The sequence below is a fragment of the Cetorhinus maximus genome, chromosome 28 (assembly GCF_964194155.1).
Source record: "Cetorhinus maximus chromosome 28, sCetMax3.hap1.1, whole genome shotgun sequence".
NCBI classification, from domain to species: domain Eukaryota; kingdom Metazoa; phylum Chordata; class Chondrichthyes; order Lamniformes; family Cetorhinidae; genus Cetorhinus; species Cetorhinus maximus.
In genome coordinates this window covers 9,645,968-9,934,325 of record NC_135906.1, presented here as the reverse complement: position 1 = coordinate 9,934,325, position 288,358 = coordinate 9,645,968, and the positions used below count along the sequence as shown (strand labels likewise).

Genomic DNA, 288,358 nt, shown 5'->3' with positions numbered 1-288,358 from the left:
CTTACAATCTGTTTTTTATATTCCTCGTTACTTTACTTTCATATCCTATTTTTTCCCTTTTTATCAACTTTTCGGTCACCCTTTGCTGGTTTCTGAAACTCTCCCAATCCTCAGGGTTACTACTATTCTTTGTAACATTATAAGCCTCTTCTTTTAATCTAAAACCATCCTTAACTTCCCAGGTAAGCCACAGATGGATCTTTCTGACTGTAATTTTGTTTTTTAACGGAATGTATCTTTGTTGAACATTTTGAATCTTTACATCTTTCCTACTGTTTATTTACTACCAAACCTTTCAGTTTATTTACCCAATCAACCTTAGCCAGCTCTCCCCTCATTCTGGCGTAGTTGGCTTTCTTTAAGTTTAAGCTTCTTGTTTGTGACTGGAGTATGTCCCCCTCTCAAACTTAATATGGAATTCCATTGTATTATGATCACTTTTTCACAGATAATCATCTACTATGAGATTGTGAATTAAACCTTCTTCATTGCACGACACTAGGGCCAGGGCTTTGCCCTCGTCGGGCAGGCTCGACGGAGCTGGGCGGGAGCGATCGGAAAGCCGATCGCCACCCGCAATCGGGGCCGGACCGCAATTTCATGCTGGCCAGCCAATTAAGGCCCTCCCAGCGTGAAACACGTGCTCTGCGCTGCCTGTGTTGGGGTGTGGAAGGGGGCCGAGCGCGAACTTTGTGCGTGCGCACGGGTGCGCGCTGGAGCTGAAGGCATAAAAGATAGGAGTAAAGAATTTTAAAATGTTAAAACCATGTCCCCTCATGTGACCCTGGGCTGCATCTTCCGGTCGGCGAGCGGGGGTGTGTAAAAATGGCGTCCCGATGTTACCCCACGTCATTTAGACTTTAAGTTCAGCTGCGCGCCTGCCGAACTGTCAACGGCCACTTAAGGCCTTTAAAAAAGTAATTAAACCAATTAATGGACCTGCCCGTCCAACCTTAAGGTTGGCGGGCAGGCCGGGAGCCCAGGCAGCCTTCAGAAAAAACATGAAACCTCATCCACGGGCGGGATGAGGTTTCATGGGGGATTTAAAATGCGCATGAAATGTTTTAAATAAAAGAATTAGACCTGTCCCAGCTCATATGACAGTGTCACATGAGGGGGACATGTCAGGAATATTTTTTCTACCCTTCCAAAAGTTTTTGCAACTTCCACCGATCTACCGGAGGCGGCACTTTGCCTCGGGGAGATCTGAGCCCGCTTCCGCGCACATGCGTGAAAGAGCCGCTCCCGGCTCAGGGAATTCCCCCACCCCCACCCAGGCCGCACAGGAAGCGCACAGCACAGCCTTAATTGGCCCACCCACGTAAAATGGCGGCGCGCCCCCGATCTGGGGCACCGACCGGGAACCCTCCTGCCCGCGCCCGCACCCGTACATCCCCCCCACCCCGACAGGGGGGAAAATGCTGCCCTCTGTCACGTGAGCAGGGACATGTTATTAATGAAGTGTTAAAATTTTAATTTAATTTTTTATTGCTGTTGGAAACCCCATCCCGCCCATGGATGAGGTTTCCTAAAAAATACAGCCGTAAGGTTGGACGGGCAGCGAAAAGTTTAATTCAGTTATAACTTTAATGGCCTTAATAGGCCTGTTAATTGTCGTTGGGCGCGCTGATGACTTCCGTGTGCGCCCGCCGACCGAGATATCGCGCAAGTGCGCGATGACGTCGGGACGCTCGCCTGATGACATCGTGCGTCATTTTACGCTCGTTCGGGTCGGGCACGCACCCGCTCGATGAGTGAAAAATTCTGGCCTGGGCCTACTTTATCTCTAGTTGGTTCCACAACATAATGTTCCAAGTTAACGTCTTGCCTGAAAGAAAGAATCTCTGACTGTGCAGCACTCCCTCGCTACCGCACTGGAATGTCAAGCTGGATTGCTTTAGCGTCTCCGAAACCACAACCTTCTGACTGACTAGTGAGATTGCTAACATTGGACCATGACTGACAACGTGGCTAATTGTATGTCTATTTAGTAAATTAAAAATGAGCCATAGCCTCTGCTATTGGTCATATGATCTCAATGCCCATGTGACCGTTAACCTTTTTGTGCTTTAATTGGTAAAATATAAAGAGAAAAACAAGGGTACTTGTGAGTTGACCTTTTACTTTTTGGCTTTAATGAAGATTGGTGCAGTCAGAATGGACATAAACTGACTGAAATATGAGGACATTTTGTTTGCAATCTAAAACTACATGGATAAGAAGAAACTCTGAAATATGAATGAGGGATTGTGAATGTTCTGAAGTTGAGGATTTTACACACAATATGGAGCATGGAAACAGGTGGCTCAGCCCAATTGTTGTGTGCTGGTGTTTATACTCGGCACGAGTCACCCATTCGAAGAAAAAAATTCTCTTCCCCAGAAGTAGTGGAGGCTGGGTCATTGAATTTATTCAAGACAGAGTTAGACAAATTTTTGATTGACAAGGGAGTGAAGGGTTATGGGGGTGGCAGACAGGAACTTGGAGTTGAGACCACAACTGGATCAGCCATGATCTCATTCACTGAATGGGGTAGCAGGCACAAAAGGCCAAATGGCCTATTCCTGCTTCTAAGCCCTATGTTCCTATTCCACCTACCTCATTCCAACCTTTCAGCATATCTTTCTATTCCCCTTTACTCCCCCATACTAATCTAGCTTCCTGTTGAATGCATCTGAGCTATTTGTCTCAATCACATCCTGTGGTATTGAGTTCAACATTCTAACCACATTCTGAGGAAAGAAATTTCTCCTTATTGGATTTATTAATAACTATCCTGCATTTATGGCCCCTAGTTTTGGATTCTCCCACAAGTGGAAACATTATCTCCACTTCTACCCTGTCCAACCCATTTGTAATTATAAAGATCTCTTTCAAAGGAAAAATGCCCCAACCCAATAGCTGTAATCTCATTGTTCTCGCACAATTATTGAAAATCTTTTTTTTTACTTTCTCCAGTGTTTCTATGTCCTTTTTTATAGTACAGGGACCAGAACTGTATGGCCTGACTTATACAAGTTTAACATAACTCCACTACATTTGAATTCTATACCTCTAGAAATAAATTCCAATCCTTGGTTATCATTTTTAATTGCTTTACTGTCCTGCGATGCTGTCTTTAATGATTTGTTTCCTAAATCCATATCACACTCTTAACGCCACCTTCTTCCCCTCTGAATGTTCACTGTGTTCAATTCAAGACTCAGCACATGACCTCCTCTGTTAACTCATTCTTTCCCTGGGCCTCAAATCAATAAGACAAACTTTCTCTCTCAGCCTTACCTGCCTCCTACCTAAATGGAAAAGAAAATTTGCATTTATATAGCGCCTTCAAGTCCTCAGGGCAGTTCAAAGCCTTTTGCGGCCAATTTAACTATTTTTGTAGTGTAGTGGCGGATTTCCCAAACTGTGGGTCGTGACCCCACGAGCGATTGGAGTGACGAGCGCGGCCCTCTTCCGAGGCACCAATGGCGACTGCGGAGGGGAGACTCCGGTGGGACAGACCTAAGGTCTACGTGGAGGCCACGTGATAGCGCGAGCGCAATTTTTTTTGCTGAGAAGAGAGACATGCTGATGAGTGCAAGATGAAAAGCTTTGATAGCATGTCTCTTTTTCCAGCAATACTCAAGCTCTATACTACCAAACGACGATTTTGTTTTGTCGCCATGGCTCCCTAGGCGTGTCTTTAGGGGATGAGCTCCGAGGCCCTATCTCTTCCTCAAACAGAACCTGCAAAATAGTAGGAAAAAAGACCATTGCCCACCTCCCCCTCCAGCCCCTGCCGACAGCTCTCCCCTCTCCCTCTCTCTGATAGCTCTCCACCACCCCCAACCCTGACAGCTCTCCCCCCAAACCCCGACCCAACCTTGCTCTCACCCTGGGGTCATGACAATTTTCAAGCGTCAAAATGGGGTCACTGTGAGGAAAGTTATGGGAAGCACGGGTGTAGTCACTTTTGTTTCAGCAGAAACGATTGCTAATTTGTGCACAGCAGAGTCGCACAATCAATAATGCAAAGAATTGTCAGTTTATATGTTTTAATGGAAGCTCTGGGTGTCCCAGATGACATGATTGAAAAAATCAAAGACCTCAAGAGAGTTACTAAAATTGTTCAAAATGGAGAAGATGCTATCCAAACTGGTGATCAAGTGCTTGTCAATAACTTTACCCTTGGACAAAAGACACATGTGTAAACTCCTGCAGGAGAGAAGGTCAATCTATGTTTCTATTTGCAAGAAGGAGTTAGATATATCTCTTGGGGTGAAAGGGGTCAAAGGATACGGGGAGAAAGCGGGAGCAGGCTATTGAGTTGGATGATCAGCCATGATCATAATGAATGGCGGAGCAGGCTCGAAGGGCTGAATGGGCAACTCCTGCTCCTAGTTTCTATGTTTCTAATGATGATGGTTGAGGGATAAATGTTGGCAAGGACTGCAGGGAGAACTTCCAGCTCTTCTTTGAGTAGTACTGTGGATCATTTACATCATCTGATAGTGCAAAAAAAAGACGGCAGCCCTGACACTGCAGCACTCCCTCAACACTGCACCGAAATAATATCCTGACTTATGTGCTTAAGTCCCCAAGCTTGCTGTTACCTGATCACTGCATGTGCTCACTGCCTGTTCACTTACCTTGTACTCTACTATTCTTAATCTTACTGGTGAATTTAGGTTGTGGGAATTGGCCCTTTCACAATAATAAAACAATCCATCAGAGAATGCACATTCAATGTAGAGTTTTGACCACAATATTTCTTGGGAGGCTGGGGAGCAAGAGGTAAACTCAGGAAAGGTGGAGGCTTTGTTTGAATTTAACAGCAGGACCCCAACATAATTTTTTTTCTTCCTTTCCTGGCCTGGCTGATAGCCAGACTAAGAGGCTGACTAGTTGATGGGTAGGAAAGCAATCAGCAGAATGCTAGTGTTGGCGATTCTCAGGGATGATCCCTGAATATCAGGGCGTGGGGGGGGGAGCAAATCAGCAATCAGGTGGGGGAGGGGGTGGATGGTGAGAGAGAAGCTTTGACTTTCAGAAGGCAGGCCCAATCCTTCCTTGAGGAATTGGAAGGGGTGCCAGATTGTTGTAAAAATGCAGCTGGTTCACTAATGTCCTTCAGGAGAGGAAATCTGCCATCCTTGGACAATATCCAGGCTTGGGCTGACAAGTGGCAAGTAACATTCACACCACACAAGTGCCAGGTGATGACCATCTCCAGCAAGAGAGAATCTAGCCATTGCCCCTTGACGTTCAATGGCATTACCATCACTAAATCCCTCACTATCAACATCCTGGGGGTCACCATTGCCAGAACAGAACTGGACTAGTCATATAAATACGGTGGCTACAAGAGTAGGTCAGAGACTAGGAATCCTGCAGCGCGTAACTCACCTCCTGACTCCCTTAAGCTTGTCCACCATCTACAATCAGGAGTGTGATGGAATACTCCCCACTTGCCTGGATGAGTGCAGCTCCAACAACACTCAAAAAACTTGACACAATCCAGGACAAAGCAGCCCTTTTGATTGGCACCCCACAACCACAAACATTCACTCCCTCCATCACCGACGCACAGTGGCAGAAGTGTGTACCATCTACAAGACGCGCTGCAACAACTCACCAAGGCTCCTTAGGCAGGACCTTCCAAACCCATGACCACTAGCACCTAGAAGGACAAGGGCAGCAGATACATGGGGACACAACCACCTGGAAGTTCCCCTCCAAGCCACTCACCATCCTGACTTGGAAATATATCACCGTTCCTTCGCTGTCACAGGGTCGAAATCCCGGGACACCCTCCCGAACAGCACTGTGGGTGTACCTACACCACCTGGATGCCATCATTTCCCACGATGGGGGAACGGCATTCAGTGGAGAAAGGGAACTTTTTGTCCTGATGTTTCCAGCCAAAACAAGAGTTATGGCCAGATATCACTCGCAGTCGGTCCCTGAGTGGTACAGCAGTTTGTATAAAATGCACATGTCACCAAGTCTTATGATTTCATTTTGGAGAATCCAACCATTGCCCCTTGACGCTCAATGGCGTTACTATCACTGGATCCCCCACTATCAACATCCTGGGGATTACCATTGACCAGAACTAAACTGGACTAGCCATATAAATACTGTGGCTACAAGAGCAGGTCAGAGGCTTGGAAGTCTGCGGAGAGTAACTCACCTCCCGACTCCCCAAAGCCTGTCCACCATCTGAAAGGCACAAGCCAGGAGCATGATGGAATACTCTCCACTTGCCAGGATAATTGCAGCTCCAACATTCAGAAGCTTGACAGCATCCAGGACAAAACAGCCCACTTGATTGATGCTCCATTCACCACTTTCAGCATGCATTCCCTCCACCACCATCTCACAGTAACAGCAGTGTGTAACATCTACAAGATGCACTGTAGCAACTCACCAAAGCCCCTTAAGCAGCACCTTCCAAACCCACGACCGCCACCACCTAGAAGGACAAGGGCAGTAGACACATGGGAACACCACCACCTACAAGTTCCTTCCAAGCCATACACCATCCTGACTTGGAAATATATCGCCGTTCCTTCACTGTCGGCTGGGTCAAAATCCTGAAACTCCCTCCCTAACAGCACTGTGGGTCTACCTACACCAGATGGAATGCAGCCATTCAAGGAGGCAGCTCACCACCACCATCTCAAGGGCAATTAGTGATGGGCAATAAAAATGCTGGCCTAGCCGGCGAAGCCCACACCCTGTGAAAGGATTTTTGATAATTTTCCTTGCGAGCACTTCCCTTTAGCAGGAACACTTTCTAAAGTGCCGTTCACAATCTTGGGATGTCTCAGAAGCTATTCGCAGCCAATTAAATATCACAGAATTGTTACAGTGTAGAAGGAGGCCACTTGGCCCATCGTGTCTGCACCAGCTCTCTGAGCATTTTAAATTAGTGCCAATCTCCTGCATTTTCCCTGTAACCCTGCACGTTGTTCCTATTTAAATAATCGTCCAATGCCTCGATTGAATCTGCCTCCACCACACCTCCAGACCATCGAAGTTAAACTGACTGGCCTGTAATTGCAGCACAGATATTTACAACCTTTTTTGAACAAGGATGTAATGTTTGCAATTCTCATGTCCTCTGGCACCTCCCCTGAATCCAGAGAACATTGAAAGATTATTGCCACCACTCTCACTTCCTTCAATAATCTTGGATGCTTGAATATGCTTGAAGAGTAGTCGCTGCTGGAATGTAGGAAGTGTGACAGCCAATTTGTGCACAGTAAGCTCCCGCAAATGAAATAAATGACTAGGCCATCTGTTTCAGGTGTTGCTTGAGGGATACATATTGGCCCTGATACTGGGGGGCATTCCCCTCGTCTTCTTTGAAATGGTGTCATGGGATTTTTCATGTTGCATGCTCCACAACCTTTCACCGGCTATCAGGTGGAAAGCTGAGCAGCAGGTCAAAGAGGAGGAAGAGGAAGGGAGGCTGCCACCTAGACAGCTGCTTTTTTTGCCATGGCTGTATGTGATGGACTAATTCAAGTGAGATACCAGTAACCTCAACCTCAATTTCTCTTTCACCAATAGTCTCACACTCCTTAACCTTCTCTCTGACACTAAGCATCACATTTTGATGACAATGCTCAATAAACATGCCAAACCAAATTTATGAAGTAATAAATCAGGCTAAATTGCACACAAACCTAAACTAACTATCCCTCTGAATCTCCTGAGTGCCTGCCTTCCATGTGTCTTTGTCTGTTCCAGTCGTCTATGATGTGCTGCTGTTCCAGTGGATGTGGATGGGCCAGTGGAAGGCTGCTGACTTTCTTCGGAGGAGACTGCAGCCGGCCTTGGAGGACGACCTCGAGCAGCTCCAGTCCAAGAAGACCCAGCTTCGGATTGCCATTTTGGCACAGGCGACTGTAGTCTGAGCTGGCTGACTGACAGGCAACAACAAGGGCACGAAATGTTAACTCTGTCTATCTCTCCACAGATGCTGTCAGACCAGCTGAGTTTTTCCAGTATTTTTTGTTTTTGTTTCAGGTTTCCAGCATCCGCAGTATTTTGTCTTTATTCTGAATCAGAGGTTGGGCGCTACTCCAGCCACAGCTGTCGGCAACAACAACAGATCCACCTCGAGCTGACAGTTTCTTCCCTTGTCTCCTTTCATTAAATCTGAAAAATCAAAGATTTCTGTTGCCTCATCATGAGGGAGCAGAGGAGATGAAGGTGTAGTGATTCGCTTACTGCTCTGCTAGGAGACTGGACGTTCTGTACCTGAAAGAGGTAGAACCTGAAGGGAAACAATGAGCGCGGATTGAAATAACCTGAGAAAAAGGGTGGATGGAGCTGAATAACTGAGATTTCCTCAGAGCGTGTCCCCTCTTTCACGCTTTTTTTTTTGAACATTCTCCCCTCACCCAATGCTCATTGTCCAGTTTGATATCGAGTGTTCCACTTTACGCTTTGTTATTTGCTCTTCGAATCCAAATTTCTTTTTATTTATTCATTGATGGGATGTGGGCGTCGCTGGCTGGGCCAGTATTTATTGCCCATCCCTAAGTGCCCTTGAGAAAGTGGTGGTGAGCCACCATCTTGAACCGCTGCAGTCCATGTCATACAGGTACAACAATCCAGCTATTTCATAGTCACCATTAACGACTGTAGCCTTTTAATTCCACATTTATTTAATGAATTGAACTTAAACTCCTCAAATACCAGGAATGGATTTGAACCTAGAATATTATTCCAAGCCTCTGGGATTGCTAGTTCAGTAACAAAGCTACTGTGTCCAAGTTGACCTAAATATTTGGGTAAATATTCATTTGGTTAATTTTGGATAATTAAGGAAATGTTAGCAGCGTGAAGAAAGTCAAGTGATACGGGGATAGTGTGAGAAAGTTGAGACGGGACAGGAGGTCAGCCGTGATCCTGTTAAACAGTGGAACAGGCCGAAGGGGCCATATGCCCTGATCCTACTACTATCTCTTATGTTCTGATTGCGTTTCATGATTCAGACAAAGAAAATCATAACGCATTGTACAGAACACAACAGTCATAAACCCTAAATGCCACTGTATATCAAGAAACTGTCGGCTGCACTTAAGTGATCTTCCAGCTCTACTTTCAGCATTATTCGTCTTGTGGATAATTCTGATTAAATATTTCTCCCTAGCCCTCAGCTGTCCCAATTTCAGTGTTAACTCAAGGGAACCCAACCCTGAATTCTGGAATTTCAAATTCTACGTGCCTCCCTAATTTAATGTCAATCCCTCTTATGGTTTTCAAGTGTGTTTAACTCTATCCTCGTTGTGCCATTAGCAACTCGAGCCTCACACCAGGACGTGGGCAGCACTGCCTGCGACTGTCAAAGCCACCATGGCTCTCAACCGCAATGCCGTAGCAGAGTCAAGGATCTTCAATTCTCCCTCGCCTGGGAGAATAGAAGCAAAGGGGTTAATTACCGCTGAACAAAGCTCGTAAAAGACTTGGCCAGGATTTTGTGGCCCTGCAGTGCTGTGTCTCCCCTCCTCCACCCCCCCCCACCCCCCAAAAACTCCCCGGCGGGGGAGAGTGAATCTCCATTCAGTTCGGTAGGACAGTAATATCCCGCCAGGTGGGAGGGGGGCCGTAAAATCCTGGTCTTGGTGAAGTAAGCCACCATAACACCACCTCAGGCTTACTCTATGCAGTTACGTTTAAAAAGACAATCATTTAAAAAGACGGAATTGATTTAAATCTCAGACATCATCTACATAACACAAGGCACCATAACTACAATTTTATAATGCTCCAAATTCCTCTCTACTCTGGATTCTGCTTTAATTGTGGCATAGCGCATCCTTTGGATCCATAAACCTGCCACAATCGATTTAATGTAAAGATTAAGATGCAATTAAAATCATAGACATGGACATTACCCACGAGTGTTCTTGACTTTCCGCCTAGCAAATGATTAAGGCTGAACCAGACTATTCACAACCTTTTTGACCCCAAGATGAGATTCCCATCACTTTTCTGCCCCATCATTCAGACTGTTTATTTCCACCTCCATAACATGACCTGACTTCTGCCCTGCCCTGCCTCAGCTCATCTGCTGCTGAAACCCACATTCATGCCTTTGTTACTCTAGACTTGTCTATTCCAAAACACTCCCTGCTGGCTTCCCAATTTTTAATACATTGATTGGCCCGAAACACAGGTCAGTTAGTACTGTGTCAATTATTCTAATTCCATTCAGACATCAAAACAAAAGTCAATGGGGATTACTTTGTCCAAAGGGTGGAAACAGAGCCGAATGGGTGCAGTACTAATAAAACTAGCCTGTTTGAAATTATTTCAATCAATGCTTGGCAGTTAACTGTCAGTTGCCATAAATTGGTGGATTCTCCATGGCAACGCCTCTACCAATCAGAGTCCACTTGCCAACCAATCAGCACTCTTTTCTCATACTGTTTAAATTGTTGTTTTCCCCTTATATGGGTATTCTTGTGCAGTGTCCTGATGAGTGCAAAGTGAAAAACTTCGACATGTCTCTTTTTTCAGCAATACTCAAGTTCTGTACTACTGACCGACTATTTGTTGGTGAAGTCTTGACAAAGTGTCCCAGAAAGTGTCCCCATGTTTTTCAGAGGTCTCCTTCACAACTTCAGGGGCAGTGACCATGAAATGGTGAGTATCCCTTCAAGTCTCTACTTGTCCCATCCCCCCCCTTAAACCAGCTTATATTTCACCTCTCTTCTATTTTCACTTAGTTCTGTTGAAGAGTCATACGGACTCGAAACGTTAACTGTGTTCCTCTCGCCGATGCTGCCAGACCTGCTGAGCTTTTCCAGGTATTTTTATTTTTGTTTTGGATTTCCAGCATCCGCAGTTTTTTGCTTTTATCCCTTTAAGTAGTGCTTGAGATTGACATCATCAGCATGTTTACTCTCAAACAACTGATTGCAGTGAGAAGGTAGCATTAATTCAAGTGCTAACAGCCAAAATGCCATGCAGCCTCGTTAACGAGCTCTAACAGGCATTTCAAGTGGTAATCGGCCGCTCCTAGTTCTGGCATCAATCTCTTTACCAGGATGACATCTGGTGCTAAATCCAGGTCAACCAGCATTTCAGCTTAAAACGCAATCTTGGCAAACTTTTTCTCCTTAGCGCCTAATGCATCCAGTGAAAACGGCTCCGAAAATCTAAAAATTACGCAAAAACTGAATATATGTAGGACAGCATGTTTCGATATTCATTTCCAGCATTAGTATTACACAGGCTGTATCATAACTTCTTTAAAAATTCATTCACAGGATGTGGGCATCACTAGCTGGGCCAGTATTTATTGCCCATCCCTAGTTGTCCTTGAGAAGGTGGTGGTGAGCTGCTTCTTGAATCGCTGCAGTCCATGTGGTGTAGGTACACCCACAGTGCTGTTAGGGAGGGAGTTCCAGGATTTTGACCCAACGACAGTGAAGGAATGGCAATATATTTCCAAGTCAGTTTGGTGAGTGACTTGGAGGGGAACTTGCAGGTGGTGATGTTCCCATCTATCTGCTCCCTTTGTCCTTCTAGATGGTGGTGGTCGTGGGTTTGGAAGGTGCTGTCTAAGAAGTCTTGGTGAGTTCCTGCAGTGCATCTTGTAGATGGTACACACTGCTGCCTCTGTGCGTCGGTGATGGAGGGAGTGAATGTTTGTGGATGTGGTGCCAATCAAGCAGGTTGCTTTGTCCTGGATGGTGTCCAGCTTCTTCAGTGTTGTGGGAGCTGCACTCATCCAGGCGAGTGGAAACTATTCCATCAGACTCCTGACATGTGCCTTGTAGATGGTGGAGAGGCTTTGGGGAGTCAGGCTTTTGTAGCCACAGTATTTATATGGCTAGACCAGTTCAGTTTCTGGTCAATGGTAACCCCCAGGATGTTGATAGTGGGGGGATTCAGTGGTGGTAATGCCATTGAACATCAAGGAAAGAATTGCTGCACCTTATACAGTCCATTCTGTCGATGGAACTGAATACAAAAAGGACAAAAGGAATAGGAGCAGGAGTAGGCCATTTAGCCCCTCGAGCCTGCTCCACCATTCAGTAAATCATGGCTGATCTGATTGTGGTCTCAACTTCACTTTCCTGCCAGCCCCCCATATACCTTGACTCCTGTGTAGATCAAAAATTTGTCCAACTCAGTCTTGAATATGTTCAATGACCCAGCCTCCACTGCTCTCAGGGGTAGAGAATTCCAAAAACTAACGACCCTCTGAAAGAAGAAATTCCTCCTCATCTCCATCTCAAATGGGAGACCCCTTGTTTTGAAACTGTGGTGCCTAGTTCTATATTCCCCCATGAGGGGAAACATACTCTCAGTGTCTACTCTGTCAAGCCTCCTCAGAATCTTATATGTTTCAATTAGATCACCCCTTATTCTCCTAAATGCCAATGATTATAGGCCCAAGTTTCTCAACCTTTCCTCATAAGACAACCCCTTCATCCCAGGAATCACCCTGGTGAACATTCGCAGAAATGTCATCAATGCAAGTATAACCCTTGTTAACTAAGGAGGCCAAAACTGTACACAGTACTCTAGGTGTGGTCTCACCAATGCCCTCTACAGTTGTAATAAGGCTTCTGCACTTTTATACTCCACTCCCCTTACAATAAAGGCAACATTCCATTTGCCTTCCTAATTACTTGCTCTATCTGCATGCTGACATTTTCTGATTCATGTACAAGGACGCCCAAGGTCCCTCTATACCACAGCAGTTTTCAATCTCTTTCCATTTAAATAATATTCTTTTTTATTCGCCCCACCAAAGTGGCCAACCTCACACTTTCCCACATTACGCTCTTCTGTCTGCCAAATTTCTGCCCACTCACTTAATCTACCTATATCTCTTTGCAGACTCTTTGTGTCCTCCTCACAACTTGCTCAGCAAGTTTGGCTACAATACACTTAGCCCCTTCATGGGGTGAAATGGTACAACAATCGTCAGATATGATACAGCCTATCTAGTTCTAATGCCCGAGATGAATTCTCATTGTATTTAGAAATGCTAAATTAGTTTACAAGTCACCACCTTCTTGTTGGAATGTGTTTTAGTGACATTACAGAGGCTGCAGTCCTTGCCTATATACCAGAAATAAGAGTGCTGCACCCACTTGAGGTTTTATTAATGGTTAAAAGGGTCTAGATGAACATACATTGCAGCCAGCTGAGCTCAATCTTCTCCCATCTCTCACCCTTTCCATCTAACCTCATGTTGCAATTTCGCCATTTTAATGTCTTTCTCATTACCTTGTTTCACATGATCTTGATGCACTTTACACCAGTTCCCACCACTTTTTAATCAAAATTTTCCAGGTTCTCTAAACATTTAATACCTTAGGGCCTCTATCTCACGGCCCTGGTCCTAATGCTCTAGGCCCTAGTGTGGAATGCATTATGTTTTCTCTTTACTACAGATAGGCCAGTCCATAGACTACAGGAACGGTGATAGGTCTGGATTTAACCATGAGCAGCCTGACATGGCAAAGAGACTGTTTCTGACCTCAGTACAGAGACTGCAAAGCTCTTGCAGACCTTTTAGCTTTTAGAGCTTAATCGAAAATAGAACTGTTTACAAAAATGGATTCCTTTAGCTCTCAATTTTGATTTCTAATAGCCCCCTTGAGGTAACTGATCATACTGTTCTTCAGAAGTGGCCTCGCTAATATCTGCACATCATTTGTATTGCTAGTTCTGACAATAATTTAACATCATCCAGATGCTGCACCTCCACCCCCGTGACCTGACTTCCCTTACTGACGACTGAGCACATTCACAATTCAGCGTATTAAAAGGGAAGGGTTAATCAGACTGTCTTGAAATCTGCTAATGTTGCACTGCTATTGATTTATCTCCATTTTGTAGTCATATTAAGCTTTACTGGGCCTGTTGAGTGAGGACGTACAAGTCAAATTAGGTTCCGTGACTACCGAACTGTTGAATTAAGGTTGGCTTTAAAACAATGGTCAATGTCGACGATAAATCTAATTAAAAGACATTACAATGAGTACATAGAGGCAGAAAAGTTTACTTTGTTCATTCATATTAGACAGGAGGCCTTGAGGATAAGAAACTGCCTGAGGAGAAACGAGGATCTGGAAAGTTAGGAGGTATTAAGAAGTTGTAGGGAGTTGTGTGAGTCTATGGGGAAAAAGAACTAGTTAAGACTAAAGCTATTAATAATGGACAAGGAAAGAAGCTCAATAAAATTCACCTTAGATGGAGTTGCATTAGGTTATGAAGAAACATTTGTGGGTCTTGACTTTCTGGGGACAGCAAGGGTCCCACTCCAGGGCAGAAAGCCGGAGGTGACCAGCGCTTTGGTAGGTGGTGGGTCTCGGGGCTACTATCTAATTAAGGATGGCAGCCCGAACCCAAGGGTTGCTGGCCCAGTCAGCAGGGCAACGGCTTAGCAGCCGAGGCAGCACCACCAATGCCCATTGCTCAGACTGCAGCTGCGGGGGGAGGGTGGGCACTCTCAAAGAGAGGTAAGTGGGGTTGGGGGACGCTGGAGCCAAGTAGGTAGCCTCCAACAATCAGAGAGGTAGGTTGGTCACTGAGCTCTGGCGCACTGTTGCCATGAGGGAGGCCATTACCGCAAAGGGTCCCCTCCATGGGCCACGGAGTACCCCAAAGGGAGGCCTCCCCTCCCCAGAACCCCCTGAGAGTCTCCCCTCCCAACAACCCCCTCTTCCCAATGGGGGTCAAGATGCCTGCAGAGGCAGGAGGCTGCCCTTAATTGACCACTTGAGTGGCTCAATAAACCTCCTGACGGGCAGCCAATGTGCCAACTTTCCCACCACTGGCAAAAAGGCATGGCAGCGGGAAGGTGGCACACTCAAACGTCGTTTTTCCAGCTTTCCCCCCTCCCAGCCCCTCACTAATGGGTCTGGAAAATCCCAGCCACGGTTTCTCACATAGCACAGGTGAAAAAGGGTATAAAAAGTGGGCGTTGGGTCAGCTACTTTGGAATTTGATTAAATTCTGATGTGCCTGTACACTGAGCTCGGAACTATAAAGTGTGAATTTTATGGCTAAAAGTCACAAGGTTTTATGTTGCCTGTTAATTGCATGTTTATTTCATGCTTGATAAATGCATGAACAGCTGGCATTTTATTATTTTGAGGAGTAAAGTGCACATATCCTCTGCTGATCAAGCGAATCTTCTTTTCCTTTTCTGTCTCTGCCAATGGGGACACCTTTCACCTTTATGCCCGTTCGTCACAGAAGCACAGTTGGGAAAGCATTAAGCTGAAGATTGATACAGTGCTGTTTGATACCACGGTGACTACAGTGCTGTTGGTGTACTCAATCTTGTTTATTTTTTTTTTTTTGCTCGTTCCTGGGATGTGGGCGTCGTTGGCTGGGCCCAGCATTTGTTGCCCGTCCCCAATTGCCCTTGAGAAGATGGTGGTGAGTTGCCTTCTTGAACCACTGCAGTCCATGTGGTGCAGGTACACCCACGGTGCTGTTAGGGAGGGAGTTCCAGGAGTTTGACCCAGCGACAGTGAAGGAACTTTAAATTAGATGAACTTTGTGAAGAATAGAGTAGGGGACCTCCATGAGGGGAATATGTGAGAAACTGATCTTTGGGAGATGAAAGTGTGAATCAGTGGGTCTTACAGTGAATTTTACAAGTTTCTTCCTGATCCTTGAAATCCAGCCTAGACTGAACTACCAACCACTCAACTTCCCTTCCAAACTTCAATGTGAACCATTGTTAACGGTTCACTCTCCTCAGATTCTGTCCTTCTCTCTTTCAAATCTGCCATCGCTCTCCTGAAGAGCCCAACACTTGCACCTCCGTCCTTGTAAGCTACCGTCCCACTTCCAACATTCCCATTCCTCTTCAAAGTCCTTGAATGTGTTGCCGCCTCCCAAATGCATGCCCATCTTTCCCAGGCCTCCAGGTTTGATTCTCTCCAGTCAGGTTTCAGCCTTTGCCACAGTAATGAAATGGCTCTTATTAAAGCACACATTACATCCTATGTGGCTGGGACAAAGGAAAGCTATCCATCCTCATCATTGACATGGTTGACCACACCATCTCCTTCAAAGGACCTACCCCACCCCCATTGACCAGCTGGCATTACATTACAGAATTCCCGTTCTAGGTATGTGCACTTGTGATGCTATGGCATTCAAAGCTATGGGCCAAGTGCTGGAAAATGGGATTAGATAGTTGGGTACTTGTTTGACCGGTGCAGACTCGATGGGCCAAAGGGCCTTTTTCTGTGCTGTAGACCTCTATGGCTCTATGGTTCCATTCTTAACTATCTCATAGCCAGACAATCACCATCATTGGCTTCTCTTTGCAGTCCCACACTGGTTACCTTTTGTACCCCTAAGGATCTATCGTTGGCCTCTTCCTGTTTCTCATCTACATGCTGCCCCTCAGTGACATCATCCAAAAGCACAACATCAGTTTTCACTTGTACGCTAACAACACTCAGCTAGCTCTGCCTGGCTACCACCTCTCGTGACCTCTCCAATGGCTCTAAATCCACACTCTGCTTGGATGGATGGTACTGAATACTGCATCCATGCAAGCTCAGCTGAGACTGCTGATGCCTTATCTGTGGATGTCAGTGTTCGAAGCGGCTTCCAGGGTCACACAGCCATCCAGCAGTCAGTTCTCCAACGGATTACAGGGATTGCTGAGGCACTGCCCTGGGAGAGGGGCGGTTTTCCACAGAGCATGAACCTGCTGTACTCTCTCAGGATGGAAACATTAGTGATTCCTCTCCTGCCACCCTGACAGTGCCCTTGTTGTTGCCTGTCAGTCAGCCAGCTCAGACTACAGTCGCCTGTGCCAAAATGGCAATGCGCAGCTGGGTCTTTTTGGCCTGGAGCTGCTCGAGGTCATCCTCCAAGGCCGGCTGCAGTCTCCTCCGAAGAAAGTCAGCAGCCTTCCACTGGCCCATCCATATCCACTGGAATAGCAACACATCATAGACGACTGGAACAGACAAAGACACATGGAAGACAGGCACTCAGGGGATTCAGAGGGATAATTAGTTTAGGTTTGTGTGCAATTTAGCCTGATTTACTTCATAAATTTGGTTTGGCATGTTTATTGCTCATTGCCATCAAAATGTGATGCTTAGTGTCAGAAAGAAGGTTAAGGAGTGTGAGACTATTGGTGAAAGAGAAATTGAGGTTGAGGTTACTGGTATCTCACTTGAATTAGTCCTTCACATACAGCCGTGGCAAAAAAAGCAGCTGCCTAGGTGGCAGCCTCCCTTCCTCTTCATGCTGTTGCTCAGTTTTCCACCTGATGAGGTTGTGAACGGTCCACTCCCTTATGATGACAAGGTTGCAGAGCATACAACATAGCACCACAGAGCTTGAGGCCCACTCAGTACTGTAGGGCTCCCCCTTTGATCGAGGGATCACACTACCTCCCCCCCCGCCCCCCACCCCCCCCCCGCCCCACCTCCCCCCATCCCCCTACCCTGGAGATAACAAGCAGCCCGCACAGGTTTACCTGTCCATGCAGTGGAACTCAGTATGCCAATGGTCTGCTCTATTGTAATTCCTTTGTCAGCATAGCTCATTTTATGTGTGCTGCACACACGTGTGTGGGTTGAGATCCATGAGCCCTGTATTCAGCCGTCGTCCTTGTCATCCAAAAGCTGCCCTTTAGTTTGGTGTAACAGTTCAAATACACCCGACACAATAAACTGGTATATGACTGCTGCCAGGAACCTTGCTGCCTGTGGTCACGCACCAGTTGGATGTTGAGTGATTGGAATCTTGGTGCATGGCACAAAGTTGACATGAGATGCACAGAAAGCAATGTGTATGCAGTCAGTGGCATCGTCCACCCTTGGCAAGTCTGCAAACTCTAGTGCTTGCTTCACCTACTTCTCCCCAGTAAGAGGGATTTAAATGAAGTTCTCTCTCTTTAAATAGAGAAGCTCGGTTACATCCCTTTCCAGCAGCACACTGCAAATTTCAACATAGCCCTTCAATTGCACAACGTTGCTCAAAAATCCAATACCATCCTGGAAGAGATACAGAATCAAGGTGTGTGTCACCATGTGGTATGCACGACAGGTGAACCTGTGCAGGCTGCTTGTTACCTCCCGGGTGGGGGGGATGAGGGGGGGAGGTGGTCCCTCGATCAAAGGCACTCAGGACCTGATAGAGGGGCTGCACATCGGGAAGTGGTGGGGGCGGCGGGGGAGGGGGAAGCCGTCGAGAGCCCATCCTTCCAGCAGCAGCCACGGCCTCCCCAGTGGCGCTGCTGAGCAAAAGAGCTGCCGGCCTTTGATTGACCGGCAGCTCTCGGTAGGCGAGGCATCCGCCCCCCCCGGGGTCTTGATTCCGGGGGAAGGCCCGCCGGTTGCCTCACCACTGCCTGATTGGCTTTTGGTTCGGTGAGCCTACCTGGCAAAAAGGTCTTTCGCTGGCAGGACCCTCGACACCTCAACAAAATTCTGCCCAATGGGCAGGATTTAATGCTCTCCCCCGTGGCCAGTTTGGCAGGGGGCATTTAATCAAGCAGGCAGGTACGGGTAGGGACCCCGCTGCAATTAAGTCCGTGACAGGAAGGCAAATGGACGGCCTTCCCGAGTTTTAACTCCACAGCGGGCATCCTTTTTTTTTGAACAAGTTCCCCGATCTGAAGTCATGCAGCCTTATTAGTAGGCCTGGCTCACTGTCAGATGGGAAACGCTCCGGAGGAAGCCCCTCAGCCCCAGGAGCAGGTAAGGAACCTGCTTCTGCATTAGTGGAGGCTTTGGGAGGTGGTCCAAATATTGGGCGATGTGATCTCAGCCAGATTCAGACCTGCAGAATGGGGCATTGGGGGCTGCTTAAGTGGAGGGGGTGGTTTCAGATTCAGATCCCTGATTCCACGTGGGTGGTTCAGATTCCCGATCCTGGGAGCGGGGAGTGGGGAGCAGATCATGGGCGGCCTAGTCCCCAATCCGTGGACAGGGACCCGATCCCCAACTGGGGAGGGATGATCTTTGGATAGGGGGCTCTGATGGTGGAGAGGTTCGATGGCAGGGAAGAACGGAGTTTGGGGGCGTGTCAGTGAGGCGTACCTCTACTCCCTGACCCAAAACCAGTGGTGTACAAGCATTTACCCTCTCCCCAAAGCTTTCGCCTCTCAAGAGCTGCTGGGCATCCAGAGGCCAAGGCAGCCTGGCCAGCCAGGATTGAACTTGTAAGACAGGATAAACCTGTGATGCATAGCCTCAATGGTTAAATCACCAACCTGAACCCAACCTACCTGGTTTGGGGGTTAAAATAGTCTCCAATGAGGCAGGGGCTTGAGTGCGGTTTCCGTGTCTTCAGCTGCTCTTTCTACCATCGCTTCCCTTTGGGTTTGGATGGATTAACATGACAAGGATGGTCCTTGTTCCTGCTACTGTTTTTGATTGTTTCGAAGTGTTTGCCATTGAATCTTATGTCTTTACACGAGGGTCATGAATATAACATTTATTCACAGCCTGGTGTTTCAGAATCATAAATCTTTGTCTCGTTTCTTTTCAAATTCATAGTGATTTATGTAAAATATTAGAACACTGCAAATCTTTTTGTGTTATTGGGGAAAGAACTGTTCCCATCGCTCTGTATAGAAATGATAAACCTTCTTTCAAGGTGTCAGCCTTGGCTCAGTGGGTAGTTCCCTCCATCTGAGTCAGAAGAACGTGGCTTCAAGCTCCACTGCAGAGATTTGAGCACAAAATCTTGGCTGACACTCTCGGTGCAAGCCTGTGGGAGTGCTGCACTGTGGGAGGTGCCGTCTTTCAAACTGGATGTTAAATCAAAGTCCCGTCTGCCCTGTCAGGCGGATGTAAAAGGATCCCTGGCACAGCTCGGAGAATAGCAGATGAGTTAGCCCCAGTGACCTGGCCAACATTTAACTCTCAACCAGCATTACTAAAATAGATTACCTGGTCATTATTTCATTGCTGTTTGTGGGAGCTTGCTGTGCACAAGTTAGCTGCTGCATTTCCTACTTTGCAAAGGTGACACTGCTTCAAAAGTACTTCATTGGGCTCTAAAGTGTTTTAGGTATCCTAATGTGTTGAAAGGCGTTATATAAATGCCAGCATTTCGCCCTCTGCCTGTATTTCCTGTTGATTCAGATTGATATTGAATATGCCAAGGCACTCTTTGAAGACGAGCGGGGAGATCTCCTGGTGTCGAACCCAATATTGCTCCCTCAGCGAACACCACCAAGCAATAGATTGCTTGGCTATTAATCTGACCACTTGTTATGGACTTCCACTGGCGTAGAATGGCGGCAAAGCCTTAGTGCTAAATAATGCCCACATTTCAAAGTACTATATGTGAGGCACTTTGAAAATTTATAGGGAGACATTCAAGATGTGGCGGGTGGACTTAACATCAATAAATCTAGAGTAATACAAAGAGATAAAATGTAAATATGGTTAGACACCCACTTGGAATGCTGTGTACAGTTCTGATCTTCATATTATAAAAAGGACATACAGGCACTGCAGAAAGTTCAAATAAAGATTTACAGGGATACCAGAATTGAGAAGATGTATTGATCAGGAAAGACAAAACAGGCTGGGACTCTTTTCCTTGGAGAAGACAAGGCTAAGAGTCAGTTCCTAATAGAGGCCCTTATGATTATGAAAGGGTTTGACAGGATGGACATAAGATTTTCACTTGAAAACTAAGGGCCATAAATATAAGATAGTCACTAATTAATCCAATAGGGAGCTCAGGAGAGATATCTTTACCCAGAAAGTAGTTAGAACGTGGAACTCAACATCGCAAAGAGTAGTTGAGGCAAATGACATCAAATAATTTAAGGGGAATCGGGACAAACACATGCGTAAAAATGGAGTAGAAGGATAGTGTGGTAGGGTTAGATGAAGAGAAATAAGAGGCAACTCATATGCAGCATAAACCCTGACATGGAATGGTTGGGTCAAACAGCCCTTTATGTGCTGTAAATTCTATGTAATCTGTGGAAGAGGAAACAGATGAAAGGGTCCTATTTTTGATAAAGGTTAATTCCGTCAGCAACAACCTGTATTTATAAAATGTCTTTAAGATAATAAAATGTCCCGAGGCTCTTCGCAGAAGCATTATAAAGCAAAATATCACACAGAGTGACATAAAGAGATCTTAGGGCATATCACCAGAAGCTTGCCCAAAGAGGCATATTTTAAGCAGCATCATAAAGGAGGAAAGTAAGGTAGAGAGGTGGAGGGTTAGGGAGGGAATACAGAAGTTAAGGCCTAGGCAGCCGAAGGGATGGCCACCAGTGGTGGAGTGATTAAAATCAGGGATGCTCAAGAGGCCAGAATTATGTAAGCAGAGATATCTCGGGACATGGACAGAGTGGATAGGGAGCAGCTGTTCCCCTTCGTTGAAGGGTCAATCACGAGGGGACATAAGTTCAAGGTGAGGGGCAGGAAGTTTAGAGGGGATGTGAGGAAAAACTTTTTTACCCAGAGGGTGGTGACGGTCTGGAATGCACTGCCTAGGAGGGTGGTGGAGGCAGGTTGCCTCACATCCTTTAAAAAGTACCTGGATGAGCATTTGGCACGTCCTAACATTCAAGGCTATGGGCCAAGCGCTGGTAAATGGGATTACGGTAGGTAGGTCAGGTGTTTCTCACGTGTCGGTGCAGACTCGATGGGCCGAAGGGCCTCTTCTGCACTCTGTGATTCTGTGATTCTGTGAGAAGGTTGTGGGACTGGAGGAGATGGTGAGGAGTGGGAGCATGGAGAGATTGAAAACAAGGAATTTTAAAATCGAGGCGTAGCTTAACTGGGAGCCAGTGTAGGTCAGCGAGTGCGGGGGCGATGGGTCAAAAGAATTTGTTGCGAGTTAGGTCACAGGTAGCAGCATTTTGGATGACCTCAAGTTTACAGATGGTAGTATATGGAAGGCCAACCAAGTATGGATGAAGGTTTCAGCAGCAGAAGAGCTGAGGCATGGGTGGAGTTGGACAACGTTAGGGAGGTAGAAATAAGTGGTTTTAGTGATGGTGTGATATATAGTTGAAAGTTCATCTCGGAGTCAAATATAAAACTGAGGTTGCAGACAGTCTGGTTCAGCCTCAGAGTGTTGCCAGGGAGAGGAATGGAGTTGGTGGTGAGGGAGTGGAGTTTATGGTAGGGGCTGAAAACAGTGGTTTCAGTCTTCCCAATATTTAATTGGAGAAAATTTCTGCTCATCCAGTACTCATATCCTCACTCCCCAAAGCCTGTCCACCATCTACAAAGCACAAGGTAGGAGTATAATGGAATACTTTCCACTTGCGTTTATGAGTGGAATTCCAGCAACACTAAAGAAGCTTAACAACATCCACACAAAAGCAGCCCACTTGATTGGCAGCTCAACCACCACCTTAAACATTCACTCCCTCCACACTGGCACCACAGAGGTTGCAGTGTCTACCATATACAAGATGCACAGCAGCAACTCTTCAGGTTCCTTCAACCACACCTTCAAAACCTGTGACCTCTACCCTCATGAAGGACAAGGGCATAAGATGCATGGGAACACCGCTACCTGCAAGTTTCCCTCCAAATCTCACACCATCCTGACTTGGAAATATATCGCCGTTCCTTCACTGTCACGGGGTCAAAATCCTGGAACTCCCTCCCTAACAGCACTGTGGGTGTATCCACACCACATGGACTGTAGCGGTGCAAGATGGCTGCTCACCACCACCTTCTCAAAAGCAATAAATGCTCATCTAGCCACATCCAATGAATGAATGAAGAAAACTCTAAGCTTCCACCGCAACAACCAGACTTTTGGTGGAAGCTGTTTGTGCTGCAAGAGAAACTGAGGCTATCACACACTGCATCATTGGTGTGTTGATGGAGTTGGTGACCAGTTCCATGTTGGAAGGTTTGGGCTCCAAGCTCTGTGCAAAGCTCCCTGGCATGTTGGTGCTGGTCTCCTCCATCCCCCTTGGCCTTGAACACAGGCTTTCTGGCAGGCTTCCAAGGCAGGCACCAAGCGTTTGGTGGCACACACCCATCAGCCGCCTACTGCAGCCTGGCTCATCAAAGTCCTCCTCTGAGCTCTCCGCAGCGGAACATTGTGAGATCTGACCCTAGCAACTGTGCTATCCTTGCCCCCAGCCCTTGGTGCAGCTCCTTTGTGCCCAGTGTCTAAGTACAGACCCCACCCCTACGCTTTCTGCTAAGAAGTGCGCTGTATTTGAGCTGGTGGTTGCATGTGGGAAAACAAGTGATGGTTTGTCTTCATGGTGTGGGACCTCAGGAGGAGACTGAGACAGTCATTCACTTAGCACTTTGAAGGCAGTTGCATGGTATCTGAAAGAATAAAAGGCACAAGGGCAAGGCTGTGGTGAGGAAAGAGGAAAATAAGAAGTGCCTGACTACACCATCTGCAGCTTGTGAGTCAGAAAAGCAAGTAGTATGAGGGCAGCAGTGAGATGTGACAAGGAGGATCACACATGAGGATAATGTCATTTTCAATGGATTCAGCCTCACGGCTGGTCACAACAGTGGCCCTTCCCATAATAGCCAGCACGAGCTCCCCTATGGGAGTTAGTGTCTCTCCCTCCCCCCCGGTTTGTTCCCGCTGCCTCCAATTCTGCTAGACCTTCTACTGCAAAAGATAGGGAGGTTTGTCAGTCAGTGTCATGCAAGATGCTTGGGTGATGTGACTGCCATGGTTGAATAGCTGGCAATGTGATCCAGCTGTGAGATGTGGATGTAGATGCCAAGTGGTGAGGGTGAGATGAAGCTAATGAATTTTAGGTATGAGTCCTGATTGACAAATATTATTAGATGTGATTTGAGCAGTGTCTGAGGTTAGTGGTGCAGTTGGTAGGGTATGGCATTTGAAGAGGCAATGGTGTAGTGGTATTGTCACTGGACTAGTAATCCAGAGACTCAGGCTAATTCTCTGGGGACCCAGGTTCAAATCCCACCATGGCAGATGGTGGAATTTTAATCCAATAAAAATCTGATCTAATGATGACCATGAAACCATTGTTGATTGTTGTAATGCCCTTTAGGAAGGAAATCTACTGTCCTTACCCAGTCTGTGTCTGTCTTTACATCTTACTTGTGACTCCAGACCCACAGCAATGTGGTTGACTCTTAAATGCCCTCTGAAATGCCCCAGCAAGCCACTCAGTTGTAACAAACCACTACAAAGACATAAAAAGGAATGAAACATGAATGGGCCACCCGGCATCAATCTAGGCACCGGAAATGACAACAGCAAACTCAGCCCTGTCGACCCTGTAAAGTCCTCCTTACTAACATCTGGGGGCTAGTGCCAAAATTGGAAGAGCTGTCTCCCAGACTAGTCAAACAACAGCCTGACCTAGTCATATTCTGAATCATACTTTACAGAATATGTCCCAGACGCCACCATCACCATCCCTGGGAACGCCCTGTCCCACCGGCAGCAGACATGTCGGCACCGTGGTATACAGTCGGGAGGGGGGTTTCCCTGGGAGTCCTCAACATCGACACCGGACCCCATGAAGTCTCATGGCATCAGGTCAAAAATGGGCAAGGAAACCTCCTGCTGATTACCCTGTACTGCCCTCCGTCAACTGATGAGTCAGTGCTCCTCCATGTTGGGCACCTTTTGAAGCAAGCACTGAGAGTGGCAAGGGAACAGAATGTACTCTGGTTGGGGGTCTTCAATGTCCATCACCGAGAGTGGCTCCGTAGCACCACTACTGACCGAGCTGGCCGAGTCCTAAAGGACATAGCTGCTAGACTGGGTCTGTGGATGGTGGTGAGGGAACCAACAAGAGGAAAAAACATACTTGACCTCATCCTCACCAACCTGCCTGCCTCAGATGCATCTGCCAATGACAGTATCAGTAGGAGTGACCACTGCACAGTCGTTGTGGAGACAAAGTCCCACCTTCACATTGAGGATACCCTCCGTCATGTTGTGTGGCACTACCACTGTGCTAAATGGGATAGATTTCGAACAGATCTAGCACCTCGAGGCTGGGCATCCATGAGGTGCTGTGGGCCATCAGCAGCAGCAGAATTGTACTCAAACACAATCTCATAGCCTGGCATATCCCCCACTCTACCATTACCACCAAGCCAGGGAATCAACTCTGGTTCAATGAAGAGTGCAGGAGGAAATGCCAGGAGCAGCACCAGGCATACCTAAAAATGAGGTCTCAACCTGGTGAAGCTATAACACAAGACTACTTGCGTGCCAAACAGGATAAGCAGCAACTGATAGACAAAGCTAAGCGATCCTACAACCAACGGATCAGATCTAGGCTCTGCACTCCTGCCACATCCAGTCATGAATGGTAGTAGACAATTAAACAACTCACTGGAGTAGGAGGATCCACAAATATCCCCATCCTCAATGATGGGGGAGCCCAGCACGTAAGTGCAAAAGATAAGGCTGAAGCAGTTGAAGAAGTGCAGAGTGGATGATCCATCTTGGCCTCCTCCAGAAGTTCCCAGCATCACAGATGCCAGTCTTCAGCCAATTAATTTCACTCCATGTGATATCAAGAAACTGCTGAAGGTACTGGATAGTGCAAAGGCTATGGGCCCTGACAATATTCCAGCAATAGTACTTGTGCTCCAGAACTTGCCGCACCCCTAGCCGAGCTGTTCAGTACAGCTACAACACTGGCATCTACCTGGAAATGTGGAAAATTGCCCAGGTATGTCTTGTACACAAAAGCAGGACAAATCCAACCCAGCCAATTACCGCCCGATCAGTCTACTCTCGATCATCAGTAAAGTAATGGAAGGGATCATCAACAGTGCTATCAAGCGGCAGTTGCTTAGCAATAACCTGCTCACTAACGCCCAGTTTGGTCCGCTAGGGCCACTCAACTCCTGATCTCATTACAGCCTTGGTTCAAACATGGACAAAAGAGCTGAACTCCTAAGGTGAGGTAAGAGTGACTGCCCTTGACATCAAGACCATCTGACCGAGTGTGGCATCAAGGAGCCCTAGCAAAACTAGAGCTAATGGGAATCAGGAGGAAAACTCTCCAGTGGTTGGAGTCATACCTAGCACAAAAGAAGATAGTTGTGGTTGTTGGAGGTCAGTCATCTCACTCCAGGACATCACTGCAGGTGTTACTCAGGATAGTGTCCTCAGCCCAACCATCTTCAGCTGCTTCATCAATGACCTTCCTTCCATTATAAGGACAGAAGTGGAGATCTTCACTGATGATTGCACAATGTTCAGCACCATTCGTGACTCCTCAGATACTGAAGGAGTCCATGTTCAAATGCCACAAGACCTGGACAATATCCAGGCTTGGGCTGACAAGTGGCAAGTAACATTCATGCCACACAAGTGTCAGGCAATGACCATCTCAATTGAGAGAGAATCTAACCATCTCCCCCTGATGTTCAATGACATTACCATCACTGAATCCCCCACTATCAACATCCTGGGGGGTTACCACTGAACAGAAACTGAACCGGACTAGCCATGTAAATACTGTGGCTACAAGAGCAGGTAAGAGGTAGGAATTCTGCGACGAGTAACTCAACTCTTGACTCCCCAAACCCTGTCTACCATCTACAAGGCACAAGTCAGGAGTATGGTGGAATACTCCCCACTTGCCTGGATGAATGCAGCTCCCACAATGCTCAAGAAGCTTGATACCAGGTCAAAACAGCCCACTTGATTGGCACCACATCCACAAACAATCACTCCCTCCACCACCAACGCACAATAGCAGCAGTGTGTACCATCTACAAGATGCACTGCAGGAATTCACCAAGGTTCCTTCGACAGCACCTTCCAATCCCGCGACCACTACCATTTAGAAGCACAAGGGCAGCAGATAGATGGGAACACCACCACCTGGAAGTTCCCCTCCAAGTCACTCACCGTCCTTGCATGGAAATATATCGCTGTTCCTTCACTGCCGCTGGATCAAAATCCTGGAACTCCATGTCTAACAGCACTGTGGGTGTACCTACACCACATGGACTGTAGCGGTTCAAGAACGCAGCTCACTACCACCTTCTCAAGGGCAATTAGGGATGGGCAATAAATGCTGGCCCAGCCAGCGAAGCCCACATCCTGATGCATTCACTGACGAAACTACTCATGGGAGATCATTAAAGTTCTTGCAGCATTGCATCCAAGTTCTCTAGGCTAAACTCCTGGCATTGACCTCTTCAGTTATCTGTCCCCACTGGTATCTGAAGGGCCCATCCACCCCCCCCCTCCAAACTGCTACAGGACATCTCTCCTCCTTTCCTTCTCCTCTAACAAGACTTCCAGTGAAGCATCTGAAAGCCTAGGGGCATGCTGTCTCCCATGGTCAGCCATTGTTGATTGTTGCACAAGATCTCAGCACCTCCACATTTCCTTTAAGAAGTGCAGGTTAGCTTTAACCAGGGTAAACTAGCTTTATGTAATGCTGACGAGTAATCACATTGGTCCATCTGCTGATGTGCAGCCAGTGAACAGTGCAGTTAGTATTGGCTGCACTCAGCAATCATTATAATGAGCAGGCCACACAAATTTGGTGTGCTCCCTACTTTACAGTAGTGGGGTATTCGCACATTTTCGAGGGCTATCTAATTTAGCCGCCAATCTGTTTTTGGGATATTGGTCGACAGACAAATGTTACACCAATCGGTTAGAGCTATGTCACCACTTTTCCTGCCACACCCTCATACACTTGTTTTACAATCTTCCTTTTCAAACACTTCTCCAAAACCCCTTTAAATGATGTTTATAGTCTCTGCCTCAGCAACAAAGTGTTCCATGCTCCAGTAACCCTCAGTGTGAAGAAAAGGTTCTCACTGCAGGGAACCGTGTGTTAATTTGACTTGGATCTGCATGCAGCTGTTCTGATTTAACCTGGATGGTGGATATATTGCGCACAGCTTCTGAACTTGCCTTGCCAGCTCTGTGGCCTTGCATCTTTTGTTCTGAAGTCCTGGGAACAGTCTAAACACTGTCTGTTTGGACAGCAGGAACTTGGCTTTTATTGGATCCCGTAGCGTACATTCAATCAGAGGACTTCACGAGCCGTTTCCCTCTCCACCGCTTCATCCAGTAAGAAATGTAATTACTTTCTTCTCATTTTTTTTTTCATAGGCACCCATCCAATTATGACCTCATGCCCAACCACTTGGAAGGCCCCCCACAATGACATCAGATTGCACAAAATCCAAACATTATCAAAGCAGAAGTTACGACTGGGCTGCTTCCCGCTGACACAGTGACAGTCTTCTAGATCAGGGCTGAATCAAAATGCCACCTGCTCCCCTTAGCCTCTTGTTAAGTTTACAGACACATTGGCCTTTAAATTTGGCCTCACAGCGCCTGTGATTTTTCTGGCACTAACCGGCCTACTAAGCCCCGCAACATTCTGAGCTGGAGCTGCTTGCACTTTTCTAGCAGTCGTGCGCCGATCACTATAACGCGAAAGGGAAAGATACTGCCGTACTATTCTCACACCTGAAATAGGCCTTAGGCCCGTCTACATCATGTATAAGTAAGGAACCTCACATCTGATTAAGGTGCACAGTGCAAGGTTGGGTTGCCAGAGCCAGCTTCATTCAGTGAAAAACAGGCCAGAATCTGTAACAGGCAGAGTCTGTAACTGTAGTAATTATGATTTTATTTCGTGTGTAATGTACCTTTAAGAATAATACTTGTTAGGGAAGATCACATGATCTGTAGTAACCAATAGGAGAGTAGTGCCGGCTACCGCCGCAGTCAGTGTAGGGATAGAGTTGGAGTTGAAAGTACACGTGTAGTTGCTGCTGAGTATATTGTAAATAAACTTAAGGATTCCACTCAAGAAATGTCAAATCCATTACAAATAGGCAACTTGGCCATCCTACAACAAACTGGTGATGAGGTTAAAACAGGATTGAACAGAAGAAATCAAGTTAACAAGAAATCGGCACTGTACCTCACCCAGTGATTGTAAGTAGCGAGCTCCATTAGAATTGAGGAAGTTATCCTCTCTCAAAATGCCACAATTTGGGAGAATTGATCCTTTTGAACTGGCCATAGACAATTAGCCTCAATACATAGAACTCCTCACGTTCTTTTTTCAAGTGAATGAGGTTACAGGGGGAGCAAAGAGGCAAGCGATCCTCTTGCGTACTTGTGGAAGCAAAACCTACAGTTTGATTTGAAGTTTGACGGTACCCAGTGCCCCAGATTCGAAGAATTTTAATGAATTGGTGGACCTCACGAAGGGACATTTTCAACCCAAGCCCTCAGTCACGATGCAGAGGTTCAGGTTTAATTCGTGAAGTAGAGCCCCAGGTGAGACAATTACATGCCACGTGGCAAATCTGAAGCAGCTAACAGAACATTGCGAGTTCAGTACAACTCTGAACGACATGCTCAGAGATGGTTTAGTGTGTGGTGTGAAAGAGGACACTATTCAGAAAAGAAGAAGACCAATGAAATCTACAATGTAGAAGAGCCTGAAACAACAAATTCTGACATTTACTCATTGTACAGTCTGAAAGTTGGAAAGACAGAGACAATATTTGTCACAGTGAAAGTAAATGGCAAACCTGTTAAAATGGAAGTAGACACGGGAGCTTCCACTACAGTAATTGGGGAACATACTTTCAGATATTTGAATTATGGTGAACATCAATTGAGCTTGGAACAAACAACTGCCAAGCTAAAAACATACACAGGTGAAGAGATTCAAGTAAAAGGTATAAGCAGAGTAAGTGCCCATTGTGGAAGCCAGTTGGCAAAGCTACCCTTGATGGCCGTAGCAGGTGAAGGGCCAAGCCTCCTTGGGCGAGGTTGGTTAAAGGAAATTAAGTTAGATTGGTCCAAAATCTTCCAGTTGAGAGCAAGACGGCAGAGCTACTTAGAAATTATGCCACCGTCTTCAAGGATGAACTGGGAAAAATCCAGAGCCTGCAGGCCAAGATTTATGTGGATCTGGAAGCAACCTCTCACTTCATGAAGGCGAGACCGATGCCATACACCCTGAGAGAAAAAGTCAACGCGGAGCTGAACAGGCTAGAGAAAATGGTGTCATACAAGCTGTTCAGTTCTCAGAATGGGCAGCGCCCATAGTCCCCGTCCTTAAACCTGATCAAAGCATCCGGATTTGTGGGGCTACAAAGTAGCCAAACTGGACAGGCACCCCATTCCAAAAATTGAAGACCTGTATGCCAAGCTGGCAGGAGGGACAACGTACACAAAGCTTGACATGAGTCATGCTTATCAACAATTAGAATTGGATAATGCCTCCAGGGAATTTGTCACAATCAATAGCAACAAAGGGCTGTACCAATATACACGATTGCCTTTTGGTGTCTCCTCCGCTTGTGCAATTTTTCAGAGAACAATGGAAAGCTTACTGCAGGGATTGCCCCAGGTTGTAGACTTTTTAGACGATGTATTGGTGACAGGATTCACTGAGAAAGATAATTCGGCAAATTTGGAAGAAGCCTTAAAATGTCTCTTGCAAGCTGGAGCGCGTCTGAAAAAAGAAAAGTGGACGTTCCTAGCGAGGGAGGTAATCTATTTGGGTCACCGGGTAGATTCACAGGACCTCCACCCGGTTGAGGAGAAAGTGAGAGCCATAAGAGAGGCACCTGCGCCAAAGAACACCTCGGAGCTCAAATCATTCCCAGGAATGATCAACTATTATGGGCGATTCTTACCCAATTTGTCTACAGTGCTGGCCCCCCTGCATTCTCGACTCAAACAGAACCAACGTTGGCCTTGGGAGGTGCTCCAGAAAGAAGCTTTCGTAAAGGTGAAAATATTGTTGCACTCATCCAATCTATTAGTGCATTATGACCAGATGAAAGAATTGGTGCTGACATGTGATGCATCTCCATACGGAGTGGGAGCAGCGCTATCTCATCAGATGGACAATGGCACGGAACAGCCAATAGGTTACATATGAAGAGCGCTCACCAGAGAGGAAAAGGGATACTCACTGACAGAAAAAGAAGGCCTGTCCGTCATCTTTGATGTCAAGAAATTTCATCAATACGTACACGGCCGCCATTTTACAATCATTTCAGACCATAAACCACTGCTAGGATTGTTTAGTGAGGACAAGGCTACACCACCCATAGCCTCAGCAAGAATACAACGATGGGCTTTAATTCTGGCGGCATACGAATACACTTTCATACATAGGCCTGGAAATCAAACCGCAAATGCTGATGCCCTTAGTCGTTTGCCTTTACAACAAAATGATGAGCATGTCCCAGCTCCACAGGAACTTGTTTTACTGTTAAATTTCTTAGATTCCTCACCGGTATGTGCTCGACAGATCAGAGACTGGACAAGTCAGGACCCAGTCCTATCTCAAGTGCAAGAACAAGTGCTACATAGTTGGTCACAGGAGCTCGTATCTGATGAAATGAAACCGTACTTCAACAGAAGACATGAAATAACCAGTCAGGATGGCATCTTATTGTGGGGAGTACGAGTGATAGTTCCTCCAAAGGGAAGGGAGCCACTTTTAATTGAACTACACAGTGCCCATCCAGAAATTTCCCGAATTAAGTCAAAGCATGCAGCTATCTATGGTGGCCTGGGATGGATGGCGAAATAAAGAGTTTAGTAAGGCACTGTGTGCATTGTCAGCAGCTGCTAATGTTGCCAGCAACAGCCCCGTTACACCCATGCCAGATTTACCGTTACAGTGGTGGGAAAACACACCGACCCAGAACATATCTGGACAAGCGAGGCATGCAGAAGTCGGGACTCACCTTTGGGGCTTTGCTCAGGTTGCAGATATCCGAGGAGCAGAAGACGCTGGAGCCCTCCAGCTACGGACCCTGGAGGAACACACGCATCGCATGCTGGGTGGATCCTCATGGACATTGCTGTGCCGCGAAGCAGCTCACGGAAGGTGGGAGGTCTCCGTTGATGCTTCGGGTCTGCTTCAGAACCTCACGGTCTTGGCCATGGGCTGCTACGGATGATTGGCGGGGGCGGGGAGGGGACTTTCCAGCTGTGAGTGGGAGAGTGAGGTGTACTGGGGGTGGGTAGGAGAGCAAGGTCTAGGTCTGAGTGGGAGAGGAAGGTGTCCCAGGGTGAGGGCAGGGGTGGGTGGTGGCGGTGTGAGGTTGGGGTCGGGCGTGGGGGGGGATGAAGGTGTTGGAGCAGGTGAGGTTGGGGAGGGGGCAGCGAAGGTGTGGTGGTGAGGTTGGGAGGGGGAATGAAGATATCAGGGGGTGAGGTTGTGAGGGCGGAGGAGGGAGTGCAGGAGGAGGAGGGTGTATGGGGAGAATGGTGCAACTTGGAAGGTAAGGGGGGGAGGGAGCTTTAAGGGAGGGAGTGCGGAGGGGGAAGGTGTTCGGGGGAGGAGGGACTGCAGAGAGGGGAGGATGTTAAGAGGAGGAGGGAGAGCAGATGGGGGAAGATGTTCAGGGGAGGAGGGAGTGCGATAGGTGAAAAGGTTCAAGGAGGAGGAAGTGCGGATAGGGGAAGAGGTTCAGGGAGGAGGGGGTGCAGAGATGGGAAGATATTCAGGGGAGGAGGGAGTGCGGAGATGGGAAGATGTTCAGGGGAGGAGGGAGCGCAGAGATGGGAAGATATTCGGGGGAGGAGGGAGTGCGGTTAGGGGAAGAGGTTCAGGGAGGATGGAGTGCAGAGAGGGGAAGATGTTTGGGAGGGAGGGAGTGCGGAGGGGGTGGGTGTTCGGGAAGAGGAGGGAGTATGGGTGGAGGGGGAGTAAGGGGTGGGATGTCCAGGTGAACTTGCAAGGAAGGGGTTTGTAGAGTCAATAACAGCCTCCTGGGGAGCGAACTGAGGGTGGGCATGTTAAGAGGAAATGGTGAGTGTGAGTTGAGGCAGAGGGAGCTGGGAGGGTGGGAGGGTGAGGGTGCGTTGTTAACGGTAGGGTGGGAGGGTGAGGTTGGTTGGTGGGGACGCGGCGGCAGACACAGGCCCAGTGATATTCAAACATAATCTAATTTTTCAGGTTGATGAGGACCAAGCCATTAAACTCAATCACTCTGGACAATGGACCATCTTAATCTAATCACTTTAAAGAATGAACCTGCACTGAGCTTGTTATGACCACGTTTGGTATCTGGCTAGTTTGTGAAGGAAGTTTATGTGACAGGAAGCTAGCCCTTGGTGTAAAAAGCCATTGATTTCCAGAGTGGGCACAGAAAGACCATGTGTGGGTAACAGCAAGAAGATGACTTGTGATCTCTTTCTCTTTCTCTCTCCAGCCATTCTGCAAGTGTGCCTTGCCTGTATTCTGACCAGTCCAACACCACAGGCAGTATCTTTAACATAAACAAAGCAGCTGCTAACTCCAGAAGAGGTAGAAATCATCTGTCAACATTTAAAAATCGCCTTGAAGCAGAATCCAGAAAGATCACCGGACCCAGCCTGAAACCGTCCAAGTCATCAATCTACAGGAACTGTATAGGATTGACTCTCTTTTGGGGCTCTTAAACCATTTACCTGCCCTCTCTCCCTCTATGTAACGTGTGTGCGTGTCTACCTCTTGAACGCACATGTGCATTTTCTAAATTATTCTTACATATCGGGTGTTGATACTATTTATTTTTCTTTTAAAACTTACTAGAAAACCTATCTGTGTGTATCTCTTCCAGGCACAACTCTTAACCAGTTAAACACTCATTGAGTCGGTAAGCACATTCTCTTAGAAAGCACCTGTTGTGATCAATCTGGAGGTGAAAAGAGAGGAGCCATTTTACCACATTTCACATGTCCATTACATAGTAATGTCCCATTTGTCTGCAACTTTGCTCATTTCTGCTTCTTTCACTATCTTTGTTTAACATTTTCCAGAGATTTTTATATTCTTCCTAATGTCTTCCTTTGCCCTTTTACCCTGCTAGTTGTGTAGGTTTTTTTTTAATTCTTTCAATGGATGTGGGCATCACGGGCTAGGCCATCTATTGCCCATCTCTATTTACCCTTCAGGAAGTTAGTGGAGAGCCACCTTCTTGAACCGCTGCAGTCCATGTGGTGTAGGTACACCCACAGTGCTGTTAGGGAGGGAGTTCCAGGATTTTGACCCAGCAACAGTGAAGGAATGGCGATATATTTCCAAGTCAGGATGGTGAGTGTCTTGGAGGGGAACTTGCAGGTGGCGGTGTTCCCATGTGTCTGCTGGCTTGTCCTTCTAGATGGTAGCGGTGATGTGTTTGGAAAATGCCATTAAGGAGCCTTGGTGAGTTACTGTAGTGTATCTTGTAGATGGTACACACTGCTGCCATTGTACGTCAGTGGTGGAAGGAGTGAAAGTGGTGGATGGGGTGTCAATCAAGCGGCCTGCTTTGTCCCAGATGGTGTCAAGCTCCACGAGTGTTGTTGGAACTGGATTCATCCAGGCAAGTGGAGAGTATTCCATCACACTCCTGACTTGTGCCTTGTAGATGGTGGACAGGCTTTGGGGAGTCAGGAGATGAGTTACTCACCATAGAATTCCCAGCCTCTGACCTGCTCTAATAGCCACAGTATTTAATTGGCTAGGTCAGTTTAGTTTCTGGTCAATGGTAACCCCCAGGATGTTGATAGTGGGGCTTCAGCGATGGTAATGCCATTGAATGTCAAGGGGTGATAGATTCTCTGTTATTGGAGGTAATCATTGCCTGGCATTGATGTAGCACAAATGTTACTTGCCACTTATCAGCCCAAGCCTGGGTGTTGTCCAGGTCTTGCTGCATTTGGACATGGACTGTTTCAGTATCTGAGGAGTCGCGAATGGTGCTGAACATTGTGCAATCATCAGCGAATATCCCCACTTCTGATCTTATGATGGAGGGAAGGTCATTGATGAAGCAGCTGAAGATGTTTGGGCTGGGGACACTACCCTGGGGAACTCCTGCAGCAAAGCCCTGGGACTGAGATGATTGACCTCCAACAAGCACGACCATCTTCCTTTGTGCTCGGTATGACTCCAACCAGTGGAGAGTTTTCTGACTGATTCCCATTGACTCCAGTTTTGCTCAGGATCCTTGATGCCACACTCGGTCAAATGCAGCCTTGATGTCAAGGGCAGTCACTCTCACCTTACCTCTTGATTTCAGCTCTTTTGTCTGTGTTTGGACCAAGGCTGTATTGAAGTCAGGAGCTGAGTGCTCCTGGCAGAACCCAAACTGAGCAACAGTGAGCAGGTTATTGCTGAGTAAAGTGCTGCTTGATAGCACTGTCGACAACCCCTTCCATCCCTTTGCTGATGCTCTGAAGCTAATGTTTTGCTCTCCTAACTTTAGTTTTGTTTTATTGGCAGTTGTTTAAACTGTGTCGTCCTTGGTTTGTTCTTACTCTGTGTGCTTGTCGGTCGTTGTCCCAAAGGAGTGTTCCACTTGTCCTTAATTGAGACTTCCCTGCGTGCTCGCAACTTTAATTTCTTTAAGCGTTTTGCTCATTCCGTTTGATTTTTTCCCTACATTACAACAGTGACTACATTTCAAGAGTGCTTCATTGGTTGTATAGTGTTTGGGGGTCATCCTCTGAGGCTGTGAAAGTCACAATAGGAACGCGAGTCTTTCTTTCTTGCCTGCCCTAATATCAGTGGCAACAGGTTTCACCAAGAGTAAAGAGTCTGTTCTCATCTCCGACTAAACTGTAACCGTAAATGGAAGAGGTGGGCTTCCTCAACCTGGTTAGATATATTCCTGGAGGTTTTATCATGATATCCCACATTTACTGCCCCATCCCCACAGTCCCACCATTTGTTATCTATCCAACACATCCATCCACAGGTTAAATAAACTAGCGCTTTGTTATTCAATTGGATTATTTTTTGGCTATTGGTCAAATAGCCTTTAAACCTTCTCCTGTATTTTTATAAGTAACCAATGGTAGTGTTCAAAGAAATTGAAAAAAACTACTTTTTTGTTACCAAACCTTCTGCCATTGCAGTTCTTTCTTATTTACTCTATCAAAACCCTTCATGATTTTAAATTTTTCCGCTATTATCATTTTTTTAAAAAATTCTTTCATGAGACATGGGCATCGCTGGTTAGGCCAGCATTTTTATCACCCATCCCTAATTACCCTTGAGAAGGTGGTGGTGAGCCACCTTCTTGAACCGCTGCAGTCCATGTGGTGTAGGCACACCCATAGTGTTGTTAGGGAGGGTGTGCCAGGATTTTGACCTAGCAACAGTGAAGCAACATCCAAATCAGGATGGTGAGTGGCTTGGAGGGAAACCTGTAGGTGTTCGTGTTCCTATGCATCTGCTGCCCTTGTCCTTCTAGGTGGTAGAGGTCGTGGGTTTGGAAGGAGCCTTGATGAGTTGCTGCAGTGCATCTTGTAGATGGTACACACTGCTGCCACTGTGTGTTGGTGAGGGAGGGATTGGATGTTGGAGGTGGCGGATGAGGTGCTAATCAAGCGGGCTGCTTTGTCCTGGATGGTGTCGAGCTTCATGAGTGTTGATGGATCTGCACTCATCCAGGCAGAAACAATTAAGCAATTATTCGGGGCAGAATTAATAGTCACATGGAAAAATATGGATTGATTCAGAAGAGTCGGCATGGATTTGTTAAAGGAAAGTCATGTCTAACTAACTTGCTGAAGTTTTTTGAAGCGGTAACAGAGATGATTGATGAGGGCAAGGCCATTGATGTGGTGTATATGGACTTCCAAAAGGTGTTCAATAAGTGCCACACAACAACTTGTGAGGAAGGTTATAGGTCATGGAATAAAAGGGACGGTGGCAACGTGGATACAAAATTGGCTGAGGGATAGGAAACAGAGGTTAATGGTTAATGGGTATTTTTCGGGCAGGAAGAAGGTTTGTAATGAAGTTCCCCAGGGGTCAGTATTGGGACTCTTGCTTTTCTTGATATATATAAATGATCTAGATCTTGGTGTGCAGGGGACAATTTCAAAGATTGCAGACAACACAAAACTTGGGAGAATTGTAAACAGTGAGGAGGACAGTGTAGAACTTCAAAAGGACATTGACACATTGGTGGAGTGGGCAGATAGGTGGCAGATGAAGTTCAATGTGGAGAAGTGTGAGGTGTTGCACTTTGATACAAAGAACGTGGAGAGACCGTATAAAATAAAGGATAACATTCTAAAGGATGTGCAGGAGCAGAGAGACCTGGATGTATATGTACGTAAGTCATTAAAGGTGGCGGGACAGGTAGAGAGAGCTGTTTCTAAGCATACAGTATTCTAAGCTTCATTAATAGAGGCATAGAGTACAAGAGCAGGGAGGTTTTGATGAACTTATATAAGACTCTAGTTAGACCTCAGCTGGAGTATTGTGTACAGTTCTGGGTGCCACACTACAGGAAGGATGTGAACGCATTGGAGAGAGTGCAGAAGAGGTTTACAAGAAAGGTTCCAGGGATGAGACACTTCAGTTATGAGGAAAGATTGGAGAAGTTGGGACTGTTTTCCTTGGGGAGGAGGAGGCTAAGAGGAGACTTGATAGAAGTTTTCAAAATCATGAGGGGTCTGGACAGAGCTGATAGGGAGAAACTGTTCCTGCTTGTAAACGAATCGAGAACCAGAGTGCTTTGCAAAAGAAACAAATGCAAGTGGTTCGGGTCTGGACTGCACTGCCTGGAAGTGAGGTGGAGGCAGGTTCAACTGAGGCATTCAAGAGGGCATTGGATGTTTATTTAAATAGAAACAATGTGCAGGGTTACGGGGAAAAAGGCAGGAGATTGGCACTAAGTTAAAGTGCTCAGAGAGCCAGTGCAGACACGATGGGCTGAATGGCCTCCTTCTACACCATAACAATTCTGTGATTCTGTGAGAGTATTCCATCAGACTCCTGACTTGTAGGCAGTGGACAGGCTTTGGGGAGTCAGGAGATGAGTTACTCGCCTCAGGATTCCCAGCCTCTGACCTGGTCTTGTAGCTACAGTATTTATATGGCTGGTCCAGTTCAGTTTCTGGTCCATGGTAACCCCCAGGGTGTTGACGTCTACAAACTGTGAAATTGTGCCCTGTGTACCCAAGGTCAGGTCATTAGTCTAGATTGAAAAGAGCAAAGATCTTAATATCAACCCCAATGTATATTTCTTTTCAGCCTGAAACACAATCATTAGCGCCACTCTCTGTTTTCTGCCTCTTAGCCGATTTGGTCTCCACATGTCAAAAATCTTTTGGAAGGTGATATACACAATATCATCTGCACAACAAAGAACTCAATCAAGTTAGTCACACACTTCTTGCTGGTAACAGCCCCACACCGCTGTCATTGATTACTTCACGATTTTCCAAGTGACAATTATATTTTTTTCTCTGAGCATTGTCTCAAAACGTTTCCCTCGGACTTTCTTTGAACAGGACTATAACATTCGCAACCCTTAGAAGATTAGGCCAAAGCCTCCATTATTTCCACCCTTACTTCCCTCAGAATCCCAGGACGTATCTCACCCGGGCCAGATGACTTTTCTACTTTGAGCACTGTCAACTTTTTAATTACCTGTTTCTCTACGTTTACCTTATTCAATGTACCTACCTTTTGTACTGTGACATTGGCAGCATCTCTTCACTTTCTGATGTCAGATGTAAAATATGCATTCAGTACCTCAACCATGACCTCTACCTTGACCAGGTTTCCTTTGTGGCCCCTAATAACCCCTAGCCTTTCTTTGACCATCCTTTTACTACATATAGTAAAGGGAGGTGATGGTGTAGTGGTATTGTTGCCAGACTAATAATCACAGACTCCTAGGTAATACTCTGGGGACCTGGGTTCAAATCCTGCCACAGCAGATGGTGAAATTTGAATTAAATAAAAATCTAATGATGGCCATGAAATCATTGTCAATTGTTGTAAAGAAAAACCCATCTGGTTCCCTAATGTCCTTTAGGGAAGGAAATCTGCTGGTCTAGCCTACATGTAACTCCAGACCCACAGCAATGTGGTTAAACAAAGGCAATTAGGGATGGGCAATAAATACTGGCCTAGCCAGCGATGGCCACATCCCATGAATGGATTAAAAAAAAACAAGACTTCAGTGTTTTCTTCCACATTGCCCCTCACTTTCTTTTCAGTTCTCCTCTTCACTTTTTGTATTCAGTTTGATACTCGACAGCATTATGAGCCTGATATTTATCAGATGCCTACTTTTAGTGTTAGTCCGGGACAGGACATGAACAAGTGTTTTGGACAATTTGGAGTTAATGGAAGAAGGGGGACGGGAAGTCCAGCAGGGGAACAGTCAACTCTAGACATGACATGAGCATGTATAAGGCTTTGAGAGGCATAGAGGTTGATGGCTACACAGTATGATCTAACTTATGTCAACACAGCGTAATTATTCGATACTTGATATACCTTGAATGGTATTAACGCAGAATTTCTGTTTTAGGCATAGTCGACAATCTTGGCGATAACAGCACTTGAAATTGCGCTGATTTTCCAAAGTGAAGTTATGGTTCAAGATTCTGCCCAAGCTCATTTGTATAATGACGAACATTAAATGTTCCGTGATAGCACAATTGAGCAGCGTAATAGAGCCTAACTGTTTATCTTTTCTTTCCCCCTTGCATTAAACCATTGTCAGTGATGCATTTAAGAGCGATAACCTAGTGAACTTTGATTAATATAGCTAGAAATGGGTTTATCACCAAAAAAGTAAGCATTTTTAACGTGTCAGACAACCACCTGCGAGTAAACCCAATTTCAACTCACTGAAAATGACTTTAAAATAGACTATACTAAATTGTTTAATGGTTTCATTGGTGTACACCAATCGGCTTCTTACTAAATTAAATGTTGTTCAGTACGTTAAAACTGTTTAAAACAGGCTCACTTGTAGCCTTCGCACCAAAAAATAGTTCAATTTGAAGAGCCTTCTCGAACAGTCGCAAACACGCAGAAGTTTGGCACGCTCATTATTTCCGTCGGGGGGGAAGGGGCTGGGTTTCTGGGTAAGGCCGGCTTCCAGCACCGTGTTTTTAAAACTTAAAGATCATTGAAGCTCAATTTAGTCTTTTACACAGGTTTGGCTGATTTCAGGCACAGGAACTGTCGGAAAAAACAGCAAAAACCTGGGAAATAAGAGTACTGGTCCGAACTGGTCTTGTATACCTTAAAATGGAACACCAGTAAAAACTGGGAAATAAGAATACTGGTCCGAACTGGTCTTGTATACCTTAAAATGGAACACCAGTAAGAACTGGGAAATAAGAGTACTGGTCCGAACTGGTCTTATATACCTTAAAATGGAACACCAGTAAAAACTGGGAAATAAGAATACTGGTCCGAACTGGTCTTGTACACAGTAAAATGGAACACCAGTAAAAACTGGGAAATAAGAATACTGGTCCGAACTGGTCTTGTATACCTTAAAATGGAACACTAGTAAAAACTGGGAAATAAGAATACTGGTCCGAACTGGTCTTGTATACCTTAAAATGGAACACCAGTAAAAACTGGTAAATAAGAGTACTGGTCCGAACTGGTCTTGTATACCTTAAAATGGAACACCAGTTCAGACCAGTACTCTTATTTGCCAGTTTTTACTGGTGTTCCATTTTAAGGTATACAAGACCAGTTCGGACCAGTACTCTTATTTGCCAAGTTTTACTGTTTTTTCCCGTTATGCGAGGCCAGGGTTTTTCAGCAAGTCAACTCGGATTAAATATATTCTGGAGGTTTCAACACGTGACTTATTGCCCCAACCTCCCAACAGGTCTGAAGAAGTCATACCGGCTCGAAACGTTAACTCTGTTTTTCTCTCCACAGATGCACTGTTAAGACCTGCTGATTTTTCCAGCATTTTCTGTTTTTGTCCCAACAGGTCTATTCTAGAGGCTTTCCCCATATCAATGTGAAAACAAAAAGACTCTTCGTTACAAAACTGGATGATTCTTGACTGTCAGTCAAACAGCCTTTCTCTCCTCATTCAATGTTTTTTTTTAAACTACTAAACAAAAGTGTTCTCGGAAAATGAGGAAAAGAGAGCAGAAACATTTTTTTTTTAAATGTCCCTCCAATCTTTCGTTAGGGTCTGCTCCCAGCAGTGTCCTGGATATTAATCTCCAATTCCTGAAGACTCCTGGCCAATCCTTGGCGGTTGACAATCCTACTTTCATCACGTGCCTGCTTCGTGATGCCAGCTGATCCCAAACTTGTGGTTTGCGAAAGCCAAGGGTCTGCAGTAAAAGATCAAGGAATTAAGATGGGAGAAGGCCAGTATGGGGCCGTCTTGGACCTGTTAGGCCAAATGGCGTATTTTTTGCACTGTAGATACTATGCAGCCATGTAAAAGAGAAAAAGCTATTGAAAAGGGTCTGAACAGGGAGTTCTCACCAGTGGACCTTTGTCTCCATCTCATGGACAAAGAGTGAGCTGCAAGGAAAAAGGGTGAGAAAGCCACAGGATTGGTGATAATTTATCCTAGGAAATGACAAGGCAGCTCAAATGAAAGAAATCACAGGGATATTGCCTCTTCCACAAGGAACTGACTCATCCACACCTCTCAATGTGTTTAAAATGTATTCTTTTAAAGAACTGAAATGAAGCCTGGCCAGTAAAATCACCCACCCGGTCTGCGATGAAACATTCGTGGAGAGCCAGAGGCCACTTCTGCAAACTTTGGGGAAAAGATGCAGGAGGATTGCATGCAATGAGGCCCAGGGGCGGTACTATTTCAACAACAAAAAAAATCTCACCTTTATATAATGCCTTTAATAGGGACGCTATTAAACAAAATTTGACACCAAGATAGTGGATGGGATTTTCCAGTCACGCCAACGATGGGCATCATCGCGGGCAGAATGGAAAAATTGGGAGCGCAGCCAAAAGTCAATCGGCTTTTGGCCGCTCTCCAAATATTCCTGTCTCGCCCGAAAACAATGTCCACCACTGGCGGGACCGGAGAATCCCGGCCAGTAGAACCGATGACAAAAATCGTGATCAAGAGGTAGCATTTGCGTAGCGTCTTAAAGGAAGAGAGGGTAGGCGGAGAGGCAGAGTTTAGAAGGAAATTTAGAGGGGAATTCAAGTTGAGGGCACAGACAGCCGAAGGCACAGCCGCTAATGGAGGAGCGAAGAAAATCGGGGATGCGGGGGGAGTCAGAATTGGAGCAGCATAGAGGATCATAAGCTGGCAAATGTGTCCCCCTTGTTCAAGAAAGGGCGTAATTAAGGACAGTCCTAGTAACAACAGGCCAGTCAGTTTAACATCATTTAGAAACAATAACCAGGGAAAAAAATTAAATGGCACTTGGAGAGGATTGAGTTAATTAAGGAGAGCCAGCATGGATTTGTAAAAAGCAGATAGTGTTTGATTAATCTAATTGGAGTTTCTGATGAAGTAACAAAGAAGGTTGGTGAAGGGAATGCAGAGAATGTTGTCTAATTAGAGTTTAATAAATCATTTGACAAAGTACCACATAAAGGGCTGGTTAACAAAACTGTGGCTCATAGGATAGGAGGGGTCAGTGTCAGCTTGGATAAAAAATTGGTTTAAGGGCAAAACAGCAAGTCATGGTAAATGATTTTTTTTCAGGCTGGAGGAGGGTGTTTCCCTTAAGGATCACTGCTTTTTTATATATATATATATATATATATATATATAAATATAGAGTAACGTTTCAAAGTTTGCCAGTGATACCAAACTTGGATGTGTGGCAAATAGTGAACAGCAAATCAAACTGCATCAGAACATAGGCTAGCAAATTGGACAGACAAGTGGCGGATGAAATTTAATATGGAGAATTGTGAGATGCTGCATTTTGGGAGGGGCACTTACAGGACTACAGGGATAGTGCGGGGAATGGGACTGATTGGACTGCTCTACAGAGAGATGGCATGGGGCCGATGGCCTCCTTCTGTGCCCTAACGACTCTACAGCTCTATCTTGGAGCGATTTGAAAACAGATCAGAATGACAAAATCGAGGCATTGTCAAATCGGGAGTTCATGTAGGTCAGTAAGCGTTTGGCTACAGGGTGAGCTGGATTTTGGTACAAGTTCGCGTAAGGGCACTAGAGTTTTGGATGAACTCAAGTTAATGGAGGTTCCAAGGTGGGAGTACCAGCGTTTATTGTTGAACTTTGGTGAAGGCGTTGCTTTTAGCAAGTACTCAACCAAGTTCACCCACATTCAATAACTTATCCAAACAATGTTCCTGCTAAACTACATGGCCGCACAGAAATGCAAAGTGCCCCCATAGGCTGCACGCGAATTGGATTCTTTATGTTTCCCTACATGTACAACCCTGCACCTAATAAATTGCCCGCAAACTCTGAAATAAAATTACAGGGAATATTGTAACCAGAACAATTCTACCAACAACAATCTTATAAATTAATGGAAACAAATTTAATCATAATTGTGACAAACCAGTACAATCTCCATTATTTATAGTGAGAGAGAAATAGCACTGGTGCATCTAGATATTTCACAGTCATATAGTTAATGGGGTTAAGGGGACTGTTACTGAGAAGCCTCACTGATGGACTGTGGGGGTGTTAAGTAGATTCTTTGTGGATTCAGGTTTGGGGAGGGGGTGAGTGTTTGCAACCTCACACACATACTCACACATATAGTAAGGAGGGGGATAGAAAATGGGAAGATTTACAACAATGGGCAACAATAGTAAAAGAACCACAGAAATTAATATTAGTTCACGTGATTTCCAAAGTCCAAGAAAAAGTCCAGAGGGTGTTTCTTTCGTGGCAGAGTTCAGTCCAGATGAGTTCCTGGTTGGAGACAACATGAAAATCCTTGAAACGAATGACGCTGCATCACGAAAGGCTTTCTGTGTTTAGGCTGCTTGGCAGGCAATGATCAGAGACTTTTAAACTCAAAAGGGCTTCAAGGAGGCGAGAGATAGTGGCTGGCAGCTTGTTCAGCTGGGAGCTGCTGGAGTTCTTTCCAGTTGGTGTTAAAATAGCAGTCTGAGCTGTGAGGCTAGAAATGTAATATTCAAACAATCCAAAAGGCTAGAAGCAAGGGGTCATGCCCATTAATGAGTTAATTGCAGCCTGGCAAGCAGTTTCTGTGCTCTTGGCCAAAATCCATTGTTTCTCTTAGGAGCAAAATGCTAGCTGTTAACACTTCTTCAGGTATAACGAGTTTCGATGTCTTTGTTATCGTCCAAGCTAGGGGAGTCTGTTCGTCTGTTAGTTGTCTAGATGATTTCATGATTATAATGTGGCCTAACAGTGGGGTGTGAGATTCCACAATGATACGAGTGGAGTTCTTTTCTTCTTGTAATCTCTATTGAGAGTTCCAGGGCAGATTTTTTAAAATTCATTCAAGGGATGTGGGCATTGCTGGCTAGGCCAGCATTTATTGTCCAACCCTAATTGCCCTTGGGAAGGTGGTGGTGAGTTGCCTCCTTGAACCGCTGCAGTCCATGTGCTGCAGGCGCACCCACAGTGCTGTTAGGGAGGGAGTTCCTGGATTTTGACCCATCGACAGTGAAGGAACGGCAATATATTTCCAAGTCAGGGTGGTGAGTAGCTTGTAGAGGAACTTCCAGGGAGTGGTGTCCCATGTGTCTGCTGCCCTTGTCCCTCCAGATGGTAGCGGTCGTGGGTTTGGAAGGTGCTGTCTAAGGAGCCTTGGTGAATTCAGATAGCCAATCTTGTGTGTCATATGACCTGTAGCAGCCATTTTGTGGTCCAGCAGAACTCCATTTTAAAATAGCAAAAAAGAATAAAGTTTTGATTCATACAGTTTTGATTTCTTTCCATGTCTTCTGGACATAACAAAGTTCTTGAAAATACAACGGTGCTGTGAAAAGGCGTCTCTACCGTTTTAATGAGGAATGATAGGTATACATCAATTAGATTTGAATTTTGCTCCTTTTAAAAGATATTTGTGTTTATAATCTGTGCCTTTACTTGTGACTATTTAATTAAACTGAGTGCCACTTCCAGATATGCCAAACATGGACATTGGCAAGAGGGATGCAAGCATATGGAAGATTGAGTGTTCCAGCGTGATGATTGACCAGCATGAGTGGCACTGAGAAGGCTCATCGATGGATTATCCAAATTAATTATTGCGGTGGAGGTCCAATAACACTGCCTGAAGAATCTGTCACTGATTAATTGATGTCTACCCATGAGAATCACTAATGGACTGTCCAAATTGAATGTCACTGAGCAGATTCACTGATGAACTTATGAGCTTGTTCATCCGATAAGATGCACTGCAGCAACTCACCAAGGCTCCTTCAACAGTTCTTTGAAGATGTGACAAGCAAAGTGGATAATGGGGATCCTGTAGATGTAGTATATCTGGACTTCCAGAAGGCCTTTGATAAGGTGCCGCACAAAAGATTAATACACAAGATAAGATCACACGGAGTTAAGGGTAATATATTAGCTTGGAGAGAGGATTGGCTAACCAACAGAAAGCAGAGAGTCGGGATGAATGGGTCTTTTTCTGGATAGCAAGCTGTAACTAGTGGGGTGCCACAGGGTTCAGTCCTTGGGCCCCAACTATTTAGAATCTATATTAATGACTTGGATTCAAGGGTAGAAGGTACTATAGCTAAATTTGCAGATGACACCAAAATAGGTGGGAAAGTAAGTTGCAATGAAGAAATAAGAAATTTACAAATGGGTATGGACAGGTTAGGTGAATGGGCCAAAATTTGGCAGTTGGAGTTTAACGTGGATAAGTGTGAGGTTATCCATTTTGGTCGGAAGAATAAAAAGGCGACATTATTTAAATGGAGAGAAACTTCAGAATGCTTCAGTGCAGAGGGATCTGGGTGTCCTCGTGCATGAATCACTGAAAGCTAGTATGCAGGTACAGCAGGTAATAAGGAAGGCAAATGGAATTTTGACATTTATTGCCAAAGGAATAGAGTATAAAAATAGGGAAGTGTTGTTGCAACTGTACAAGGCATTGGTGAGACCGCACCTGGAGTACTGTGCACAGCTTTGGTCCCCTTACTTAAGGAAGGATGTAGTTGCATTGGAGGTGGTTTAGAGGAGGTTCACTAGATTGATTCCAGAGATGCGGGGCTTGTCTTATGAGGGTAGGTTGAGCAGTTTAGGCCTGCATTCGCTAGAGTTTAGAAGGAAGAGAGGAGATATAATTGAGGTATATAAGATGCTAAAGGGGATAGACAAAGTAGACGTAGAGCGGATGTTTCCCCTTGTGGGGCATTCTAGGGGCCGTAGTTTTAGGCTAAAGGGTGGTAGATTTAAATCAGAGATGAGGAGGAATTACTTTTCTCAAAGGGTCGTGAATCTGTGGAATTCACTACCTCAGAATGCAGCGGATGCCAGGATGCTGAATAAATTTAGAGGAGATAGACAGATTTTTAATTAGTAACGGGTTGAAAGGTTATGGGGAGAGGTTGGGAATTTGGAGTTGAGGCCGAAATGAGATCAGCCATGATCGTATTGAATGGTGGGGCAGGCTCGAGGGGCTGAATTGCCCACTCCTGCTCCTCATTCTTAATTTCTTATGACAGCACCTTCCAAACCCCGAAGTCTACCACTTAGAAGGACAAGGACATCGGATACACAGGAACACCATCACCCGGAAGTTCCCCTCCAAGCCACTCACCATCCCGACTTGGAAATATATTGGCCGTTCCTTCACTGTCGCTGGGTCAAAATCCTGGAACTCCCTCCCTGACAGCATTGTGGGTGTATCTACATCACAGTCTGCAGCGGTTCAGGAAGGCAGCTCACCACCACCTTCTCAAGGGCAATTAGGGATGGGCAATAAATGCTGGTCTAGCCAGCGACACCCACATCCCATGAATGAGTACATTTTTAAAAATCCTTTAAATTTCATTTTATTTTCTAAAAGCATTATCGGCCATTTCACCTTCAGTGGGTGACAATTTCGGCAGAGAACAGGAGGAATAAAGGGACCCAGGATCTTGGGTGGCAAAGATCTTAGCTAGCAATGGGAAAGCTATTTTTATGTATTTTCATTTGTGACGGTATCATTTACTGAGCCCAGCTCCATATCCCGCAAGCCCCTCGCCAAAAACTTTTCTCGTTCTCTTGGAACCATTTGTACTCTCGGCTTCAGCGGCTTTCTATAATAACCTAATCCACGGTCTCTGGAGCACTTTGTGTATGAAATAGGTCTGCCTGATTTCACAATTCATTAACATTTTAAATGATTTTTTAATGCATTTAGTGCTCATTAAGTTAGGGGTTGTTAGTGCTGGCAAACAGGGTGTTTTATTGTCCAATTTCAGACACATCGTGATTGCAAAATTGCAAAACAACCTCTACCCCGCACCCACAGTGAAGAAAGGCGGAATGGCACTTATATAATGCCTTTCACGACTTCGGGACATCTCAAAGCTAAATTGCGCACAGCAAGGTCCCACATACAGCAGTCAACCAATTACCAGTTTTTTCATGATGCAGAGTTGAGGAGTAAACATTAAGCAGAGGCCCCATCTTCTTCCTCAGGTGGATGTGAAAGATTGCCTGGCACTGTTTGAAGTTCTCCGCAGTGTCCTGGTTAAGATTTATCCCTCAATCAACATCATTAAAACAGATAATCTGACCACCAGCTCAGTGCCGTTTGTGGGATCTTGCTCTTTGCAAATTGGTTGTCAAGTTTCCTACAATACTGACTGCACTTCATAAATACTTCACTGGCTTTAAATTGTTTGGGGCATCCTGAGGTTATGAAAAGCGCTGCAGAAATGCAAGTCTTTCTTTTCGAACGCCTATCCAATTTCATTTTAAATGATGTTACAATCCCTGCTTCAACAGTGGTGAAGCAGTCCATACTGTAATATCCCCGTGGGGAGAAAGAAAATCAACTTTTCCCTTTGTCCTCTGAGTGAGATCCTTCAGATTATGTCCCTTTGTTGGAGATTGTCTAATCGGTGGTGACAATCTTTCATGAATAACCCCCTCACAGCCTTACGTTAATTTTGATTTACCCTTCCACATTCTACAAGAGAGACACACAAGAAATTGGTGCTTTTTTCCACTGAAATATTTGGTTCACTGGTGCTTGCCACTTGTGGCAATGTAGTGTGTGAGTAGGGTGATAGTGCAGGGTAATAGTGCAGGGTCAGTGGGGTAACAGTGTAGGCTGCAGGTAAAATAACAGTTGTAGGGCAATGCTTCCCAAACGTTTCTCTGCTATGGCCCCATTTTAAGGCTTCACACTTGGTGCGGCCCTTGGGTGAAAATTGGGGGCTGGAGGGTGTTGTGGGGGGTGGGGAGGGGGTTAGTCGGAAAGAGTTGTTGAGTGGTGTAGGGGGGCTTGGAAACAGCAGGGATACAGGCACAAACAATAACTGTTTGAGACACCTACCATTTTGCAGACTCTATCGGTGTCTGCAATTGGGCCTCAGAACTCCTTGCATTAGGACACACCCACAGGCAAAAAAAAAACATGCATTTAAAGGGGCCTCCCAAGACTGTCAAATCTGAGTCTCCGCTCCATAGCTACCATTGCTGCCTTGGGGCTTGGGATCTCAACTGCTTTCCCCATGACCCCACTGGGGGTCACGATCCAGTTTGGGAAGCCCTAGTGTAGGGTGTGTGGGGTAATGGTATAGAGTAACAATGCAGAGTGCGAGAAGGGTAAAAGTGTTGGGTGAGAGTAGGATAATGGTATAGGGCATGAGTCAGATATCAATGTCAGGTGTGAGCACCTATGAAGTGCTGTGGGCCATCAGCAGCAGCAGAATTGCATTCAATCATGTATAGCCTCATGGTAAAGCATATCCTTCACTCTACCATTACCATCACTGCAGGAGTTCCTCAGGGTGGTGCCTTAGGTCCAATCTTCTTCAGCTGCTTCATTAGTGACCTTCCCTCCAAGGTGAGGTCAGATGTGGGGATGTTCGCTGATGATTACACATTCTTCAGTAACTTTTGCAACTCCTCAGATACTGAAGCATTCCCACATGCAGAAAGGCCTGGACAACATTCAGGTTTGGGCTAATAAATAGCAAGTAACATTCACAAGGCACAAGTGCCAGGCATTGACCATCTCCAACAAGAGGGAATCTAACCATCTTGTCTTGATGTTCAATGATATTATCATTGACTAAATACTGATCTGAAACAGCCAATACTGTGTCTATAAGAGCAGGTCAGAGGCTAGAAATTCTGTGGCAAGTAACTCATCTCCTGATTCCCCAAAGGGTAACCGTAGTGTGCAAGTAAGGTGACAGTGTAGCGTGGGTATGAGAGTAGTGTCTGGGTAGAATGACAGTGCAGTATGTGGGTATAATGAGAGTATAGTGTGTGGGTAGGGTGACAGTGTAGTGTGTGGGTATAATGAGAGTATAGTGTGTGGGTAGGATGACAGTGTAGTGTGTGGGTATAATGAGAGTATAGTGTGCGGGTATAATGAGAGTATAGTGTGTGGGTAGAGTGACAGTGTAGTGTGTGGGTATAATGAGTATAGTGTGTGGGTATAATGAGAGTATAGTGTGTGGGTAGAGTGACAGTGTAGTGTGTGGGTATAATGAGAGTATAATGTGTGGGTAGAGTGACAGTGTAGTGTGTGTGTATAATGAGAGTATAGTGTGTGTAGAGTGACAGTGTAGTGTGTGGGTATAATGATAGTATAGTGTGTGGGTAGAGTGACAGTGTAGTGTGTGTGTATAATGAGAGTATAGTGTGTGTAGAGTGACAGTGTAGTGTGTGGGTATAATGAGAGTATAGTGTGTGGGTAGAGTGACAGTGTAGTGTGTGTGTATAATGAGAGTATAGTGTGTGTAGAGTGACAGTGTAGTGTGTGGGTATAATGAGAGTATAGTGTGTGGGTAGAGTGACAGTGTAGTGTGTGGGTAAAATGAGAGTATAGTGTGTGGGTAGGGTGACAGTATAGGTTACAGAGGAGATTTATTAGGGTGTTGCGAGGACTGGAAAATTGCAGCTATGAGGAAAGATTGGAGAGGCTGGGGTTGTTCTCCTTGGAACAGAGGAGGCTGATGGGAGATTTGATTGAGATGTACAAAATTGAGAGGGGCCTGGATAGATTGGATGTGAAGGTCCTATTTACTTTAGCAATGAGGTCAGCGACCGAGGAGACATAGATTTAAAATGATTGATAGAAAGATTAGAGAGGAGATGAGGAAACTTTTTTCACCCAGAGGGTTGTAGGGGTCTGGAACTCACTGCCTGAACGGGTAGTTGAGTCAGAAACCCTCAACTCATTGAAAAGGTGTCTGGATATGTACCTGTAGTGCAGGAACCTGCAGGGCTACAGACCAAATGCTGGAAGGTGGAATAGGCAGAGTGACTCAGATGTGATGGACCATGTGGTCTCTTTCTGTGCTGTAAACTTTCTATGATTCCATTCCTTATTCCCTTCACCTACCTCTTCAGGCCAATTCAATCTGGGATTGTTTAAATAGCCCAAGATTTGTGTGTTAATTACTCATTTCCCTACTTTGTTTGGTTATTTGTCCCTCACCTCCCTTCCATTATTAGGTGGTCAGTAAACTCTCTCTATTCGTGTGATTGATCCATTATTATCGTATCCCTTTCACATGGATTCTATTTCTGTCTTACTGATGGCTGTCACATTTTTCTACTGCCATTTTATTAGCTGTACTAAGTACATCTGCTCCCTATGCCCACCTAAATATGCTAAATATGTTACACCCTGCAACGTTTAATACCAAGTTCCGGTTTTTCAGTAACCATGGGCTGAATCTTCCCGACGGCATCAGGAACCTGGTATCGGGGCCATTTCCAGGTCCCGACCTCTCCTGAGGTTGCTGCATGACCTGCAGCATTTTTTGCAGGAGGCAACCAATGAGTGGCTCGCCTCCATGATGCGCTCCAATTGGGGACAGCTGGTATGCTCAGTAGGCAGGAGCGAGATATGGGAGACCCATTTAAAGGGCAACCATCAGCCAAAAATGGGCGAGGTTTTGTGCAACCGCCCCCTCCACACACACCCCGAAGCCGGTGTATTTACAGACGGGGGAGGGGGGCACGTAAATAGGACAGACGGCTATGCCAACGCCTTCCCGCCTAACCCCGAGCTGTCCCATAATACAGTGTAAGGCATCAGCCGGCCCTCCCTTAGGCCTGTTGAGGCCGACCCCGGACAAGACTTAGTCCGGTATCCATGTTGTCTTCCTTCTGGGGACAGCCTGTTACCCAGCAGCAGCCACTACTCAGTTGGGAATACTCTGCTACCGGCCAACATCTCTCAAGGGCCTGTTATTGGCCTGAGTATGCTTCATTTGTTTTGTAGGTGCAGGGTACGCCAGTATGTAATGCTAGACGTGGGCGGCTCGAAACTTTATTGCACAGGCACTGAGTGTATCTTGAGGACAAAGGAAAGGGTCATTTCTGAGATCCAGGATGGTGGCAGCAGCCCTGGCATGAGGGGGTTTATTTGGCAGCCTAGCTGAAGGAGCATCAGATCAAGGCATCCCTGGTGTTCCTGCCTCCCTGGAGGCTACTGAGGTCTGCCTTCACACCCTCAGCGTTCTCCTCACTGTGCTCCTCTTCAGGCTCTCTACTGGATTCATCATCAGTAGCCTGTGGAGCTGCGTCAAGATCCTCTTCCTCCAGTGGGTCCCCCCTTGCCAGTGTCAGATTGTGGAGAGCACAACATGCACCACTACCAGTGACACCCGCTCTGGGGGGTATTGCAGTGCACCCCCTGAACAGTCCAGGCATCGGAAGCACATCTTGAGAAGACCTATGGTTCTATCACTGCCCTTGTGGAGGCATGACTCCTACTGTAACGCTGCTCTGCCTCTTTTCTTGGGTGACGGAGAGGCGTCATGAGCCACCTTTTTCACAGATAGCCCTTGTCACCCAGCAGCCATCCATCCAGTTGGGCTGAAACACTGAAGAGCTTCGTCATCTGGGAGTGTCTGAGGATGTACGCGTCATGGGAGCTGCCTGGGTACCTTGCACAGACTTGCAGAATCTGCATCCTGTGGTCACACACTAACTGCACGTTCTGAGAGTGGAAGCCCTTCCTGTTGACGAAGGAACCCGGCTGACCCACCGGCGCCTTGATGGCCACATGTGCTGTCGATGGCACCCTGGACACGGGGGAAGCCAGCAATCGCTGCAAAGCCTCTGGCTCACTCAGCCTGGCTGGCCTCGTCTGTTCGGAAACGAAGGAAAGTAAATACCTGCCTGCACAGAGCTTCTGTCACCAGCTTGACGCAACTGTGAACAGCTGATTGGGAGACTCCACACAGATCCCCCACTGAGCCCTGGAAAGAGCCAGAGGCATAAAGTTGAGGGCCACTGTGACCTTCAGAAGCACTGGCATGGGGTGTCTACCCACACAATCGGAGCTAATCTCAGGGCTGATCCTCTGACAGATGGAGGTCACTATCTCCCTTGAGAGACGGAGCCTCCTTCAGCATTGCACGTCGGATATATTGAGGTAGCTGCATCGCCGCCTGTAAACCCTGGCAGCAGGATAGTGGCGTCTTCTGTGGCCCCTTCCGCCTTGGACTTCTGTTGGCCCTGCGCTCCTTGTGCCTGCGCCTCTCCTCCCACAGGTCCCTCCCCTGGAAGCTACATTGGGGCACGTGGTCTCCCCTCCTTTCTGTCCCTCTCTTCCTCCTCAGAGGAGGTGGTTCCAGCGGAGACTATGATCCCCATTACCAGGGTAAGGGAAGGCTGTCTGATACCTGGTAGGGTCCACACAGTCCAAATCGTCAGGGGCCTTGGAGCCACCAATGAGTCTAAAATGACGGGCGGAAATGCTAAGAATGAAGCCCCGAACAGAGACGAAGCTGCCATGTAGCGAGAAGCAACCAGCAGTAAACTATCTCCAAAACTCCTCACTACTCACACTGGCAATGCTGCTGACCCTTTTCACTCCGCCCATGGATGAGGTTTTGCAAATTGTGGGCCACCCGCCTGCCTGCTTTGCCCGTGCGACAAATCGCATGGGGCACTGTCAATTGGGTTGTCAAGGCCTCTTAACTGGCCGCTTAATTAATGGCAGGCGCGGCTCCGAATCCCATATGCGCCCGCCAACCGAAATATCGCGCATCATTTCACGTTTGTTTGGGTCAGGCACACCCCCACCCAACGAGCGGAAAATTCTGCCCTTAGTTCCAAGTGAGGATAATGTGTGGCTTGGAGGGAAGCTTGTAGGTGGTGATGTTCCCATGCATCTGCTGCCCTTGTCCTTCTTGAGGGTTGGGGTCTCAGGTTTGGAAGGCGCTGTCGAAGGAGCCTTGGTGAGTTGCTGCAGTACATCTTGTAGATGGTACACGCTGCTGCTACTGTGCGTCAGTGGTGGAGGGCGTGAATGTTAAGGTGGTGGATGGGGTGCCAATCAAGTGGGCTGCTTTGTTCTGGATGGTGTCCAGCTTCTCGAGTGTTGGAGCTGCACTCATCCAGGCAAGTGGGGAGTATTCCATCACACTCCTGACCTGTGCCATGTAGATGGTAGACAAGCTTTGGGATCTCAGGTGAGTTACTCGCTGTAGAAATCCCAGTCTCTGGCCTGCTCTTGTAGCCACAGTATTGATATTGCTCGTCCAGTCCAGTTTAGGTCAATGGTAAGCCCCAGGATGTTGATAGTGGGGATTCAGCGATGGTAATGCCATTGAATGTCAAGGGAGATGGTTGGATTCTCTCTTGGAGATGGTCATTGCTTGGCACTTGTGTGGTGTGAAGGTAAGAGGTCAGCAGCCACAGTGCAGTGAGCAGGACATGGCACCTGTGCTGGAACTGCTTCAATGAGCTTCCAGTGTCTGGTAAGGTGGGAAGATGCAATGTCCAGCTAACAAACGTGAAGTAAATACATGCTGAGCCTACCTCTGAAAAGAAGGGTTTCAAGGCAGCCATCATCAAATAAAACTTGGGACGTGTGTTTCCAGGTCGACTGCTCACCTGAGGAAAGGGCTCACAGTACTTTGGAAGAATGGTACATTAAACTCATGGTGCAGTTATTTGCCAGGATCAGCACATGTGAATGTGTCTTATGATGACCTGGTGGGAGATATCACAGTCTTAACGTTCTTGATTTGCATCCTGCAGGAAAAACAAGCTCACAACGCTCGCAAGAGGAGTCATTCCAAGGGGTGGAGTGGCCCACGTGGCAGTAATAACCCTGATGTGGGAGAAGGCCCTTGGCATTGGCAGAGCTGCCATAAGACAGGTTGTCGCCGAGGATGAGATGGGTGTCCGGTAAAAAGATGGTGTAAGCGTCCTGTCCACGCAGGCGGCTTGAAGCAACTTCATCACTTGTGTGGTCGTATCCATTAGATCACTGTTGATGAGCTGCCAGATATCTGATGAGGCAGCTATTGAGGGAAGCGAGGTTGAATAGCTCTTCCCTCTCTTCTGCTGGGCCAATAAACTCGGTGAGGCCACAGGTGTGTTTAGAACAGGTTGTACAAGGTGAGCATTACGTCACATGTGAGCTGCAGCAGGTGATGGAGGAGGCAGCAGCTATGGGCCATTCCCATTGGATGACAGAAGGCAGCTCCAGTCAATGCTCACCTGGCCAGAGATGCTGAGCCTCTGGGGTCATATAGTGGGTGCTTGTGGAGCAGGGAAGAAGTGAGATTGCAAGGGTTGGGTTACTTCTGCGCTTCCCGTTACGGGATTGTGCACAGATTTCAGCAGCCATCTCTCCAAAGAGTATCCTTTGTCAACCAGGAGCCATCAACAGAGGCTGTCTGGTGGCACGAATGGCTGCAGCATCTGCGATCATCTGAGGATGGGATGAATCAACACAGCCCAAAAAAACCTAGCGCACACCTGAAGGAATCGCTTGCGATGGTCGCACACCAACTGCATGTTGAATGAGCAGAACCCCTTTCTGTTGATGTAAACATTGGGGTCCAGATGACCACATGGGTGCAGTCAATTATGCCCTGCACCTGAAAGAGTCCTGCCCTGGAGGCAAACAACACAGCCATCTGTGCCTGACTGGACACATCTGTGGCAAGAATAATGAAGTCTGATGCTCTCTCATAGATGGCATCCATATTCTGAGTGATGCTGCTGTAGTCCCACACAGATCCACTGCCAGTCCCTGAAATGAGACAGACAAAAAAAAATTCAAGGTAAGTGTCACCTTGACAGCTATTCACAGTGGGTGAGCCAAAGGGCCTCCTCCAGGAGAGCACACAGATCAGTTGCCATCTGCCTCGATAGGTGCAGTCATCTGCAGCACTGCTGGTCAGACGTTTTAAAGAAGCTGTTCCTTTAGCAGTACACCCTGTGCTACAGGTAGTGCCTTCTTGCCATCATCCACCACCAGCCCCCCCACACCCCCTTGACCAGCAGCTCTGCATTCCTGTGCACCAGGGGGTCAGTTTTGTTACTGGAGCCTCTGCACCTCCCCACTGCACTAGCCTACCTCTAAGTAGACGGTCCCCATGTCCAGAGACAGCCTCAATTACTAGGACCTCAGCTGCCAAATTTCCCTTCCGTATTAGTGGCCCAGAATGAACCCTACTCAAAAACCAACCCTCTCCATCAGCATTGCCAATCTGAGAACTCTGCTTCCACTACAGCACTGTCGTGAATTTGAGACTCTATAAGGTGGTTATGTTTTAAACTATCTCCTTTAATTTAATGTCCTGGAATGGGGGATGGTGAAAGCATACGAATTCTGCCCGGAGACAAGCCCATGTGGCTTGGCTGTCATGGGGACAGAGGTCCAGGTCGAAACACATAGAAACACAAGTGCCAGTTTTCACACCTTGAAACAAAAGTCTTGTTGGATACAGACTCTCAGACTCAAGCAGTCAGCGACCTGGAGAGGGAGACCAAAAACAGCTGTTGCCGTGTCAAGCAGAGGGAAAGACTGTTTTTTTATTAACCACGAAGCAGAATGCTGGTGAGATTTGATTCCTTGTTTGAAGAGACAGGGCTTATAGAGACTTAAAGACCAAGGAGTTGCCAGAGGGTGCCTTTGTGCTGCAAGTCAGTTTAACGATACTCAGACGATTGAGGGATGGATTTTGAAAGGATACTGGAAAGACTTGCCTTGGTATGGCAGGGAGAAGAGAGCCTGTTGGGTAGCTAGGAGAAGTTTGGTTCTTTATCTACATATCTGCTGAGAGTTTGGCATAGTGTTTAAAGGTGGCGTGGGGCTTTTGGCTGTGTCAATTAGTTAATGCAGAAAGTGCCTTTTCTGTCGTTTTGTTTATTAGTTGCCCACTAAGCAATATTTAGTAAATGTTGATTTGAGTTTGTTTGTTACAGTAAAAGTTTTAGAAGGTGAAATCTTGTTGTGCAATTCTTTTCATCAGTTGCTAGGAATTTCATATTTCTTTTCAAAAGATAGCGGTCTCTTTGGGGTCATAACAGCAGTCAGTGGCAATGCAATGGATTTAGTGGCTACTGCTTTAGTCAATACTTCCCGCTCTGAGGACACCTCACTTGCTTGGACATGACATGGATCCATGCACCTCTGACAAAATTGCAACATGTGACAAAAGTCCTCTCAAGTACTTGCTTAGTTGCCCTAATTGATTGCCCACCTGTACCGGATAACTGGCTGCCATTCCAGAGAAGCCACCTCCGTCAAAGTGGCAGAAGCAGCAATATGTCAGGCAACGACCCCACCGTCCTTTTACGCAGGTTTGCCGGCATGCCTGCCTCCAAACCCATTTCTGCCCGGTGGCAAAGGTCAGCCTCATCTCTCAGTAATCCCTACAATAACTGGTTCCTCACAACGCCTCATTGCCTCCAGTTCTCCTGGAGAGCAGGGGAATTCTCATCAGTGCCCTGGTCAATAATTATCCCTCGGCTAACGTCATTAAAATTAGTCATAATCACATTGCTATTTGTAGGTGCTTGCTGTATACAAATTGACTGTCCTGTTTCCTTCACTACAATACTAACTACGCTTCATAAATACTTCACTGGCTTCAAAATTGTTTGGGACATCCTGAGGTTATGAAAAGCACTGCAGAAATGCAAGTCTTTCTTTTCAAACGCCTATCCAATTCCGTTTTAAATGATATCACAATCCCTGCTTCAACAGCCACTAGTGGTTCTAATATCCCTCTGTGGGAATGTTCTCCGGGCGATAAACCTCAGAGTATGTCCCTTTTATTAGGATTTACCCGATCAATGGTAACAATCTTTCACAATTGACTCACCCCTTCCAGCCTTCCATTAATTTTGACTTTCACTTTCCCCATTCCACAAGAGAGGCACAAGGAATTAACGCTTTTTTCACTGGAACGTTGGTTCATTGGCGCTACACTACACTAAACTATCACAGAATTGTTACAGCAACTCACCTGGTACCAGTCCCCCACCTTCTCCCCATAACTATGCACATTATTCCTTTTCACATAACAGTCTAATTTCCTTTTGAATGCTTCAGTTGAACCTGCCTCCACCATAATCTCAGGCAGTGCATTCCAAACCCTAACCACTCGCTGCACTAAAAAAGTTTCTCCTCATATCGCTTTTGCTTCTTTTACTAACTACTTTAAATGTGTCCTCTCCTTCTCGATTCTTTCACGAGGGAGAACAGTTTCTCCCTATCCTCATGATTTTGAATATCTCTATCACAAAGAGCGTCTGGGGTAATATTGTAAACTGATTGTGTAGCGTGCGTGCACGGAGTTGTGTAGGATGGATGTAGGCTAACAGTGGCAGATTGTATATAAGGTGACAGTATAGGGTTTGAGAAGGGTGATAATGAAGGTCATGTATATGCTAATAGTGTAGGATTGGGTAGAGGGACATAGTGTAGGTTGCTAGCGCTGTTTTTTTTTATTCATTAATGGCATTTGGGCATTGCTGGCAAGGCCAGCATTTATTTCCCATCCCTAATTACCCTTAAGAAGATAGAGGTGAGCCATCTTCTTGACAAATGAGCGCTTACTGGGCTATTTCCGAGGGTGGTTAAAAGTCAATCACATTGCTGAGAGTCTGGAGTTGCAAACAGACAAGACAGGGTAAAGATATCAGGTTTCCTTCCCTAAAGGATATTAGTGAACCAGATGGGTTTTTAATGACTATCAATGATAGTTTAATTTCAAGTCTGTTAATTGAATTTAAATTCCACCAGCTACCATGGTGGGATTTGAACCCATGCCCCCCTACACCATTAGCCTGGGCCTCAGGATTACCAATCCAGTGATATTATCACTACTGTTAGGAAATAGAGACAGTTTAAGTAAGTTATATTTGTATTTGTGGGTGTGAGGAATGAGTTTTAGCTTTAAAGTTTAAGCTTGGTTTGTATTTCTGTATTTGTGTGTAAAGAAAAAGGTCAAGTTGGAGTTTTAGTTTCACTTTAAAAGGTGCCTGCGTTTCTAATGAGTTTAACGACTCTAAGAGAAGTTACGGCAAACACAAGACTAGGAGAAAAACTGTGCTGTTGCCTAGCAACAGGTGTCCAGCGAGGCAGGCTCCACCACACACAGGCAGAGCAGTTGAAAGGTTGAGTTCAGTTAGCTTGAAGACAGCTGCCAGGAGAGGCTGGATACTGGGAGGAGGAACTAGAGAGAGAGCAGATTTCCCAAAAGAACCAAAAGGTCCCACGGCCGAAGGAGTGAGACAGAAACAGGAGAAAGTCCAAAGAAGAACTTCTAGTCAAAGGAAGGACAGGAACTTGGAAAAAGTCCTGTTAAGTGAAGTTAAGAGTGCGGGTCAGAGAGGAAGGCTCCAAGCTTCAAGTTAAAGAGACAAAAGCTGCAGGAAGCAGATTCAAAGTGATATAAATGTTGAGAAGTCAGAATGTCCAAAGAGACAACTGAAGGTCTGTAACTCTTTGCTATGAGCATGTGAAGCAGTGGTGTACTTGTTAAGCGCTGTGTCAGTGAGAGACAGTACATGGAAGACAGCTTGAGTGCATGTGGTGACCCAGGGAAGAGGAACATCACAAGGAGAGTTCAAAACCCTGGAGGTTAACCCTTGCGGAAGATGTTTGGGAGAAAGCATCAGTTTGGGGTAAGATCCCAAAGCGAGTTCTTTGAAAGTGGAGATTGGAAACCCTCGTGTGAAGGACAGAATTCAGCGAGACTGGTTGGCTCACAGTGTGACAAGCATCTGGGGGGGGAGTGGAGAGAGATCCATTGTGTCTGGTTGAGGTGGCATCTGTCACTTGGCTTCAGAGTGTGGTGTGTCTGACCACAGGTCACCAATTGATTTATACAGACTGTATACTTATTGTGAACATTAGGGTACAAGATAGGTTTTGTAACTTATGTTATTCTTACAAATCTGTATATATCTGTAAAGGTATAGTTGTGGGTGAAGGAGTATTAATATAGTTCATCTTTTTTTGTTTAATAATTGTTTTATTCTTTTGTTAAAGTTCATCAGCTGACACCTGTGACTCTGTTCAGTAGCCACTCTCCACGCATCTAAACAAACAAATAAAAGTTAGGGGCTATCAAACTGGGTTCCACCCTGACATCAGGTTTGTCCAGTTGATCAGCTGGGATCATAACACTACACCACTGTCTCTCCCCATATAAATTATATTTAAAATAACAGAAATTAAACCGCCGTGGTGGGATTTTGAACTCATGTCTCAATCATTAGTCCAAGCCTGTGGATGACTTATCTACTAAAGAACCACTCTGCCAGCATACCCCATAATGTGGGGTAGCAGAGCGTTTATGAAGGGTGTTAGGGTTGAGTGAGTGTAGGATGCATGTAAGGTGATAGTGTAGAGGGGTATATAGGCAGTGTGTATAGTGTAGAATATGTGCCAAGTAATACTGCAGGTTCAACAGTATAGCATGCGAATAAGGTGAAATGTAGATGGTGTGTAGGGTGATAATGTAGGGCAGGGATTCCCAAACTGTGGAATGCATGCCCCTGGAGGCACATGGGATGAACTGTCTACTGGTGGATATTATCTATTAATTACTTTATTTATTTTTTATAATAGGCTACATAGACAAAGCTTTAAAACTCTGTGGGAATTTGTTCTATAAAGTAGTTAATTTACTTCAAGATGTACCAATGGCAACAGAGATCATAGCTAATCTGATATTTACAAAGTTGCAATACAGGAGGACATTTTGTTTTGCCAGATGCTGCCTACTAGAATAGCTTAGGAGATTTTCTGGTTGCTTTACAGCATCATAAATCAAAGTGGTCAAAACGTGTTAGCATCTGCGCTGATAGTGCAAAGTCAAAAACTGTTGGGAACGGTGGAGCAGTGACGTGTACCAGAGCAGTCGCTCCCAATGTGATGTTGCTGCAGTTGCAGTATACACATGGAAGCACTGGCTGCCAAAAACATGCCTACCAATTTGAAAGAGGTGCTGGACAATGCTGTGAAGATGGTAAACTTTGTAGAAAAATGCCTTGAGTTGAATTCCAGCAGATTTTCCGTTCTTTGTCATGGGTTGAGAAGCAAGCAAGTCAATCTATAACAAAAACAGAATTACCTGGAAAAACTCAGCAGCTCTGGCAGCATCGGCGGAGAAGAAAAAAGTTGACGTTTCGAGTCCTCATGACCCTTCAACAGAACTAAGTAATATTAGGAGAGGGATGAAATATAAGCTGGTTTAAGGTGGGGGGTGGGGGGGGGGGGGGGGTGTAGTTGTAGGGACAAGCAAGCAGTGATAGGAGCAGATAATCAAAAGATGTCACAGACAAAGGAACAAAGAGGTGTTGAAGGTGGTGATATCTAAACGAGTGTGCTAATTAAGAATGGATGGCAGGACACATAAGGTACAGCTCTAGTGGGGGTGGGGTGGAAAGACTAACAGGGCATAAAAGGTATAGATTTAAAAATAATGGAAATAGGTGGGAAAAGAAAAATCTATATAAATTATTGGAAAAAACAAAAGGAAGGGGGAAGAAACGGAAAGGAGGTGGGGATGGAGGAGGGAGTTCAAGATCTAAAGTTGTTGAATTCAATATTCAGTCCAGAAGGCTGTAAAGTGCCTAGTCGGAAGATGAGGTGCTGTTCCTCCAGTTTACGTTGGGCTTCACTGGAACAATGCAGCAAGCCAAGGAAAACATGTGGGCAAGAGAGCAGGGTGGAGTGTTAAAATGGCAAGCGACAGGGAGGTTTGGGTCTTTCTTGCGGACAGACCGCAGGTGTTCTGCAAAGCGGTCGCCCAGTTTGCGTTTGGTCTCTCCAATGTAGAAAAGACCGCATTGGGAGCAACAAATGCAGTAGACTAAGTTGGGGGAAATGCAAGTGAAAGACTGCTTCACTTGAAAGGAGTGTTTAGGTCCTTGGACGGTGAGGAGAGAGGAAGTGAAGGGGCAGGTGTTGCATCTTTTGTGTTTGCATGGGGAGGTGCCGTAGGTGGGGGTTGAGGAGTAGGGGGTGATGGAGGAGTGGACCAGGGTGTCCCGGAGGGAACGATCCCTACGGAATGCCGCCAGGGGGGGTGAAGGGAAGATGTGTTTGGTGGTGGCATCATGCTGGAGTTGGCGGAAATGGCGGAGGATGATCCTTTGAATGCGGAGGCTGGTGGGGTGATAAGTGAGGACAAGGGGGACCCTATCATGTTTCTGGGAGGGAGGAGAAGGCGTGAGGGCGGATGCGTGGGAGGTGGGCCGGACACGGTTGAGGGCCCTGTCAACGACCGTGGGTGAAAAACCTCGGTTAAGGAAGAAGGAGGACATGTCAGAGGAACTGTTTTTGAAGGTAGCATCATCAGAACAGATGCGACGGAGGCGAAGGAACTGAGAGAATGGGATGGAGTCCTTACAGGAAGCGGGGTGTGAGGAGCTGTAGTCGAGGTAGCTGTGGGAGTCGGTAGGCTTGTAATGGATATTGGTGGACAGTCTATCACCAGAAATTGAGACAGAGAGGTCAAGGAAGGGAAGGGAAGTGTCAGAGATGGACCATATGAAAATGATGGAGGGGTGGAGATTGAAATCAAAATTAATAAATTTTTCCAGGTCCCGACAAGAGCATGATGCAGCACCGAAGTAATCATCGATGTACCGAAGAAAGAGTTGTGGGAGGGAGCCAGAGTAGGACTGGAACAAGGAATGTTCCACATACCCCATAAAGAGACAGGCATAGCTGGGGCCCATGCGGGTACCCATAGCCACACCTTTTATTTGGAGGAAGTGAGAGGAGTTAAAGGAGAAATTGTTCAGTGTGAGAACAAGTTTAGCCAGACGGAGGAGAGTAGTGGTGGATGGGGATTGTTCGGGCCTCTGTTCGAGGAAGAAGCTAAGGGCCCTCAGACCATCCTGGTGGGGGATGGAGGTGTAGAGGGATTGGACGTCCATGGTGAAGAGGAGGTGGTTGGGGCCAGGGAACTGGAAATTGTTGATGTGACGTAAGGTGTCAGAAGAATCACGGATGTAGGTGGGAAGGGACTGGACAAGGGGAGAGAGAAGGGAGTCAAGATAACGAGAAATGAGTTCCGTGGGGCAGGAACAGGCTGACATGATCGGTCTGCCTGGACAGTTCTGTTTGTGGATTTTGGGTAGGAGGTAGAAGCAGGCTGTCCGAGGTTGGGCGACTATCAGGTTGGAAGCTGTGGGAGGAAGATCTCCAGAGGAGATGAGGTCAGTGACAGTCCTGGAAACAATGGCTTGATGTTCAGTGGTGGGGTCATGGTCCAATGAGATGTAGGAGGAAGTGTCTGCGAGTTGACGCTCAGCCTCCGCGAGGTAGAGGTCAGTGCGCCAGACAACAACAGCACCACCCTTGTTAGCGGGTTTGATGACAATGTTGGGGTTTTCACCTGAGAGAACGGAGTGCAGTAAGTTCAGAGAGAGACAGATTAGAATGGGTGAGAGGAGCAGAGAAATTGAGACGACTAATGTCACGCCGACAGTTCTCAATGAAAAGATCAAGAGAAGGTAAGAATCCAGAGGGAGGGGTCCAGGTGGAGGGAGAATATTGGAGGCGGGTAAAAGGATCTGTTGAACGGGGAGAAGACTCCTGCCCAAAGAAGTGAGCACGGAGACGAAGACGGCAGAAGAGTTCAGCATCGTGCCGAGCCCAAAATTCATTGAGATGAGGGCGTAAGGGTATGAAACTAAGTCCTTTGCTGAGCACAGAACGTTCAGCGTCGGAGAGGGGAAGGTCAGGGGGTATAGTGAATACACGGCCGGGGCTGGGATTGGAAGATGGGGTGGGGACGGAGGGACAGGCAGGGGTGGAGGGTCCTAGATGGGTGTTGGTGTCGATGAGTTGTTGGAGCTTGCGTTCCTTAGCACTTGAGAGAAAGAGAAAAAGTTTCTTGTTGAGGCGTCGGATGAGGCGAAGAATAAAATGAAACTGGGGGCATGCGCAGCTTTGAAAAAGGGTGCGGCGGTGCTGCTGGAGGGAGAGGTCGAGTGTGTTCATATGGCGGTGCATGGCACTGAGTGTGGATCTCAGAATGCGATGAGAACAGCAGTCCGAGAAACGTTTTATGTCCCGGAGATACCTGTAATCCTGGGTGGGTTCGAAACATGAGGGATGGAATTTCAGTTGAAATCCACGTTGGGTAAGTCGGAGACGGAGACAGTCACTGAGGAAGGAAATATAGCTGTGAAAGCGGGTTTTAGTAAACACCTTGTCAAACACCAGAAGAGAAATGGAAAGCAATGAAGGTGAACAAGGCAAAAGAGAGATACGAAAATCCTGACAGAGAGAAGAGCAATACTTCTTCAAGGTAGGCATTTCTTGAAGCGAAGTGGCAGTCAATTAAACACAGAGATAAAAACAAAAAACTGCGGATGCTGGAAATCCAAAACAAAAACAGAATTACCTGGAAAAACTCAGCAGGTCTGGCAGCATCGGCGGAGAAGAAAAAAGTTGACGTTTCGAGTCCTCATGACCCTTCAACAGAACTGAGTAATATTAGGAGAGGGGTGAAATATAAGCTGGTTTAAGGTGGGGGGGAGGGGTGGAGAGAGAGAGAAGTGGGGTGGGGGGGTGGTGTGGTTGTAGGGACAAGCAAGCAGTGATAGGAGCAGATAATCAAAAGATGTCACAGACAAAGGAACAAAGAGGTGTTGAAGGTGGTGATATCTAAACGAATGTGCTAATTAAGAATGGATGGCAGGACACATAAGGTACAGCTCTAGTGGGGGTGGGGTGGAAAGACTAACAGGGCATAAAAGATATAGATTTAAAAATAATGGAAATAGGTGGGAAAAGAAAAATCTATATAAATTATTGGAAAAAACAAAAGGAAGGGGGAAGAAACGGAAAGGAGGTGGGGATGGAGGAGGGAGTTCAAGATCTAAAGTTGTTGAATTCAATATTCAGTTCGGAAGGCTGTAAAGTGTCTAGTCGGAAGATGAGGTGCTGTTCCTCCAGTTTACGTTGAGCTTCACTGGAACAATGCAGCAAGCCAAGGACAGACATGTGGGCAAGAGAGCAGGGTGGAGTGTTAAAATGGCAAGCAACAGGGAGGTTTGGGTCTTTCTTGCGGACAGACCGCAGGTGTTCTGCAAAGCGGTTGCCCAGTTTGCGTTTGGTCTCTCCAATGTAGAGGAGACCGCATCAATCTATTGCTCCACATGAAGGTCCAATGGATATCACGTGACAAGGTCTTTAAACTTTATTGAGGTCAAATTATTCTGTTCAGGCCACCCTTTTCCAATCTTTCACTATCTGCACAACATGTCTTGATTCTCACGGCTACTTGTCAGATATATTCCCTCACCTGAATGAGCATGATCTAGGTTTTCGTGGGCTGGGTGCAACTATCTTCAATGTCCAGGAAAAAAATTTAGTCGAATGATAGAAAATAGCCGGAATTCTGGGCTCACTTTGTGGAAGAAAACAAGACCGCAATTTTCTTAAATACACTCCAATTCCTGACAATGAATGGAACTACACTTCCAGGACAGTGTTAAAGGTGGCATCAAGCAACGTCTCACTGAACCGGCAAGGCGCTCGCATGAGTGCTTTCCCTCAAAGGGAAAACAGACAGCTGGATTTGCTACCCTTTCGCAGGCCTTTCTGCAGTACCTATTCTGCAAAACTTGTTAATAAATGTGGCTGAGCTATGGATCCAAATGCGAGCAGAGTTCCCCGAATGGTCAGAGTGGGCTGTCCAGGTTTTAGCGTAATTTACCTATGTGAAAGTGGATTTTCATCACACACTGAAATGAAATCAAAGTATCACCAGCACCTATTTATAGAGAGCAACTTAAGACTCAAACTATCACTCGACTAGTAATCCAGCAACCCAGGCTAATTCTCCAGGAGTAGGGTTCAAATCCCACTGTGGCAGTTGGTGGGATTTAAATTCAATTAATTTTTTTTTTAAATCTGGAATATAAAGCTAGTCTCAGTAATGGTGACCATAAAACTGTCATTGATTATTGTAAAAAAAAAAACCCATCTAATTCACTAATGCCCTTTAGGAAAGGAAATCTGCCATCCTTACCTGGTTTGGCCGACATGTGACTCCAGGCCCACAGCAATGTGGTTGACTCTGAACTGCTCTCATGAGCAATTAGGGATGGGCAACAAATGAGCAACACCCGCATCCCATGAAAATGGTTGTAAGGATAAGCCCAGCAATTACAGGCCAGTCATTTTAACTTCAGTGGTGGGGAAGCTTCTAGAGACAATTATTCGGGATAGAGTTAGTAGTCACGTGGAAAATTGTGCGTTGATTAGGAAAAGCCAGCATGGATTTCTAAAGGGGAAATCATGTTTAACTAATTTGCTGGAGTTTTTTTGAAGAGGTAACAGAAAAGGTCAATGAGGGTAATGCTGCTGATGTGATGTACATGGACTTTCAAAAGGCATTCGATATAGTGCCACACAACAGACTTGCAAGAAAAGTTATAGCTCATGAAATAAAAGAGACAATAGCAACATGGATACAAAATTGGCTGAGTAATAGGAAACAGAGGGTAGTGGTCAATGGATATTTTTTGGGCTGGAGGAAAGTTTGTAGTGGAGTTCCCCAGGGGTTTGTATTGTGACCCTTGCTTTTTCTAATATATATTAATGATCTAGATCTTGGTGTACAGGGGACAATTTCGAAGTTTGCAGATGATATGAAACTTGGAAGCATTGTAAACTCTTGGGGACAGTTATAGAACTTCAAAAGGACATCGACAAGTTGGTGGAGTGGGTAAGTGGCAGATGAAGTTCAATGCGGAGAAGTGTGAGGTGATGCATTTTGGTAGAAAAACATGGAAAGGCAATATAAAGTAAGGGGTACAATTCTTAAGGGTGTGCAGGAGCAGAGGGACCTGGGTGTACATGTGCATAGATCATTGAAGGTGGCAGGACAGGTGGAGAAAGGAGTTAATAAAGCATATAGTATTCTGGGCTTTATTAATAGGGGCAGAGTGCAGGGAGGTTATGATGAGATTATATAAGACACAATAGTTAGACCTCAGCTGGAGTACTGTGCACAGTTCTGGGCACCACATTACATGAAGGATGTGAATGCATTGGAGAGAGTGCAGAAAAGGTTTACAAAAATGGTTCCAGGGATGAGAAACTTGAGTTATGAAAATAGATTGGAGAAGTTGGGACTGTTCTCCTTGGAGAGGAGAAGACCAAGAAGAGATTTGATAGAGGTGTTCAAAATCACGAAGGGGCTGAATAGAGCAGATAGGGAGAAACTGTGCCCGCTTGTAAAAGGATCGAGAACGAGAGGGCACAGATTTAAAGTGATTTGCAAAAGAAATGAGTGTGATGTGAGAAAAAAACTTTTTCACACAGCGAGTGGTTCGGGTCTGGAATGCACTGCCTGGAAGTGTTGGTGGAGGCAGGTTCAATCGAGGCATTCAGGAGGGCATTAGATGATTATTTAAGTAGAAACATTATGCAGGGTTACAGGGAAAAGGTAGGAGAATGGCACTAAGTCATAATGCTCATTTGGAGAGCTGGTGCAGACACGATGGGCCGAATGGCCTCCTTCTTCGTCATAATACTTCTGTAATTCTGTGGGGAAAAACCTATGCTTGAACAAACAAGATCTACCATCACATTAAGTAGTACTATTAAGTTGGACATTTATATCATAATTTGTACATTTTGCATGCCGTTTGGGCTGTATGCTGTTGGGAGAGACAGTAAATTAAGATTGGGAACCTGTGGCATAGAGTAGGGTGTGTGTAGGATAATGGTGTAGGATATACCCAGGGCAGCAGAGAAGGATGTGGGTTGAGTGACAGTATAGGATGTGGGTATGGTGTCCATCCTCTACTTCTTAATGTCCTGCATTTTCTGAATCCATTTTGCCAGCCCCTCAATATCTGCGATTGGGAGGGGGACGGTTTATGAATATTGAGAACAGAAGACATTGGGAAACTATGGGCAGAATTTTTTACTGACCTGGCAGGGAAGTGGATCAGTCACAAAGTTGGGAGGCGGAGCGGTAGTGGTGTGGGAGATCCCACCATCCTGAATCCCTCCACACACAGCATGTCTTTGATGTCATGGATGGGTTTCCCCAATCCATGAGGCCCAGCCTGATTGACAGCTGGGGTAGGGAAGCCAGTCACTGATGGCAAATTTACACCGGGGATCGATCGGGGCAGGGGGCGGTGGCTGCCGATCCCATGGGGGAGGTCGGGGGCCTCAGGAATTCCGGCTGACTAGTGCAGTTGAATCTCAAAAGCTGCATGACAAATGCGTCTTGCCCGCCCACCTTCCAGTTTTAAATTAAAGCGCGAAATTGGAGGGTTGGAGACGAGTTTGGGTCAGGAAACAGATTTCTGAGAGTATAACGCCCTAGGCGGCTCGAACCCACCTATTTTTTTTTTAAAGTTCAAATTCGGCCTTTCCGTTTGCACTACACCACTGACTTCCTGGAGCCCGGAAGGATTGGTGCACATTTCCTTCATGGGAATTCCAGCCATGGCTCAGTAGGTAGCACTCTTGCCTTTGGCTCAAAGCTGTGGGTTCAAATCCCACTCCAGAGAATTGAGCACAAAATCTGCCTGACTCCCCAGTACACCTCACAGGGGGGGGAAGGTGACTCCCCAGTACACCTCACAGGGGCGGGAAGGTGACTCCCCAGTACACCTCACAGGGGGGATGCGTCATCTTTTGGCTGAGACTTTTAATCAGGGCCATATTTGCCCTATCAAGAAAATCAGTGGAGGGTCTCGCCTGTGTCCTGGGCAATATTTAATCCTTAATCCAAAAATCACGCAACAGATTATTTAGCCATTGTCACATTGCAGTTTACGAGATCTTGCTGTGTGCAAAATGGTTGACAGGTTTTCAACACTATAGCAATGAATACCCTTCAAAAGTACTTCTTTGGCTGTGCATCAAAGTGCTCCTTAACAGTGAGCAGGACCTCGTCATTTCCTTGGAAAACAGTTTGGGACATCCTGAAGTGGTGAAAGGCACTATAATTCTACACTCTTGCAGCTTGGATAATGATTTTATAATTGGAATAACTAATTTGCTGTGTCTGTAAAATTTCTAGTTGATTAATGTCCACATTTTTTGATTTACTAATCGGTTATCGTCAATCGCATTTCACAAAAGTACCCAATCACATTCTACCTAAAAATACTCTCCACCCTCTATCTGCCATCCCTCTCCAGCCCCTCACCCCACCTTCACTCCCCCTCATTCCCTCCACCCAGTCCTTCACTCTTTGCCTTTGCTCCTCCCTCTACTCCCACCCCCTCCACCCTTCCCCTCTGCCTTCCTTCCTCTCCCACCCCTCACTACATCCTACACCCCCTTTTTCCCACTCCCTTCCATCTCCTTCTGCCCTTACCTACCCTCCCCTCCCTCTCGACTTCCCCCCTTGCCTCCCCCTCCTTACCTTACCACCGCCCACCCTTGCCTCCCCATCTTACTTCTCCCTGTCTTCCTCCCCATCTCTCTCCTATGACCCCGCCTCCTATCATCCCCCTCCCCTCACCTGTCACCTTTCCCCCACCATTTTACCTTCCCCCTCCCTCCATTTTACCTCTCCCACCTCTTCTTTCTTTTACCTCGACTCCTTTCTTTTTTACCTCCCCACTCCCCCTTCTCATTTACCTTCCTCTCTTTTACCTCCCTCCCTGTCCCCTTTTACCTCCCCACCCTTTTACAACCCCAAATCTCCCTCCCCCTTTTACCTTCCCCTCTCTATTACCCCCCTTCCAGCCCCAACCTCCCATCTTACCTACCCGCGTGCCTCATTACTCCCCTTAACTCCACATCGCCCAAATTACCCCCTTCATACATAGCCCTTACCTCCCCTCCTCCCTCCCCTTAAATACCCCATCTAACCTCCCAAACTCTCCCTTCTTACCTTCCCCCAACCCTTTTATCTCCCCCATCTTTTACTGCACCCCCCATCTTCTCACCACCACCCTCCCTTCCCCCCCCCCCCCCCCTACCTTTTCCCTCACTCTCCTTCCACTGGTCCCATTGCCTTCCTCTTCCTCTTCCCTTTTATCTACCCCCTTTTCCCTCCTTCCCCCTCCCTTTTACCTCCCCTCCCCCCCTTTTACCTCCACCTCCCCCCTCACATCCCCCCTCCACTTTTAGCTTCCCCAATTACCTCCCCCCTCCATTTTACCTCCCCTTACCACCTTGCCTTTTACCTTCCCCCCCTCCATTTTATCTCCCCCCTTTTACCTCTCCCCCTCCTCTCTCCCCCTTACGCCTCCACCCCTTTACCTCCCCCTACATCCTTTTACCCTTTAACCTCCACCCAACCAATCTTCCCTCCCTTTTATCTCATGGACCAGCATATCCCCCACGCTACCATTACTATCAAGCCAGGGGATCAACCCTGGTTCGATGAAGAGTGCAGGAAGGCATGTCAGGAACAATACCAGGTATACCTAAAAATGAGGTGTCAACTCGGTGAAGCTATAATACAGAATTACTTGTGTGCCAAACAGCATAAGTAGCAAGTGATATACAGAGCTAAGTGCCAGAAGTGCCAACCAGATGATCCATCTCAGCCTCCTCCGGAGGTCCCCAGCATCACAGATGCCAGGCTCCAGCCAATTCAATTCACTCCACGTGATATCAAGAAATGGCTGAAGGCACTGGATAGCGCAAAGGCCATGGGTCCTGACAATGTTCCAGGAATAGTACTGAAAACTTGTGCTCCAGAACTTGCCGCACCCCTAGCCAAGCTGTTCCAGTACAGCTGCAACACTAGCATCCACCCGGCTATGTGGAAAATTGTCCAGGTACGTCCTGTACACAAAAAACAGGACAAATCCAACCCGGCCAATTACCGTCCCCATCAGTCCACTCTCCATCATCAGTAAAGTAATGGAAGGGATCATAAACAGTGCTATCAAGCGGCACTTGCTTAGCAATAACCTGCTCACTGACGCCCAGTTTGGGTTCCTCCAGGACCAGTCAGCTCCTGACCTCATTACAGCCTTGGTTCAAACATGGACAAAAGAACTGAACTCCTGAGGTGAGGTGAGAGTGACTGCCCTTGACATCAAGGCAGCATTTGACAGACTGTGGCATCAAGGAGCCCTAGCAAAACTGGAGTCAATGGGAATCATGGGGAAAATTCTCCACTGGTTGGAGTCATACCTAGCACAAAGGAAGATGGTTGTGGTTATTGGAGGTCAGTCATCTCAGCTCCAGGACAGCTTTCCAACAAGAGATTGTGTGACAAGTAGGGGAGTCAGGAGGTGAGTTACTCACTGCAAGATTACTAGCCTCTGACCTGCTCTTGTAGCCACAGTTTTTATATGGCTAGTCCAATCAGTTTCTGGTCAATTGTAATCCCCAGGATGTTGATAGTGGGGGAATCTGCAATGGTAATGCCATTTAATATCAAGGGGTGATGGTTGGATCCTCTCTTGTTGGAGATGGTCATTGCCTGGCACTTGTGTGGCGTGAATTGCCACTTGTCAGCCCAAGCCTGGATATTGTCCAGGTCTTGCTGCATTTGGACATGAACTGCTTCAGTATTTGAGGAGTCGCGAATGGTGCTGAACATTGTGCAATCATCAGCAAACATCCCCACTTCTGACCTTATGATGAAGGAAGGTCATTGATGAAGCAGCTAAAGATAGCTGGGCCTAGGACACTAATCTGAGGAATTCCTGCAGTGATGTCCTGGAACTGAGCCGATTGACCTCCAACCATCTTCCTTTGTGCTCGGCATGACTCCAACCAGTAGGGAGCTTTCCCCCTGATTCCCATTGACTCCAGTTTTACTAGGGCTCCTTAAGAACGTTCACCCCTTCAAGCCTGCCCTGCCATTCAATAAGATCAACATATCAGTCCTCAACTCCTCTTTTATGCCAACTCCTCATAGCCCTCAACTCCCCAATATTTCAAAAATCAGCGATCTAGCCTCCACAACTCTCTGGGGTAGAGAATTCCAGATTTTCACTATGCTCAGAGTGGAAATTCCTTTGCAGCTCAGTTTTAAATGAGTATCTCCTTATTCTGTAACTATGGCTTTGACATTATACTCAGTCAAATGCGGCCTTGATGTCAAGGGCAGTCACTCTCACCTCACCTCTTGAGTTCAGCTCTTTTGTCCATGTTTGAACCAAGGCTGTAAGGAAATCAGGAGGTGAGTGGCTCCAGCAGAGCAAGTTGTTGCTAAGCAAGTGCCATTTGATAGCACTGTTGATGACCCCTTCCATCACTTTACTGGTGATGAAGAGTAGACTGATGGGGCGGTAATTGGCCGGGGCGGACTTGTCCCACCCCCCTCCCCAACCCCACACCCACCTATCCCGCCCTCATCCCCCAAATCCCTTCACACCCCACCTACCCCGCCCTCACCCCCCAAACCCTTCCCCCCCCCACCCACACCCTTCCCCGCCCCCACCCACCCACCCCCTTCCCCACCTAACCCCTTCACCCCACCAACCCTCACCTCGCCACCTAACCCCTTCACCTTCACCCCACCAACCTTCACCTCACCACCTAACCACTTCACCCCCCAACCTACCCCCTTCATCCCCCCACCCTTCACCTCCCGACCCTTCACCTACCCCCTTCACCCCTCCACCTACCCCCTTTACCACCCCTCCACCTACCCCCTTTACCCCCACCCCACCTCCACCTACCCTTTACCCCCACCCCACCTCCACCTACCCCCTTTACCCCCACCCCATCTCCACCTACCCCCTTTACCCCCACCCCACCTCCACCTCCACCTACCCCCTTTACCCCCACCCCACCTCCACCTACCCCCTTTACCCCCATCCCACCTCACCTCCACCCTTTGAACACCCCCACCTCCACCTACCGCCTTTGAACCCCCCTACATCCACCTCCACCTACCGCCTTTGAACCCCCCTACCTCCACCTCCACCTACCGCCTTTGAACCCCCCTACCTCCACCTCCACCTACCGCCTTTGAACCCCCCTACCTCCACCTCCACCTACCGCCTTTGAACCCCCCTACCTCCACCTACCGCCTTTGAACCCCCCTACCTCCACCTACCGCCTTTGAACCGCCCTACCTCCACCTACCGCCTTTGAACCCCCCTACCTCCACCTACCGCCTTTGAACCCCCCTACCTCCACCTACCGCCTTTGAACCCCCCTACCTCCACCTACCCCCTTCACCCCCACCATACCTCCACCTACCCCCTTTGAACCCCCCTACCTCCACCTACCCCCTTTACCCCCACCCCACCTCACCTCCACCTACCCCCTTTACCCCCACCCCACCTCACCTCCACCTACCCCCTTTACCCCCACCCCACCTCCACCTACCCCCTTTACCCCACCCACCTCACCTCACCTACCCCCTTTACCCCCACCCCACCTCACCTCCACCTACCCCCTTTACCCCCACCCCACCCCACCTACCCCCTTTACCCCCACCCCACCCCCACCTACCCCCTTTACCCCCACCCCCACCTACCCCCTTTACCCCCCCCCTACCCCCTTTACCCTTTACCCACCCCCCACCTACCCCCTTTACCCCCACCCCCACCTACCCCCTTTACCCCCCACCTCCACCTACCCCCTTTACCCCCACCCCACCTACCCCCTTTACCCCCACCCCCACCTACCCCCTTTACCCCCACCCCCACCTACCCCCTTTACCCCCACCCCCACCTACCCCCTTTACCCCCACCCCCACCTACCCCCTTTACCCCCACCCCCACCTACCCCCACCCCCACCTACCCCCTTTACCCCACCTACCCCCTTTACCCCCACCCCCACCTACCCCCTTTACCCCCACCCCCACCTACCCCCTTTACCCCCACCTACCCCCTTTACCCCCACCCCCACCTACCCCCTTTACCCCCACCCCCACCTACCCCCTTTACCCCCACCTACCCCCTTTACCCCCACCCCCACCTACCCCCTTTACCCCCACCCCCACCTACCCCCTTTACCCCCACCCCCACCTACCCCCTTTACCCCCACCCCCACCTACCCCCTTTACCCCCACCCCCACCTACCCCCTTTACCCCCACCCCACCTACCCCCTTTACCCCCACCCCCACCTACCCCCTTTACCCCCACCCCCACCTACCCCCTTTACCCCCACCCCCACCTACCCCCTTTACCCCCACCTACCCCCTTTACCCCACCCCCACCTACCCCCTTTACCCCCACCCCACCTACCCCCTTTACCCCCACCTCCACCTACCCCCTTTACCCCACCTCCACCTACCCCCTTTACCCCCTCCTCCACCTACCCCCTTTACCCCCACCTCCACCTACCCCCTTTACCAACTACCCTTTACCTCTTTAGCCCATTTCTCTCCTCTATGCCCCTCCCCTTTCCCTCTCTCTCCCCGCCTCTCAGCATCTGAATCCATTTTGGCGCCGTTGTTCGGCGAGCTGATTGGTCAGACTCGAGCCCGATGGCCGGCTGTTTATAAATAAAGTTGATCTTTGGTGGGGGGGGGGGGGTGCCGGACAAGCTCTCGCGAGAGTGAGTGCGGCTATAAAGAACGGGGGAGGGGCGGAGCGGCGCGCAGTGTCAGTGAGCGCGTGAGGGGGGGGAAACCGGAGCGGCGGCGGGAGCGGGAGGAGGAAGAAGAAAAAGAAGAAGAAGAAGAAAAAGAAGAAGAAGCAGCGAACAACAAACAGGAGAAGAGGAGCCCCGGGTCGTCAAGCGGGCTCATCCACCCTTTTCTTTCTCTTCCCTCCCCTCCCCCTTCACCCCCCCCCCCCCCCCATCCCTACCCCATCACCCCGTCCGGGTCCGCCATGGCCAAAGTGCAGGTGTTGAACGTGGTGGTCCTGGACAACCCGTCACCGTTCAATAACCCCTTCCAGTTCGAGATCACCTTCGAGTGCATCGAGGACCTGCCGGACGGTGAGTGGGGAGAGGTAAGGGGGAGGGGGGAGCGCGCGGGCCGGCCGCGAGCGGTGGGGTTGTGGGCGGGGCCGCGTGGGGGGGCGGGGCGGATCGCGGCCGCTCGTTTGTCTCTGATTGGTGGGTTGGTTGTTTTTTTTATCAATGGAGCTGTCAATCATGGGCTCTGGCGCGCGCGCGCTCTGCCAGCTTCCCCGGGCGGGCGCTTTTTTTCTTCCTCTTGATATTTGCGGGGGGGGGGGGGGGGGGTTACTTTCAAGTTGCATCTTTTATTTTATTGATTTTATTTTTTTTTTGTTGTTCCTTTCAGATCTAGAATGGAAGATCATTTACGTGGGCTCCGCAGAAAGCGAGGAGCACGACCAGGTGCTGGACTCGGTGCTGGTGGGACCCGTCCCCGCTGGCCGGCACATGTTCGTCTTTCAGGTAAGGGCTTTATTTTAGGGAGGAGGGGTAGGTTAGAAATAGCCCAGTGGCCTGTGATGGCCCGATGGGCACTTTGCACAGCCCCGAGCGGCAATATCAGAAGTGCACCGCCCCCTCCTTCCGTGGGAAGGTGCTCTTTTAGGCGCGCATTCTGCTTAAGACACTAGGGCATTTTTTTTTATTCACTAGGTCTGTGGAGAAAGAGTTAAGGGTTTCGAGCCCCATATGACTCTTTTTGTTTTGAAAATCTGAGTTTTTCCAGCACTTTCCTTTTTTTTTTATTTCGGATCTGCCGCATCGACGGTACTTTTGTTCCCGTTATTTACTGACTTTGTGTGCTTGCAGGTTGAATGCTCCATTTATTTTTTGCACTTTCCCTTCTATTCAAGTTGAGATGGTGCCCTTGGATTCCTTGTGTTATTTCTGAATGGCCTGTGCGCCGCAAAGCAAGGTGTGCACTCAGGATTGGATGTGTTGGCTACATGGCACTTTTTTGGGTGATTGCAGCCAGCGGGATTGAATGATGGCGCAGCTCCTGGGGAGGTTGCTGTCTGATAGAACAGAGTTTTGACGGGTGGAACTGCAGGAATGTGAGTCGCATTAGACTCAACCGTTAACTCTGTTTCTCTCTCCACGGATGTTGCCAGTCATGCTGAGCCTTTTTGAGCACTTTGTTAGTTTAGAATTGTAGGTTGTTGGTATCTGGTCTGCACTCCATTAGTTACTTGAGGCTGGCCTCTATCTGGTTTCCTGTATTAATTCATCAAGCAGTAAGATCAGTTACAGTAGCTTGTGGCCCCTACCTCTGAGAAACTTCTGATGTGTTTGAATGGAATATTGGGTAAAATACACTGATAATTCTGCAGCTAATGTATTGTGTGTAGGTGACTAGATGTGCAATGATTGATCTAAGCTTTTGAGTGTTTGAATGATTTAGTTGATGTTTGAATGATTTAGTTGATTACCTGTACACTTGTGTTGTCCCAGCAGCACAATTGTCATTTACAGCACTTCTCTGATCAGAAGTGGGCACAGTTAATGTAGTGCACTTTGGAGGTAGGATAAACTAATTAATTAGCTTTAAACTAATCAAGAGTCTAATGAGGAGTTATTGTTCTCGTGGCTTGTCACAGGTCAGGGCTGGATTGTAGGGTAATTGTAAGATGCGTCATTAATAACTCACCAGTTAGTAGCCCTTGCTCTTTATTGATGTGTATACTAGCTTGGTGTAGGCTGCTATGACCACAGCTGCTGCGCAAACCAAATCCCAGATGGAAATTTGGCTTATGGGTCATAACTTTTTTTGCATTCTGAAAACCGAGAAGATGGCGTACTGATCTCAGCAGTAAGAGGTCCAGTACTTTTGGGCTTTTAAAAGTAAAAGTTTTATTAACAAAAATAAAAAGCTTAAGCGTACAAAATTATAGATATTCTTGCAAAACATTCCCCAAAACTCTACTTGGTCAAACCTGCAAGTAAACCCCTTCCAGGCAACCCTCCCTTATAGATTTCTACTATGAAATCCAGTAGTAATACACAAAGCAAACTGCTGTAGCTTCAATAAAGGTCTACCCCAGGACCTTTACACTCTCCACTCTGCTGTGGAATCCACTTCAGAATAAAACTGCTTGCTGCAGTCCAAGATTTTTCTGGCTTGATAGATGGGTGGCTTAAACTGCATCCTGTCCCAGCCCAGAGCTCCAGCCATCTCTAGCTCACAGCTATATCCATCTATCCAATCTTTGGATAGCTTCATCTAAACTTTGATATTTTATGACCAAATTTCTACATGTGGCACTAGTGAGCGGCAGTGTTGCTTTGGGTGTTTGAGGTGCAACCTGTCAGCCAACCTTGTTTTTCTTCTTGCTTTGAAGGCTGTATCCAGTGGGGTGCCACAGAGACTCGGTCGGTCCTTAACGTTTTGTGGTAAATATCAAAGATTTAAATGGAATCTTGCCCCCTATGTTTAAGTTTGCAGATGATACAAAAGCTGGTCATGAAGAAAATGTCGTAGACTGCAGGAAGATATCAATAGGCTAGTCGGGTGGGTAGAATGGTCACTGCATTACAAGAAGGATGCGATACACTAGCGAAGGTACAGGGGAAATTTGAAGTTGCTGCAGTGGAGACTTAGCTGAGGAAGATTGGATAGGCTGGGGTTGTTTTTCTTTGGTGCTTTAATTGAGCGGCCTGGATAGTGGATAGAAGGACCTTTATTTTTGGTTAGCAGAGAGGTCAATAATCAGGTGGCATAGATTTTAAAGTAACTGACAAAAGTAGAAAAGAGTTGAGAAATGTTTTCACCCAGAGGGTGGTGGGATCTGGAACTCGGACTGTCTGAAACAATGGTAGAGGCAGGAACCCTCATCTGTTTCTAAATGGCATTGAGTCAAAGCTTAAAGAACTTTGTGTCTTGGGCTCTAATCTTGTATAGACATCCACCTTAAAGGATTGTCTAAGATGTCTCAAGAAATGTGACGAGCTCAATAAAGTAGAATTGTCAAAAGTCCAGAATTGTTTGATTTTCCCAGTTTTGCACAGTGGATTGTCTCATCAATTCTGCAAACCCAGTAGCTACTGATTTGATCTTCTGTTGCCTGGAAGTTTGGGGAGGAAGAAACGTTTGTTCAGTGATGAATGCTGCTGTCCAGTAGTGCCATCAACACTCCCAGATTGACATGCGCACTGCAGCTGCTGTATAACTGCTGTACAAGCTAGATGTAGAGTGCAGTTTTCTTCAGTGTGTCTTTTACAATAGGTTCTGAAAAACATCCTAGAACATTCTATTTTATTGCTTCAGCAATGTGCATTTTAAAAACAAGTGAACCTCTTTGCAACTTAATCTCAATCATTGAAAGCTTGATGCACTTTCATCTTTGAACATTTCACTCTGAATAAGTATTTCATGAGCAGTGTTGTCAGCAGAGGTGAAAGGGTATTTGTACTGGAGTATCAGTTCAGCTGTAATTTCAGTGCAATAGTATGTTCTGTAAATGTGGGATCTGATGTTGTAATCTTGCCATGTACTCCCAGTCGCCTTCCAGCTTTAAAAAAAATCCTACATTTTAAAGTGGCTGTGAAGACTTGAACACTTGCTATTTCTTTTATCCAATGGGGCATTGCATTTTTCTCTTTCCATTATAAATTCCTTTATCCACATTTATAATGAAACTGCCTTTGTAAAATTGCCCTCAATTACAGCCTCCAGTCAGTGGCACTGCTTTAACACTTCTGTGTCATCCAGATTCTCCCTGTACTGTCATTGGCTTTAAGACTCAAAAGTGCAGCTTAGGAGAAGGCTATTCAGCCCATAGCCTCCGCTGGCTCTTTCTTTCAAAGAGCAATCTTCTTAGTCCTGCTGTTTCTCCATATCGTTATAATTATATCTCATATTTATAAAATTTCCCCTTTGAAAGCTACTATTAAATAATTCCACTAGCCTATAAGGCAGTGCAAATTCCAACAACTCTGGACATTTTCCTCATGTTGGCTCTGGTTTTGTCAAGCACCTTTTAAACCTGTCCCCTTATCTTTCCTCATTGGTAGATGCAGCATCTTGGTTATTTATAGGGCAGGCAGTTCAAATGTGACTCTTGAAGCTTCTACCCAGAAGGCAGGCCTTGGACACCGAACAGCCTCCCAGTATTGACCCCAGTATTGGCCTATTTCCTTTCTGAATCGGTTGTCCCAGGCAGTGGTGGAATTGGAAAGACAAAGCTGACGTTCTGCCTGCTTAAAGATTTGGATGCTAAAGCTTCAGCTGGAGGATGTTGGGTTCATATCCTGACGATGTGATTGGGAACCTTCAAACGTAGCTTGTAATTGGAAATTTTTGTTTAAGCCCAGAATTGTTTTGAGGATGGGCTAGCGTTAGGAGGCCATAACCTGAAAAGGTGAGAATGTGGACAGAACTGTGTTGCTTCAGTTTATGGAGGCTGGAGACTGCAGGAATCAAGAGAATTCATTTGACTTTGCCCCCTAATGTGCTACACAAAAGATGATTTGACAAGACAATGAATTATTGTGGCTTTCTGCCGAGGAAATGTAAGTTTCACTGTAGAAGATATGACTGGGGTTTGGGTTGTTAAGGACTGGTCTTGGATGACTGGGTATCGTGCTGGGCTTGTCTTTACATGATATGGTTTTCTTATGGGCTTTATGCTTGAGTTACACAGTATTTATGTAGATTTCTGAATTGTACAGATCTCATGGTCCTCCTTTAATATTCTAGGCTGATGCCCCAAATGCAAGTCTCATCCCAGATGCAGATGCAGTTGGTGTGACAGTGGTGCTGATCACTTGCACATACAGAGATCAGGAGTTCATTCGAGTAGGGTATTACGTGAATAATGAATACACGGATCCTGAATTAAAGGAGAACCCACCAATGAAACCCGACTATGCCAAGGTAAGCTTTACACAAGATGCAGTGGTCTTTTACACAAGTAGGGAGGAAGTTGGTGCAGGAAAACGCTCAACCTAAGTGTTGCTAACAAATATTAGTGGTTTAGCTGCCTTGCAAAGCTGCCTCACTATCCTGAGTACATTTGGTCTATTAGTGAGATCTACAATAATGTCGCTTGCCAGCATCCATGCTGTACCTTCATCTTAGATCAGTGTCCTGTGGTTCTTGACCCTTCTGGCAATGGAACAGTTTCTCTAGCTACTGTCTAGAACAGTACTTCCCCAAATTATTTTCCAGTGTGACCCATTTTTCACATTAGAAATTAATGTGATCCCAGATGTCAGCAAAAACAACAGTAATAAAGCAACATGATAACATTTCAGAATATAGTTAGCTTGCTTACTATGGATCAACTTTTGCATCATAAATATGAATATTTGTTTTAGTACATAAAACATTAACATTTTTATAAGTTTGCTTAAGCCAAGCTCTCCATATTTCCCAGTGAAAGAAGACTCTGAAGCCCCTCTCCCTCCCACCACACCCAGTAATCAGGCCCTATTTTTCTCTCTTCCAAACCCCCCCACTCACCGCAACACCATGCACAGTAATCAGTCCCTCTTCCTCCATTACCCTCACCATCTTTAGTATAGTTCCTGGTGCCTGTGAAGCAGAGTTGCCAGCCCATGTTACAGAGCCTGTACAATAGGAGCAGCAACACAGTAAAGTTTGAAGCTGCCACTCACCTTCCTGGCTCAGCTGCACAGCCTCCCAGGTCACGGATATTCACCATGTTGCCTTGGTGGTCACGACCCCAAACACTATCTCTCTAACCCCCGTCAGGGATTGTGGCCCAAAGTTTGGGAACCCCTGCCCTAAGTTTTCCTCTATTGACATTTGATCCACTTGTCCCATCTCATTCCTTAGAACCAGATCCAGCAATGCCGCCACCTCATTGGGCTAGAAATATACTGATCAAGAAAATTCTTCTGAACACAATTCAAAAACTCTTAATCCCTCTCTGCCCTTGTACTTTGACACTTGTCTAATTACCCTGCAAATTTGCTCTTCTATCTTCTGCATTGGTTAGTGACCCATAGAATACAGCCAATAGTTTCTTAATTCTAGCCAGATTCTGTCATTGACCCCTCTAGGACATCCTCTCTTCAGCACTGTAATATTCTCCTCGATCAATGCTGTAGCCCTCCTCCTTTCTTAACTTTTTATGATTCCATAGTGAAGTATACGCCACAGAAAGAGGCCACTTGGTCCATCGTGTCTGCACCAGCTGAACAACAAGCCACTCAGCATAATCCCGCTTTCCAGCATTTGGTCTGTAGCCCTGCAGGTTATGGCACTTAAGGTGCATATCCAGGCACCTTTTGTAAATGAGTCGAGGGTTCAGACCTGTACAGCCCTTTGGGTGAAAAAATGTTATCTCCCCTTAAATCTACCAATCACTTTAAATCTATGCCACCCTAGTCACTGACCTCTCCGCTAAAGTAAATAGGCCCTTCCCATCCTCTTTATCCAGGCCCCTCAATTTTGTACATCTCAATTAAATCTTCCCTCAGCTTCCTCTGTTCCAAGGAGAAACAAACCCCAGGCTAATCCAATCTTTCCTCATAGTTAGTTTTCCAGTCCTGGCAACATCCTTGTAAATCTCCTATGTGCCCTCTAATTCAATTACATCCTTTCTGTAATGAGGTGGCCAGAACTGCACAGTACTCAAATTGTGGCCTAATTAATGTTTTATATAGTTTCAGCATAACCTCTCTGCTCTTGTATTCTATGCTTTGGCTAATAATTGAAAGGATTCCGTGTGCTGCCTTAGCCACCTTATCGATCTGTCCTGCTACCTTCAAGGATCTGTGGATGCTCACTCCAAGGTCCCTCACTTCCTCTACACCTCTGGTAACCTCCCATTTATTATGTATTCCTTTGCCTATCTTTCCTGAAAACCTGTATCCAGGATTGTTTAGTACTTGAGTCATGCCCCTTGAGTCCAGTCTCCTTTATTGCCATGATATTCCCACGTGGCTATCTGCACCTGCAGTTCACCAACCTTGATTATTAAATTTTTTAGTGTAACAGTACATGTGTGTGAGCACATTATTTGCATCCCTCTTCTGATCCTAGCTACAGGCTAGGTACATCCCAATGAGAAAGAGACAAGGCAACCTAAGCCAGGGCTCCTTGGATGATATGGGAGATGGAGAATATGATGAAATGGAGGGTGTGATGCATGTCAGGTGAATTCTTCAATTGAGCAAATTGAATAAGTTGACAGTTGAAGAGAAAAATAAGACTGGCATTAAGGGAGAATGAAAATAGAACGATAGTTAACAAAGTGTAAATCAAATCTTTGACCAGCATGTAAATATTAAGGGGTTGGGTGGGCACTTGAAGGACAAAGGGTAATGTATGCTTGAAGATTCAGGACAAGGCTCGAATACTTGAGTGCTTTGTGTGAACATACAAATTAGGAGCAGAAGTAGGCCACTCAGCCCTTCAATCCTGGCCCACCATTCAATAAGATCATGGCCGATCTGATTTCAACCTCCATTCCCCATTCCTGCCTACCCTGAAAGCCTTTTTCCCCCTTGCATATGATAAATCTGTCTACCTCTGCCTTAAAAATAGCAAGGACTCTGCTTCCACCACCTTTTGAGGAAGAGTTCCAAAGACTCTCAAACCATGGGGGGAACATAAGTTCTCCTCATCTGTCCTGAATAGGCGCCCCCTTATTTTTAAACAGTGGCCCCAGTACTAGATCCTCCCACAAGAGGAAACATTCTCTCTATCCACTCTCAAGACCCCTCAAGGTCTTTCATGCTTCAATCATTATATTCATATCAGTGTCTAAGGAAGAGAGTGCTAACAAAATATTGGCAGAAGCAGCATTGTTGAAGGTTATGGATGGGGTGAAATTTGATGCAGTGAATAAGTTGCCTGTTCTAGATGGCTTGCCTCCTGGATTGCTACAGGAAGTGGGATGCAGATAGCTAGCCATAATCTTCCAGTCTCTCCTAGATATGGGAGATGTCAGGATTGGAAAGTGGCAAAGCAAATGTAGCTTTCTTAAAGGGTACAGGGAAATTCCTAGTAACTACAGGTTGGTCAGCTTAACATAGTAAGTGAGGTTTGAAAAACAATCAACAAAAAAAAATTGACAGGCTTGAGTTAATTAAGAACTGTCACATTCATAAAAGGCAGATCATGTTTGACTGATCTAATTGAATTTTTGGAAGTAACAGCAAAGGCTGATGAAGGAAATGCAGTGGCTGTTCATCTGTGGATTTTAAGAAAATGTTTGATAAAGTACCCACAAAAGATTGCTTAACAAAATTGAACCTAATGTAATGGTAGCTTGTGTCAGCTTGGGTAAGGATTGAAAGAGTTGTAAATGTTGTTTTGAGACTGGTGGATTGGAGGCAGTGATGTTCCCCAAGGTTCAGTGCTAGACCAGTGCTTTTATGTAGATGTCCTGGGTGTTGGAATACAGTAAAATTTCAATTTTGGTAATTCCAAACTTGGGAGGTGTGGCAATGGTGGTACCCATTGACTGTAACAGGACATAGTTCTGCTTGCAGAATGGCCAGACAAGTGACAGATGGAATACAGAAGTGAGGTGATGCATCTTGGCAGAAGGAATTGGGACAAGCAATGTAAACTAAATGACACAGTTCACCCAAGCAGAGGGACCTGGGGGTTTGCATGCATAGATCTTTGAAGGTAGCAAAATAAAGCTCTGGTTAGGCCACAACTGGAGTATTCATCCAGTTTTGATCACTACTTCAGTAAGGATGTGAGGGTGTAGTGGAGATTTACCAGATGATGCCAGTAATGAGGGAATTTATTTACAAGGTTGGGTTGGCAAATCTGGGGTTGATCTCCTTTTGAATCAAAGGAAATCTGATAGTGGTGTACAAGATTATGGCAGGTTTAGATCAAGTAGACAAAGAAAAGCTGTACCCAGAAGCTGACAATTCAAGGACTAGGGGGAAGATTTAAGCATTTGGGCGAGAGATGGCGGAATGTGAAAAGCACCTGTTGCAAAATAAGAGGATGGTAGAAGCAGAGACTATCAATGATTTCAAAAGAAAATTGGATGAGTGCTTGAGGGAAATAAACTTGCAGGGCTACAGGTATAGAGTGTCAAAATGGGACTGGCTGGATTGCTCTGGAGAGCTGGCATGGACTCCCTTGAAGAATGTTCTCTGCCTCAAATAGTATGGCAAAACATGGCTCTGGATAAAGTAATTTATTCAAACCTTTCTATGTGCTTGGTGAGGTGTTAATTTAGCACTAAGTCTAGGTGAAGGAAAGTCTTTCCCTACTAAAGCTTAATGATGATTCAACAGAAGCTCTTGTATCTATCTCCATGTGATCCTAATGCCTACGATTTCTCAACCTTGTCAATGAACTGTCCTGATTCCTGATGTCATTACACTGGCTTACCCCAAGTCCCAGCTGACCCTTATTGTTCCATCTTACACTGTCCATAAACACAAGTCCATCTAAAACTCTTGCTGTCTGTGTCCTAACACTTGAGTCCAGTGCACCCATCAACCCTGTATTTGCTGACCTTCACTGGTTCCTGGTATGTGCAAAATATTAAATCATCCAAATTTCAGGTCTTGTGGCAGCAAAGAGTCAGCATTTGTTATTACTTCCCACCTGGTTCTGACCCCCACTTCAGGATTTGGTGTACATAGATGAATATGGAAATCCTGAAGTTGTGGCCTGTCATTCACCGCTTACCATAGACCATGCTTTAGACTGCCACTGCCCCCCTCCCCCATAACTGGTGATTGGTGATCAATTAATCTAGCAAACATCCTCCTTCCACTCTAATCATTATTGGAAACTCCATAGTTAATCCTTACTCAGAGGCATAACTAGGTTTCAAACAGTGATCTGGGTAACTACTGAATTGAAAAATGTTGACTGATTAAATTTGACTAATTACTAGATTGTTCACAGTATTTGAACTTCTACCGTAACCTCAGGAGTTTGTCCCAATCTTATTACACCAAAAATTTTTCCAAGCGGATTGATTATTAATGTTTTCACTTCCTGGTTTCTTTCTGAAACTGCTTTAATGTGATTGGCTGTTTAGACTGCTTAATGTCACTACAGCTCAGTGCTAGAAATCTCCATTAAACAATGCTACAATCTGTTGGACCTCAAGAATTCTTATCAATTGATCTGTGCAAAATTCTTTGCCCCTGGCCTCACTGTCCCTTTGCCACTGTTTATTTACTAAATGCAAATCACTGAGCAAAGTGATGGCCTTCTCACTTGCTGAGTTAAAGGTGATTAGTCCACCACTTTGTAGAGGAGACACTCCTAGGTAATATGCATCATTGTCTCCCCACAAGTGCATAAGGGGTTTGTACTGAGGCCCCTGTGGTAGAGCTTGGCTGCAAAGGGGTCCTGGCATGTCCTGAACCTGTTCCTAGTCAGGACCACACTTAGAGTGGTGGCTCAGAGCCTGCTATTTGACAGGTGGGGTTTGTCACAGGAACTTAGTGACTTCCTGTTACCCATTCCTTGATTTTGAAAGCTATCTGATGGTAGTTCTTGCTCAGTGAAGGTTGCTTCATATGGGTTGCTGAGATGGAAACATCAGTGAGTGAGGTGCAATGTGGATGGTTTCATCAAGCTGTTGCAGCCCCAGTTGATGATCATACTGGACAAGTCAGACCCCAGAGTGAAACCTGGCTTGATAGATCCTAAAAAAAATTTTAAACCATGGAGGAAAGTTATTGAACAATTCAGTCTGCTGATGAACTTTTAATGCAGAATAAAACCTTTTAACAAACAAGAAAAATAAACTATTACACAACACGGGTTTGGAAAAATCTCAATACAAACACAAGATGGTTCAAATCGCACTAAATCACACTCTTCCTTTTACCCCAGCAATATCCCTATAGACACAAAACAACTTCAGAAAGATACAATTTACAGTATCGATCTTGTACTCTTAACATTCAGGGTAAGTGTGAGGAGCATGAGTATGAACTACACTCCAAAGTAAATGCGACCCAAGCAGATTCCATGGATTTCTCAAACCCCCACACATTTGTCACACTGAGCCAATGAGTCTCATTAATTGTCACAAGGGTTCCCCAGTCTCCACATTTTGAAGAACTCTCCCTGGAGTTCTTTACAAAAGTCATTCCCGCTTGGACAACTTCAAGAATCTACCTCCAGGGTTTCAATCTCGCCTTCTGAGATTCCCTTTCCCCTGGACCTCTGAATATAATCAAGCTTCGCCTTTCAAGCACACTGAGATCTTCAGCTGTGCCAAGCAGAACACCACTGCTCTAAAGGGCCCCCAAGGCCCAAAGTATGGAGTCACCAATTTTCAGCTGCATCCTCTGATCTTCAGGGCTTCTGTCAAGCCATTTCACTTCAAGTCTGCTCCCTGCAGCTCTCTTTAATTTGGAGCCTATTTCTCTGTTCCTTCCTTTCAGCTTCTCTGTTTCTGATTTCTGTCCTTGTCCCTTACCTGAAACTGTTCCCTGGGGCCTGTTTCTGATCCCTATCTTTGTCCCTGCCAGGGACCACCACCTGGGATCTGTGTCCTGTTCCCTGGGACACCTTTAGCACAATGGTGTTCTGGTTCAGGTCACCTGATCTGCAGTTTTGCACCACTTCACCTTGCTTCCTTTTCTTCTGTGCAGGGCTGTTTCCCAGCCTGAAGGACATAAAAAAACACTATCTGCTCATGGGCGGTCATTCCCAATCGACACATGCAAGTCTTGAGGGAGCTAGAATAGAGGGGTATTGATCAGAGAATCCCAGTTTATCAGCACTGCATTCAGTTGAATGTCCACAAGATTGGGCTAGGCCATTTCTAATTGTTGGGAAAGGAGTTCCAGGATTTTGATCGAGCAAAAGTGAAGGAATGGCAATATCGTTCCGAGTCAGGATGGTGTGTTACTTGGAGGGGAAATTGCAAGTAGTGTTGTTGTGCACCTGCTGCCCTTGTCCTTCTAGGTGGTAGAAGTCGTGGGTTTGGAAGTTGCTGATGAGTTGTTGCAATGTGTCTTGTAGATGGGTAACCACTGCTGCCAATGTGTGGATGGTGGAGGGAATGAACTGGGCTGCCTTGTCCTGGATTATGTCAAGCTTGAGTTCTGTTAGAGCTGCACTTATCTGGGCAAGTGGAGATTATTCTGCCACATTCCTGACTTGTGCCTTGTAAATGGTGGACAAGCTTTGGGGAGTCAGGAATTGAGCTAATTGCTGAAGAATTCCCAGCCTCTGACTGTGCTTGTAGCTTCCGAATTTATATGGCTAGTCCAGTTCTGCTTCTGGCCAATGGTAACCCCCCAGGATGTCAATAGTGGGGGAATTCAGCGATGGTAATACCATTGAATGTCATGGGGATATGGTTAGATTCTCTCTCGTTGGAGATGGTCATTGCCTGTCATTTGACTGGCACAGATGTTGCCTCTCCTTGTCCCAAGCCTGAATGTTGCCCAGGTCTTGTGCATATGGGCATGGACTGCTTCAGTTTGAGGAGTTGAATGGTTCTGAACATGTGCAATCGTCAGTGAACGCTCCAGCTTCTGACCTTTTTATGGAGGGAAGGTCATTGAAGCAGCTGAAGATGGCTTGGCTACTACCCTACTATGGACACTACCCTAAGGAACTCCTGCAGTGATATCCTGGGACTATGATGATGACCTCCAGCAAACACAGCCGTCTTGCTTTGTGCTAGACATGACTGATTGCTGGGAGTGTTTCCCCCTTAATCCCAATGACTCCAGTTTTGCTAGGGCTCCTTGATGCCATATTTAGTCAAATGCTACCTTGATGTCAAGGGCTCTCTCTCTCCCCTCTCTCTCTCTCTCTCTCTCCCCTCTCTCTCTCCTCTCTCCCCTCTCTCTCTCTCTCCCCTCTCTCTCTCTCTCTCTCTCTCTCTCTCTCTCTCCCTCTCTCTCTCTCTCTCTCTCTCCCCTCTCTCTCTCTCTCTCTCCCCTCTCTCTCTCCCTCTCTCCCATCCATGTTTGGACCAAGGATGTAATGAGTCAGGAGTGGAGTGGCCCTGGCAGAACCCAAACTGAGTATGTGACTGCCTTTTCCAGGCTGGTGCATTTTGCCACTGACTAAATTACAGGCTTTGGGTGTTAAGTGTTGGGACGTAGCACTCCATTCATTACATACGGTATAGGTTAGCTGCAGAGTAAACTTTGAAGCTTTTAACATGCAATGTTCCATGGATCCATCCTGATGATTTGACACTGACCATCATGTAACATCAAATGATAAATGGAATTGAGGTATTTAATTCTGTTTATGTGGACCCAAGACAGTCTGCTGCTAACTTGATGTTTGTAGTACAGTACCCACCACACAGGAATGAGCACAGCCACTATATATCAGGGTTGTCTCCAGTTATAATATCAAAGCATTGATGGATGATTAATTTGTTTTGCTTTAGCTTATTGTTATGATCAGTTTAGTGACTAACATTTAAAGAAATCTGAAGACCTCATCATTATCAATGGAACTACACTACACTTTCACATTTTTACATTTACCCTTTCTTTAATCCTCTCTTAACTGTGGTGGCCTCATTCCCTTGCTCTGGTTACTTTTCCTACTACTACTCCACTTACTTTCTTGCAATAAGGCAGAAGCCTATTGTAGATTATCCACTCGCTTCAAACTAGGCAGCCTTTCAGCTTCTGTTCCTCTAGGTTCAAACTGAGATAATGCCTCAACTGCCTTCACTGTGGTCAGTGATGAAGTGAGACCTGAACTGTAAGTAGAGTAAAATGCTGCCATTTATTTTGGTTAACTTCTGAGTTGCAAACCACATGAGGTCCACTCTGCAGCTAATTCTCAGCTAAACATCCAGATAAACTGAAACCAGAGAACCTCCCAAGCTCCTCCATCTCCATAACAACATAGCCTGGGCTATACTCAAACTGACCTTTACATTAATTATCCCTCTTACAATTTCCCTTTTGATCTGATGAAGTAAATGAGTTTTGCAACCTTTCAAGAGTTTACTAAATGCTTTTTAAACTAATTTAGCTCTACCACCCAAAACACACACGTCCCTCTGGATTGCCCTTACTGCAAGGATTAGAGACATGTTTCCAGCTCTTTGTAAAACGGCATGTAGAACTCTTTCATGTCCAAACTAAATTAACAAATTGGGGGACAAATTAAAAGGCAGCCCCTTAAAGGGGAACTGTAAAAACAAAAGACAAAATTTAAAGGAAACTTACCAACATTAACTCAATGTGATTAAGGGGGTCGATAAAACACCCCAGTGTCCACCGAGCACGGAAGGCCTCGACGTTGCCAGCAGATACTGCATGCTCCCTCTCCAGGGACACCCAGCTGCGAACATAGCCATGGAAAAAGGGCAGACAGCCGGGTCAGATGACCCCCTTGATCACCCGCTGCCTGGACCTGTTGATGGCCAACTGGCCAGGCACAGGAGCAGGTTCACGGGATCCTCCTTCCTCCCAACTCTTTCTCTCCCCCCTGCACCAGGTGCCTGTAGATCAGGAGTGTGGGACTGAAGTGCAAAAAAGACACAGGCAAAAGATTTTTCAAGAAACAAAAAAGGGGGTGCAGCCTACAACAACTAACATGTGGTCCACAGACTCCACAAGGCTGCAAAAAAAAAATCATCTTGGGAGTCTGTGATCCAACACATCCTACAATTGTATGTGACTGCTGCATGCAACACCCTCCACCCCAGGTCCCTGATGGAAAGTGGGAGGACAACGCAGTAGATGGCCTCCCACTGAGAACCCCTGCTACCGAATGGCAACAAGGCATGCCAGGGTGTGCCTGGGCAGCGGGCAAGGAAGAAGGGTGTGCAGCAGCCCTTACAGGAAACCCCTCTGCACCATGCTAAAGGCTATTTCCACGAGGCAACTCTGGTTGGGGTGCTCCAGCTCCCGAGGGAGGGTTTGGGGCCAGTGTGGAATTCTGTCCAAACTGGTATGCTCAGGCAGAAGTCCACCATGCCACCTCGAGACCCAGAATGACTTTGGGGCCGAGCATGACTGCGAGCTGGATGTCTACCGACACGTGACGCGTCAACTCCTGTGGAATCATCCAGCCCACTCCACCCAGCATGTCCCTGATCCTAGTCACCCTGGCACCCACAGCCCTCCTCTCTGACTAGAGCCGCTACTCCTGACGGTGGAGAGCTGCAGCGCAAGGCAACCATGTTCCAGACTTTGATCAGCTCCCGGTAAAAGACAGACAACACCTGCAAGGAGCCACAAAGGCCCTTCGGGTCTACGAACAGGAGCCCCACGTCACTATTCAGGCCGTGCACCTGGCGGGAAAAAATACGTCGCCAGGGCACGTCATCTCGGAGGGGGCTCGACGTTAAGGTATCGCTGCAGGGCCTGAAGGCGGAAAGTTGCCACCTGGGTGTATAGGCACACCAGTGCCTCACCGCCCTTTCAAAGTGGGAGACTCGGAACCTCGGCAGCGACCCAGTGCAGCCTTTTGTCCCAGACGAAATTGATGAGCGTTCTCTGGATTTTGTCACAATCCAGGGGAGGGGTCAAAGTGACCAGCCAATAGCACAATATGGTGGCAATCAGCTGGTTTACGACCAGCACTCTGAGCAGTCCTGTCCAGTGCTGCAGGCGAGTGGTGACTTTGGCCTCCAGCTCCTGCCAGTTCACCAGCCAGGATTCCTCAGCAGGGCAGAGGTGGATCCTCAGGTGGAGGAGACTGGTCCTGCTCCAGGTGAAAGGCCTGAGCTCCTTGGGTCCATCTGCCACCGACCAACCAGGAGTCCAGAACACTTGTCCCTGTTGATCCTGGCAGAGTAGACCTGGCACCCTTACATCCTTGGCAGGTCAGCCGGGTCAGTGAATGTGAGGAGCGTCATCAGCATAAGCAGAGGGGACCACCCCGATGCCTGGCCTGTGCAGAACTAATCCTGACAACCTCCTCAGCAAGAGGTGCAGGAAAGGCTCCACGCGCAGATAGAATACAATTGGGCAGCCCTGGCGTACTCCTCTCCCAGAGCAAAGGGACCTGCTATCCTTAACAGGACACTCTGCGGCAGTGTATAGAAGTCCGATCCAGGGCGATGAAATGTCCTGAAACCAAATGCTAAATAGCAGGTAGACTTGCACTTAAAATAAGGTAAGCAAGAAATAGGCTCCAAGCTTGCTTTAATTGCATTTATCCCATTTTCTATAGTTAATAGTTTTAGTATCTAAACTTTAATTCCTAAAACACATGAACCATGAATTAGATATTCACAACATTATAAAGTAAAGACTTCAGCGACATAGGCTAGCTCTTTTGGAGGAACACTTTCTTTTAACAAGATTAAGTTGAGGCAATGCACCTCATGGATGATGACGACCAGATAATCTGTTTTAATAGTGTGTTTGCAAGAAGTTAACCAAGACACACCTTGTCAAATTGATTCATCTGAATCTAAATTATTGTGCATTCATTCAAAATTAGAATGGTACTTTCTCCTCCATCCTCTCAATATATTCCACCTCCTAACAACTCACTGTAAAGTTTTCCTCATGTTACCTTTTGGTTCCTTTGCTAATCACTTTAAATTGATGTCCTTCTAAAGCTTTTGCATGCTTTTGAAAGTGCAGTGCCCAGGAGTGGACGCAACACTTTATTGTGCTCTTCTGCTCTTAAATTAATGCATTAAATAAATTGCACCATGGGAGCTTTCACATCCACTTGAGGGCAGGCAAGTCCTCGTTTTAATGTGCCACCTGAAAGACACCATCTCCAACTGCACTAGTGTTAATCTAGATTTTTGTGCTTAAAACTCTGATGTGCCCATAGCGTAACGTGCTATTGGAAAGGTGAGAACTACTGCAATCCATGTTTCCTTCCTGACTGTCTGTAATCAATAGGTTTTTGAGAGGAAGATGTTTTAGTTTTAATCCCATGTAGACAATTTGAATAGCCAGTAGCAAGCTTTTCATGGTTTAAATTAAGAGGATTTTGTTCTCACTCCTCATTCACTGCCTTTGTTTCAGAAAGACCCGTTTATCATTCTCAACTGGATTCAAATCCAGGTCTCCTATAATTTGCTGTGCTATCCAATTCCTTTCATCTCTTACCTGATCATGAATGTGACCTGGGTGTGTCTCATAATCCGCAATTAATTTTATCCATTTCTTCCTTTTAGCTCCAACGAAATATTTTGGCCTCTAATCCAAGGGTTACCAGGTTCCACATCAACTGGGAGGGTACCAGTGAAAAAATGGAAGATATTGAAAATGTTGATCCATGTTCGAATGCAATGCTTCCTCCCACCTGTACACCCCTGAAGGGACTTGGAGCAGGAGGTGCCCTGAGCATAGTTCCAGAGAACTCTATGGACTGCATGTGAAGCCTACTGGTGAAGAGGATTCAAGTGGATAAAATATGTTCTTTTGTATCAGGGTTTGCTAGCTTTTGGAGTTGTTAATTCAATGGAGTATTTAAGTCAAACTTCAATACCCCAGAAGATGGCATTAAATCTGCAGGGGTAGGGGAGTGGCAAGGGTAGGAGGCCAAGATGTTGCCATTCATGGCACTGGGCCACAGCAGTTGCAGTGTATGTGACTGCCAGACACATTGATCTACATTCAGCTGGGTTGCTTTTGCCCAAATGGGAGCAATAATGCTTTTTACTGGTAAACATTCTGGAATTGCAAAGCCAGTTGGTGCCTATTGTAAATTAGTCAGAAGTGAGTGTTGAACTACAGAATGTATTTGTAGTTGTTTTTTTTCTATGTAGTAAGTCCAAGAACATTTTGCGGGGAAGGGGGGTGAACAAACCCTGTTTGTCTTGAATTTTTTTTTTGTTCAAGGCCTCTTCAAAATAACCCCAAGAACTGGTCACTTCCAGAACTTCAATTGGCAGTTATGGCCAATAGTAAGCCCACTAACGTTGTGGCCTCAGCAACAACTTTTGGTTCCCCTGGAAGTTAAAGCTGCAAATTCGCCAGTTTAACATGCCATATATCCAGCAAATGCTACAGTATAATCCAAGCTGGAAGTTTAATCCTTCATGAACCTCAGCTGCCCGGCATAATTGTCTTCAGAAGTTTAATGAAAAAATTTTGTAACTTTTAATATTAGTACTTTGTAAATCGTGATCCAGACTTACCTGCACTCATGTGGGAGAGGTTGATTAAAAGGTTGAAATCTCAAAACATAAGCTTTATAAAGCAGCATTGTGATTTTGAAAACTGCGGCAATTTTTATAAATGTTAGCAATGTAGAGTTGTACTGTCTTGCTTTGTCTGAATAAAAGCACTTGTAAATGCAGCAGAGTACTTTTGTAACCATTGAAACTTAGGATCATTTTAATAAGATGTGGGGGGTGTTGCTGGGAGTGAAGGCTGGTTCTTTCCCCTACTTGTACTTCAATTGTGTTCCTTAACTTGGTGATGGATGCTTCTGTTCAGGTGAAGCAAATCAGAAATTGATGGACCTTTTTCTCCCTTAGAGGAAAAGAGCCCATAACAGTCTTTAGTGCAAATTTGATCAGTGAACTTGAGGGGGAAGGTTGATGTTCTAGCTATTTGTATCCTTGCCAACCAATGAAATTGGTGCAAATTTTTTCACTAGCTGTCCAACTGGGCAGGCCTACTGTACAATAAATAGCTGGCCAAGCAAAAGAGGGCACAGTATTTGGAGAATTCCTTTTAATGACATTTGAAAGCTGGAGACAGTAATATTGGGCATTTAATTTATTATTCCAAAATATCCTAACACCAAATGAACACTTCTTACATAGAAGTTCCTGGGAGTTGAGCATTGCTTATCCAAAGGCATCAATGATACCATGCCTTTAGGTAGCTGAAATTCTTGTTGAATTTTTGCTTGGCATCTTTAGCTTTCATAATTAACCTTAGCAAGAGTGGGTGTTTTGCCATTCTCAGGCCTCCATGTCCTTGTCAATATCCTATGTTGCCTGTGCTTTCATTCACCAATCTTTTTATATTTCCTCAATTTGGCTTTCTCCATATTGGAGACCCAACACCGATTAGTTGACTGTTTTGCAGACATCTTCATTCAGTCCACAGTCAGCTGTGGCTCAGTTCATAGCACCCTCGCCTTTGAATCAGAGGGTTATGGGTTCATGTCCCACTCCTGGAAACCAAGAACTGTGATTGTACTCGAAAGAGTTGCAATCTGTGACTGTTGATAACTCGCAAGAGTTTCATGTCATTTAAATTTGTCACCCACTCTGACCTCACTGTCCTTTTTAATGAGGCTCAAGGTACAGCACTTTTTTCAGGCATTTAACAACCTTCCATTCTTGATGTGTTCTTAAAATCCAGATTATAACCTCTGCTTTGGGGTGGCAGCTGTTGATTCTATTTTGATTTATACCTCTGGACCTATCTTTTAAAGAATCTTGGAATAATACTGCACAGGAAGAGGCCATTTAGCCCACTAAGCTTGTACAAGCTCTTTCAAATGCCAATCCAGTTAGTTCCACTCTGCTTTTGCCATTTTTTCAGGTATTTACTCAGTTTCCTTTTGAAGGCTAATTCTCACACCAAATGACTGTATATTTTAAAATGGACACATTTCCAGGATTTCCTAATTGAGTCATCCTGGGTGGGGTGACTTTGAATGGATGTGCCTAGACAGCACTCCTTTGTGAAATTCACACCTGCCATTTTTTAATTAATTCATGGGATGCAGAGATCGCTGGTTAGGCCAGCATTTATTGCCCATCTCTAATTGCCCTTGAAGGTGGTGAGCTGTTGTCTTGAACTGCAGCAGTTCATGTGGAGTAGGTCCGCCCACCCTGCTGTTAGGGAGGGAGTTCCAGGATTGTGACCTCGTGACAGCGAAGGAATAGTGATATTTCCAAGTCAGGATGGTGAGTGGCTTGGAGGGGAACTTCCAGGTGGTGATTTCCCATGTGTATCTGCTGCCCTTGTCCTAGATGGCAGTGGTCATGGATTTAGAAGGTGCTATCTTAAGGAATCTTAGTGAGTTTCAGCAGTGCATCTTGTAGATGGTACATACTGCTGCCACTGTTCATCAGTGGTGGAGGGAGTGGGATGTTTGTCGAAGGGACGCAAATCAAGTGGGCTGCTTTGTCCTGGATGGTGTCATGTTTTAATATTGTTGGACCTGCACTCATCCAGGTAAGTGGAGAATATTCCATCATACTCCTGACTTGTACCTTGTAGATGGTGGACAACCTTTGGGGGTCATGAGGTGAGTTGCTCCCTGCAGGATTCCCACTTTACCTGTTCTTGTAGCCACAGTATTCATATGGCTAGTCCAGCTCAGTTTCTGGTCAATCGTGACCTCCAGAATGTTGATAGTGGGGGATTCAGTAGTGGTAATGCCATTGAATGTCAAGGGGCAATGGTTAGATTCTCTTTTGTTGGAGATGGTCATTGCCTGGCATTTGTGTGGTGCAAATGTTACTTGCCACATGTCAGCCCGAGCCTGGATGTTGTGCAGGTTTTGCTGCATTTGGACATGGACTGCTTCAGTATCTGAGGAATTGTGAATGGTGCTGAACTTTGTGCAATCATCAGGGAACATCCCCACTTCTGACCTCATGATGGAAGTTCCAAGTTCACTCCAAGGATGGAATCGATGGACTTCTAAACTCTGTCTTCAGGTTTGTGGTCAAATATAAGAGAGCTGACAAGACCAGTTGACCACAAGTGTGAAAGACCACCATCTATCTCCTATCGTGTAGTGATGTCTTTGGACTTCCGGCTACAACACTGGAATCGACCTGGCTATGTGGAAAATTGCCCAGGTATGTCCTGTACACACAAAGCAGGACAAGTCCAACCCAGCCAATTACCACCCCATCCATCTACTCTCTACAGTAAAGTAATGGAAAGGGTCACCAACCGTGTTATCAAGCAGCACTTGCTTAGCAATAACTGCTCACTGACGCCCAGTTTGGGTTCTGCCAGGGCCACTCAGCTCTTAACCTCATTACAGCCTTGGTTCAAACATGAACAAAACAGCTAAACTCGTGAGGTGAGAATGAATGCCCTTAACATCAAGGCAGCATTTGACAATGTAGCATCAAGGATCCTTAAAACGAGTCAATGGGAATCGGGGGGAAAACTCTCTGCTGGTTGGAGCCAACGGGAATCGGGGAAAACTCCACTGTTGGAGTCATACCTAGACCTTGTGGCTACAAGAGCAGGTCAGAGGCTAGGAATCCTGTGGCAGGTAACCCACCTCCTGGCTCCCGAAAGCTTGTCCACCATTTACAAGGCACAAGTCAGGAGTGTGATGGAATACTCCCCACTTGCCTGGATGAGTGCAGCTCCCAGAACATTCAAGAAGTTTGACACCATCCAGGACAAAGTAGCCCGCTTCATTGGCACCACATCCACAAACATTCACTCCCTCCACCACTAACGCACAGTAGCAGCAGTGTGTACTATCTACAAGATGCACTGCGGGGATTCACCAAGGCTCCTTCGACAGCACCTTCCAAACTCACGACCACTACCATCTAGAAGGACAAGGGCAGCAGATAGATGGGAAAACCACCACCTAGAAGTTCCCCTCCAAGTCACTCACCATCCTGACTTTGAAATATATCACCGCTCCTTCACTGTCGCTGGGTCAAAATCCTGGAACTCCCTAACAGCAGTGTGGGTGTACCTACACCACGTGGACTGCAGCTCACCACCACCTTCTCAAGGGCAGCTAGGATGGGCAATAAATGCTGGTCCAGCCAGCGAAGCCCACATCCATGAATGAATTTTAAAAAACCATTATGGTTAAACAATACCAGTATTGGTCATGTGACTGAAAGGAGCTGGAGATAGTGTTTTGATCTGAAGTTCTAGGCAGCCTGCAGAAGAACACCAAAAGAGATAGCAGCTGCTGAAAAAGCACTGTCATCTTTGCTCTTCTAGAACCTAGAGGCTGTAGTCAAAAGCCTTGTAACCTGATTCCTACACCCAAGTCCGCCTGTAAAAAAAAAAAATTGGACCTTCTGATATGAAAGCCTCAAGCACCTAACTTCATGAGCTGCTGAACATTCATCGTTTCAAGAGAATCCTGTGATAATCCTGATATCTGACTCCAGCTGTCTGAACTCATCTAAACTACAACTCAAGAGTTGAAAAGACTTCCTTCTTCACTGGACCCACAGAGACTGTCTTCCTACAATAAGCTAGACATATGAATTATGAACTGGTCTTTTGTTTACAACTTGTTGAAGTCCTCTATTCTCATTAACTATTTTTTTCTTGAATGTGCATGAGTGCTGAGTGATCGACATAGTATTTAGACATGGTGAGTGTGTGAATAAATTATCTTTTTTTTTAAACTGATGAAAGTTTGCTGCTGGTTCTTTAAATTGACCACATGCTAATGGGGGCTTAAAACAGAAATATCTACCTTTCCAAAACAACCATACTGATTGCATACAGTAGGGAAGGAAATTTGGAGTTTCAGTTTATCTTCTCCCCCATCTTAAACACTAATAAAGAATCTATATCCACTACTCTTATCTGGCAGTATAGGCGGTGGAAGTCATGGGTTTGGAAAGTGCTGTTGAAGAAGAGTTGCTGCAATGCATCTTATAGATGGTACATGGTGTGGTGGTCGTGAATGGGGTGCTAATCAAGTGGAATGCTTTGTTCTGGATGGTATCAAGCTTCTTGAGTGCTTCATCAAACCAAGTGGAGAATATTCCATCATACTACAGACGTGTGTCTTGTAAATGGCAGACAGGCTTTGATAAGTCAAAAGGTGAGTTGCTTGCCGCAGAATTCCCAGCTTTTGACCTGCTCTTGTAGCCACATTATTTATATGGCTGGTCCAATTAAGCTTCTTATCAATGGTAACCCCCAGGATGTTGATGGTGGGGGATACAGCGATGGCAATGCCATTGAATATTGAATGTCAACAGGGGATGGTTGGATTCTTTCTTGTTGGAGGTAGTCATTGCCTGGCACTTATTTGGTACGAATGTTACTTTCCATAAATCAATCCAAGCCTTAATATTGTCCAGGTCCTGCTGCACATGGACACAGACTGCTTCAGTATCTGACAAGTCATTTAATCACCCTGGTTATTCATCCAATCACAGATCTTCACTCTTCATTCTCCCTGCACAGCAACCCCCCCCCACCCCCATCCTTTCCCTGCCTCTGTACTTCAAACCTGTTGCATTTCTAACTTTTCCCAGTTCTGACAAAATATCACTAACCTCAAATGGTAACTCTCACTCCACAGATGCTGCCTTACCTGCTGAGTCTTTCCAGCATTTTCACAAGGACACAAGAATAGGAGCAGGAGTAGACCATGTAGCCTGTCGAGCCTGCTCCGCCACTCAATACAATCGTGGCTGATCTTGGGTTTCAACTCCATTTTCCTGCCCGCTCCCCATATCTCTTAATTTCCTGAGAGACCAAAAACCTGTCTAGCTCAGCCTTAAATGTATTCAACAATGGAGCAACCACAACCTTCTGGGATAGAGGATTCCAAAGATTCACAACCCCTTAAGTGAAGTAATTTCTCCTCATCTCAGTCCTAAACGATCGGCCCCTTATCCTGAGACTGCACCAATGTTTTAGACTCCCCAACCCGCGGAAACAATCTCCCAGCGCCTACCCTCTCAAGCCTCCTCAAAACTTTGTGGGTTTCAATGAGATCACCTCTCTCTCTCTCTTCTAAACTCCGGAGAATGGAAGCCTGATGTACTTAGCCTCACATCATAGGACAACCCCCTCATCCCAGGGGCCAACCTAGTGAACCTTCACTGAACCACCTCCAAACCTATTTCTGATTTTATTTACTCACATATTTGCTTTTTCTGAAGTGTAGCATTTTGTCCTGTTGTGTTATTCCGATCAGAAGCTGACGACCATATTAGTCAAACCAATTTTGATTTACTAATGCAATTTAACCTTAATTGCTTGAAAAACTGTACTTTTCCCTTTATTAAAATATGTGAGAAGAACTCAGTCATGTGGTCTTTGTCCATTTTATAAGTGTTTTCAGAAATTGTTGAAACGCTCAACTAAAATTGTACAATCTGAAATGTTAAAGTTTCCTTACATTTGATCTGTTTTAAACACTCCCATTTCCTTACCTGTAGCATTGATACAGGCTGTACCACATGCTGTGTGAGAAGGTGGTATAAGACCACTGGTTTACAGCAAGAGGGAGAAGGGATGGAATTGCAACACGTTTCTGTGACCTTCAAGCCACCTACTTTGAATGCCTATTCTAGTCAAAGCTGCAACAAATGGTATAATTTGACTTCCAGGAATGTGTACAAAAACTGCATCACTTGACTTCGTCGCAAAGTTGACAGTCTACATGCAAATGTTTTCCAGATCATTGGACTGAAGAGGTACCAGTGATGTTTTTTGGGCTGATACATTGAACTTTGTTCTTGCTTCCATCCTTGAAATTAAACCTACTCAGCCCCAAACAACAGTTTAGTCTTTACTGGTCTTTTAGACAAGATGGGAGAACCCAGAGTGCATCTCAACCATTAGTATCCAATTGGCATGTGTGGAGGTGCAGGACTTTTTCTTTTCTAGGAGGCTTGATCTGTCTGAAGATTGCCCTTTGGGATACAGTACAAGATAAATGATGCAGAAAGCCTAAACCATACCAATCATTTTGGCTTAATGTCTTAAACAAGCAATTTAAACCAGCTTTTATATTGGCATTAGTATCTTGCACTACGCTCAGTTTAGATTAAGTGGTTGAGTTCAGCTGAAATCCTCAATCAGACTGGGGGTACAATATATTATCAACTAAGTCAAACTCTTCATTCTTTGCACGTGCATAGGCATATGCCATTCAAACTCTCAATTGCACTGCCATCCCATCCCAGGTATGTATCTCAAACTCCTGTTTATTCGCCCTTGGTCACTATCACTAAACACATTTGTCGAATAAAAATCTAGCAATCTCAGACCTTGAAAATGTCAACGGATCCAGCATATGCAGGCTTTTGGAGTGTTTCGGATTTCTGCTACCCTTTGTAGTCAGACTGCAATAACCTTGGCACCTGAGCTGATCAGTGCTAAAGAGGATCACATGCAGAAATACAGGTTGAAGGGGGGCTGAAATTTGCCAAGGATGAAAAGGCTGGGGTGTTACATTGACCCCAGCCATCTGGTGGGTTTGCAGGTTGGGCACCGATGGTAGATGCTAATCTGTACACATGAGGCCATGCATTTTGAGTGAACACCAGAATGGAACTTAAACTCAAGGCAAGGCAAGATGTCAATGGCTTCAAAATTCTTAAATAAAGGCAAGAAGTATTTTGGGTTTTATAAGTAATGGTCAATTAACATTTTTCCTGAATACATTTAGAGTACTGTGGTGAAAGGTGCTATATAAATACATGTTTCTTACTGCTGCTTCAGCACCCCATTATGGCTTTAATGTCCTTTTATATAGACTATACCATGAAGTTTCACAAGGACAATACCAAGGATGAGCAAGATGAAACTTGCTTTTACATAGTGCTTTTCACAATCTCGATGTCCCAAGGTGCGCTACAGACAATGAAGCCCATTTGAAGCCTGTTGTAATGTTGGAAACACAGCAGATAATTTGTGCACAGCACAAAAAGCAGTGAGATGATCCACCTACCTTGGTTCTGGAAGTGTTAATACCTTTGCCTAACAAAAATACATCATTCGCAATCTTGAAGTTTTCAATTGACATAGCCTCAGCAGTTGCTTGTCTGATATCCAGTACTTGATGAGCAAAAACATCCTCCAATTAAACATTGTGAAAACAGAAGCTAGTGGGTTCAATCCCTGCCACGAACTCTATTCACTAACCGCTGACTCCAACCCTCTCCCTGGCAACTGTCTAAGGCTGAACCAGACCATTTGCAATTTAGTTTTGTACTTGACACCGAGGTGCATTTCTGACCACATATTCACTCCATCAAGACTTCCTACTTCCACGTCACTTGACTCTGCCCCTGCCCCAGCTAATCTGCTCCTCAAACCCTCACTCGTGCATTTGCTACTAGACCTGACTATTCCAATGTTCACCAGGCTGACATCTCATCTTCCAACCCATGTAGACTTCAGCTCACCCAAAACTCTGCTGCCTGTATTCTAACTCACATCAAGTCCTGTTCGCCCCTTACTCCTGTGCTCACTGCCCAGGCTCTTTTATTCTTTCATGGAAAGTGAGCGTTGCTGGCAAAGCCAGCATTTGTTGCCCATCACTAATTGCCCTTGAACAGAGAGGCTTGCTAGGACCATTTCAGAGGGCAGTTAAGAGTCAACCACATTACTATGGGTCAGGAGTCACAGTGTTTTTACTCATTTACAGGGATGTGGGCGTCGCTGGCTAGGCCAGCATTTATTGTCCAAAGACTCCCCAAAGTCTGACCACCATCTCCAAGATACAAGTCAGGAGTGTGATGGAATACTCTCCACTTGCCTGGATGTGCAGCTCCAACAATGCTCAAGAAGCTTGACACCATCCAGGACAAAGCAGCCCGCTTGATTGACACCCCTTCTACAAACATTCACTCCATCATCACCGACTGACAGTAGCAGCAGTGTGCACCATCTACAAGATGCACTGCAGAAAATCACCAAGGTTCCTTAGACAGCACCTTCCAAACCCACGGCTGCTACCATCTAGAAGAACAAGGGCAACAGATACATGGGAACACCACCAGCTGGAAGTTCCCCTCCAAGCCACTCACCATCCTGACTTGGAAATATATCGCCGTTCCTTCACTGTCACTGGGTCAAAATCCTGGAACTCCCTTCCTAACAGTACTGTGGGTGTACGTACACCACATGGACTGCAGTGGTTCAAGAAGGCAGCTCACCATCACCTTCTCAAGGACAATTAGTGATGGACAATAACTGCTGGCCTAGCCAGCGACACACACATCCCATGAATGGATAAAAAAAGGAACATTAAAAAACAAAATATGACACTGAGCCACATAAGGAGCTATTTGGGCAAATGGCCAAATGTTTTGTCAGAGGTAGGTATCAAAGAAGGAAAGTGAGGTAGAGAGGCGGAGAGACATAAGGAGGGAATTCCAGAATTTCTGGCCCTAGCAATGAAGGCAGGGCCAGAAATAGTGGTGAAATTAAAATCGGGGATGTTCGTGAGGCCAGAATTAAAGACGCATAGATATCTTGAAGGGTTTTAGGAAATTATAGAGATAGGGAGGGCAAGAACACTGAGGGATTTGAAATTAAGGAAGAAAATTTTTAGATCAATGCATTGCTTAATCGTGAGCCAATGTAGATGAGCAAGTACAGGGGTGATGGGTGAATAGGATTTGGTGTGTGTCAGGACGTGGGCAGCAGTGTTTTGGATGATGTTAAGTTTATGGAGGGTAGAACATGGTTGTCCGGCCAGGAATGCATTGGAATAGTCAAATCTAGAGGTAACAAAGGCATGCAGGGAGGTTTCAGCAGCAGGTGAACTGAGGCAGAGTGAACCCAAATGAGGTAAAAATAGAATGGATATGTGGTCAGAAGCCCATCTTGGGATCCACTTAGACACCAAGGTTGAGAGCAGTTGGTTCAGCCTCAAACAGTGCCAGAGAAAGGGATGGCGTTAGTAGTTAGAGAAAGGAATTTGTGGCATGGACTTCAGTCTTCCCAATATTTAGTTGGTGGAAATTTCAGCTCATCAGGTACTGGATGTCAGTGAAGCAATCTGATCGTTTAGAGACAGTGGCAATGTCAGAAGTGGTGGTGAGGTAGATCAGGGTGTCGTTAGCATACATGTGGAAACTGATATGTTTTCAGATGATTTTGCCTAGGAGCAGTTTGTAGATAAGAGGGCTAAGGCGGGGGGTGGAAACGACACCAACGCTAATGGTGCAGAATGGGAAGAGAAGCCAATGCAAGTGACTCTTTGGCTATGATTAAATAGATAAGAACTAGATAAAAACCTTTCAGCCTCAGTATTATTCTGCCAAATCTGCCTCTCAGGCCAACATATCCTTCCAAAGGTGCGATGCCCAGACTAAAACCAGTACTCTGAATGGGGTCTAACCAGAGCTTTATATAACTGTAATGTAACTTCCGCCCCTTTGTATTCTAGCCCTTTTGAGATAATGGCCAACATTCCATTAGCCTTTGATGATGTAATAGAAAGAAAGTACGGTTAGGGGCTGTCTGACATACATGGAAACCAGCGCCATTTTCAAATCTCTAAATCAAGCTATGGAGAGATCTACACCCAATTGTAGGGTTTCTGTTTGGCCAATATAGAGTATGCACTCTCGCTCTGTAGAGTTCAGAGAGCTTAAATATAGGTTGAGAGGACCAAAGCTGAGGGATCCTGAAGAAGTCTCACTAGAGTCGAACCAGCTCAAATACCACAGCTTGCCCGAGCTTCTTTCCACTGCTGATCCGGTTAGCACCAACCGTCTGATGGACCATACTGAGTACTGGCCAGGTAAAACCAGGGTTGTCCGGCTACTTGAGGCATTTTCTTCAGAAGGGCTCCAGGTAAACCAGGGTTGACCAGGTAGTCAAAAAGATGGGGGTGGGGGGGAAGGGAATATTCTTCTCACTGGACACCATGTGAAACAGAGTGGTCCAGCTACTCAAAGGGTGTATTCTTCCTATGGACCATTCTTCTCACTGGACACCAGGGTAACCAAGGGTAACCAAGGGTTTTCTGAAATGGGGGATGGGGGGATGGGGAGGGGGGGGGGGGGGGGGGGAGTTAATGGTGGATGACGTCACCGCGACGGTTGAGGCGTGGTCGGAAGTCGGGGCTAAGACTGTCACTCAGGCATTGGAGGCGGGGCGTCGAGCCGTCAAACAGCGGTGGAAGGCGGGGCTTGGGGCTGCCAATCACAGGCAGGAGGCGGGGCTTCAACGCGTCCATCAATCAATCAGCGGCTGGGTGTCAAACATCAAAGCACCACGGTGGGCGTGACGACGGCACGTCAATGCCCGTTGATGGGCGTGACGACCGCACGTTAATCACCGTTGGTGGGCCTGGCCTCGTTGCCCATGGAAACCTGGAAGGCCGCGGATAGCTGGAGCGTGCCGGGTCCCGTGACGAGGGCGGAGTTTGTGTCGTATCCGCCAATCAGTGAGGAGCGTTTCCCAGAGACGTTCCTTGCCAATCAGCGCGCTGTCGATCGAGCCGCCGTCAAATTGTTAGGCCTGTGGTGGCGGCCGGAGAGCTGGTGGTTTTGAGGCCTGTCCGAGCCCGGAAGGTGCAGGCGAAGGAAGGGAAATGGACCCCGCTGCTGCTCGCCGAACGGTTCCACCAATCAGCGGCCGGCCTCGCCCGTCAGTCCATCAGCGATAACCAATTGGCGCGGCTGGTAGGCGGGATTTCCGCCGCCGGTGGGGTAGGGGCGGGGAGGGGGGCCTTCCCTCCCCTCCTCTCCACCCTACACCACTCTCCTCCCCGTCCCCCCCCCTCCTCCCCTTCCCCCGGGTGCTGGCCTGAGGAGTTTCAGGTGTCGCAGGAGCAAGGCTGGTGGTGGTAAGGGGGAGGCGGGGCCATGAAACTCTGGCGGCTGACGAGCCGCGAATGGTCCAAGGACAGCAGCAGCACCACCGTCAACAACAAGAACTATGGGTCGAAGGAGCCGGAACTGCAGTGCGGTGCGTCTTCGCGGGGGGTGGGGGGGGTGTTAATACTAGGGGTGAGGGGCGTAAAGGGTTAAATATTTGGGCGGGGCGTAAAGGGTTAAATATTTGGGCGGGGCGTAAGGGTTAAATATTTGGGCGGGGCGTAAAGGGTTAAATATTTGGGCGGGGCGTAAGGGTTAAATATTTGGGCGGGGCGTAAGGGTTAAATATTTGGGCGGGGCGTAAGGGTTAAATATTTGGGCGGGGCGTAAGGTTTAAATATTTGGGCGGGGCGTAAAGGTTTGATGATTTGGGTGGGGCGTAAAGGTTTGATGGTTTGGGTGGGGCGTAAAGGTTTGATGGTTTGGGTGGGGCGTAAAGGTTTGATGGTTTGGGTGGGGCGCAGGGGGGCTGATGGTTTGGGCGGGGCGCGGGGGGGCTGATGGTTTGGGCGGGGCGCGAAGGTTTAATGATTTGGGTGGGGCATGAAGGGCTGATGGTTTGGGCGGGGCGCGAAGGGTTGATGGTTTGGGCGGGGCGCGAAGGGCTGATGGTTTGGGCGGGGCGCGAAGGGCTGATGGTTTGGGCGGGGCGCGAAGGGCTGATGGTTTGGGCGGGGCGCGAAGGGCTGATGGTTTGGGCGGGGCGCGAAGGGCTGATGGTTTGGGCGGGGCGCGAAGGGCTGATGGTTTGGGCGGGGCGCGGGGGGCTGATGGTTTGGGCGGGGCGCGGGGGGCCTGGTGGTTTGGGCGGGGCGCGGGGGGCCTGGTGGTTTGGGCGGGGCGCGGGGGGCCTGGTGGTTTGGGCGGGGCGCGGGGGGCCTGGTGGTTTGGGCGGGGCGCGGGGGGCCTGGTGGTTTGGGCGGGGCGCGGGGGGCCTGGTGGTTTGGGCGGGGCGCGGGGGGCCTGGTGGTTTGGGCGGGGCGCGGGGGGCCTGGTGGTTTGGGCGGGGCGCGGGGGGCCTGGTGGTTTGGGCGGGGCGCGGGGGGCCTGGTGGTTTGGGCGGGGCGCGGGGGGCCTGGTGGTTTGGGCGGGGCGCGGGGGGCCTGGTGGTTTGGGCGGGGCGCGGGGGGCCTGGTGGTTTGGGCGGGGCGCGGGGGGCCTGGTGGTTTGGGCGGGGCGCGGGGGGCCTGGTGGTTTGGGCGGGGCGCGAGGGGGCTGGTGGTTTGGGCGGGGCGCGAGGGGGCTGGTGGTTTGGGCGGGGCGCGAGGGGGCTGGTGGTTTGGGCGGGGCGCGAGGGGGCTGATGGTTTGGGCGGGGCGCGAGGGGGCTGATGGTTTGGGCGGGGCGCGAGGGGGCTGATGGTTTGGGCGGGGCGCGAGGGGGCTGATGGTTTGGGCGGGGCGCGAGGGGGCTGATGGTTTGGGCGGGGGGCTGATGGTTTGGCCGCACGTGAGGGGCACTGCACTGGGAGTTTCAGTCATGGATTATGTGGTCAAGTCTCTGGAGTGTGATTTGAAGTCACTGTGATTTGTACCACTGGCTGGACACTTAACGGCCATTGTTTAAAAAAAATCTAGGATTAAATTGGAGAGAGTGCAGCTCAAATCTATGTTGGTTTTGCTTTACCCACATATGTCAAGTGAGTGATGAGCAATCCTGTTATGTAACTTTAAATCTGGAGGAACTGTCTTAACATCTTCAGCGTACAGAAAATCTGGGAAATGTGAGAAATAGTCTGACTATCTTAATTAGCTGAGTGGTTGGGGTTGGTGCCTTGTTTTCAGCAGAGTTTGGAAAGCTGGTGCCTGTCTGAAACTACTGGTCTGATTACGCCTTCAAGCAGCAGTGATGAAAATGATGGTAAAGTGTTGTTGCCACCATCTGTAACCTTTAAATTTAGTTCCTGTTCTATGGAAAAGGATCTGAGTATTTTAAAGAACATTCGATGTTTTAGTAATAGTCATTGGCCATTAAGGCTAACTCTAACTGTAACCTTAAGGTTCCTTTTTCATGTTACAAACCCAGCTGATTTCTTCATTTGATTCATCAAAATCTTACAACAGAAATGCAACCAATCGTGGCTTGAATCCACTTATACTGTCTGCTTCAGTGGCCTTCCTTGGTAACTTATTCTGCAATGGTACTAACCTAAGTTAAACTTGTGCTATCTCGTGTTCATAACCAGGGGTGGATAGGGGGACAGAGCGCTCAGAGGGAGATCATCCTGCAGCTTCCTCTGAATGAACAAGCCACATCAGTGCCAAATTAGGGGTAGTGATGTAACTAAAAGAGAAACTGGCTGAAATGCCCAGCAGGTCCATCACAGCATCGGAAAGGGCAGTGTTAACATTTCAGGCGGGGATCGTTTTGTGCTGTGGGCTTATGCTTCCAGGACGAACCGACCCAAACATGTTTGACGTAGGACCCTTACAAAGAGAGGCGGTTTGCATTCTGTTGCTGTGGGCTAGATTTCATCTGTGTTCTAGGATGAAAGGACAGTGTGCTGACCCAAGATGACCAGGCATTTGTGAGGTTCTTCCCATAGCGTGTCAGGGACCACACACAAAACTGAAATCCGTGTTTTCAATCACCTGTTTAAACCTCAAGTTGCTGATACTAACAGATCTCAGGGCTCTGATTTGGGATTTATGCACCAGTGAGAGACATCAGTGCTACAAACAGTTCCTTCCAAAGTTCTAGGCCCAAAAATTCCACTAGGACAAACCAGTGATTGTGAATTTGCACAAACGTGACCAAGTTATCTGGGGTTTACGGCCAAATGTGGCCCACAGACTGCAGTATGCACACACTACGCTGTGCATTCCCTCTGGGTGAGGTCTCTTTTAGCTGTGAGTCAGAAGCCTTATGCACTTTGCATGGACGTTCTGACTGTTGGTTCTGGATTAGGCTTTGTTTGTGATTTTTATGCAGAACCTGTTTGGAACAATAATCTCATTGCTGCTACCTTTTCACTGATTTCCTGGTTCTGTTGGATTTACATTTATTATTTTGAGATATCCTTCTCTAGCTGTGCTTCTGCTCTTACTGGGAGGATGTGCCAGCTTTTGGGTTTTTTCTTTACTATTCTAAAACCGCTAGCTTCTGGCTTTTCTAACTGAATGTAGTTGGCTTCAGCCGGCTCATGGCTACCTAGAATGCTTCCCTCATCTTGCCTTCTCTTCCCGGTAGTGGGTGCTTCTGAGCTTGTGTTCATTTTGTGGCATATTTTCCTAACTAGGCACCTGCAGGGCTACCTTTGCATCCAGCCCTGTGGAACCTCTCTTGCTTCTCCTATGAAGGTGGAACGAAGTGAAAGCTGTGGAGAGTGCATGGCCTGGAGCTTCCCGTCATCCTGACTGAAGAAGCAACAGTCAAAGGAGTAACATTTTTGTAATGGATGATTCTTGTTTCAACTGAAAAATCACAGGAAAAAGACCACAATGGGACAAAAATGCTCAAACTTGCTCCTGCTAAGTAAAATGAGGGGGGGAAAAAAGGGCAAGTGTTACTGCTAACTATATATTTTTTTAAAAATCAAATAAAATGACATCTTCGCTGCGAAACTTTCAACTTCTTTGGATTATTTAAACATACAAAAAGTAAACTAAATGACTTGTACAAGGTAAGCATTCTGAATGGTTTAATAAAGTATCTTGTGGTCACAAAGTGGAAGTCAATGTCAATATTTTCTCATTTTAGTCAAAAACGCTCACAAAGGCTACACTCTGTACTGTTTTGAAGTTTATTTGTTGTGATTTTTTTTTGTAAGTTCAGAATTCAGAACTATTTTCAATCCCGAAAAGCTTTCTGTTGAAAGAATAAAACACCGGAAAAAATCTGCAGATGGGGTTGCTATGGAGGACTTCGCTGATTTATGGACCTGCTTCGTGCCTTGGCCTGCTATGTGTAACCATCCATCTTTCTTGATTCTGTTGTCTAGACCGTGAGCAGCAGTAGGATACATGTCCAAGGTGTAGGCATCTTAGCTTAACCTGATCCTGTCCTCAATCTCGAGTTTCACATTTGTAGTTCCACTCAGGGTCAGGAGCACTCAACCTCAATAATCAGAGGTTCAAGTCTGATGTTCCTGCTGCTGCCATATTGAGTTCAATCATCTCAGTACAGACCTGGATTTAAATAGTGGGTTTTCCTAGTCGTGCTAGCTCATCACTGGCTTGAAAAGCTGAGCCATCAGGTGAGCAGAGTGTTTTTGTTTTGAACAAAGTCGGTGTGACGCAAACTGAGATACTTTAGTTTCCATAGCACCTCTCAACATTAACAGTTAAAGTTTAGTGCTTAGCCTGTAATTTGGAATGTGGGGGAATTTTAGGTATGTGATTCTGTAATCCTATTAACTGCTGCCACTTGTACGTACAAATGTTGCCTCACGTATCTGGAAAACTACTGTTTCAGTCTTTGCAGTTTTGTTGAGGCTATAGTAATTTCTTGTGCCAAGGGACAGCCCAGAGCACAGTCGCCATGTTCCTCAGACTGTTGAGCAGAAATCGATGATCATCTGTGGTAGCAGTTGTCTGATCTTGTCTGCTTTGTCGTGCTGCTTGTTGGATATGCGGTATCGGACAAGCAGGAATTTTTTTCCAGTTAAATATTGGGAAAACCTAAGCAATTGTCATTGACACCTGCTGCCAACTCAGTTTCCTAGCCACCACTCTGTCCATCTCCTTAGCTACAGCCCTAAGGCTAAACCAGACTATTTGTAACCTCTATATCCTACTCAACCCTGAGCTAAGCTTCCAAGCCCAAACTCTCTCCATCAACATGGTCGCCTACTTTCTATCGCATTTCTGCTTCAGTCCATTTGCTGCTGAAACTGTGACCGTTCTATTGGTCTTCGAGCCAGCCTCCAATCTTCCACCTTCCGTCAACTTCAACTCATTCAAAACTGCTGTTTGCACCCTGACTCTCACCAAGTCCTGGTCACCCATCACCCTGTGTATGCTTACCTACATTGGCTCTCTGTCCAATAATGCCTCAAATTTTAAATTCTTATCCTTGTATTCAAATTCCTTCAATGTCTTCTCACTCTCTATCTCTGTGACCTCCTCCAGCCTTACAGCCTTCAGAAAACTTTGCATTCGCCCAATTCTAGCCTCTTGCACATTCCTGATTTCTTGTGCCCATTTATTAACAGCCGTGCCTTCAGCTGCCTAGGTCCCAAGCTCTGGAATTCCCTCCCTAAACCTCTTCACATCTTTCCTTTTAAAACAACATACCTCTTTGACCAAGCTTTCAGCCACTTGTCCCAATATTTCCTTGTGTGGCTTGTAGTTGAATTTTGCACGATGTAGCACCCTGGGAAGTTGTGCTTCATGAAAAGGTGCTACGTAAATGCATGTTGCTTGTTTCACCTTCTCATTCTAAGCATTCACGTTTTAACCTGCTTAATTTTACTGAGCCTATTATTACTGGCACGTTGAATTACTTCCTTTCTCACATGTCTTTTACGAGCTTCCCACCAGTATTTTGCGGGGAGGCACTTTCATTTTCCATCTCACAGACTTGTAAATTGTAAACTCAAAATAGTTTTATCCACAATCTTGATAAATGCCGATACTCAGAAGATGAAACTTGCCACATCAGTCACTTGTCTCTTTAATGGATCTAATGTTTTCATATCCACTTGATTTCCACTTGATATCCACTTGATCCACGCTACACCAAGGTCTCCCTCACATTTGCCCTGAATTTTCATTTTGGCCTATGCACCCTTGAATTCTGACAGATCTTAACACTCTGCCTTAAGCTTACCTCTCCTGTTTAATATCTTGTATTTTTAAATGAGATTCCCTCTGCTTTCAAGCTGAAAGAGTTGTTTTTCCTCATCATGTAATTAATTCTTTGTAGCTCTGCAATCAGCCTCACTCATGGCCATTCTGTACACTTCCTCAAAGCTCAGCAGCACCTCCGACAGGGCAGCCCTCCCTCAGTACTGCACAGGCCCCAAACTAAATTATATGCTCAAGCTTTGAGTGGGACCTGAGCCCACAACCTTCTGATTCTAAGGCAAAAGTGCTACCAACCTCGTCACAGGTGGAATATTGCATCCTTTGGCTTATACTCAGCTGATCTGTCAGTATCTTTAAGAATCTGTTTATGCCAGTGTACAAGAATTTGATGAATGTGAATAATGAAATCATTACTGTTGGATGTAATAGGCTGGAATAAGTGTGGGCTGAGTGCATATTATTGCCCAGGCTACATGTGGACTGACTGAACATGGTTGCCATTTGCACCTATTTCCTGTAGATGGTGGTCTTGTTCTGACTGAAGTTCCTCTGCTCTTGTGTTTTAAAGCAGCTTTAAGATTGAGAGAGGTCACTTTTTAACGAGACTGTTTATTTAAGAGCCTTTTAGACCCGCTTTCACTACCCTTTCATTGATTCTTCGTGCCTTTTCTGAAATCAAACTATCTGCTTTCAACCACAAATTAACATCCATCCACAACCTGCAAGGCAAGGGCTGCCTTATTTGGTGCATATATACAGTAATAATCATTCCGTCTGCAAACAGTACTGTTTGTAAAAGTCCATGGCATTGCATTCAAATAATTTGGGACTTGGCAAGCTTTTGGTTCCTGTCTTCCCACTTGAGTTTGTGTTTTATAAACATCTAATAATTTAACTCCTGTGATTTCTGATTATGTTCTGAGAATATCTTTAATTTTAAGAAGCTTCTGAAATTTAAAGAAGAGGCCCAGTATTTTATGCAGAATGAAGATTGTTCCACTTTGTGACATATCTTCAACTGGGAAGCTTTGATTGAAAATCCACCTTTTAACTGCCTGGACATTGGAGTCTCCAGATCACAGGACAAATACAGGTGAGGGAGGCCGTCAGGCCCATCTTAGCTCATCGATCTGAAATAAGCTGGTAGCATTTGCATTATTGGCATGAGGTGAGTTTCTGATCTGAGCATCCTGTTGATCTCATCTTTCTGTGACTTGCTCGCCAATAGGGAGGGGTGAGTATTGCAGCTGCCAGCCATTCTGACATCTGCTGGTTAGAATTTTGTGCGCTCGTACCCCCCAGAATTGAGTAAAGGTCTGTACGTTCACAAAGTTCAACATCATTGGTCTCCTGTGTAAGAGTCAGGCACACTGGCATTTGCTAAGATAATTGGAAAACTAGTTGCTGCAGTGGATGGAACAAAGATATAATGCCTGCTTCCCCATTCAAAACAAAGCTTCACAACACATCTGAAAATGTGTTTATTTTCCAAGAAGGTGGATGGACATACACACCGAAGCTGCTTGGTTAACTCTGCATCTGTGTTCTTGAAGTTACAAAAGATTTTCCCTGTTTACAGCATCCAAACCCCCACTCAGGGCATTGTTTGCTGGCTTCTAATACTTGTTTGTTTGCGCTGTTCCTCCTCTTAACTTATTGACCCCAATTTTGCTTGAGTGGATCGAACTGCATTGGTGGACTTTCTCCCCCACCCTTCAGCTCAAAATTTTGTCCAGTAAGTTGTTGGAAGAGCAAACTGTCAGTGATGTGGTGAGTGCAACAGGGCATTGGTGAAAGACAAGACCACAGCAGTTTGTCTCCTTAACCGATGGGTTGTAAGGATTGAGAAAGAAGTAGAGGAATGACGGAGAGAGAGAAAAAGAGTGAATTGGAGTTAAATCAAGTGCAAAGAGAGGGAGAAGGTAAGAAACATTGAATTGAGGGAATAAAAAAGAAATGAAGGCAAAGTGAGAGTGTTTAAATTTTAAAAAAACAATTTACCTTTAGGAATAAGTGTTCACACTTTAAATTGTTCCTTTTCTGGGCTGGAGAACTTAATTGGCATTGGAGGAATATAAGTATCTTTTTAACAAGGGGATGATGCTGTATGTACCAGTCCTGGCTTTCTATGACGAGTTTGATAGGCAGTTCCGCCAGGGCCACCCAGCTCCTGACCTCAATAGTCTTAATCAAAACATGGACAGAAGAGCTGAACTTAAGGTGAGATTGACTGCCTTTGACATCGCAAAACTAGAGCCAATGGGAATCAGGAAAAACTTTCCACTGGTTGGAGCCACACCTAACACAAAGCAAAATGGTTGTGGTTGTTAGAGGTCAATCATTTCAGCCCCAGGACATTGCTGCAGGAGTTCCTCAGGATAATGTCCTAGGCCCAACCATCTTCAGCTACTTCATCATGACCATCCCCCCTTCATAAGGTTAGAAGTTGGTATGTTCGCTGATGATTGCACAACGTTCAGCACCATTTGCGCCGACTCATACTGAAGCAGCCAATGCCCATATGCAGCAAGACCTGGACAATATTTAGGCTTGGCCAATAAGTGGCAAGTAACATTTGTACCACACTAGTGCTGGCAATGACCATATCCAGTAAGAGAGAATCCAGCCATCTCTTGACATTCACTGGCATTACCATCACTGAGTCCCCCACTATCAAAATCCTGGGGGTTACCATTGACCAGAACCTGAACTGGACCAACCATATAAACACTGTGGCTACAAGAGCAGGTCAGAGGCTAGGAATTCTGCAGCGAGTAACTCGCCTCCAGCCTCCCCTAAGCCTGCCCATTTCTACAGGGCACAAGTCAAGAGTATGATGGCATACTCTCCATTTGCCTGGATGAGTGCAGCTCCAACAATATTCAAGAAGCTCAAACCATCCAGGATAATGAGCCTGCTTGATTGGTACCCCATCCACCATCTTCAACATTCACTCCTCTACCACAGACACACAGTGGCATCAGTGTGCACCACCTGCTAGATTCACACAGCAGCTCACCAAGGCTCCGTCGACTGTACCTTCCAAACCCGGGGCTACCACCTAGAAGGACAAGGGCAGATGCATGGGAGCACCACCACCACCTACGAGTTCCCCTCCAAGCCACATGACTTGTAACTCTATCGCCATTCCATCACTTTCGCTGGATCACAATCTTTGAATTCCCTTCCTAACAACACTGTGGGTGTACCTACACCACATGGACTGCAGCGGTTCAAGAAGGCAGCTCACCACCACCTTCTCAAGGGAAATTAGGGATGGACGATAAATATGTTGGCCTAGCCAGCGTGGCACAAGTCCCGTGGAAGAATAATTTTCAAGAGAACACGCAAATACTACAATTTAATGGAACTCAGGTAGATTGACAGTGAAATACCATATTCATGAAGCTAACAGCGGAGTAAAGAAAATTACCCACCAACTTGCGGCGTTTCGCAATTCACAATGTATCACCTCCTCACTACAAATTGCTGAATGATTTATACATTAGTACCAGCAAGCGCTATTAAACCCTCGGCTAATGTTGCACGTATTTTCTCTCCAAGAAACAGTATCATCCCACTTTCTCTAATTCAGTTGAGGCAGTTAGTAACAGACTCTTACACAGCCATCGAGGTAGAGAAGTAAGTACCATGAAAGCTTGGCCCTAGGATCATTGGAATGCCCAAGTTGTTCCTGTTACTTATTCATTCCTAATTGCGTGCTACTCTCATGGTTTTCGGGTTTTTTGATATTTCTACAGAGGACATGTACTTGCTTAGTGCCTTAACACCTCTCCCAGGAATATCCCAAAACACTTCAAATCCAGTGAATTGCTGTGAAGTGCAGTCCCTTGTTCTAATGCAGGTGAGACAGCAGCCATTTTGTGTGGAGAAATGCCCCCCAGATTGCAACGAACCAACTGATGAGGAACTATTTAATCCAGTTTTCAAGGTATTGTGGCAAAAATATCGACCAGCATATTGGGAATTGTTTACAGAACCATGAAAGCCCATCTCAATCACTGGAAAAGGCAGATGGGATCTTTGAACATTACATTCAAAGGAAGGCACCACTGACAGTACTGCACACTAATAACTGCCTAGATTGTGTGTCCACGTCTTGGAGTGGGGTTTAGAACCCATGAACTTCTAACGCATACTGGACCAACTGAGTCAAACCAATACAAAAGCTGCTTTTCCTTTTATTGGTTTAAGTGCCAGGTTACTATGACTGGAGACAACCCCAAAATAAATTTACCATTTAGCACTAAAAGCAATGGCTCAGAAGGCCAATTTTGTATTGACTCTTGTTGGCAGCTATCTTTTAGAAATCTAGGAAGCTTACTTTGGAATTGGCACCAGCTGCATATGCACTGTGCTTCAGGTGTTGGTTGCATTTGCACAAATCTCGTGCAGGGTAATAGCAGAGAGTAATGTTTGCAAACAGTTTGAAATGCCTGTGTGGCAACTAAGAATTTATAAGTCTAGTCTTCACTGGAGGCCATATTTGTTGAAGTATCAACCATGCTCGAAAACATTGTGAACCAGTGCACTTGCTCTTTGCTATTCTTCTGCCAAATACGCCTGCCCTGCATGGGAAAGATCTACTCATGCTAAGAAGATGGATGTCGTTCTGAATGCAAGCTGCTGACTTATCACAGGTTGTTTAAAACCAACAAACACCAACAGCCTATATATCCTGGCGGGTATTGCTCCCCCTGATATAAGAACGGTAGCCAGCAAGAAAGAGCGACTCTGTCAAACATCAGATGAGAGGCACCCTCTACATGGTCATACACCTACACCCAGCCGCCTAAAGTCAAGGAAGAGCTTCATGAACAGTGTTGTTCCATTACAATCAACCTCATCTGAAGCCCGCATCGCCTTGTGGAAAGACCGGCTCGCCAGTCTCGAACAACCCCCAGTGATGGAAATTCTACCGGATGAAAGCCTTCTCCCAGGAGCTAATTGCAACTGGGCAACCTGGAAGTGCCTTAACAGACTTAGGACTGGTGTAGGTCGTTCAAAGGTGTCACTAAGCAAATGGGGATATACAACCTGCCCGACAACTTGTGAATGTGGAACTGAGCCACAGACTATGCAACATCTCCTGCAATGACTATCACTAGAGGAACCCTGCACTGTTGCAGATCTTGCCGAATTCAACAACAAGGCGCAAAAATGTGTCCAGTTCTGGCTGGACCATGTATAGACTGTCCGTGGACACGATAAGAAGAAGCCATGTTCGAGCAACAACTGAGCAAGATGACACCTTGAAGCAGCTGAGATTTGCAAGGCAACATCATAATCCATGCAGCTACTGTTGAGTGCCCTTTAGTATAATCTCAGCTGCCTTGCTGTGGAAAAGTGTGTGTTTGTCGGCGCTTTGAGCTCACTACTGTCTGGAACAATAGGTGAAATGGTTTCCAGTGGTCTTTGTGTTTGGAAGCCTTCAGAGTGTAACTCTGTTCCAATCGGCTGCCCTTTATCAAACAAAGTTATTCAGATACCCTTGAGATATCTGGATTCAAGGTCAGTGCCAGGTTGGGAAGCATTACCAAACCCATAGAAATGCATGTTATATCCCTGCATGGCTGGGTAGACGTGCTCACATGCCATGGTGCCTTGACTGTCTGGGGAATCAAAGTTGGAACCTGCCATATCTTTGTGCTCAGCTGCTAACTGGGTAAACTTGCTGAAGGATATGGGGAACAGTTGTAACAGTTTAGTTTAAGGATATGGGGAACAGTTGTAACAGTTTAGTTTGCAGAGAGAAAGGTTGCACTCTGTTTGCTGCTGTGATATGTATAACTCCTGTTGATTGTGTCTCACTATTTGGGAATCAATTTTGTTACGACCGGGTGAGGAGGAGTGAACTAGCTCCCCTTTATTCAGCCCCCTCGGTTGGTCACAACAAAGGTTGTATTTTTTTAAATTTATTCTCCTCGTAGATGCCTTTTCCAATCCAAATGTATCTACTTTTTAATGAGGAACCAATCAAACCATGTTTTCTTAAGTCAAAGAAAAAGTAAATTTATTAGTGACTAAACCCGTGAAAAAATAATAAAAGATGCGACGACACACAGGCACGCAGATCTCAGAAGTAAGAAAAGTTAGAGTCTATATAAAAGTTAAAACAATATATGATTTTGTCTTTGAGATGTAGATTGTTGGACATTGCGGCCATTTGAAGTTAGCTGGTTTTCTTTCAAATCCTGGAGTTGAATTGAAATACAGGTAACTGCACTTTACTGGAGACAATCTTTGCTTCAGAGAGAGGGTGAAATTCATTTCTGCTCTCAAGTTTTTCCAGATGACTTCTCTCTCTGACTAGCTTGGCAAAACCAGTTCTTAAACCTCTTGTCTATATTTCCCACAAAAGGAATTTGATTAACATGCCTTGCAGCCATTGTTGTAGAACATGAAATCACACTTTTGATTCTTTATCTAGGAAACCTTTCAAGATGGTAGAAACCAACAGGAGCTGTAGTTATTTTGTCCTCCACGGGTTTTTGAGTGTATCTGGCTGGTTAGCAGTTCCCATTGTCTTGACAGCGTTACAGTTGATTAAAAGCCCAGCACTTTGCATTTTAATGCCTTCCTTTCAAGAGCTCCTTTTGAAGTGGACCTTGACAACCCCAAGGTGTGAAATCCTATGCAACATGCCAGGGTAGGTCTGCAGTGCAAATCATATAGGAACTTTCCAGAAAAGTGGTCAACTTACAATACCAGACATCAGGTGACTGGTGATAGCCATCTTTGGCCAGTGTGTTCTTGTATTTTTTTTTTTAAAAACAGGCCCTCTTTAACCAGTTCAATATGTTTTGGCTAGCTGATGAAGTTATAGTTAGATCTCACTTGGTTGACGACGAGAAATTATGACTGTTGTATACTTTCTCTGTAAGCCAGCTGTTTCTTGTCCGGAAGTGACTTTGTGACTGTAATCTTGACCTATAGCTGTGATATTTTCTGGATTTGTTCTCTGTTTACTAATTAAAACTCTTCAATGCCGACTTTTTAAACATGGCTCATCAAACCACAAAGTGCTGATGCAGAGCTGTGGTTGAATCAAAATGGCTGGAAAATATTTACTTGGCTTTCAAAGCTATTATAGACAGTGAAAATGTGCTCTTGACAGATGCAATATTGCTGAACTGAGCAAGGTATTTGATGATAACACCAGCATGATGGCAGATCTGATAGTTGCACCACCTTCTGTGAAAATAGTTGTCTCAAAACGCTTGGAATCCATATTTAATATATTTTAGTTTAAAGTTTAAAAAAATGATTTAAGGTCTGGGTCTCTTGCAACCCCTCCTTTTTTTCTGGGGGGATATCGAAGAATTTTATGTTTGCATGTGAATTCTGCAATCCGTTCATGAGGTAAGAAGTAGAAGTAGGAGCAGGGGTAGGACATATGGCCCCTTGAGCCTATTCCACCATTCAATAAGATCATGCTGATTTGATCTTGACTCACTTTCCTGCTTGTTCCCCATCACCCTTAACTCCCCTATAGTTCAAAGATCTGTCCATCTCAACCTCAAATATATTTAATGACCCAGCCTCTACAGCTCTGGAGCTCTGAGAAAAAGAAATCCCTTCTTATCTTCATCTTAAATGGACAACTGTTTGTTCTGAAACTATGCCTCCTAGTTCTAGTTTTTCTCATGAGCCTCTACCCTGTCAAGTTTCCTCAATCTTATGTTTCAATAAGATCACCTCTCATCCCCCACATACTTTTTCACTAGTAATTGTTTTAAGTTCCTCCTTTTTTTACCCCCTGATTTTCTATTATTGGGATGCTTTTAATGTCTCCTGTCTTGAAGATGGATACAAAATATTTGTTCAAAGTCTGCCTCGTTTCCTAGTGCCCCATTATTAATTCCCCAGTCTCATCCTCTTCAGGGACCAATGTTTACTTCAGCTATTCCCTTTTTATATAGTTGTAGAAGCTAGATTTCTTACCAGTATACTCTCATAATCTAGTTTCTCCCTCTTTATTGTTTGTTTTAGTATTCCACTGCTGGTTTTTTAAAACTTTCCCAATCTCCTGGCTTACTACTCATCTTGGCAATGTTGCACGCCTTTTCTTTGAATTTGATACCATCCTTAACTTCCTTAGCCAAAGTTAGTTCATCCCTCTCAATCTTTCTTTCTGAACGGAATATATCTTTGTTGAGAGTTATGAAATACCTCCTTAAACACCTGCCACCGCTTATCTTGCCTTTTCATCTATTTTCCCAGTCCGCTTTAATCAACTTTGTCTTCATACCTTTATAATTCCCTTTATTTAAGTTTAAGACACTAGTTTCAGACTTTGGTTTCGCACCCTGAAATTGAATGTGAAATTCTCTACATTATGGTCACTCTTCCCTAAAGGATCCTTTACAATGAGTTCATTAATTAATCCTGCCTCATTACACATAACCAGATCATAAATAGCCTGTTCCTTGTTTGGTTCCATAACATTTTGTTCTAAGAAACTGTCCTGGATACAATCTGAACTCTTCCTTAAGGTTACCTTTGCCAATTTGATGTGTTCAATCTATATGAAGATTAATGTCACACTCAATTGTTGTAGTACCTCCCTTACAACGCACCTATTATTTCTTGATTTATACATTGTCCTATGTGTAACTACTGTTAGCGGGGGCTGTAGACTACTCCCATGAGTGACTTCTTTCTCTTGCTGTTTCTTATCTCCACCCAAACTGGTTCTACATCTTGACCCTCCAAGCCAAGATCATTTCACACAACTGTACTTATGCCAGTGTTTATTAACAGAGCTATCCCACCTCCTTCTCCTTTCTGCCTATTTTCCAAAACGTCAGGCACCCCTGAATATTCAGTTCCCAGTCTTGGTCACTTTGCGACCATGCCTCTGTAATTGATGCGATTCTCACATTACAGCTGACCATTCTTGTGCTTGTTGTTCTATGAATGTGCAAAAGAGATTGTCAAGCCTGCGTCCTTGCTGTGCCATTCAAACCATTGTCCTGCTTTAAAATATTTATCTTAGAACTGGAAAAATACTTTCTCATCTCCTTATACCAGACATTTGGTATCATTACACTTGCTTCAACAATTGGACAGTCTAGGAAGGGGGAAAGCACAGGGAAACTAGGATAATTTGGAAAGGAAGAGCAGGATGCCTCACAGCTTTCTCTGAAGGATCCATTGAGACCCTCTTTGGTGCCTCTTTAAGAGTAACAACCCCAACTACCTCACCCTCTTCTCATTGACCTTCGTGTCCAATGCATCCATTCAGCATTAACTTAATCAGCCTCTTTGTTCCACTGCCAGTGGATCAAACATCACTATCCCTTCCTCCATTTCCCTCCCGGATGTCCATTCATTCACAAGCAAGGCCTTTGCTATCCATGATCATATTGTGAATTACTAATACCTTGCTTTGACTGAAATATGACTCCTGGGTGGCTGTATTTAGCCCTTGTTGTATGTGCCTATGTTTTCAATACCTGCCCTGCCCAAACTTGAAGTTTGGCAATGTGATCCTTAACACCAATTTACGCTGTAGCCTCTGCACTCTAGTGCCCTTTCCTTCACGCACCATATTTTGTTCCATGCTCTCGCTTCACCTTGAATAACCAGTTTAAGAATAAGAGGTCTCCCCTTTTAGATGGAGATGAGAGGTTTTTTTTCCCTCAGAGGATCATTAGTCTGTGGAATTCTCTTTCCCAAAGAGCAGCGGAGGCTGGGTCATTGAATTTATTCAAGGCTGTTAGATAAGTCTTTGATAGACGAGGGAGCCAAGAGTTATGGGGGGTATACAGGTGGAGTTGAGACCACAACCAGACCAGCCATGATCTTATTGAATCGTGGAGCAGACTTGAAGAGCTGAATGTCCAATTCCTGCTCCTATTTCTTATGACTCACCCTGAAATGCCTTCTGCCTCTCCACTAAGCCACTTCTCATTCTTAATGATTTCTATCTTTGCCTCAACTTCCTTTGCGCTCCGTTCCTCTGAAATCACTGTCCTTCTATTCTCCCTAAACTTCTCCTTGTGTATAAACTCTCCTACCCATATACATTGCGACCCCCTTGACCTCAACATTGTGTTGGAGGGTTGGGATCATTACAGGCAAATGATGTTAACTGGAAATGTGCGCTGGTTGAATGCACAACATTCCTACACCCTTCAGGGAAAATCATTATAGCAGGTAGAGAAATCCCAACCTTTTAGTGCACATGTCTTTAAAGGCACAGGGACGATGCCATGAAGCAATAACTAGACAGAATAGGATGTTGGAGGCAATTGAATAGAAGTTACACAGTTAGAAAACTGCGTGTCCAACTTTGGTTTCCACAGACGACGTTGAGGGCCACAAGATTAATTACAATTTGAAGTTTATTTGTTATCAAGATAGCTAGTAGAGTTGGCACTCTGCACTTGAGAGAAGTTGTTAAAAAGTTAGAACAAGGTTAGATGTCAGGCGGTGGCTCCTGTCCCAGAGGATAGGCCTGTGGACCAAGTTCTTGGCACGTGAAGGGTTGATGCTGATTTACTGAATTCCTTCCAAGGAGAGCTGGTACTGTTTCTGGTTGGCGTGGTGACCTTGTACAAAATGTAGAAAGAGTGTAGAATTATCAGGACAGGAGTGATCTCCCAAATTAGTTTTGATCGCCTAAGGAGGGGGGAATAGGAGAGGAATTTCCTAGATATTTTTTTCCCAATTTGGCCAGGGTTTATATTTTTTTCATCTTTTTCCACATATCACATGCTTTTGGGTGGGATGGGGAGTGTATATATTGTGATGCACAAGGTATCAACAATTGTATGGATCAGGCTGGGTGCACCAGAAAGTCTTTTTCCTGTTCGTATATTCATATTTCCCACTGCCACTCCACTCCACAGTCTTAATCACTAACCAGCTATCTACAACCACTTCCTTGTCTTCCTTATCACACAATGCCCCATGGCCTCTTTCAACCCCTACTTCCTTCTTCTGCAATTGTCCTTAGAAAATAACTTTTAGGTCAATTACAATTGTATTTTGGATGTCTTTTGGCCTTCCATTCACTACATTACCTCTTGATTTGCTGAACCAATACTTGACTTCTACCTTTGATGCCTTTGTCAAACCTTTACTATCTCCCAACCTAGTCATTACCCCATATTTGTTCCCTCAAGTCAAGAGGTGCAAACATGAGTATATCTTGATCAGGCCTCCTGGTGGTCAGTTTGAGAATCTTGTCGAGGTGAAAGGCATCAGAAAAATGTTAAGACTATGCCTGGAATAGCTCCAGAAGAAAGGCCACAGTCTTCCGAATCAATCAGGCGAGACCCATTTGTTTCTACTTTCGGTCATCGGGCAATGTTCCTAGCTTCTGTCTTTATCAATAATACTTACTATCCAGTTTTGTTACAGTGTATATGCAGCTACCATTGTTTCCCACATGCTTATAGACGCCTGAAGTCTTAAACATGCATTGGGTGTTTGAATGAAAGGTGTATTGGCGATCAAGCTGTTCGTCTGTCTTTGGATATCAGCATAGATCTTAATTTTCTTCTTTCTTTGCTTCTTTGAAATTTCTGGTTTTACCTGACAAATTCCTCACTTTCCAAAGAGTCCTTGACATTTCTTAGCCTACACTTCTGGAGTTAGCCAGTTTCATGCCTTGCTGAATAAGGATACTTCTTTTGTGTCACTGAGATCAGTATTTTTACTCTAATTGTATTATCAAATTTGTTGTGCATCATGTTCCAGTGCGTTTTTTAAAAAAATCTTCCTTTTCTGCCTGTGGTGGAAAGAATCTCAATTATTGGCCCAGGAGGATATGTTTGGTGAAGGGATGGCCTTGCCCTCCGATATCTGTAACCATCTCCACCTCTACACCCTTTGCTATTTACAACCACTTTCTTGTCTTCTTTATCACGCAATGCCCCATGGCCTCTTTCAACCCCTACTTCCTTCTGCAATTGTCCTTAGAAAATAACTTTTAGGTCAATTACAATTGCATTTTGAATGCCTTTTGGCCTTCCATTCACTACATTACCTCTTGATTTACTGAACCCCAATTCTTGACTTCTACCTTTGAAGCCTTTGTCAAACCTTTATTATCTCCTCCAATCTATCTGTGCTCCTCCAATTCTGGCCTCTTGCTCATCCATGAATTCTATTGCCCCCACCTATGGTGGCTGTATCTTCACCTGCCTAGGCCCCAAGCTCTTTTTACCCCTTTAAAACGCTTCTTAAAACCTACCCAAATCTATCTAAAATTGGCCCAAGCTTTTGGGCACAATGTAGTCTTTATCTCCTTATGTGGCTTTGATAATGCTACTGTGAAGTGCTTTAAGCTGTTTTGTTATGTTAAAGGCACTGTATAAATGCAAGTTGTTGTAAAGAAGAATTATATGATATCACTGACAAATAGTTCCTGAAACTATCTCTAGTCATTAAGCAATTCTCCCATCACAGCCTGTTCAATAGTATGCGGTGACGTTGTATATTGGTCAGTTCAAGATCCACTGGCTCTAGAGATGCCCAGCCTGGAACATTGGTGAAGTAGAAGTGAAGAAATCAGTGGGCCGCAGTACCCCAAGCGTCCATAGTTACAGTGCAATGCAGAAACGAGCAAATCTAAAGCAAGCTAGTTTGCCCAAAAGATGTCAACGGCGAATAAAGGGAATGGGAGTCCATGTGCTGTTCATTGGAATGTTATTTTCACCTGTGTCAGTCAATAAGTGGCACTATCTGACACCACTGCCGCGTGCTAACTTTAGCACCTCATTTCCAAATACTGTATGCGTCTTGCCTATTGTTATTTTTAGGGTGTCTGCTGATTCACAGTCTTTGTTCATTCTTGTTGCCCTGTGTGATTATCTGTGCAAGCCTCCGGCCAGGTGCGGTTGCTGATCTCAGTACCTAGCTCACGCTCGCACTTTCTCTGAGATTGCAGCTAACAGCTTCAAAATATGCTGATACCATGAGGACTGGTGCTACTTAGTCAGCTTGCCTGTTACAAGAAATGCGCTTCTCTGCCTCCAGCATTACCACTTTTTTGTCTACACAGTGACAATATGAAATCTGTGTTACAGTTGTGGGGCCACGTATTGCATCGGTACCACTATAATAGGCTTGTTGGGGAGATATGAGCAGGATTTGAACCCTGGTTAAAAGTACTTTACGTCCCACTGATTCTACACCGCACACCAAAACAGAACAGGGTATGCTGTGCAAATAATCACACTGCACTGGGCAATTCTGTTGGCTCTGCTGTTTTGTGGAGCATATATAAAAAAATACATACACAAATGTATATGTGTATATAGTTGACTAGTGATGCCAAGTAGATAACATGAGTGACTGTGCCCTTGGAAGTTTCTGTGGTTAGTGGGTGTATTGAGACTTTCAGTCACACCAACTGTCTCTGGTCTCAAAATGCTAAGAATTTTTTTTTTTGCGATAAGAATCCACTTACTGCTTAGTCAAATTTTTGCGTGGGGAGGGGTAATTTGGTAGGCGCCCCTGCTCCTGAGCCAGTGACCACCCCCACCTTCCTGTAACATGAATGAGTACGGGTATGGGGCTATAATAGTTATGTTTCTAAAGTAATGTTACTGGACTAGTAAGTTAAAATTGCACGATAGCAACTGGTGAGTTTAAATTCAGTTAATTAAGTAAATCAGAAAGTCAACTATCAGTACTGGTGGCCATGAAACTGCAAGATTGTCATTCAAAACCCAGCTGGTTTACTAACGTCCTTTAGGGAAGGAAGCCTGACCTGGCTTTTATACGTGGCTGCCGATTTAGTTAATATAGGGCAGGGAAGTAGAAGGAAATAAATTGGGGACGGTGGCTGAAGGTACAGTTTAAGCAGAGACGGCGAGAGAGGGGCTGATGGATATGATAGCAGAGTGGTGATGTGGTTATGTTACTGGATTAGTAATCCAGAAGCCTAGACTAAGAATCTAAATCGATCACATCTACCATGGTAGTTTGAGAATTTGAACTCATTTTTTTTAATCTGGAAATTAAAAGCTGGTACCAGTGCAAGTGAGTATGAAGCTGTTGGATTGACATAAAAATCCAACCTTGTTCACTCATGTTCTTTATGGTTTATATGTGACTCCAGTGCTGCATTAACTCTGAAGTGGTCTGGCAGACCACTCAATTATATCAAACCACTGCAAAATAAATTTAGTTATTCCAGGAGCAGGCTGTCCATCATCTCCTCGGAGCAATTAGGGATGGGCAATATGCCAGGCTTTTCAGCGATGACCATGCCCTGAGAGAATTGTTTAAAAAGCATAGGCTTTTCAAGATATTTGCAGGAGAGGGAGGTACAGGGGAAATGTATTCAAGGGCAGGAGCATTGTAGTTGAAAGAATTGTGACACGGAATGAAAAGGAAGGAGAGATTGCAAGTTCTGGCAAGTCATATAAATAACAACTGCTGGTATGTTCATTTATATAGATTTTCCCTGTTTACCATAAGTTTCTGTTTCCTGCTGTTCAGCTTTGTTTTACTTTCAAAACCCCTAAAAGCTTCCTGCCTTTTTCTGCATGTAACTTTTTAAAAAAAAATCAAAATAGGCACACTTTGTCTTGCTGTTAATCGTTAAAAGGTAATTCTGGAAATTGTTCATGCAGTGTCCAGTCAGTCATTGGTGACAGTGGTAACACTATGCTGGGGAGGGCGTTGGACAGAGGAGGGCAAGTACTGGGCCTGCTACCTCAGTGGGTCTCAGCAGTCCTCATAAGCATGAGTCCAGATTCTCTCCTACAAGTGCCTGGCAGAAGCTTGGAGCAATTTTGAAGACTGAAAACGCTATGATGTAGGTAAGTGCATCTTGTGCATTTGTAGTTTATTAAGCCTTTTATTATGTTAAATTTTATTTCCAGTGGTAAGCTCTCAGTTCAGTAGAGAAGTCATAATTCCTAAAAAAAAAATTGAGAACAATTTCATTGATTTGTCACCTTTTGGTGAATGATTCTGGATTAATTATTTTCAGTGAAAATCTAGCCACATTTTTAATTGGTACATTTGTGATTTATTGTCATTCTGGGAGTATGAAATTTGAGTGAGTCCAATCAAGTTTGACACAAAACATGAGTATTGGAAATGTAGTACCCAAGACTGATGCCTGAAGTGTATGCAAAATATACAGTAGACCCAATCTTATAATATAGTCTATCTTCTGTGATATTGCTCATTGTTATTTACAGAACGGGAGGGAATTTCCCATTCAGGGCATAGAATTTGGTTGTTGATTTACAGTGTTCGCACCACCCAGTAAGCATCGGAGGAGAAAACTCCCATTGCCCAGTGAGCAGCTGCAGGAATAGTGTCCCCGTCACCAAGTGAGTGTCGGGGGAGGGGAGGGGGGTGGGGACGGTGGTGGTGGGGGAAATAGTGCTTCCATTGGCTGGTGAGTTTCTGTGGGGATGGTGTTCCCATTGCCCAGTGAGCCACTGAGTGGGTGGTTAGTGCTCCCATTGGCTGTTGAGTTTCTGAGTGGGGGGAGTGCTCGCATTGCACAGTGAGTGAAGTTAATGCCTTGCTGATTATTCTCATGCCTGACAGCTTTTAATGGTCTGAGATTGAAAAGCCATTGTATAATAATGCAATGCATGTCCTCTTCAGATGACATTGAAAACAAATCCATACAGCTGTATGTGTTTTACGGAAGACGTGATGCAGGTTTCAATCCTTCCACCTGCTTTTGAGTTTCTGTCAGAGTAATATATATCAAAAATATAATTATCTCCATGTAAGTAACTAAAATATAAAATCCCAATGCTGTGTTAATTGCCCTGTTGGATATTCACTTCTGTTTGAGGAATATATATTTGCCAAGAATCAGAGAGGCAGCTTTGTGGAAAATCTGGTGGGTTGGGGAGGGGGTTGTCAATTGCTGTCAACTCTCCGAATTAGAAGGTGCTCCTTTTGATGCTCTTGGTTCAGGGGGGTGAAAGTTATGGCATAAGGCATTTGGTCATTCCATCCATTGTCATGTTTGGTTAATGTAACCTATGTAAAAGGAAGCCTGGGAGTACACAGCCTTTCATTTCCTTTGCCTACACACAGAAGAAATATGGTACCTTGCTTGTAGACACCTTTTATGTGGTTCGTTATTTGGCTTGGAAATAAGTGCAAGGGGTTTTAGATTCCATTACAACTACTTAAACAAGCAAGGTTATAAGTTGGCAAGATTGGCTCCTTGGAGACCGTGACTACATACAGCAGCTGCAGCTCATGATACGTCTAAGTAATTCCCAGTGGTAGTACAGCACAGCTATTAAAGGTACATGCTGAGTCAGGACAACGAATGAATAGCCCTTTCGCCTCCTAAAAAGTGGTTCAAACGTTTAACTCACTCTGATGCTTTGTAATATGGCCCATTGAGGGTTTTGAAAGTTATTGTTGAGTTTTGCATACCAAAAGTAAGTCTGTGGTTATGAGCAGGGAAACGGTCCTTGCAGGAAGACAGATGAGTGGATCGCACTCTCATTTGAAAGAAAGAAGAAACTCACCAAGGGAGAGCTACTGTGATAGGTTCATACCTTGGACCTTTTAGTCACCATGAAGACACCATTTAATCTTCTCATCTGTTGCTGTTATTTGTCTTGAACAGACAAACAAATGTACATAGGAATGATGAGAGGGAGCTTGTTCTGTGATTCAATAAGATCATGGCTGATCTGATTGTAACTGCAACTCCACAGTCCCGCCTACCCCTGATAACCTCTCACCCCCTTGCTTATCAAGAATCTATCTAGCTCTGCCTTAAAAATATTCAAAGACTGTGCTTCCACTGCCTTTTGAGGAAGAGAGTTCCAAAGATTCTCAACCTTCTGAGAGAAAAAATTTCTCCCCATCTCTGTCCTAAAAAGGCTACCCCTTATTTTTAAACAGTGGCCCCTAGTACTAGATTCTCCAACAAGAGTAAACATCCTTTCCACATTGATCCTGTCAAGACTCCTCAGGATCTTATATGTTTCAATCAAGTTGCCTCTTGCGCTTCTAAACTGCAGCGGATACAAGTCTAGCCTGTCCAACTTTTCCTCATAAGACAATCCACCCAACCCTGAAATTAGTTTAGTAAACCTTTTCTGAACTGCTAACGCATTTACGTCTTTCATAAATAAGGAAACAGTACTGTACAGAGCACTCCAGATGTGGCCTCACAATGCCCTGTATAAATGGAGCATAACCTCCCTACTTTTGTATTTAGTTCCCCTCACAATAAGTGATAGCATTCTATTAGCTCTCCTAAATACTTGCTTTACCTGCATACTAGCCTTTTGGGATTTATGCACTGGGACCCATAGATCCCTCTGCACCTCCGGGCGCTGCAATTGGTCACCATTTAGCTAATATGCTTTTTTTTTCTTCCTGCCCAAAATCTACAATTTCACACTTTCCCACATTATACTCCATTTGCCAGGTCTTTGCCCACTCACCTAAGCTATCGATATCCCTTTGTAGCCTCCTTGTGTCCTCTTCACATATGACATTCCTGAAGATGATTGAAGATGGTTATATAAGAACAACTTGCATTTATATCTTGCACATTTATATTTATGCATTCATTTCACATGGAAAAATGTTCCGGGGCTCTTCCCAGAGGTCTGATGTCCTCTTCCCAGCACCCATACTCCAGGCACAGGTGAGGGGGAAATCTACCTTGTACTGTTTTGATAGCTCAGTGTTCTAGAAAGTGAGAATGGGAAATTAATAATAGGAAACGGTGGAAGCATTGAACCGACATTTTATCTGTCTTCACAGTAGAAGAAAAGTAACATCCCAGAAATCCTTGTAAATCTAGAGGTGAAAGAGAAGGAGGAACTCAAAACAATTACAATCACCAGGGAAAGGGTACTGAGAAAAGTATTAGAACTAAAACCTGACAAGTTCCCTAGGTCTGATGGCATGCACCCTAGGGTCTTAAAAGAAATGACTCCTTAGATAGTAGATGCATTGGTTGTAACTTTCCAAAATCCCATCAGATTGGAAAATGGCAAATGTAGCTCCTCTATTCAAGAAAGGAGGGAGACAGAAAGCTGGAAACTGCAGGCCAGTTAACCTGATATCTGTCATAGGGAATTGCTAGAATGTTTATTAAGGAGGTTATAGCAGGTCACTTAGAAAATTTTAATGCAATCAGGTAGACTCATAGTTTTGTGAAAGGGAAACTGTGTTTGACTAATTTATTAGTGTTCTTGAAGTTAACAAGCAACGTGGATAAAAAGGAACCTGTAGATGTGATCTACTTGGATTTCCAAATGGCATTTGATAAGGTGCCACATCAGAGCTTACTACACAAAAGAGGATTGGTTAACTAACAGGAAGCAAAGAGTAGGGATAAATGGGTCTTTTTCAGGTTGCAAGTTGTAACTAATGGAGTGCCACAAGGATCACTGTTGGGGCTTCAACTATTTACAATCTATATCAATGTCTTGGATGAAGGGCCGAAATGTATGGTTGCTAAATTTGCTGATGACACAAAGATAGATAGGAGAGTATGTTGTGAAGAGGACTTAAGAACTCTGCAAAGGATATAGCTAGATTAAGTGAGTAGGCAGAAGCTTGGCAGATGGTGTATAATTTGGGGCAATGTGAACTTGTCCACTTTGGCAGGAAGAATAGAAAAGTAAGTATGTTTAAATGGAGAGAGATTGAAGAACTCTATGGTACAGAGGGATCTGGGTCTCCCGGTACATGAATCACAAAAAGTTAGTAAGCAGGTACAGCAAATGATTAGGAAGGCAAATGGAATGTTGTTCTTCATTGCAAAGGGAATTGTGTATAAAAGTAGAGAAGTTTCGCTACAGCTGTTGGTGAGATCACACCCGGAGCACTTTGTACAGTTTTGGTCTCCTTACTTAATGAAGAATATAATTACATTAGAATCAGTTCAGAAAAGATTTACTTGACTGTTTCCTGGAATGAAGGGGTTATCTTATGAGGAAAGGCCGGGCATGTATCCATTGGGGTTTAGAAGAATGAGAGGTGATCTTACTGAAACATATAAGATCCTGAGGGAACTTGACGAGGTGGATGCTGAAAGGATGTTTCCCTTGTAGGAGATACTAGAACCAGGGGACACAATTTAAAAATAAGGGGTCTCCCGTTTAAGACTGAGATGAGAATTTGTTTCTCTTGGTGGGGAGGGAGGGTCTTTAGTCTGTGGAATTTGTGGAATTCTGTTCCCCAGAGAGCAGTGGAGACAGGGTCATTGGATATTTTCCCAAGGTTGAGTTAGATACTTGATTAACAAGGGAGTCAAAGGTTATAGGAGGTAGACAGGAAAGTAGAGTTGGGGCCACAATCGGATCAGCCGTGATCTTATCAAATGGCAGAGCAGGCTCGAGGGGCTCCTGCTCCTAATTTGTATGTATGTTCGTATGTTGATGTTCAGCAAAGCCTTGATGCATCAAGTACTGACTTTACTAACACTTGCAGATCATTTCAGCTTCTTCTCATTCGTTCAACCCTATTCATTGAGTTACGCATCCTCCCCATGTTTTTCTCTGACATTTAACATCTCACACTTAAGTATGTTGTTTTTTTCTGTCATACTTCTGCCCAGTTGTGAATTTGGTTTAGATCTTGCTGTGGACCCTTGGTTGCTCCAACAGACTTGACTAATTACTCAATTATCTGACTGACATGTATTGGTCTTTTGAATTCAGGTCACTTTTGTAGCTCAGAATTAGTAGGAGCCCTGGCACTATACCTTGGGACTCCCATTTGGGATATAATTTCCATTAAAAAAAATCAAGGGGGTTGGTGTGTCAGCACCTGCCCTCCTATTAAATCATGTCACCTGACCTCTACTAGGTTGTTTTCATTCATATAACAATCGAGTTTGTTCCCAATGATTATTTCATTTTATTTGGTCTGTTGTTGACGTAAGGCTAATGCGTTTGTAGTTACCAGAGTTTTTATTACCTTGTTGAAAGTATGTGACCCAACCCAGCATTCAGTTCTAATGTGTTCCCCCATGACTGGTTCCCCGCCCTCTCAACCTAAACATACAGTCTGTGATCATGCCGTGCCTATCCACACCTGCCAGTGGAACATGCATTCTGTAGCTCTTGGTGACTCCTTTCACCTGCTACTATTTTCCACGTAAAAGGAGAGAAAACCGTGAGGAACTAAAGAGAGAGAGAAAGAAAAGGCTCATCAGAAGAGACAATATTGAAAGAGTCAGCAAACACGAAGATGACAGAAACCGGTCAGAGAGGGCGAGAAAGGCAGTGCAAAACCATGGCGTACAACACCATGAGAAATCCAGAATTGAGTTAGCTAAGCTATATCTGCGGCTCATGGTAGTTTGGAGTTTGTCCTTATTCCAACCCTGAAACAAAAACAAAAAATGCTGGAAACGCTCAGCAGGTTAAGCAGTTTCTGTGGAGAAAACTAGATGTTCACAAAGGGTCCTAAAGATTTTAAAACAGCAGCTTTGTCCTCTTCATAGATGGGTCCTGACCTACTGCACGCTTCTAACATTTTCTGTCCTCATTTTAGATTTCCAGCATGAGCAGCATTTTGTTTTTTTGTTCTTATTTAGATCTAGTTTAAGCTCATTAATCTTGTTTCCCTTCTGCCTATGACGTGGAATAATTCAGTTACCAAACGGATGTGGTATTCTTCAAGTAGGATTGAGGCAGAAAGCAATGTCAAGTGTTGCTTTCAGCTCTGTCTATAAGGAATGTAGTGGACATATTTATAGGAAGACTTCTTGCTTACCTTTGGAGTTCTGCTTGGGTCAGATGCTTTCCTGCTTCCATTGCAAATATAACTGGCATGTGGTACTGTTTTGCTTTTCTCTCATATCACCTCCTCTAGCACATTTAGTGCAGGAACAAGAAGTTGCATTTAAATAGCTCCTTTAACGTGAAATACCCCAGGATGTTTCATCAGAATGTTATCAAGCAAAATTTGACGCATCCACGTATGGAGGTATTAGGACAGAAAAGGTGTTAATTTTTAATCAATGCCTTAAATGAGTTTTGCAAGGCTGAGGGGTTAAGAGAGGGAATTCCAGAGCTTGGGGCCTAGGCAGCTGAAGGCATGGTTGGCAATGGTGGAGCGATTTAAAGCAAGGATGCACAAAGGTCAGAACTAGAGGAGTGCAGAGATCTTGGAGGGTTATGAGGCTGGCGGAAGTTAGAGATGGGGAGGAACAAGGGATTTGAAAAGAAGCATGAGAATTTTAAAAGTGAAACGTTGCCGGACTGGAAGCCAGTGCAGGTCAGTGAGCACAGGGCTTGGTGAGTAAATGGAACTTGGGTGAGTGCTAGGATATGGACAACAGAGTTTTGGATGAGCTCAAGTTTATCACAGAGTGGCTACCATACAGAAGGAGGCTAATTGGCCTGTCTTGTCCGTACCAGCTGTCTGCAAGAGCAGCTTACCTTTATGGATGATGCTAGTCTGCCCATTGCTCCTGTACAGTCTAAGTCAGCATGCTCTGACTGTCTATTGTAGCCGAGAGGGTTTGAAGCTGAATGCTGTTCCTTTTGGTGACTTTCTGTTCTATCACGGCTGAATTTCATTATTGCATTGTACAGTTTATAAGTCTTTTCAGATTGTTAACAACTATGATCAGGAGGGGGCTCTGAATAGCTCATTCACTGTGCATGCATTAAAACGAAGCCCATCTCATAAATTGCTGAAAGTTGTCCTGTTCCCAGAGGTCTTTAAGAAGCAATTAACATGAATTTAATGTGCGGGTTGGAGGGAGAAAAGGACATTTTGATCCCTGTATTGGTGTTAAAATTGCCACATTCTGTACACTGGCTACAAAGCTCCTCGCTCAATTCCTAAATTCACTTTCTAATTTAATGCAACATGTTCACAAAATGAAGTCGAAACAACATTTAGTGTGAAATGACAGCTCATGTTCTTCCAGCTAGTTCTGAGGAAGGAAAACAAAACAGAGCCTGCTATCTCATATCTGGGTGATTGTAAATGTGTTAAAGTCCCCTCTTTGCTCTGTGAAAATTTTTTTGTAACTCCAGTTTTGGAAGTAGCAAACACAGAATTTGCCTCTTAATGCTGAAGTTCTATTTTTTAAAATACAATTTTTTTTTAAGGAACCTTTTATTTTTTAAAAAAAATTACGGTAAATGGAGAGCTAAAGCCCTGTGGTTTAACTTACGCCAAGTCCCAGTTCCCTATCACCACTGTACTTGCTGACCTTCATTGGCTCCCGATGAAGCAAAGTCTTGATTTTAAAACTCTCCTCCTTGTCTTCAAATCCCTCTATGGCCTCGCCCTCCCTATCCCTATAATCTTCCCCAGCCCCACAGCCCTCCGAGATACCTGTGCTCTTCTAATTCTGACCTCTTGTGACCTCCAATTTAATTGTTTCACCATTGTTGGCCGTGTCTTCAGCTGTCTGGGCCCCAAGCTCTGGAATTTCCTCGTTACACCTCTCTGCCTCTCTACCTCACTTTCGTTCTTTGAGTCACTAAAATTACCTCTTTGACCAGGCTTTTGGTTATCTGGCCTAATATCTCCTTATGTGGCTTGATGTCACACTTTGTTTTATAATGCTCTTGCGAAGTGTTTTGGGGTGTTATATTGAAGTTGCTATTTAGATATAAGCTTTTGTTGTATGGACAAAAAGACCAAATTTCAAATCCCCTGTTTGCCATTGTTCACTTTTTTCAACATTTCCTTTCTCCCATGTTTCTTTTAAAATATGAAAGCATTCACTTGGGATTAGAATCCTATATTCCTTTATTTGCTGGGGCAGAATTATATTTAAATGAATAAAATGAAATATTTTACCAGTTTTAAATCTAAAATAAAACAGTAATTGTAATGAGGGGTGATAGCAGACAGACGCAAAGGAAGGTGCCTGTGATTATTAGCAGTTTCAGCATTTAGGCTAAAAATAATCACATGACTAAGTCTCATGAAGCAGTATACATATCAGCTGTACCTAATGTAAAAGCAGAGTTCAAATTTACTGGAAATGCACTAATATAATGTAATAAATCAATTTTTTTTCTGGAGGAGGGGAAGTATGCTTCCAAAAAACTTGTAGGATATAAATGTCAGCAATTTTAATTCCCACCAACCATATACCCTTCCATTTCATTGTGTTCCCCTCTCCTCTTTGCTTCCCGTAGCCTAATTATGGTCTTACCCCTGCTCCACTTGGTGTTAAATCCCCTGATCTGGCTCCCACTCCCCTTTGTCCATGGCCCAATTCTAATCCTGCTGTTTGTTGCTGTCCTTGTATCCAGTGGTTCTGGGGATACCAGTCAAAGATCACACACAGCCAAAGGGTAGGTACTCCTTAACAAATTCCATTTTATCCAGTACATTCAATGCAACACCGCAACTCCACTGCCCACCTAAAACAGAATTTCCATTTACAAGCTGCAAATTTGACATTGTTGTTGTCAGCGTTACTTTCTGGCTCTGGCTATTAGTGGTCGGATAGTAGCTCATGTCCTTGTGGCTGCTCCATTACATGTGTCAGTGAAATGGTAGATAATCCCAAACTAATCTTGCTTTGTTGTGGAGTTGAACAGCTGTTGGTACTGAGCAAGGATGGTAAATGTTTGTTTTTTGCGTTTACTGTGGTATTAGCCCCGGTTGCTCAAGTTTCCTACCCTTATGCCCTCTCAAAGGGCTGCCACCCAGTCTCTGGTTGATGTTCTCATCTGAAATGCTGATGGGGGTGGGGTGGGTGGATGAGATGCTTTGGCGTGCAGTACGACTGAATATATTTGAAAGGTGTGCACTGAATGCAGATTGATATGTTTGCTAATCTCTGCAAAGTGTGCCTTCGGAGTCATATTACATGCTTTACTCTTTGCTGTCTCACAGCTGCCTGTTTCGGTGATTGTGTAAAACAGGCAGCAGAAGCTCGGCACTGAACGTGTTTTGCCTGAATTTCCAAAGGTTTACTGAAAGAACGACATGCCTGAAGCTATCGAATCACTGGCCTGCAGCCAGAAGGAAGTTGTTTTTATTGTGTTCTTGCTTTCGCAAAGTAACCAGCTGGAAGCAGCGTGTATCAGTATCAGTGCTGCTGTGGGCTGCTGTTCTTTAATGTGTATGATAGGAAGGTGTGTGGTTTACTGCAGACTGCTCAGCCAGCCTGTGCATTAGTTGCCTCGTTGAGTGAAGCCAGGATGTTGTTCAAGTCTCGCTGGTAAAATTAGCTCCCTTTTTCTCTGCTGTGTAACTGTTGATGCCAAGAGCCAAAGAAAGAGGAATCCTACGGATCTATGTTTTAAAATCATGAATCAGTGTTCAGAGGTGATCTGTCAACAAGCTGCTGATCACAAAGGGTCGAAGATGTCCTCTGCCTTGCAAAAACTTGAGAACTTGGCCATAAGACTGTTTAACAGGAGTACAAGGGGTTCTCCACAGGACTTTGAGGCAGGTTCAGAAAGTGATAGCCGACAGGAGTCGGAGTACTGTTTAGCCTGGAACTTGCACAGTGAGTGTCTATTTATGTGTTAAAAGCCTTTCCTTTTTTTAGATCAATTTAATGCTCGACTGAATTCCCCTGCTACTGTTAATTAAATGCTCAATGTGGTATCATTTCTTAATTGCAGTGTACCTGAATACTTGCTCATAGCTGAAGGGCTTTGAGCCATAATGAAATGTCTGAATTAAGAACATTGTGAAAAGCTGTTTGCTTAATCTACTGTGCAGTACTTTGATGGAAAGCCCACAGGCAGCTTTGCACTTTAGGACCAAGCGCAGGTGCTGCAGCTCTTTGTGCAATGGACCGGACTGGCTCATCGCACACCATATTCTCACTTCCATGCATGTCAGGACTAAATGGCTCTCTCCAATGCTGTGTTTTACGTTTCGGTGATGCCACCGAGATGGTCATGTTGAATTCAGAGCAGCAGTAGGTTTCCCAGTTTGCTTCCTGCTTCCTGTTAAATTAAGGAGCATGCTGTAATTTGTCTCAGTTTCTCTTTTAAAAGGTGCGGGGATGGGATAGTGTACGCTGGCCTGTCGACTTGGGTTTGAATTCAGCTGGCAGTAATGGAGTTCAGGTCTCTGTATTGTCTGGTTAGTTACGTGGATCCTACACAGAATGACTCTGGCCAGTCTCTGCTCAGTTTGTCATGTGTTTTGGCCCAGAAAACACAACTACTCCTAGTGCAATAGGTGATGTTCCCGTGAGGTTGAGGTAGAGGAGTGAGAGCTTTACTGTGCATAATTATTCCTGACCTTGGGAGTGTCTGATGCTGACATTGAGCGCCTGCATTGAAAAACAGAATCACAAGGAGGCCATTTGGCCCATTGTGCCACCTCTTTGAAAAGCTATCCGAATATCCCATTCCCCTATTTTTTCCTCAGTGTTGTAAATGTTTTATTTTTCAAATATTTATTCCCTTTTTGAAAGTCACTATTGAATCTGCTTTTAGGCAGTGCATTCCAGATCATAAGCTTGGTGCTTAAAAAAAAATTCTCCTCCTATCCCCTCTGGTCCTTCTGCCATTTATCATAAATCTGTGCCCTTCAGTTACCAGACCCGTTCATAAGTGAAAACAGTTTCTCTTCATTAACTATCAAAATCCCTCATAATTTTAATAGCTTTATCAAGTTATCCTGCCACCTTCAAAAATGTATGCATGTGAACCCTCGGGTCTTTCTGTTCCTGCACACCCTTTAAAGTTATAGTTTTTAAGTTTATATTGCCTCTCCTTATTCTTCCTCCCAACATACAGCAGTTCACACACACGAAACTTAATGCAGATAAGTATGCCCACTTTACCAGTCTATGCCCTTCTGAAGTCTGCAACAGTCCTTTCCCTGATTCCTACATTTCCAAGGTTTGTGTCATTTCCAAACTTTAAAATCATGCCCAAGGCTGGATCATTATATGAAAAAGAGCAGTGGTCTTGATACCAACCCCTGGGGGATCAAAAGTCTTCTGGAAGATTGTGCTACCTTCATCAGCTCTCTGTATTTTCATCAAAAATCTCAAAGAAAATTATTACATTTGTCAGCACTAATGTCTCCCATCTTAATGTGTACAAAATTCACACACAAAGATCAAGACTCCTTTTGGATGTCCTCTGTGAATTCAAGGAGGGTCCTCCTGAAAAAGATTCTGTATTCATTGACTGGTCATTCCTTAGTTAGAACCATAGTTAGAACCTTGGTAGGCCACATTTGGAGTGCTGTGAACAGGGCTTGAGATAGTGCAAAAAATACTAGAACTGAGAGGGTGCAACTTTCATTAAAGACTGAACAGGCTGAGGCTCCTTTCTTATGATCTGCAAAAATAATTAAATAGTTCACTTGGTAGACATATAAAAGATGATCCTATTTGTGTGGGAATCCAAAACTAGGGTCCATAAATGTGATGGTTACTAATGAATCCAATAAGGAATTCAGGAGAAACTATTTTACCTGGAGATTGATAAGAATGCTACATGGAGCAGTTGCTGCAAACAGTATAAATGTATATAAAGGGGAGCTCAATTAGCACAAAGGAGAATGAAATAGGATATGTTGATAGCATGAAATGAAATAAGGTTGGAGGATGCTTATGTAGAGCATAAGTACAGGCTAGACTAGTTGGGCCAAATGGCCTTGTTTCTGCGGTATAAAATTCTACACAATTAATTCTATATAATACATTTTAGTTGAATCCTCGATTGTGCTGCTTTCAGCTATTTCTCTGTTATGTTTAGCTTTAGTATGGTCTTTAAAACAATACCCTTGTCTTGTTCTTCTCAAGCTCTGCCTGTTAGAGTTCTAGAAAAAGTGATGTCTGCAGATGTTAAACTAAAAGGTGCCAAATTCAAGAGAGAAAGCACTGCAAGTTTACGACATGTGTGTGGGATCTGGCTTTGCATCCTAAGAAAGGTATCTTTTTAGCTGACATTGAGATTATCCATGTCCTGAGCAATCAACTGTTGTTGCTGGCTAATGAATAAGTATCTGGCCATTTTGTTAAATAACCTGCACAGCAACATATTTGGACAATAACAGTGCACATGCTAATGTGTCTTCCACTCGCGAAACACTTGGTATGGTTCACTTTGAATGAACACCTTGATGCGAGGTCAGGGTGGGTTGCTTAACCTGTGACTCCATACCTTGTCAGGAGCTGAACAGTAGCACAAAGAGCAGCCATATTCTTTCTGTTGCTGTGCAAGATGTATAGACCTGGTTCACATGGAGCATTTCCAGTCACTGTGGAGATTTCAAAGAGGATTGTTTACTTTTTCCGCTAACTGCAGAAATCAGTTGAGTGGAAGTGAATTCCAGGACGGTTGAAACTGTGTGAAAGTTGTTAGCTATTTTAGGTCTGTCAAAACCGAATACAAAAAGATGCTTGGCTCTTTTTTGAGGAGCTGAGACTTCATGCCAGTATGTTATGAAGCTTTCATGTTTTGATAGATTCAAGTACTGTCTAGGTAGGCCAGCAAATCACTTTGGGAAATCGCTGACAATACCATGTTTAGCAAGGCTGCCTTGTTGAGTTTACCATTGATTTTTTTTCATGGAGAAAATGGAATATCCTGATTCCTGTCTCCCCTCACAGCCTACGCCACCCTCCCTCCCCCCCCCCAACTTCCTCAAGCTCAAATTCACCCGCCAGCACGTGTTCTGTGCCATGGAGGAAAGAATGGTCATAAACAGAACAGAGATTTCCCATATGGCTCTAAGGGTTTAACCAGCAAGTAGCTAAACCACTAAGTTCAGAAGCTCCGACATTACATGATCACTCCGTGCTGCCTTAGTTGGGCAAAAGCAGAGGCCGCTATCATTGCTCTTGGGATAGCAATGGGGAGTGGTAACCATGACCATTGGTGGAAATCTACATTTGTGGATGTAGGTTGGAGATGGGAACAATTTTCCCAGCTATACCCAATATTGTAGAATAGCATGTCAACACTCGCAGTCAAGGCTCTCACATGAATATTGTTATGATCCCTGTGGGGATCAACAAATCAAAAGAACCAAATTTACCAATCGGCCCAAATGAAAAAAAAACATTTTTAAAAAATATATTCATTCATGGGATGTGGACGTCGCTGGCTAGGCCAGCATTTATTGCCCATCGCTAATTGCTCTTGGGAAGACCAACTGGACAAGATTTCACCTTTTTATAACTTTCACTTTAACAATCAAACCAAAACCAGCATGGTGTTGGGGGTAGTATATTAGCATGGATAGAGGATTGGCTAACTAATAGTTGGGATAAGGGGGGTATTTTCAGGATGGCAACCTGTAACTTGTGGAGTGCCACAGGGATCAGTGCTGGGGCCACAATTATTTACAATATATATCAATGACTTGGATGAGGGAAGTGAATGCACTATCACCAAGTTTGCGGATGACACAAAAATAGGTGGGAAGGCAAGTGCTGAGGATGACACAGAGTCTACAGAGGTATATAGACAGGTTAAGTAAGTGGGCAAAAACTTGGCAGATGGAATATAATGTGGGAAAATATGAGGTTATGAACTTCGGCAGGAAGAATAGAGGAGCTGAATATTACTTAAATGGAGAAAGGCTGAAGAAAGCTGCAACACAGAGGGATATGGTGGTCCTCATGCATGAATCCCAAAAAGCTAGTATACAAGTTCAGGTAATAGGGAAGCCAAATGGAATGTTGGCCTTTATTTCAAAGGGAATGGAGTAAAAGAAATAGGGAAGTCTTGCTAAAACTATACAAGGTACTAGTTAGACCGCACCTTGAATAGTTTTGGTCCCCTTATCTAAGGAAAGATATACTGGCATTGGAGGCAGCCCAGAGAAGATTCACTAGGTTTATCCCAGGTATGCATGGATTTTCTTATGAGGAGAGGTTAAATAGATTGGGCCTGTACTCAATTGGAGTTTAGATGAATGAGAGGTGACCTTATTGAAACAAGTAAGATTCTTAAGGGGCTTGACAGAGTAGATGCTGAAAAGATGTTTCCCCTTGTGGGAGAGTCTAGGACCGGAAGGGCATAATCTCAGAGTAAGGGGTCGCCCATTTAAGAGAGAGATGAGGAGGAATTTCTTCTCAGGGGGTAGTGAATATGTGGAATTCTTTACTGCTGAGGGCTGTAGAGGCTGGGTCATTAGGTATATTCAAGGCTGAGGTAGACAGATTTTTAATCAGTAAGGGAACTAAGGGTTATGGGGAAAAGGCAGGAAAGTGGAGTTGAGGATTATCAGATCAGCCATGAACTTGTTGAATGGTGGAGCAGACTCGATAGGCCGAATGGCCTACTTCTGCTCCTATGTCTTATGGTCGTATTGTCTTAAATTAATCATGAATTAACAGGCAAATCACGGACAATATAAATTACACATTAAATAGCAGTCAAAACAAAGATAGACCTCTCAGATTTACTGGACAGACCACATGGCACCAATTTCAGCCACAAAGTCCTTCAAACCTCTGATCTTCCTCGAGTAGATTCCAGCTCCTGTTCTTCAAAGATTAGCACTGATTCTTATCTGACAGCAGCTTCTCCTCAATCTGAAATCTACGGGTATAATCTTCAACAAGTTGATACGCTTCTCCGGAACCTTCTCAGCTCTACTCACGACAGCCCTGATTTGCGTGGGTCCAACAGTACTGCTTTATATCTGAACCGTCAGTGAGAACCCTGTGTACTGTATGGCTGGTTCTGGTCATCAGTTCCTTTTAAAGTAACTGAAATAGTGACAGGAACATTATTTTTCCCTTATCCCTGTTTCTCAGATCCAGCCTTCAGGTTCCCATTTTTCAACTGCACAACAGCCTTCTCCTCCCTCGTAAACCTGGCCATATGGAGCCCGTTTTCATGCCAGCTGGGGGCACATGGAAGGAGGTGATGTATGTGTATGTGTTCCAGCGGATGCCCAGACTCTCACTGTCCCCAGCCTGACTTGGGTCTTCTGTTCAGCTCCACGCTCAAGCTGCTGCGTCCCAGTCCCCCAGAAGCCTCCAGCACAACTTTGCATGGCTGGGCCCTATGGGCGTGCTCTAGCCTTTCGGCGATGCCTTCTTGCTATGCTCACCGGAAGCCCACTCTGGCGCCTCTCCTGGACCCCCGTGAGCACTGCTCACTCAGATTCCACAAACTACTGGATTCCAAAACAACATGGGAGTCTGCAACTCGCTGTCTGAAAGGGTGGTTGAGTCAGTAACTCGTAACATTTAAGAAGGATTTAGATATGCATGTGCGTTACCATAGCCTCCAGGGCTATGGACCAAGCGCTGGAAAATGGGATTAGTGTAGTCAGATCTTTGTTGATCGGTGTGGACACGATGGGATGAATGGCCTCCTGTGCTGTAAACACCAATGAGTCTATAACATAGCCATGATAGCCTTGGTGGCCAGGTTGTGCCGTGGAATTGTACTTCACCACACCTTCTTGAAACATGTAATCTTTGCATGTGTGATTTTATTGGCTGAAACGAAAAAAATCTAGAGGCAGTCCATCAATAACAAGCTGCAACATTTCTCAAGCTACCTTAACCGGTAAAAATTTGAGTTTCTTTACTTCTATGCAGTAGTCAGCGGCACAACTTGCTTTTTTGTGACACCTTTAATGTAGTAAAACACCCCGAGGCACTTCACAGGAGTGTTATCAAACAAAATTTGACACTGAGGTACTAGACAAGATGACCAAGAGTTTGGATATGGAGGTAGTTTTTAAGGAGCTACTTAAGGGGACAGAAAAGCTAGAAAGATGGGGAGAGTTAGGGAGCCAATTCCAGTACTTAGGACCCTGCTGGGTGGAGCAGGCTGAATGGGCCTTCTCCTGTTTCTACGTGTCTCTGATTGGTAGGCTTAGGGTCTGAGCTTCGGAAACCCAATTTATAAAGCATTGCAGTCCTCTGACTGCCCTGAGATGTTGCTGTACACTTTGAGCTATAGCAGTTTACACAGTATAACAGTATTCTGCTGCTTGGTGAATGGTGTGTACACCCAGAAATGCTTAAGTGCTTGTGGCTATCAGAGCAGTGTGCTGGAATTGAGCTGTTGATGGAAGGGTTTAAACAAAAGTTGAGAAAACAGAGACATGGTGCAGACAGAAAAAAATTACAGATGAAGGATGATGGAGCCATAAAAAATAAGAGGCCAAATTCGCGCTTGCTCCCACTTGGCTACACCATGAGTGCACCTTCCTTGGCCATCAAGTCCTGGGGTGGGACTTGAAAATCACAGCTTAAGCTCAGAGGTAGAGCTGCTACCCACTGCGCTACAAGACGTCCACAGATGAAATACGATGGAACAGAGGAGGGACACTAAATTGGCACTGGAAGCCAGGCACTGATGTAGTGGTTAAGCAAAATATAAGATCACATGGAGAAGTGAGGAGAAAAACAAAGCAGCCAGACTAAGGGCTGGACTATTGTGGGAGGAAATGGAGGGAGGGTGGCCAATAAAGGATGGCTCATAATTATGTTCAACAATACCAGCAAGCACAGTTTGGTAGTCTGTACTACTGGGGGAAACTACAGATACGTAACTAAAGGAGAGCATAGATTTGGGGTTAATTTGAAAGGATGCAAATTGTTCTGCAGGGTTAGGAAGGATAAAATAGGAATGTGGCTTTTTACTTGAACATGATAATTGAGATAAATTTAGATTGAATGGAGATGCTGAAAAGATAGTGGGTAAATGTAAATGGCATCAAGGGGGAAAAGGCCTTATTATAGAAGCTGTTATTGATACCTGGTGAAGAGAGAGTGAACTTGAAATAGTTTATTTAAATGAATGGTATTATGTTCAAACGATTATTCTGGCTGGCTTCAATTTATGAGGGATAATTCAGAAGGTTATAATACTACAAAAGAGTACAAAAGTGGTGCATACACAGAAGTGTAAGGAACCTACAGCCAGAGCGAGTGATGATATGCAGCAACAAGTGATTGAGGGTGTTACGATTGAGAACATCTAGAAAGAGAGACCACAATGTGATTATACTCCACCCTTTTCCAATTAGAAAGGTGGAATTTAAGGAGGAGAGGAGGAAACTAAGAGAGCAAAACAGTGACGCATTGGAAAGGAGGCGTGCAGAGGATAGATAGAATGCGTTGCTGACATTACACAGCAACCATATTCCACTGGGAAGTAAGTGCGGCAGAAGAAGAAGAAACCATTGAGAGAAAAGTGAAACATGTGGAGGACACGGCGAAGGGATAGCAAGAGTAAGTCTACAGATGGATTCGACAATAGACGTAATGTAGGAAAGCAGGGAAGTGAAAGGGCTGATCAGGAGATGTAAAATTGAAAATCCTAAAATGGTGTGAGAACAGGGAGCATAATCTGAAAGGCTTTTAAAACTATATTCATAGCAAACAGGCAGTTAAGGTAACAGTTGGGTCCTTTACAGATACCAAGGGTGAGATATCCATTGAATATAGTTACTTTTCATGTTAGATTTGCGGAGGTGGATCTTCCTAGCAACTTATCCTAGTAAACCCAATAACTTTTTAATTTGAGGTTGCTGCCAGGGGAACTAAGCCAACTGCAAAGTAATCATCTAGGCAAATGCAAAAGCAACAATGGACATGGACACCTTCACAAAAGGAACCAAGAGTTCATTTTACTATGGAGAAGTAACATTTCTAAGCCAAAATTCGAAAAAAAATATTAAGAAGGAAAAGATTTTAATATACAAACAATGATGTACAGATACTAAAAGTGGAAGGGGCATATGGCTGGGAAGTGCTCTACATTATGGGAGTAACAAGTGAAATTCATAGATGATAATGTGTGTGAAGGCTACAAACGCGAACCAAATTAACAGGTCTGAGCTAATGATTTGTATTAAGTTAGGTAAATTAGATTAAGTAGCAAATGCTATTGAGAATGGACAAAAGCAGCATCATTTACTTGCCATTAGGAGATTTCAAATACATTTATACCATTTAAGTGTACCTGTTTAAATGAATCAAGGAAAAGACCTGTGGCTGAAAACTGATCACTTGGACACCTTTTAAAAAGTGATATGAGGTAGCCCTAAGGAAAGCAAATAGAGGTTGTACTGCTACTATATATAGAGTACAAAATGAGGAGGACTAAGTCTGCATTAGGCTGTGGGATGTTCACAATTGGAATATCCTATCCAATTTTTGCTTTCTCACGTGGCAAAAGATATTGTGATTTAGGAAGAAGGAGCAGAGGAGAATGAGCAGGATAATACTGAATGTTACATTTTGAGAATTATCTACAAGAATAAGGATTACTTCAGACAAATGTTGCTGAAAGCCAAATGATTGAAATTTTTAAAAAGATGAAGGGATGGATATAATCCAGTGAGACCGTTTCTGATGGTACCTTTGGGGAATCATTGGAAAGGAGTTGTGCCTCGAAGTAAGACTGACAGACGTAACAATAGTTTATAAAGTGGAAATGAAGGGCCACTAAGCCTTAGAAACATGTGAGAGGCAATAATGAAATACCTGAAGAGATATGTAGGCTCATAAGAAGAAAGTGAAGTCTGACAAATTTATTTGAGTTCTTCATTTGAAGTAGTTGGAGGGCATAAGGAATGTATAATATGGATGATATACATTTTGATTTAATCAAATTTGAATGCGATGTCACACAGCCAATAGTCCCACAAGGCTGATAGACCCAGAATGGGGATCACTTCTGAAGTGGATCTAAAATTGGCTGAAGTCAGATGAACTAAGAGCAGCTGATTGGCATGGAAGGGGGTGCCTTAAGAATCATCTTTTTAGTTGTTACTGTTCATAATTTCGGGTAGTCGTCATATTGTTCTAGAGACATCTGGAACTGGAGAGGATGCAACATTGCCAGCTCAATTGATAAATGGATTTGGGTACTGAGCTAGGGAATTGTTTTGACTAAAGAAGGCCTTTAAGATTCTTAAGGTGTTTACACAGGTTGAACCCTGGTTTGTTTGAGATGAGCACAGCCTCTACAACAAAGTGGCACAAACTTGAGCTGAAAAGAGGGTGAACAGATGGCATAAATTTAACAACCTTGCACAGGCAATGGTGAGCGCATGCAGCAAACTGCTGGCGTGGCAGATAGTGTCGGCAGTTTCAAGGGGACCTTGATAGATATTTGGCTGAGAAAAGGATAGGAGAGATACAGTCATGTATGGCATTTCTTTTGAACTTGGAGAGTGGCCAGATATACTGCAATGATCTACTCCCATACAGCAGTACAGAGTCATAGAAATTACAGCCCAGGAGGAGTGCAGTCAGCCCATCAAGTCTTTGTCAGTGCTAGGCAAGTGGAGTTATCTAATCAAATTTCAATTCTCTGTATCCTTTTTACTATTCCTCTTCATACTCATCCAATTTCTTTTTAAGTGATGTTAGTCTATATCTCAATAGCTACTTGTGATAAAGCACAGTTTCCCATTTTATTAACCTGTGTAGGGAAAAGCATTTCTCATTACTCATTCCATCCTTTCAGTGATAATCGTGAGCCTGTCCCCCATGCTATCAATCCTACATTGTTTTATAGTGCTCCTGTGAAGTACCTTCGGACGTTGGTGCTAAATAAATATAAGTTGATGTACTTTTCAACAAGTGAAAACCATCTTGCACTTTTGAATTTACAAAATCTCAATTTTGAAAATCTCTTAGATTTTCCCCCAGCACCAACCCCCCACCCCTACCCTGCCCCCAACTTTCCCTGTTCCATTGAAAATAGTCTTAAGGCATTTGATGCTTAATAACTACTCTTTATTCCTGATATCAATCTAGTTAATATCAGGTGTTCCCTATCCATAGCTCAAGTACCTTTTGTAGAGGTGCTGTATCTATCTTCTTTGTAGTCTGTTTTAGTTTTTTCAAAAATGCTCCAGTTCACACATTTCTGTATTGAACTGCACCTGCCTCCTAACTGCCCAGTCTGCTGGCGTGTCTAAACCCTCCTGAGGTCTCCATTCTTTCTCACCATTTGCCATGCTCCCTAATTTGTTGTCAAAAAGCTTCAGTGCCACTCCTCTTACAACTATGTCAAATCAATTGTATACATAATTTTCCAATTTTGTAATGTTGGTAGAAACTGAGAGAACACACAACATGTTGGTTTTTAACCCTCAATGTTAATTGCTAGCAAGAGTTTGGCTTTGAGTCTTCACATTCAAAATTTCTGGACTGTGAGCTTAGCACAGCTCTTCTGGCAATGAATGACGCTGCCAGATTACGCAAGTAATCATGTTTTTTTCTCCCCGCCTTTGATCAATCTCTGTCAGATTTGCTGAAGTGTCTCTTTATAATTTCTAAGACATTTGGATCATATGAATCACGACAAAATATTCAAACTATTTAAAAATATTCAACACTCAATTCCATGGCGCATACATATTATTCAGTACCTGCTATTTCTAACCAGCAAAGCAACCAACAACTGGGTGGCTAATCCAATCTAGTTGAGTGACTGGGTTAAAATAACCCCATACGCTTATTGTTAGAAATTCGGCAGTGTCTTTTAAGCAATAGCATGTAAAGAGGAGGGATATGTTGATAAGTGGAGAAGTCATAAAGTAGGAGGAGGTTCGTATGGAACATAAACACTGGCTGAGACCAGTTGGGCCAAATGGCCTGTTTCTGTGCTTTAAATACTGTGCCTTGACAGAGTGAGCTCTACATTCTCCAGTGGTGGTGCCGGGGTACAGCTGTAATTGTTCTTTACAGACTATTCTGCTTTGTTAGTGTGGTTGCTGATCAGTTACCTTACATCTTTATAAGAGGTACTTTTTTAATTATACATTCTTGGGATATGGATGTGTCATGAACAACATCTTCATTTAATACAAAAACAGAATTACCTGGAAAAACTCAGCAGGTCTGGCAGCATCGGTGGAGAAGAAAATAATTTAATGCCCATCCCAAGTTGCCCTGGATGTTCTGGTGAGCCTTCTAACCACTGCAGTCCCTCTGGTGAAGTTACTCCTACAGTGCTGTTGGTTTGGAAGCCTTTGTTTTCCCGGCTAGGCTTTTCCAGTAGAGGTAAACCCAGTTTTCCCCAATCTCTGAAATTAATGGTTTACCATTCCAGGCATGCCGCAAGAGCATTACAGTCTGCTCTTAATTAAACAACTTTACTTTAACATTTTCGAGGGCCTTTTCTGGAGTGGTGGCTGCTGAGAACATTAGGAAGACTTCCTATCTATTAAGAAAGCCCCTAATTTCCACGTTGTACTTTGCACCTCATTGTAACCCGCCTCTCTTCGGCTCCCCTCCATGAACTGCAATGGTGCCACAAGTTATAAGGCAGCCCCATGTGTGGCTTGAAGAACTGTATTCGTTTTACATCAGTAGGATTTCATTTGTTATTGGGGATTGGGCTGCTCCAGGCCAGCGAAGGAACAGAGACCTAAAATAATGGGCAGCCCCAGGGTGGGGGCAAGGGTCGGGTACGGGAGCAAAATGCATGTGCATCAGTAGGGCATCTCTTCTTAATTATGTTTTTGTGTCCACTACAGTTGAAACAGTCAGTACCTCATTCTATGCAAGGCGCATAAAACAAGCCAAAAGAGTAGCCATCAGACACTGGTTTAGAAAGCAGATTTGAGTGTCTGAAGAATAAGGTTGTAACTAGTGGCACCACCCCTAATCTTAGTCTCTGTCATTTTGTTTCTGTAATGAACCTGTGTTTAGTTAGAATGCATCAGTCCTAAAACATTTTTTTGTAATTATATGTCCCAGTAGTACCAGTTTACAGCTGCTTGTTTTCTCGTTGTTGCAATCCTGAGTCACAAATCATACCGCACATTATTTTGACCTCCTCATTCCTAGCATGGTTAAGGTTTTGCATTTTTCACCATTATTATATAAACCCCTGAACTGATTGATAGTTGGTTCCCACTAGTTCTCAGCATTTTTTATCTGCCTTTAGGAGAAGCTGCTGGCCCAGCCTAGTACTGGGTGCCTCAGAGTAAAGTGTGAAACCAGCTGATGAAGGCTTAAGTGACACCTCTGATTCACTATCTGAGGCTTTAGAACAAATTTGCTGCGTTTCTGATTTATCTGTAGCCAGTTTCTTTTTAAACTAAGATCCCCCCTCCCCCCGAATGTCTTTTATGTGCCAATGCCCAACTGATTACTAAATGCAGACAATGGCTGTCCCAGGCTGTACTGACCTGTGTTGAAAATGATTGTGAGGAAGTTCAGCTGTTGCATAACAGAAGCCCTGCTTTTCTTCCCACAGAATTCAGTTTTCTATTGTGACATGAGCAGGATTTTTGTTGATGAGAAAGGTACTCTGGCTTCCCATTAGTTTATCCTGTTATGTCATTATCATGGGATCTGACTGCAGGTCTGCAATGATGGAGAGTTTTGTATGCATTGCTCCACTCCCTCTGCTGCTTCTGATGCCCCTTGCTCATACTTCATTTTCCACAGTTCAGTTCTGTCCACAATGTCATGTCATACTGGCCTCTCGCAGTGCTGCCTTCTCATTTGAAAATGTTTGTACTTTTCTTTTTATTACTAATGGTTTTGTATTTAACTTTCTCCCCAGTCCCCTGGGCAGGTTCCAGTTCCTGTAGGTGGCTCTGCAGCCTTAGCAGGGGTGCCCTTCAACCCTATAGTTTGGCAACTTCATTTATAGTCAGTAGCTCTGCAGTCTCTTGGATCCATGTCAGTAGCTTGCTAGTGACAATACCACGTCTCTGAATGCCTCTGAATAACCAACACAAATCAAGCAACCTGTCTAAGGAAGATTCAAGTCAAAGATATAAAGGGTTTGTAGAGGATCAGCAAACTGAGCCAGAGCAAGCAAGAATGAACAAATCCAAAGTGTCTTGGAGAGATAAATATAAAGAGATTGAGTGCACCCAGGAAAGCCTCAGAGAGATAGTTGGTGTGTGCAGCCAGAGAAGGTGCAAAGAAGTGTGGCAGTGAGTGCATCCACATACACAGGGAGGGAGAGAAATGATGTCTACACCTAGGTGTGGTACAGGGAAAGTGAGAGATCAAGAGCATTTGGATGCACAGAGGGAATGAGATGATGAGTGTGTTACGACCCACCCCCCAGGTGAGGTTCCCCAAAGTTGTTGATCCAGGCGAGACCCCTCAATTTGTCACCTTCTGGCTGGGACACCCCCAAATTGTTATGCCCCAGGTGAGGAGGGATGAACCGGCTCCCTGCCTTTATTCAGCACCACCTCCTCTTGCTCATTGCAACAATATTTAGTCTAAAAAGGATCCCTTTCGTGGATACCTTTTCCCAGACCCAATCATTCTGGTTTGAAGGAGCCAATTAGATCAGATTTCTTGAGTTAAAGGTGAGAGTAAGTTATTAACTATTAAAGGCAAGAAAGGTTAAAACACACATGCGTATATGGCCATACAGGTTAAAAGTAAGAATTTATATATAAAAGAAAAGGTATACGGAACAGTTCTGGACCCGTGGAGAGTAGATGATTGAGCGTTGCGATTTGAGGTTCTTGTAGAATTGACTCCGATAGACAAATAGTTGGATTTGAGGTTCCAGTAGATTTGACTGCGGTAGACGAATAGTCAGTTTCAATGTTCCAGTAGAGTTGACTCTGATAGATGAATACAAAAACAAAAAATGCTGGAAAAACTCAGCAGGCCTAACAGCATCTGTGGAGAGAGAAACAGAGTTATCGTTTCGAGTCCGTATGACTCATCTTCAGAGCTGGAAAAGCGTCATACAGACTCAAAACATTATTAACTCTGTTCCTCTCTCCACAGATGCTGTTAGACCTGCTGAGTTTTTCCAGCATTTTCTGGTTTTGTTTCAGATTTCCAGCATCTGCAGTATTTTGCTTTTGCCAGTGGATGAATAGTCTGTTTTGAGGCTCCAGTAGTGTTGAATTCAGCAGAGAGGGAGAGAGGTCGGGATATCTGCAAAATGGCGATTTGCAGGGGTAGTGTGTGTGGCTCCATTCTCACTCCCCTTTTTGATCCTCTTTTTCGCATTATTATAATATATTTTTTATATATATATTTTTCTTTTCCCACCTATTTCTATTATTATTTTAAAACTTATTTCCATCCATTGTTTTATCTCCACCTTTTAGTCTATTTCAATCCCTTCCCCCCCCCATCCCGCCCCAACTAGGGCCATCTGTCACTTGCTTATCCTGCTTTCTACCCTTAATGTCACCATTAGCACATCCTTTAGCTAATATCACTGCCGTTAACACCCCTTTGGCCTTTTGTCTACGACATCTTTGGCAATCTCTCCTTTGCCTCCACCTATCACTGGCCCTCTATCCAGCTCCACCTGTCCCACCCCCCTTAATCAGCTTATATTTCACCTCATTTCTGTTCCTCTTTAGTTCTGATGAAGAGTCTTACAGACTCGAAACGTTAACTGTCTTTCTCTGCACAGATGCTGTAAGACCTGCTGAGTTTTTCCAGCAATTTTCGTTTTTGTTTCAGATTTCCAGCATTCGCGGTATTTTGCTTTTATCTTAGTGTGTGTGGCTGTTACTTCTGAGTCAAACTTCCAGCACTTGCTCTCTCTCAGAACACCCACCAGCAGTCAGACACCGGAGCAGCTTTTCAGCTCACTTTTAACCCCTTCTTTGTGTATTCCACGTGGGAGGCGAATTCACAAATCTGTCTGGGCATCGCTCACCGGATTTCTTGATGAGATGATGCTCATCTCCCATTATGCCCCATTGTCTCTACCAGACAAAGCAATTAGTTTCTGGATGTCTTTTAGAAGTTCTTTGTCTGGCAACAGAAATAAAAATAGCTGGAAAAACTCAGCAGGTCTGACAACATCTGTGGAGAGGAATACAGTTAACGTTTCGAGCCCGTATGACTCTTCAACAGAACTGAGGAAAAATAGAAATGAGGTGAAATATAAACTGGCTGAGGGGGGGGTGGGGGGGGGGTGGGACAGGTAGAGCTGGATAGAGGGCCAGTGATAGGTGGAAGCAAAGAAGAGATTGCCAAAGATGTCACAGACAAAAGGACAAAGGGATGTTGACGGTGGTGATATTAGCTAAGAAACGTGTTAATGGTGACATTAAGGGTAGAAAGTAGGACAAGCAAGTGACAGATAGCCCTAGTGGGGGTGGGGTGGGCTGGGGGGAAGGGATCGAAATAGGCTAAAAGGTGGAGATGAAACAATGGATGGGAATACACTTGAAAATAATGGAAATAGGTGGGAAAAGAAAAATATATTTTTTAAAATATAAATAATTAGACTAAGGGGGATCGGAAAGGGGGTGGTGATGGAGGAGAGAGTTCATGATCTAAAGTTGTTGAACTCAATGTTAAGCCCAGCAGGCTGTAAAGTGCCTAGTCGGAAGATGAGGTGCTGTTCCTCCAGTTTGCGTTGAGCTTCACTGGAACATTGCAGCAGGCCAAGGACGGACATGTGGGCATGAGAGCAGGGTGGTGTGTTGAAATGGCAAGCGACAGGGAGGTCTGGGTCATGCTTGCGGACAGACTGAAGGTGTTCCGCAAAGCGGTCACCCAGTCTGTGTTTGGTCTCTCCCACCCCGCTTCCTGTAAAGACTCCATCCCATTCTCTTGGTTCCTTCGCCTCCGTCGCATCTGTTCTGATGATGCTACCTTCAAAAACAGTTCCTCTGACATGTCCTCCTTCTTCCTTAACCGAGGTTTTCCGTCCACGTTGTTGACAGGACCCTCAATCATGTCCAGCCCATCTCCCGCACATCCGCCCTCACGCCTTCCTCTCCCTCCCAGAACCATGTTAGGGTCCCCCTTGTCCTCACTTATCACCCCACCAGCCTCCGCATTCAAAGGATCATCCTCCGCCATTTCCGCCAACTCCAGCATGATGCCACCACCAAACACATCATCCCGTCACTCCCCCTGGTGGCATTCCACAGGGATCATTCCCTCTGGGACACCCTGGTCCACTCCTCCATCACCCCCTACACCTCAACCCCCTCCCATGGCACCTTCCAATGCAACCGCAGAAGTTGCAACACCTGCCCCTTTACTTCCCCTCTCCTCACCGTCCAAGGGCCCAAACACTCCTTTCAAGTGAAGCAGCATTTCACTTGCACTTCCCTCAATTTAGTCTACTGCATTCGCTGCTCCCAATGCGGTCTCCTCTACATTGGAGAGATCAAACGCAGACTGAGTGACCGCTTTGCGGAACACCTTCAGTCTGCCCGGAAGCATGACCCAGACCTCCCTGTCGCTTGCCATTTCAACACTCCACCCTGCTCTCATGCCCACATGCCCGTCCTTGGCCTGCATTGTTCCAGTGAAGCTCAACGCAAACTTGAGGAACAGCACCTCATCTTCTGACTAGGCACTTTACAGCTTGCCAGGCTTAATACTGAGTTCAACAACTTCAGATCATGAACTCTCTCCTCCATCCCCACCCCCTTTCCGATCCCCCTTAGTCTAATTATTTATATTTTAAAAAATTTTTCTTTTCCCACCTATTTCCATTATTTTTAAATGCATTCCCATCCATTGTTTCATCTCCACCTTTTAGCCTATTTCGATCCCTTCCCCCCAGCCCACCCCACCCCCACTAGGGCTATCTGTCACTTGCTTGTCCTACTTTCTACCCTTAATGTCACCATTAACACGTTTCTTAGCTAATATCACCACCGTCAACATCCCTTTGTCCTTTTGTCTGTGACATCTTTGGCAATCTCTTCTTTGCCTCCACCTATCACTGGCCCTCTATCCAGCTCTACCTGTCCCACCCCCCCTCAGCCAGCTTATATTTCACCTCATTTCTATTTTTCCTCCGTTCTGATGAAGAGTCATGTGGACTCGAAACGTTAACTGTGTTCCTCTCCGCAGATGCTGTCAGACCTGAGTTTTTCCAGCTATTTTTATTTTTGTTTCAAATTCCCAGCATCTGCAGTATTTTGCTTTTGTCTGGCAGCAGAGTGGGGTTCCATTATCTCTTTAGGGAGTCACCCTGCAGCATTCCTGCCAGTGGCTTGCGTGTATTTTAAAAACTCAGGTCTTATTTTTCAAAAGTCCAATATTTCTGCCTGCGATTCGATGTTTTTCTTTCATTATCATGACAAGTGCTTCCAGCAAAGATGGAGGGGGGTTGGGGGAGGCGGGGGGGTGAGAGGAAAATAAAGAGACAATGAGTATCCCTATATGGGAAGCTGAGGGAACGGGACAGTGAGTGCACCCAGGCAAAGTGCCAAATGAATGTGTGAATGAATGCATCAAGGGGAACCACGGAGATCCCTTTGGCTACACCCAGGGAGGTATATAGAGAATCAACCAAAACACCTAGGGAAGAGAGAACCTGAGAACAAATAGAAACATTTTGTAGAGAGTAAAGAACAGAAAACCTAATGAGAGAGCAAAATAATGAATGCGAATGGGGCAGTGCAGTGAGGCACAAACAGCAATTGCAACCAACAGCCCTGTACTCTGAAGTTCTCAAGTTTCTTTGCTGGCAGTCTATCTCCCACAACTTCAGCATTTTTCTCAAAGCTCTTTCTTTGTTCGTGCCTTACCTCATCTTTCCTAACTTCTCCCTAATCCCTGCTCTATGCCCACTGCACTGGCCCCCACCCTTTGAAAAGGCCTTTGAAAGGTTCTGTTACATGAATGGTATTGTACAAACATAAGTTGCGGTAGGAGACAAAGTAAATAGTTAGGAGCAATGCAGCTAGATTCAGAGGGTTTTTGATCGTTAAGGCGGCAGAAGAAATTCAATGGAATAAACATAAAATAATAGTATGGGAGCAAAGAATTAAATCAGAGTGTATGTTTCAAATGTGGTACACTGTGGATCAGGACTGAGATAGGAGTATAGTGGAAAAAGCAACAGCTGGTGCTAAACTGCACTGAAAGGGATAATCTATTGGGTTGCAATTGCAGAGACCAAACAGAAGCAATTGTGTTGTTCCTGTATTGGTAATGATCACACCAATCATTTGGTTACTGTATGCAGTTAGAACAGCTGTATTATAGAAAGGACATTGCTGCACCCAAGACTGTACAGAGTGCACAATCAAGATTTCATGTATCAGAAATTTATATTATGAGAAAAGGAGCTTACGTTTATTTAGTGTTTTCCATGTCCTCAGTGCCCCAAAGCACTTTATAAATGATGATTTATTTCTAAACTGTAGTCATTGTTATCTAGGCAAACGTAGCAACCAATTTGGGCACAGCAAGGCCGCACAAAAAAACAATGAAATAAATGGCCCGTTAATCTGTTTTCAGTGTTGATTGAGGGATAAATGTTGACCAGGACTCTGGGAGAACTCCTTTGTTTATCTTTCAATAAAAAAAATCTCCTGATTATTAGAGATTTATTGCCCATCTGTAGTTTCCCTGTGAAGCTGGTGGACCTTCTTGAACACTGCCATCTTTGTGGTTGATGGTGCCCTCACAATGGTGGTACAGTAGCTGGGAATTCCAGGATATTCATTTGGGCTAATGGAGGATTGGTGGTCCTTGTCCAAGTAAGGATTGTATGTGGCTTGGAAGTGATCTTGTCCCCACACCATTACTTCCCTTCTCCTTTATTGGGGTTAGAGATTGAAGGGGCGTAAGATACTATCAAAATAACCTTGGGGAGTTGCCACACTTCTGTAGATTGTACATACTGCAGGCACAGTGTGCCAGTAGTGGAAGAAGAGAACTTTGGTATCCCTCACTGGATTCAATCAAGTGAACTACTCTAACCTGAATGGTGTGAAGCTGCTTGAGTATTGTTGTAACTTTACCCATCCATGTGAGTGCTACGTACTCCATCACACTATTGACTTGAGTCTTTTGATAGAGTGGCTTGAAAGGGTCAGGTTCTAAGCAATGCATCAAAGCATCCAGATTTTATATTCATTGAAGTTGAATTGGTCCAGTTCAGCTTTCAATCAGTGGTGATACCCAAGATGTTGCTGGTGGAGAGCTCAATGTTGATGGTCCTCTTGAAGCTCAAGAGAGCTGGCTGGGCTTTCTCTTGTTTCAGATGCTCATTACCTTGCACTTAATCCAGGCCTGAATGTTATTCAGGTTTTGCTGTATGCTGACATGAACTGTGTCGTTGTCGGGGGAGTTATGAATGGTGTGAATCATAATTAAGCAACCCTGTTTCTGATCTTATGACAGCAGGAAGGATATTGATGAAATGGGTGAAGCTGGTTAGATTGAGGATGCTTCCTACATTGCTGACCTGCATTGGCAACAGTTCGATCTTAAAATTCTTATCTTTGTTTTTTAAGTTCCTCTGAAATCTCCTCCAGTGCCACAGCCCTCAGACATATGTGCTCCTGTAATTCTGGCCTCTTGAGCATCTCTGATTTTAATTGCTTCTCCATCAGTGGTCACACCTTTATGTCCTAAGCTATGAAATTCCCTCCCTAAACCTCACCTCCCTCTCTCTCTCTCTCTCTCTCTCTCTCTCTCTTTTCCTTGAAGATGCTCCGTAAAACCAAGCTTTTGGCCATTTGTGGCTTGGTTCTAGAGGGCAAAGTGCAAGGCAGCAGGAAGGGATTGTTCTAGGTGTAGTTGGATGACGGACATCACAGAGCGGTTGCAGACAAGCAGTGGACTTGTGAGGATGGTGCAAGACAAACGAGCATGACATACCATGAAAGCAGATGTGGTAGGAGTAGCTACAAGCAGGACAGGACAGGCTCCGTGTTAAATTTTGCTTTATAATGCTTCTATGAAGTGTCATGGGACATTTTATTACATTAACAGTGCTATAAGCACAAGTTGTTGTTGTTCCATGAGGACCTCCTGCAGTAATGTCCTGAGGCTGCAGTGATTGATCTCCAAGAATCGCAACATATTCCTTTGCATCTGGTATGACTCAAACCACTAGAGGTGGGTTGGTGGGTGTTTCCTTTTGTCTTCATTAACCTGTCTTGTTTGAACCCTTTGGAGTCATATTTGGTAGAGCGTTGCCTTGATGTCAAGGGCAACTACTCTCCTCTCGACTCTGGAACCCGGCTCTTGCGTCCATGCCTGAATTAAGACTACAAAGAGGTTTGGAGCTGGCAGAATTGAAACTGGTCGTGCACGAGCATGTTAATTTTGAGTTGGGGATCTGTTTGATGGCACTATCAGTAATCACTGCACAATTCTTAATCTCTGAGTGAAGTATAGTGCCATGTGATCTTTTACACGGACCTGAGCAGCCATCCAAAAAATGGCACCTTCGAATGTGCGGCACACTTTTAGTTCTGCGTTGAAGTGTCAATCTGGATTATGTGCTCAAATTCAGAAGTAGGGCTTGAACCCACAATCTTCTGACTTGATGACAGTGCTACCCACTAAGCCAGTTTAAGACCCTGGTTATGTCAATAAACTCTAAGCTGACCTGATCTATTTAATGTTTTATGTACTTGGGCGAACTGCACCATCTTTAATTGCTCAGTTTTTTTTCTCTGGATTCTCTGGGAATATGGATGTGCTTGTTGCATGTTGCAGTTTTTATTTCTTTTGTTGTATTGCCTCATTCGGTGGCCCACCATTTTCTGAATGTGGATCTCGGCCCTCATGTCTGCTATTAGCAGTTTTGCCTTTTTGAGCAGGAGTCGTCTCGGGAGGAGCAGAAACGCAGTATAGACCAACTGGGCTGAATGGCCTTCTTCTGTGCTTTAACTGCTATGCAATAGTACCAAGAATTATTGTGATACTGCTACTGAATCAAGCATAGCTTTGTGCTATGCCCGCCAAACCACCCAGGATAAATGGACGATATTAATCGGGACCAAAAATTCCACAGCTTAAAACGACTCATCAGATTTATTTACAGTGTAAATAGTTATAAAATGAAGAATTAAATTGATACAAAACAACTGGAATATTTAGCCTAAAGTTCTTAAGAACCGTCACCAGCCCAACTTCAGTGACTCGAAAAGTATAGTCACTTGTAACAAAACAAAGTGCTGAGAATCAACAGAATTTTTGTGCCCTTGGTAACAGAATGTTTTTCTAAGCTGTCTCCCTTGTGCTGGGAATCTCCAGTCAAATGTGGCTGTCACCCTCACGGAGCCTGTCTTCAGAATCTGGCAAGAACTGGAGATGCTTTTCTCTACTTATTTGAAGGACAAAAGCAGAGAGGGGCTTTAAGTATATTACCAGGTAAAATACAATGGAGTAACTTTGCAGTCATCAGACAACCCCTGGTCCCTTTCAAGCGAAGCAGTCAACTTTAACACATAAAACACAACAAAGCAGTGTTTAAGTTTAACGTTGCTCAGTAGTGACATTTGTCTAAGAAATTTCTGACTCAGAATGTAAGGGCTGGTACCAACTTAATGTCCTCACCCCACTAACAATAGCAAAACACAAAATATGACATGGGCAACCTAATTAACAATTCTTTTTGGTGAAGAAAATACAGTCACCTTTTTATTGTTTGGATGAATGGCTCTGGAATTTTTACAGGCAATTGAACTGCACAGATTTCTTAACTGCATCTGTAAAAATGGAATTTAAAAGAAAGTGTTTGGAACTGATTTTAACTCTGCCTTTATGTTTAACTAGCAGTTACTATTCATTGTAGATATCTATTGACATTCTGCCCATGTGGGGGACGCCCAAATCTCTATTTCAGTAATCGCCTCCACAAAGCACAGTTCCCTCTTTTATGCCTAACGCTAGAATTCTCTAGGAAGCCTCTGTCTGTCCCATACTTGATTTATAGCTTCATATTTGGAAAGCGTTCATAGGTGAGAAACAAAAATCTTTTCTTGGGTCAATGATCTCCCCTTTCTCCTTTTGTTCTCTTTCATATAGCCTCACTGGTGAAATCGAACCTTATTGTACTTGCTCCAGATCTGAGTTTTTTTAAATTGGGACCTGAAAACTATGACACTCCTTGTGTCTCAATCTTTCTTTCTACAGGCCTTTAAAAATGCACATGCCGTGTTATGTAGCCACTGACTTATCTTTACTGACCTTTTTAACTTCTAGAACTAGGGGGGTCACTGTTTAAAAATAAGGGGCCGCCCATTTAAAACCGAGATGAGATTAAATTTTTCCACTGAGGGTCGTGAACCTTTGGAGCTCTCATCCTGAAAAGGCGGCGGAAGCAGAGCCTTTGAATATTTTTAAAGCAGAGGTGGATAGATTCTTGGTAAGCAAGGGGGGTGATAGGTTATCAGGGGTAGGTGGAGTGCAGGTTTCGGGTTACTATCAGATTAGCCATGATCTTATTAAATGACGGAGCAGGTTTGAGGGACTCCTTGTTTGCATGTATATTCATAGGCCTTTTCTCTTGACTTAGGTTTTTATTTGGAGGTTCTAACAATGAAGAGGAGCTTTGACCCAGAAGTGTTGTGTAAATAACTGCTTCTGTGGTGTGTTCCTGGCAGCAACAATGTTCTGAATTTGATTTAACACTGATGAAAACCTCATCCCCTCCCCCATGGCTCAAATTATCAAGTCGCAGAGCCATGCAGGAACTTTAAACAACTGAGCTGATTTGGGACTGTCTTGTCAGCCCTTTGAAATGGCGTTGAATGTCCAGTGATGCTGTTGAGCAGTGCAACACTTATCACCAATTCTGATCATGTGGGATATTGGCCAAAACGATCACTATAATGGGATTCCACTGTACATGGTGAAACTGCTGGTAAGCTAAAGACCAGATTCTGTGTTCGTGTCAGCTGTGGCTCAATTGGTGGCACTCTCACTTCTAACTCAGGAGGTTATGGATTCAAGTCCCACTCTAGGACTTTAAAAGTAAAAAATCAAAAAAGTTGCTACTCCAGCACAGCACTGAAAGAGTGCTGCACTGCTGGAGCTGCTGTTGTCGTCTTTCTGATGAAAGGTTTAGTCGAGGTCCTATCTGACACTATTTTGAAGAAGAGCAGGAGAGCTAAACCCAGTGTTCTGATCAACGTTTATCCTTCCAATCGGTTTCACAGAAACACATTATCTGGTCATTATCACATTGCTGTTTGTGTGAGCTTGTTCTGCACAAATTGGTTGCTACGCCTCCTACATTACAAGAGTTCAAAAGTGCTTCATTGACTGTAAAGCACTTTGGAATGTGCTGTGGCCTTTAAAGTTGCTATCTAAATGCAAGTCTTTCTGTCTTTTTCCCCTTGTGGTCTTGAGAGCTGGCGGAAAGGGTGGGGGGTGATGAGTTGCAAGCCAGATCTGTTATCTCGTTTAATTCCCTTCCTCTCGTAAAGGCACTGATTCATGTTGGTGTAAAGCCCCGTGGATACCAGCAGCGCTGTTTCTCGTGGGTTTATTCTTCATGAAAGAACCTGCCACCCACAGCAGAAGTTGTCAAACAGGAGTGGGAGCAGGAACCCAGGTGGGTTTCCACCCCACCACTTCCTCCTTCCCCCTAACCGGAGCATGCTGATGTCAACTGTAGTGCCTCATTCATAATTCTGGCTAAGATTAACTACCTTAACATCAAACCCTGGGACTTTCTCAGTTTTCCTCCATACCACACTTGGTGGTGGTGGTGGTGGTGGTGGTGGTGGTGGTGGTGCTGCATTTAGCAACTGAGGCATCGAGGAAGTCATCGTCAGGAAAATTAGAGATGACCATTCAGCTGTCAGTTACTGAAACACAAAGCCATCATTCTGCTGTAAGAAACTATTTTACTAAACATCCAATTTATTAATTAAAATTGTAAATTGTTTGTATGTGTATATGGTTTTATTTGTCCAATCAGACCATCATGCTGGAACTTGACCTACACAGTGGAGGACATTCATGAGCTTTAGAGAACACTGCAAGAAGTTTCTGTCTAAGCAGGATGGTGCAGTTCAGAGGGCATGGATGATGTACATTATTCTTTTTAAGTAAACCTGATCTATTTTTCCAAATGGATTTGAGTTACTATGGAGAAATAACTAGAATTGTGGAACTCGAGGATTGTTGCCCTTGTGGAAGTTCAAAGTACAGTTTTCCTTTATTCATTGAATTCCTCCCAAGTTTGAAGCTTCTTATCAACTAAGCCTGTATAGAGCAGCAGCTTTATAGGAGCAAGCGTTGATATGGCAGGGCTCCATCCACAATGCTAAACAATTATTCAGTGGATTGTTATTGTTTCAGTTCCACTTGTGTCCTATGTAGAGTTGGTAACATGGCGAAATTCACGACCACCATGACTGTTACCCGAAATTTCATTTTGAAGTGGCAGAACTTCTGCATTGGTTGGCTTCATGGTGATGGCAAAACTGTAGATGGGCAATGGCGCTTCGTGTAGATCCAATAATTCTACCACAGTTTGTCACTCCTCCCTTCACTGTCTTACTGACAGTGTCAGCTTGCTTGCCTTGAGTCAGCAGATTACTTGGGGCCCAAGTAGATAATCTAGGCTGACACGGTGCTGACGGAGTGCAACATTCGAGGTGCTTTTAGAATGAGACATTAACAGAAAGTCCCCCTTGTACTGTACCTATTCGGGTGGATGTTGAGTATATTTAAGACAGAGGCCAATGGATTTTGGGGTACTAAGGGAATTAAGGATAGTGCAGGAATATGGAGATGAGGCAGAAGATTAGCCATGCTTATTGAATGGCGGACCAGGCTGGAACAGCTAAATGGCATATTCCTCCTATTTCTTGTCTTCAGCAATCTGGCCAATATTTGCCCTTCAACCACTGCCACTAAAACAAATGAACTAGTCAGTCATCTAATTGCTGTTTGGACTTTGCTGTGTACAAATTAGCTGTCACGCTTGCCTACAAAACAACAATGATTATGCTTCAGAAGTAATTGTCGTTTAGGGGATAGTGCACTAAAAATGGTGCAACTTTGGATTTTGAACCACAAGATCCAATTGTAGTTGAGGCCAATGAGTGATTTTTCCATATTGAAATGAAGAAGAATTTCTAAAAGTGTCGATACCAATAACTGTTACAAACACTAGTTGCACAATTCTACCGTGTTCCGTTACTTTCTCAAGTGGAGGCAAGGTCATCCTTCTCCATCTTGATAACATTTATCATGTTAATAGAGATTAATCGTGTGGTTCTGGGGGCAGGAAAACCTGCTGCTGATTAATATTCGAGAGTGTTTATTAAAGTCAGTAAATTGAGAATGCCTGAGGAGTGCTCGTCCTATTCTTCATGGCTTTCAGCTTACCAACAGTGCTTAATTACTGTGGATTCTGAATCTTTTGTTGGGTGCAGCTTCAGTTAGGATTCTTTTGTGTAGCAGCACGGAGTGGTTTGAGAAGTGTCAGAGTGACGAGTTTGTGCCGTTAGATATGTGGGTACTGTTTGTAGCAGTGGGAGTTATTTTAATTTCAGAATCATGCAAAACAAGCAAGGTGGAAGAGCTGTACCATGTACTCAGTTGGTATAAGCTGCAGCAGCCCTGCCCTGCAGGACAACCCTCCAATCTGTTTCACAAACTTGTGTCTTCACAAATTAAAAGTCAGTCTGGTTTGAAGTTAAGAGAATCGAGATGTATGACCATCCAAAAAATGATGAATATTTTCGCCCCAGGCTTACAGAGAGCTTCATTAGACAGCCAGCTGTAGTTCAACATCACATTTATACAATATCATAGGGTCTAAACATGTGTGAAACCGCAGTGATGCCTGGCACCAGTAATAGAATATGTACTGAACTACATTTAAGAGATTTGGAACTCTATTTTTGTAAGGATGTAGGTCAATCTGATTTAATTTGAAGTTGAAAATTTCATTTGAGAGTTTAACTTTAGTTTTGTAATCTTCTCCCAAGATCAATTCGAGTGTCCCAGAACCAATAACACTAAACTCGTGCCAATCACTGTTATAGATTTGAAGTTGCACTCTCCACATATCCACCGTTTCCTCTTTAAGACCCTTCTTAAAACCCAATGCTCTTATCCTCCCCAATATCTCCTCCTTTGGTTTGACATTTATTTTTGTCTGATCATATCTCATTAGACCGATTGGGACAAATGGAAGTTAAAAGTATAAAATGTGCATCATTGGGCCTATAGAGTTTCCGATGATTTGCAAATAGAGTTTAAACTGGACAAACACAAGCTCTTTTACACCGGGGATTTCCTTTTTAGGTAAATGAGGATTTTGTACATGTTTGATGGCATTGACACTCGAATATTGCGTGCACCAAATCTGGACCCTGGGAAGGTTTATCAGATCTTTAAAAAATTGGCATTTTTCAAATACATTATGAGGAACTGGTTTGTATAATATTATGGAAAGTCAGGAGCAGATAATCACACTGGCCCATTGTTTTAAACTCAGTCATTTAAAAGCAGATGGGAAAGGCACGGTTAATATTAAGTTAAATTTCCAGTTAAAATTCCAGAATTGTGTTTAACTAACTTGCTGGAGTTTTTTGAAGAGGTAACAGAAAAGGTCGATGAGGGTAATGTTGTTGGTGATGTGTATATGGACTTTCAAAAGGCATTTGACACAATGCCATACAATAGACTTGTGAGAAAAGTTATTGCTCGTGGAATAAAAGGGACAGTCGCAACGTGGATACAAAATTGGCTGAAAAATAGGAAGCAGAGAGTAATTGTCAGTGGATATTTTTTGGGCTGGAGGAAGATTTGTAGTGGGGTTCCCCAGGGATCGGTATTGGGACCCTTGCTTTTCCTGCTGTACATTAATAATCTAGATCTTGGTGTGCAGGGACAATTTCAAAGTTTGTGTATGATACAAAGCTTGGGAGCGTTGTAAACTGCAAGGAGGAAAGTGTAGAACTTCAAAAGGACATAGACAAGTTGGTGGAGTGGGTGGGCAGATAGGTGGCAGATGAAGTTCAATGCAAAGAAGTGTGAGGTGATGCATTTTGTTAGGAAGAACATGGATAGACAACATAAAATAAGGGGTGAAACTTTAAAGGTGCAGGAGCAGAGAGACCTGGGTGTATATAAGCATAGATTATTGAAGGAGGCAGGGCAGGTGGGGAGAGCAGTTAATAAAGCATATAGTATCCTGGGCTTTATTAATTGGGGCATAGAGGACAAGAGCAGGGAGATTATGTTGAATTTATATAAGACATTCGTTAGACCTCAGCTGGAGTATTGTGTACAGTTCTAGTTCCAATATTATAGGAAGGATATGAACACATTGGAGAGAGTGCAGAAGAGGTTTACAAGAATGGTTCCAGGGATGAGAAACTTCAGTTACGAAGATAGATAGGAGAGGTTGGGACTGTTCTCCTTGGGGAGAAGAAAGCTAAGAGTAGATTTGATAGAGATGCTCAAAATCATGAGGGGGCTGGACAAAGTAGATAGGGAGAAGCTGTTCCCACTCGTAAAAGGATGAAGAACGAGAGGGCACAGATTTAAAGTGATTTGCAAAAGAAGCAAATGTGACGTGAGAAAAATGTTTTTCACACTACAAGTGATTCAGATCTGGAGTGTGGTGGAGACAGGTTCAATCGAGGCATTCAAGTAGGCATTAGGTGATTATTTGAATAGAAACAATGTGCAGGGTTACGGGGAAAGGGCGGGGCAATGGCACTAAGCCATGATGCTCATTTGGAGAGATGGTGCAGACATGATGGGCCAAATGGCCGCCTCCTGTGTCGTTAAGATTCTGTGGATATGTATTCCTGTATTAATAGAAGAACTTGGGGTTTTCCTGGATGCTGGCGTGAAATACAGCTGGTTACAGGTCTGTCACTAGCCATTGGAGCATTTAAAGTGATTAATTCATATAATGTTGAAGTGTACTGGCTCACTATAGATGGGTATCAGGAATTTCCTCAAAGTGGGAGGGAAGTTTCTACCAATTGACCACTGTAACTTTGGCAGTTTGTGTACATGTTAGCACCAGTTAGCTAATGTTTCACTAAAGTTGTGGCAACTAATTAGGAGTGTCCCCAAGGAGGCAAGAGAGTCAGTCACTAGGCTAAGTTTTACTTGTGCTTTAGTGTCCCCTCAGTAGTCTCTGTGATGGTTGTGTACAGTTTAATACATAATCTCTGCTTAGAGAGTGCTAACCAATGATATTGTATGAATGTGGTGTTGAACTGCAGCTGGCCGTCTATTGAAGCTCTCTGCAAGCCTGGGGTGAAAGTATTCATCATTTTTTTGGATGGTCATAGAATTCTCTTAACTTCAGACCAGACTGACTTTTAATTTATTGGATCCAAATAATAACTTTCGATGGCCTTTATCTCTCCACTGTGCTGATTGTGGACTCTGACAAGGCTCTTGGAACCCTTGTGCAAGTGATGTACTTCATCACATAACAGACCAACTCATTAAGAATTCTCTTCATACAAAGATGATGGCTGATCTATTTTGCAGTGCATTCTGATTATGTCAAAAATAGCTAGAAACTCGCTGCTGCTGTGATAAGTGTTGTGCACTTAAGTACCAGAGATATATTTGAGGTTCGTCAATGCTTAGATAGTGATGAATTGGTGTAAAGGAAAAATGCTTTTCTGCATTTTTACACCAGTGTCAACATCATGCACCCAGTGGCACCAGTTAGAGTAAAGCTCCCTTTGCACTGCCCCTTCAAACACTCCCAAGACAGGAACTGCACAGGTTAAATACAACAACTTGAATTACATAGGGCTGTTCATGTCCCAAGGCGCTTCACAGGGGTGTTATAAATCGATATTTTCCTCCAAGCCACATAAGGAGATAATAAGACAGGTGACCAAAAGGAAAGTTTAAAGGAGGAGGAGAGGATTACAGAGGGGAATGTCAGTACTTGGTGTCCAGGTAGCTGAAAGTGTGACGAAGCTCTACCACTGGTGATGAAAATCAAGGATATGGATAAGGCTAGCATTGGAGGAGCACAGATCTCTGAAGGTTGAAGGGCTGGAGTAGGTCACAGACAGGGAAGGGTGGGGTCAAGGAGGATTTGAAACCAAGGATGAGAATTTTAAAATTAAGGCTTTGTCAGGAAGGGAACATAATGAAAGTTAGGGTCCAGGGCAACAGAGTTTTGGATCTCAGCTTAACGAAGGGTACAAGGTACAGAGTGAAGCTCTCTCTAAACTGCCCTATCAAACACTCCCAGGGCAGCTACAGCATAGGTTAAATACAGAGTACTGCTTACTGTCCTGGTAGGAAGTGTTGCGGTATGAGTTAATAGTCGCAGCATCTTATAATTCAAAGTTTTCTGTACCACAGGGATTGCAAAGGTGTTCTAGTATGAGAGCAAGTTCAGTTTTAAGGATGTTTTTGTTGAGTTAGAAAGCTGCTTCCTATCATGTGGGCTGAATGAATGCCCTTGTAATAAGAGGTTTAACGGAGCTGGCTGTTACAAGACCACCCTTGCTCTTCCTTTTCGTTGCTTCAGACAGCCTGCAGTGGCCGTGCAAAGCCAGGAAGTCCAGTGTAAATATAGTAACTCTATCTGTGTTGCCATGTGAATATCCAGCACAGCTTGTGGAGTGTAGAAGCTTGACGTCCTTGGGTGACTGTCACGTGAGCTGATTTGTGCTGCCCTGACTGCTGAAGGCAGGGACCCCAGCGTTGTGACAGCTCCTCGTTGTCTTTGCTGAGCGTGTTATATTGGCCCTGATGTAGTCTCTCAGTATACCCTTAAGAGATGGTGCAAAACTATTTGCTGAAGTGCTGTTAACTGTTTCCCGGCTCCCCCTTTCACGGCCCAGCTCGCTTGTTTTGGGAAAGTTTGAAGTGGCTGATCGCAGAAAACTCTGCAACTTGACTGCACTGATTTCCAGGTGTGATTTGTCGAGCGGGCGCTCAAGCTGTGCACAAAACAATGTTTACACTATTGCGGCGTAAACTCTTGCAGCTCAGCCTTTGGGCAAGCTGCAGAGCAGTCAGCTGGACACCATAGAGGAGCTGACGGTAGGGTACATCACTCACCACTCATTCCTAAAGGCAAGACAGGAAAGCAGGATGGCTGAAGACAGTTGGGATGGTAAGCAAGTGTGCAGCGGAGCAATCTGTCACACTGTTTTCCAATTGTTCACTCTTGGCATTTTCAGCTGATGTAACAGCAGTCTCTCAGATCGCCTTGCTGACAGAGTTTTTGTATTTGTTTAAAGAAACTTCTACAATTACTTGAGGGTAAATGGCATTTTAAGCTCCCACGCGGATCAATCTTTCCTGAGGTTGGTGGTTTCTCAGCCTGCATCATCGTGTTTACGAGCGCTTGCTATTTAAAATCACTGGACTCGCTAAGACTGAACTGCCCTATATGTGATGGTGCCAATCTGTTCCAGCTCATACTTAATGTTGAAATGTACCAAATCTGAGGGGCCAGTTATGACTTTAATCCCACTGAGTGCTTGTGTGTGTAAGTTTATGGAGTAGTGAAGAACAACAGGCAGTGGTTAGTGAAAGAGGTTTCGCAAACTTCTTGTGCTCTGTGCCAGTTCCTCCGCATACTGAAGGATCTGCACAAAAGCGGGATGTAATTTATAAACTCTAAATCATCCTTGTGTGGCATTACATGCCAATGTATCCAGGTTACCTCTTGCTTTTTAAAAATTCCCTTTTTATTTTTAAATTAAATCTGGTGAGTATTGAGTTATGTGAGACATTGTACGATATTCAGTGAGTGTATCTGAATGTCTGAGCCTGTTCCCCTCACTGAGTGGATTAGTAGCGTAGGACATGCGTGCAAATGTATCCGTGTTCCATCAATTCATTGAAGGGTTAACATGTTCTTATAACTCCAATCTCAGGACCTGTAAACCCAAGCATAGTCTGGGAGTTGTAAGCATTTCTGTTGAATCTGAAGGTTTACTTGCTTTTTGCAGCTGAAATCCATAGGGCCTGGTGTTGGCAATGCTTAGTTCTGGAGTGTCTACTTGAGAGTTTGGCAATCATGTTCCAGAGGAAAGATTTTCATGGCAGCCATTTGGCTCCGGATCAACTGTTAGTTTAAAAACCCCATCTTTGTGAAAAGCTTACAGGTTACCTGTGTTTGATGGCATAGAGTTATTGCAGCATAGAAGGAGACCATTCAGCCTTGAGTTCATGCTGGCTCTCTAGAGCAAGCCAATCAGTCCCATTCCTATGCTGTGTCCCTGTAGCTCTGCAAGTTCACTTCCCTCGAGTGGACATCCAATTCCCTTTTGAAACCATTGACCTTCTTAGCTTCCACTACCTTTGTAGGCAGACAATTCCAGGCCATTACCACTCGCTGCATGACAAAGTTCTTCCTCACATTCCCCCTCTATCTCTTGCCCAAAACTGTAAATCTATGTTCCCCCAGCCCTTGATTATCAGCTAATGGGACTGACTTTTCTTTACCTTATCTAAACCTGTCATAATCTTGTACACCCTTAGCAAATCTTCTCTCAACTTCCTTTCCTTCAAGGGAAGCAACTCCAGCTTCTCCAGCCTAATCTTGTAACTTAAAATCCCTCATCCCTGGAACTATTCAAGTAAATCTCCTCTGCACCCTCTCATGGACTCTCATTAGTATGATGCCACAGATATTTTCCCCATAACCGATTGTTATGACCAGGTGAGAAGGGGTGAACTGGCTCCCCTCTATTCAGCCTCCTTGGTTGGTCATAACAAAGATTTAAGATTCTCTTTTACGAGGATATGCCTTTTCCAAATCAGAATGTATTTAACTATTTATTGGAGCCAATCAAAAAGGTTTCCTTGAGTCAAAGAGCAAATTTATTAACCACTAAAGCCATGAAGTATAATAAAAACGTGACGTCAAGCATTCGGCCCTCATGCAGCCATTAGGGCCAACACACAGACAAACATGTGTATGTGCGCAGATGTGCACGCACGTATCAGAAGTAAGGGGAGTAAAAAAGATAAAGAATATAAGGTTATGTCCTTTGTCGTCTTTGAGGCGTAGATTTTAAACATTGCGGCTGATTTAGGCTAGCTGGTTCCTTCGATGTTATCAGATATAGAACATGTTGCAATTATTACAAGATCTCGGTTTGCTGGTTGGTTTCTGGTAGAGTTGACTTATCGAACCAGGCGATACTCTTATTCCAAAATAGAATAAAGGGGAGAGAACCGCCCCCTCAGCTTGTTTCCTCTATTGAAGACTTTCGTGACAACATCTGTTTCACTTGCAGTCTCTCTCTCTCTAGTGGCTGGCAGCCTTGCCTTGGAATACTTAACTATTGCGTAATTGCAAGAGTTTTGGATATATTTGTCTCTGGCAGCCATTGTTTCAATATCCAGTACTTTGCATTTTTAATGTCTGTTCCTCAGAGAGTTATGTGCTTCAATGGTTGTCTGGATTTTAGCAAATGTCTCTCTCTTCACACTCCCCTGAGAGTGATTTGTTGTTTTCTCACCTTCACCTTGGAATGTGACCTTGCCTTTTTCAGCAGCTTCCTCTGTTTCAGTTCAAATTGTAAAATTTCCAGTCAGTTGAATATTGAAAAGTCATATTTTCAAAAATAAAGGGGCATAGCATCTTGACACCTCCCCATGACAAAGCAATGAAATGAGAAGCACAAAACAAAAAGAAACACATTCATTTCCTTAGCCTTGGTCTGGATTATCCCATCAGTTCTAACTGGGTCTCTTTAAGTTCTGGACAGGGCGTCCACAATCACATTCAATTTCCCTGCAATGTAGGTGATTTTTAGGTGATAAGGTTGGGGGAAAAAAAAATCCAACAGAATAACCTTGTATTCTGAGCTTTGAAATTCTCCACAAAGGTCAAAGGGTTGTGGTCAGTATAGACTACGGTCTCTTTGTATCCATTTTGGACATATATCTCAGTGCTTGAGAGCTAGTAGTGAAGCCTGGGTTTATTTTTCTACTGTGGAATACCATTTCTGATGTTTGTTCAGTTTTTTGGAGAAGTACCTGATTGATGTCTCTATTCCTGATTCATCCTCCTGATGGAGGACAGCCCTACCCCTAGGTCACTAGTATTGATGGCTACTTTAAAGGCTTGGTTAAAGCCTGGAGTTGCTAACACTGGTTTGTTTGTTAAAACAGCTCTGTGTTTTGAAAGCTAGCTGGTGTTTCTCGGTCCATACTACTTTTGCCTTTCTCTGTAGTAGGTCTGTCGGCAGGGCAGCTACAATGCTGAAGTTTGGGATGAACTTGCAGTAGAAACCACACATCCCTAAAAATCTAATTTCCTGTTTTGTCGTGGGAGTGGGTAACTGTACTACTGCTTGTACCTTTGAGGCTCTACTTGCCCTTGACCCACCATCTGCCCTAGGTAGGTCATCTCAGCCTTAGCGTGCTCACTCTTTGTGAGATTGACCACTAGGCCAACTGACTAGAATTTCTGGAAGAGGGCTTCCAGTTGCTCTAAGTGAGTTTCCCAGGTGTCACTGTACACCAGGAGGTCATCTAGGTGACACTACACAATTGGATAAGCCCGCCACTATCTGGTTCATCAGCATTTGAAAGGTGGCTGGGGCATTTTTAAGTCCAAATAGCATGACTCAACACTGGTAAAAACCCATCCTCGGTCACTAGGGCGGAGATTTCTTTCGCATGGGCAGTCAAGGGAACCTGCCAAAATCCCTTGAGTAAATCTATCTTTGTGATGTAGGCTGTGTTACCTATCCAATTATGCAGTCTTCCAGGTTGACTCTGGTCAACTGCATTAACCTTGTGGCAGTCAATGCAGAACTTTGTGGAGCAGTCTGGCTTGGGCATGAACACAACTGGGGAGCTCCAGCTCCTGCTGCTAGGCCCAATGAGTTGGTGCTCCAGCATAACCTCCCAAATCACCTCCCAAAGGCCAGTTTCTCTAGACCTAGATGATAGGGATATTGCTTTGTAGGAGGGGCCTCTCCCACATACACATCATGTAGCGCTAAAGTGGTGCAGCCTGGTTTGTCTCTACAGATGCTTTTAAATGCAGTGAGCAGCCTTGTCAGGTCTCCTTGCTGTTCTGAATTTAGTTGGGTGGATATGGTGTCCAATTTCACTAGAATTCCTGTGTTTGCTCGCCAGACAGGAGGTCCATTGTGGACCTCACCCATGTCTTCCTCCAATTCAGCTTCACTGTTCCTCTCCAGGTCTGTTGTTATCGGACTGATCGTTACGTGCTTGTCCACTTCTTGGCTGTGATATTGCCTTACCATGTTGACGTGACGCAGCCTTTGCTTTTTCTTGCGATCTGGGGTGTCCCCAAGCTTCTTAGCTACTCTGAACAGGCCACTGAACCAGGCTTTTAGGGGTTCACCCAGTATTGGTAGGAGCACTAGCATGTTGTCCCCTGGCTGAAAGGTTCGGCATGTTTGTCAACAGACTCTCTTGGGTCATTCCCGGAACACAGTTACGTAGTCTGTGACAGGGAGACTGCCTCCTTCTGTTCTAAAATTCTCTCCATGATTAGTTTCAGAGGACCTCTCCCTGGTGTCCATAAACCAATTCAAACAGAGTAAAACCAGTGGACTCATTGGGTGGGTCTCTGGTAGCAAACAGAAGGAAACCTAGTCCTTTACCCAATCATGAGGGTACTTGTGGCAGAATGCCATGATCATTGTTTTTAGAGCCTGGTGGTACTGTTCTAGCACGCCCTGTGATTGCAGATGGTATGCTGAGTACTTAGGCTGGGGCATGCTTAGGTTACCCATGACCTCCTAGAATACTCGCGATATGAAATTTGAGCCCTGATCTGACTGGATCTCAGTGGGTAGTCCATACCGGCTAATTGTGTTATTTCCCCCACCACTATTTTAGCAGATATGGTTCTCAGGGGAACAGCCTTTGGGAAGCAGGAGGCCACACCCTTGATACACTGGTAGCTCCCTTTGGTTTTGGGCAGGGGCACCACACAGTTCAATAGCACCTTGCTGAATGGTTTCCCAAGAGCTGGCACGAGAATCATGGGTGCAGGTTTTATTGCAGGCTGGGTTTTCCCACAACCTGGTAGGTGTGCCAGGTTCTGCAAAACCTTACTACATCACTGTGGAGGTGTGGCCAGTAAAAATGCTGGCTCATGCGGGCTTGGGTTTTTCATGTGCCAACATGCCCAGCCATCAGAATTTCATGTGCTAGCCTTAATGTTTCCCCGTGGTATCTCGGTGGCACCACTACCTGGTAGAGCACTGTCCACTCCTCATTTGTAGGTCTGTGAGGGGGAGTATCCACTTCCTCATCACCTAATATTTAATGTAGTAGCATTCAAGGATTGCCTCTTCCTCAGCTTCAGTTTGGGCAGCCTGAGCTAACTTTTTAAACAACAGGTCAGTTTGCTGAGCCTCAACCAAGGAAGCCTACTTATTATTTTCTTAAGGTCTCCTAGTCTCCCAAGAAAGGTCTCAGATAACCAGACAGTCGGGTCATCTGTCTGCAGTACCACTTCAGCCTCCTAAGACAGAGTTTGTCTGGCCATAAACTGGGTTACCACACAGGGAAAATGCCAGGCACTTTCTCTTGCAGTGGTTCTGTCTCCCTGACCTCAGTTGGCTTCTCTGAGACTACTGGGGATGCTATCACTTTTGATCCCACCAGGTCATTACCAAGGAGCAAGTCAACCCTATCCACAGGAAATTGGGGATCACCGGTCCTGAGACAAGGTTGCACTCCAGGTGCACCCGGTATAAGGGGATTTGCATGTATCCTCCATCAAAACGCCTTAATGTCACCTTGGCACTCACTGCATTCTCTGGTGGAAAGGTCATGCCTTTTCCCAGCAGTAGAGTTTGGCTGGCCTCAGTATCCCCCAGTATCACTATAGGCTTACTCACCTTGCTCTGGGGAAATGTGGTCATTCTTCCTTCTGATACAAAATCCTTGTAACTCTTGGAGATTTTTTAAAAACTCAACTGCACTTTCAGTAGTAGGTCTACAGGAATTTTCTGCTGCAGTCAGAGCCATAGCCCGGTCTGCTATGCTCTCTGACTCCCATTTTCTGCATGGGGTTTGTGTTGCCCAATGAATCCCATGGGTTTTTCCTGTAACCTCCAGTAATCAACACGGAGCTGTCCTGCCTTGTGGCAGTTAAAACACACAGGCTTTTTGGCCTTACTCCTCTTCTCAGCACCATCCTTTCTGGCCTGAGGAGGGCTCCCTGTATTTCCAGCCATCCCATCTCTCCCATGGATGTTCAGTTTCCTACCACTCTCACACCTTCTATCCTTCTCAGATGGTTGGGGGTGACTAGAGAAGGGTTTCCTTTGGGATGATGTAGACAGGCTCATCATCATCAGCCAGGGTTGCTGCCTATCTGGCCCCTGCTACTCTGTTCTTCAAATTGAGTTCTTATCGGGAAGGGTATGGCGGTTTTGAACTCCTTAAGGAAAATTATTTCATGAAGGTTTTCCTCAGGTGGCCTCAGTTTTAAGCTCCCGTACCCACCAGTCAAAAGCCAGCTGCTTGAGCCATTCAAATTCCAGGTATGTCTGGTCAGGCCATTTCTTGAGGGTATGGAATTTCTGACAATGCCTCCGGCACTAACTAGAGCGCACTTAAAATGGCCCTTTTTGTTGCCTGATTATAACTTGTTGCACTTTCCTCAGGCAAGAGGGAGTAAACTTCATGGGCTTTTCCTGTCAGCTTACTCTGCAAAGGCAGTGTTGGGCTGGCCACTTTAACCTGGCTATGCTAACCTTCTGAAAGAGATAAAGAAGGCGTCCACCTCTTTTTCATCAAACTTGGGGATTAAATGGGCAAACTTGAATATCTCAGCCCCTAAGTTTGAACTCGGGGTGGTTCCCTCACCAGGGTGTTTTTAGTTGGCACGGTGGGTTCCTTTCTTCCCAGCTCAAGCTGTTTTAATTTAAACTGCCTTTCCTGGAATTCTGTCTCCTCCTTTCATTCCTGCCTGCCTCTCTTTTTCTCTTAAATTCCAGTTCAAATTTCAGCTGCATCAATTTTAATTTCTCTGCCGCTAATTTATCTGTTTGTGCCCTCAATTTCCCCCCCCCCCAGATGTTTTGCCACCCATTTTAAAATTTCCGTTTTTCTGGCTTTTGGGTGGAACGCCACCTCTAAGTGCCTAGTTACACATCTTAATTCTTCCAAGGACAGTGCCCTTAACTTCTCGCCAGTTATCTCACCCTGTTCTATGAAAGCATTGACATTGAATGTGGACATTTTAGCACTTTAGTATTACGGACGGAAGAAAACCTTTTTGCAGTTCTTAAATTGCTTTTGAAGGAACAATTTACTTGCCCCACTCCAGTTCTTTATCAGTCTGTGGGACCAATTCCGGCCACAAGTCCCCAATTTTGTTATGACCAGGTGAGAGACTGGCTCCCCTCTGTTCAACTCCTCAGTTAGTCACAACAAAGGTTTAAGTTTCCCTTTTACAAGGATATGCCTTTTCCAAGTCAGAATGTATTTAACTATTTAGGCTGTGAGCAATAAGGAGCCAATCAAATAGGGTTTTCTTGAGTCAAAGAGCAAATTTATTGACCCCTAAACCCAAGTAAAATAATAAAAATGCAATGTCAGGTATTCGGCCCTCATGCAGTCGTTTAGGCGTGTGCATGCGTGTGCACACACACACGCGCGCACACACGTATCAGAAATAAGGGGACTAAGAGTCCAAGAGTAAAAAAGAATACATGGTTAAGTGCCCTTTGTTCCTGAGGCATAAATTTTAAACGATGCGACCAATTTAAGTTAGCTGGATTCTTAGATGCAGTCAGATGTAGAAGATGTTGCAATTATTACGAGATCTTGGTTCACTGGTAGGTTTCTGGTAGAGTTGGCTTCTCGAACCGTGTGACACACTTATTCCAAAAAACAGAGAACTTCCCTCAGCTTGTTTCCTCTGCTGAAGACTTTCTTGACCACGCCTGTGTCACTTGCAATCTCTCTCTAGTGGCTGACAACCTTGCCTTGAAATACTTTATCCATTGTGTATTTCCAAGAGGTTTTGGTGTGTCTGTCTCTGGCAGCCATTATTTCAATATCCAGTACATTGCATTTTTAATGTCTCTTCCTTAGATGCTTATGAGTTTCGATGGCTATCTGAATTATAGGAAATGTCTCTCTCTTCACACTCCCCTGAAAGTGATTTTTTTGGTTTCTCACCTTCACCTTGGAATTTGGCCTTGCATTTTTAATTAGCTTGCTCCATCTCAGTTCAAATTGCAAAATTTCCAGTCAGTTGAAAGCTGAAAATCATATTTGCAAAAATAAAGGGACATAGCCTCGTAACGCCTTCTGTGCCTGTCCTCAACGCTCTTTAATATTAGCCCATGACACTTGGTCCTGCCTTGCTAAGGTATTGGATGTAATCAACTTATTTGATGGAGGAGAATATTGGCTTCGTGATGTTGAAGTTTGATAGGGCCTGCCACAAGGAAACCTCAGGATGCAGTAGCCAACTTGGCTCCAGAAAGTACTTCTGTACAGTTTGCTTCTAATAGAAATATTAAGAGCCGGTTGATACCTGGGATTTTGTAATCTCCAGAATCATGATAAGGGCTGAAGAGCCTGGGTTTTAGAGTCCTGAAACTCCCCAAGTAAAGGAAAAGTTGAGCACAGTGCTCTTATTGCTGCCTTTTCTTCATCCAACTGTGCACTTTAGGATGTCCACAAACAGCTGCCTCTGTCTTATCCTGCATGAACACCCACATGCCCAGAACCTCCTGGCTTTACTGACCCACATTTGATCCTTTGTGTGCAGCACATAAAATTTAAAATACTAGTCCTCAACTTCAGATCACTACCACCCATGCCTTGCTTAGTTCCACCTCTCCAATCTCCCATAACTTGCTTTCCTTCTCCCACTGTTGAGCCTTCCAACCATTCCTTTGCCACACCATCAGAATTTTCAGCTTCCTAGGCCCTGTCCTCTGGAACTCCCACCCTAAAACGCTCCACCTTTCCAAATTCTCTCTCGTTTAAAAACCCTTTCAAAATCTATCCTTACCCCTGAGCCTTCAACCATCCTTCTGAATTTCCCCTGGCATTTCCATTCTTCTACTACTCTGTAAAGTGCCTTTGTAAGGCTACAGCCTGCCAACTTAATGGACTCCGCTTTTTCCCTGATCACGTACGCTGGTCAGGCAATGAAAGGAGTGATCATACCAAAGCTGTGGCACTAGCAAGAGGCCAGAACAATTTTCGTGCTCAGGCCTCATTTGAATTTGTTCCCTGAGCTGAAGTGCTCAAAAGGTGCTAACCGACGGCTTGCCAATACAGGGGTCAGGGTCAGTAAATCCAGCAGCTCCTCGCATAGTGTCTAGCTGAAAGTCAAATAATAAAGATGGGGGGAGGGAGGGTAAGAATTGAGGGGTTGGACCAGTGAGTGGCTGGCAGCGGGTGAGATCATTTTTACATATGCTGCTCTGGACTCCACAAAAATCAGTGGGACCTATTTCAGAGCAGGCTGCCCTTTTAAGGACCTTTGGATAAGCTGCAGTATGGCTAGTGGGAGCATACGCCCCACACTTCTAGACGACATGAAAACTACATCATGAACCCTACAGTCATTGTAGAACCCCAATTCAAACAAGACACCACTCCATTCCCTACAGAAGCTCTGACCACTTATTTCAGGGTCTGCTCTGAAAATTCAGTTAGGCGACCAGTGGATGGTAGGATTTAAAAAAAAAAAATTTGTCTGCCTACTTTTCAACTTTCAGGGTGGTAGGGAGATGAATATCACCCCTGTATTATTTCTCTCTGATCAGGAATGTGCTCAGTAATTAGAAGGAATTCAGCATGAGTTCTGTAAGCTGCCAGTGCAAAACAAGGTTGACCTTAACCTCCAAGTACTGTTGTGTGGTAAAGGTGAAGACCAATACCAGTGGTACAGGATATAAAGCAGGGCAGGAATCTGTCCTTTAATGTACCATAGATATTTGCAGGCTAATGGAACTGCCAACGAGCATCTCCCATCTTTCAATATGAAAAAGACCCAGCCTCCAGAATAGAGGCTGCACTTGGAAGCTGTCAGTTACTGAACGTGGATCGAGCTGGACCTGGGCTTTATTCCAAAAGTACAGGAAACAGAGGCTCTGCTCCATGTTTCACTGTGGGGGAGTATTACCCCTGGACAATCAGTCAATCTACTGGTTGAAGAGGTTGTTGCACAACTTTCCTCTCTTTATCCTAACACACATGGGCTTAAATTTTATGGCTCCCACCAGTTTTATTTTTCAGCACAGGGGAGCAGACAGAGCTAGAAACTGGCTTGGGGTTGCACTCTGCCAAGCTGATCCCAATCAGGAACAGTCATCAAATCCTGGCTATTGTTCACAAAGGTGTGCATGTAAATCTGCCATGTACAGGGATAAGCCTGCTAATTTTCTTTGAGAACTATGACTGCTCTAAGTAACGGGGGTTTATGAAAAATCACAGGACCTTGTAATTTGAAACTCCTATTTAAATTGATGTTGTTAATTGTGCCAGTCATCACTGGGAGTGGAGTGTCCAGCAGGTTTTTGGGTTTGCAGGCAGCACTGAGGTGACCTTTTTCTCCCCCCCCCACCCAACCCCCCCACCTTGTGAAATTCCTTAGGATATTTCAGCAATAACTTGCATTTATATAAGCGCCAATAACACAGGGCACTTCACTATATAAAGAAATAAAAGTATTTATGTCTCATCAAACACATTTGACATCGAGCTAAAAAGGAGATAATAGGGCAGGTGATCAAAGGTAATCAGAGGTCGCTTTTAAGAGGCGTCTTAGAGGAAAGAGCGGTGGAGACAATTCGGGAGAGAATTCCAAATGTTAGGCGTAGACAGCTGAAGGTACGGATGCCAGTGGTGGAGTGTGGTCCGGGATATGCAGCAGGCCAGAGTTGGAGGAATGCAGAGATTTCGGAGGGTTGTAGGGATGGCAAATTTTAAAACCGACTCAATACTGGAGCGGGATGCAATTTAGGCCAGTGAGCACTGGGGTCTTTACCATGTTAAAACCAGTAAGTATGTACAAGCAGTTATTTGTTATAAATACTTTGTAGTTATGTCATAGCCTGTTCACTTGACCCAGCCTACTGCATCTTGTGATCAGCACTAACAGTGCAAGAAATGAACAGATCCAGAGGCCATACTGATTTCAGAGTTTCTGGGGAGTGAAAAGCTGCAAATACTTATAATTTTATTTCTTTATATAGTATCATCCAAACAGCATGGGATATGAGCCCAACGTGTTTCTGTGAAACTGAAATTTAGTGCACTGTTAAATATGATTTTTGTGATATCAAAGAAGGATGACATGACACTTTGTCCTACAAATCTCCAGGACCTGCAGAACAACACCAGTTTTTTTTTATTCATTCAAAGGCTGTGGGCTTCGCTGGCTAGGCCAGCATTTATTGTCCTCCCTAACTGCCCTCGAGAAGGTGAGCTGCCTTCCTGAACTGCTGCAGTCCATCTGTTATAGGTACGCCCACGGTGCTGTAAAGGAGGGAGTTCCAGGATTTTGATCCAACGACAGTGAAGGAACGGCGATATATTTCCAAGTCAGGATGCTGAGTGACTTGGAGGGGAACTTCCAGGTGGTGGTGTTCCCATCTATCTGCTGCCCTTTTCCTTCTAGATGTTAGCGGTCATGGGTTTAGAAGGTGCTGTCTAAGGTGCCTTGGTGAATTCCTACAGTGCATCTTGTAGATGGTACACACTGCTACTACTGTGCGTTGGTGGTGGAGGGAGTGAATGTTTGTGTATGTGGTGCCAATCAAGCAGGCTGCTTTGTCCTGGATGGTGTTGAGCTTCTTCGAGTGTTGTGGGAGCTGCACTCATCCGGGCAAGTGGGGAGTATTCCATCACACTCCTGACTTGTGCCTTGTAGATGGGGAACAGGCTTTAGGGTGTCAGGAGATGAGTTACTCATCACACAATTCCTAGCCTCTGACCTCTTCTTGCAGCCACAGTAAACATATGGCTAATCCAGTTCAGTTTCTGGTCAATGGTAACCCCCACCACCAGGATGTTGATAGTGGGGGATTCAGTGATAGAAATGCCATTGAAAGTTATAGGGCAATGGTTAGATTCTCTCATGGACAGATGCATCTGTGTCAGGCAGGTTAGTGAGGATGAGGTCAAGTATGTTTTTCCCTCTTGTTGGTTCTCCTACCACCTGCCGCAGACCCAAACTAGCAGCTATATCCTCTAGGACGTGGCCAGCTCAGTTTGAAGTGGGGCTACTGAGCCACTCTTGGTGATGGACATTGAAGTCCCCCCCCACCCAGAGTACATTCTGCGCCCTTGCTACCTTCAGTGCTTCCTCCAAGTGATGTTCAACTTTGAGGAGCACTGATTCATCAGCTGAGGGAGGGCGGTACAGGGTTATCAGCAGGCGGTTTCCTTACCCATGTTTGACCTGATGCCATGAGACTTCATGGCATCCGGAGTTGATGTTGAGGACTCCCAGTGCAACTCCCTCCCAACTGTACACCACTGTGCGGCCACCTCTGCTGGGACTGTCCTGCCAGTGGGACAGGACATACCCAGGGATGATGATGGTGGTGTCTGGGGCATTATCTGTAAGATATGGTTCTGTGAGGATGACTATTTACAAGGTGCACTGCAGCTACTCAACAAGGCTTCTTCAACACTCCCTCCCAAACCTACAACCTCTTCTGCCCAGAAGGACAAGGGCAGCAGGTGTATGGGAACACCACCACCTGCAAGTTCCTGCCTAAGTCATGCACCATCCTGACTTGGATATATAACCCCATTATTTCATTGGCATTGCGTCAAAATCTTGGAACTTCCTTCCTAGTAGCATTGTGGGTGGACTTTCACCAGCTGGACTGCAGCAGTTCAAGAAGACGGCTCAACCACCTTCTTGCGAGCAATTATAGATGGGCAACAAATGCTGACCTTACCAGCGACACACACATCCCAATAATAAATCTAAAAAATCACATTGCTAGCCAGAACAGTTCCTTTGTTGTCCTCAAATTGCACAAACTGGGGAGCAACTGGCACACTCAGGTGGGGTGGGGGAAGACAATTCTCACTCGTGCAAAACTGAACCAAAAAAGACTGTGGCTGTTCACAAGAACATAACATATGATGCAGGAGCAGGCATTTTGGCCCCTGGAGCCTCCTCTGCCAAGATCATGGCTGATCTGATTTATGGCCTTAACTCCACTTTTCTGCCTGCTTCCCCCAACCCCCGATAACCCTCAACTCTGTTGTAGATGAAAACCATTACACGGCCTTGAATACATTCAATGACCTAACCTCCACTAGAGGGAATATCCTCTCAGCATCTACCCTATGAAGCCCCTTCTGAATCTTATATGGTCCAGTCAGACCACCTCTCATTCTCCTAAACTGCAATGAGTATAGGCCCAACATGCTCAACCTTTCCTCATAGGACAACCGCTTTACCTCAGCAATCAGCCTAGTGAACCTACTCTGAACTGCCTCCAATGCAAGCATATCCCTCCTTGAGTAAGGGGTCCAAAACTGTTCACAGTACTCTTAAGTCCAGTCTCACCAATGCCCTGTACAATTGTAACACCCTAGTTTTGCACTCCATCCTCTTTGCAATCAAAGTCAAATACTATTACAAAACAAAAACAGAATTACCTGGAAAAACTCAGCAGGTCTGGCAGCATCGGCGGAGAAGAAAAGAGTTGACGTTTCAAGTCCTCATGACCCTTCAGCAGAACTGAAGGGTCATGAGGACTCGAAACGTCAACTCTTTTCTTCTCCGCCGATGCTGCCAGACCTGCTGAGTTTTTCCAGGTAATTCTGTTTTTGTTTTGGATTTCCAGCATCCGCAGTAGTTTTTTGTCAAATACTATTACTCTCTCTTGCCTAGCACACTGATTCTGTGGAAAATGTAGTTCACAGTGTGACCAGGACAATCTGGGCTTTAATCAGCACATCGACACCTTTACCCTCCTCCACATTGACCCTTGGTTTACACTTCTGCAGGTATCAGCAGATTTAAAGGCCAAACCTGTGTACAGATATTGAGTCATTTTAATAGCAGAACTCTTTCAAAACACCAGTTTTCTGACTCAGTGTTGCAAGTGCTACCACTGAGCTCGTCTGACAGGATGGACATAAGCAATGCCTGTCATCTAAACTGTATCTTGGATCACCAGCACACCCTTCCCCACCCACATGCCAATCTGTCACTGTTTTGACGAATTTCCAGCTTAAATTTGAAAGCACGCTTAAATGAGAGACCCTGAATCACAAAAGATAAAAGACAGAATATTTTATTCCATTGAGGAAGATGAGAGCCACTAATCTGAAAACATTCCTGGTAAATTCATGGTGAATATCTCAAAAATAAGGGCAGGTTACACTGATCAGTCGTGCAAGCCTCCCCTGATGAAAGTTCCCAAGCAAAAGAAAACACAACTGTCCTCATGTTAGCATCGCTAGTGTCACTTTGGCACTGGTCTGTACAAGTGCCAAATAGAATGTAAGAGCGAACCAGGGGACATATTTATGAATAAGAGGTCTACCTTTTAAGACAGAGATGAGAAGCATTTTTTTCTCTCAAAAGGGTTATTAGTCTGTGGAATTCTCTTCCTCAGAAAGCAGTGGAGGCTGGGTCGGTAGACTTCGACAGATTTTTGATAGACAAGGGAGTCAAGAGTTATGGTGGGGGGCAGACAGCAAAGTGGAGTTGAGATCACAACCAGTTCAGCCATGATCTTATTGAATGGGGGAGCAGGCTCAAAGGGCTGAATGGCCTACTCCTTCCCCTAAATCCTAAGCCTCTTGAAGACCCACATCACACCTAGTTTGCAAGTTCTGCACAAGTAGACTCTGGGGCTATTTATTCCTATTAGAATGCACAGTGATTCAGGTATTCTCTGCCTCTCCTTCTACTTGGCCCTTATCTCTGTTTGAAGCTATCAGCCCTGGTTTAGACGAGTAACCCCAAACCTGGCCACTGCTGGTAAGTCAAAATTACCCTTGTACGTTACAGGAAGTATTTACTGGGAGGACCACAAAAGCCATGGCAGGTAAATAAAGGATCCCTGAAATATTCTATCCCCTGCTATGGGACCAGATAACTCTGAGACAATTTAATTGGAGTGCTCCCCATTAGCACCCTAAGCATTGGTACAGTCTGCAGCAGTTCCCATGCATTGGTGACCCATGTGGAGGAGGTCCACTTCCTTCAATTGTTGCAGAACAAATGTCACTTGAAAAGCATGGATCTTGAAACTAACAAACACTTAACATCTTGGGTTTGGGGTTGGGGGAGGGTGGGAGGCAGGGTGCGGGGTAATCAGTATTACAGTCCAGACATCGTCCCAACATTTTAATCTGCTGGTTGGAAAGAGAAGCTCCCATTTGGCAGCAACGTGAGTAGATCAAGTCACATGTAAAGCAAAACCTCAACCTTCATATGTCATTGGAGTAGAGTTAGCATGGTCACGTTTAACAGTTGATCCCTAAGCACATTACATCACACGCTGAACAATACATGGAATGTCCATCATTTTCCTCCATCAGTTCCAAATTGATTGACACAGCAGCTTTAATGTAGTAAAACGTCCTAAGGTGCTCTTTATCAAACAAAATTTGATATTGAGCCACATAAAGAGATACAAGGACAGATAATCAGAAGCTTGGGTCAAAAAAGTAGGTTTTAAGAAGCACCTTAAAGGAGGTAAGAGAGGCAGATGGTTTTAGGGAGGGAATTTTATAACTTGGGAACATGGCCGCCAATGGTGGAGCACTGAAAACCAGACCTGCTGAAAAGGCCAGAATTGGAGGGGCGCATATTTCTGAGGGTTGTTGGGCTGGAGGGGATTAGAGATGGGAAGGGGCAAGGCCGTGGAGGAATTTGAAAGCAAGGATGAAAATTTTAAAATAGAGGCATTGCTTAACACGGAGCCAGTGTAGATCTGCAAGCACAGCAGTGATGCATGGACTGCCAGGAGTGTGTTGGTATAGTAAAGTCTAGATGTAATACAGACATGGATGCCTGGTTGGTTTCAACACCAAATGAGCTGAAGCAGGGGTGGAATCGTACAATGTTACAGAGGTGAAAATAGGCAGTCTTAGTTGCTATTCTCCAGAAAGCCAGTTGGTGAAGGTTGGAACTGGAGCCAATCTTTGTACCCTTTTATATTTATTTATAGAATTATATATTACAAGCATTCACCTCCTAACCCAACAACCACAATTTCAGGTTGCCTATTTATAGAGATTCAAGTGAATCACCGGTTAATCACCATCTGCATGGAAGTAAACACAATTAATCTACAAATAACCAACATGATGGAGTCGATATGTGGTTGGTAGCTCATCTCGGGTGAATAAGACATCAAGGTTGTGAACAGTTTGCTTCAACCTCACAGTTGCCAAGGAGCGGGATAGGGTTGGTGGTTAGGAACTGCAGACAATGGCTTCAATCTTCCCAATATTTAATCTGAGGCAATTTCTGCTCGTCCAGTACAGGATGTCGGATAAGCAATCTGACTATTTGGGGAATAATATTCCTTGAGGCAAATGAGTGCAGATCAAAACTGCTTAGTTGGATTTACTTGTGTATTAAGTAACAATAGAAGTCAAACCATAAGAAAGATACTGAACAGCACAAAACTTGGCAATGAAACTGGACTCTTTCTAGAAGTGACATTCTTTAATCCTATCAACAGAACTTTTGTGTCCAAAACAGGCTGATCTCTTGTTGGACCTTCAGATCTTGTACACGATTTGCTTGAGGCATTGAGATACTTTTTGTAGGAGATAGAACATAGCTGTCAGGGCTGTGACTCCTTTCATATTAGAAGCCATAGACGTTCACGGTGCAGGAGGGGTGAAATATGTCATGGCTGTCTCTTTGCCAGATCAATCCAAAATTAAATCCACTTCTGCTTTCCTGCTATCACCTGTATCTTCCTCTCTGTAAAATATTGGCAAATTGTCGCTTCAAAGATGCAGTGAATCTCTGCCTGAAATACATTCTATGACAGAGCATTCAGTGTTGCCTTAACACTCTGTACAAAATATTTCTGAGCTCTCTCCATACGCTTCATGACAATTGATGATCCCTCCTCATTGACTCCAAAGGCAGGGGATTTAGTCTTTTCCTGTTTAATCTATCATAGGGAAAGCAGCTATCACCTTTGGCTGACTCATAAAACACAATGAATAACATCAAGCTGATCCTTAGGACCATGCTGATGTTTTATAAGGTCTCTGTTCTCAGCACCTTGTGTGTCTGTGAAACATGGGTGACTTAATAGCTACCAAGAAAAGAAGCTCAACAATTTCCATCTTCGCTGTCTATGGCTCATTGAGTATATCCTCAGAAAATCACAAATGTGGCAGTCCTCTCAGCGCCAGAGCTCCCAAGCTTGTTGGCACTCATCAAACGGAGGCAGCTTTGTTGGGTCTGGCACGTCTGCAATATAAAAGATGCTGGCATAACCAAGGACTTTCTGTACGGTAAGGTCACTGGAGTAAAGCGACCAGTAGGATGCCCAAAACTTGCTGCAAGGATGATTGCAAGTGTGACGTGAAGACCCGGACATCAGCTATCGCACCTGGAAGTCACTAGCTGGCGACTGAGTGAAATGATGAGAGCTTCTGTGGTTGGCGTGCACCACCACGATGACCAGTGGCAACAACGGCTTGGCACCAGATGCCAGCACCTCTAGCCATAACCCACAGCGATGCTCTGTAGCTTCATGTGGCAGAACCTCCCTTTCAAGGACTGGTCTCCTCAGCCATCAGCAAAGGTGCGACATATGAAGACATCCCATCTGAAATGGATTTGTTTGCTACGCGTCCATCATCTTTGGTAGTTGGAAGGATGCCAACGACAATTTAATCTATCAAACCCTTCATAATTTAAAAAAATTCTATTGATTCTTTTGCCACCTTTGCTATGATGGAAATAGTCTTGATATCTCAAATATAGTATTCCAACTCTGGCATAATCCTGGTGAATCTATGCTGTGCACTCTGTGTTTTAATGTTCTTTCTATAATGGTAGTCTAACCGATGCCTAACTAGTGATTTTTAAAATTCCTTTGTGGGCTGTGGGCTTTGCTGCCAAGGCCAGCATTTTTTGCCCATTCATAATTGCCCTTGAACCGAACAGCTTGCTAGGCCATTTCAGAGGGCATTTAAGAGTAAACCACATTGCTGTGAGTCTGGAGTCACATGTAGGCCAGACCAGGTAAGGATGGCAGATTTCATTCCCAGGACTAGCTCATTTTATTCCATGTTTTTATTAATTGAGCTCAAATTACCCCAGCTGCCATGGTGGGATTTGAACCCATGACCTCAGAGCATTTGCTTGGTGCACTGGATTACTAGTCCAGTGACATTACCACTAAATCACCATCACCCCTATAAAGTGTTTACAGATTCTTCATTATTTCTTTATCTTTACACGCTTCTTTATTCTTTGTCCCTATTGACAAAGCTGAAAATGCTATTGATCTTCTTTTATGGTTTCACTCACAATTTTGGGAAATTTTGTGTCACCATCAGTTACCGACTAGAATCCACTCCTACAGTGGATTCACTGTAATAGTTTTGTGTAGCCCAAATGCACTGAAACACATGATTCTCTTTGAATATGATAGCTAAACCTCCTTGTTTGCAGCCAAAGGTGGACAAAAAAAAGCTATTCCCACATAAAAAGCTGAGGCTCGTAGAATAGGAGGATTCAGTGTCAGCTTAGATATAAAAAAAACAATTGACGTAAGTACAGAAACTAGTGAGTCATGGTAAAAAGTTGTTTTTCAGACTGCAGGATGACAGGCAGTGATGTTCCTAATGGTCAGTGCTAGGACCACAAATTTGCTAATGATACCAAACTCAGGTGACAGATGGAATTTAATACTAAGATGTGTGAGATCCCTACCCAAAAATTTTAACATCATTTTTGCATTCGTGTTCTCAATGCACTCCATAATTTGACATCAGAAGTTCTCATTTGGAATGAACTCGACATCAAATTTGATACCGCGCTCAAAGCTATCCAATGCACTCAGCAACCTGCGTTGAAAAATACAAGGAAATTAATTACTTAAACTGAATAAATTCGGATATTATTTTTCATTTAGTCCAAAAAAAATTGTTCCGCTGTACAGTACCTGCTTGTGAGCACCACCTGATCCCCATCAGTTCTTAATTCATTTTAGTCTCAGGGTCTACACTTTCTACCCACCCACCACCCCCCCCACCCCACAGGTCTCAAGGTCTAAACTCTCCCCACTTCCCAATCTCCGGGTCTAAGCTCCACCCCTCCGCCTCCAGTCTCAGTCTCCAAACTGTCCCCTCTCTCTCCCTCCAGTCTCAACTCTCTCCCTCGAACCTCCAAGCTGACCCCACCTCCAGCCTCCAAACTCTACCCCTCCCCGACCCCTCCAGTGTCCAAACTCTTCTCTTTTCCCCCCCCATCCCCATTCTCCAGGCCTTGGGGCCCACTGATGCCGTCGAATTCTAAGCCTCGTCAATCCTCCAGGGCCTCGTCAATGCCATTTAACTACTGACCCTCCTGAATTTGCTCTGTTCCTTGAACTCTCAGCCCCACTGCCAACTCTCGACCTCCCCACTATTTAAAACAAAAACAGAATTACCTGGAAAAACTCAGCAGGTCCGGCAGCATCGGCGGAGAAGAAATCAGTTAACGTTTCGAGCCTTCATGGCCCTTCGGCAGAACTGAAGCATAGTTAGAAGAAGGGAGAAATATAAATTGGTTTAAGGTGGGGGGGTGGGGGGGGGTAGAGAGACACATTGAGGGTGTGGTGATTGTGGAGATGAGCAGATAATCAAAAGATGTCACAGACAAAAGGGTCAAAGAGGTGTTTTGTCTGAGAAAAGTGCTAATTAAGAATGGAGGACAGGATATTCAAAGTACAGCTCTAGTGGGGGTGGGGTGGAAAGGCTAACAAGGTTTTAGTTTTAGATTTAAAAATAATGGAAATAGGTGGGGAAAGAAGAATCTATATAAATTATTGAAAAAAAAAATTTTAAAAATAAAGCGGGGGGTGGGAGGGGGGGAAGAAACGGGGTGGGGATGGGGGGAGGGGGAGTCTAAGATCTAAAGTTGTTGAATTCAATATTCAGCCCGGAAGGCTGTAAAGTGCCTAGTCGGAAGATGAGGTGCTGTTCCTCTAGTTTGCGTTGGGCTTCACTGGAACAATGCAGCAAGCCAAGGACAGACATGTGGGCAAGAGAACAGGGTGGAGTGTTAAAATGGCAAGCGACAGGGAGGTTTGGGTCTTTCTTGCGGACAGACCGCAGGTGTTCTGCAAAACGGTCGCCCAGTTTGCGTTTGGTCTCTCCAATGTAGAGGAGACCGGGCTGAATATTGAATTCAACAACTTTAGATCTTAAACTCCCCCTCCCCCCATCCCCACCCCATTTCTTCTCTCCCCACCCCCCGCTTTATTTTATTTTTTTTTCAATAATTTATATAGATTCTTCTTTCCCCACCTATTTCCATTATTTTTAAATCTAAAACTAAAACCTTGTTAGCCTTTCCACCCCACCCCCACTAGAGCTGTACTTTGAATATCCTGTCCTCCATTCTTAATTAGCACTTTCCTCAGACAAAACACCTCTTTGACCCTTTTGTCTGTGACATCTTTTGATTATCTGCTCATCTCCACAATCACCACACCCTCAATGTGTCTCTCTCCCCCCCCCCCACCCCCCCACCTTAAACCAATTTATATTTCTCCCTTCTTCTAACTATGCTTCAGTTCTGCCGAAGGGCCATGAAGGCTCGAAACGTTAACTGATTTCTTCTCCGCCGATGCTGCCGGACCTGCTGAGTTTTTCCAGGTAATTCTGTTTTTGTTTTGGATTTCCAGCATCTGCAGTAGCTTTTAGCTTTTTGTTTTTATCTCCCCACTATTTACTTTGTTCCAGCAGACCTTGCTGCTCCCACGCATGCTTCAAAGCTGCAGCAGGGCCAGCCGGAAAACATCACTACTGGTTTCCAGCTAGCCCTGTGAACTGAAAAGCAGGCAGGTGGGGGTGGGAGGGAAATAAGGTGGGCAATTGGGGAGGTGGGAAATAAGGGGGGGTTGGAGAAGAGTGGAATGATGGTAGGGTTGGAGCAAGAGAGAGTGGGGGTTGGGGAGAGGGTAGGGGAGGGAGGAGAGGGGGAGGAGAGAGGGGAGGAGTGAGGGGAGAGAGGAGGGGGGTGGGGGGAGAGAGGAGTGAGGAGGGGGTGGCGGGAGAGTGAGGGTCTGGGGGAGTGTGAGGGGGGTAAGAGAGGAGGTGGGTCAGGTGAGGGGTGTTGAAGGAGGGGTGGGAGAGGGGAGGTGGAGAGAAGGGGATGGGAGAGGGAGAGAGAGGGAATGGAGGAGGGTTGTGGGGGAGAGAGCGATGGGGGCTTGCAGGAAGGAGAGAGGGGGTGTGGGGGAGTGCGGGATGAAGAGAGAGAGAGAGAGAAGGGGTGTGGAGGGAAGAAGAGAATTGCTGCAATCCAGCGGGTAGGGAATGGGCATTTTTTTTCTGATTTGTATTTTTACACTTATCAAGGTAAATGCAAAGGACTGAAAGATATTCCTGTTGGGATTTTCCAGTCATCTGAGAACCAGCATGAACTTGATGGGCCAAATGGTGGCCTCCGGTGTGCTAATGACTCTATTAATCACTGTATGTCAACATTGCCCCAGAAGAATGTGATTCTCTGAAAGGCTTGAGACACAGCTCCATGAAGTTATTTTTTTTAAAGTCAGATTGATGCAAATTATCTGAAGCCCACATAAACTAAAACCTGATTATTTATAAGATGGTAGAAGCAAAATCCTTAAAAACTGGAGAGGATAGGTCTTTTAATAATTAGTGATTTGTGAAAGGCAGGAGGATTTTATCCAACTTTGGATCTGAAACTGTTAATTTAACTCTTCAGTCGAGAGTGGTGAATATAATATTGCCTTAGGTTGTTCAGATGGTTCATTCACTACTGATCAGCTGTAAAAGACTTAAAAAATGCATACAGCCGGACCACTAGGAATTCCTCAGATTAAACTTCAAAGTACAAATCCATTACTGCAAAGTAATTCCTTAATACCTATGGTGTCTCAGTGACTCTCTGGATGAGTTGTTTTCAAGCTCGTCTGTATTTGAATTATTGGTTCTTCAAACTTGTGTTATTAAACTACTTACACTATTATTAGCTTTTGTCTATTTGCATATTTTGTTTAGCATTTAGCCCAGAGACCCTTCCGTAGGCTATTAAAGCTGTTTTTTTAATTTCATTTGAGCTAAGCAACTGTCATTCATTTTACCACTACACTGGTCAGAGATGGTACTCCATTTCAGGATTCCATTGTTGCTGATATTCATTGTCAAAGCATTAGATAATCAGTAATGAGAGGAGCAGTATTTTGAACTGCCCAGCAAAGAATCTCACCATGTTTGTAGTACTTGAGAAATTGATGCTGTTTCTGCAGGAGGAGTCATGTATTCCCACCAGAGATTGTTTGCAGATACTTGAGATCGCCTTTGTGGCTTCCTCAAACTATCGGTTTATTTGGTCACCTAAATGAACCTGGTTAATCCGTGTTCTTCCAGATCTCTCATTTCTCAGATCAGTCAGACTTCTGGATCTCTGTAGTGGAAACAATTGAACAGTGTTTTGCAAAGAGAGTCCTGACAGGGTGAGGAGTCAAGAGGACAGTCTAACAGCACATCTCACATTTCAGCCCCCTAACATTAAGAGGGGGATGATGGCATAGTGGTAATGTCACTGGACCAGTAACCCAGAGGTCCATGGTAATGCTCTAGGGAAATGGGACAGTGCACACAATAGTACATTGAGGGTTATTGAGCAAATGTTGTCCAATCACAGGATCACATCTAATGTTGGACACTGTGCTTTGAGTTTTACAAGCACGAGCTGGTCTGGTACGGTCTGTACCCAACCAGCCCTGTGCTAAGAATTACACTGTCAACCAATTTAAGATTGTCAGTCGGACTTGCAATGTGGCACATTTGCATGTACTGGAAGCGCGTATATTAATACACAGGACCCTGTTCTTTGCAGACAGAAAGAACATGTATATACATTGCACCTGTTTCAGCTAAGCAAAATAAGCAACAGCCATTTGCTAACTCATTCCCCGGGGCAATGCCTTAACCAATCAGGGTCAAGCTGCCTGGTTTAAATTTCAAGCAATGCTTGGCAGTTAACTGTCAGTCACCATCAGTGGTGCATTCTCCATGGCAAAGCCACTTGCCAACCAATTAGCAGTCTCTTCACTTTCGGTATAAATTGTGGTTTTCACTTTATATTGGCATTCTTGCGAGCGTCCTGATGAGTGCAAGATGAAAAGCTTAGACATGTCTCTTTCTCAGCAATACTCGAGCTCTGTACTACCAAACAATTATTTGTATTTATATAGTGACTTTGACAACCTTAGGATTTCCTGAACATGCTTTACAGCCACTGAAGTATGTTTCAAGTGTGGTCTCTGTTGTAATGTTGGGAATCATGGCAGTCAATTTGTGCACAGCAAGGACCCACAAACAGTAATGATATAATTACCAGAAAAGCTGTTTTTAGGTGTTGTCTTAACATTGGCCAGGCCACTGGGGAGAACTACGTTGCTCTTCCTCAAATAGTGCTGTGGGATCTTTTACCTGAGGGTGAAGGAAGCCTCGGTTTAATATCTAATGTGAATGAATATACCCATTAGAACCTCTTCAGATGTGTATCCTTGACTTCAGCATATGGGAAACTACACAATTGTTGCATTTCCTCCCTGCTTCAAGGTTTAGTTATCAAATATATTAAGTTGAGTATTCAGTTCAGAAACTCGGGACACTCTTAAAGGTGTTCATTTCAAGAAATTGTTCCCTCGTTTTACTGCCACACCAGTTGGAATTAGAGCAGCAGTTCTATTATATAGATGCACACAGGCTAATAAGTTGCTACATCACTCATGCTGACTATCATAACTCTAGGTAGTAATTTGTTTCATATTTAGAGACCAAGCTACAGATAGTTATCTGGATGACTCCACCTTTGCCATTTTCAGGGAAGAAACCCAAGGATTCTGGTTAAAGGTTAGTTGACCTTTTCTGTGGCTCCTTGGGTGTCCCTCAGTCAGTTTCTGATTAATCTGCAAATTAGCCACCTGAAGATGACACATTCCCCAAGCATTCTATATCACATTGACTGCTACACCTGACAAGTCTTTGGCAAATCCGTCCTGACAGTTGATATTTTGGCCCTTTTAAAGTGGCCTCCCATGATGTGTGGAACATGCTGGATGATGAAGGTTACATCACATGTAAGATCTTCAATGTTTGAGCAATATGCCTCTATGTACCTAGCCTCTAGTATGCGGTGTATTTTGGTTGTTTAGCTTCAGGCCATTTCACAGATTCTGCGTTTTTAAAGGAGCCAGGAGTAAGATGACAATGTGAAACTCCAGCTATCCTTAACATTTTGAAAGTGCAAAATCACATCATTTTTTTCCTGAAACAAGCAAAGTTCTGTTCCTACACTGTGCAGAGATGTGTATCACAGGAAGAATACACAGCCTGAAAGATATCTTTCTGCTCCAACCTGGGTTTAGGAATCCTGCTTAGTGCTCTTGAGGTTAATTTCCTGGTTCTATGTGATTACAGTCAAGATATCAGCATTTATCAATATGCAGTCCTGATGGAATTCATTAAACAGCACTTGTGGAATTTCTAAATGCTGCAGTAATGGCTATGAACCAAGAAGTGTCTTGCTGGAGCTCTGATATTAGCATCCATTGGAAAGAAAGACCTACCATTGCACAATTATCACATCTCAGAAACATCATAAACTGCTTTGCGTAGAGTGCAGTCACATAGTCCAGTGCAGTTGTCATTTTGGACACAGCAAGTTTGTCTGTTCCATCCGAAAATATAATTGGTGCAGATCCAGTGCAAATAAATGTTCCTCTGTCCTAACTGATTCAATAGGTCTGAGGTTTCAAAACTTTGTGGGATGGGGTTGCACTCTCTGGGATAACAAGGTTATCAGGGGTGCAAGTAGGAAGGGCTAGATTAGCTTGCTTACTGTGTTGTTCACCTCCAATGCTCTCTGTTTAATTTTATTCAGGGCTTTTTCTGTGTTTTTATTGCCCACTTTGCCCTAAGTGACAGCAGGAGAAACAGTGGGGTGGTTCGTGTTACAGAGCATTCTCCTCCCATTCCAAAGTTTCTGACAGCACCCAGTAAGGGAATGGGCTGCCAACAGGGAGTGAGAACTTTCATGCCCTTGTTGCCTCCAGATTTGCCTATTCCATTGTACACCTTGCTCGCCTCCCACACGTACCCTCTAAACTTGAGTCATCTAAAACTTTACTTGTACCCTAAGTTGCACCAAACCCATTCACCCGTCAACTCTGTGCGCGCTGACCTACGTTGGTTGAGCAACGCCTCCATTTTAAAATTCTCATCCTTTGTTCAGATTGCTTCATGGCCTTGCTTCTCCCTATCTCCATAATCTCCTCCAGCCCCACAACCCTGAGATATCTGCGCTCTGCTAATTCTGGCCATTTGAGCACCACCATCCTCCCCGCCCCAGTTCTAATTGCCTCACCATTGTTGAGCACCCTCTCAGCTGCCTAGACCTTAAGCTCTGGAACTCCATCTCTTAAACCCCTCCGCCTCTCTGCCTTTTTCTTGTCCTTTAAGACGCTCTTTAAAACCAACCTTCCTGACTAAGCTTTTGGTCATCTGCTCTAATTTCCCCATAAGTGGCTGTGTGTCAGAGTTTGCTTTCTGATGCTCCTGTGAAATGCCTTGGGACGATTTATTACCTTAAAGACACTATATAAATACATGTTGAGTTTAAACACAAGGCACAAATCAGGTGGGCTCTCTCACAAAACTCAACGGCAATGCGGATAAAAGCTGGCAGATTTTAATACATTGATTTAACTGCGAAAAAATGTTTATAAATGTATTTTAATGCTACCTTCAGGAGGTGCAGTGAGAAAATTGAAAGGGATGAGGACCAAGTTCAATTAAAGATAAAAACAAAAAACTGCTGATGCTGGAAATCCAAAACAAAAACAGAATTACCTGGAAAAACTCAGCAGGTCTGGCAGCATCGGCGGAGAAGATGCTGCCAGACCTGCTGAGTTTTTCCAGGTAATTCTGTTTTTGTTTTAAGTTCAATTAAAGGTTTGCCAGCACCACCTTGCGTTTTGAATGGCTGCAGTTTCATGTGGATAAAGTTTACACAATTGTAGATTTGTAGACACAGTTGTAAGGATAATATGCAATAACAAGATTTAATAGAATTTGGATCACTTTTATAACTCTTTCCCCTGAGCAATGGGGAATGTAAGCATTTTTCAGGAGGATGTTGCTAATGAGTTTTTGGGTCACTTTCAGTTGGTGTGGTAGTGACTGAGTTTGTTTTCAGGCCTGTGGAAAGAAATGGTTATATTCAAATATGGATCCATCTCCTCTCCAAAACACAGTTAATATTTTGGCCAACAACCTATGATAAAATGAATTAAATCAGCAGAATTGTCATTCTGTTTTGCCCTGTAACACCCTTAGCCGAGAGCACAGTGCTACGTAAAAAAGTGGCTTTGCAGTTTTTCGGGGAGAACCTTTTACATCAAAAGGTTGGCACGTATGTGAGTTCTTGAACAGTGTATCAGCAGAAAAAATAAAATTATATTTTTCTCTGTAAATGCACTGTATCTTTAGAAAATTGGGGGCGCAGGTGAAACATGAAATTCTGAAGGGGAAAAAGGGAAATAAAGTTTGGAACATCAGCAGAAGATGAAACAAAACCCTGAAGCTTGACGGAGGTCCAGATAATTAACATGACGTGGAGCAAACAATACAATTTGCAACACAGTAGCTCCAACAAGTCTATTATGCTCTTCCTGCCTTTCTTCATCTAACCCTATCATCATATCCTTCTATTTCTTTCTCACTCATGTTTATCTAGATTCCCTTTAATTGCATCTGTGCTATTTACTCAACATGTGGTAGCAAGTTCCACATTCTAACCACTGGGCAAAGAGGTTTCTCCTGAATTCTTTATTGGATTTCATAGTGGGCTATCCATACCTATAACACCAAGTTTTGGATCCCCACAAGTGGAAACATTTCTCTCCCCCCCCCCCCCCCCCCCATTAAACCTCTTCAGAATTTTAAAAGTGTCCATTGAATCACCCCTGAGCTTTCTCTAGATGAAAGAATCGCACCCTGTTCAGGTTTTCATGATGAGTATAACCTCTCAGTTCTGCCATCATCCTTGTTACTAGGCATTGTTATCCCTCCCACACTTTTACAGTGCCTGTGGTCTTCACAGTTTGCCGCATGTTCCTGTTGAGTGGGCACGCCGTACACCTCCTGAATACAGAAATGTTTTAACATGTATTCTAATGTTAAAGCATTCATGTTGAATTACACTGGGATTGATGTATTTTCAGAAGCGGACAATGCCATTCACTGTCAGATTATGTTCAAAACAGCTTTGTGTTAGAAAAAAAGCTTTCTGTCAAAGCATATTTGTTAAATCCTTTTGCTGTGTTTGGTCGAACTGTGTAATTCAAGTTGAAACATGATGCAAAAGTATGAGATTATGTGGCGATACCACATTTTGTTTTCCCTTCCCAAACAGAAGCCAATTCTAGTAACCCCATGTTTTTTCCCTTTAACTGATTAGTAATGTAAAATGGAAGAATCACCTGGCAATAAACCTTGCAAGATATCCTTCATGAGGCTAATTTGGAGGACGCCTGCAGTGGCAAGAGTCAGACATCACTTTGTAATAAGAGTGCAAAGCCTATAATAGTTTCAAAAATATAACCTGCAGCTAAGATCCTGGTTTGTAAGATCTGCAATAACTGTGCTGACCTGAAATGATAAAGAAGAAAGGAATGTGCTTGCAATAGTGCCTTATCACATCTCTCGGGTTGTCTCAAAGCACTGCACGTACAGTGAATTACCTTGAAGTGCAGAATGCTGTTACATGGCAAGTCTCAGTTTTTGCACTAGGCTCCACTTGGAACAGCAATAACAGCTTGTATTTATATGCCGCCTTTAATGTGATAAAATGTCCCAAGGCGCTTCAAGGGAGCATTGTCAAACAAAATTTGTCCCTGAACCTTAGAAGGAGATATTAGGGCAGGTGATCTTGGCTCAGAAGGACAGAAAGTGGAATCACTGTGAATGGAGATAAGAAATAACAAGGGTCAGAAAACACTGGTGGGAGTAGTGTATAGGCCCATTATCAGTAGCCAAACTGTTAGTCAGAGTATTAATCAAGAAATGAGGTGCCTGTAACAAAAGCAATGTGATAAGCATGGGGAGATTAATTTTCTTATAGACTGGGCAAATCAAATTGGCAAACCTAGTTTGGAGGACAAATTATGGAATGCATTTGAAGCAGTTTCCTAGAACAATATGTCATGGAATCACCCAGGGTAGAGGCTAACTTGAGTCTTGTTTTTGTAATGAGATAGGGTTAATTTGTAATCCCATGGTAAAGGATCATATGGGACAGAGTGATCATAATATGATAGAATTTCATCTCAAATTTGAGAGATACATACATAAGTCCAAAAGTATTGAACTTAAATAAAGCTGATTGCATAAGTATGATGGACAAGTTGATTGCGAAATTAGATTATAAAATAGAATGGTAGATGAATTGTGACAAGCGGTTAAAGAAATGTTTCATAATTCTCAATGTGTCTACATTCTATTGAGAAGTAAAAGCTCCATGGGAAAAGAGATCCATAAGTGGCTAACTAAAGAGGTTAAAGGTAGCATTAGATTAAAAGAAGTTTATAATATTGCCAAGAATAGTAAGCCCGAGGATTGGGAGAGTTTTAAAGACCAGCAAAGAATGACCGAAAAATTGATAGAGGTTAAAAGAATATGAGAGTAACCTAGCTAGAAATATAAAAACAGATTGTAAGAGCTTTTACAAGTATGTAAAAAAAAAAGAGATAAGTGAAAGTAAAGAACACCCCATACAGGAGGGATTATAATGGGGAATAAGGAAATGGTAGGGATGTTAAACAAATATTTTGCCTGCCTTATCAGAAATAGGGGGCAACTCGGAATCTAATGCGAGTGATGAACTTAAAGTAATTAATATTAGTTAAGAGAAAGTACTGGAGAAATTAATGGGACTGAAAATTGACAGATCCCTGGACCTGATGGGCCACATCCTAGGGTCCTGCAGAGATGGTGGATGCACTGGTTGTGATCCTCTAAAATTTCCTAGATTCTAGAACAGTCCCTGTGGATTGGAAGGTAGCAAATCTAACATTACAATTCAAGAAAGGAAGGAAAGAGAAAATGGGGAATGACAGGCCAGTTAGCCTGATTTTTTTTTACACAATGAGTAGTAATGACCTGGAACTTGCTGCCTTACAGGGTGGTGAAAGCAGAGATGATCAAAAATTTCAAAAGGAAATTGGATGGGCACTTGAGGGAAATAAACATGCAAGGATACAGAGATAGATTGGGGCAATGGGACTGACTGGATTGTTCTACAGAGAGCCGGCAGGGACTTGTTGGGCTGAATAACAACCTCCTGTGTCCTTATGATGCTGTCAATCATTGGAAAAACCCTGATGTACATTATTAAGAAAGTGATGGCAGGGCACTTAGAAAATCATTTTTCTGCAGAATGTCATGATCACAGATCATAGCACTGCATAACTTACAGACATATTGAACTTTTAAATAAGACGTCCTTTTTTTAAATGAAAAAAGGATCTACAATCAAAAGCTGGCTGGGACTATAAAGTAACCACTTTCTGGAAAATTCCTATGTGGATAACACTTGACCAACTAGTCCAGAGAGAATAGAATGTCACACCTAAAAAGGTTCAAGGCCTACTTCAGACAGAGACACTTCAAAGGAAGAGATGCAATGCAAAAACTGAAGTGTAATCTCCTGTGGCTGTGGAGATAATGGAGGCTGATTGCCATCTTAGCAGAAACTAACCCCTGATGAGTTATATCCCAGACTGTGGACAAGATCTAAGTTGAAAGAAAGCAGTTTCTGGGCGAAAGACATGCTTGTTTCTTCCCTTCTAAGAATACACAAGAAAGAGGGTTGAAAAACCAACTGCAACCCTGGTTTGTGTGTGCTAGCTTTGGTGTTCTGTCCTGGTACTAGTGTGTACTGTGAAGGTCACACCTGAAGAACATCATCTGGACATCCCTGCTTATTGCTGGAAGCAAGTCACAAGTCAGCAAAGCCACAGCCAAGAAGGAAACAGGACAATTCCTTTCAGCTAACCTACAGAACCAAGAATCTCCAAACCAACTGCTCAACTGCCGAAGTCAGCTCCACTAGAAATCATCCAACTAAACGGCCGCAACGTTTCACCATCTACTGCTCATGGACAAGCCAAAGACTGATACGTATATCTTTTAAAACTTTGTTTCTGGACTCTCTCCTAATTTCCAATCTATGTGTGTGTGTTGCATTTTTTTTCATGTTTTAGTAACTAATAAGCTCACTCCTTTACTCTCAAGCCTAGTTAAATTGGCCCCTTTTTAAAACATAAATACATTTGGACTGGGAAAATCCATGAGGCAAGGAATCCTTTTTAAATTAACCTTATTATGACCAACTGAGGGGGGTTGAATAAAGAAGGGGAGCCAGTTCATCCCTCCTTACCCGGGAGCATCCCTCCTTTGGAGGAACCTCGCCCGGAATCGGTTGTAACAAGAAGCAGCATATTTGGTTGAGCTTCCAACTACATATCTAAGACGGTCAATTAAAGCAGTCAATTTTCACCTTGGTTACATTGCCCAACTCTGCCCTGATTCAGCTAATCTGCTGAAAGTCTCATCAATGCTTTTGTTGCCACTAAACTTGACGATTTCCTCTTAAGCATCCCCAATTTTAATTGCTCCACCATTGGTGGATGTGTCTTCAGCTGCCTGGGCCCGATGCATTGGAATTCCCTCTCTAAATCTCTCCACTTCTCTTACCTCTGATAAGACGCTCCTTAAAACCTATCCCTTTGACCAATCTGTTGGCGCTCTGAGCTAATATATTGCCTTAACTGTCTCAGTGTCAAATTGTGTTTTATATCAGTCCTGTGAAGTGCCTTGGCACGTTTTATTAAAGATGCTATATAAATACAAGAAGTTGTTATCGCTGCAATTGTATAGGGCTTTGGTGAGACTACACCTGGAGTATTGTATATAGATTTGGGCACTGTACCTAAGGAAGGAGTACTGTCTATAGATTTGGTCTCCATGCCTAAGGAAGGATATACTTACCTTGGAGGGGGGCAGGGTTGATTCCTGTGATAAGAGGGTTGTCCTATGAGAGAATGTTTAGGATGGACCTATACTCTCTGGAGTTTAGAAGTATGAAAGGTTATCTCATTGAAACAAAAGCTTCTGAGATGGCTTGGCAGGGTAGATGCTGAAAGGCTGTTTTTCCAGGCTAGAGAGCCTAGAACAAGGGCACAATTTCGTCTGAGGGAACAGCCATTTCAGACTGAGATAAGGAGAGCTTTCTTCATTCAAAGTTGTGAATCTTTGGCATTTTGTATCCCAGAGGGCTGTGAATGCTCAGTCATTGAGTATATCCAAGGATGAGATCAATAGATTTTTGTGTTCTGTGGGAATTGAGGAAAATGTGGATTAGGTAGAAAAGTGGAGTTGAGGATCGGATCATTGAATGGTGGAGACGGCTTGATGGGCCATATGACCTATTCCTACTAATTTTCATGTGAGCAGAAACTTGGTCAAAGAGGTGGCTTTTAAGGAGCCTCTTGGAGGAAGACGGAGAGAGATGGGAAGGTCTAGGGAGAGAATTCCAGAGCCTAGAAAAATGAAAACAAAGGCACCAGTGGCAGGCTAAAGGAAATCAGGGATGCTGAAGAGGCTAGATTTGGAGGAATGCAGAGTTCTGAGAGAGTTGTATGGCTGGAGGAGGTTACAGAAATAAGATGGATTTGCAATTAGTCTGGTTTTGGTTAAGGAAAGAATGTTGGCCTGGCTTATCTTTGTATGGTTCCATAGAATCTGTGCCTTGGAACAGTCTTTTATTTAATGTCTCAACTAGAAGCAACATCTGTGGCAATCCACTTCCTCAACGCAGCAGTAAAGTGTGGACCTAGATTACAGTTTGAAACACAGACTTGAACCCCCACACCTTTCTGATGAGTGTGCCATTAATGGACTCGAGCTGATGTGGTAATGGGCTCAGGTTACACTTCTTAATAAGTGGCTGTTCATTCCAGTAATTGTATGTTGTTGAAGAATGAGTCTGAAGCTAGCTTGTACCTTTAAAACAGGTTTATTTCCAAGACAGCAAAGCAAAGTCATAGACTCTCCCAGTTCCTCCCAAATACCCAGAGTGAACTGGTTTATATACCCCAATGATTCCCTCATCCTTCCCCACTTGGGGACAACTGTGCTTAATTACCAACTCAAAGCATGTATCCTATTGCAGCACAAATTTAACATTAACATGTCTTCCTGCAATTTGATTTTCTGGAATATTATAGAACATTCCACCAGGACTCCCAGCTCCAAATATTACCGAGGGGTCATAAGTATAAGCATTAAACATTTTCCTGTTTTGAGATCACAAGAGGACAGCATTCATGCTGTGTTACCACCTTAGTCTTCTCACCCACTATCTAGCCTTGCACATGAAGAGTAAGGTATTGGTGTACTATACCACAGTGAGACCCTTCATGAGTAGATTTGGAGGAAAAACAACAGCTTGCGTTTCAATAGCACTTATTACATACGAAGAGACATCTCTGAGCTTTACAGGACAGTAGAAGGTCAGGAAACTGAAGAAAACTCAGCTGAAGAGAAAGGTCTTAGTAGCAAGGGAGGTGGACTTCTAAAAGGTGGGTGCAATTTGGCGGAAAGAGTAACTGTGAATGGTAGAGCTGGGATCAAGAGGTTGGATGATAATGGTCCAGAGGCTGCGCACAGAGACAGAGGGCTGAAAGAAACCTTAGATGTAGGGAAGGGCAAGGTCATAGGGAGTTGAAGGTGAGGATGAGAATCTCAAAGCCTCTTATGGAGTTTGCACATGAAGCTGAGCAAGGGATAGTGATGTGGGCATCAGTACAGGTGGGCCATGGCATTCTGATTGACTTGTAATTTATGGATGGTTGGAGTAGGCAGGCCAGCAAGGAAAGTGTTGGACAAATCCAGCTGTGACATCATCAGAGCACAGAGTGAGGTTTTGACAGAAGCGGTGGGGTGGAGACAAGTGATAACTACAGAGGTGAAAGCTGGCATCTAGCAGACTTCACTGTGTAGCAATCAGGAATGAGAACCCAAGCCGACCTTTGCCCCATTGTAGCTCAGGGACTCGGAATCCAGTTGTAGCATCCTCGTCAAGCACTAGCCAAAATTAGCTAAGTAGAGTTCAGCAATTAATCTGAGACCACCCAGGTGTTTATGACACAGTGTTGCATTTACTCCATTTGGCAAAAGGGGCAAATGTTGGTCAATTTATGCTGCAAAAATAATACCTTGCACTTATCTATTAAAATTCATTTGCTGATTATGTGCCCATTCTTCAAGTTTATCAATGACTTGCAATTTGATATAGTAGTGAGCGGAGAAATTAGCACTGTACATAGTGAACAATTCAGTAGAAATTGGGGTCATTCAAAAACAAAAGTGGATGTTGTTCAAAATTACACCAAGAGCAATGAGTTTTGATATGCCAAAGAAAGTTTCTTAACATTAACTTCTGTTTTAAGAAGAGTATGTTCTGAGAAGTTTATTGGATCCTGCTTCTTCTTGTGCACGTGCTAGCTGCTGGGCTTTGTGTGTTGAGCTTTTGCATGACATCCAGCAGCAAATTTTCTAGACTTGTTACTATAACATCTCATAGCCAAAAGCGGTTGGTTATTTTTGGAGAGCTCATTATTGTACAGTCTGTTCAGCATGCACTTGTGAAGGAGGGAAAGGGGGATTGTTTAAACCTTCACCACTGACCATGAAGTATCTTGCGTATTTGTGTAAAGCCTTGCATTCGAGTTATTTGCTTGCTTTAACACTGTGACCACCCAATCTAACGATTCTCGCATCGTGCCAGTATTTCTCTTAGATTAACATTCCTTAACTATAGACATTCCTCTAAGAGGATGCTCAACTTGTCTCTTCACCACTCCCTTCTCCACTGATCTCTTATGAACATGTTAGTCTTGGTTTCCAAGAATGTTTCCCTGTCCTGCAATTGTTTAGTGCAGTCAAGAAACATGTAGTGACTATCAGTCACACCCATGTGACGTGAAGGTTCCCATGTGAGCATGTTCCGTGTTGAAGGGCATAGTCTATAACCCTTTAATTGGTGATTGTGCTGAAGCACTGCAGAAGGGCAGGACTTTCAGTGGATATCACAGGATTCAGACACTTGCAAAAGAAGGGATGGGGAGGTATTAATTATGAAACACTTATCAGCTATAAAAAGTAGAATTCAAGATGCCTGTACTGCTTTCAACAGAGAAGTCAATCTACATTGTTCAGTGACTAGTAAAGCAATTGGGATGAAAGCCCTGGACTCCATTTGTCACTTAATTATAGGAGCTTGCAATGAGACATTGGAGATTGATCGTTTGTGATTATTGTGTTTTGCTTTAGTCGTCAAACTGCAACATTTAATTGGAAAGCTGATTTAAAAAGAAATTAATTTAGTCCCTCTATTCTTTCTGTATCCCACTTTGCATATTGTTCATAATATACTTCATTATGTGATAATTCATTTGAATGATCATGCAATTCATTTGGCAGTTTGGCAATTATGAGTTGTGTTTCACTATTCCATAATCTATATTTTGCATACGCTTCGGAGACATGGACAACCTACAGCATGCATCTCAAAGCACTGGAGAAGGGCCACCAGCAGTTCCTTTGAAAGATCCTCCAAATTTCAAATCCAATGGCAAGAACGATGGTCCAACAGCAGCATCCTATCCCAAGCCAACGTGCCAAGTATTGAGGCGCTAATCACTCAAAAACAGCCCCATTAGGTGGGACATCTCGTTCGTATGCCTGACACCAGACTCCCAAAGCAATTGTTCTACTTGGAACTCAATTGTGGCAGGAGTCTCCCAGAAATGCCTTAGGGATGTCCTCAAAGCATCTCTGAAGAGATCAAACATCCCTGCCATCTCATGGGAGCCCCTGGCTTGTGACCAACCCAAATGGAGAAGGTTCAGAAGGCACTGAACACATTGAGGGATTTGGTTTGGAACACACAAGAGGCATTGGAGGAAGCACACAAACCTCCAAAAAATCAATCTGCCCGACCCTCCAAGCGTCAACTGTCGCACATGTGGCAGAGTCTGCAGATCACGCATTGGACTTATCAGACATCTCATAACTCATCGACCCAGAGTGGAAGCAAGCCATCCTTGGCCCCGAGGGACTGCCTAAGAAGAAGATTTCACATATTGACTGGTGTAGCAAAAGGGTGCAAGCAAAGTCAATTGCATCTAGGGTAGCTGTTTGTACATGTGTTCCTAGAAAAATTAAATCAGGTTACCAGTGAGAAAATCACACATTATTCGTGCGCTTTCCAGTAAGCCTACTTCATTGAGTAATACTGCGTTTGAGCTTCTGTGTACAAAGGGGAAGAGTTCCCTCTTGTGTGTTCCAAACCAAGCCCCTCAATGTGATCAGTGCCTTCTGAACCTTCTCCATTTGGGTTGGTCACAAGCTAGGGGCTCCCATGAGACAGCAGGGGTGTTTGATCTCTTCAGGAATGCTTTGAGAACATCCCTAAAGCGTTTCTGAGGGTCTCCTGCACAATTGAGTTCCAAGTAGAACAATTGCTTTGGGAGAGTTCCAGATGCCTGCACTGCCTAGGAGGGTGTTCCACAAGCTAGAAAGGCAGAATGTGAAGCCTTACTGCTTGTAGCTCCTGCAGATGTTTTTGTACTGTTACAGAACCTCAATGCGGCTGCAGCAGACCTCATTCCTGGTATCATCAGTAATTCTGGTGCTGCACTTGCTGTGACAGCCTGAATACATTAACTGATATTCAGTGTTCAGTTGATTGGTGTGGTGTGGCTCTGGTGTGGACTTGACACCCTCACCCAGTGCAAGGATTATGCTGAACCCAAGAGTCAAAGGTGGGTTTTCTCTTCAGCTGCTAAACAATGCTAGAGTATTCCATCACCGGGCTTTGTAAAACCGTGAAGATGACGATGAGTAATGATCAACATTCCCATTTTGCTCCCAAATGTTTCCAAGCATCATCACAAATTTTAGATCCCAGCAAAGCTCAGATGTGCCAAGGAGCTGAAGATAAACTATAATCCTATAGGGTAGAAGTGAGTGGCTGGCATCACAATCACTCATTCTTGACCGAGTTAGTGCCTTGGCCTTCTCAGCATTAAAGTGAACCATTTGTCTGCCCACTCTCTACCGGGCACTACACAGTTTATAGTGAATTCCAGTTCAGAAGAGAATGATTAATTGTTAGCATCAGATGTTAAAATCCCATTTGTTGGCTCTCTGATCTCATTTGAGCCTTTGGGAGGAGAACCATGCAGATGTCCAGAATTTCCTTTCAGGGAGGAGGGAAAACGTTCAGATGGGTTATGTACTGCTGGATGATGCAGTTAGTATATTGTAGTTCCTGTGTCCTAAGACACAGAGTAGGGTAATGAGCAGCAGCTTGGGGTCTGATCTGTTGCCCTGATGATACTGTGTTGTCAGCCTGAGCAATTGCCAAATATTATTGAAAGGGAATTATTGGCAAGACCATGGATTTATGATTTAACAGGAAAATGGGATGCAATTCATAGAACATTGATATTAATCCCACATTAAAATTGATTATACTCAAGTCACCATAAGGAAATAAATAAATGGATGGAATGGTGGAATGTGATCCCTGCAACACCCAGTCGAAATCCTAGAATCCTTCACAATTTGAGTTATTCAACCACTGTGAAGCAGTGGCTCTGGTTATGCGTGGCTTTCTTTTGAGTAGCATGAATCACAGAAATATGTTTTGGATTGTTTATCTAGTCTCTCAGGCTGTCAGGTGGAGCACTGTCTGAGTCGAGGGATTGTGTTTGCTGCACATAAGCCATCCTTCCCTGGTCACCACATAGTTACCAAACACTGCTTTGGTTTGTTTAGAGTTTAGGAAGAAGGAAATTGAAATGTAATGAGTCACGTAACTCTTAAGTGAAACATGTGGATGATCTGATAAATAAAAGGGTGTTGTCACTAGCTAATTGTGTCCCTCTAAGTAACTGCACTGGAAAAGAGGAAACTACAAAATCTTGAGGGATAGAACTCAGGTTATTATCACCCACAGACCACCATGCTAACCACTGACTAATGTTGCAAGCAATGATTCCAAAGATTCCTGATGCAGCCTTTTAACGTGTTGAGAGGAATGAATAATAGAAGTAAAGCAGGTTATTAAAGTTTAATCTACCACTCCAGGTGTTCTGGGCTTTATGGGTCAAAGGCTTTGCAAGAAGTGATGCCAACTGAGGTTGCTGGGGTTCTGAGCATGCACTTTGTCAAGGTGCCAAAATAAAGCTGAGATTTGTTCCTGGAAGTTGAGGCCTACTTGAACAATGATGAGAAGTCCAGCTGTATTTTTACCACTGGAATGACCATAGCTGCTGTTCTTTGCAAACTTTATAACTAGTGCTCTACGGCTCAGCTTTGAGACTTAATTAATTAATAAGGAGAAATTTTACAGTTACAGAGCAGATGACATCTGCTGGATCATAGCTTCACTTTGCCCTGAGTGGTCGCATTTTTGAGAATATACTTGGAATGGGTGGGTGGGGGGGTGCAAAGTGGAAAATCTAATCAAACAAAATAATAGTAAGATGAGACAAATCTTCTGGAAATAAAATGGGCAATGAAGTATTGTGTTAATTTGCTCATTCATTGATTGTGTTTGTGTAGGCTGCTTGTTTCAACCAACTTTGTTAATTAGGGAGGACCAGGGATCACAATCTCACATTATATAAGGCCAGAACTAGAATAGATATTAGCTAGTTCTTGCCGAGAGAATAGTGAACTGGTGGAACAGAGTGCCAGCTTGTGCAATGACTGTTGATTCACTGAATTTCTAGCTAGTGTAGAGATCAGAAGGTAGGCACTGTATGTCATTAATCAAGACCAGGGCAGTCTCCTGGACTAGTTTTGCCTAAGGAGTTCTGAGAGGAATATCCAGATTTATTTTCATAATTAGCATAGGGTTTTTGATCTCTCTCTCCTCCCCAAGACGCTCTCATGGCTTTACGTAGGGAGGCGTGTGCGTGCATCATGATGGACAAGGCATTGCAGTTGTGTGGGATGGGCTGAGTAGACTAGAGTCTTATCCTGTTCTTCATTGTTTATATGTTTTTTGATGAAAACCTAGTTTAGTAAGTAGTAGTCCTAGGGAATTGGCAGCAGTGTAGAATGGAGACCAAGAAGTGGAAGATGCTGACTAGAGACTCAGCAATTCCAAACTGGATGAGTTATTCCAAATGTTAAATTCTGGAAGTGACCTGGGCCATGTGTGACCATTTCTCCTGACGTATCAGCAGACTTGCATCTTCTGATGTCCTGGCAAACCCTGGATATTCTTTGATCACAAGAACCAGAAAGTCATCCTCGTCCCAACCTTTTTAGTGCATTGGCTCCTAACCCCACCCCACTGAGGCTAACTGCCTATCTGAGCCTGCTTTCTTTAACAACAAACCTCTCAGTCTCTGACCATCCTCAAATTCCTACCAGCTTTCTCTAGGCTTCTAAACAGACTTTACTCCTGAACCTGATTTCTGATTGCAGCAGATGCTGTACTTGCTCTACTTCTGCTCTATTGCAGGCTTATAAAGATTGCAGTTGTGTTTCTCACCCCGTCCCTCAGCCCCACTCTTTTTGTTCCTTATCCTTTGCCTCCCCTCGTATTCCCTTTGTAAAGTCAGCCACTACTCTGCCCTCTGGAACTCTGTAACCAGTTCCCTCCATCTTGCCAGCTCCTTCCTTGCTTTGAAACACATCTTAAAACCCTATTGTGGAAAGAGAAACAGGGTTAACGTTTTGAGTCCAGCATGACTCTTCTATGGAACTGGAGGATTCTGAAGAAGAGTTATACTGGACTCGAAACGTTAACTCTATTTCTCTCTCCACAGATGCTGCCACACCTGCTGAGCTTTTCCAGCACTTTCTATTTTTATTTCAGATCTCCAGCATCCACGGTATTTTGCTTTGATTGAAAACCCTCCTCTTCGATCATGCCTTTGTCTTCCCACTCCTCTTTGCCTTCCCTCCTTAATGCAAAGCACTCATAGACAGCATCCTGCACATGAAACATATAAATTAAATGCAAATATTGCTGCATGCTCACTGCAATGTGTACGAGTGTACCTGTTCATAGCCCAGCAGCACCCTTGTTGCCTAAATTGAAGGACTGCAACATAGGACATTCAGTTTGCTTGGCTCCAGTATTGTGGCTGGATTTCTGTGAAGGAGAATGGGAGTCGGTGTGTCACAGACTGAATGTCCCCAATTGTAAGCTCACTCTTTACCCTGTGGAGCCCCATGAATTTCTAAATCACTTGTTTTTCCCTGTAAATACATGATTCGCCTATTTAATGAACTCGATGCTGATTGGAATTAGTGTGGTGGCTGCTTTCCCAGATTTGTGTTAATTCCCAAGTGGGCGGTGTGAGATTTGTAGAGTTCTAATATCTTCTGTCGCTGTGTGCTGGGAACTGTTTATCGAGTCAAAGCCTTTGGATAGATTTCAGTTCAAATGTTCTAATTTTAGATGCCCAATGACCTCTCTAGTGATTTGCTGTGGTTGTCACTGTGATCCCCGCTGTTTTACTGAATAAATACTGCACACTGCTCAAAAGTGGCTGCTGCAGGAGGGCCACATGCAGTAGAGGAAAGAAACCATTCCTTTCTCATCCTTTGCTTGCATATTCAATCCTATTTATTCAGCAGCACAGCTTTGCATCAGTGATTGTGCATAAGGCAGGGGGTGGGTGTTACTTGTGTGTCTCTGTGTACAGGGATGTTTTAACTTTAAATGTACTAAATAAATGGTCATTCTGTTTTCTCATTTTGATTTATGTGAGGGACAATGATGAAGAACTAATTCATTTTTTCTCTTTTGGGCTGATGATAAGAGGACACTATTGGAATAAAATCTGATAACAGCACTGTTGGGCAGCAATACAAAGGTCTGGGACTCTCAGAGGTAACAGGTTTGGTAAGAGACTAAATGCTTTAAAATGGGTAACGATTGTATCCATAAATGTGCGTAGCATTAAATCTACTACGCGATGTATTGCGACCTTGGACTACCTTGCCGAGGTCAAAGCTGACCTGTTGTTTCTGCAGGACTGTGCGATACCCCACCTCAGCTCCTACAGGCAATGGTCACGATGGTGGTCCCATGGGCCATCGATCTGGTCGGGAGGAAACTACTCTCGTTCCTCCGGCCTGGGTATTCTGCTGCGGGGAGGCAACTTCATCGTCTCCGAGGTTAAGGAGGTGGTGGGCGGGCGCCTCCTCGTAGCAGACGTAATGTACAAGAATGCTCCACTCCGGTTAATTAACGTGTACGCCCCGCCACAAAAGGCTGGCGGTTTTTCAGCAGCTCCCACTGCTGCTGGTGACCTCCAGGCCGGTCATTCTGGGCGGTGACTTCAACTGCATCATCGATGCGGCTGGACGATCCAGCAGGGCTGACAGCAGATTGGACGCTACGTCCAGATCCCTGATGGAAACAGTTAAGGATGCCAAGCTGCGCGACGTCTTCAGCAACCCTGCAGACGGAGCGCAGCGTAGATACACCTGGTTGCGGCCAGACGGGTCCATCCATTCCAGGGTAGACTTCCTGTTTGTGTCTCGCGCGTTCGCGGTCAGATCCACCAATGTCCAGCCGGTGTTCTTCTCTGGCCACTGCCTCCTACTGGCTGACTGTCACTTAGAGGAAGACCAGAGGGTGGGCAGGGGGGCATGGAAGCTAAACATGCAACTGCTGACCCCAGAGAAAATTGAGGAGCTCAAGAGGGATTACAAAGGTTGGAGAACCGTGAAACCCCTCTTTGAGTCCCTGACACACTGGTGGGAAGCGATCAAGGGAAACATCAAGAGGTTTTTCATCCTCAAAGGCATCCAGAAAGCTAGAAAGGAACAGAGGGAAATGTCCCAACTCCAGAAAAACATGCAGAGTCTGCTCCAGCTGCAGTTGATGGGGGTCGATGTCAAGGAGGAACTCCAAGAGGTGAAGAGCCCGCAAGCCTTGCTCTTTGCCTCGGAGGCCTCCAAGATCATCTTCCGTTCCAGAGTCCGCTCCATGGAGCAGGATGAGACGTGCTCACGTTTCTTCTTCCAAAAGGTACACAGAGAGAGCTCTGTGATCAGCAGCCTGAAGGAAGAAGACGGCTCAGTAAAGTCATCGCAGTCTGACATTTTGAAGATCAGCAAATCCTTTTATGCTGATTGTATGACGTGAAGCCCACAGACAGCACGGTCTCCCAGTCCTTCCTGTCCTCTATCACTGAGGTCTTAGACGACAGTACACGGGAGAGCCTGGACAAACCGCTAACTCCTGACGAACTGACTAAGGCCCTTGAGTCCTTCGAGAAGAGTAAAACTCCGGGAAGTGATGGCTTGCCGGCGGAGTTCTATATGGCTCTGTAGGACTGGATCGGCCCAGACCTGCTAGAAGTGTACAAGAGTATGCTTCTGGCTGGCAGCATGTCAGAATCCATGAGGAAAGGCATCATCACCCTCATCTACAAGCACAAGGGGGAAAGGGAGGAAATTAAAAATTAGTGACCCATTTCACTGTTGAATGTGGACTATAAGATTCTGTCCAAGGTCATCGCCAATCGGGTCAAGTCCGCTCTGGAATTGGTGATCCACCCTGACCAGACCTGCACTGTGCTGGGCAGGAAGATCTCTGACAGCCTCGCGCTGCTCAGGGATACGATTGCCTATGTGCAGGACAGGGGTGTGGACACCTGCCTCATCAGCCTGGATCAGGAGAAGGCCTTTGACAGAATATCGCACACCTACATGGTGGATGTGCTCTCCAAAATGGGGTTTGGGGAGGGAATTCGCAATTGGATCCAACAGCTCTACACTAACATTAGTAGCGCAGTCTCAATCAATGGGTGGGAATCAGATAGCTTTCCGATTAAATCTGGAGTCAGGCAGGGCTGCCCTCTCTCCCCTGTCCTCTTTGTGTGTTGCATAGAACCCTTTGCTGAGTCCATCAGGAAGGATCTGGGCATAAGAGGAGTGACGATCCCAGGCAGTGGAGGCACTCAGGTCAAAGCCTCCCTGTACATGGACGATGTCGCCGTCTTCTGCTCGGATCCGCTGTCGGTGCGCAGACTGATCCACATCTGCGACCAGTTTGAACTGGCCTCGGGAGCCAAGGTAAATTGTGGGAAGAGCAAGGCCATGTTCTTTGGGAACTGGGCTGACCTTTGTTCCCTTCACCGTCAGGGCTGACGGCCTGAAGGTGCTGGGGATATGGTTCGGAGGGACCGGGGCATGCGTTAGAAACTGGAAGGAGCGAGTGTCTATGCTGAAAAGAAAACTGGGCATGTGGGAGCGACGCTCCCTCTCCATTGCGGGTAAGAACCTGGTCATCAGGTGTGAGGCACTCTCGCTGTTGCTGTACGTGGCGCAGGTCTGGCCCATTCCTCACTCCTGTGCGATGAAGATCACCCGAGCCATCTTTCGCTTTATCTGGAGGTCGAAAATGGATCGTGTCCGCAGGGACGCGATGTACAAGCCTCTAGATAAAGAGGGAAGAAAACGTGCCCAACATCGCCCTCATACTGATGGCCACCTTTGCGTGCGGCTGCATCAAGCTGTGCATAGACCCTCGGTACGCAAACACCAAGTGTCACTATGTGCTGAGGTTCTACCTGTCCCCGGTGTTGCGAAGGATGGGTCTGGCCACGCTGCCGCGGAAAGCTCCAAGTAGTTGGACCATGGCGTACCACCTGTCCCTGTTGGAAAAATTTATGCAGACAAACACCTTTGACCACAAAGTCCATCAGGCAGTGGTCGGCACGTAGCGTCCTAGAGGCCCTGAGGGAAAAGGAGATGGTGGATCCTGTTGTCTGGTTCCCCGAGCAGACTGTCAAAGTCATTTGGCAGAATGCCTCATCGCCAGGACTTTCCAACAAGCACCAAGACATAGCTTGGCTGGTGGTGAGAAAGGCCCTCCCCATCAGATCCTTCCTACATGCCAGGAGTCTCACCCCCTCTGCACGTTGCCCTCGAGGTGGCTATGGTGGGGACAAGACCATTGTTCACCTCCTTGTGGATTGTGCCTTTGCAAAGAAGGTCTGGAGAGAGATGCAGTGGTTTCTGTTGAGATTCATCCCGAGCAGTTCTGTGACACAGGACTCTGTGCACTACGGGCTGAACCCAGGGACACACACCGAGTCAAACATCAACTGCAGCTGGAGGATCATGAACTCGGTGAAAGACACTCTTTGGTCTGCCCGGAACTTGTTGGTCTTCCAGTACAAAGAGTTGTCCCCGACCGAGTGTTGCAGACTGGCACATTCCAAGGTCCATGACTACGTGCTGAGGGACGCACTAAAGCTTGGGGCAGCCGCCGCAATGGGGAAAGGTCGCTGTCTAAGACCTTTCTGCCACAGTGCACCGAGGGACTGGGAACTGTTGAGAGCCCCTGTACAGCTCAAAATGAATGTATGCATTGAATACTAATTGTATTATAATTGTATTGAAGCACCTCAGAGTGCGACATGATGTATGTTGATAACTCCAAAAGCCTGATTGTCTGCATTGACCATATTGAAATGATTGTAATATTCATCGATTGTATTGATGCACCTTGTGATACATGTGTAAAAGTTGAATCTGATTGTACTTTTGTGATGGTAATTTTGAAATGGTTTGGAATGTTCTTCCAGATATTTTATGAATAAAGTATATTTTTCAAACAAAAAGCAGCAATACAAAGTCTCAGCAATGGTGCCTCCCAGATGCTTCCTAATGTTTCATGTGCTGAGAATTTCTGATTTTTTAAAAAAACATATAGTGCTTCTTCATCTCTACAGAAAACAAAAGCTTGTAGTGGTAGGAAATGCCTCTCGGGGCCATTGGTGGCAAGCCCTGTTAGATGTTGTGAGCCTGCACTTAAAAGCAATGTGATTACTATCCTGGTGACTCACTTTGTCCCCGTGGCTGAGAAACTTTAAATGCTTGACACCTCATTTGCAATGAGAGCTATACCAAAACTTAGGGATAGGGAGTCAGGGTCTCATCTCAGATTGGCACTTAATAATGCAGCACTCCCTCACTACTGCACTGAAGCAGCAGCCTTAATTCATTCTCTGGAGTGGGACAAGAACCAACAGCCTTCACATTGAGAAACAAGAGAATTGTCAGCGAAGCTAATGGAAAACTTGAGTTGGAATAATAGCTGCTGCAAGTCATTACTTGCAGGTTGGCAATGAGAATGTTCACTCATACATCCACGAATGGGTTGTAGAAGCAGCTAACTGCTACTGATTATTCCCAAAAATATACTTCATTCATAAAACTTAAAAGTACATTGCAAAACATTTCAAATTGGACATTACAGAAATTGCAATAAAACTCAACTTTTCTCCATAGAGTATGATGCACTTTGAGGTGCTTCAACATAATTGTATTGTGTTTACTAAATACGTTCCATGTCAGGATACAGCCTGAGGGGCTCTAAACTTCCAGCCCTTCAGTATACTATGACTGAAAGGCCTTAGATTGTGGCCTTTCCTCATTGCACCTTTGCTGCGCTCCCCCAAGCTTTAGTGCGTCCCTCAGCACATAGTCCAGGACTTTGGAATGTGCCAGTTGGTCATGGACAGCTCTTTGCACTGGAAGATCAACACGTTTCGGGCAGACAAAAGAGAGCCTTTCACTGAGTTGAAATGACTTGAATGAAGAGATTGAAGGTATGGTTGCTAAATTTGCTATTGATACAAAGCTAGGTAGGAAAGTAGGCTGTGAAGAGGACATAAGGAGGCTACAAGGGGACATAGATGGGTTAAGTGAGTGGGAAAAGATCTGGCAAATGGAGTGTAATGTGGGAAAATGTGAAATTATCCATTTTGGTAGGAAGAATTTTAAAAAAGCATATTATCTAAATGATGAGAAATTGCAGAGCTCTGAGGTGCAGAGGGATCTTGGTGTCCTAGTGCATGAATCACAAAAGGCTAGTATGCAGGTACAGCAAGTAATTAGGAAAGCTAATAGAATGTTACTGTTTATTGTGAGAGATATTGAATATAAAAGTAAGGAAGTTGTGCTTCAGTTGTACAAGACACTGGTGAGACCACATCTGGAGTACTGTGTACAGTATTGGTCTCCTTATTTAAGGAAAGATGTAAATGCATTAGAAGCAGTTCAGAGAAGGTTTATTAGACTAATAGCAGGAATGGGTTGTCTTATGAGGAAGGATTGGACAGGCTAGGCTTGTATCCGCTGGAGTTTAGAAGAGTAAGAGGCAACTTGATTGAAACATATAAGATCCTGAAGGGTCTTGACAGGTTGGATGCGGAGAGGATGTTTCCTCTTGTGGGAGAATTTAGAGCTAGCGGTCATGGTTTAAAAATAAGGGGTCGCCCATTGAAGACAGAGATGTGAAGAAATTTTTTCTCTGAGGGTAGTGAGTCTTTGGAACTCCCTTCCTTGAAAGGCAGTGGAAGCAGAGTCTTTGAATGTTTTCAAGGCAGTGGCAGGTAGATTCTTGATAAACAAGCAGGTAGGCAGGAGGTTACAGTCAGATCAGCCATGATCTTATTGAATGGCAGAGAAGACTCAAAGGGCCAAGTGGCCTACTCCTGCTCCTAGTTCATATGCTCGTATTCTCCAGCAGTAGTTGATATGTGCCCCTGGGAACAGCCGTTGGAGCACAAAATCCTGCTCGAGATGAACCTCGACAAAAACCACTGCATCTCTTTTCCGATGATCTTTGCAAAGGCACAAGGAGGTGGGCAATGGTCTCTTCCCCACTGCAGCCGTTTTGAGGGCAATATGCAGTGGCACTGAGACTTCCTGTGTGCATGAAGGATCTGATGGGAAGTGCCCTTCTCACCACCAGCCATGCAATGTCTTGGTGCTTGTTCTGGTGATGAGGCATTCTGCCAAATGACTGCTACTGATACTTCATACCTCCACCTGATGGATGGGGTATGATGTGTGTCCATGTTGTAGTTAGGAAGATGGTAGCAATAGACTAAGTATGTATTGCTCATCATGTTGCTTTTGAGGTACTCCTGGTGACTGTCAAGAGGACACTCAGAACCACACTTGTCAGTTGACTAATGACTAATGACTAACTGATCATAGAATGGTAACAGCACAGAAAGAGGCCATTCAACCCATCATGTCTATGCTGCTCTCTGCAAGAGAACCTCAATGATTGCCCTCCTTGTAGGGGAAGGCAAGGTAAGCAGGGTCATTTGAAGTTTGACTTGCATCCAACTCATAGGAGATTGAACCAGGCCACCACTCTGTAGCAGGCTCGATAATCCAATTCCTATGTTTTTGGCGCCTCAGGGTTGCGCAGCCTGTAAACATGGGAGTCTTCATTCTGTGCTCAGAATAACCTTATATGCTAGAGTTGTAGGTAGGGTAACCCTGATTCGACGAGTAAGCTTGTTCATGCTAATGATTGTGCACATGGATATACTAACACGACTATCTCCTAGCTGATTCAGATATGTCACTGCTGGGAGAGAATGGGCACTCCATATCATGCAAAGAGAAACTCTATACCTGTGTGGCTTTCACAGCAAATTTGTTTGGAGACTCTGGAAAATGGGAGTGAATTTCCAGATTGTGTCAACTGGCTGACTAGGGAAAAGCATGTGAGCCTACACATTGGGTGTTGATATACAACCGTGAAGCATCACTGTCAGGCTTAACCATGTCCTTGTAACATATGTTCACACTTTTAACAGGGAACTCTAGGTAGCATTGACAACAGGAAACTCTGGCTTGTTTTCTTTACCCTTATCTGAAGGGAGTTGAGAATGGTTTTCATACCCTTTCTGTCAATCTAAGATCAGTTAACTCATCGCAGACCACATCTTATCTGACCTATATACTCGCTTAACTATCTGAGCCATCAGAGTACTCAGCTTTTTTTTTTAACTCAACAGTACTGTCAAATTATTGCTTTATAAGTTACAGCTGAAAGTTTGATTCTCCTACTGAAAACAATGGCAGATGGAATATTGATCTTGTGGACTTTCTGATTCTAGAGCAACTAGAATTTATTCTCTTGGTGCCAGTTACCCATTGGGTAACCTTTTACTTTAGCTGTCTTGTAAATTAATGCCTGGGGATGTCGGAGTGCTCCTTTCCAATTTCAAGACTTTTAATGTTACAAATTTCTTTCTGTTTTTGCACAACGAAACACTTTATTAATCTTGCTAAGTGAGCATGAATGTTTATAGTGCTGTATACAAACCAGCAGAACATCAGTAAACCGCCATGATCTGAAGAGAGCTGTGTGGACTGCATAGGAAGTTAGTCATCCTGCTATTAATGTCAGAAATGGAGCACTGAATGCTGAGTTCTGCATATATTTAACATTTATTTGCCTTTAAAGCAGATTATCTAGTTGTTTATTTCATTACTGTTTGTGGGACTTTGCTGTATGCAAATTGGTTGCAGCACTTCCCTACATGACGACAGATACTACACTTTAATTTTATAAAGTACTTAATTGGCTGTAAATTTATTTGAGATATCCTGATGCCATGAAAGACGATATAGAAATGTGTATTCTTCTTCATTCTTCGTGACAAAGTAATGTCCCAAAGCTCCCCGTGCTAAATGACAAGTCAACCACAATAGGATCAAAATCTCAGAAAAGTGGCCGTGATGTTCATACAAGAATTTCCTATTGCCCTGTCTATCTAAGGTTCTCTCTGTAAATTTAGGTGAGCTCTTTAGTCTAGCAAATTGCTTGTTGCAAAGTACTGTGACACTTCATTTATAGGGGATATACAAAAAGCAGGTGCTGTGAATGTTTTTTGTCGGAGGTTTAGTTGGAATGCCATTGTCTCCAGGTGCACTGTGTTTGAAGTTCATTTGGAGTGTGAATGTGTTCCAAGTAGCCCAGAAAGGCAGCAACATTGCTATGCAGTACAATTAAAAGTCTCAGCCTGGAGATTCCTGGCACCCTACTCTGAAGCATCAAACATTTGCAGCACAGGAGGTCATTTGGACCATCATGTCTGTGCTAGGGCAGTACTTCAGTCTGCCAATAACCCCCATCCCAGGAATAGGGCTACACTGTTAATGCTGCTAGTGAGGCGCTTGCCCAGTGGTTTTTGGAGCGTGAGTGTGTCCCAGGTGCACTGGGTTAGATTTTCAGTTGCTGTGCGATGCCATGGCTGAATTAGGTTTGGAATGATGCTGATGCATCAAGCGTTGAATGACTTGGTCAGTAATGAACACAGCAGTGTGCTGTTACCAGTTATCTCCAGAAGCCAAAATCACAGGGCAGGGTTCTATGCCTTTTGTGGTATTCCCTTTTTCGTGAAGTCTTATGGAAGTATCTAAAATCCTCCTTATAGAAGAAAATATAAAGTATCTATATGATTTCAAAAGCTAAATGCTTTGCAAATTAACTTTGAGTCTTGTGTTGTCTTGCCTGGGATGCTGGGTTAATCAGTGTTGCCTTCCCTATGACTGTGTATGAGCTGCTGTTCACAATGCAGTGCAGCAAGAGCAGCTTGCACTGAAATCAGGTTATAACTCTGGTTTGCCAATGGAATTGATGGTGTATTCTGCAAATCTCCAGGTTCACACGCTCCTCTGTGTTCCAGGGTAGCAGAAAGGGCAGGTGGGGTGATTTCAACTTCAAAACTTTCGCTTTAATTCACTGGTACAGCACACATTGGAAATTGTTATTATTAGTCAGTCACACCAACGCACTGAAGCCTCACCATAATCTAACACTTTGTTGGTCTCTGTAACTATGACAATCTTGGCTTAACAGCAAAACAGTCTGCATTTGGTGTTTTGTGTCATTATTCTTGGCCCAAGTCACACCGAGACATTAAGGACTGAGACTATTTGTCAATTCTAAAATGCAACAGCCAGTCAATCCTCAATTCATTTCATTCTGATTTATTAGAACCTGCACTTAAATTATTGGTCCTGAAGGCCAGAAGCTTTGTGAATTGAGATAGTAGCCCAAATGTTGGAAGTAAAATATTTCTGTTCTTTTATTGCAGTGAAAGATTTCTTAGACAAAGCGAGAGAGGAGTTCTTAGAGAAATGGGAGTCCCCACCACAGGTAGGTCACAGATGTCCTTCAAGAGAGCCTGAATTAGGTAGGTCACATACTCCACAATAATCCAGCCATTCATTGATGCTCAGTAATCAAATTAAATTGGAGTGAGATATTTTCTGTTGAGATGCAGCATAGATTAGGGGAGCTGTGGCAGTATTTACTTGCTGTACATTACATCTCAGCTGATTGCCCGCTTCCTATAGCTGCTTATTGGCCTGTGCTCTTATTCAATGGGAACTATTTTCATCCTCTCCTGGCAGAATTTTAAAGAATCTCACCCAGAGTATGTGGAGCTCAGAAAGACAGCGACATTTCTGTGTGATTTGTATGCTTTTAAAAGTGTCGGACTGTAAATCCCTTGCACCCCTGCTCTGCTGCTCGAAGTGTACCGAATAGGTGGAACTTCCATCTGGCCAGGCCGGTGACAGGGACGAGGCCGTTTGCATAATAAGGGAGAACACCACACCTTTAATGCTGCTACTAAAGCACCTGCCTTGTGGGACGCCGGGATCTTGGAGTGGTACCGTGCCCCTCCACCAAGGAAGGACACAGGCCAGTTTGGCCTAAGTGCTCAAAGGGAAAAATAAATCAAAGTGCTTGCTACTCCCGGGATTTTTTTTGCTGCTCTCACAATGGCATTCGGTTCTTTGACATCGATTGCTGTTGGGATGTATCAGTGGGCACCTTTTATAACCGTTGAAGAACAGGAAAAGATTCGCACTTATATTGATCCACCAGGTAGTGCAGTTACTGTTATGTCAGGAAACTTGGCAGGCAGTTTGTGTAGAGCAATGATATACATGATCAGATCCTTTTTTTTTTAGCGATGTTGGTTGGTGGTTAAATATTGGCCAGGATACCAGGAGAGCCCCCATCCTTTGAATAGGGCATTGGGATCTTGGCAGGATCTCCTGGGGAATGTGACATACCATCAGTCCCTAATGTGATTTTTTAAAAAAAGCACCTCCCAACCTTTGGAAATTTGGAAACTAAGCAGAAAGGGGCACAAACCTGTTCCGCCCTGAATTTCGCCGCCCACCCAGATTAAACCACTTCTGTACTGAAGATGGTACATAGTTCCTAGGCTTCTGTCTGTAGTATGCCTGTCATGCCATACCTGAAAGTGTGACTTCTGACTAGTAACTGTAGCTTGTCACTTTTCCAAAATGCATCAAATCATGACTAAATCACATAATCACTTATTTATTAGTTTATTAATCAAATCAAAAAATTGCCTGTAAAGAACAGGTTACAATTGGAAAACTAAGCAATCAAATGCCTTAATTATTTTCCAAAGTTACTATTCACCAATCAAATGATTCTCCATTTTCTTTTTCACTCAAGTCAGTAGAACAACTTGCGTTTACCTAGTACCTTTAACATAATAAACTGTTCTAAAGCAAAATTTGACACTGTGCCACGTCTGGAGTCCTGTGTGCAGTTTTGATCTCCATATTTAAGAAAGGATGTACTTGCATTGGAGGCAGCACAGCGAAGGTTCACTAGATTGGTCCCTGGGATGACAGGGTTGTCCTCGATGAGAGGCTGAGTAAATTGGGATTATATTCTCTGGAATTTAGAGGAATGAGAGGCGATCTCATTGCAACCGGCAAAATTCTGAATGGACTTGCTAGGCCAGACACAGAGATTGTTTCCGCAGGTCGGAGAATCTAAACCACAGGGGCACAGTCTCAGGATAAGAGGCCGATCATTTAGGACTGAGATGAGGAGAAATTACTTCATTCAAAGGGTTGGTAATCTTTGGCTCTAACCCAGAGGATTGTGGATGCTCCGTTATTGAATACATTTAAGGCTGGGATAGACAGATTTTTGGTAATTCAGGGAATTAAGGGATATTGGAAGTGGGGGGGTGGGGGTGGAAATGGAGTTGAAGCCTATGATCAGCTGTGAACGTATTTAATAGCAGAGCAGGTACCATGGGCCATATAGTCTACTCCTGCTCCTATTTCTTGTGTTCTTGTGCCATTTAAGGTGATATTAGAGCAGATAGGCAAAAGCTCGGTCAAAGAGAAGTTTTAAGGACAGCTTAAGAGAGGAGGAGACGTCTAGGGTGGGAATTCCACAGATTGGGGCTCAGGCATCTGAATGCACAACCACCAAAGGGTGAAGTGATTAAACTCAGGGATGCTCAAGAGGCCAGAGTTAGATGAGCACTGATACCTCCGAGGGGGAGATCACAGAGATAGGGAAGTCAATAAAGTTAATAATAAAGCTTATAGTATCTTAAGCTTTATTAATAAGGGCATTGAGCACAAGAGTAAGGAGGTCATGGTGAACTTGTATAAGACACTAGTTAGGCCTTATCTGGAGTACTGCGTCACGTTCTGGGTATCATACTTGAGGAAGGATGTGAAAGTATTGGGGAGAGTACAGAGGAGATTCACAACAATGATTCCAGGGATGAAAAACTGTAGCAATGAGGATGATTGGAGAGGTTGAGACTGTTTTCCTTGAAGAAAAGAAGGCTGAGAGGACACTTGATAGGGGTATTTAAGATCCTGAGGGTTATGGAGAGGGTAAATAGTAAGAAACTGTTCCCACTCAAGGGAGTATCAAGAACTAGAGGGCACCGATTCAAAATAATTGGCAAAAGGAGTAAATATGATGTGAGGAAAGATTTTTTCACCCAGAGGGTGGTTGGAGTCTGGAGCAAAGTTCCTGAGAGGGTGGTGGAGGCAGGTTTAACCCAGTTGTTCAAAAATGAATTGGATGGCTATCTGAAAAGAGAGAATGTGCAATGATAAGGCAGGGGAGTGGGACTAGATAGAATGCTCTTTGGAGGGCCAGTACAGACTTGACGGGCTGAATGACGACCTTCTGCACTGTAAAGACACTGGGAGGGGCGAGGTCAGGGGAGGACTTGTAAAGAAGGATGAGAATTTTAAAATTGAGGTGTTGTTTGACTAGGAACTAACATAGGTCAGCAAGGTCAGCATATAAGGACATGGGCAGCAGAGTTTTGGATCACCTCAAGTCAACAGAGGATAGAATGTAGGAGGTCAGCCAGTAGTGCTTTGGAATAGTCAAGTCTGGGGGTAACAAAGGCATGGATAAGGGTTTCAGCAGATGTGATTGGAAGCTTATCTCATGACCCCAAGGTTGCCAACAATCTGGTTTGGGCTCACAGTTGCCAGGGAGAAGGATGGAGTCAGTAGATAGGGAACAATGTTTATAACAGGGACCGACGGCAATAGTTATGGTTTTGATTGTCCCAGAATTTAATTGATGCAAATTTCTGACCATCCAGTATTAAATGTTGGACAAACAGTCTAATAATTTAACATAGTGGTGGGTTGAGTCTGTGATAAGGTTGAGCTGGATGTCATTAGCACACAGCTGAAACAGTCATGCTGTGTGTTTGGATGTCGTCCAGGGCTCATGTTGATGAGAAATAGAAGGGGGCCAAGATTGATCTTTGGGGAACAGCAGAGCTAAAAATGCAGTAGCGGGTAAAGAAGGCATTACAAGTGTCCTACTTAGATAGTAAGAATGGAATCGGGCAAGTGCAGACCCACCCAGTTGGACAACAGTAGAGAGGCGTTGGAGGAGGATGGTGTGGTCAACTGTGTCACAGACAGGTCAAGAAGAACAAGAGAGATAGTTTACCTTTACCATAGTAACATCATTTATGACTTTGATAAGAGCTGTTTTGGTACTGTGGCAGGGGCAGCAACCTTATTGGGGGCATTCAGACATGAAGTTTGGATGGACATGAATTTGGGAGGTGACAATACATTGGAGAGGAAAGGAAAGTTGGACTTGAAACAGTAGTTTGGAAGAATGGTGGAGTCAAGTGTTGTTTTTTGAGGAGAAGGCTGATGACTGCAGATTTAAAGGGGAAAGAGAGACAATCATTAACAATTATCAGCTAAAATGGGTCCAGGAAGGGAAACTGGGTTGTCTATAGTTTAATGGGAATAGGATCTAGGGAGCAAGCAGGGGCTGGACAAAATGAGCTGAGAGAGAGACACCTTGATGGGAGATAGAGGAAAAACTGGAAAAAGATGCGAGTTTAGGGCTAGGGCAGGGAGTGGGAAATTTTAGAGGAAGTAACACTTATTTTTTTAAAAATCAAGTTAAAGAAAACATTATGTACTCAGAAAATTCATCATTTAATATTAAAATATTCCTGCAAAGTGCTGGGAATCTATCTGGTTGTGTGTGTATATGTGTGCATTTGACAGAAGGGGCAGCACAAAACATCAAAAATGTATTTTTTTGTTTTTGCATCGTTTTAAGATATTAAGTGACAATTGCGAGCTAATGGTGTTGTCTGGGATGAGTTTTTCTTCTGTTGCTGAGGGACAGTGATACTTGCACTGGGGCCATTGGGACTGTTTGAGGCACCTTGATTCTGAACTCTGGTGTAACCAAGTTTAGTCATTCCAGCAGGTCCCAACAAATGCCAATGACTCCCAGTCAACTGCTGCTCATTGGAGATTTCACTGTGGCAAAAGCTCCCTGAGCAGTCCTACACTAACAACTTCCTCATTAAGAACCACAAATTTCTTTAACTGTAAGGGGAGAAAAAAAGCTTTTTTTATTCCTTCATGAGATGTCGCTGTCTAGACCAGCATTTATGGCGCATCCCTAATCGCCCTTGATAAGGTGGTGGTGAGCAGCTTTCTTGAACCGCTGCACTCCATGCGTTGTAGGAACACCCACAGTGCTGTTAGGAAGGAAAATCCAGGATTTTGACCCAACGACAGTGAAGAAACAGAGAAATAGTTCCAAATCAGAATTTTGTATGGCTTGTGGGGGAATTTACAGGTGGTGGTATTTCCATACATCTGCTGCCCTTGTCTTTCTAGGTGGTGGAGGTCACAGGTTTGGAAAATTTGCTTAAATAAAGTGAAGAAAAGTTTTGAGAAGAATCATCGAAATAGTCATTGCACTTTAAACAAGTACTGCAAATCCAGTGTGGGAGATGATTGATTTTGATTAAATGTAGTTTTCTCTATAGAATGTAATAAGAAATTGTTGAGCACTCTTCCTACCTTTTGCATGTCACATGCCATAGTGCAAATTTCTGTTTCACATTAAAGAAACAGAGGTGGTTATCTAGAACGTGTAGAGAAACACTGCAGAGTCAAATAAATGGAGTCTGACTGTCTGTAGCCTCGTGACCAATCACATTAAACAAAAAAAGCACAATTGTGATCTGCAGTCTGAATAGTAATCAAACTATGAATTCACTGTGTTTACTTAACAGCAAATAAAATTCGTAGCGCTATAGAGCTAGAGTAATGTATTGTGCCTTATAATGTATAAAGCAGTGTGTTACTGTTAGAGATGCTGCAGGAGATTCACCAATGTATCTGGAAATTCAAAAACAATGTGGGTTCATTACAGCCTAGATGTCACACTTCATTACAAAATGCAACCAAACTTGTGTAATTTAACTGGATCTGAGGAAATTACAAGCAGAATTTACGGTCATTACCTGGATTCCCATAGTGAGCACTTGAACAGTAGACATAGCAGGGACGGCCCAGGTTAGCAACTAACACAAACACGCTCTAGGTTACTTAAGAGCAACCTTACAAGAGATCTATTAATATTTAGTATAAGGGAATAATAATTGGTGAGGTGGGGGGAAAAGTTTTTGCTGTGGGTCTGGAGTCACATGTAGGCCAGACTAGGTAAGGATGACCGATTTCCTTTCCGAAAGGAGATTAGTGAACCAGATAGGGTTTTTGTGACAATTGACGATAGTTTCATGGTCACCATTACTGAGACTGGTTTTCAATTCCAGATTTTATTAGTGGAATTTAGGTTCCAACAATTGCTGTGTTCCCAGAGCATGAGCCTGGGCCTCTCGATCACTAGTCCGACAACATTGCCACTATAGAGTGATCCTGTGTTCAGGAACAGAGGAGCCTCAGCTCTTGACCTCGTCCAACAGGTACGAGGTACTTGCTCCCTGTGTGGATGAGGAAGAGGGCTGTAGGGAGGATGAGCCAGCTGACCACGGCACCGTGGCACAGGAGGCCATTCAAAAGGGGGGAGCAAAAAGACAAGTGGTAGTTGTAGGGGATTCTATAATTAGGAGAATTGATAGCATCCTTTGTAAGCAGGATCGAGAGTCCCGTATGGTAAGTTACCTGCCCGGTGCCAGGGTGAGGGACATCTCTGACCGGCTTGAAAGGATATTGGAGAGGGAGGGGGAGGATCCAGTTGTTGTGGTCCACGTCGGGACAAATAACATAGGTAAGGCTAGGAAAGAGGACCTGTTTGGGGATTATCAGGAACTAGGAACGAAATTAAAGAACAGGTCCTCAAGAGTTATAATCTCCGGATTACTACCCGAGCCATGTGCAAATTGGCATAGGGACGCGAGAATAAGGGAAGTAAACACGTGGCTAAAAGAGTGGTGCAGGAAAGAGGGGTTCCATTTCGTGGGGCACTGGCATCAGTATTGGAACAGGAGGGATCTGTACCGTTGGGATGGTCTCCACCTGAACTGATCTGGGACCAATGTTCTAGCGAAAAGGGTAAATAGGGTGGTCAACAGGACTTTAAACTAGAAAGTGGGGGAGGAGGGAAGGGTAAAACTCCAAGAAGTATGACTAATGGGAAACAAAGCAGCAGATTAGCGTGTCGGGGGGTGGATTCAACTTCATGGAAAATTATGAAAAAACTGAAAAGAAAGGAGAGCCCAGGAGAGGCTATTAAAGTCCCCAGAACACAAAATAGGATAGAGTGTTTGGAAAGGGCTAGGAATATAACTTCAAGCACATCAGATAAAGGGACGACAATGAGAAAGGGGACGGGAAATACAGGACTGAAGGTGTTGTATCTGAATGCACGCAGTATATGAAATAAGGTAAATGAGCTTGTGGCGCAGATTGAAATTGGCAGGTATGATGTGGTGGGCATCACGGAGACATGGCTGCAAGGGGATCAGGACTGGGAGCTAAATATCCAAGGATATACATCCTATCGAAAAGATAGGCAGGTTGGCAGAGGGAGTGAGGTTGCATTGTTAGTAAGAAATGAAATTAAATCGATAGCAAGAAATGACGTAGGGTCAGATGATGTAGAATCTGTGTGGGTAGAGTTGAGGAACCGTAAAGGTTTAAAAAAAACCATAATGGGAGTTATATACAGGCCTCCGAACAGTAGTCAGGATGTGGGGCACAAGATGCACCAGGAGATAGAAAAGGCGTGTAAGAAAGGCAAGGTTACAGTGATCATGGGGGATTTCAATATGCAGGTAGACTGGGAAAATCAGGTTGGTAGTGGATCCCAAGAAAAGGAATTTGTGGAATGTCCATGAGATGGCTTTTTGGAGCAGCTTGTGGTGGAGCCCACTGGGGAACAGGCAATTCTAGATTTAGTGATGTGTAATGAGGCAGATTTGATAAGGGAGCTTAAGGTGAAGGAACCCTTAGGAGGAAGTAACCATAATATGATAGAATTTACCCTGCAATTTGAGAGGAAAAAGCTGGAATCAGATGTAACGGTATTACAGTTGAATAAAGGCAACTACAGAGGCATGAGGGAGGAGCTGGCCAGAATTGACTGGGAGATGAGCCTAGCAGGAAAGACAGTGGAACAGCAATGGCAGGAGTTTCTGGGAGTAATTTGGGAGACACGGCATAAATTCATCCCTAGGAAGAAGAAGCATACTAAAGGGAGGACGAGGCAACGATGGCTGACAAGGGAAGTCAGGGACAACATAAAAGCTAAAGAGAAAGCATACAGTGCAGCGAAGAGCAGTGGGAAACCAGGGGATTGGGAAGCCTACAAAGACCAACAGAGGACAACTAAAAAAGAAATAAGGAGGGAGAAGATTAAATATGAGGGTAAACTAGCCAGTAATATAAAAGAAGATTGCAAGAGTTTTTTTTTAGATATATAAAGGGTAAGAGAGAGGCAAAAGTGGACATTGGGCTGCTGGAAAATGACGCTGGAGAAGTAGTAGTGGGGAACAAAGAAATGGCGGAGGAACTGAATAGGTACTTTGCGTCAGTCTTCATGGTGGAAGACATGAGTAACATCCCCAAAGTTCAAGAGAGTCGGGAGGCAGAGGTGAGTATGGTGGCCATTACCAAGGAGAAGGTGCTAGGAAAACTGAAAGGTCTGAAGGTGGATAAATCACCTGGACCAGATGGATTACACCCCAGAGTTCTGAAGGAGATAGCTGAAGAGATAGTGGAGGCGTTAGTGGTGATCTTTCAGGAATCACTGGAGTCAGGGAGGGTCCCAGAGGACTGGAAAATCACTAATGTAACCCCCCTGTTTAAGAAGGGAGTGAGGCAAAAGACAGGAAATTACGGGCCGATTAGCCTGACCTCGGTCGTTGGTAAGATTTTCGAGTCCATTATTAAGGATGAGATTTCAGAATACTTGGAAGTGCATGGTAAAATAGGGCAAAGTCAGCATGGTTTCATCAAGGGAAGGTCATGCCTGACAAATCTGTTAGAATTCTTTGAGGAGGTAACGAGTAGGTTAGACAAAAGAGAGCCAGTAGATGTTATCCACTTGGACTTCCAGAAGGCCTTTGACAAGGTGCTGCACAGGAGGCTGCTCAGTAAGATCAGAGCCCATGGTGTAAGAGGTAAGGTACTAGCATGGATAGAAGATTGGCTGTCTGGCAGGAGGAAGAGAGTAGGGATAAGGGGGTCCTTCTCAGGATGGCGGCCGGTGACTAGTGGAGTTCCGCAGGGGTCAGTGTTGGGACCACAACTTTTCACTTTATACATTAATGATCTAAATGAAGGAACTGAGGGCATCCTGGCTAAGTTTGCAGATGATACAAAGATAGATAGAGGGACAGGTAGTATTGAGGAGGCGGGGAGGCTGCAGAAGAATTTGGACAGGTTAGGAGAATGGGCAAAGAAGTGGCAGAGGGAATACAACGTGGGGAAGTGTGAGGTCATGCACTTTGGTAGGGTGAATAGAGGCATAGACTATTTTATAAATGGGGAGAGAATTCAGAAATCTGGAGTGCAAAGGGACTTGGGAGTCCTAGTCCAGGATTCTCTTAAGGTTAACTTGCAGGTTGAGTTGGTAGTTAGGAAGGCAAATGCAATGTTGGTATTTATTTCGAGAGGACTAGAATATAAAAGCAGGGATGTGCTGCTGAGGCTTTATAAGGCTCTGGTCAGACCACATTTAGAATATTGTGAGCAATTTTGGGCCCCGTATCTCAGGAAGGATGTGCTGGCCCTGGAGAGGGTCCAGAGGAGGTTCACGAGAATGATCCCAGGAATGAAAGACTTAACATATGAGGAACGTTTGAGGACTCTGTGTCTATATTTGATGGAGTTTAGAAGGATGAGGGGGGATCTGATTGAAATTACTGAAAGGCCTGGATAGAGTGGACGTGGGGAAGATGTTTCCATTAGTAGGAGAGACTAGGTCCCGAGGGCACAGCCTCAGAGTAAAGGGAAGACCTTTTAGAACAGAGATGAGGAGAAACTTCTTTAGCCAGAGAGTGGTGAATCTATGGAATTCATTGCCACAGAAGGCTGTGGAGGCCAGGTCATTGAGTGTATTTAAGACCGAGATAGATAGGTTCTTGATTGGTAAGGGGATCAAAGGTTACGGGGAGAAGGCGGGAGAATGGGGTTGAGAAACTTATCAGCCGTGATTGGATGGCGGAGCAGACACGAGGGGCCGAATGGCCTAATTTCTGCTCCTATGTCTTATGATCTTATGTTACTGTCTCCCCTTATGGTCAAGAGTCAATGTGGCTGACTCTTAACTGCCCTTTGAAATGGTGCGGCAAGCCACTCAGTTCAAGGGCAATTAGGCATGGCCTTGCCAGCAATGTTCCCATCCCATGAATGGATAAAGAAAAAAACATTCTATATTCCCAGGCCTTAGGAATAGGAAACAAAAACAAAATTACCAGGAAAAACTCAGCAGGTCTGACAGCATCTGTGGAGAGGAATACAGTTAACATTTCGAGTCCGTATGACTCTTCACCAGACCTGCTGAGCTTTTCCAGGTATTTTTGTTTTTGTTTCAGATTTCCAGCATCTGCAGTTTTTTGCTTTTATCTTAGGAATAGGAAAATCTGTCCAGTATTATCTGTAGCACTACAAAAACAAAAATACCAGGAAAAACTCAGCAGGGCTGGCAGCATCTGCGGAGAGGAACACAGTTAGCGTTTCGAGCCCGTACGGACTCGAAATGTTAACTGTGTTCCTTTCCGCAGATGCTGCCAGACCTGCTGAGTTTTTCCTGGTATTTTTGTTTTTGTTTTGGATTTCCAGCATCCGCAGTTTTTTGTTTATATTTGTAGCACTATTCACTTACTGCTTTACCAGTCTTAGCCTTGTCCTTCCCTCTCAAAAACCTTCCCCCCACCTCACCAACCATTATTTCCGTATACAAAATATTAACAGGTCTCTTGTAAGGTTGCTCATACCTTAAAGCATGTTTGTGTTAGTCAGTTGCTAACCTGGGCTACCCCTGCTATGTCTACTGTTCAAATACTTACTATGGGAATCCAGATAATGGCAGTAAGTTCTGCTTGTACTTGTAAGGGAACCTGCCCAATTTCCTGGCAATCATGAGCTTTTCCTGCCCAATTTTCCAATGTTTGCTGCCCCAATTTCTTTCAGTTTCAGTAAATCATAGTACATTTACAAATCGGCCAAGTGCGATGTTGCCTCAGTAAACTTGCTGTACTGCCATTGCAGCAGGACTGCAGTAAACATCAAAGTCCACACTTCAGATTCTAGATTACAAGTAATCAATAACCACGGACATCTATTGATATCGGTTAGAAGTGCAGTGGTAATGTGTAGCTTGGCTTTGGAAATGTGCTGTGTGTCAGTGACCTAGTTTGATGAACGTGTTGTTTCGTAGCAGTGAGTATTTAGTCAGTAAATAGGAGGTAACCACCGAAGTGAAATCCACTACTTCAGCAGCAAATCTTAAAGTGCTGATAGCAAAAAATAAAACATTCATTTGCTTGAAGTGTTGGTCTATCTCCAATGACACACGGTATGAGGGATAAGAAATTGGGTGAAAGTGCAGGATGAGTGCTTCATGCGGCATTGAGACAGTAATGGGCATGTTTTATTACTTATCCTTTTTGTAGAAGAGCAAAGAAACTGATGGACACCAGGCTGAATTCTTGCCAGTTGGGTATAGAGATAAACATTTGTACACTTATTGTCTTGGTATTTAAGTGAAATGTTGCTGTAATTGTAGGCATGTTTTTGTTTATCAAGCTGGGAGTTGCTATGAATAGAGATTGTGTTGTATAATTCTTTGAGCAAGTCAAACAAGACAGGCTATGGAATTGTTTGTGATCTGGGTGGGTACTGCCCTTGATTGGCCAACAGGAAGTTTCTTTGAAGAGGGAAAGATCAAATATGTTAGAATTCCTCCCCACCATCTGAAAAGGAAGTAAACAGGCTTTGGAGTAACATAGCGCAAAAAAAAAACCCAACAGCTTCAGAGGCGCTAAACTAACATCTGTGACAGTCGAGTTAGGAGGGTGACTGCCCCGAGGTTCAGTAGGAACATGAGATTTTGGGTGTAAAACTTTCTGTTCCAGTGTTAGTCAGATGGTGAGTTACCATCTGGCCAACTGTTAATCTGTTGATCCACCTGATTTTGCAGGGCTGGCTTAACTAACATAGTAAGTGTGAGGTCCCAGGTCACATTGTGCTGGTACTGTCAGCTCACCTGAGATTAGTAATTGGTAACTACAGGCGATCAGCACAATGTCATCAAGTTGGAAGATTTGCCCAAATGAGATGGGCTGTAGAATGTCACTACGCACTATGTTATGAGACAGCCTTTCGGTAAAGCTGAGTTATTTAAAAATCCCAGAGGGAAACTTTAAACAACTGTCATAACCTATACTTTAAGTAGTATGTTTGAGATGCAGCTCTAAATTCAGGAATCAGACCACCAGTTCTCGAGAGGTTTTATATTAAACTAAATGAAACATTTTATTAAGTTACAACACATTAAACACATACACATGGCTACAAATTACTGCTGTCGTAACTTTTACAAATTCCCAGACTAATCTCCATTAAGGCAACAGCAACCCATAGACTTTCAGCAGACACCAGGCAAAGCATTTTCACCGTACAAATTCAAAATGAGGTTCCTTTCACTTTGGTTCCTGTAGAGACAGTTGTAGGCTTACAGCTACTTTGATCTTACATTGCCTCTGCTCTGCACACACAAAATCTGCTGAAGTTATACCTAGGACAACTCATTGAATGCAAATTCTCATTGTATCACCAGCCCCTTCTAACAACAAAACCCTTTTCATAGTACCAATTTTATTAGTAATATAAACTTATTGCTTGGTCTCTGCTAGCTATGTGCCAGATTTCAGTCGCCTTCTTGAATGCCCTAGTCAAAAAATGCAAATGCACTCTACCTCTCTTACATCTCAAAACTAATACACATCAAAGCACCCAGACTAACCGGCTTTAATCCAATTAAGACACACCCACAGACTTAACCTATATTTTAAAAGAAAAATATTTTCCAATAATATATACATTAATAGCTTCATGACAGCTTACCATTGGGATTTAACATTCTGGATGTTGAATGGTCAGATCTGGGAAAACTAGAAGGGAGGGTGTGACAAGAAAACAAGTTCATTGAGGCAGTTAAATGTAGCTGGATAAGTTCATCTCCACTTGTAAATGTGGGACAGAGGATACTGGCAGGTGGGCACAGTCTGTCTTTTCAGCTTGATGGGCCTGGCATCCATCTGTTGCTGCTTCTATTCCTTCAAACAAAAGTAAAGGGGAATCCCCATTGGGAAACCCATTGTCCCCGTATAGTGGATGTACCTAAAATTTGCATTCCCAAAACTATCTATAGATAGAACAAAGCTGCCTGACCAACGAATTGGAAAGAGAAAACAGCAAAGGCATGGGCTCAGAAGTAGTCCCAAGATTCAGCCAGACACTATGATATACGGGCAGGTAATGGGTTATCGCTGTAATGGCACAGAAGTTAACATCTAAATTGGAGCCTGATCTCAAATGATTGAAGATGACAGCCAATACATTCACTGTTTCCATGGCCACCTCCTTTAGTACCCTGGGATGTAGATTATCAGGCCCTGGGGATTTATCGGCTTTCAGTCCCATTAATTTTTCCAGCACTTTTTTTTAGTAATACTAATTTCCTTTAATTCCTCCTTCTCACTAGACCCTAGGTTCCCTAGTATTTCTGAGAAGTTATTTGTGTCTTCCTCCGTGAAATAGTTGTTTAATTGCTCTGCCATTTCCTTGTTCTCTGTTAGAAATTCTCCCGTTTCGGACTGTAAGGGACATACATTTGTCTTCGCTAATCTTTTTCTTTTTACACACTTATTGGAGCTTTTACAATACGCTTTTATGTTCCTTGCAAGTTTACCCCCATACTCTATTTTTCCCCTCTTAATAAATCTCTTGTTCCTCCTTTGCTGAATTCTAAACTGTTCCCAATCCTCAGGCTTGCTACTTTTTCTAGCAATTTTATATGACTCTTTGGATCTAATACTATCCTTAATTTCTTTTGTTAGCCATGGTTGGGCCACTTCTCCTGTTGTGTTTTTGCACCAGAAAGGAATATATAACTGTTGCAATGCATGTATTCATTCCTTAAATATTAGCCTTTTAATGAAGTTCCCCAATCTATCGTACGAACATGAGAAATTGAAGAAGTAGGCCATTCAGCCCCTCAAGCCTGCTCCACCATTCATTAAGATCATGGTAAATCTGTTTGTGTTTTGAATTCCACATTCCCATCTACCCCTGGTAACCTTAGATTCTTGTTAGGCAACTTGGTAGACATCTACCTCCATCTTAAAAATATTCAGTGACTCTGTCTCCACCATCTTTTGAGGCAGAGTATTCCAAATTCGCACAACCCTCCAAGAGAAAACAATTCTCCTCATCTCTATCCTAAAAGGGCAACCCTTAATTTTAAAACAGTGCCTTCTAGTTCTGGACTGACCAGAGGAAACATCCTTTCTATGTCCAGCTTGTCAAAATGGTTCAGGATCTTATATACTTCAATCAAGTCACCCCTCACTCTTCTAAACTCCAGTGGAAACAAGCCCAGTCTGTCTAACCTTTCCTCATAAGACAAACCCGTTCATTCCAGGTATCAATCTAGTAAACCACTTCCAACGCATTTACATCCTTCCTTAAATAAGACGACCAAAACTGCACACTCCAATGGAGATGTGGTCTCACCAATGCCCTGTATAACTGAAGCACAACATCCTTACTTTTATGTTCAATTCCTCTCGTAATAAAGGATAGCAGCCATTAGCCTTCTTACTTGCTATCCCTGCAGACTAACTTTTCGTATCATAGCCAACTTACCCCTCGTACCTTCGTAGTTTCCTTTTAGATTTAGAGCCTTAGTTTTGGATTGGACTATTTCACTTTCCTTCCTAATGAAGAATTCCATCATGTTATGATCACTGTTCCCTAAACGAGACCCCAAGCAACAAGATTATTAATTAACCTCTTCTCATTTCACAATTCCAAATCTAGGATAGCCTGTTCCCTAGTTGGTTCCTCGATGTACTGGTCTAAAAAACCATCTCATAGAAACCCCAGGAATTCATCTGCCACAGTATTATTGCTATTTTGGTATTCCCTTTTTATATGTAGATTAAAGTCAACCATGATTACTGTAGTACCCCTGTTACATGCAAATATTGTTAGCATCTTAGAAACATTATAGATAGTTGAGTATAATTATGAGCTGAAACTTGGAAGGAAGAAGATAGGTCTTAACAAGGTAGAGGAGTTCTGATGAGGAACTATAGAGCCACTACAGAAAGGGTGAAAGTAGTGACAGAAGGGGATAAGGTTATATTAATATTATTGAGGTCAGTGAACGATTAATTGGTAATGATTATAGACTTCAGCACAATATGATCAGGATAAGGGACTTTGACCAAATCATTATGCAGTAAATGTTGGGATTTAACAACCTGGATGCTGAAAGGATAGATTCAGAAAATCAGAAGAGAAGGCGACCATCAAACAGATTCATTGAGACAGTTAGGCATTATTTATTCATACAGAATGTCAGGTAGGCTACATGAGCAGAAGCTGCACCGGATTTTGTGTTTGGCAATTGACCAGAATTGTTATTAATATGGAAATTTCAGCTTGGCTCAGTGGTCGCCTCTCACCTCATGAGTCAGCAAGCTGTGGATCCAAACATCACTCTAGGACATGCGCACCTGAACTAGGCTGAGACATCAGTATGTTACTGAGGGAGCGTTGCACTGTCAGACATGCTGTCTTTTGAATGAGACATTAAACTGAGGCCTGTATGCATGTCCATATGGATATTAGTGACCTCATGGTACAATTCGAAATTGCTCTGGTGTCCTACCCAATGTTTACCCCTCAACCAACATCACAAATACAGGTTAACTGGAAAATTATCCCATTTGTTTTTTTGTGCAACTTTGCTGTGTTTGCTTAGAGAACAGCTGAGGATATAAAACGGTTTATCTAAATACAAAATCCTATTGTTTCTGACATGAAGTATGAAATACACCTGGGATTGTTGAATTTTTAGACTTCCTGTGTTGTCAGGACGTTAGAAGAGCAGATTTTGGAGATATGAGGAGAGTATTACAGAAAACTAATTTGAAATTGAGACGTAAACATTCCATTTTGCTATTTTAATGTTATTGCATGGGATAAGAATAGAAAGTATAATCAGTTGGAGAAGCACAGCAGGATGTAGAGTACGGGTGAGTTAATAAGCAGGTTAGAGGAAACCTAAAAAAGCAGGAATACATTGAAAAATAAGGAAACAGAAATTCAAGAAGCTTGAATTAATAGAAAAGGCAACTAAAAATAGCTAAAGAAGTTATTAGAAAATGTCAGCAAGAAATAGATAAATCATAGAGGGCAGGAAGAGGGCACTAGAAGAGTTTTGTAACTGCTAATGAATCTCCATGGTGTTTCCTATAGTTAGTCAGTAACTAGGATGTTGTTGCATACAACATGGTGAGGGAGTTGGGGAGAGAGTTAAGAAATGTGTGTCATAATACCACCTAGTGGCCAGAGCTTACAACCATATGCATAACAAATTGAATGTGAAATGCGAGCTTGGCAATCTACAATGGTAGATATTGATGGAAAACCATGACCAAAAATTGTGCACACTATTCAAGATTTTTAATATCATACAATTTATCCTGTGACACTGCACAGAGAACGCCTGATTTTAACCTTGCTCTTGCCCATCATCAACCCATCATACTTTGCTTATAAGCTTTACTAACTGTACTACTCCTACAAGAAGCTCCTCTACTGGCCTCAGCAAAGATGCTGGAAGCTTGTGTTGGTAACCCTTAAGATAATCATGGCTGGTGACTTCTGGATGCTCAAAACTGCAAAGATGTGGCCACCGTCTGCGGTACCATGGCTACTGCCAGGCCAGACTGGACCAGCCATAGTGACAGAATCATGGCGGGCATTGATTGAGGGAGTGGTGAAGGAAGAGGCACATTAATATTCTGATAGAGGGCAACACTTGCCACTCCTGTCACACCACTGCCGCTGCCTTGGGGTTGGGGTTCATCATTTAGCTTGAATAGATGAGGAATTAACTACAGTGCAGCGCGAGTGTTCATCAAGCTCCATTAGGTAAGTCCAGGCCTCTGCTAACCAGGGGCACCCACACCCTGGCACGAGACCTGCGGAACAAACCCATCCCACCACTTGCCTTCTGCTGGCAGCCACCGGAGGAACCAAACCTTCCGTAGCCCACTGATCAGCCAATTACCCCTCTCTGCACAAAACAAGCGAGCAGCTAACTGGGAGTGTTCAAATGCAGCCTGGCCCTACTCAAACTCCCAAGTGGAATTGCCACCTACTCCTGCAGACTTCCTGTAGGGCTGGAGGAGATGAGAGGTTTGGGGATTAAAGTGACCAAAAATGGATTTAAACAAAAGCTTGAGAATTTGAAATCTAGGACGCTGATAAACTGAGTCAGCAAAGACATGGGCACTGACAGACTGGGACTTGGTAGTAATAGGATACCAACACACGAGTTTCAAATTAGTTAAAATGTAAAGAGGATGGAAGGCAAAGTTAGCACTGGAATGTTCAAGTCTGAAGCTGATCAGGGCCTGGGTGAGGGTTTCAGCAACAGATGTACTGAAGTTGGGTGGAGGCAGGCAGTGTTCTAGAGGAGGAATTGTGATGGAGAGAATGTGGGATTGTAAACTCAACACAGGGTCAAATAGGGCACCGTTGTTGCGAACGGTTTGATTCAGCCTGTGTCATTGGCCAGGTGAGGAGGATTTTTTAATTGGTTCATGGGAATTCATTCAGGGCGTCACTGGCAAGGCCAGCATTTATTGCCCATCCCTAATTACCCTTGAAAAGGTGGTGGTGAGCTGCCACCTTGAACCACCGCAGTCTATCTGTTGCAGGTACACCCCATCTGTTAGGAAGGGAGTTCCAGGATTTTGACCCAGCGATAATGAAGGAACGGTGATATAGTTTCAAATCCGGATTGGAGGAGAACTTGCAGGTTGTGTGCCCATGCATCTGCTGCCCTTGACCTTCTAGGTGGTAGAGATTGTGCATTTGGACGGTGCTGTCGAAGGAAACTAGTCCTTAGTTTACAGAGATTTGAGGCATTGGGAGTGCTGGATGAGTGAAGGTAATGACTTCGGTCTTCCCAATCTTTAATTGGACATTGGTTAATCGGCCTGACAGTATAAATGCACTGGTGGAATCGAGGGAGTGGTGAAGATGTAGAGGCGGGTATCATCACCAACGTGTGAAAAGCTGACCTGATGTCTGTGGAGCTGCCAATGTGCAGCATGTAGATAGATCCTTGAGGGACTTGAGAGGTAAAGCATTAGGTCAGGAAAAGAAGCCACTGCTGGAGATACCTGCCAATGATCTGACGTATGACAGTGGAACCAAATAAAGGTGGTTCACTGTGTCGGAAAACAGAGGAGAGGCATGGGGATTAAGGTTGAAGAGCTGCATAAGGCTTGGGGTAATGCACCACGGTTACACTCTCATGATGCTTTTGACTATTTTGGCCATTCCCGAGTTGTAGCAGGGAAGTAAAACTGATTAGAGCTTTTCAAAGACGAGTTGCAGGAAATATTTGCAAAGTGGCAACTTGGTTCAAAGATTTTGGAGAGGCAAAGGAGACTGAAGCTGGATCAGTAGTTTACAAGGCCATAGAGAAGTCAAGCATGGATTTCGTTTGGGGAGACAGCGGTTTCAAAAGGGAGGGGGACTAGTACTTAATGAGAGGGAACCATTTACAGTGTCAGTTAACATGGGAACCAGCAAAGGAAGTTGGGTGGTCACCAGATTAAGGAGAAGTCAGTTTTGCGCTGCAGAATTATTCTGGAGTAGTGGGTGGACAGTTTGGTAGAAGAGAGTGAGGCCTGACAATGTTTGATGTGGTTCAGCTGGATATGGTGATGGATGGCTCAACCAACTGCATGCCAGATTTATTCTAATCTGTGTCCTCTGGATTTGTAGGAACAAAGATAGGGTTCATACCCATGGAACCGACAAAGATGGGAGAGGAGTTTTTTTTAAAGATGTAACTGAGTGGTTAAACAAATTAACAGCTACAGAAATATCATAGTGAGTGGAGGGCCAGTGGTTAGGTGGGAGTTTGAAAATGCAATTATAATTGATTTGGGAAAAAGTACCTGTCCTTGGAAAGAATAGTAGGTGGTTATGGAAAGGGTTAAGAAGGTATGGGTGGGTGGAGGATACAAGAAAGTGGATCTTGTCACTGATTGAGACCATGGGAGTATAGGGGCTACAAGATATAACAAGGTCAAATGCTTCGCTATGAGCAAGGGGAGAGCTTATGTGGAGAGAGATGTGAGGGAGGGCAGTGAATTCAGGTGAGAGCAAGCAAGGGAAGCTGATGGACACCAAAATCAGAGGCTAAGGAGTCACATTGCATAATGAGGGAGGACAGAGGGGTGCAATTCTTGTGAATAATTTTGGGGTGAGGGTGTTAAAGGAGAGCTGATTGAGTAGGCCATGTGGTGGTGGGAGGTATAGCAGTTAGATCTCAGTAAGGTGGAGGGTCATGAGCCACATTTCGATCAAAGCTACAATGTCAATACAGTTGTTAGATCATGGATGGCAAGAGCCATGTTCACAAGTGATTAGGATTATGGAGGGAAATGTGGGTTTAGGAAGTGACTGATGTGTTAGCAGAGGGATAGCGGTGGATGAGATATGGGAAATGGGAAGGAAATTGCCGGGATTAGAGTCCACTGGACATGCTGATCAGGCAATTTGGCAGAGAGAGATGATTGGGACATTTGGGGTTGCTGCCCAAAAGGCAGCAGCATCAAGTGTCTCAGTGAGCCCTTCGGAGGATGTGAAGAGAGAACTGGGCTCATTCAAGGGGAAATTCAAATCTGGGACAGCAGAAGGATACTAGGAAGAGAAGAATATTGAACAATTGGGGTTGGATTGTTGGGAGGAGGCAAAGTGGCCAAGAGGGGAACATTGGAAAGCAGATTGGCTTTCATATCTCCCTTGTTGGGTTCTTTGAGCAGAGAAAATAGGAGAGAAGTTTCTGAGGGGGAAGAGAATGCAAAGACAGAAGTAATGGGCTTGGACATCCAAAATGTGCAACCTTATTGCCTTAGTTACATGGTAAAGATTGGTACGCTCCTATTGTTAGGCATTGGTCCTCTTGCCCTTATTAGGGGAATCCCAGGAAATTTTGGAGATCTGGCACACTTCCCTATGTATCTGGGAACTGAGTATTTCCCTAGGTGCACTGGAAGGGAATATCGGTGCTTATGCATTTTTAATTTGGTAGTGTACCACAGAATTGTTTCAACCCTATTTTTCCCTGATGTCTTTAAAGTAAAACTAAAGTTTTTGTGCGGGCAAGAAAACAGTGAACTGAAAATAATGACCCAATGGATTGATGTGCAGCAACACTAGCTGGTATAGCAGGAGAACTACAGAATCAATTAAGGATGTAAAGTAGTAAATTAAGATTTGACTTAAAATAAAAGGGTCAAGGGACCTTAAAAATAAAGCAAGTAAAAGGCAGGAGATGAATTTTGCTCTTGCAGCATATGATATTAAACTTTTTCACTGTTACTGCCTGTAGTGATTAGCAATCTGCTAAACCATCAACACAGTTGCAATCACAAGCTTTATGAAGTGCAAGACGGTGAAAGACCAAGCTTAATTGAGAGGGCCAAACAAAACCTTGCATCATTTGTATAGATTTAGCCTGAGGCATGAATATTAACTGTAGATAACTTTTAACCTACCTTTGTGTTGTGAATAGACTTTTACCAAGCTAATGTTAGACAAAAATGTTATATTTATGTTATTGTGCTTAGCAGAAAGCGCTGTGACCCAGGAGTAGCTTGACAACTTGGCTCAGTTAATAAATTAGCACTGTGACCTGAGTCAAGAGTGGTGGACTCAAAGCTCCTCTCCCGGACTTCAGCACAAAATCTAGGCTAACACTGCAGTACTGAGGGAGGAGTGCTGCATTGTCCAAGGTACCATTTTTCAAATAAACCAAAGCCTGGTCAGCTTGTTCAGATTTTTAAAAAATTCATTCACGGGGTGTGGTCTTCGCTGGCTTGGCCAGCATTTATTGTCCATCCCTAGTTGCCCTTGAGAAGGTGGTGGTGAGCTGTCTTCTTGAACCGCTGCAGTCCATGTGGTGTAGGCACACCCACAGTGCTGTTAGGAAAGGAGTTCCAGGATTTTGACTCAGCGACAGTGATGGAACAGCGATATATTTCCAAGTCAGGATGGTGAGTGGCTTGGAAGGGAACTTCCAGGTGGTGGTGTTCCCATCCAACTACTAGATTGTAGTAGTTGTGGGTATGGAAGGTGCTGTCTGAGGAGCCTTGGCGAGTTGCTGCAGTGCATCTTATAGATGGTACACACTGCTGCCATAGCGTTTTCAGTGGCAGTGGGGGGTGTGGGTGGTGACTGTACACTGCTGCCACTATGCATCAGTGGCTGTGGAAGTGGTGCCAATCAAGCAGGCTGCTTTGTCCTGGGCGGTGTCAAGCTTCTTGAGTGTTATGGGAGCTGCACTCATCCAGGCAAATGGGAGTATTCCATCACACCCCTGACTTGTGCCTTGTAGATGGTGGACAGGCTTTGGGGAGCCAGGAGGTGAGTTACTGGGAACATAAGAATCCCATAGCGGTACTCAAAGAAGAGTAGGAACTTCTCCTGGCCAACATTCTCCCATCAGCTATCATCACAAAAAACTGATCAACTGGTCATTCACTTATTTATTGACTTTTTGTGGGATCTTGCTATATGACAACTGGCTGCCATAGTGGCCTACGTAAGGATGACACAAAGAGTCTACAGAGGGATATAGATAGGTTAAGTGAGTGGGCAAAAACTTGGCAAATGGAATATGATGTGGGAAAATGTGAAGTTATGCACTTTGGTGCACTTAAGTGAGTAACTGAACTTCAATTGAGTTTATTGGCCATGGAGCATTTTAGAACAGCGACAGGCACATTATAAACGGGAACTCTTTCTGTCTCAGGTTATAACTTACAAACCTAAAAAAGTTTGTGTTTCACAAATTCGCAGATTGGAGTATTTTATGGTTTCTAGCTTTTTATGTTTGTTTCAAGCCCTGTAACATTACCAGCATTGATTCTGAATAACAAACTCTCCAAACAGCAGGTCCCATTGTGCAAGAGATCATACTTAGAACAGGAGTGTAACATGCATGCTTGACCATTGGACTTCTGAACATTCGCTGACTGACTTTCCTTCTCTTTCAGAACACAGCATGTCTGGATGACTTTGAGAGAACAAAAACACTGGGTACAGGGTCCTTTGGCAGAGTGATGTTGGTGAAGCACAAAGTTACAAAGGAACACTATGCGATGAAGATATTGGACAAACAGAAGGTGAACAGACTTAATTTATCCTGTTTCACACGCTTCTTAAGAAAATCCAAGCATCACAGCCAGAGACTAGTAGCTCAATGAGGCAAGGAGCTTTGGGAAGTGTCAAGTTGGATGGTCACTGTGTTTACCTAGTCCCTGCTAATAATACAAACCTAAATATTCCTGTTAAGATGCGAGTATTCCCTACATAGGTGCAATTCATATCCAAGATTCCATTAATAAGCTGCGGCATCTATGCTGAATGATTAATCTTTTGTAAAAGTCAGGCACTATCAAAGATAGTTGTAAGACCACAAAACATAGGGGCAGAAGTAGGCCATTCGGCCCATCGAACCTGCTCTGCCATTCAATGAGATCATGGCTGATCTGACAACCCTCAACTCCACTTTCCTGCCTTTTCCCCATAACCCTTGATTCCTTTACTGATTAAAAATATCTCTATCTCAGCCTTGAATATACTTAACGACCCTGCCTCCACAGCCCTCTGCAGTGAAGAATTCCACATATTCACTACCTCAGAGAGAAGAAATTCCTCCTCATTGCTGTCTTAAATGGACAACCCCTTAGTCTGAGATTATGCCCTCTAGTCCTAGACTCTCCCATAAGGGGAAACAACCTCTCAGCATCTACCCCGTTAGGCCCCTTAAGAATCTTACTTGTTTCAATAAGGTCGCCTTTCATTCTTCTAAACTCCAATGAGTACAGGCCCAACCTACTCAACCTCTCCTCATAAGAAAATCCCTCCATACCTGGGATCAACCTAGTGAAGCTTCTCTGGACTGCCTCCAATGCCAGTATATCTTCCCTTAGATAAGGGGACCAAAATAGGTATTCTAGGTGTGGTCTACCTAGTGCCTTGTATAGTTTTAGCAAGACTTCCCTATTTTTATACTCCATTCCCTTTGAAATAAAGGCCAACATTCCATTTCCCTTCCCTATTACTTGCTGAACTTGTTTGCTAGCTTTTTACGATTTATGCACGAGGACCCACAAATCCCTCTGCTGCAGCTTCCTGTAGTTCCATTAAATGTTTCATTTAAGTAATATTCAGCTCCTCTATTCTTCCTGCCAAAGTGCATAACCTCACATTTTCCCACAATATATTCCATCTGCCAAGTTCTTGCCCACTTACTTAACCCGTCTATATCCCTCTGTAGACTCTGTGTCATCCTCAGCACTTGCCTTCCCACCTATTTTTGTGTCATCCACAAACTTGGTGATAGTGCATTCACTTCCCTCATCCAAGTCATTGATATATATTGTAAATAATTGAGGCCCCAGCACTGATCCCTGTGGCACTTCACTAGTTACAGGTTGCCATCCTGAAAATACCCCCCTTATCCCAACTATTAGCTAGCCAATCCTCTATCCATGCTAATATACTACCCCCAACACCATGGGCTCTTATCTTATTAAGTAGCCTTATGTGCGGAACCTTATCGAATGCCTTTTGTAAATCCAAATATATTCCATCTACTGGTTCCCCCTTATCTATCCTGCATGTTACCTCCTCAAAGAATTCTAATAAATTTGTTAGGCATGATTTCCCCTTCATGAAGCCATGCTGACTCTGCTTGATTATATTATGCATTTCTAAATAGTCTGCTATTACATCCTTTATAATAGACTCTAACATTTTCCCAATGACAGATGTTAAGCTCACTGGCCTATAGTTACCTGTTCTGGTCTCCCTCCCTTTTTGAATAAGGGTATTACATTGGCAGTTTTCCAATTGTCTGGGACTTTTCCAGAATCTAAAGGTTCTTGGAAGATTACTACCAGTGCATCCACTATCTCTGTAGCTACTTCCTGTAATATGCTAGGATGCAACCCATCAGCTCCAGAGGACTTATAGACCTCTAGCCTCATTAGTTTCCCTAGTACTTTTTCTCTAGTGATAGTTATTGTATTTATTTCCTCCCCCAATTTTCCCCTTCATTATTTAGTATTTTTGCAATGCTATTCATGTCTTCTGCCATGAAGACTCATGCAAAGTATTTATTCAACTCCTCTGCCATTTCTTGGTTTCCCCATTATTATTTCCCCAGCCTCATTCTCTAAGGGGCCTATGTTCACTTTGGCCTCTCTCTTCCTTTTTATATACTTAAAGAAGCTCTTACTGTCTGTTTTTATATTACTTGCTAGTTTACCCTCAAAATTTATTTTCTCCCTCTTTATTACTTTTTTGATCATCTTTTGTTGGTTTTTAAAACTTTCTCAATCCTCTGGCTTACTGCTAATCTTTGCCACATTGTATGTTTTTTCTTTCAATTTGATACTATCCTTAACTTCTTTGGTTAACCGTGGTTGGTTTATCCCCTTCCTCGAATCCTTCTTCCTCACTAGGATATATCTTTGTTGTGAGTCATGAACTATTTTCTTAAACATCTGCCATTGTTCATCAACCATCTTTTCTGTTAAACTCCTCTCCCAGTCCACTCCAGCCAACTCTGCCCTCATTCCTTTGTAATTACCCTTATTTAAGTTTAGCACAGTTGTTTCCGACCCAAGTTTCTCACTCTCAAACTGAGTGCTAAATTCTACCATGTTATGGTCACTGTTTCCTAGGGGATCTTTTACTCTGAAATCATTTATTAAACCTGCCTCATTACACATTGCCAGGTCCAAAATAGCCTGATCCCTGCTTGGATCCACAACACATTGTTCTAGGAAACTGTCCCAAATACACTCTTTGAATTATGAATTCTTGTTTGTGGCTACCTCTGCCAATTTGATTTTCCCAATCTACATGAAAATTAAAGTCACCCATGACTAATGTATTGCCTTTTTTACACGCCCTCATTATTTCCTGATTTATTCTCTGTCCTACAGTACAGCTACTGTTAGGGGGCATATAGGCCCACATTGCCCTTCTTCTTCCCCTTGTTGTTTCTTGCCTCCATCTAAATGGATTCTACATCTTCTGATCCAAGATCATTTCTTGCAATTGTACTTATTCCATTTCGTACTAACAAAGCTACCCCACCACCCTTTCCTTCCTGCCTGTCCTTTTGATAAGTCACATACCCCTGAACATTTAGTTCCCAGCTTTGATCTCCTTGTAACCATGTCTCCGTAATGGCTATAAGATCATACCCATTAACCTCCTATTTGTGCCGTTAATTCATTTATTTTGCTCTGAATATTACATGCATTTAAGTAAAGAGTCATTAATTTTGCCTTTTTACCATTTTTTCCTCCTTGACCCTATTTGCTGCTGTTTTTTTATATTTGTACACTCAGTCCCTTCCTGTCACACTCTGGGTATCATTATCTAAATAGCTACCCTGCAATGATGCCATATCCTTTTGCTTTGTAAGCCTACGTATCCCCTATCCAGAACCCTCCGCCCCACTATGTAGTTTAAAGCCCTCTCTACAGCCCTCTACAGTTATTCGAGTCAAGTGAAGCCCAACCCACCAGAACAGCCCCCTTCTACCCCAGTACTGGTGCCAGTGCCCCATGAATTGAAACCCATTCCTCCCACACCGATCTTTGAGCCACACATTTAACTGCTTGATTTTATTTACCCTACGCCAGTTTTCCAGTGGCTCAGGTAGTAACCCCGAGATTACCTTGGAGGTTCTGCTTTTTAATTTAGTTCCTAACTGTCCAAATTCTTTCAGCAGAACTTCCCTTCTAGTCCTATCAATGTCGTTGGTACCAATGTGGACGACGTCAACTGGATCCCACCCCAAGTTCCTCTCCAGCCCTGAGTGATATACAAGCTCTGTTGCTTACAAACATGCAGTATGGAATGGAGAAATTTCAGCTGCTGGCTATACTCAATCAGACCAAGGGCCTTGGCAGAAAGAGTGCAATCGCAACAATACCAATGGCTTTCACAGGAATGCTGCTAATCAATATACTTTTCTTAGGCATTACAATCAGCCGCCGCATGCTCTTCCCTCTGCACCAAGTTAAGCCACTTGCACCACACCCTCTGTGGGGTTCAATTCCAAATGATCGCATTCCTCTCTGTCAGAACTGCAAACTACCAATGCAAACACAGGACAATAATCTCAGCATTCAGGTGATTCTTATGATTACACCATGACCTACAGTTCATTCACAAGTATCGAATTATTGTACAAGTGCAATGGGAGTTACTGGGTTAGAGATTCCCATCTAGCTCAATACTGATTGTCCATTGTCATCTTGTGTTGCCTGTGTATTAACCAGGATTATTATATTACTGAAGTGTTCGGCAACAAAGGCCATGATAGTCGTGTCCCACTATTAAGTTGTGTTATTAGTGAGGGGACTTGTGAGAAATAGAAGATAATTTTGAGCTTGATGAGCACACATTAGTTTCCCCTCTCATGCTGCCCTGAGCAATGAGTCTTGATCCGACCTCATCTTCCCCACCTCAAAGCCCCTTTGTTATCAAGACCACTTATTGAGCCTTATCTGAACTTAGTGTTAAGCACCCTGACCAACTTTGTATGATTGTAAAGAGCATGGTAGATTCAGTTTTTCCAGCATCCGCAGTAGCTTTTAGCTTTTTGTTTTTATCTTTGGTAGATTCAGTTCCCAATGCATTCCTTGTCTTGCTGTAAAATAAATCACCACTGTTGACTGAGTGCATATGTAAGGGCAGGAAGACAGAGAAACAAATAGCCAGAAGTTGGAGCGAGGAGGGCAACAGCGGAATATTCAGGTGAAAGGATCTGTCAGGCAAAAAAGGGGAATCTCTGAGGCATGGGAGAATAATGTTGAAGTCCCAAGAGGGGAATGATAGACAAGGAATGGAGCTGCAAGGATAAATATTAGACTGGACTGAGTCGGATCAGTTAGCTGTTATTTTAGAGTTCTATGTGAACAACTTCTATCATCGGCTATGGGCTTTTCATGGGCATTGAGTGTTTTACATTCAAAAGTTATTTAAACAGCAGAGTTCTGCTTCCTATTGCAAAAAGCATGAACAGGAGAGATCCAGCTTTAAGCCACAAGGCAGTAATTCAATGCACACCTTATTCAAATGATGTGTACAACGGAGGAATCTTCAACACAGGTAGGATAGGAATGTGATCATTTGGGATCGAGCCCCACAGCAGGTGTGATGCCAGTGGCTTAACTTGGTGCAGTGGACAGTGAGCGATTGTAGTATCCAAGAAAAGAATATTGATTAACAGTATTCCTGTGCAAACCATTGGTATTATTGCGCTTGTACTCTTTCTACTAAGGCCCCTGGTCTGATTGAGTATAGCCAGACAGGTTGTGAAATTGCCCCATTCCATACTGCATGTTTGTGTACAAATGGAGGAAAAAGCACAAACAAAAGGGCCCATAGACTAGAACATCTATTCTCACCAACACACGTCACACCACATTTTGACCTCAGTCGTGAAGCAACAGATTTGGGTGTTCACCTCATATAGTCACAGAGACCTTTTGAGTGCTTGTCAGTAGGAACTTCCATGAATTCAGCATCTGTTAAAATGCAGAGTCCTCTACAGGGGGGTCTGTGGTGTCTGTAAACAGGGCAAGTAATGGTGAGGCCCTTCAATCAAATTGAGGTCATCTCACTTAGATACACAGACTAAAAAAAGAAATAAAAGTCATGTATAGGAAGCAACATTTGATGGGATTAAGGCAGAGAGAGATAGAAAAACAAAACAGAAAATGTAAAAAAAAAGTTAACTTTTAATTATTTTAAATCATGCAACATTAATTTTCTTCCGAGGGAGTGAGTCTCTACATAACATTAATTTTTCAGGGCCAGGGAGGTTGTTCAGAATTAGCTACTACTTATCATGCCAATTTAAAATTCACTTACTCTTAAATGCACTGGCCTTAACTTTTTCAGTCATCTTCAGGGGAGAACTAATGGAGAACCCGAAGTACTCACCAATTCAGTGATTTCAATGCTGAATCTATCCTTTGGTATCTGACAGCAAAATCTGGATTTCCCTGTTTAACTGAGCATGTGTGGACACAAAACTTTGCTGTCAGATTTACCCTGTAATAACAGCAAGCGCTGATAGTCTGAATATTATTATTACAGCAAAATTCCTGCCATTGTATCCAAGACCCAAGCCAGCAACACATTGATTGTACGTACATACTGCAAGTATACGCATACACACTGCATGTATATGTAAATGGATACACATGCGCGCACATACGTATACACGTGAATACCCTGCATATGCATCTATACCTTGTTAGAATCATATCTTTCAAAACTATTTTTTTCTTTTAAAATATGGAAAGACGTTGCATTATCTGGACACTTGGATGCTGGCCTGGAGTTCTTTTTCTAAAAGTCATAAATTCACCTTGGAGCTGTTAACAAGCATGCCTTTTCGAAGAAATCACCTGACCAGGATGGTAGTTGAGGGAGAAGAGTTGTTTATTTGTTTTGAACTGCAATCACTTTAATTGATGGGGGGAAAACTGATAAATGCAATGGCCAGTGATTCACTGGAAATCACATGACAGAGACAAGCTATAAGTTTTGAACCTGTTGGCTTTGAACTCAGTCCTTTGAGGAATAAGCCGAAAAGGAAGGCTGCCCTAACTGGCTCTCTTGTTGCCTTGCCTGAAATTCCATGTGTGGTTATCAACCTGCAGCCAGAGAATCCTCATCTGAATATAACTTGTCTGTATATGGAAACCTGCAAAGCTGTGACAAGAATTGAAAAATTGATCCAGCTCTAAATTCTCCTCTGTGCCGAAGCTCCATTGGTGAGGACCTCTAGACATCTACTGGAACCACGAGGGAGCTCTAGATCGACAGCTGAGAATTCTATCCTTTATTTTATAAAGCCTATCCTCCAAAGCCCATCTCTGCAGGGACCCTATCTGTTTGTCCTTTGTGTGTGTGTGTGTGTGCTGGGGTATTTTTAAAGGGATACATAGTTTTACTTCCAGAGTACAATTGTTTGTTAACCAGTTCTTGCAATTTGTTTAAAAAAAGTTTGGTTTTATAATAAATCAATCATCCTGAGTTTATTGAAAGAAGCCTGGTTAAAGCCTCTTCTGTTCCGCATAACGTAGTGAAGGTAAACAATTGGCCATTTTGGTGAGTAAATTGAACATTTAAACTAATGTTGCAACCTGTGGAGTAGTGGGGCTAGATTAACTATACGTTTTTCCCATGCCGGTGGTAACAACATGAACATACTGCATATACCCACGCATGTATACAATTTAACCAAGCGCATGCACACACACACACACGCTTTTATCCAAGAAAGAAAGACCTACACTAAAATTGCACCTTTCACAACCAATGGATATTTCAAAGTGTTTTGCAGCAGGTGAAGTACTTCTGAGGTGTACTTACTGTTGAAATGCAGGAAACCCAGCAACCAATTTGCACACAGCAATATTTTTTATGATGTTGATTGAGGGATAAACATTGGCCAAGGTACTAAGGATAACGTCCCTGGTTGTCTTCAAAATAGTGCCTTTCGATCTTCTACATTCACAGAGGGCAGGCGGGGCCCCAATTTAGCATCTCATTGGAAAGATGGCAACTTTGAGAGCGCAGCAGTCCTTTAGTACCGCAGCTGACACATCTACCCACATTATACAAGGCCCAAATCGGCAGGACACTGCATGTATGCGCGCACATGTGTACACACGCACCCAACAGCCAAACTAGCACAGACACAGATCTAATTTTCATAGAATGGTAACAACACAGGAGGCCGTTCTGCCTGTTGTATCTGTGCTAGCTTTCTGCAAGAGTAACTCACCTAATCCCATTCCCCTGCTTTTTCCCCACAGCCCTGCATTTTTATTTCTTCAGATAATTGTCCGATTCTCTTTCAAATGCCTCGATTGAATCTGCCTCCACCACATTCTCAGGCAGTGCATTCCAGAGCCTAACCACTTGCTGGGTAAAAAAAAGTTTGTCTTCCACTTTCTTTTGCGTTGACCGCAGTGGGAGAGCAGAAGAGGTAGTTATTTCAATAACCCCTCTGTGAGAAAGAAAGGCACTTATCAGACATCCAGGATGTAAGTGGCTGTGTATTTGGAGTACACGAGTTCAGCAACGTTTGATGTGGCAGGAGCTCAGTGTTCAATAAAATCAGAATAAATTAAGTTCACAAAATAAGTCGGCCTGCCAAATTCATGGACCTTATAGGACAAATATAAGCCTTTGGCTTACCCCCCATTCTCTCTTTCTCTCTCTCTCTCCCACCCCCCCCCCCCCCCGCCCCCCTACCCCCCACCCCACTCTTGATTGGCTCTTGACTGATGGCTAATGAAGTGTAACGAATTTATGGGAGAAACACGTTTTCTTTCATGAACTCGATAGATGTGATAAGAATAATTGTGGTTTTAGCTGATACAGTGCTTGCATTTCTTTCCTGCGCAGGTGGTAAAGCTGAAACAGATCGAGCACACACTCAATGAAAAAAAGATTCTTCAGGCTGTCAGGTTCCCTTTTCTGGTGCGGCTAGTATTCTCATTCAAGGTGAGTGTTCACTGCTGCACGTGAGTTTACCTTGCGTTCCTAGATCTTATTTCATTTACGAAGTTTGAAAGCATGTGCAGGGAGCGGAATAAATTCCTCCAACAAACAGAACAGAAGAATTCCTGTTTCCTTCTGTAATTCTTGTTCGTCCTTTGAGGCGAAGGTGATCACGTTCATCATCTGCAGTGTTTGGTAGGGTTCTGGTGTGTATATAGGTGACAGCTAAGGCCAGTCTGCCCAGAAGGTTCTGCTGCAAATAGGGAGCAGATACTGGAGAAGTTTGAGATTTGGATGAGTTGCTGGCTCAGAATTTCCTCTGCTTGCTTGCTTCTCTCTCTTTCTGATATACTTTTGCTTTTGAAGGAGGCCGCACTGTTTCTTATTTGGTTGCGCCAGGTGCAGTGATCCTGGGTGAGCTTCTCCCAGGACAGGGAGGAGATTGCTGGGGCCTTGACAGAAATCTTTGTATCCTCACTAGCTACGGGTGAGGTCCCAGAGGACTGGAGAATGGCCAATGTTGTTCCATTGTTTAAGAAGGGTAGCAGGGATAAACCAGGAAATTACAGGCCGTCAGTGGTAGGGAATTTATTGGAGAAGATTCTTCGTGACAGGATTTACTACCATTTGGAAGCAAATGGGCGTATTAGTGAGAGGCAGCATGGTTTTGTGAAGGGGAGGTTGTGTCTCACTAACTTGATCGAGTTTTTCGAGGAAGTGACAAAGATGATCAACGATGGAAGGGCAGTGGATGTTATATACATGGATTTCAGTAAGGCCTTTGACAAGGTCCCTCATGGCAGACTGGTACAGAAGGTAAAGTTGCACGGGATCAGAGGTGAGCTGGCAAGATGGATACAGAATTGGCTTGGTCATAGAAGACAGAGGGTAGCAGTGGAAGGGTGCTTTTCTGAATGGAGAGCTGTGACTAGTGGTGTTCCGCAGGGATCAGTGCTGGGACCTTTGCTGTTTGTAGTAAACGTAAATGATTTGGAGGAAATTGTAACTGGGCTAATTAGTAAGTTTGCAGACGACACTAAGGTTGGAGGAGTTGCAGATAGTGAAGAGGATTGTCAAAGGATACAACGGGATATAGATCAGTTGGAGACTTGGGTGGAGAAATGGCAGATGGGGTTTAATCCGGACAAATGTGAGGTAATGCATTTTGGAAGGTCTAATACAGGTAGGAATTATACAGTAAATGGCAGAACCCTTAAGTGCATCAACAGGCAGAGGGATCTGGGTGTACAGGTCCACGGGTCACTGAAAGTGGCAACGCAGGTGGATAAGGTAGTCAGGAAGGCATATGGCATGCTTGCCTTTATCAGCAGGGGTATTGAGTATAAAAGCTGGGAAGTCATGCTGCAGCTGTATAGAACCTTAGTTAGGCCACACTTGGAATATTGCGTGCAATTCTGTTTGCCACATTACCAGAAGGATATGGAGACGTTGGAGAGGGTGCAGAGGAGGTTTACCAAGATGCTGCCTGGTCTGGAGGTTATTAGCTATGAGGAGAGGTTGGAGAAACTCGGATTGTTCTCACTAGAGCGACGGAGATTGAGGGGCGACTTGATAGAAGTTTACAAAATTATGAGTGGCATGGACAGAGTAGATAGTCAGAAGCTTTTTCCCAGGGTGGAAGAGTCAATTACTAGGGGACATAGATTTAAGGTGAGAGGAGAAAACTTTAGAGGAGATGTGCGGGGCAAGTTTTTTACGCAGAGGGTAGTGAGTGTCTGGAATTCGCTGCCAGAGGAGGTGGTGGAAGCAGGTACGATAATGGTGTTTAAGAGGCAGCTTGACAAATACATGAATAGGATGGGAATAGAGGGATACGGACCCCGGAAGTGCAAAATGTTTTAGTTTGACAGGCAATATGATCGGCGCGGGCTTGGAGGGCCGAAGGGCCTGTTCCTGTGCTGTACTTTTCTTTGTTCTTTGCTCTTTGACTCAAATTCGATATCAAAACTCCTAAGTGAAGCCTTTCGAATGTCCTTGTAGCGCTTCCTTCGACTGCTGTGACCACAACCCAGACTCAAGCTCTCCATGGAAGATTCGCTTTGGCAAGCAAGTGTCAGGGATTCTGGCTACATGACCAGCCCAGCTTGGTGTGAATGTTTGGTATGCCAGCTCGGGTGAACACCTCAGTGTCTGGCACTTGGTCCTGCCACCTGATCTTCAGAAGCTTCCGAAGTCAGCTCAGGGTAAAGTGGTTGAGTTTCTTGACATGACACTGGTATACAGTTCAAGTCTCAAAGGTATTGAGCAGAGTGGGAAGGACTGTTACTCTATAGGCTTTTGGTTTGGTAGGCAGACTTACTCCTCTTCATTCCAAGACTTGATGTTCAAAGTCTGCCGAAGGCTACATTTGCTTTGGCAATTCTTGCCTGTGTCTCATTCTCAATATTGACAGCTTGAGAGAGAGTGCTGTCGAGATAAGTGAACTTATCCACTCCTGACTGGTTCATAGACTGAAACCTTGGATTCGAAATAGGGCTTTCCTGGAGCAGGCTGGCACATTACTTCAGTTTTCTTTGTGCTGACCGTAAGGCCAAAGTTGTTGCATGCATTGGAGGGCAAGTCTGTGCTACCTTGCATGTCCAGCTCTGGTCTGGACATGCAAGGTAGTGCACAGTCATTGGCAAACAGGAAATCACAAAGTAAGTCCTTGGAGACCTTGGCCTTTGACTGTAGTCGTCTCAGATTGAGCAGCGTTCCATCTATACGATACCTGATCTCAATGTCAGGATCATCACCATGGAAGGCATCAGAGAACATGGTGAAGAAAAGTTTGTTGAAGAGGGTTGGAGCCAGCACACAGCCCTGTTTAACTCCATTAGTGACTGGGAACGGGTCAAAAGACTCATCCAGGACACGCGCGAGCATGGAACTGTCAGACTATTTGTTGAATTTCTCAGAGCCGCTGAATTTCTCCATTACCTTCTAAAGGCCTTCATGGCTGACTCTATCAAAGCCCTTGGTCAGGCCAGTAAACATGATGTTGAGATACATGGAGCTGCCTAACTGCAAACACCATATCAGCAGTTCCTTGACCTTTTCTGAAACCGCACTGACTCCCTGGCAGCAGATCCTGGTCAATATATTGCACTAAGCAGTTCAGAAGGATTCTGGCGGTGATAGAAAGGAGTGGGATTCCTCTTGCAAGATTGCTGAGTTCCTTTTGACTTTATAAGAGCTGTGCTGGCTATTGAAGATTCTCTTCACTTCTAACTTTCCTGTTGCAGATTATCTGTTCAGTAGGATCGTTCTCTTGGATTGGTTTGAAAGTTACACTTGACAGTAATATTTTGGCTTTAGAGGGAAGTTTTTTTTAACCAACTGATTGACCCATAGAAGAGACCTCCATAAGCCAATAAAATGAGGTGCTCAGCTCACACTGCCATGTTCACCAAGAGAACAGGTAACTTCTTCCCCGTGATGGCCCATGACAGACACTTTGGAAAACTTTAGCAATACAGAAGCATTCATTGAATCTTGCATCACAAGAGGACGGCCTGTGCCAGTTCTTTTAAAGAGCTATCCAATTAGCCCCACTCCCCAGATTTTCTTTCCCCAGACCCTTGCAAATTAATCCTTTGAGTGTTCCATCCTTTCAGTGCAGATAGTGCACCCCAAATCTTAACCCTCTATATGAAGAAATTTCTCTTCAATTTCCCCTGATGTTCTTTGACAATTAATTTAAATCTATGACCATTGGTTACCGACCCAGTTGCCAGAGGAGATAGATTCTCCCTATCTGCTCTATCAAAACCTCCCATAATTTTGAAACACTGTCAAATCAGCCATTAGCTTTCTCTGCTCTAAGGAGAACAAGCCTAGCTTGTCCAGTCTCTACACGAACTGAACTCCTTCACCCCTGGTATTACCTTGGCTACCTGAACTGAGTGTTTCCAGTATTTCATGTTTTCTGAGGGCACCCACAATCAAGACTTCGCCTCAATGTCTAGAGGACTGACATTCAGAGTTATATCTTTAAAGTACTTCCTTTCAGTCAAACTTCATTTTCCCCCAGGTAACATTTTTTTTTTGGACTGCAGTATCTACACCTATCTAACCAAATGGCTCATTAAAAACCCATCTCACAATTCGCCAAGACTGAGCTTATTGAGGTGGCTCAGACTGTCCCTTCATATATGCTGGATTCTTAATTTGGTCTCATTGTTTCCAGACTGTTTGGGGCCATCCCACCATAAGTGATGAGCCAGAGGTTATATGTGGGAATCCACAAGACAAGAGACAATCAGAAGTGCTGAAAAGGACATGTGGGTATCCTGCTTGGAAACTAAAGGAATAGGATGTAAAGTTGTGTTTGAGGCAAGGGCAGTAAAGAAAAGTGGGCAATGGTGTAGTGGTTTTACACAGAGCAGAAGAAGTTTGAATTTTGTCCATCAAATCTCTACTTCCCATAGACGGGAAGAGAAGTGGTTTTATAAATCTGATCAGCCAGTTAAAAAGGCTGAATGCTATTCATTGGAAATTTCAATCACCAGGATATTGACCAGGAAAGAATAGGTTAAAGAAGAATTCATGCTTTTCGAGGTGGGGAAAGATTACTTTGTTTGTTTACCAATCAGTGGATCTGATCTAATCCAGGTTTAATACATAAGTTAGAATAAAGGGAACATCAGTCCAAAAAGGAGCTTAGAACAAAAATTGGATTTGAGAAAGAGTAAACTTCAAAATAAAGATTAATTGTAACACTATAAGGGTTGGGAAATCTACAAGAGGCAACTGTGAAATATGCAAGAAATTTTAGTGAGGCTATCATCTAAATTAGTTCCATGAAAATCAGAACAGCAGAACCTTCTTGAACTGCTGTAGTCTCCATGTGATGAATGCTGTTAGGTAGGGAGTTCCAAAGCTTTGACCCAGCAAAGATGAAGGAACGGTGATGAAGGTTAGTATTAGGGATAGGCAGGTTGCATTCAAAATCTTCATGGAATCCAGTAGGCAAAGGACTAAATACATTATGGGCTGAATTTTTCCTGCGTCGGGCGGGTGGGCTGGGCGGGAGTGGGCAGGGGCAGTCACGGAGCAGACCGGCCCACGATCGGCTCCGCACCGCCATTTTAAACGGGTGGGCCAATTAAGGCCCGCCCAGCATAATACGCGAGCGGTAGCACGCTACCTGTGCAGGCGGGGTTGACTAAAAGACTGGACAAAGAGACAAAAGCTTTTAACAAAGCACATTGCCTGTTGGACGTATTGTTAAACAAGCACACATTATTGCTATACTCAATAATCACAACAGCTGATCTAATGTACTCATATTGCCACTTGGTAGGTGGGAACACTCAAATGAAGTGGGAATGGGGACGTGCTATTAGATCCACATGTCCATGGGCTAACATTTCAAATATCACTTTAATAGCATCTGTAGAGTTACCACTTTTATTAACCTTATCTTAAACATTACTGATTAAGGTTGTCAACCAAGTAAGTCCTAACTGTAGGTTTTTATGCGCCTCTTGTGCACCCTCAATTTCTGTCACTCTAACATTAATGACCATGTCTCCAGCTAGCTAGCCTGAAATTCTGGAATTCCTTCCCGATTTCTGCCTTTCTACCCCTCTGTCTTCCATTAAGACCCTCCTTATAACTATTCTTCATTGTCCAAGCTATTTGGTCGCCTGTCCTAATATCTCCTATGTAGCTCAATGTCAAATTGTGCCTGATACTCTCGTGAGGTGTCTTGCATACAAATGCAAGTGTTGTGTGCATAAATGGGGTTCCTAACAAAGTTATGGCAGCAAAACGGGAGAATATCTGAGGAAACTCGCTCTGATGTTTTAAAAAAAACCAATGACCAACCTAGCACAGTCATCCCACTACCATTTATCTACATGTGTGTGCAAACACAACTCTTGAGACCACCAAAAGGCCTTGGGCTCAACCATCTTGCACGACAGCCCTGTTCAACCCTTGCCCAATTCCACCTACAGATGACACTTTAGCAACATGTAATTTGGTAGTAATGTTTCCTATGCCCCTAGTGTGAGACTACATCTGACAGCTTGGAGTTTTTGAGTCTTCTGTTTTGCGGCTCCTATCTTAAACTTTTTTCCGTTAGTATGGAGCTAGCCCATCATTGTGGTGATTTATCAGCTTGTGTATAGTTGGGTGGGGTGGGGTGGGGAGTGTAGGAATTCCTCTGCTGTTTTTGTGCTTTGTTGGACTCGTTTTTATCTGCATTCTCTTCCTTTTTTTCAGGATAACACTAATTTGTATATGGTGATGGAATATATTCAAGGTGGAGAGATGTTTTCACATTTAAGGAGAAGTGGAAGATTCAGGTTAGTCTCTTAAAGCTGTAAAAAGTGATGCATTTGGCTGCGATTTGTGCTGAGCCTCACATCTAATTAAACACATCTAATTCGCATCATGACTGCATAAACAGTGTTGGAAGTGTGACCAAACACTTAGCCGGAAGACAGTAGCAAACAGTGATTGTTCTTTTCGTTCACAATATTTCACCATCTGTTTTAGCTGTGTTCTTCTGTCTTTGCTTTGCGATTGGGGTTAGAAGGTGACCTGTCACTTAATTGGTTCGTATTAATCTTTGCGCAGTCTTGTTTGACATCCCACTTTGCAGGTTGAAGCATGTATCACAAAGAGCCGAAGCCAGTACAAGACCAGAGCTATGATGTCTGTTCACTAATGTATTGATGGGGGAAAGGCATATTCTTTCATGGGGTGTGGGCTTCGCTGCCAAGGTCAATATTTATTTCCAGTAACCCTTGAGAAGGTGGTGGTGAGCCACAGCTTTGAACCGCTGCAGTCCATGTGGTGTAGGTACACCCACGGTGCTGTTAGGGAGAGAGTTCCAGGATTTTGACCCCATGACAGTGAAGGAACGGATATATAGTTCCAAATCAGGATGGTGTGTGACTTTGACGGGAACTTGCAGGCGGTGGTGTTCCCATGCATCTGCTGCTCTTGTCCTTTGCAATGGTAGAGGTTGTGGGTTTGGAAGGTGCTGTCGGAGGAGCCTTGGCGAGTGCCTGCTGCAGTGCATCTTGTAGATGGTACACACTGCTGCCACAGTGCTTCAGTCGTCGAGTGCGGGGTGACTGTTTTAGGTTCCATTGACTCAGGAAGACTTTAAAAATCTGAATATACTGTTTGAAGAAGAGCAGGGAATTTTCTCGGTGACCTGACCAATGCTACCAAAAATTAGATTAATGGGCGTACATCTCACTATTCTTTGTAGGACTTTGCTGGCATAAAAAATCTCCCACATTTGCCCACTTAACAATAGCTTTTGAACTATAAAAGTTAATTCACTGCGTGAAACACTTTGAGAAGCCTGAGGCTCTTTAACAGCACTTTGGGTGCTTTATTACATTAAAGGTGCTGAATAAATGCAAGCTGTTGTCTAACATGATACAGTGCTATATAAATGTAATTTTGTCTTTCTTTTCTTTTTAACTGTTTCTGTGCTTTCCTCCCACTTTAATTCTTGCTGTGTCCTGCCCCTGTATCTTCCTCCTTCTCTTTCCCTCTCCCCACTCCATTTCTTTGAATGGCTACCACTGTCTTTTCTTTCTTGTGCTGTTTGTACCCCAGTTTGTGTCCCATTCTTTTCCTCACTATCATTCTTTTCTTTCCCTCTCGTATGCCTCCCTTTGCCTCAGTGCAACCATTTCCACTGCTTTTCCTTTATTAATTTACCTAATATCTGTGTTACCCCAGCTAAAGCCCAAAGTAAGCAGCAATCTGGGAGTTAACAGATAGTGGGCTAGAAGCAGATGTGACCAAATGTTTTTGGTAGTTTTAAGTGCAAATGGCGCCTTCAGCTGGTGCAACACTGCAACTGCGAAAGCCAGAAGATCACAAGTTAACTGATAGGAGAGTTCTTTTGACAGGCGATGTGGTTAAATGCTAATGGGTGCATAAGAATAATATGGTCTTGTTGAAATGTTGGAAAGAGCAGGAAAGATCACTCTTGATAATCGTTATCTTCTTCAAGCTGAAACAAACCTGTCTTTAAGCAATTTTAGATGTTTGAGCGACTCTACCGTTGTTCATTTTTCCATAGTGTTGGTTCATATAGCTAATTCAGCTGCAAAGGAAGTGCTTCTGGCCAAAATAAAACCTCATTCCTGGAAGTGATGATGCTTGGGCACCAGTGTGCAGTCAATTTTGCATTTCATTCTGAAACTCCTCCACACTGAACAAGCTATTTGTTGCCTCACTGACCTCAAGACTGAATTTAATTGTGGTTTTCTTGTTTCCAGTGAACCTCACTCACGATTTTATGCAGCACAGATTGTCCTAGCGTTCGAATACCTCCATTCACTAGACCTCGTCTACAGAGACCTGAAGCCTGAAAATATACTGATTGACCAATATGGCTACATTCAGGTATGGGGGAATGCCACAGGAATGGCCTATACACTGCGCTGCACATCAGGTACCTACTTGCAGGCTACACCCTGAGAATGGGGTGTTTGCCATACTCCAGGAAAATCCCAGCTTTATGGGATGAAATGACTCCAAAATGGGGTTGGCACCGTAACATTGGGATGCAGGAGGAGCTATTCAGGGGGTGCCACAGATGAGGGCTGAATGCAAGGAGGTGAAATGCCTTGAATAAGAGTATGAGTCACATTGGATAAGTTGGTGGCAGTCGGGGGCGTGGGGGGGGAGAGGTGAAGGTGTGTGTGGAAGGTACAACAATGGAAAGAGTTCGGGGGGGAGTAGTGCTGCATGAGCAAAAACAGTATAGGATCCACCAGCACAATTTTGGGGGTGATTGAAAGATGTGGGTTTATAGCAACCCACATGCACTTTGGATCAATAAATGGATAGTGACAATGGAAGGGCTGCGTGTTTATTCCTCCGATTTGGACCTCCTTTTACTGTACAATTAGAGGGTGGGTCGGTGACCTCACTGAGGAGAAAATAAATCCTACTGTGGATTGAGGCAGAGTTATAAAAGATAAATATATTAGAGGTAATTCTGCTGCAGAAGACAACTGCTGAGTGCTGGTTTTACCATTGTCTCATAGCTCTGTATGAAGACCAGTCTCCCCTACCTGCAACTGTAAATTACACTTCCAGCTAATTTCCTGCAATAATTTCTGCTATATTTTCAGAGTGAGATGTGCTAACAGCATTAGCTATTACATTACTAAGGTACTACTCATTAATACTTACTACTCATTAACACTGAGAAACGCTAGCTCCCACTCTACATCCACCATATCCAACACAAAAAAAGATTGGAATGCAGAAAGGCCATTTTTCCCATCAAGCTCACTCCTTTCCACATCCCCAGGTTCCAATATGAATCAAGTAGATCTGTTCGCATCTCTATAATCCTCAAACCCCTTTCTTGACAATTTCCTTTTAAAGATATCAATTGATCAAGCATTAGCTCCTTTTCTTGATCATCTGTTAACACATCTACTATCCTTGAGAAGAAAGGGAGAAACTGTGTCAAGTATTTTAGCATTCTTCTCCAGCAATATTGAGTTCAGTCATCCGAGACTTGATAATTTATTTCTAGAATCATCTTTGTCATTCTTTTCCTGAACCCTTCCCGATGTATCAATATCCTTCTTTGAGGTAGGGCAACCAAACTGCATGCTGTAGTCAAAAATTGGACACCTGTAATCTATAAAACATCATTACCACTTGGGACTTGTATCTAATACAGTCTAGATGCACTCCTGTCCCCAATTTCCTTATTGGCAACTTAGTCATTTAACTGCCTACTTTGTGGGTCAAATCAATGGCCCACGTCCTTTATTCCCCCTCACAATCCTGCTGTATGTTGGGCTCAAGTCGGAAAGTACGCTAGTGTTTTGTAAACACTGGCTTGAATCCCATTCCTAGTCCACGATGTTGTGAGATTTGTATATTTATTCACTTCCACTGTTTGTTTTCCTACATAAATTATTGAATGTTAATTCTGGTTAAAACACATTTGTCTTAGTATCTGCTCCATTGGCCTTATCCCTTGGATGACTGTTGTCTCCTTTCTCTTGTTAATTGCCTGTGCACAAGGGTCACAAGAAACAAATCTAATTTTTGCTGCTACTAATACTTTTCTCCAAACTAGCACCCCTAAATTCCTATCTGTCAGCTTAGTAGTAACGGTGGGACCAAATAGTACCCATGCATGGTAAACAACCACACCCGGAAGCAGCTGCTCCTGACAATTCACCCAGTTCTCACTTGTGCCTCAAAACACCATATCCTTGCATTGTCTTAGTTAACGTGCTAAACCTAGTGAGAGTAGCCAAGGAGTAATATTCAAACGCTTTGTCAATTCCAGACCTCTGAAAGTGAAACAAAACTCTGCTCTGGAGGGCAAGTGGTATTGTCACTGGGCTGATAATCCAAAGACCCAGGCTCTGGGGACCTGTTGGAATCCCACCACGACAGATGGTGGAATTTTAATTCAATAAAAATCTGATGACCTAATGAAACCATTGTTGATTGTCATTAACAACACATCTGGTTCTCTAATCCCCTTCAGGGAAGGAAATCTGCCATCCTCACCTGGCCTGGCCTACATGTGACTCCAGATCCACAGTAATGTGGTTGACTCTTAAATGCCCTCTGAAATGGCCGAACAAGCCACTCAGTTGTACCAAACTGCTAAAAAGTCAGTAAAAAGATGCTGGATCCTAGTCACCGGTTTGTTGGGACTTATGGATCCTGGTTGCACGCTTGTTGTGGGATGACCGAGTTGGTACAATAGACAGAGTTGATCAGCAGACGCTTCTTAGGTGGAACAGCACCTGTTTTTTTACAAACGCACTCAGTAGCTACACTTGTGTGCTTTCACATCTAACCCTATCTCCATACTTCTGTCTACTAACTACAGACTACTGACTACTGAAGTAGCCCGCACTACTCCTCTGTTGGTTACATAAGATCATACGATCTTCCTTTATAACATCCTTCTTAAAAATATACTATTCATTACATAAAACCATAATAATAACCATATAAATTCAGTCTTTATGGGGGCTTCCTTATGCGTGTAGAACGTCTCAGCTCTACAGCTTCAGATGTTCTGTCAGGAACTTCGTCTTCTGAAGTTGTCTGAACATCAGGTTCTTTGGCGGGCACCTGCAAATCTGTTTCTTAAACTCTTGCAGGTACAACAGACACACCTGACACATCTATACTAGGTTGAGTTCTCTCAACAGGAAACGTTGGCCCGGCCGTGAACACTGGCAGAATCATTTCTTGGTGATTTGTTTCTCTCTTCCTCAGATGATCCACATGTTTCTGTATGACTCGGTCTTCCACCTTCACACGGTTAGATAGAGGTCCAGTCACTGCACTTATTTCACCTGATAACCACTTTGATCCTTCTCCAAAGTTCTTCATATATACCATCTCTCCTGTGGTAAACTTCCTGTCACAACTATGCCAATCATGTCTAGTTTTCTGGCTTCCCTGACTCCTTTCCTCCTTTCTACCATTCCCCCCCCTAAATTCAGCATTATTAAGCTCAACCTCGTCCTAATACGGCGTTTCATCAATAATTCTGCAGCCGTGACACATGTTGTTGTGTGACGGGTGGTCCTATAATGAAAAAGAAAGTGTGCTAGCTTGGTTGCTATGGAGTCTCCAGTTAACTTTTTCATGGCTGACTTGAACGTTTGAACTGCTCTTTCAGCCAGTCCATTTGAGGAAGGGTGGTACAATGAAGTTTTTACATGAGTGATACCGTTGAGGCTGATAAAGCGTTGAAACTCAGCACTCATAAATGCCATGCCATTATCAGATACGACTACCTCTGGTAGTCCGTGAATGGCAAAACTTTGACAAGCTTCTCAATTGTAGCAGAAGACATTGGTGACTTCACCTCATATATGTCCATCCATTTTGAGTGGGCATCCACAATGAGCAGAAACATTGACTTTGTGGGACCTTTCATGAGAATAATGTGTAACCGCACCCATGGCGTTCCTGGCCACCCCCAAGGGTGTAACGGAGCTGTTGAAGGTAACTTTTGCAATTGCTGACACTGCACACAATTCTTCACCAACCTTTAAATTATTCCTCTTTGCCAGTTTGTTGGATCCTAGTCACCAGTTTGTTGGGACTTATGGATCCTGGTTGCACGTTTGTTGCGGGATGGCCAAGTTGATACTATAGACAGAGTTGATCCGCAGACACTTCTTAGGTGGACACATTCTGTTTATTTGCAAAGGTACTCAGCAGCTACACTTGGATGCTTTCACATATATCCCTATCTCCATACTTCTGACTACTAACTACAAACCATTGACTACTGAAGTCGCCCACGCTACTCCTGTATTGGCTACATAAGATCATATGATCTTCCTTTATAACATCCTTCTTAAAAATATACTACACATTACATAAAACCATAATTACCACAAAAGGAATGAAACTAGACAGACTACCCGGCATTGACCTAGGCACCGGAGATGACAATGGCAAACCCAGCCCAATTGCCCCTGTAAAGCCCTCCTTAACTAGCATCTGGGGGCTTGTGCCAAAATTGGGAGAGCTGTCTCACAGAATAGTCCAGCAACAGCCTGACATAGCCATACTCATGGAATCATACCTTACAGATCATGTCCCAGAAACCACCATCCCCGGGTATGTCTTTCGCACCAGCAGCACAGACCCAGCAGAGGTGGCGGCACGGTGGTATACGGTTGGGAGGGAGTTTCCCTGACATCGAGTGCGGCCATCACCAAGAATGGCTCAGTAGCACCACCACAGACTGAGCTGGCTGAATTCTAAAGGACATAGCTACTTGACTGGGTCTGCAGCAGGTGGTGGTGGAACTAATAAGAGGCAAAAACCTCTTCCTCACCATCTTTCCATGCATCTGTCCATGACAGTATCGGTAGGAGTGACCACCACACAGTCCTTGTGGAGACAAAGTCCTGTCTTCACATTGAGGATACCCTCCATCATGTTGTATGGCACTACCGCCATGCTAAATGGGATAGATTTCTAGAAACTCAAGACTGGGTCTCCATGAGGCGCTGTGGACCATTAGCAGCAGCAGAATTGTACTCAACCACAATCTGTAGCCTCATGGCCTGGCATATCCTCCACTCTACCATTACCACAAAGCCAGGGGATCAACCCTGCATGCCAGGAGCAGCGCCAGGCATACCTAAAAATGAGGTGTCAACCTGGTGAAACTACAACACAGGACTACTTGCATTTCAAACAGCATAAGCAGCAAGTGACACAGAGCTAAGCGATTCCACAACCAACGGATCAGATCAAAGTTCTGCAGTCCTGCCACATCTAGTCATGAATGGTGGTAGATAATGAAACAACTCACTGGAGGAGGAGGCTCCACAAATATCCCCATCCTCAATGATGGGGGAGCCCAGTGCATCAGTGCAAAAGATAAGGCTGAAGCATTTGTAACAATCTTCAGCCAGAAGTCAATGACCCATCTATGCCTCCTCTGCAAGCCCCCAGCGTCACAGATGCCAGTTTTCAGTCAATTTGATTCACTCCACATGATATCACAGAATGACACAGAATCACAGTGCAGAAGAGGCCCTTCGGCCCATCGAGTCTGCACCGACACGTGAGAAACACCTGACCTACGTACCTAATCCCATTTACCAGCACTTGGCCCATAGCCTTGAATGTTATGACGTGCCAAGTGCTCATCCAGGTACTTTTTAAAGGATGTGAGGCAACCCGCCTCCACCACCCTCCCAGGCAGTGCATTCCAGGCCGTCACCACCCTCTGGGTAAAAAAGCTTTTCCTCACATCCCCCCCCAAACCTCCTGCCCCTCACCTTGAACTTATGCCCCCTTGTAACAACCCAAGTCTATCCAACCTCTCTTCATAACTTAAATGTTTCACCCCAGGCAACATCCTGGTGAATCTCCTCTGCACCCCCTCCAATGCAATCACATCCTTCCTATAATGTGGCGACCAGAACTGCACACAGTACTCCAGCTGTGGCCTCACCAAGGTTCTATACAACTCCAGCATGACATCCCTACTTTTGTAATCTATGCTTCGATTGATAAAGGCAAGTGTCCCTTTTTCACCACCCCACTAACATGCCCCTCCGCTTTCAGAGATCTATGGACACACATGCCAAAGTCCCTTTGTTCTTCAGAACTTCCTAGTGTCATGCCGTTCATTGAATACTTCCTTGTCAAATTACTCCTGCCAAAGTGTTACGAAACAGCTAAAGGCACTGGATACTGCAAAGGCTTTGGGCCCTGACAGTTTTCCGGCAGTAATACTGAGGACTTGTGCTCCAGAACTTGCCTGCCCCTAACCAAGCTGATCTAGTACAGCTACAATACTGGCATCTACCTGGGCAATGTTAAAAATTTTCCAGGTATGTCCTGTACACACAAAGCAGGACAAATCCAACCCACCCCATCAGTCTACTCTCGATCATTAGTAAAGTGATGGAAGGGGTCATCAACGGTGCTATCCAGTGGAACTTGCTTTGCAATAACCTGCTCACTGATGTTCAGTTCGGGTTCTACCAGGGTCACTCAGCTCCTGACCTCATTACAGCTTTGGTTCAAAGATGGGCAAAAGAGCAGAACTCCAGAGGTGAGGCGAGAGTTACTGCCCTTGACTTCAAGGCTGCATCTGATCAAGTGTAGCATCAGGTGGGGAGAAAACTCCACTGGTTGGAGTCATACCTAGCATAAAGGATGATGGTTGCGGTTGTTGGGGGTCAATCATCTCAGTTCCAGGACATCATTGCAGGAGTTCCTCAGGGTAGTGTCCTCAGCCCAACCATCTTCAGTTGCTTCATCAGTGACCTTCCATCATAAGGTCAGAAGTGGGGATGTTCGCTGATGGTTGCACAACGTTCAGCGCCATTCGCAACTCCTCAGATACTGAAGCAGTCCATGTCCAGCAAGACCTGGACAATATCCATGCTTGAGCTAACAAGTGGCAAGTAACATTTGTGCCACACAAGTGCCAGGTAATGATCATCTCCATAACGAGAGAATCCAACCATCGCCCTTTGACATTTGTAGCATTTCCATTGCTGTATCCCCCACTACCAACATCCTGGGAGTTACCATTGACTAGAAACTGAACTGGACTAGCCATATAAATACTGTGGCTATAAGAGCAGGTCAGAGGCTAGGAATCCTCCAGTGAGTAACTAACTCACCTCCTGACTCCCCAAAGCCTGTCCACCATCTACATGGCATTGGTCAGGAGTGTGATGGAATACTCTCCACTTGCCTGGATGAGTGCAGCTCCCACAACACTCAAGAAGCTTGACACCATCCAGGACAAAGCAGCCCGCTTGATTGGCGCCCCTTCCACCCTTTGTGTTTACGCTGTTCACCTACCATTTGGGGAGATGGGTGGGAGGACTCACCATTAATCAAATTTGTCAATTGCAGAAAATTGTGCCTATGTGAAAAATGTAAGGAACCTTAATGGCAAGAAAGGGATTTGAACAAAAGAAATAGATGTGGCTATGGAGAAGCAGATGGGAATTTAATGTGGATTTAAGGTAACATGTTGAACAGGAAATGTGAACTTTGTACAGAATAAAGGGGTCAGATCCTGTGTTGAGTGCGTGGTTGAAATTTTGAGGATAAATACGTCAAACCCGACAGGGCTCCATAGTCCTCTTGAAGAGGAGATCCCATTAAGGCAAAGTACTGCAGGTGCTGGAAATCCGAAATAAAAACAGAAAATGCTGGAAATACTCAGCTGCTCCGGCAGCAGCTGTGGAGAGAGAAACAGAGTTAATGTTTCAAGTCCAATATGACTTTTCTTCGGAATTCCGTATTGGACTGAAAACATTAAATCTGTTTCCCTCTCCACAGATGCTGCCAGACCAGTCCAGCACTTTGTTTTTATTTAAGACTCAAGGATCTAGCCTATACAGACTGATTCTTCAAGCAATAATAAAAATTTGATTACGGTGATTAAAAAAAGGGGAGAAAAACACGTACAACTGCTCTAAAGTGTTTCTCTGAGATTGATTCAAAATCTGATTCATCTCTAGGTGACAGATTTTGGCTTTGCCAAGAGGGTAAAGGGTAGAACCTGGACGCTGTGTGGGACTCCAGAATACCTGGCTCCTGAGATCATCCTCAGCAAGGTAAGGAGCAGCCATTTTCTCCCTACAAACTGCAGCACCTTCCAACTCTTTCCAGCTCATCAGTAACTTACCCCATGACAACCTAGTGTCAACATTTTCTCTCTCATTTTCTTCGTTTCTTGGATATTCAGTGCTTTTAATACGTCACCAACATACCACTGGTAAACCCCAAAATTTTCCTTTAAAAGCAGCGAATTCAATATTGTGCTGACATGTTAGGCACATAAGGCACTCAGTTAGATTTTAATTACAATCTCATTGTTTACAAGTCTAGAGATCCAATTGTTGCTTCACTATGGACTGATAGTATACATATCTGTAACAACAGTTCTACAGATAATTACCTACAGTAACTTTGTTAGATATATTGGGAGGAGTGGGGGGATAATTACAAAATTCTAGTTACGTGGTATATTAACCTTCTATTATTTTAAATAAGTTGAACCTAATAGACAAGTTTTCTAACGAAAGTCTATGTGGATATTGGGTGGACACACATGCCTTGGGGACCAGCAATGTCTAAAAGTTCATTTAGACACCAAGATTAAATTAATTGTTCCATTCTGATTGTTGAGATAGCAAAACTGAATGGGAAATGTTGACATCACTTTCAAGGGATAAATGTTGATGAAAAACATGACGACATTCTGACATCAAGAACTGCATACCCTTTGCAGGAATTGTAGAATGCTTGTTATTTTTCCATTGCATTTCACATGGGAGTCAAGATCAAGGGTCATCTTCAGATGTTATGGGGTTTGGGGGCCAAGAATTATTGGACCAAGATGTGCAAAGATAATTTGGTCCGTATTTTTGTTTTTATTATATATTTCCTTGATAAATTCCTGTGTAAACATTTATAAATGAAACTGTCTATGTAGATTTGTCACACTGTAATTACACCTCCAGTACTGGTACTGCAATGCCTCCACTAGGTTGTCATTTTTATTGACTCCCTAAAAGTGTTAACTCATTACTTGGGAAATGCATAGGCCCTAGCCTCCCTCATGTGCCACTTATTCATTTGTGCACATGACCGACACCAAGATATCCTCAATTGTGGTCACCGTGAGCCCAGTCCTATACTCAATTGATGCCCATACCTGCACTCTTCCAGCAAGGATTGTTAGCCAGCAGCTATCTTAGCAACTCTGGCTGTCCTGCCCCAAACTAACCCATCAAAGCCAGTTATAAACCCCCAATTACTGGTCTAGCTGAAATCAGCTAATTTGGCCGAGATGGGGATTGAATCTATTTTACTGATCCATGTCTCTTCTTCCTTCAGGGCTATAACAAAGCTGTGGATTGGTGGGCATTAGGGGTCCTAATCTATGAAATGTCTGCTGGGTATCCTCCATTTTTTGCAGACCAGCCTATTCAGATTTATGAAAAAATAGTCTCTGGGAAGGTAAGCAGCATGTTTCAGGAAACATGGTTGTTCTGACCTGTGCAATGAAAATAAGGAAAGATTTGAATTTATACAGCACCTCATCACATCACATTCAAGAGTTACTTTGAAATATTAGTCACTGTTTTGTGAGCAAATCACAGGATCCTACAAAGAGCAATAAGCTGACAAGGTAATCTGTTTTTAGTGGAGGAATGTTGGCCAGAACTCTGGCAGAACTCCGTGCTTTTTTTTGAGTAGTATCTTGTGATCCTTAACACCCACCTAAACCACTGGGAGACGAAGAGGAGCTACTTGGCTTAATGTCTCTGAGGTACAATGCTCAACTTGTTCAGCACCACAGTGGACAATGTACTCCAGCCCTGGAATGAAACTTCTAACTGGAGAATGCTACCTCTGAACCACATTGTCACTGCTTTTGATAAGGACTTTGACTAATCAAGAATCATACCCTAATTATAGATGAAATGAAAGGAAAGAGGATAGTAATATTAGATTCTCATGATGTGGGAAAATGTGTGCCTTGGAACATAGGAAATAGGAGCAGGAGTAGGCCAAACAGATCATGGCTGATCAGCTACCTCTACGCTGTTCCCCACCGCACCCCCCCCCCAATCCCTTGATGCCATTAGTATCCAGAAATCTGTCAATTTCTGTCTTGAACATGCTGAATGACTGAGCTTCCACAGCCCTCTGGGGTAGAGATTTCCAAAGATTCACCGCCCTCTGAGTGAAGAAATTCCTCCTCATCTCAATCTTAAATGGCCTGCCCCTTTATTCTGAGAAATTGGTGACCACTATGATGAAGTGTCATTTTGGGCATGCCACTTTTCTGATGAGACATTAAACTAATGACCTTCTTGTGGATGTAAAAGATTCCATGGTGTTATTTGAAGACCAGAGCAGCTGTCCGGGTCTCCTGGCCAACTTTTATACTTTAACCGTAAACCTTAATAAAAAAAAAATCAATTTAACTGATCGTTAATTTCATTGCTGTTTGTGGAGCCATGCTGTGTGCAAAGTAGTTGATGCATTTCTAGTTACTACACTTCAAAGCTACATCATTGGCTGTGAAGCACTTTGGGATATTTTCTAGATCATAGAATGGCTAAATGTGAAAGGCACTATATAAATGCAGGTTTATTCTTCTTTATGCAATTTGTTGGAAGAAATGGACGCCGAGACAAACACATTTTAATCTACCCACAGAGTTTGCTCTGACTACCCGATGTCACCTACTAACCGACAGAAGCCCATTATCCTGCATGGTAATTTTTTGCCATCCATGAGGGAAAAGATAGGTTAAGTCTTGGTCCAGGCACATGTCCGGATGAAACGAGTTCTGCTTACGTACCTTTGTATCATTGTATCACGTACTTTGATAGCTTCTTGCTATCTGTGTTATGAGTGTTGAGTGCTGAATTCCTTAGTGGGACACAAGCTTCAAAATGCTTATTCCTGGGGTCTGAGCAATATGAGTATGAGCATCGCCCTCTTACCTTTCGCAGCTGGTCTGATTGAATGAAAGTGTCCTATCTTTTACTTGAATGCAATAGGTTGGAATCCTTGCTCAAAGATGTGATAGGAAAACTTCTAGAAACTGAAAATATAATACCATAGTCAGCACAGATTTCAAAAAAGATCATGTTTAACTAACCTTTTTGAACAGTTTGAAGAAGTAACAGAAAGGGTAGATAACGATAATGCAGTAGACATAATATATTTAGAATTCCAAAAGGCCTTTGATAAGGTACCTTATAGGCAACTCATGACTAAGGTCAGAAATGTGGACACAGGAGACAAGTAACAGAATGGATGGCAACCTGGCTATAAAACAGAAAACAGAGCTGTGGCTAAAGGTAGTTAATTAGACTGCTAAAGCTGAGAAATAGTGTTCCACAGGGATTGGTCCTAGGACCACAGCTATTCACCATCTACATTAATGATTTGGACTTAGGAATTGGAAGTACAAATTCAAAATTTGTGGATGACACCAAATTTGGGGGGTGGGGGTTGGTGAATTGGGTGAATTTGGAGAACTACAGCAAAATATAGGAAGGCATTAATAAACTTATAGGATTGGTGAGTCATTGGCAAATGAACATCAATGTGGATAAGTATAAGGTGATATATTCTGGTAGGACGAATAGGGAGGCCGCATGCTTCTTTAAAAAAAAAATCCTTTGCCCACATCATAAAGTCATTGTGGCACAGAAAGAGGCTGTTCAGCCCATCGGGTCCATGCTGTATCTCCTAACCTGGGTGTCCTACCCCGGCAGTGGCCATGGCATTGGATCATCAATCTCCCCAAAATTATAAGTGACAATCTGGTTGAAAAGTAAATACCCACACAGTTACTCTTGTGCGCTGCCTCTGGGCCTTCAGGGTGCTCTAAGGTGAGGTATGGAACTGCGATGCACTGATGCAGCACCCTGTCCAAATAGCTAGAGTTTAATGCTCACACTAAAGACTATAATTTGTGACCCCCAACCACAATGAGGTTCCCCCTCCCCCCACCCCAACCCCAGTCCACCACAAACAAGTATCAAAGTCGCCCCATGTAGTACTCAGTTTTCTATCCATTGAACTCACAGTAAATCACTGCGTGTGCCAAATCAGAAAATCTGCCCTTAATATAATTTCCGTGTCCCCCTCCTCTCTGCATTTTGCCGAGCACCTAATGTTACATGAATCTGAGTCATGCCCACGTAACAGATTAACATTTCTTTTTCAGGTGCGGTTTCCATCTCATTTCAGTTCAGACCTAAAAGACCTGCTTCGGAACCTGTTGCAGGTTGATCTGACCAAACGGTTTGGTAATCTTAGAAACGGTGTCGGTGACATCAAGAACCATAAGTGGTTTGCCAACACAGACTGGATCTCCATCTACAAAAGAAAGGTACCTTAGCCAGTCAGGACCTGTTTCTCAGAGAGTGGGATATCCGGGGATAGTGCCTTGTGCAGCTGTTTACTATGACAGGGTGGTGTATTCCAGCAGAGACTTCAAACTACATCACTTATTTGTGACGAGTTCAGTCACACAAATGTTGTCGAGATCTCTCCTACTCACAATCTGTTTTCCTCTCTATATACTGTTGGCTGTCTACTCATTACTCTTAGCCTCTTTTCTCTGCATAGATATGCACACAAGCATTCTGTTTGTGGTTAGACGGGCATCTAATGCATGTGGAAACCTGCTCCCATGGTTCCAAAATAGACGGGGGTTTCCGTTTACCTGACAAAGTGCATTCTCTCCCCATACACACCCACTCTGTTTACCTAACTCAACCTGCATTGGGTTCTTGCTTCAGTGAAGTAAGTCCCAATGTAAACTCCTTTACACGCAAAATGCAGGGATGCATGGTTACTACTGGAAATTTCCATTGTCATATTTGTCCTACAGATTAGCTTCAATTAGCCAGAGGCATCCAATGTTACACTTACACTCTCTGACTGAAGGACTAATGCTTTATTTTATACAGTCCTGCTCAAGCTAAGAAAAGGGTGTTACAATATGTTTTTGTATTGAAATTAATGTTTATATCCAGGGCTGTAATCTTAAGGTTCTTATGATAAAAGAGTGTGTGGCATGTCACACATGGATTTTGGGGTGCATCTAGTGGCAAGGTGGCCCAGTCAAGTTGTTACAGCTAATGTGCAATGTCAGAGCATAGAACAATAGCCATATGTTTTTTTCATTCATTCATGGAATGTGGGCGTCACTGACTAGACCAGCATTTTTTGCCCATCTCTAATTGACCTCGAGAAACTGAGTGGCTTCCTAGGCCATTTCAAAGTCAATCACATTGCTGTGGATCTGGAATCACATGTAGGCCAGATTTCCTTCCCCTAAAGGACATTAGTGAACCAGATGGGTTTTTACGACAATCAACAATGGTTTCATGGTCATAATTAGACTTTTAGTTCAGTTCTAATTCCACCATCTGCCATGATGGGATTCGAACGCGGGTCCCCAGAGCATTACCCTGGGCTCTGGATTACTAGTCCAGTGACAATATCACTAAGCCACTGCCTCCCCATTACATTGTACTGGCTGTGATATGTTTTGGTGGGGAGGGAGGCTTAGTTCAATGCGCGTATTTCGGGTGTCAGATGAGGACCATTTGCTGTGACTTATCGCACTCTAATTACAGTGGAGAGTCGCGGTGAACAGCTTTCGGTATATGTGTGCCGTAATAACTCCATGACTGCAATTCAATTTAAATTAGTTTCTGTTCCTTTCCTCAGGAGGAACCTCCTTTTAAACCCAAGATGAGAGGCCCTGGGGACACCAGTAACTTTGACGACTATGAAGAGGAGGCAATCCGCATATCTCTCACAGAGAAATATTCTAAGGAATTTGCTGAGTTCTAGAGAATGAAATGAGACGAAGCTGTAAAATGACTGGGAAACTTGATACTCGGCCGGAAAGGAAAGGAGGCACTGTTTGGATGGGAGCCCAAACTGTTGTATTTACTGAAAACTTGTGTTAAGTCTGTGCATTCCACCAGGTGGAGTCCTATCTTGCCGTGACTTAGAAGGGCCTGGCCCACTTTCCCTTATATGGACTGCTCCTGCGAATCCTGAGGTTTTCCAGATAGTCACTACTCCCAATGACACACTAAACTTCTCTTTTTTGCCGCCTTCCAATAAGCATTTGTATCTCATTGTGTCTGAATGTTATATATGTTCTGTGTTTTAAAAGATATTTTACTTATACATTAAAGCCCTTTAGTTTTTCTTTTTTAAAATGTATTTCCGAGTGAAGGGACTACTTTTCCATATCAGATCTGACCGCAGAGTCGCTAAATTGTAAGCTTGATCTTCTTCCAAACCAGTTTCACTCATTTCGTGCAACTTCAGAGCTGGCCTGGACAGGAGTATTGTTAAGTGTGCACCATCTCTGGAGTTGATTCCTCTACACACTCACTCATGTCTGGTAAATGATGAGTTTCTGTATTTAACACTTTTAGGGTCTCACATTTAAGCAACAGATAATTGTGTGGGTGATGTAGCAATATAGCATCAGCCACAGTGCGTACGTGGCTTTCACATTTCTTCAACCTCGAGATTGAAGTGCTTGCTTTATTATAGATTCTGTAAGTCTCCTGGTGGAGGTAAAAGACCCCCATGACACTATTTTAACAAAGAGAGGGGAGTTCTCCTCAGAGTCCTGGCCACTGTTTATTCTTCAGCCAATCTCACTGAACAGATTGTCTGGTCATTATTACATTGTTGTTTATGGGAGCTTGCTATGAACAAATTGGCTGCTGTGCTTCCTACATTGCAACAGTTGACTACACTTTTTTAAAAAAAAAGTTCTGCATTGCTGCAGAGCACTTAGGGACTTCCTGAAGTTGTGTAAGAAGCTATAGAAATTATAAGAGGGTAGAATGAGCAAATTCGCATCCAACTACCAGACCCGAGCAGCAAAAAGCCATATGGCCGATCAAAACTTACTCCTTCCCTCTCCCTCCTATCTCATTGCCAAGACATTGTTTCTGTCGGTGTTCAGGTTCATGGGCCCAAACGCAGAGGAGAATTGGCTGTCCCATGCAGATCTCACCTTCAGTAGAGTGGTACACTAAAGGTATAAATGAGAAATGGGCAGCTGTAAAGATGCAATCTGGCAGGAACAGTAGGTAAAAAAAACCCTCTATCTGAAGTTAAATATTAGAACAGGTCATGAATCTGCACATACAAATAGGTGGGTGGAATTCTTACTGAATGTTGATGGCCCCTTCTGCTGTTATTTGAGCTTCATCCTATGGCATATCGTCCTATGATTCTAGAGCATCATTCCTTTTGCATTAAAAGCTAGGTAATCAAACTGTCACAAAACTCTCAGTTCCTCAGCAGACAAGGAAAATGGTTAAAAGTTGTCCGTTCTGCATTGTTAAACACAAGGTTTTCCATGCCTTGGAAAGTCAGACTTTTGTAAAAGTCCACGTGCTTCAATCTGCTGGCTTTACATCTGTTTTGTGGGCAGCTCATGTTGGCCTCTAGTTTGTGTCTCCTCCAAGATGCACAAGAATGCTCACAATGTCTGTTGCACTATCTTCATATCTTCTTATAATATATATAAGTATCATTATATTGTGTTTCGGAAGCATCATATTACTTCCAAAGGTGTAATTTGTTCGAACTCCGAGGGAAAGCTGGACACGACTGTTGCATCTCAAAGAAGGTTAACATGGCAACAAGTCTCAGGTGTATCGAGTACCATGATACAGGAACGTTTTTCCAGTTCTGAAACAGGGAGAACTCACTGGTGCAAATATGGGGGTAACCAACCGAGGATATGTTGGTTAGGCTTCTATGAACTATACCGCAAGAGACATTGTGTTTGGAAATGCGGACTTCAGCTTTCACTAATGTAGCTGCTACCACATGAGATATGTTTTTGGTTCTCTGTCTCGGGGCAGTACAGGAATCGGCACTTAAAGGAGAAAATTGGATGTGCGTGCAACTATTGAGAATATTGACAATATTCACAAACGTGGCTGCATTGAGAGTATTACCAGGGATAAAACTGAGGGAATATAAAAGAGTTGATTTTCTTGCACAATCAGATCACCCCAAGAAGGGCTTCTGATGAAAGATCATCAACCTGAAGAGTTAACTCTCCACAGATGCTGCCAGACCTGCTAAGTATTTCCAGGGTTTCCTGTTTTTTTTTATTTCAGATTTACAGCATCCGTAATAGTTTGCTATTGCACCCCAAGTCTGTGCTTCTCTGAAGTCCCAGCTCTCTTATCCTATCTTGATGGCTAAAATTCTTCAATCCAGTAATGTTCCTCTGAACCCTTTCCAAAGCCTCAGTATCACCCACTATGAAAGGAGACTAAAACTGGACATGGTATTCTAACTGAGGCCAAAACAAGGCCCTACAAAATAGTAGACATTGTCTTATAGTCAAGTGTTCTCAATACACCCTTGTACCCTACTCGCTCTAGGTATTGCTCATGTACCTTTAGAAATCAATGTACTGATTGCTCAGATCTATCTCCCTCCATGGGCTGTGGCACTTTTCCCTGAAGGATTGTATATATGTTCAGCAGTCACTCTGCCCGCGTGCCTAACACTGCATTAGGTTAAATATAATTTGTCAGTCATGAGCCCGATTGCCCTAGAGTATCCAGATCTGCTTGTAGATTAGTATTTCTGCTAACCCAATGATCTTTTGTAAACTGTCCATGATCATCCGTCAATCCGGTCTTGACGGCGCTGCAGCTCTTCACATTACTGAGAAAAGCTTTCCCCATCACTTCCACAGTTGTCTCTAATCCTCTTTTCCATTTGCCTTTCGTCTGATCCAAGAGCAGCCTCAGTTTCCTTTAGCCTTTTACTTGCATTTATCTGGCACCTTTCACAAGATCAGAGCATTCCAAAGTGCTTAACAGCCAATGGAGTACTTTTGACATGTAATCACTGTTATAGTGTAGTAACCAATTTACCAACAGCAAGCTCTCATAAACAGCAATGAAATAAAGGGTTAGATAATCAGTTTTAGAAAAGTGGATTCATCTGAAAGCTGGTATCTCCAAAAATGCAGCACTCCCTCAGTACTGCTCTGAATTGCCAGTCTAGATGAAATGCTCAAATCTTTGGACTGGAACTTCAAATCACAACTTCTAATTCAGAGGTGAGACTGCTGTCACTGTACCACTGCTAACACCTAAGGATAGGTTGAATGGATTCTTCAAAGAAAGAGCGTAGACAAATTTCAGTTGAGTGATATGGGACATATAGAAATTAATAAAAACTGTTATGCAGAAACTAGACTAAAATATCTACAAAATTTATGGGCTAGAAGGGACACAGTAAAAATTTCAAGGTTTCCGATGAAGTATAAGATGCTTTTGTTAATGATTTCCTTACCTCAAAAAGATACCACAATTGTTCATGAGTTGAGAATAGCAAATATTAGCCTAATGTCCAAACAGAGGGGTAAAAAAACTGAGGGGATTCTACAGGACTTTGTAAATGAACATCTAATAATGACAAGTATTAAAGGGAGCAGTTAGCATGTTTTGTTAGCAGTAATGTGTCATGCCTCACAAACTTACCGGATCATTCAAGAGAAGGCTGAACTTGTGTGCACTTAGATGTAATTTACTTTGTATTGTAAAAAGTCATTCATAGAATCTTACTGAACGAGGTCATGTATCCCATCATGTCTGTATCTTTGAAAGAGCTGTCTAAATAGTCTCACTTCCTCCCTGCTCCCCCTTGGCCCTGCATTTTTTTTCCCCTTCAAGCAGTTATCCAATTCCCTTTTGAAAGTTACTCTTGAATCTGCTCCGACCGTGCTGTCAGGCAGGTAGATTGGGAAATTTGATTAAGAGGTATGACATTAGATATGCAATGGCAAAATTTAAGGAAATACTCCTTAATTCTTAAGGAATACACAATCCATTGAATAAAAAACTCCACAGGGAAAATGATCCACCTGTGATAAGAGAGTCAGGATAGTATAAGAATAAAATATAAGGCTTAAAGCATAATATTGGACCTGATGGCCTACGTACCAGAGTTTAAAAGAGGTGGTGCAGAAATAGTAGATGCACTGGTCGTGATCTTCTAAAATTCCCTAGATTCTGTAATGGTCTCTGGATTCAAAGGAAGCAAATGTAACACCAGGATTCAAGGGAGGAGGGAGAAGAAAGAGAGCTCATGGGCCAGATGGCCTGACAGTCGTCAGGAAAATGCTGGAATCCATTATTAAGGAATCATTATTGTTTGGCATCAGTGTCAACATGGTTTTATGAAAAGGAAATATTGTTTGGAGATTTTTTGAGGATGTAATTAACTGGGTAGGTAAAGGAAAACCAGTGGATGTAGTGTATTTGGAGTTTCAAAAAGCATTCGATAAGGTGCCGCACAAGGACTCATGGGGCCCAGCATGGATAGAAGATCTGTTAAAAGGTAGAAAATGGAGTGGGAAAAACAGGTCATTTTTGGTTGGTAGGCTGTTAGTGGTTGGTGCCTCAAAGATCAGTGCTGGGGCCACATCTATTAATGACTTAAGTGAAGGGACGGAATCTAATGTATCCAAGTTTACTGATGATGTAACGCTGGATGAGGAAATAAGCTGTAAGGAGAACACAAAGTGTCTACAAATGGATAGTTTAAGTGAGTGGACAAGAAGGTGGCAGATAGAGGGGGGAGTTGAGGTTATTCACTTTGTTGGAAACAATCGAAAAAAAGGAATTTGTTTAAATGGTGAGAAATGATTACGTTTTAATGTTCAGAGGGAGTTGAATGTCCTTGTACACAAAACAAAATATCAACATGCAGGTACAACAATTAGGAAGCCTTTACTACAAAGGCATTACAAGAGTAAGGAAGTCTTGCTGCAACAGTACAGGACTTGAGTGAGACCACACCAGGAATATTGTGAATAGTTTTGGTCTCTGTACCTAAAGAAGGATATATTTGCCTTAGAGGGAGCACAGTGAAGGCTCACTAACTTGATTCTTGGAATGAGAAGGGTGTTCTATAATGAGAAATTGAGTAGAATGGGCCTATACTTTATGGAGTTTAGAAGGATGAGAGATGATCTCATTGAAACGTCACTGTAACTCCTGCCGCTAAATAGGAACTCAGCTTCCACTCCATCTGTCAGGGCATGCGCGATTTCTCCCACCGCTGGCATCACTGTTGTGAGTCCACTCCCCACCCTCCACTCTGCTGCTCCCTTTGCCACTCCCTCCAGCCCCCCACTCCTTGCGCCCCTCCCTCTGGCTCCCTGCGCCCCTCCCTCCTGCTGCCTGCTCCCTGCCATCCGCTTCCCTGCCATCGCTTCCCTGCAATCCACTCAGCTGCTCCCTTCCGCTTCCCACACATGCTCTGGCCCCCGCTTGAGCTTCTCTGGAGTTTAGAAGAATGAGAGGCGATCCCATTGAAACCTACAAAATTCGGAAGGGGCTTGATAGAGTAGACCCTGAGAAATTGTTTCCACTGGCTGGGGAATCTAGAATACGGGGGCACGGTCTCAGGATAAAGAGCCGATTATTTAGGACTGAGAGGAGAAATTATTTCACTTAAAGGGTTGTGAATCTTTGGAATTCTCTGTCCCAGAGGGTTGTGGATGCTCCATTGTTGAATACATTTCAGGCTGGGATAGATAGATTTTGGTCTCTCGGGGAATTAAGGGATATGGGGAGCGGGCAGGAAAATAGAGTTGAAGCCTAAGGTCAGCCATGATCGTATTGAATGGCAGAGCAAGCTCAACAGGCCATACGGTCTATTCCTGCTCCTATTACTTGTGTTCTTGTGGAGCGCTAGTGATGGGAGGTAAACAATGTGGAAGGTGGGAACGGGAGCAGTAAAGAGAGTTAGCAGGGGCAAGTGGGAAGTGAGCAGGAATGGTGAAGGAAAGATGGGCAACACAGCAGGAGGGATCGAGAACAGCGTTGTCTGTTCTTTACTCTGTTTGGTCTGCGCCGCCTTTGATGTGGGACAGTGGAGTTGGGGCTGAAGATCAGCAATGATCTTATTGAATGGCTGAGATGGCTCAAAGCCATATTGTTTAGTCCAGCTCTTATTATGTTCTTATGTGCATTCACGGTCATAATTTGTTGCCTAAAGAAAATTCTCCACATTCAACAAAGTTCAACATGAGATTAATAGTGGAGGACATTGGCTGTAGAAAATATGAAGTTCTCTATGTAGATTAAGAATTGCTTTAGGAATTAAGGGTTCTAGATGCTTTACTTCCTTTATTATATGGTTATATGCTGAGGTGTTGCTCAAAATGTCTACTTGCATTCTGTCAATTGTCTTCGGACCTAAGACAGTTTAAGTGGAACTTATTTGCATGCATACTACCAGAGAGGTGCCGCTGTAGATCCAACATCTGCCAGGGTTACAAGCCAAGCTGAGTTACACAATACTGTGAGAGCAGCATAGCTGCAGCAGCAATCACACATTGGAGCTTCAGACACTAGTGCAGCCATGGATTAACGGGTATAACTCTGGTCTCTGAGTCAGAAGGTTGTGGATTCAAGCCTCACTACAGAGACTTAAACGCAAAATATAGGCTGATGTTACAGTACAGTTTTGAGGGTGTGCTACACTGTCAGAGGTACTGTCTTTCATGTGAGATGTTAAACTGCTGGCCTGTCTGCTCTCTTGTAGAAAATTGCATGATGCTATTTTGAAGAGCAGAGTTGTTCTCCTCGCTGTCCTGGCCAATGTTTATCCCTCTACCAACCCCAATAAACAATTGGGCTGGTCACAATCTTAATGCTGTTTTGGGGCTGCCATGTGTCCTCTATTACATCAGCGACTGCACTTCAGAAGTATTTAATTGGCTGTAGTACACTTTAGGACATTGGGAGGCTGTAAAAGGCATTATAAAAATGCAATGATGCATACCATGAGGATTTCTGAATCACAGCCGTCCTTCATTTTTACAGAGAAAAAGGATGTTTGGGAACCAGGTTGCATACAGTGAGTCTTGCCAATTAGAGGCAGCAATGAAAGTTTTAATGAAACCACAAGTGTGATTCCCAGTAGCTCCTTCCAAGAATCGATGATTCAGCCAGAGGACTGATTGATAACTGGGTTCAAGAGGACTAGGGAAAGTAAACAGGGTTTTCGTTCCAATGCATCGCAGTGAATCAGATAAAAAACATTCCAGGAAAGAAGCTTGATTTTACTCAGCCTTGTTTAAATGGAGGAATAACTGGCTTCACCACCTTTACCTTTCCAGTGACGTGATGGTGTTGGTTTGCAAGCCTTACATTGGGAGTTTTTTGCGCGAATAAGAACACTGCGTAGCTCAGCTCAGGTGTAGCCTCACAGGGACCATGACCTTCCTATCACTTGATTCTCCTACCTCCTCAATTCAAAATGTTGGGACTTAGAAGTCCAAACGTACAGTATCTTGTTAGTACACAGGTATTTCCTGCCCGCAGCTGGAAAGAGCTGCAGACGTGTAACTGAGTGGTAATTGACCGAAGACATGGCCCAGGATTTAAAACAGCTGTATTCCCTTGGTGCCTTTCCCTTGGGTGTAATCTCTTATTTCTGTGCAGAGATTGTGCTAACTGGGGAGGACTGTAGCCTGTGTTAGAGCTTTGCTCCGATCTTACTGCATCTCACTGCAAAGCAGTACATCGATTCTCCCCATATCAGCCAAACAGTCCAGGACCATTCAAAGATTGGCTAGTCCTCTCAATGAAAGGATTGGATTGATTCCTGCATCAGACACTATTGTCATAGCCTCTCAGGCAAGAGACAGAGAGGAATATGCAAATAAGGTGGAGAGAATTACTTTCAAAATGGCAGCTCGTAAAGCTTGTGACTCTGGCTACAAATATAAGTGTCAAAGCTTTTAAACCGGAGATGACCACTGAGGCCCCTAGCTGCAATTTGGCTTCTAGCCAGAGAGAATCTTGTGTGCATTGTTAGGAACGTGGCTGGTTGTTTAGGAGAAGGCTCCATGCTTTAATAGGTGCGTGCACACGTGAATCCTGCTCTCCCAACTGATAGAATTGTTAATGTACAGAGATTGAGAAGGTGAGCGCTTCTGTTCAGTTGAGGTGAGGTAAGTGGTGCCTTGGAGGTTTCAATATACCACTTGAGTACTTTGTATATCAAATTTGCTGACGCATTAGGTTTGCATACCATGCAGTGTCAAGCCCCAGATTTGCATTGTGAGTTTAATACTGATGTGAGCTGAGCTGAAGTATATCTGACATAGGAATCTGAGCTGGTAGAGTTGGTGCCTCATCTGTTTCTCATACCTTTCATTATAGCAAAGTGGAGACAGATATATTTGTTCTAAGTTTCTTCCTCTGTTGTACAAGAGACAAAAATGGTGCAGTTAAAAACATGAGAAATGGGAGCAGGAATAGACCCCTCGAACCTGCTCTGCTGTGTGACTTCAAACTCAGCTCCTCCTTTCTGCACTTTCCCTGTATTTCCTTGATTCCCTCATCAATCTCAGTCTTGAACATACTCAATAATTGAGCATTCACAACCCGCTGGGGTAGAGAATTCCACAGCCCTCTTGAGTGAAAAATTTCTCCTCATCTCAGTCCTAAATGGCCAAGCCCGGGACCCGAGTCCGTGACAAAACTGACAGGATTAATGTATTGTCTTTACATACGTGACCCTGTCTCTGTAAATACCACCTTGCCCCTGCCTAGTTGTAGATACTGCCTTCAATCCAGGTGCTGAGCAGGATGCAGAACCTCCCAAGACCCTTTATTCTGCAATGGATGATGTCACTGAAGCCAGATTACAGATGTTGTGATATAACCAAGAGCACGTCTATTTATCATGTGACTGGAAAAGGAAAATTCCCCAACCCCACCGCACTGCCATAGTGTAGTCCTCCTTTTGAACATGACTCTTGCTAGGTGCACGGGCTTATTTTAATGGATTGATAAGGGCGACACTAGGACTACCAAACAAGAATCAGCACCACAAGTGCCCCTTTAAGATCATCACCAATATAGGCAATAAGCGTATGGTGCAATCAAACCAAAAATGTGCAAAAATAAGCAACAATGCTGAAATGAACTAAATAATAATAATATCAGAGTCTCAGCCTCAAAAGTGCCACATTTTAAAAAAATTTATTAACAGGATGTGGGCGTCGCTGGCTAGGCCAGCATTTATTGCCCATCCCTAATTGCCCTTGAGAAGGTGGGTGGTGAGCTGCCTTCTTGAACCGTTGCAGTCCATATGGTGTAGGTACACCCACAGTGCTGTTAGGGAGGGCGTTCTACCACTCCAGGGAAACACAGAATGCAGTGAAATAAAGGCAGGTATTCCAAGTGACATATCCCCTCCCTGTGGGTCACACCCATCCTGGCCTAAATCACCACCTTAGCCAAGACAAGCTCTGCTTAGCTTTCATAGTCACATGGGGTCAGATGCTTTTAGACATTAATACACCAGATCAGTTAACCTATTTCTAGGTACAAGAACAGAAATTTCTGGTAATACTCAGCAGGTCTGGTGGCATCTGTGGAGGGAGGAAGAGAGCTAACGTTTCAAGTCGAATATAACTTCTGTTCTGAAGAAGAATCATATTCGATTCGCAACATTAACTCTTCTTCCACGGATGCTGCCAGACCTGCTGAATATTTCCAGCACTTTGATTTTATTTCAGATTTCCAGCATCTGCAGTATTTTGCTCATATTTTGTCCCTCTTGTACCTTATTTTATACAACTTCAATAATAGGAATTGTTGTGATGCATGAGGGAAAGTCACCTGCAGTGTTAACCCTTGAACCTTGGGCAACCAGGGCCTTTTCCTTGACTCAGCTGTGTAAAAGGCCTCATTGTAGAGTGTGTTCTTAAATCATTCTCTCCTGTCATTAGTAAGTGCACCTCTCTGCTGACTGAAACCCAGAAAAACCTGGATGCTTTTCAGTTTCCTATCAGTCGATTCTCATCCTCACTTGCGGACAGAGACACCCAGTCAGTGTCCTAAGTGGACAATTGTTACTGCTTCCCCGTGGCTTTAGAATATGAGTTGAGTCTTACTGACTGGTATCACTTCTCCACTATGTGACTATTTCTATTACATAGAACAGAACACTTACACGGTTCAGTACGTTATACATCGGCACAGTCAAGGTCCAACTTTGGCAGGGAAGTTGGGTCTGGGAGGTGGGGTGCTTCAGGGCTCATTGGGCACCCTTGGGTGTTTAGAAAGCAGTCAGGTGCTGGGCCCTCCCACTCAACCCTGGGGGTCCCAAAATGTCATGGTCTGGAGACAGCGAGTGGAATGTGTCAGCATGGTACCTCCCTATCTCCAGCAGATTGGCAGAAGCGCCACAGCTACCTCTTGCACATTTCCTGGAGAATGAGGATGAAGAGATGGGATGCACCACAGAGAAGGGATTCACCAAGAATGAGAAGTGTGCAAGATGAGGAGCAGGAGAATGAATAGATGTAGCAAGGGCAGGTGTCTTACACAAATTGAAATTTCTTTTTTATTCATTCCTGGGACATGGGCATCACTGGTTTGACCAGCATTCATTGCCCATCCCTAGTTCCCCTTGTCTAGGGGGCATTTAAGAGTCAACAACATTGCTGTGAGTCTGGAGTCACATGTAGGCCAGACTAGGTTAAGGATAACAGATTTCTTTCCCTAAAGGGCATTAGTGAACCAGGAGGTTTTTATGACGATGGTTTCATGGTCATCATCATCAGACTTTTAATTGCAGATTTCTTTTTAATTGGATTCAAATTTCACCATCTGCCATAGTGGGATTTGAACCCAGGTCCCCAGAGCATTATCCTGGGTCTCTGGATTACCAGCCCAGTGACAATACCACTATGCCACCACCTCCCCTAGAGAATGGGTTTACAGCTTTATTACACTTAGGGCACAGAGGGACTTTCCCCCAGAGGAGGGTATGGAAACCTAATAAGGCTCCAATAGGCTGTGGACCTCTCTCCTGTGTTTACATTGGATTTGGAGAGAGGGCCGGATCGATGTAGCTTTTTATTCCAGATTTATTCAAGTTACAGAGTTTAACTTCTCCAGCTGTTGTGGTGGGATTTAAATTCCAGTCTTTGGATCAGTTGTCCAGACCCCTGGATTACTAGTCCAGTAACACAACCGCAATGCTACTGTACTGGAGAAAAGAAGAGTAAAGGAATATTGGAAAAGAGCAGAGACTTTGGATCAGGGCTGTTGCTTCTGTAGCCGTGGATGAGTGGTCGCAGTCTCTCCGCTGAATGAGAAGGTTGTGGGATCAGAATCCCAATCCAGTGACTGAGCACTGAAATCCAGCCTGACAAGGGAATGTTGTTGATTAGCAAATTATAGCTGCCATTTTTTTCGACATCCTAACAATGACTTGTCATGAGCTAATTTGCTCCTGGCAGGCTCCCTGACAATCTGTTAGCCTGCTAACCTGAAAATCTGTTAGGGTCTATTTGTCGAAGGACAAATATTAGCCAACACCTCAGGCAGAAACAGTATCCTGGGATCTTTTACGTCCACTTGAGAGCCTCATAACTCAGTTGATCAACAACATTCCCTTGGCACTGCACTGTAGCGTCAGCCTAGATTTCTGTGCTCAGTCACTGGAGTGGGATTCATAACCCACAACCCTCTAATTCAGCGGAGAGGCTGCTACCGCTTATCCACGGCTACAAAAGCAGCAGTCCTGATCCAAAGTCTCAGCTTTTTTCACATATTCCTCTATTCTTCTGGTTCTTCAGAACAGTGGCATTGTGGTTGTGTTGCTGGACTAGTAATCCAGGGGGCTGGACAACTGATCCAGAGACTTGAGTTTAAATCCCTCCACAACAGCTCGAGAAGTGAAACTCTGTTACTTGAATAAACCTGGAATAAAAAGTTACATTAGTAATGGTGACCATGAAACTATAGGATTGCTGTAAAATTAAGGTAAAATTGCTGCTTCACTAATGTCCTTGGCAGAAGAAAATCTGTCATCTATACCTGGTCTGACTGCAGACCCACAGGTATCCCGTCCGCCTCTCACCTAGTCACTGGGGATCCCACCCATGCCTAGAGCAATGGAGTGCAGGTCCGAGTACAGATCTGGCCTTAACTGCCGGACCATGGGCGCCACCCTTCCCATGGAAACCTCAAGGCGCTCGCATGCCGGAGCCAAGACATCAGCGAGAATGTGGGCGGACTCCACCATCCTTCGTCCTAGCCTGGTGACTGCTTCTGACAACTCTGCCTGATGTTCCCCTGCCTGTCTCTGCATCTCCAGCATGTGTAAAAAGGCCGACAGCTGACTCCCAGATATCTTCCGAAAGCATCTCAGTTGTGTTCAGGAAGGCAGCTCACTGCCGGCTTCCCAAGGGCAATTGGAGATGGGCAACAAATGTTGACCTTGCCAGCAATGCCCATGTCATGTACATGAATTAAAAAATGCCAATTTAACATATTCAGAACTGTTGACATGATCTCTGCTTTATCTTTCATATAATTTTATATCTCTATTCCTGGCTCTCGGTCCTTCAATCATTTGAAACCCTTCTCTCAAACTCTTAAAAACCTTGAGTAAAACTCCCCATGTAATAAAAACATCCCAATTTTCCACCCCCTTTACTGTTTGTATTTTCTCATACTAGACAACACCCTAGTGAATCTGCACTGTATCCTTTGAAGCCTCAACTTTCTATAGTGTGAACTCCAAAACTGCACACAATTCTCTAACTATATGGCCTTAACAAGTGTAGCAGTGTACCTTTCTACTGGTTCTTCAGAGGCTCATAGGGATCATTTTCATCCCATTGTTTCTTTAATTCCTCCGCACGTTATATTATTTTATGGGTCTCCTACAATCTGGAGACTAAATAATCCTTACTCTGCTTGTCCTGTCCTCGTGGCTGTCTTCAGTTTGTTCCGGTCATGAGTGGTCTCGGAATGTGGATGACACTGGCAAGACAAACTTTAATTGTCTACCACTGGTTCCCTGAGATTATGGTGTTGGGCTCTCTCCTTGAGTCCTTGCGGTGATGGTGTTAGATTGGGAATTTTAGGATTTTGACCTAGAGACAATGATGGGATAGGAATATGTGTCCGTACCAGGATGGTGCGCAGGTTGGAGGGGAACCCAGAGGCAATGGCGTTCATCTCAGTGGTAGAGGTCGCAGGTGGGGGAGATCCAGTCAAAGTAACCTCCATGAGCTGCTACATTCATGGTAGAGAATTCTCGCCACACCTCCTCCATGCTGAGTTTTTCTTGACTCAAGTAGAAACAGGAGTAGGCTGTTCAGCCCCTCAAGTCTGTTCCATGATTCATTTAGATCATGTCTGATCTGCAAATTAACTCCCTTTAGCCACTTTCAATCTATATCCCTTCATACCCTTATATAATAAAAAATTGTCAATGTCAGTCTTAAAATTTTCAATTAAACTAGCATCTACAACTTCTTGAGGAAGACAACTCAAGATTTCCGTTACGCTTTGTGAAAAAAATATTTTGATTTCACTGCAGAAGTGATGAATGGATGATCTACCTCAATCTCCTCCTGAAGTCCCCACCTTCATGGAAGCCAGTCTTCAGCCAATTCAATTCACTCCACCCAATATCAAGAAATGGCTGGAACATTAAATACAGCAAAGGCAATGCACCCTGACAATATCCTGACTTGTTATACTGAAGACTTGTATCCTAGAACTAGCCGCACCATTAGCCAAGCTGCTCCAGCCATCTTCAGCTGCTTCATCAATGACCTTCCTTCCATCATAAGGTCAGAAGTGGGGATGTTCACTGATGATTTGCACAATGTTCAGCACCATTCGCAACTCCTCAGATACTGAAGCTGTCTATGTCCGTAAACATCAAGAGCTGGACAATATCCAGGCTTGGCTGACAAGTGGCAAGTAACATTCACACTACACAAGTGCCAGGCAATGACCATCTCCAACAAGATAGAATCTAACCACCTCTCCTTGACATTCAACAGCATTACCATCACCGAATCCCCCACCACCAACATCCTGGGGGTCACCATTGATCAGCCATATAAATATTGTAGCTACAGGAGCAGATCAGAGGCTGGGAATTCTGTGGCAAGCAACTCATCTCCTGACTCCCCAAAGCCTGTTCACCATCTACAAGGCACAAGTCAGGGGTGTGATGGAATACTCTCCACTTGCCTGGATGAGTGCAGCTCCCACAACACTCAAGAAGCTGCATAGCACCCACGACAAAGCAGCCTGCTTGATCAGTACACCATCCAATACCTTAAACATTCACTCCCTCCATGCACAAGTTGCATTGCAGCAACTCAGAAGGCTCCTTCAAAAGAACCTTCCAAATGCTTTAACACCTAGAAGGACAAGGGCAGCTAATGCATAGAAACACCACCACCTCCAAGTTCCCCTCCAAGTCACACACCATCCTGACTTGGAAATATATCGCCATTCCTTCACTGTCACTGGGTCAAAACCATGGAACTCTCTCCCTTACAGCACTGTTGGTGTACCTACAGCACATGGACTGCAGCGGTTCAAGAAGGCAGCTCACCACCACCTTGTCATGGGCAATTAGGGATGGGTAATAAATGCTGGCCATGGCATGAGTCAAACAAGTTGACTCAAATCTAGCTTGTTCTGTGTTAAGTGGAAGGAAGTTCTGACTAATCCATGAGTTTACATCAAGGCCGCACAATTATGGTCAGAGAATCAGCGGTGTGGTAGAGCTGGTTTTAATCACCGTCCACATGGAAACTGACCCCATATCGATTATCAAGGGCCAACATGAAGACATGGAAGTGGAAAGAGCCAAGGATTGAGCCTCGAGGCATTCCTAAGATGTCAATGTGAAGGCTAAGCCATTGCAGGAGCAGTACTGGATATGATAAGGCAGGTAAGTATGGAACTGAGTTAGAAACCAAACTCGGAGATGGTACAGGAGCGGGTGGAGTGATCAATCTATTGAACACCATGGAAAGGTAGAAGAAAACAAGGATAGTTGAGGTGTCACAGTTGGAGGTGACTTTGACCAGGCTCCTTTTGATGCTGGGGTGTAGGGTGGGGGAAGGGCGAAAACCAGATGGAAGGGACAAAAACAGGAGGTAATGAGAGAGAATCTTCGGGTCAAGAGAGGGCTTTTCGAGGAGGGTGTAGTGATGGCAAAGCAGAAGGCAGGAGAAACTCTGCTTGAAGATAGAGGGTTCTTGACGATAGGCCTAAGAAAATGTAGTATTGTCAAGTGTTGGGTTGGGAGAAGGTCAAGGATGCAGGAGATAAGTTGTTAGGATTTGAATTGAGAGGTGATTAAGCGTGCAGGGGGTGGTCATTAGAGTTAGATTCAGAGGAGGCTAAACATGTAAGAGGTAGATCATTAGGAGTTGTGTTCAGAAGAGGTTGGGGGCACAATCTTTTATTGATGACAACTTCCTTGGCAGTCAGGATTCAAGGTCAGCTCTAATGCACAGATTTCATTTGATGTCAGAACTTATAAAAAAACAGTGAAGACTACATCTATCCAAGAGCCATGGGGCTGGGGTGGCAGTTTGATATATACTCCACCAAATATACAATGGATGGTGTAAATCCCAAAGTACAAAAAGGAGCACTCAGGAGCAAAAGAGCAACACCCAAATGGTTACTCAGGAGCCAATGAACGAACCCATAGAGAGAGATCGTGGCATAGTGATAATATCACTGGACTTGTAATCCAGCGGCCCAGGCTAATGTTCCGGGGACACGGATTCAAATCCCATCACAAGCAACTGGTGGAATTTAAATTCAATTAATAATCTGGAATTGAAAAGCTAGTCTCAGTAATGGTGACCATAAGACCTTTGTTGCTTGTCATAAAAAACTCATCTGCTTCATTAATTCCCCTTTAGGGAAGGAAATCTGCCATCCTTACCTCATCTGGCCGACACGTGACCCCAGACCCACAACAATGTGGCTGACTCTGAAATGTTGTGGCAAGCCACTCAGTTCAAGAGCAATGAAGGATGGGCCACATCCCACGGAAGAATAAATGTTTGAAAAATCCAGTTCAGGCTGGATTGATGGCTTTGTGACGCCACTGACTGTCAAACCGTTCTTGGGAAAATATGATATTACTGCATGTGAATCGAAGGCTTTAACTAGCTCCTGACATCTCAGTTTTATTCAAGGTTTCTTAGCACCTCACAGCGAGCGAGCACTGCATTTCTCAACCCAGTACCTCCTGCCTGGCAACACTAGAGCATTGCAGCAAACTTAACTTAGAAGGAACAGGTGAAGCTGGATAGAAGGCCAGTGATAGGTGGAGGCAAAGGAGAGATTGCGAAAGATGTCATAAACAAAAGGTCAAAGGGTTGTTAATAGTGGTGGTGCTGGCTAAAGGAGGTGCTAATGGTGACATTAAGAGTGGAAAGCAGAATGTGATAATGGCAGGACCAGGGTAAGCACTCTGGAAAGTGACAGATGGCCCTAGTGGGGTTGGGGTGGAGGGAGGGGGCGGTGTGGGGAAAAAAGATCGAAAAGGCTAAAAGCTGGGGATAAAACGATGAATAAAAATGGAAATACATTTTTAAAATAATAATAATGAAATTGTGGGAAAAAAATAAATACAAATTTAAAAATAAAAATGAATAAGAAAAAAAATGGGGGGCATCAAAAAGGGGGTGGGGATGGAGGAGAGAGTTCGTGGTCTGAAGTTGTTGAACTCAATATTCAGTCCGGAAGGCTGTAAAGTGCCTAGTCGGAAGATGAGGTGCTGTTCCTCCAGTTTGCATTGAGCTTCACTGAAACATTACAGCAGGCCAAGGACGGACATGTGGGCATGAGAGCAGGGTGGTGTGTTGAAATGGCAAGCGACAGGGAGGTCTGGGTCATGCTTGCGGACAGACCGAAGGTGTTCCACAAAGCGGTCACCTAGTCTGCGTTTGGTCTCTCCGATGTAGAGGAAACCGCATTGGGAGCAGTGAATGCAGTAGACTAAATTGAGGGAAGTGCAAGTGAAGTTTCACTTGAAAACAGTGTTTGGACCCTTGGATGGTGAGAAGGGGGAGAGTAAAGGGGCAGGTGCTGCACCTTCTGTGGTTGCATGGGAAGGTGCTGTGGGAGGGGGTTGAAGTGTTGGGTGTGATGGAGGAGACCAGGGTGTCCTGGAGGGAATGGTCCCTACGGAATGCTGATGGAGGGGCGGGGTGAAGGGAAGATGTGTTTGGTGGTGGCATCATGCTGGAGTTTGCGGAAATGGCGGAGGATGATCCTTTGAATGGGGAGGCTGGTGGGGTGATAGGTGAGGACAAGGGGGACCCTATCATGGTTCTGGGAGAGAGAGGAAGGTGTGAGGGCAGAGATGCAGGAGATGGGTCAGACACGGTTGAGGGCCCTGTCCGTGGGTGGGAAACCTCAGTTAAGGAAGAAGGAAGACATGTCAGAAGCACTGTTTTGGAAAGTGGCATCATCAGAACAGATGCAACAGAGGCAAAGGAACTGGGAGAATGGGATGGAGTCCTTACAGGAAGCGGGGTGTGAGGAGCTGTAGTCGAAGTAGCTGTGGGAGTCGGTAGGCTTGTAATGAATATTGGTGGACAGTCTATCACCAGAAATTGAGACAGAGAAGTCAAGGAAGGAAAGGGAAGTGCTGGAGATGGACGGGTGGAAATTGGAAGCAAAATTGATAAATATTTCCAGGTCCAGACAAGAGCATGAAGCGGCACCAAAACAGTCATTGATGTACCGAAAAAAAAGTTGTGGGAGGGGACCTGAGTAGGACTGGAACAAGGAATGTTCCACATACCCCATAAAGAGACAGGTATAACTGGGGCCCATGCGGGTACCCATAGCCACACCTTTTATTTGGAGGAAGTGAGAGGAGTTTAAGGAGAAATTGTTCAGTGTGAGAACAAGTTCAGCCAGACGGAGGAGAGTAGTGGCGGGTGGGGATTGTTTGGGCCTCTGATCGAGGAAGAAGCGGAGAGCCCTCAGACCATCCCGGTGGGGGGTGGAGGTGTAGAGGGACTGGATGTCCATGGTGAAGAGGGGGCGGTTAGGGACTGGGAACTGGAAATTGTTGATATGAGGTACGGCATCAGAAGAATTGCGGATGTAGGTTGGAGGAGATTGGATCGGAGCCCACCGACTCCCACAGCTACCTCGACTACATTTCCTCACACCCCGCTTCCTGTAAGGACTCCATCCCATTCTCTCAGTTTATTTTGCCTCCGTTGCATCTGTTCCAATGATGCCACTTTCCAAAAGAGTGCTTTTGACATGTCTTCCTTCTTCCTTAACTGACAGTGGTTGACAGGGCCCTCAACCGTGTCCAGCCCATCTCCCGCGCATCCGCCCTCACACCTTCCTCTCCCTCCCAGAAACATGATAGGGTCCCCCTTGTCCTCACTTATCATCCCACCAGCCTCTGCATTCAAAGGATCATCCTCCGCCATTTCCGCCAACTCCAGCATGATGCCACCACCAAACACATCTTCCCTTCACCCCGACCCCCGTCAGCATTCCATAGGGACCATTCCCTCCGGGACACCCTGGTCCACTCCTCCATCACCCCAACACCTCAACACCCTCCCATGGCACGTTCCCATGCAACCACAGAAGGTGTAGCACCTGCCCCTTTACTTCCCCCCTCCTCACCATCCAAGGGCTCAAACACTACTTTCAAGTGAAGCAGCATTTCACTTGCACCTTCTTCAATTTAGTCTACTGCATTCGCTGCTCCCAATGCGGTCTCCTCTACATTGGAGAGACCAAACGCAGACTGGGTGACCGCTTTGGTGACCCCACACCATCCCCTCCCTCCACCCCAACCCCACTAGGGCCATCTGTCACTTTCCAGAGTGTTTACCCTGGTTCTGCCATTATCACATTCTGCTTTCCACTCTTAATGTCACCATTCGCACCTCCTTTAGCCAGTGTCACCACCTTTAACCTTTTGTTTATGACATCTTTTCAATCTCTCCTTTGCCTCCACCTATCGCTGGCCTGCTATCCAGCTTCACCTGTCCCGCCCCCCCCTCCCCCACCTTAAGCAGTATATATTTCACCACATTTCTACTTCCCCTTAGCTCGGAAGAAGAGTCATACGGACTCAAAACATTAACTCTGTCATTCTCTCCACAGATGCTGTCAGACCTGCTGAGCTTTTCCAGCATTGTTGTTTTTGTTTCAGGTTTCCAGCATCCGCAGTATTTTGCCTTTGCCTTTGCCTTAAATAGACATGTTCTCAACGGGAATCAAAGGTACAGGAAAAGGGCAGGAAAGTGGAGTTGACATAGAAGATGAGCCTTGATCTTATTGAATGGCGGAGCAGACTGAAGAGGTATTTGGCCCATTCTAGCTCATGTTTCTTACCTTCTTATATTCTGAAAGGCCTCTCCGCTCAATGGGAGTGGTTAAGATCCGGAATGCACTGCCTGACAGTGTCCTGCCCCTTCTAACTGAAAAAGCTTTCAGTGGATGACACCCGGACCCTGCATGTCATTCTGACAATAACTCCTCCCCACCTCCCTGTCCTGTCAATTATTTGGTTACATCTTAATGATGTTTCATCGTAACTGCTAATGGAGCAGTTCAAAAATTACATTTTGCCAATTTCTTGAGTCCCACGAAAAGGACTCTTGGGCAGATGCCACCAGTTTCAGCACTGTGCTTAAACTATTCGTAACCTCCTCTACTGACTGTCTTCTCTTCTACCTGCTGTTCTCCAAACCTTTCATTACAAATGTGATCTATTTAATCTTTTCGTTTAACCGGTTTTGGGATAAGGGCATCACAGCTTTAATTATCCTTGAGAAGGTGGTGATGAGCTTTTCCTTGAGCCACTCCATTCAGAATGATACCAGGAATCCAAGGGTTAAGTTACGAGGAGAGGTTACACAAATGGGGCTGTATCCCCTGGAGTTTACAAAGTTGCGGCGTGATTTGATTGAAGTTTTGAAGAGATTAAGAGGAACAAAAAGGGTAGAGAGAGGAAACTATCTCTGTTGGCTGGGCAGTCTAGGACTAGGGAGCATAGTCTAAAAATTAAAGCCAGACCTTTCTGGAATGAAAGTAGGAAACACTTCATAGAATGGCAGAATTGTTACAGCACAGAAGGAGGCCATTCGGCCCACCATGTTTTCACCAGCTGTCCAAATGAGCAATTCTCTTAGTACCATTTTCCCGTCTTCTCCCCGTAACCCTGCATATTGTTCCTATTCAGATTAACGATCTAATTCCCTTTCGAATGTTTCGATTGAACTCGCCTCCAGCACACTCTCAGGCAGTGCATTCCGGATCTTAACCACTCAGTGCATGAAAGAGTTTTTTCTCATATCGCTTTTGCCAATTACTTTAAATCTTCCCACCAAGTTTAGAACGCTCTTCCACTAGCAGCAATTGACGCTAGGTTAATTGTTCAATTTAAATCTGAGATTGATATCCTGAAGGGAAATGGGACAAAGGCAGGTATATGGAGTTGGGTCTCAGATCAGCCATGATCTCACTGAATTGCAGGACAGGCTTGTGGGGCTAAACGGCCTTCTGCTGTTCTTAGGTTCTTTGTTTAGATGGTGCTCCCACACCGGTGCAGGATTATGACCAGCGACAGTGAAGGGACAGACAATCTACGTCCAAGTGAGGATGATTTGCGACTTGGAGATGGCGCTGTTCCCATGCCCCTGCTGCCCTGATGGTTCTGAGTGGTGGAGCTCCCAGATTTGGGAGGTGCTGCCGAAGCAGCCTTGGTGAGTTGCTGCAGCACGTTGTGTAGGTAGTACACTCTCAGCCACGGTGCGCCAGTGATGGAGGGGGGTGTAGGTCGAAGCTGGTGGGTGGGGTGCCGTAAAGCGAAATGCTCTTACACAGGATGGTGTCGAGCTTCTTGAGCGTTGATGCAGCTGCACTCATCCAGGCAAGTAGAGAGTATACCATCACAGTCCTGACCTGTGCCTCGCTGGAGAAGTAGGCTAGTTAAGGTTGTGGGCTTCTCTTTCCATTGGTGGCAAGTGGGATTGTGTCAGTTCCCCACTGCTAATGATCAACACCACTTTGAAAAGTGAAAAACATACAGGGGTTTCCCTCAACAGGTGGGTCAAATGTCCAACAATCACTGGGACAGTGACTGGGACAAAATCTCTGTATTGCACCTATGGACTCACAGGGGCCATTGAATGAGATGGCAAAAAATACTTTTGACAATCATTTAAATTCCCAAGCATTGTAAAAATGAAAAAAAAAACTAAAGTAACAAATGTACAAGACAAATAAAGAAAGAGAGACGTGGTTTTATATAACGCCTTTATCGACCTTTGGGCCTCTCAAAGCACTTTACAACCAGTGATTAACTATTGTAGTCATTATGTAATGTATGGAAGGCAGCAGCCAATTTGTGCACAGCAAGGTCCCACAAACAGCATTAACATTTTTTTTATTAGAACATAAATAGGAACAGAAGTAGATCATTCGGCCCTTCAAGCCTGCTCCGCCATTCAATAAAATCATGGCTGATCTTCTTGTCTTTTGATTTTCACATTCCCATCTACCCCCGATAACCTTTGATTCCCTTGCCAAACAAGAATCTCTCTACCTCTGCCTTAAAAATATTCAATGACCCCACTTCCACTACCTTCTGAGGCAGAGAGTTCCAAAGTCGCACAACCCTCTGAGAGAAAAAATTTCTCCTCATCTCTGTCCTAAAAGGGCAACCCCTAATTTTGAAACACTGCCCCCTAGTTCTGGTCTCACCCACAAGAGGAAACATCCTCTCAATGCCCACCTTGTCAAGGCCGTTCAGGATCTTATATACTTCAATCAAATCACCCCTCACTCTTCTAAACTCCAATGGAAACAAGCCCAGTCTGTCCAAACTTTCCTCATAAGACAGCCCACTCATTCCAGGTATCAATCTAGTAAACCTCCTTTGAACTGCCTCCAATGCATTTACATCCTTCCTTAAATAAGGAGACCAAAACTGCATCTATTCATTGGCAGGACGTGGGCTTCGCTGGCTAGGCCAGCATTTATTGCCCATCCCTAGTTGCCCTTGAGAAGGTGGTGGGTGAGCTGCCTTCTTGAACCGCTGCAGTCCATGTGGTGTAGATACACCCACAGTGCTGTTAGGGAGGGAGTTCCAGGATTTTGACCCGGTGACAGTGAAGGAAGGGCGATATATTTCCAAGTCCAGATGGTGAGTGACTTGGAGGGGAACTTCCAGGTGGTGGTGTTTCCATCTATCTGTTGCCCTTGTCCTTCTAGATGATAAAAGCAAAAAGCTGCGGATGCTGGAAATCCAAAACAAAAATAAAAATACTTCAAAAAACTCAGCAGGTCTGACAGCATCTGCGGAGAGGAACACAGTTAACGTTTCGCGTCCGTATGACTCTTCAACAGAACTAAGGGAAAATAGAAGAGAGTTGAAATATAAACTGGTTTAAGGGGGGTGGAACAGGTAGAGCTGGATAGAGGGCCAGTGATAGGTGGAGATTGCCAAATGATGTCATAGACAAAAGGACAAAGAGGTGTTGACGTTGGTGATGTTATCTAAGGAATGTGATAATAAAGGTACAGATAGCTCTAGTGGGGGTGGGGTGGGGGCAAGGGTTCGAAATAGGCTAAAAGGCAAAGATAAAACAATGGATGGAAATACATTTTAAAATAATGGAAATAGGTGGGAAAAGAAAAATCTATATAAATTATTGGAAAAAAGGGGGATCGGAAAGGGGGTGGGGATGGAGGAGAGAGTTCATGATCTAAAATTGTTGAACTCAATATTCAGTCTGGAAGGCTGTAAAGTGCCTAGTCGGAAGATGAGGTGCTGTTCCTCCAGTTTGCGTTGAGCTTCACTGGAACATTGCAGCAGGCCAAGGACAGACATGTGGGCATGAGAGCAGAGTGGAGTGTTGAAATGGCAAGCGACAGGAAGGTCTGGGTCATGCTTGCAGACAGACTGAAGGTGTTCTGCAAAGCGGTCACCCAGTCTGTGTTTGGTCTCTCCAATGTAGAGGAAACTGCATTGGGAGCAGCGAATGCAGTGGATTAAATTGAGGGAAGTGCAAGTGAAATGCTGCTTCACTTGAAAGGAGTGTTTGGGCCCTTGGATGGTGAGGAGGGGGGAAGTAAAGGGGCAGGTGTTGCACCTTCTGCGGCTGCATGGAAAGGTGCCGTGGGAGGGGGTTGAGGTGTAGGGAGTGATGGAGGAGTGGACCAGGGTGTCCCAGAGGGAACGATCTCTGCGGAATGCCGCCGGGGGTGGGGTGAAGGGAAGATGTGTTTGGTGGTGGCATCATGCTGGAGTTGGCGGAAATGGCGGAGG

General features: G+C 44.4%; 2 protein-coding genes across 5 annotated transcripts; both read left to right on the top strand.

Annotated features, from left to right (window-relative positions):
• Positions 1-73,569: 73,569 nt before the first annotated feature.
• asf1bb (anti-silencing function 1Bb histone chaperone) lies at positions 73,570-92,046 on the top strand. Its single transcript, XM_078531175.1, has 4 exons — positions 73,570-73,910; positions 74,221-74,336; positions 78,568-78,744; positions 90,920-92,046. Exons 1-4 carry the CDS (start codon positions 73,802-73,804, stop codon positions 91,121-91,123), a joined length of 606 nt encoding a protein of 201 aa, XP_078387301.1. The 5' UTR covers positions 73,570-73,801; the 3' UTR covers positions 91,124-92,046.
• Positions 92,047-103,171: 11,125 nt separating this feature from the next.
• LOC144668809 (cAMP-dependent protein kinase catalytic subunit alpha-like) lies at positions 103,172-265,390 on the top strand. 4 transcript variants are annotated; one of them, XM_078531181.1, is made up of 10 exons: positions 103,172-103,331; positions 212,731-212,792; positions 234,574-234,702; positions 243,035-243,133; positions 249,362-249,444; positions 251,389-251,515; positions 259,132-259,227; positions 260,513-260,635; positions 263,370-263,534; positions 264,884-265,390. In XM_078531181.1, exons 1-10 carry the CDS (start codon positions 103,229-103,231, stop codon positions 265,007-265,009), a joined length of 1,113 nt encoding a protein of 370 aa, XP_078387307.1. In that variant the 5' UTR covers positions 103,172-103,228; the 3' UTR covers positions 265,010-265,390. The 4 variants fall into 4 exon arrangements, with proteins under 4 accessions (XP_078387307.1, XP_078387306.1, XP_078387308.1 ...); XM_078531180.1 differs by lacking the exon at positions 103,172-103,331 and adding an exon at positions 132,932-133,426; XM_078531182.1 differs by lacking the exon at positions 103,172-103,331 and adding an exon at positions 140,889-141,100.
• The last annotated feature ends 22,968 nt before the right edge of the window (positions 265,391-288,358 follow it).

Coding starts and splice junctions, on each gene's coding strand:
- asf1bb (XM_078531175.1), top strand. CDS start 73,802: ATGGCCAAAGTGCAGGTGTTGAACGTGGTGGTCCTGGACAACCCGTCA. Junction 73,911..74,220: donor CATCGAGGACCTGCCGGACG/GTGAGTGGGGAG, acceptor TGTTCCTTTCAG/ATCTAGAATGGAAGATCATT. Junction 74,337..78,567: donor GGCACATGTTCGTCTTTCAG/GTAAGGGCTTTA, acceptor TTAATATTCTAG/GCTGATGCCCCAAATGCAAG.
- LOC144668809 (XM_078531180.1), top strand. CDS start 133,225: ATGAATCAGTGTTCAGAGGTGATCTGTCAACAAGCTGCTGATCACAAA. Junction 212,793..234,573: donor AATGGGAGTCCCCACCACAG/GTAGGTCACAGA, acceptor CTTCTCTTTCAG/AACACAGCATGTCTGGATGA. Junction 263,535..264,883: donor TCTCCATCTACAAAAGAAAG/GTACCTTAGCCA, acceptor TCCTTTCCTCAG/GAGGAACCTCCTTTTAAACC.